We start from the raw sequence: 244,169 nt of genomic DNA, 5'->3' as shown, positions 1-244,169 counted from the left end.
AGAAGCATTTAAATCCTAACTCTGATTGTATGTACCATGGAAACAATAACAAACTGTAATTAGTCAAAATCTTAGTGACCTGTTACAACTAGGATAATACTAAGATACCACAATACTACTACTGATTTCATGGTACTATCTGTGTGGTACTAATCTGTACATTAAAATGCTACACATTCTTTAAGAAAAGGTACTTTTTATTAGTGAAATATTCATCAAATTTTGGGACTGCCCAAAAATTCTAGATTCTTTCTTTTCTCCAAGTATTCAAGAAAATAAAAAGGTATTTAAAATAGACATTGTAGATCCATTAAAAAAATATTACCAGACATTTTAAAAAATTAAAAAGAACATCTCATCCTTTACTGATATGTTATTTGCTTATGATTTCCTGATGTGCTTTAATAAAGTGTCATTGCCCAAGAGACTTAAAGAAATAAAAGTAGAGAATATAAAAAGAAATTGCGGTAATTATACTCATGAAATCTAAGGATGAGAGAATGGCATATAATGAAATGTCAAATAATTTGGGAACTAGAAATACTGAACAATTTGATAGTGATGGTCTATATCCTTATAAATTCCTATGATGTGCACTGGCATTAACTAAGAATATCAATAATGGTATAAAATATTTAGTACTATTAACATATACATTTGGAAATTAATTAGTGACATCTGCATGCCTTTAATAATTATATTAAGTTAAAGGATAATTTTTAAGTCAGTAATTAATAAAAATTTGAAGCAAACTTGTAAATTAATACAACTGGCATGTATAAAAAACACATGTATGAGGACATAAAAGTGACAAACTGTCTTTTAATTTGATCATGAAAATCACTCAAAAGGATGTTAACACAAAGATACTCCCTTAGTGGTGTTCCAGGCTTTCTGGAGTAGGAAAACAGAGGAAAAAAAAAACCCTGGACTAAGAGAAAGGGGACACTGAAATTACAGAGCAATGCCAACTACAGGTTTTAACAGAAGGTACTGTTTTGGTAAGCCTTTCAACAAATTTGTGGGAGACATTCCATTAAAAGAAAAACTAGAGACTTCAGTCAAAATGGCTGCACAGGTAAGCATGGCTTGCCTCCCCAAACAACAATATCAAAATCACAACTAAATTATGGAACAACCATCACTCAGAAATGGCAGAAATCCAGTTGAATGGAAGTCTGATAACTACAGAATTAAAGAAACCATATTTATCCAGGCTGGTAGGAGGAGCAGAGACAGGGAACGGGCTGGTCCCACATCCACATGTGGTGGATAAAAATTTGGAAGGGGTATCTCAGGAGCGAGGAGTCCCAGTCCCACACCAGGCCCACCAGCCTAGCGTCTAAGTCCCTATAACTTCTGGTTGCAAAAAGCAGCAGGGATTGAGTTGGTACAAGAAACTTCTTGAGTCCCAAGCAGTTCCTCCTAAAGAACCCACACACGAACTTACTCAGACTCATTCCCTCTGAGCTTCAGCATCAGGGTAGCAGCTTGAAAGGTACCAATGGCATACAGGGAGGAACTGAAGTGGCTGGCATCAAGGCAAGAGTTGGGGGACAGCTTTCTCCTAGACAGAAAGGCGGCAGAGCCACAGAGGTGGCAGACAGGTGCCATATCTGAGACTCAAACTGGCTAACACTGGTTGCCCTGCCCTGGAGATCCCCTGAGGCTCCACACCACCCAATTTACTGCTATTAACAGTAGCTTTTCCATATAAATGGCTGGTCTTGGCTCAAGTTTCACAACTTCCCGAACCCTTTCAAATAAGCAATAGCCAGCCTCATTGAGCCCCAATCCCTATACCTCTTGGTAAGTGGCCCCAGGCCCCGCACTAGCAGCAGCCAGCCTGGATTCACAGCTTGGCTTTACTTGGGAATCTCCAAGCCCAGCACAAGTAGCAGCTATCTCAGCCTGCTCTATAGCTCAGGCAGGGTGGTCCGGGTGAAGCACAGGTAGGGGTTGGCCTTGGCCTGAACCACCTAAGAAATCCCAGGACTTGTGCACCCAGTGGACAGCTACAGACCACGGAGTACCACCACCCTGACCCCGCATAGCTGATCCTCTATGGAGGGCAGAGGTTGGTGATCAGTGGCCACAGCCAATCTTTGCACTGACTGGCCTGGGTAAATCCCTCCCATTGACCTGCAAACAGCAACCAAGGCTCAACTACAAAAGGAGAGTGTACCACATGAGGGGCACACCTTGAGTATCCAGCTTGGGTGACAGGGGAGGCTATACCACTGGACCCTACAGGACACCTAACACATTAAGTCACTCTGTCACACCTGGGACTTATACCAGCTCTACCTAATACATAGAAACACACAAAGGGAGGCTGCCAAAATGAGGAGACAAAGAAGCATGGCCCAAACAAAAGAACAGATCAAAACTCCAGAAAAAGAACTAAATGAAATAGAGATAAACAATGGTTCAGATGCAGAGTTCAAAATACTGGTTATCAGGATACTCAAGGAACTTAGTAAGGACCTCAACAGCATGAAAATGATCCAGTGAGATGTGAAGGATACACTACTGGAAATACAGAACAATTTATAGGGAAATAACAGTAGAGCAGATGAAGCCAAGAATCAAATCAATGATCTGGAAAATAAGGAAGCAGATAAAAAAAAGAAAGAAAGAAAGAAAGAAAAAGAAAAGGCAAAAGAAAAAAAGACACCAATCAGAACAACAAGATTAAAAAGAATCCAAAAAATTGAGGATGGTATAGCACCCTCTGGGACAACTTCAAGAGATCCAATATTTGCATTATAGGGGTACCAGAAGGATAGAAGAGCAAGAAATTGGACATATATTTGAAAAATTCATGAAAGAAAACTTCCCTAATTTGGTGAAGGAAACAGACATGCAAATCCAGGAAGCACAGAGAGTCCCAAACAAGAAGAACCCAAAGACGCCCACTATAAGACACATCATAATTAAAATGCAAAAGGTTCAAGACAGAATCTTAAAAGCAGCAAGAAAAAAGTAGTTACCTAGAGGGGAGTTCCCATAAGACTGTCAGCTGGTTTCTCAAAAGAAACCTTGCAGGCTAGAAGGGATTGGCAAGAAATATTCAAAGTCATGGAAAAAAGGGACCTACAGCTATGACTGCTCTACCAAGGTAAGGTATTATTTAGAATCAAAGGGCAGATAAAGAGCTTTCAAGACAAGAAAAAGCTAAAGGAGTTTATCATCACCAATCATTATATGAAACGTTAAAGTGACTTATTTAAGAAAAAGATCAAAACTATGAACAATAAAATGGCAATACGTATCTATCAACAATTAAATCTAAAAAACAAACCAAGAAAACAAGAAAAACAGAGATAGAATCATGGATACAAAGAGGGTTTTTTGGTTGCTGGATGGAAGGGATTATAGGGGAAGGGGTGAAGAGGTGAGGGGATTAAGAAGTACTAATGGTAGTTACAGAATAGCCATGGGGCTGTAAAGTCCAGTATAGGAAATGGAGCAGCCAAAGGGCTCATACGCATGACCCATGGACATGAACAATGGTGTGGGAATTGCCTTGGGGAGTAGGGGGTGCTGGGTGGAGGGGTGCATAGGGAGAAAATTGGGACAACTGTAATAGCATAATCAGTAAAATATAATAAAATAAAATAAAATAATCACATAATAAAAAAAGAAAAATTAAAACTGTCAATACTTTTTTCTTTACTAGAACCTATCTAGTATAGTAACTGAATTTAATCTGCAGAAGGATGCATGTATTTATATAGGTATGCCTGAGAATATTCAATTAATGTTACAACTAAATATAAAAATTCTTATTCATTGAAATATTTCAGATTTTCTTCTTTAAACTATCCATTTTGCAAATAAATAAATAAATAAATAAATAAGGCTTATAAAATAGCTGGGGAGAAAAAGCCTCAGTTTTACCTCATTTTAACCTGTTTCAGGAGATGCTTAGTGTGTTATTTAAGAATACAAGTATCAAGGAGTCAGGTCTACAAAATTGTCTAGTTGTGAGAAAAAAATCCAAAAGAAATGTCAACTTTCCCATTCTGTAGAAACCTGATGCATTTGAGATCAGAAAACAGAGAAGCAAACATCACCTTATAAGATACACAAGTAACATTTGTTAGAGTATAAAATTATATTGGAAAATTAACTAAGCTTATTATGAATTTGTCAAATGAACACTTATTAGGTGGAGCACAGGGTGCCAGATGATGAGTTTAGGTTCAACAACAGACCACAAGAGGAATTTAAATAGAGAAGTTTATTACTCACAGGTCCTTACCATGCCTCAAGGGACCATCCAGGGAGGTCAAGGCAAAGTGCAGAGAGAGAGGGGCAGGACCTGGAGCATTGCCTTTATGAGGGTCTATGTGGAGCGCTCTGGAATTCCTGGGCTAAGGCCAGATTGGCTAACTCAAACCAAAAGAACAAAGTTCTGGTAAACCACATGGGGGTCTTTTCTAAGGGTAGAATAAGGGGAAGACAATGGGAGACAGAGGAGAACGTTGATAACATGGGCCTTTGGGGAAGTCACACCAGAAACTTCTATTTGCTTGTGACTCCGTGGGCTACTACCGAGGGCAAGCACTCACAGGAGAGGACCAGTGACAGTTTAAGGTCACTGCAGGCTGCTCGGCCAAACAAAATGAATGCTGAAGTAGCAATACATGGAGAAGCTTAGCTGAACTCTCGACAAAACTTGAGGTGAAAAAAAGTAGAGAAGCAGAGAAATGAAGTGATCAGTGTGGCAAGATCTGGGTAAAGAATCTATTCTACTCAATTAAACTCAGTTATTTTAGGTAGTTGAGCTTTGAGTCAGTTTTTAAAGAAGTCTTTTTTAAAAAAAGTCTTGTATTGAAAAAGATCTTAACCAACACCTCTAGAAAAAAAACAATTATTTAGGAAGTTTGTTATCCGGGTATACTATTCTTTCTAATTATGGAACGTTGGCTGTGCAAGCACCAGGAACTAACCTAACATTCACGTTCATGGTATCACCTATGTTTCTGGTGTTAGTGAACGAAGGGCAGTGGTTCTCAAATTGTGGTCCCTAGACTAGTAGCATCAGTGCACCTGGAAACTTGTTGGCAATGCAAACCTTCTGGCCCATCCTAGATCTACTAAATCAGAAATTCTAGGAGTTTGGCCCTGCAATCCGTGACTTGGCAAGTTCTCAGGATGATTTTGATGCTAAGTTTGAGATCTATAGGTGGATAATTCTGAGAAAAGCATCCAATTCACTACATAAGAATCATTTCTTTTTTCCCCCTTCTTTTTTTATTTTTAGTATCATCAATCTCTTTCAACCAGTGTCACTATTAGGGGAAAGAAATATTCTTAACTAGGAACTTTACTTTCTGGCTTAACATTCTTGCAGAAAAAGAATCCAAAGAAAGGAAGGGAGGGAGGGAGGGAGGGAAAAGAAAAGAATGTAGTTTTGCTTTTTGGGAGGAAATGGAGGCAAGCATTTAATTCATTTAACAAGTATTTACCAAGCAGCTACCTTGTTCCAAGTACTCAGCAAGAAGGAAAGACAAGGAAGTAGAAAAGTACAGTATTCCCTCATTTATCGTGGGTATTACATTATAGACCCCCGCCCCCCGCGAAGTAGGAACTTAACATTTATTCTACATTCTTAAACCTACGTAACTGTAACAACATATGTATACAGTACCGCAAAATCCTGCGATATAGCGAAAAATCTGCGATAAATAATTAAATATAATATTCTAAAAAATCCCGTGATACAGTGAGGCCGCGGTAAGTGAACCACGATATAGAGAGGGACTAATGTACTGTGAAGGCCACCAACAATTTTTATCCTGGGTACCACTTAATGTAATACTACTAACAAATGTTGCCTATTCCTGGTATTCACACAGGCAGTAATATCCACTTGAATAATAAGGTATTTATATTAAAGCAATGGACTAGCAAAGCAAAAAACCATGGTTCATCCCTAATGATCTAGGGTTGATGCTTCATAAACTTTAACATATATCAGAATAACTGAGAGGGCTTATTAAAACACAGATTACTGGGTCCCACTTCCAGTTCCCAATTCAGTGTGAACAAACTAAGGCCAAATAATTTTCATTTCTAATAAATTTCCAGGTGACACTGATTGTCCAGGGACCACACTGTTAGAACCACCAATCTAGATCATCTGGTCCAATAATATGTGGGCACTCCAGGAAGGAAAACGTTTAAGGATTACCAGCACATTTCTTAAGTCTTACGCATTTATATTTATTGCTGAGATTTAGTCTGTTGACCTCAGGGCAAAGAAAACAGGCACGAAAGGGATTATCCTTTAAACAATGTGGTTTAACTTATCACAATAATTCATGTTCAGTTGTCTATGTTGGCTCTACCAACCTCCAAAATGAGGGATTTCCTAAACTAGAGCAAAAACTAGTACTCAAAGATTTCCATGATTTTGTGGTGACTCAGAAGTCCTAATTTTGTTTAATGTCCTGTTCTATATGGGTAGATTTCTCTAAAAATTTGGGGCAGACTCTCCCTCCCCAAGGAGGATCCTGTATCTAATTATACAGAGTCAAATGAGAATAAAGCTAAAAGTAATTTACATGCTTTAAAGACTATCCCGAGAGCCTAAGCTATGGGAAAGAGTATTTTCAGTCCAGCTCCTTTTCATCAGGGGAATAATTAAAGTTAAGGGGCCTCCAAAGATTAGGACTCCCCTGGTTTCCCTTTGGAGTCTAGGAGCTTTGGTAAAAATAGATCAGGTTCCACAAAGAGGCCAAGGCCACCCTAGCTACAGAGAACAGTGAGAAAATTGCTCAATTTATCATTAACTCAATCCTTCAGTCCTAAGTCCTTCCTTCAGCCTTATACGCCCAAGTTCTGACTGACGTGACCAAAAGAGAATCATTCTATCAGAGGCAACAATCAAACGATAACTTGCAACTTGTTTCACAAGGAAAATAACCTGGATTACCTACCCTCCTCCTCTACATATAAATCTTGTTTTATAATATTTATAGATGAACAAATGAGAGGATAGTTGTTACTACTAGCTCAAGTATTAAATATAAAGAATCTCTTCCTCTAAGACACTGTATTGAAAACACAGTGAAAAGCAAATGAAAACAGCCAGAAAGTAAACCCTTTGCTAGCTTAAAGCCATTTCTTGTCCTCTCTGTGCTGATATAAAGAGAGATGATTGCCTAGGGAAACTCCTGGAAATTAGATGTGTTCCTAGAAGGGTGTAATATATGGAAGTTAATTGTGCTAGGGGCTGTGAAAGATGAAGAATAGATCAATCAATATAATCCCAAACTGAGCACATTCTCTGCTCAGCAGATGGAAATTACATGCACAAGGAGTTAGGGAAATGTTATGAAAGCACAGGGATAAGATTAGTAACTAATCTATTATGGCTGTGAGACTTTTTAAAAGACATTAGGGAAATACAAAGGAATAATCAGATGATTAAAGATAATGACATACAATTTTCAAGGGAATTAAAAACATAAAAACTCCTGGAAGAGGAAGAATAATAAGAGCACCTTATTTAATCCTTGTAGAAAACCTATCAATTACCTTCCCCAACAAATGGAATAATCTGTAAAATTGATCACATCGAAAATTCCACACAACTCATTTCTATTAATGTAGGACAAATAACTATACAGGTAATACATGAGGCATTGCTTGGTAACTTTCCAATTGGGACTGAACGAACAATGAATCAACTTTTCCTCCGCACTGGATTGTTTTCTAGTTAAAAACCAACAGTAGCCTTCAGATTTCCCTCTAATCTAAACTGTGCACTGAATCATTCTTGTTTCTATTAAGATCCAACATTAAAATGTTTATATGAGCTTGAAGTGTCCCTCGAAACAAGGCTTTACTTGTAAGCCACAAAAGAGAACACTAATCTAGCCAAAAAGAGGTCACAGCAGCCTACCTCCAACAAGTAGCTACTCCAACGGGCTACTCCAACAAGTAGCCTGCCAAACCACTGGAGAGAGCCCAGTCTGCCTAAGAGAACCTGCTGTGAGTGGCCAGCCGTGCCTTGATAAAGCCTTGATAAAGCCGTGCTGAATGTGCTGGAGCCACCTGATGTCAGAAATTAAAGTTTATTAGCATCTCCCCTGAAGACTTCACAGCTTTAATGATCACTGTACCTATTGGGTTATATTTCACCACTAAATCGTATTGTTTTTGGAGATGCCTTTGGGATGTCCGATAGGGACAGCTATTTGCATCCTGCTATGGTTGCAGTGATTGCTGTCCACCTGGTTGGTGCTGGTCCTCTGTGCGGCCTGGATGAAGGCTCAGGACAGTGGTGTGAAGGCAAACAGGGTTAAAGTCAACGTCATCTTTTGATAGCATTAAACTGAGGTTTTTTTTTTAATGGAAAAAGAAAAGAGGTTACTACAAGGTGCACTAAATGTAGACTAAGAGAAGAAGTAAAGGGCAGGCAGTCAAAAACTTAGGTTTGAGTCCTAGCTCTGCTACTATCTAGCTGTTTCTGTTTATCAAACTGAAATGTGTTCCTCTAAAACAACGTCTGAAGTTCATTAATGTTAAATTTGTCTCTGGGGGAGGGGTGTCTCGTACCATTTAGAGAGGAAGCCATACATCTTTCCCTCAACAAAATCCACATTTCTTTGCAAATAATTAGGGGCTTCAAGTAATCATTGAAGACCATGTATCCCAAGGTAAGAACCTCTAGATAAAGAGTATTACAATGGTTCCTCTTAATTTAATATAAAACATGTTATTTATTCATTTTTCCCTTTCTCTCAAACACACACACACTCTCTCTCTCTCTCTCACTTTACAGTCTTGCTGTTCAATCTGTAACTATACCAGTGCTAACTTATACATTTTTTTTAAGTAAAAAAAAATGAAGTTTTACCTTCACTGGCAAAAGAAGAGTATCTTCCACCCTTGATGCACGTGCACTTGCGCAGTTTTTGATTTGTATCCTGACTAGCTACTCAAATCATTTTGTTTTCTTATTGCACTACTGTCTTCAAAATCCTCAAATTGAGTTCCAGTGGGTTAAACCTTTTAGATAAACCTAAAATAAAAATACTTTTTGTATATCTAGGGCCCAGTAAGCACTACCAAAGCTATCCACAATGAATATTAGGTTCTGATTAGGATTTAATCGTCCATATATATTCACAGCCACACTGGTGAAAACAGTAGTTGCAGCTTCGCCAGAGTCTCAGCTGTTGTAATTAAAGGCAGACTCTCAGAAGCAGCTTTCATTAGTTCTCACAGAGGAGTAATTATACGGCTTTGTATTATGTGGATTATACATTCCAAGGTATAGAGTTACTATAAGACTTTAGGGACTTCCTTAATAGGAAAGTTGCTCATTAAAGCAATCCTCAAATTTATAGTATGATAGTTTAAAATTTTCTGAACTATGCTCACCTTATTATGTAACTTTACCAAATCTTGTAAAATGGAGCTATTTCTACAACATTAACTTCTGTCAATCTAACCCTACTACTGGACTAACTTTATAAAACTAAAATTATTAAGAAGTACAAACAAAGCACCCTAGCATATCACTTATAAACACATCAAACCAATAAAACACTGGTGTTCTGGAAATATTCGTTGAATTGAAATGAAAAAAATCTTCCTTTCTGACACATAAGGGTAAGCTACAAACTACGAATAAAAAGACTTAGATGAAAACTAATCCCACTGTGCAGCACATTTAGGGTTGGCAGAGTTAATCAGATTCCATCACATCTAACGGAACAACATACACAAATCCCCTAAATCATCCTTCAGGAAAGCAAAGATAGTCAGAAGTAAATGAGAGAGAAAATAGGTATACAGAAAAAGCAGACCAAAGTAATACATTTACCAAAAAACATAATTGCCAATTTTTAAAAATTAATCTTTGGGTATTATAAAAACAGATTTTTGCTAATTAAAAAATTTCGTAATCTAGGTATAGTATGCCATCCTTTCAGTATAGTAAAACATAACTTTATAATTTAAAAGTGTCCAAGTACACTAGTTAATGTACTGAGAGAAAAAATGATCCTCAGGTCACTTGCAACTGAGTTGAAATACAATAATATTTTATTAAGAAAAGTACTCTAATTACATTTTATTGGTTGTATAAAACAATTTTAATTGAGATATATTTGACATATAACATTGTAGTAATTTCAGGTGTAAAACATAATGATTCCATAACAGATACTGTGAAATGATAAAACTTTAAGGCTTAAACTATAAAAATAAGATATGGCTGAAATATATACTAAAATTGAAATCGTAACTAGCCACTAGTTAAAATTTCAGAAGATGTAACAAAGTCATCATGCTATTTTCCCATTAGTTCACAACTGAACTCTACACATTTCTTTCTTTCCTCATCATATGAATTCTTTAATAAATTTTACAAAGAATAATCAAGGTGCTCAGGCATTCTCTTAAAACTGTTGACATCTTTCTGATTAAGGAAGGTTCAGAATTTTAAATATTGGGGCAATAAGGTAAAGACATTAAAAAAAATTAGAAGCTTTGAAGGAAGTTGAGTCCTCACAGAGCACTGAAAATATCCCTAAATATTGATTCTACTCCTTCAGTCCCCTTGGTCTCAAATGCCCCTTCCAATCAGCAATATGTTTCAAGAGAAGCCTAAAACCTTTTTAGAACACCTAATAAGTAAAAGTAACTATTTTCTAGATGTGAACTCAATCACACGTCCCTTAAAGCTTGTTATCATTTTTATTCCCTCTAAACGCATAAATTAAAAAGGAAATTCAAAAACTTAAATAAGCAAATCATAATTTGGGGGTACTCTGACTTTATACTTTGAAATAGTCCCACACTCATCTGCCATTCCTAAAAGAAAAAAATTCTCTTACAGTGTTGGAGTGCTTCACGTTGCACTTGGAAATCCCCATTTTTTGAAACTTCGGGTAACAGGGGTATCTTGTAACGCCTTGAGAGTTACCTGTAACTCTGTTCCACTTTCTGTAACATCATTATTAAACAGTTTTTTTCCACACCGTCACCGTGTACCTCAAACCGAGCATTTCAAACAAGTGGAATAAGTCCAACCACAAGCATGGCAACTTGCCTTAAAATGAGTAGGGATGGCTCATTAAATTACCTGATGATGGTCAGTCGACTTTTTCTGCACCCACATCACTGGAGGGTTCGAAAATTATCAATATGTACCAAAAAACCTCAAGAACTACCACGGCGAAGCAGTCCCGCAAAATTTCCACTCTGCCTTCACAACGGCCAAAGCGCCAAGGACACGCGGCGGCCGCTTCCCCGGACGCCTAAGTCCGTCCGTCCGCCCGCCCGCCCGCCCGGGGATGCTCCCCTCCCGAACCGCCCTCGCCTACCCACGTCCACCGGCTCCTGCAGCGAGACAGCGGGCGGCCAGCGCAGGTTGGCATCGTCCGAGCGCAGGTTCCACTAGGTGGCGGCGCGCGGACAGCCCGGGTGCCCCGGGCGACTTTCAAAGGCAGACGGGACCAGGGCGGTGTTCCCTGCCTCCTCGCTCTCCGCCGAGCCCCGGAGTGGGCGGAGCCCCAACGAAGCCACGCCCTTCATTCCCCTTGGAAGCCCCCGGCCCGGGCCCCCGCCCCGCACGACAGGGAACTAGCACCCCGGTGTCCGAGGCCTAGAACCCACGCGAGTTGAACGCTCCGCGCGCCATACTCCTTGCACCGCGCACGGCGGGTTCAAGAGTTCCCTTCTGCCTTCGGGCAACTGAGAGCTGAGCGTGGAGGGGACAGGGTCCGGAGAAGGCCAGGTCTAGCAGGTAGGGCGTTCCCTCCCGGGGCCTCACCGCCCCAGGCTGCTAATGGAGGGCTACCTCGTGGCTCTTCGCGAGGAGGCAGGGGTTGGGGTGGGGGGGCACCAGCGTGGGAACAAGTCCATCGGTATTTGAGGTTCCCGACTCCTCGGATGCCCACTTTTGGGCCCAAGACAGGAATCCCTGAACTTCGTGATAATTAACGTTCTTTCCCTCTAATTCACTTGAGAACCTTGCTAGTTTCTAAACCACCTTGCCTCATCCTCCACATTCCCCACAAACCTTGAGCTGCCTTATTTGTCCAGTCAGTTCCTCAGCAGCTAAATAGTCACAGGAAAAATGACTTCCATCAGCTTCTGGGAGGAAAGTCAGGAACAAAGGAGAGCGCCTCAGGCACGTGCTCGCTGCACGCGGAGGCGGCTGTACTGGGAGTGGGTTGCATCTGCGCCTGCGCAATGGGCGGAGCAACAGGCCAGGGAGGGGGACACCTGAAGCTTGGGGATTGGGGGATGAGTAGGAATGGAGTCCATATTCTGGTTCAGTGTCCCAACGTGAAATGTGTATTCAGTGCATTCTTTATTTACACATAGTAGGTCCTCAACAAACATGATGAATGACTAACTGAATGGAATGTACCAGCTACTGGCATCCTTTCGACTCAGACGCCGGGGTTCTCTTCCTTAAACTGAAGAGTGGGTCTTGCTTAAATAAGCCTCCAGGCAGCCTCAGTTCTTCTGAAGGGGCCATTCTGGTACATTGTAGGCCCGAAGCATCCTTTGCTATTTATGAGTAAAGATGTTGGGAAAGGGAACTCAAAGGATGAGTTCCATTTCCCGATAATCACTGTAAGGCAAATTGCTTCAGGTCTGCAATTGTGAAATTGAATCTAAGGGACTGGTTGGTCCACAGTACTTGGATTCTGTGATTTACATGGTCCTTGAATTGGGCTGTAATAGACTATGCTGTAAATCATTAATTTTCTGAGTGTAAGAAGTCTTTTAAAAATCTTGATTTTTAGGTTCCCCAAAACTTGTGAAGTGTTTGCTACCTCCAAGCTCAAGCCTTAGCTAACAAAGTTGTCCATTAGTTGTGGGTCATACAAAGTCCTTACAAAACTTTTGAAATTAAATTATAAAGTCATCAAAAAATGTACTAGAATGGTTCCTTCAAAAGAACTGGTGGAGAAATGAAAAAAAAAATTTTCAACATCACTGATGTAGCTAGGTACTCACTTCTTTCAGCTTCCTCACCTTTCTGAAGTCATTCCCTTCAAATGAGAGAAGACACTGATATTTCTTGTCCTCTCAGATTCCTGCATGTCACATCCGAGATATCTTAGTCATTAGAACCGCATTTCACATTGCTTTTGCTGTTAACACTACTCTCTAAGGATATTGATAGAGAATGGTAGAATTAATTGGATTTGAATACCGGCAAGCATACTATAGTGTTCTGAATATTCAATTCTAAGACAGGCTTGGAATTTCTTAGAGTTTTCTTAAAAGAAAAGAATTCCTACATTAAAGTTGAATAGTTTGGACAGAATAAAATAAGTAAGATGTTACTCATGAGTCTTGCCTCTTCTCATTCTTTGACACCGCTCTATTCTATTCTTTTCCTCAAAAGAAGTAAATAGAGCCAGACTTCCAGTCAAGATAGCAGTGAAGGTAAATGCAGTACCTGGATCCTCCCACAACCACATCAAAATTACAACTAAATGACAGAACAACCACCATTCAGAACTAGCAGAAATTTAGATGAATGGAAGTCCTACAACTAAGGATATAAAGAAGTCACAATGAGATTTGTAGGTGAGGCAGAGATGAGAAATAGGCTGGTCCCACACACCTATGCGTGGTGTATAAAAATATACTGTTGAGAAGCAAGGGGTCCCAGCCCCACACCAGGCCCCCTAGTCCAGGGTTCCAGGCCCAGGACAAGAAGTCTCCATAAGTTCTGGCTGTAAAAATCAGCGGGAATTGTGGTTGAGGGAGATGGAGTGCTTTTGGAGTCCCAGGCAGTTCCTTTTAAAGGACCTGTGCACAGACCTACCTGAACTCACTCACTCTGAGTTCCAGCACTGGGGCAGCAGCTCAAAAGGCATCAGTGATATATGGGGAGGAAATGAACTGTTTGGCATCAGAACGAGAGCTGGAGAGGCAGCTTTTGCCAGATAAAAGTGCTAGCAGAGGCCATTATTCCTTTTCTGAGACCCCTCCCCACCCCACAGAGCCAGCAGGTGGGTACCATATCTGAGTCTCCATTAACCTGGCTCACACTCTGCATCCCACCATGGTGATTCCCTGAGATCCCACCCCACCCAACTTGCAGGCCCACCCAAGCCATTTCCAGTGGCTTTTCCATACAAACTGCCTGTCTCGGCTTCTGCTGTGGACATTCTTAAAATATATTTGAAGGTTCACAAATTGCAAATAAGTAGCATCTCGCCTTGGTGTGCCCCATACCTCTTGCTAAGTGGCCCCGAGCCTGGTACAAATGGCAGCTGGCCTTGATTCAAAGCTTGGCCTATCCTGGGCACCTCCAAGACCAGAAAAAGTAGCAGCCATCTGCAGATCACTCTGTAACTAGTGCTGGGTGGCCCCAGGCAGGGCACAGGCAGTGGCTGACATTGCATCTTCCGGGAGGCCCCTGAGCCAGTGCAGCTGTTGGACAGTTTCAGACCATGCCAGATTATAACTCTAGCACCTCCGTAAGTGACACACTTAAGGAGCAATCTTGGCACGCACCAAAGCCCCACTGAAGCAAATCCTACTCCATAGGGTCAGGTTCTGCACAACAGCCCCTCCATTGTAGTCACAGGTGGTCCTCACAACCAGTTGGTCTGGGTCAATCCCTCTCAGTGATGCCAACAACAATCAAAACTAAACTATAATAGGACACTGCACACAGCCCACACAGGACACACCCAGAGTGCCCAGTTGGGGTTACTGGGAAGGCTGCAGCACTGGGCCCTACAGGACACCTAGTGCACAAGGCCACTCCACCAAGTTTGGGAAATGTAGAAGGTCTACCCAATACATAAAAACAAACTTAGGAAAGCAGCCAAAATGTGCAAAGAAACCGGTCCCAAATGAAAGAACAGGAGAAATCTCCAGAAAAAAAAACACCTAAATTACCGTATTTTTCGCTCCATCAGATGCACTTTTTTTCCCTCAAAAGTGTGTGCAGGGGAAATGTCTGTGCGTCTTATGGAGCAAATATTATGTCACAGACTGCGATGTGTATTACCTGACCCGTCAGCGGTGGCAAAGGCTGTTAGAAGAGGAAACGGTGGGCCCACGCGAAACTCCTGGGGACACTTAAATGTCCCACTTTACTGCTGAATCTCAGGGCCTCTGGTCAGTATGAAAATAGTGAAGAAAGTGAGATCAGGGATTGTAAGTGAGCTTCATAAATTCTGACACGAGAGATGGTGAGTTCTTGGGGTTCCCAGAAAACTAGAAGAGTACTTAAACCTTAAAGTCTCTCCTCATTTGTTAATGACAGTGATGATGGTTCTTAATACCACTGTTGACTTCTGTTCACTTTACATGGTTGAAATATTATTCTGTTATATTTTACTAAATATTTTAGTATACCATTTGGTTCAGAATATTTTTTTTCTTGTTTTCCTCCTCTAAACCTAGGTGCATCTTATGGTCAGGTGTGTTTTATGGAACAAAAAATACTGTAAATGGAGGGGAGCAAAATACCAGATGCAGGAAAAGAATATAGAAACCATAAAAGAACCAGTCAGAATGAAGCTGAGAATCAAATCAGCAATTTTCTATATGAGAAAGCAGAAAACACCCAATCAGAACAGCTAAAAGAAAAAGGAATCTAAAAAATGAAGATAGTGTAAGGAGCCTCTGGGACAACTTCCAGTGTACCAACATTTACAGTGTGTGGGTGCTGGAATGAGGAGAGAGAGAGCAAGAAATTGAAAACTTATCTGAAAAAAATAATGACAAATAGACATACAAGGCCAGGAAGCACAGAGAGTCCCACACAAAATGAACCTAAAGAAGCCCACACCAAACACATCATAATTAAAATGCAAAAGGTTAAATACAGAGAATCCTAAAAGTAGCAAGAGAAAGAAGTTACTTACATTTACTGATTTGTGAATATTTTACCAGTCTTGCATAAGACTTTCAGCTGACTTTGTAGGCCAGAAGGGAGTGACAAGAAATACTCAAGGTAATGAAAAACAAGGACCTACAACCAACATCACTCTACCTAGCAAAGCTATCATTTAGAACTGAAGGACAGATAAAGAGCATCCCAGACAAGAAAAAGCTAAATGAGTCATCACCACCAAAACAGTATTATATAAAATGTTAAAGGGTCTTCTTTAAGAAGAAGAAGAAAAAATAAAAGATAAAAACTATGAACAATAAAATGACAATAAATACATATCTATCAACAATGGAATCTAAAAGAACAAAATAAACTAACATGCAGAACTTCTAGAAAAAGACTCATAGAGAACATTTCAATGGTTGCCAGATAGGAGGGGGTGGGGGGGGATGCGCGAAAAAGGTGAAGAGATTAAGAAGTACGAATTGTTATAGAATAGTCACGGGAATATAAAGTACAGCACAGGGAATATAGTCAATTATATTTTAATAACTATGTGTCACTGGACAGGGTCTGGGCCTGAAGTGGGGGTCTGCCTTGGGTCTGCTGGTAGTGTGTGTGTTCTTGACTTCATTCATGTAGGAGAGATTTTACAACACAAGCTCAAGCAATTTTGAGAGTGTGTTTATTAAAGCTCTGGACAAGGAAACAAAGAAAGGGCTTAAGGTGCAAGAAGCAATAGGAGAGAGAAAGTCAGAAAAAAACAGGGCTTTGGAGACAGGTTCAGGGAGTAAGCGTGGGATGAACTGCCCACTGCTCCCCTGGTTGCAAGTCTTGTGAGGTCCCTTAGAGTTTAGGAAAAAGAGAGCAGTGATACATGACATGGGCATGCTCTAGAAAGAGTCGCCACGGATCCTTTGCCTTGAGGCTTTTTATCTTTCTTTGGCTGGCTGTCGAAATCCTAGAGGAGGTTTCAGGGGAGGGTCTTAACAGAATATTCAAAATGTGTATATACAGGGGTCAGGGTTTATTTTCTGGTTAGTTTTATTTTAAAAGACATTATTGAAGAGGGACCAGGCCGGAGGCTGGTCTGCCCCGGGGCAGTCAGGAATGTGTAAACAATTTGCTCCTACATGTCCTTGTTTAGGGAAGAGAAAACCTTGTGATTCATTAGCTGGCTATAAATTGCTTAAATTGTTTGGCCTTGTTTAATTATGTTATCTCAGTTTCCCTTACTATTCCACTTGTCAAAGAATTTCCCTAGCTTCTTACTATCCTGTCACATTCATATGGTGTCAAACGGGTATGAAATTTATCAGAATGGTCACTTAGTAAGTGATATAATGTCTGATCACTGGGGTGTGCACCTGAAACTAATATAATATTGTATGTCAACTGTAATTGAAAAATTAAAAAATGAACAAATGGCAAACAACAACACAAAAAGAAGTAAATGGTGCCACATTAGTGTTACCCAGAGAAACAGAAAGTTGTTTCATATATATATGAGAGAGAGAGTGATTTATTATACGGAATTGGCTCACAGGATTATGGCGGCAGAGAAGTCCACAGATCTGCAGTCAGCAAGTAGTATACCCAGGAGAGCCAATGATGTAGGTGTAGCTCCACTTCCAAAGTTAGCAGGACAAGAACCAGAAAGAACCTATGTTTCAGTTCAAGACCAAAGAAGAAAAAGATATATTCCAGCTCAAGGCAGCCAGGCAGGAGAAGTTCCCTCTTATTTGTTCTGTTTAGGTCTACATTTGTGTGGATGAGGCCCACCTATGTTAAGGAGGCCGCTCTGCTTTCCTCAGTCTACCGATTTAACTGTTAATCTCATCTGAAAACATCCCCACAGAATAATGTTTGACCAAATGTCTGGGCACCCGAGGCCCAGTCAAATTGACTTTACATTAATCATCACAACTCTAGTCCTTGTCAACTTGGCAACCACACCCATTTCCTTAAAGAGTGTCCAAAAGACAATAATGTTATGGAGCATAGGCGAGAACCAAACGGTCGGAGACAACCATATTAGAATTTAAAGAGCCTTTATTAGCTGGCCAGCGACTACCTACTCTCACTTTATGCAGGGATTCAAGTGAGTAGCCCTGAGCCTTAGTCATAGGCAGCCGTCCGTCTCGAGAGACGATGGTGTAGCTTCTTAAGAGTCTATCTGCACCGCCGAGAATGGCTGTGCAGTCCGACTCGGGAGTGACACGGTATCTTCCTCCTCCCGTGTTAAATCGACATCTTGCGATGACGCTGGAGTGTCCTCTCCAGTGAAGCTGAAGCTACAGAGCCTGGGCAGGGTGATATGGAGGGTCTGCTGTTGCCCATGCAGCAGACCCCCCCCTCTCTTCGCAGCTGAAGGGTCCAAGGGAAAGACGGAGTCAATACAGCTTGGCTTCAGGTGCACCGCAGGAGTTGCCGGTGTTGACTACAACGTCAAACCGCCTTAGGGACTCCGGCTCCGGATTTTCTGTCGGGGTTTACTCCCTTAGCCTTTCCCCTGAAGAGGTATGCCGCAAGGCAGCGGAGGTTTTTTGGAGTCAGAGTTTTCCTTCTCTGATGTGCCCTGACTGGAAGATCGAACCAGCGACACTTAGCTCGCAGGCCGACGCTCAATCCACTGAGCCAAACCAGCCAGGACTGAGCCTTAGTACAAAGCTGCTTATATAGTATAAACCCATATCCTGGGTTGCTAGCTGAGGATTAGGAATACAACCATTATAATCGTGAGCAACGCAAATGACAAAACCTAGAGCAAAACATCCATGTGAAGCAGGGATGGGGTAGTTATTCTACAGGTGCTACCTACGCTTGGCTGATACATGACTTGTTTGGGGGCAACTGTCACCATGGGGTTTTGCACCACAACTGTCACCACTGGGTTTTGCAAAAATTTTCCACTCTAGTTCAAGCTCCAGCACAAATAAAACGGTCATAATCTACCTAACATGATACAGCTATCATGTGTACCTGTAGAAAAGCATTAATCCCTTCCAGAGAAAAGGAGGTAAAGTCCTTGAGTCCTCTTCTTCTCAAGAGCCAATAACTTAAATACTGTGATGTAAACTTACCAATACTTTAATACACTAATATAAAGACTGGAATATTTCTATGGACACATAGAAATATAGAAATAAATCTCAGAGCCTAACACACTGTTAACCTTCAATAAGTATTTTTGAATTAAAAAACAAGTAAATGAACCACAGTGTAATTTGTAAGACAAAAAGGAGATGAAAACTAAACTCCCATTAGTAGAGGTACAGAAAAGTATAAGACATTCATATTGTGTAATACTGTACAATTAGGAGGAAAACAAATAATCATATCTTTTTGTATTCATACTGAAGGATGTTTGTAATATTTCTTTAACCCCAAAATAAAGAGAATAATGAACCTCCACGTGTTCATTATCCAGATTCAACAAATATCAACATCTGCAGTTCTCATTTCATTTCTCTTTCACTATTCTTTTTGTGTGTGTGTTTACCACCCTCGGTCAAGTCTCCTTCCATCACCATTTATGCCCTGTATGTCCTTTTCTACCTCCTTCCCCTGCCTCCCCTTTCCCTCTGGTAATCACCATACCACTGTGTCTACGAGTTTGTTTTTTTTCTTAATCCCTTCACCGTTTTCACCCAGCCCCAAAACACCCCTCCTCTCTGACAGCTGTCAGTCTGTTCTCTATGTATGAGTCTGTTTCTATTTTGTTTATTAGGATATTTTGTTCATTAGATTCCACAGATGAATGAAATCGTATGGTACTTGTCTTTTCCTGACTGACTTATGTCACTTAGCATAGTTCTCTCTAGGTCCACCCATTCTGTCACAAAGAGTAAGATTTCCTCCTATTTTATGGCCGAGTAGTATTCCCTTGTTTAAATCTACCACAACTTTTTTATCCACTCATTTACTGATGGGCACTTGGGCTAATTCCAAGTCTTGGGTCTTGTAAATAATGCTGTAGTGAACAAAGGGGTGTGTATATTCTTTTGAATCAGTGTTTTGGGTTTCTTTGGGTATATTCCCAGAAGTGGAATTGCTGGGGCTTAAGCAATTCTATTTTTAATTTTTTGATGAAACTCCATACTGTTTTCCACAGTGGCTGCACCAGTCTGCATTCCCACCAACAGTGCACTAGGGTTCCCTTTTTCCCACGTCCTCACCAGCACTTGTAGTTTGTTGATTTATTGATGATAGCCATTCTGACAGGTATAAGGTGATATCTCATTATGGTTTTAATTTGCATTTCTCTGATGATTAGTGGCATTAAGCATCCTTTCATATGTCTATTGGTCATCTATATGTCTTCTTTAAAAGAGTATCTATTCAGATCCTTTTGCCCATTTTTTAAATTGGATTGTTTGTTTTTTTGGTTTTGAGTTGTATAAGTTTTAAAAAAATAAAAGTGGATATTAACTCTTTATCAGATGTATCATTAGTGAATATGTTCTCCCATTCTGTGGATTGTGTTTTTATTTTGTTGATGGTTTCCTTTGCTATGCAAAAACTTATAGTTTTGAGGCAGGAGATAGCTAGGGAAGAATTCTGAGACTGTACTGCTGTTGCTAGCCAGTATATAGCATCCTGGTTGCCAGGAAATGCCTTTTAGCACTTAAGGAGGATGAATAGTAAACCAAGGTGGGGAGAAGGAGGGAGAACTGTCTCACCCACTAACTCAGCAGTCCTGACCCTGGTCTGATAATATTGTCAGGTGTTCCAACATCACCAGAAACCTAGCATGGGAGGAGGAAGGCCCTTGAAATTCTATGTATCAGATCCACTATCTGGAAAATAAAGCCTTTAAAACTGTGTATTCATCCTAAGGCCTGGAACGGGAAGAGGTGGGGTTCCACAGTGCCAAAAGAAGAAGCCCATAAAATGACTTCGGTTAATTGCCTTCCTCTGATCATGATCTGTTTTACAAGGGAGTCCCTAGTGCTTACAGAAAGAGCCCATAAATAACTTTGGGTAACTGTCTCAACTTTAATTAACTGCCTCCTGTCACGTATCTGTTTTACAGCAAGATGAACAAATGGAGTCTGGAGCAAGATAAGGATTCGGGCTAACAGACCCCACACATATCAAAGTTTGGGTAGTCATGTCCCCCTGGGAAAGCTGGCACCACTTGTATCCATCAATTAATATGTAACTTCTTCACCCCCCATCCCGCCAACTATATAAGTCCTCAGAACAAAGGAACTGGGGCTTTTGCCACCCTGGCTCTTGCTGCCCTTACCTTGCCATGCCCTGAACCTATGCCTTTCACCCCCACCTTGGCAAAACCAGTTCTCTTCCATGAGAACATATCACTAATGAACCCTGCTTACATGCTAACAGACTTGCTGATCTGTAATTCTTTACTATGTTGGCAAGAAGACCAGGTTTCTCCCATTAACAGTTTGATGTAGTCCCATTTGTTTATTGCTACTAGAGATGTCTGAGATTTTACCGCCTACGTTTTTTCTAGGGTTTTTATGGTTTTGAGTCTTACATTTGTCCTCTCCATTTGGAGTTTATTCCTCTGTATAGTGTAAAAAGGTGGTTTAATTTCACTTTTTTGCATGTATCTGTCCAACTTTACCAACATCATTTATTGAATAGACTATCTTTATCACATTGTATGTTCTTTCCTCCTTTGTTGAATGTTAATTGACCATAAACGTGTGGGTTTATTTTTGGGTTCTCTATTCTTTTCTATTGATCTATATGTCTGTTTTTATGCCAGTTTCATGCTGTTTTGATTACTATGGCCTTGTAATATAGTTTGATATCAAGTAGTGTGATTCCCCCAGTTTTGTTCTTTTTTCTCTAGATTGCTGCGGCTATTCGGGGTCTTTTGTAATCCTATGTAAATTATTGAAACATTTGTTCTAGTCTGTGAAATATGACATTGGTATCAAAATAGGAATTGCATTGTATCTATAGATTGCTTTGCATAGTATGGGCATTTTAATTATGTTAATTCTTCCTATCTATGAACACACTATATGCTTTCACTTATGTGTATTATCTTCAATTTATTCAGTGTCTTATAATTCTCTGAGTACATGTTTTTTATATCCTTGGTTAAATTTATTCCAAGGTATTTTATTCTATTTTTATTTTTTTTATGCAATTGTGATTAGGATTGGTTTTTTTAGTTTTCCTTTCTGATTGTTCATTTTTGGTGTATAAAAATGCTACTCATTTAAGGATATTTATTTTGTATCCTGCTATTTTACTGATTTCATTTATTAGTTCTAGTAATTTTTCGATGGAAACTTTAGGATTTTCTTTATATAGTATCATACCATCTGCAAATAATGACAGTTTTACTTTTCCCTTTCCAATTTGGATGCCTTTTATTTCTTCTTCTTGTCTGATTGCTATGGCTAGAACTTCCATCACTATGTTGAATAAGAGTGATTAAAGCCAACATCCCTGTCTTGTTCTCAATATTAAGGAAAACACTTGTAGTTTTTGCCCATTGAGTATGATGTTGGCTGTGGGTTTGTCATACATGGCCTTTAATATGCTGAACCATGCTTCCTCTATTTCCATTTTGCAGAGAGTTTTTTTAAATCATAAATGGGTGCTGAATTTTATCAAATGCTTTTTCTTCCTCTATTGATATGATCATGTTGTTTTTAGCTTTCATTTTATTTATGTGGTGTATCACATTTATTGATTTGTGAATATTTTACGAATATTGCATTCCTGGAATAAATACCACTTGACCATGGTGTGTGATCTTTTTAATGTATTGCTGGATCTGGTTTGCCAATGTTTTATTGAGGATTTTAGCATCTAAGTTCATCAGGGATATTGGCTTATAATTTCCTTTCTTTGTAGTGTCTTTATCTGGTTTTGGAATTAGGATAATGCTGGCCTTATAAAATGAACTTGGGAGTCTTTCCTCCTCTTGAATTTTCTGAAATAGTTTAAGAAGGATAGGTGTTAGTTTTTCTTTGAATGATTGTTAAAATTCACCTGTGAAGCCATCTGGCCCAGGAATTTTGTTGGGAGCGTTTTAATTACTGCTTCCATTTCACTAATTATAATTGGTCTAGTCATATTTTCTGATTCTTCCTGGTTCAGTTTTGGCAGATTGTATGTTTCTAGGAATTTATCCATTTCATCCAGGTTGTCCAGTTTGTTCGCAAATAGTTGTTCATAGTCTCTTATTCTTTTGTTGAGGCGTGAAATTCACAAATACACATAGTATTAACCTATTTTATTTTAAAAAGCAACACACTGAGTGTTTAATAAGAGATCTGGAAAAAAAAAACTGTTAAGTGATTATCCCTACTGTGTGTGAGTGAGGTAAGTTAAGAGTAAGGAAGATAGATAAAATTGTAACTTTTATTTTATACTTTTGGGTTTTATTTTTTTAAAAAACAACGTCATGTATTACTTTTTCAACTAGAAAATTTAATGATAAAAATGAAAGAATTTTTATTTATTTATTTTTATTTTTTTATTTTTTTATTTTTTATTTTCTTTTTTTCTTTTTATTTTGGTTTTTCAATTACAGTTGTCCCCTTTTCCCCTAATTTCTCTCCCCCAAAATGAAAGAATTTTATAATACATGAAGAGCTTAACAAAATTAACCAACATTATTATTGCTATTAATTTCAGTGTTCCAGGATAAAATTTAATACAGCACTTATATATGGCCTTTGTAACATTTTCCTTTTTCTGTAGTATCAGATATCAACAATTTATTGCACTAGTTTTAATATATATGCAGTTACCATAACCATATGTAGAAAACTCACATTGTTGCCAGAGAAGAAAGTAAAACTAAGGTATCCACTGGCAGCAAAGGCCTGAACAAAATTACAAGTAAGGCTGGAAGTTAACAATTGATTTGATCAGTGCAGAGTGAGTTGTCACAAGAAGATGAAGAGTGGCCAAATCTTCTGTACTGCACAGACATAGAATAGGAGGTGAATTCAGGTACTTCATGCTCCCTGGAGGCTGATAAGCCCATTACCCACACAAGACAAATCGTCTTATGTAGCATAGCTGTTACCCCATCAAATATGAATATTTTACTTTCTTTCTCCTGTGAACACGAGACAACTTTCAAGAAAAGGAGTGAGTTTTGTGCACAATATTGAAAAAAGCTGTTACGGACTAAAATTATATATTCCCTAAATTCATATGTAGCCCTAGTTAAATAGGTCATAAGGGTGGGGCCCTAATCTGATAGGACTGGTGTCCTTATAAAAAAAAGAACAGACACTAGTCTTCTCTGTCTGTGCACATACAGAAGAAAGGCCATGCGAGGACACAGCACAGAGGCAGCAATCTACAAGCCAGGATGAGAGACAGGAAAAACCAATCTTGCCAGCACCTTGATCTTGGACTTCTAGTCTCCAGAAATGTGAAAAAGTAAATTTCTGTTGTTTAAGCTATCTAGTCTGTGGTATTCTGCTATGGCAGACAGACAGACTAATACAATGCCCTAGTATCTTTCTTTAAGACACTTTATGTTCACTCAAGATCTCCTGTTGTCCAAGGATGCCAGCCTGTTAAACCAAGCACGCCGTTGTCCGGGGACAGCCAACTGACCTGGAGTCTGCACGATCCTTCCCCATGTGGGAAGGCCACCCTCCCCTCTACACCCCCACTCTCATTAGGGATTTCTGGACCCAAGGGTAGGTAGGACGACGACCATGTCCAGCTTGAAGAAGCTAGAGGAGCACGACACCTTCGCCCACTGTCCTTTATAAGATTATAAAGGGTCTTAAGTCTGAGGGGGGATTGTTATTTTTTATTGTTATAAAAAATTAGTTAAGTAATCATTTTAAAAAAGAATAATATAGGAAAGGGTGAAGCCAGAGAACTTGTATGCATGACCCATGGGCATGGACTGGGGGGTATGGGATTGCTGGGAGTGTGGGGGTGCTGGGCAGAGGAGAGCGAAGGGGAAAAAAATTGGAACTGTTGTAACAATATAATTGTTGTGGACCAAGTGTGAGAAGCAAACAGTCGGAGACAACCAAATTAGAATTTAAAGAGCCTTTATTAGCTGGCCAGTGACTGTCCACCTGTCCACAAACCGGACTTAGGTGAGCAGCCCTGACCCTGGGGTCTGGGGGGCTTATAAAGCATTTCAGGTGTATTCCTGTTCCTGCAGGTGCAGGAACTTGGACAGAAATACAGCTCGTATAAACAAAAAATTTTCCACTATTCCCAGGTCATTGCTCAAAGGGCCAGGTCACTGCTCAAAGGAATAACAGTTAGGTTGTTTCTTGTTCTGCTTGGTCGGAGCATGCAACCGCGGGGGTCCGGTTTCCGGGACCCAAGTCCAGCTAATTATCCTACTGGCTGGACATCTGAAAAATACCCTCTAACAATAATCAACAAAATATACTTAAAAAAAAAAAAAAATCTCCCGTTGTCTTTTATTTCAAGGAAGTCTATTCAAACTTCCAGTCTCATCTTTATCTTTTCTTCTCAATCCTGTTCTCTCTCAATAATTTCTTATCATTTTTGTACTACTAACCTTTATTAAAATACAGTCTTCTGCTCTTTAGATAAGAAACTGAGGAAAATATAGTACAACATAGTTTTGTGTTTTGAAAAGACCTGTTAACAAAAATACACTCTGGTTTAGGACCAAATTACCAAAGTACTTTAGTTTCCATACACATTTTTATTATCTTTATACTTTTTATTAACTCTATTCATCTGAATCCATTTAGAAAATGGTGACCCTCCTTATCAGCCTATAAAGGTTACCATCTCTTTGTAAGCAGAGCTGTTAAACATATTTTTTGTAAATCTCATAAGATTCTTTTATCACCATAACAACAGCAAAATGGTAATTGTAGGAGTTTAAAGATGTGTTAACATTATTGTGGTAAAAATCTCACAGTACATATGTGTATCAAGTCATCGTATTGTATACCTTAAACTTATACAATGGTATGTCAAATGTATCTCAATAAAGCAGGAGAATTTTTAAAAATTGTTTTAAATATTATTGTTTTAATATCTAACATGATCTCTGATAGATATGATTAACGTTTTTCAGTTAATTTTATTTGTGTACACACTAATCCTCAAAATTGTTATAGTTTGTCAATAAATCCAAGTTAACAGAAAAAAGATCCAAACAAATGTGACTCTTAATGATACACAAAATGCTATAATGTATGTTAAGTAATTATTTCTTAATCATAATAAGCAAGACACTTAGACTCTAAGTTTGTTTTCTTGTCTGCAAAGGAAAGTATCCACGCTATGTGTTTTTTTCCTCAGAGGTGTGGTTCATAGAAAAGTTTGAGAAGCACTGGACAAGATGACCTTTAACATTCCTTTGAGTTCTAACATTTTTTCAGTCATATGTCATAATTCGCAATCTGAGCTGCATGGCATGCTGGGACATTCTAACCAGCAGGATCAGGGAGCCACAGCCAGAAAGTGGCAGGGCTGAGGAGAAACCAGCAGAGGCGTTAACTCTTCCTGGAACCACTGAATGCCATAATATCAAGTCCATGGGCATGTGGCAATCTTCAGGTGACTCTAGGTCAGCAGTATTCTCCGGGAAGGGAATCTTGATTCTAAGGGCAATGCACACAGCAGTGTGTGGAAGATTTCTGGGCAGCAGTGATTCTCAGCATCAGGTGGTTTCCAGGATCATAAGTCAGGGAAGACTCAAGAGTGGTCATTGTGAAAAATACCAGAGAGTCCCAGAGGCCACCTGAGTTACAGTCTACCAAACTGGGATCCAGGGGAATGCTTTGCTTCCAGTGGGAAGGACGTGTGGGGACAGAGAACTTGAGTAGACAAATCAGACAGACCAGCTATACCTGGAAGTGGTAAGTATGTGTGAGTGTATCTGTTTGTTTGCTGGGTGTGAAGATTATAGGCAGGCTGCTGCTTAGTGTTCACACATATGAGGTCTGTCCAGAAGGTGTCCAGCCATGTAATATGAAAAATAGGGACACTTACTGAAGAAGATACAAAATGCAAGAAACATTGTACATAGGACAATGAAGCCTCAGCCCCCTTCAAAGTAGGCACCTTGTGACTTCATACAGTTCTCCCAGTCACCATCAGCTGCCCTGTCCTATTTTCTAAGTATCATTGAAGGTCTGATATCTCTTCCCCTTCAAAGGTGACTTTAGTTTGGGGAAAAGCCAGAAGTCACAGGGCACCAAATCTGGGCTGTATCGGGGCTGAGTCACTCAGGTGATTTCATGTTTTGTCAAAAAACTCTGCACGAGTTGTGATGCATGAGCAGGTGTGTTGTGATGAAGCTGCCAGTCACCAGTTGTCCAGAGCTGCGGCCTTCTGAATCATCCGAATAGTTTCCATGGAGGAATGTTCGCACTTAATGCAAAATTGAATGCAGATTTGTTACTCTACTCGCTCAGTCATTTTGAATGTGACAGCCACATAGTACATGTGCTCACTCAATGGTGTGTACCACTCCCACTGACTAGTACAGTGAAGTCATCATTGTTCATGCTTGCACATTCCAGTCCACTCTCCTTGGTTGCCAGGTTACATCAATGTCACGCAAACCATTTTTGTTATATTAACAATGGCACTACTTTTTCCAGACAGACCTTTTGTATCCAAAACTCTTCATTCTCTACCTGAATTATGATGGAGTTACGTCCCAATAAAACCATTGTAAGTTGAAAGTATTGTTAAGTTGAAAATGCATTTAATATTGCACTACAGAGTATCCATAGCTTCCCTCGTGATCACGTGGCTGACTGGGAGCTGTGGTTTCCTGCCACTATCCAGCATCATGAGAGTATCCTACTGCATATTGCTAGCCTAGGAAAAGATCAAAATTCAAAGTTCATAGTATGGTTTCTACTGAATGCCTATTGCTTTTGCACCATTGTAAGTTGGGACCTTCATTCACTGCTGGAGAGAACTTATTTCTTATCAGAAATGGGTTTGAGAAATGGGTAAGGCTGAGCCTTCAAAAGGTAGTACATGAGCAAACAGTAGCTGACATTCGGCAGGTGGAAGAGGGAGCAGCCTTCTCTGGGCCATTTCAGAGACTGAATGTTTTGTGCCAGTCTCAGCCTATTGACAACAAGGATGCTATTGGCTAGAAACACCCAGGGCACTCTCCTAAGTCAAGGCAAGCTCCCAAAGACATTTTCCCTTTGAAGTCAATGTTGTAGCTGGACCAGCTTTTGTGGTTATTACGATTCCAAGATGGACCTCAGCAACAACAATCAAGGAACTTTGGAAGGTTTATTACTCACAGATCCTGGAGAGCGCATGGCCCTCTTGCAGACACACAGTGAGATCTTGGGTAGACAGAGAAGACATGGGCCTGAGGTTCTTTAATTGGGGTTAGGGATGGGGTGTGTAGGGTTTCCTGGGTTCACTCTTTATTGGTAAATTTAAAACATAAGAGTGGGAAATAGAAAAATAAGTGGTCAGGTTTCTAAGTCAACCAGAGATCTCTAAAACAAAAGGAAGTTGGCAGTGGGATGGCCTGGCTCTTTATATAGTTAGGTAGCTGGCACTGTGTTTATTTGAGATAGCAGTCCTTGAAGTGGGTGCTTTGAAGTAGTTGCCTCAGCAATCAGAACCTTAATGTCAGGCACTTACACTGCAAACAAAAGGCCAACTGTCAGGTGCTTACACTATACTGCCGCTAGGAACAAATGGCAGTCATATGAGGTAGACTTAGTTCACAACAGGAAAAAATGCTCTGTCAATTCAAGCTGTGCAAAAATTAATTCTCTGTCACTTAGTCGGATTGGAGTTGTCTGAAGATCTTTGGGAGATACATGCTATTGAGGGAATTTCTATCTAAGTCTGCCTCCAAGGTCTGTGTACAATCTGATCACTTTCCCCAACACTTCCTCCGGAGTCCCATCACGACCATCTCCTGCCCAGACCACTGCAATCACTTCCTCAGTGGGATCCAATTCTCAGAAAGGACTAAACTCTTTGAAAGGCTCACCTCATTAGGTCAGGCCCACCCCAGTTCATGTTTTGTATTACTTCAAAGTCAACTGATTAAGGACCTTAATTACAACTACTTCAGAATTCCTCCACCTTTGCCATGTAACATAACATAATCATAGGAAAAATACTCCATCATATTCACAGGTCCTGCATACACTTGTCGTCGTCGGCAGCCGTCCATCTCAAGAGATGATGGTGTAGCTTCTTAAGAGTCTATCTGCACCGCCGAGACTGGCTGTGCAGTCCGACTCGGGAGTGACACGGTATCTGTCTCCTCCTGTGTTGAATCGACATCTTGCGATGTCGCTGTAGTGTCCTCTCCAGTGAAGCTGAAGCTACAGAGCCTGGGCAGGGTGATATGGAGGGTCTGCTGTTGCCCATGCAGCAGACCCCCCCTCTCTTCGCAGCTGAAGGATCCAAGGGAAAGACGGAGTCAATACAGCTTGGCTTCAGGTGCGCCGCAGGAGTTGCCTGCCGGTGTTGACTACAGCGTCAAACCGCCTTAGGGACTCCGGCTCCGGATTTTCTGTCGGGGTTTACTCCCTTAGCCTTTCCCCTGAAGAGGTATGCCGCAAGGCAGCGGAGGTTTTTTGGAGTCAGAGTTTTCCTTCTCTGATGTGCCCTGACTGGAAGATCGAACCAGCGACACTTAGCTCGCAGGCCGACGCTCAATCCACTGAACCAAACCAGCCAGGGTGCATACACTTGTAGAGAGGTGATTATACATAGGCGTGGGTCATTGCATCCATTTTAGAATCCTGCCTACCACAGGTATGTTACCAGCTTCAGCATGATCCCATGGGGGAACTCAAAAGTATAAATTAAATCAGTTTCTAAAAACCTGAGGCAAGGAATCTTGACTTACTTATTTTCTCACCAGTTGGTCACTGGTTAAGGGCCTTTCAAGGGGATGTAAACTCCCAGATATTTTGGTGTCTCAGCAAGAATGGGCAGAGGCTCCAGTAGCTCTCAGTAATTTGTATGAATAAAGCTGCATGTTCAAGCTATCAAAAACAAAAAAGCTCGGAAAACGAGAAAGGGCACAAAATTAAAACATTGTAAGGGATTCCAGTGTAGTACCAATAGTAGTCACTACCACCTACACATTCTAACACTCAGATCTGCTTGAGTCTCACTTTAAGTTCACTCCATTCTGTCAATTTACTTCAAGATGATAACTGGTCACATTTCTGGGGGTGGGGGGCAGGAGGAATTACCAAAGGAACATTGGTGAAATAGCTCAAGTCTTCATTGTTGTGGTTGTCTTGTGGTCCTAACTGATACTCATTATTTCAATATCCCCTCTATTTATTTCAGTTTCTCTTATCTTTAGCAAGCATTTCCTGTGGTCTAGACAGCCTACTTCATGAGGCGAACCAGACCCTCATCCTTGAGGAATCTGAGCCCTAGTTTCCAGGCCCTTATCAGGCCATTTTTGTTGCAGTTGTCCGTTTAGAGTTATAACTGGGCACGGGAGCACCAGGACTTGACCCAGTGGATCCTCTAAGTCCCAAAGACATTCTTCCTGCCCCATTCTGTCTTTCTTTTCATAATGAACAGAGTCAATTGCCCCTGCCAGTGTAGTAACTTTTTTTTTTTTTTTTTTTGCCTAGATGACCATGTGGCCACTGTAGCAATAAGTTTGTAGAACTTCAACTTTTGGAGACAAGGATAAATTCTCCAAGTGAGTCACTGGGAGTCACTGGCAGTAGTGCCACTTCTCTTTCCATTCTTTGTTTTCTGGGCCTCTGTGCTCTACTTACAGAGGGCACAACACCGTATAAAGGCGGCCAATTAAAGGTATAACATCCTGAAAGAGAGTGGCCTAAACTTGCAGGGAGCCATGTTTAAGCTGGTGCCATAGATGCGTCTTTAAGAGCATTTTAAAGATAACTCCAACTCTGTCAGGTGAGCTGCGCCTGGTTGATGCCATCTGTAGTATGACCAATTGAGCTGTGGCCTCCAGCTGATGCTGTGACTCTTTTGCTCTTAATTGGTTTCTTTTGTTATGCAAACTGAGGCCTTGTTATGTGGGACCCTAGGATATTGAGGGCAAGAAGTCAGACTCAGAAAATGTGTTGATTTCCAATCAATTATTTTCCCTTCCAGAGCATAAGAGATTCCATGTAGTCAACTTGCCACTATGAGGCTGATTGGCCTCCTTGAGGGAAAATACCACGTTGAGGGCTCAGTCTGCTAGTGATAGACCAGACATTTAGCAGCAACAATACTGAAATCAGCCTGGTGAGAGGGAGTCTAAGCTGCAGGGCCCTAGATAGCTTCCATCTTGGCCATCTTTTCTCAGGCACCAAGTGGCTGGTGATAGAAGTCTGACATTTTGGGGGTAAATCCTTAGTTTTTAAATGCCTCTTCTGCAATGGATTCACTCTGATGGGCATTCACCAGAGATACAAAGATCCTCAGACTTAGGCCCACTCTTATAGGTTCCCAGATTGTAATGTCTCCAGTCTTACTCCTTCCAGACCTCTGACCGTCGTCGTCGTCGTCGGCAGCCATCCGTCTCGAGAGACGATGGTGTAGCTTCTTAAGAGTCTATCTGCACCGCCGAGAATGGCTGTGCAGTTTGACTCGGGAGTGACACGGTATCTGTCTCCTCCCATGTTGAATCGACATCTTGCGATGAAGCTACAGAGCCTGGGCAGGGTGATATGGAGGGTCTGCTGTTGCCCATGCAGCAGACCCCCCCTCTCTTCGCAGCTGAAGGATCCAAGGGAAAGACGGAGTCAATACAGCTTGGCTTCAGGTGCGCCGCAGGAGTTGCCGGTGTTGACTACAACGTCAAACCGCCTTAGGGACTCCGGCTCCGGATTTTCTGTCGGGGTTTACTCCCTTAGCCTTTTCCCTGAAGAGGTATGCTGCAAGGCAGCGGAGGTTTTTTGGAGTCAGAGTTTTCCTTCTCTGATGTGCCCTGACTGGAAGATCGAACCAGCGACACTTAGCTCGCAGGCCGACGCTCAATCCACTGAGCCAAACCAGCCAGGAGACCTCTGACCAACCAACTGAATTATTCACAACAGCCTCTAAGCAATGGAGAACTAGGGGAAAGGTGGCAGAAATGGTCCACTCCTGTACAGGCAAGAAGGGTTTGTGTTGTCTGTAGGGAATTTACAAAAAACAGTAAAAGTGTCTACAAGTCAGTTCATTTTTTCCCTATCCCTGCGCAGTGGCAAATCTAAACAATGTGGGTATTAAACTATTCCTCCATGCTGCGGTGGACTGCTCCCACTCCCCTGCTAGCCACAGCATGGTATCTCCCAAGAGTATCTGCCCCACAATCTAAGACATCCTTACTGCAGATTATTTCTCTCTTCACACAAATGGATAACCATGTGCTCTATCTGTAACTCAGCCCACTAAGAGGATTTCCCCTCACCACTGTCTTTCAAGAATACTCCTGTTTGGATGGGGCTGTAGGGTAGCCCACTTCATCTGTGGCACACTCCAATGAGTTGACCCATCCACACACCATTCCAACCTTGGCAAACTTTAGAATAATTAAGTTCACTTTGTCTCTGGTGGTTAAGATCTGCCACCTGGCCTCTACTGTTCTGGAATTCTATCATTCCCATTGTCATTAAGAACAGTTTCATAACAGCATCCGGAACCAGTAGCCCTGGACAACGGAATGTTTCAACTGAGAGTATCTAGAGTGTTGTGTCCTCATCATTAGTACACTCCTTATCATGTAAGTAAAAGGAGTATCCTTTGGGCCCTCACAGGAACATAGTGGGTCCTTGAGTCTTGAATAATTGGTTCATTCTGACATGTTCTTATCTCTGAGCCTTTAAATATCGTTCTTAACACACTGCCAAGGCATTTCTGGCATCTCCACTTCTTTCAATGTTGGTCACTCCCTCCACTCCCCTAAACTTCTAAAAGCTATCTCAATAGCACTTTAGGTCTAATTCCATTACCAAGCCCTAAATCCTGGGTGATAGGATCCTGGCCTCATATTAAGGAACTCTCCCTTTCCCAGATTAGTATACCGTCCCCAGCTCAGGTCCAGCACCCTTAACATCCACTCCCAGACACGTAAGCCAGTCCCTGAAGCTCTTCCAGTGGACTTTATTTCTATGAGGCAAGGCCAGCACTTCTCTAATCAGGCCACAGTGAGACTTGTTCCTTATTGTTGGTCTAGTAGCCAGGAGGAGAGGAGGTTGCCAAACTTGAGGAGGGCAAATATCGTTTTGAGCATAAGGCATCTGCCTCACTTGAGGCCTTATGTAACCTCCAGGTGAGGGGTGGGGCATTATCCCCTAGCCAGGGACATAGAGGCTACTTCTGCAGATCTAGAGGCTTCAAGATTCTTAAGTGCATCTACACAGAAGTCACCAATTTAAGTCTCAGGTTCTCACTCCTTCCTTCTCCAACCAGGCCCTGATTCTGTCCTAGGGGACTGGATGAGGCTACAAATTCAGCCTTCTCTGAAGTTCTGCTAGTCTTAAGATTATTAATAGGACCTGGCCTGGTCCTTAGCATGTTATGTCCTCTGATCTCTGGAATTCAAAGTGTCTTTAAGTGGTGCTAAGGGGATCTTCTGACTTTCACACGTAAGCCTCTCATTTTCTATTCAACGCATCAGTGGTACCCAGAAAGAACCAATTTCACAGTCCTTATAACTGCATTTCCTTCTTGCTCCTCATACAACAGAGAAATTACACAAGTCACTGCCCCTCTTCCCGCTGTGTCCTGTCCAAATGAAAATCTTAGTGATTGCAATTCTACAGTGTGGCAGGGCTGTCAATACTCCACTTACTCCAGTGAGAAAGTCCTGGTTGCCACCTGGCCAGCAAGTGACCCAACTCTAGAACCTCATGCTTAGAGTCAGTTTCCAAGGACCCCTTGCAGAACCAGGTTCAGGTTCAGGTCCTCAAAAGCAGACACTGAGACCAGGATTTGAGAGCAAGTAATTTAATAAGGAGGTGTCTCCAGGAGAAACTTATGGGAAGTGAGGAAGCAGAGTGGAAGGGGAAGAAGTGAAGTAAAAGTGTGCAAAGTCTCAGTTTCAGCATGTCCCTGTCAGGACCTCTGGACTGTAAACTACCCCTGAAGTTAGACCCACTCAAAACAAGGGAGATGGGTTTTCTTACGCTCACGCAAGTCAGCCATTGGCGGAGGGCCCCTCCTGGGAGAGGCAAACTCCCCAGCGCGTCTGCCTCCCTGCGGGTGTAGGCTAATTGGCTCTGGTAGCCCTTGGGCAGCACTCTGAAGAGAGTCACAGGTATGGGTTGTTATAAGAAAAAACAGAGACGCAAAGTGGGTGATCCTTTTCGAAGAACCGACGAGATGGCGGAAGTGGAGCAGAAGAAGAAGCGGACCTTCTGCAAGTTCACCTACCGCGGCATGGATCTCGACCAGTTGTTTGACATGTCCTATGAGCAGCTGATGCAGCTCTACAGTGCCAGGCAGCGGCGGCGGCTGAACCGGGGCTTGCGGAGAAAGCAGCACTCATTGCTAAAGCATCTGCGCAAGGCCAAGAAGGAGGCGCCGCCCATGGAGAAGCCTGAAGTGGTGAACGCACCTGCGGGACATGATCATCCTGCCAGAGATGGTGGGCAGCATGGTGGGTGTGTACAACGGGAAGACCTTCAACCAGGTGGAAATCAAGCCGGAGATGATTGGCCACTACCTGGGTGAGTTCTCCATCACCTACAAGCCAGTGAAGCATGGCCGGCCTGGCATCGGGGCCACCCACTCCTCCCGCTTCATCCCTCTCAAGTAGCCAATAAAAGCACAGACTTACTTAAAAAAAAAAAAAAAAGAAAAGAAAAAACACAGAATCTGGTGGGAGGGCCCTTAGAAATGGTACAAGGAATCTGAAGGGACCTGGGGGAGTTCCCTAAATGTAGTCCCACTACACTGATCAAAGAGACGTAGTGATATATCTGTCAGCTACTCCAAGAGACTTTCCTGATTATCTGGGTGATGGACCTCTGGATGCGTGAGGAGAGCAAACGACAGGCACGTGGACAACAGCAGCAGGGCCGAGCCAGTGGTTCTTTCGCATTGGTTGTGTGTGTGTGTGTGTGTGTGTGTGTGTGTGTGTGGTTTGTGACTCCTCAGTGTTGGCAGGCTTCTTCTAGTCACATGCTTACATTCTTTATTATTTAATTGCCATCAGATTTAATGTGTCCACATTCTAATATTAGAGGTATAAAAGAAGGGTGTAGCTATTCCTGTCTTTTTGCTTCACTGTGGATAAATTTCCACACCATGTCTATTCATAGGAACACAGGCAAATAGAACACTGGATATAGATCTGAGAATTAATGAATGTGCATCCAGTTTAAGGCCTGATTTACAGGCACCTTAGATGGTGGCACATATAACCATAACTTTAAAAAAATGTTCAACTCTTAGAAATTGTCCTGATTGAGAACTTTCAGGAACAGAGCAAGGTTAATTAAGTGGTATTCATTTATTCAGTAAATACATGCCGCACATCTATTACATGTCATGTATTTCATTAGGGGAAAGACATACAGTGATGAATAAGACACTCCTTCTCTTTGAGCTTACAAATTAGTGGAAAAAGTGCACCAATCTATAGTTATATAATATGAACACATACATATACAATATATAGTTGTGCTGGATGCAAAAATAGATATATACAGGTTAAAAACAGGTATAGAATAAGGCTGCTAGAGGATGCCCTGCTTCAACCTCAAGAATACTTGGTAAAACCGTGGTTAAAAATGACAGACACTGAACCTGGCTTGTGTGGCTCCAGTGGATTGAGTGTCAGCCTGCGAATAGAAAAGTCACCAGTTTGATTCCTGGTCAGGGCACGTGCCTAGGCTGCGGGCCAGGTCCTCAGCTGGGGACGTGTGAGAGGCAACCAATTGATGTTTCTCTTGTACATTGATGTCTCTCCCTCTCTTTCTTCCTCCTTTCCCCTATCTCAAAAAATATTAAAATATTTTTTAAAAATTATAGACACCAAAGCCCACAGAGTCACTGGTTTTCCCCCTACCAGAGACACAGTGGGAACATTCTGTTGCATCTGCTTCTGACAGCCTCCTAAGGCTAGATTATGACTCAGAGGAGAAGACAGCTTAACCATTGTGCGTAATAAATGATTTTTAACTTTTGAGGAGGCTACAGCCATCATCACCAACAAATATTTATTTGCTCAACTATGAGAGATGTTGTGTGTGCACGTGATGGGGGCTGAGGGCAGAGGTGGGTAGGGAGCTTAAAAGGCACCTCCTTTCCAAAGACTTTCCTCTTCTTTTCAGCTAAATTTTGGGGGAGATAAATTATGATAACATGTAAAAGTAATTGTTAATATTACAGGTCTAGGCCAGTATTACAGTTGGAATAATAAGAAAATGCTTTGCAGCTATACCATCAAGGGTGGGTAGAATAAAAAAAAAATGAAGACATTCCAGAATAATAAATGAATGAAAGAGTGAATGAATGAATTAAGCATCTGCTACATGTAAGGCACTGTGTCAGAGTGGGGAGACTCAAGAATGAGGAAGACTGATATAGTCTTGCCCCTCATGAGAGGTAGATGCAAAGTAAAGAAGTACACAAGTCACTACACAATGAAAGTGTTATAATACTAACAAAGGAATGCAGTGAGGTTGTATAATAGGTGGATATAATTCAGGGATTCTATAATAGTGTGATGTTTAGGCAGAGACCTGTGGAGTAGGTTGAAATCAGCCAGGTATATTAGTTTCCTAGAGCTGCCACAATAACTAACCACAAATTTGGTGGTTTAAAACAACAGAGATTTGTTCTCAGTTCTGGAGGCCAGAAGTCCAAAACCAACGTGTTATCAGAGCCATGCTCCCTCTGAAGCCTCCAAGAGCAAATACTTCTTTGCCTCTTCCAGCTTTTAGTGGTTCCTGGAGTTCCTTGGCTTGTGGCTGCATCACTCAAGTCTCTGCCTCCATCTTTACACAAAGTTCTTCCCCTCTGAGTCTTCTCTACGTCTGTGTCTCAAATCTCCCTCTCCTTTCTCTTCGAAGAACATCAATCATTGGAGTTAGGGCCCATCCTAAATCCAGGATGATCTCATTTTGAGATCTTTAACTTAATTACATCTGTAATGATCTTATTTCCAAATAAAATCACATTGACAGGTACTGACCTGGACAGATCTTTTGGGGGACACAATTCAATCTACTACATCGGGCGAATGGATATCCTGCAGGTAAGGAAGGAGGAAGAACAATATATAGAGAAGAGCTAGCATGTCTAAAGACTCTGCTATAGAAAGTAACACAATACTCTTCAAGCAATAAAGGAGGATTTCTTTATAGCTGCTTCCTCTCAAGGGCCCACTAAAATGACAGAAAATTAATTTAAAATATATGAATTCACACATAAGAAAAAGAGACAACAATGGCCTAGTGATGTCAACAAAGTTTTGGATGATGGTAAACAGAAGAAAGAGTGATAAATAACTAACAGAACAGAAAAATATGAAACCTTACATGCCTGTACAGAGGGATGACAAAGAAAGAGCAAGCCCACTTCCTACTGAACTACAGAAAGGGTCAGCTCCTGGAAGCACCAGAAGCAGTGGAAGACAAGGGTAAGTGAGGGAGCTGAACCAATGATTAGTTGAAAATCTGTATGCAAGACAGATTCCAGTCCCTTTCCCCCATGTTTCATAGCTAGGCAGCAACTTTTCCTACAGCCTCTGCAGGACACCAGAGGTTTAGGATCTGAAGAAACTGAGAGCATTCCCACACTTGAGGACATCAGGCAGAGTGAAGGATGAGAGAAAGATTCCTGACTGACAGAGGCAAAAATAAGTGAGAATCTGCACATTAAATGGCAGAGCCCCATTCTTCTACCTCCTGGCCCAAACCCTGCTCCCTGGACATAGACTTTCAAATATAGAAGTGCATAGGCAAACTACTATTAATACACAAAAACTCAGTTTTTGGCGGGTTGTTTCCATGGGTCCTTCCTACTGAATCTATTAACGAAGAGCTTCAAACAGCCAAAGTGAAAAGAGACAGGACACCTGTCCGAGAGCACTCACATACCCCAATGCTGTTTATACTTCAGGTAGGTGTTTCTTCATTATCCTGGGACTTTAAAGGACAATTTTAATATTGAAACTTAGTTCAGACTTGAACTTGATTAAATTTGCATAATTCCTTTGAAAAATCTTTTCCCCTACCTTTTCTTTGTTTTCTTTCTGAAAATCTTATGTATCAGAAGTACTCTCTTCTGGTCTATCTCTTTGCCTTTTTGCTGTATATTTTGAGTTTCTTGGTTTTATCTTCCAGCCTCTATACTGAAAGTTTTTTTAAAATATTTTATTTATTTACTTTTCAAGAGAGGGGAAGGGAGGGAGAAAGAGAGGGTGAGAAACATCAATGTGTGGTTGCCTCTCATGTGCCTCCAACTGGGGACCTGGCCTGAAACCCAGGCATGTGCCCTGACTGGGAATCGAACCAGTGACCCTTTGGTTTACAGGCCAACTCTCAATTCACTGAGCCACACTAGCCAGGGCTATACTGAAAGTTTTAATTTAATCTCTCAATTTTTAATTTCCAAATGCTCTTTCTGTTAGAGGAGTAATTATGACTGCCAGTTGACCTACAAGAAGGACCAAGGCAACTGGAGGCTCCTCACCCCGCTCCTTGTCCTTAGAATGCATATTCTGCCCTCTGTTCCCACAATGGGAGCTGTTCCAAGGACATGGCCATGAGAAGTAAGGTGTTGTTGAGACCAGGTGGACAGTATAAGTGACCAAGAGCAAGTAAGGCCTCTATATAAACTTCAGGATTCTGGAGTTTTGGGGATCTATGTAACTTGAAGCACCCAAGACAAGCCTCATATATTTCCTTGCTTACTAAACTTGCCACCTATCAATATAAAATGGTCTGCCTCTTCCTTTGGTTTCTTTTTGCTTTTAGCGTAAGGGGGCCAGTTTGTGAACCAAGACTTTTTTTCTCTGATTTTACTTTTTACAGGAATTGAATACTGTTTTATGGATGAAGTATCTTCTCTGATTTCTCTGAGGATATTATAAAGTTTTCTTCTGAAAAAAAGAGAGGAACTTCTGATCAAGATGGCGGCATAGATAAACACAGCTTGCCTCCTCGTACAACCACACCAAAATTACAACTAAATTATAGAACAACCATCACTCAGAACCATCAGATATTGGGTTGAATGGAAGTCTGACAACTATGGAGTTAAAGAAACCACATCCATCCAGACTGGAAGGGAGGCAGAGACATGGAACCGGCAGGTCCCACACGCATGTGTGGTGGATAAAAATTCAGGAGGGATATTTCAGAAGTGAGGAGTACCAGTTCGACACCAGACCACCCAGCCCAAGGTTCCAGTGTCAGGAAGATAAGTCCCCAAAACTTCTGGCTGGAAAAACCAGTGAAGCTGGTCCCTGGTGCCAAGAAGGCTGGGATTGCTGGTGTAAGCCGCCTCTGGAACGACTTCAAACAATCCAACACTTGCATCATAGGGGTACCAGAAGGAGGAAAGAAAAAGCAAGAAATCGAAACTCTATTTGAAAAAATAATGAAAGAAAACTTTCCCAATTTGGTGAAGGAAATAGACGTGCAAGTTTAGAAAGCACAGAGAGTCCCAAACACGATGGATGCAAACAGGCCCATTCCAAGACACATTATAATTAAAATGCTTAAGGTTAAAGATAAAGAGAGACTCTTAAAATCAGCAAGAGAAAAGACGTTAGTTACCTAAAGGGGAGTTCCCATAAGACTGTCAGCTTATTTCTCCAGAAACTTTGCTGGCTAGAAGAATTGGCAGGAAATATTCAAAGTCATGAAAAGCAGGGACCTATAGCCAAGATTACTCTACCCAGCAAAGCTATCATTTAGAATCGAAGGGCAGATAAAGAGCTATTCATACAAGAAAAAACAAAACAAAACAACAACAACAAAAAAACAACTAAAGGAGTTCATCATCACCAAACCATTATTATATGAAATGTTATAGAGGCTTTTTTAAGAAAAGAAGGAGATCAAAACTATGAACAATAAAATGGCAATGAATGCGTACTTGTCAACAATTGACTCCGAAAAGCAAACTAAGCAAACAAGAAGAACAGAGACAGAATCATGGATACAGAGAGTGTTTTGATGGCTGCCAGATGGGAGGAGGGTGTGGGGGAAGGGGTGAAGAGGTGAGGGGATTGAGAAGTACAAACGGTAGTTACAGAATAGCCATGGGGATGTGAAGTCCAGTAAAGGAAATGGAGAAGTCAAAGAACTTACATGCATGACCCATGGACATGAACAATGGTGTGGGAATTGCCTGAGGGATTGGGGTGTGCTGGGTGGAGGGGGCAAAGGGGAAAAAATTAGGGCAACTGTAATGCATAATCAATAAATTATAATTTTAAAAAAGTTGTCTTTTGTGCCTCATAATATCTGTTTCCTTGGAACTGCTTTTCTAGTCTCTGCATTTCATGGTAATGGCCTTCTTCCAATGTATAGTGACCCTTGATTGTCCCCTCATAATTAATTGGAATACTAAGGAGCTGTCTAGAACTCTGTGTGTCCATACTGTTTTGACTACTGCAGGGCATTTTGGGTCTCTTTAAGAGACCTAAAAATATCAGTTTGTGCACCTCTTTTTCTTAATTTTTATTTTTTGTTCCCCTGAAATCATTCTGTTTCCCTAAAGAAGTATCTTGTGTTTTATTGCCAGGAAGATATAATAACTTTGGTTTCTACCACTCAGAAATCAATAGGAAAGTGGTTGGCAGGGCCGAGAAGTACCATGTGAAGACACACAGAGAAAAGAGGTTTCTACAAGCTAAAGAGAGAGATCTCAGAAGAAACCGACCCTCCAATACTTTGATCTCAGACTTCTGTCCTTCAGTATTGTGAGGTAAGTTTCTGTTGTTAAGCCTCTCAGTGTGTAGCACTTTGGCATAGCAGCCCTAGCAAACTAATACAGTGAGAAACTAGATGCTGTCCTAGTAAGATCAGGAACAAAGCAAGGATGTCCCTTATTATCACTCATGTCCAACATCTCACTGAAACTCCTCGAAATGTAAGAAGACAATAAAAGGAGATAAAACATATACAGATTGGGGAGGCAGAAATAAAACTGTCTGTTCATAGGTGGCATGATTGTCTACGTAGAAAATCCTAAAGAACCAACAACAGTAACAACAACAACACACTCTGGGAACTAATAAGTGATTACAACAGGTTGCAGAATACATGATTAATATACAAAAGTCAATTGCTTTCTTATATACCAATAATGAACAATTGGAATCTGACATTTAAAACACAAAATCATTTATATTAGCACCTCAAAAATGAAACACGTATAAATCTAACAAAATATGTATAAGATCTATATGAGAAAAACCTAAAACTCTGGTGAAAGAAATCAAAGATCTAAATAAATAAAGAAATATTTTGGATAAGAAGATTGTCTCAATATTGTCAAGATTTCAGCTCTTCCCAACTCAATCTATGTATCTGATGCAATCCCAATCAAAATCTCAGCGAGTTATTTGTGGATATACATACAGGCTTTTGTCTATGCTGAGACTATATCCCCTGTATCATAAGAAACTGCTAACAATGATTGCCTCTGGAAGTGAGGAACAGGGCATGTGGGGGGTGACTTGCTTTTGAACATTTTGTACCTTTTGAATTCTGTAGCACTTATATGTTATGTAGACAAAAAAAATTAAGCTAGAAGAGAATTTTTTATTTTAAAGACTTTACTTATTTTTAGAGAGAGGGGAAAGGAGGGAGAAAGAAAGGGAGTGATACATTGATGTCAAACAGAAACATTTGCCTCTTATACACACCATGACTGGGGACTGAACCTGCAACCTATGCAGGTGCTCTGACTGGGAATCGAACTGGCAACCGTTCACTTTGCAGGACAACACCCAACTAACTGAGCCACACAGGTCAGGGAAAACCTGGAAGAGAATTTATACAAGTTCACACATGTAGTAAGGAACGCAAAGGGACTAAATCCAGGTCTTCCGAATTGTAAGGTGGGTAAGAGAAGTTTCTCTTTGTGTGGGATGATAATGACACAGAGGATGGAAAGAACGATGTGGTTGGATAAAGAATGGACTAGACAGAGTTCCAGGCTCAGGAGTGTGGCTGTCATTCTGCAGATCATGGATAGTTGTCCAAGTTTTAAGTAGGGGGAGATTTGATCAAAGGAATATTAGAAACTTTACTTCCCTTCTTTTTGACCACTGCTCAGAATCCACCTCAGAATCCACTCAGGCTTCAAAGGGGTGAATTAGGAGAAAGAGGGTTCTGTAAAAATTGAAAAAGTAAGATACAGAATAATTCTCTTTTTCTAGAAGCAGGCAACTTATTTAAATAAACCTCAAAGGGCTCTAGGAGTGATAGGAACACCTGGTAGCACAGGTGATGGAGAGATGACTTGATCAGTAGCTAAGGAGACAGCATACAATAACCAGTTAACAATTAGGAGACAGGGAGAATGTCTGGGAAAATGCATCAGGAACAACTCTCTTCACACTGATGGCTTTTTCTTTTGGACAAAAGATTGAGGAAGCTGTGTTCATGTTAGAATTACTTCTCAATGCTATGAAAGAATCTAGGATCTAAAATTCATTGCATTTGTACATGTAAGCCTAGCTGTAATGCAATAATTTGCATTTATATAGCAACATTTATCTAGGGCGGAAACATGCTTCCCCCGCATTAACTCATTAATCCTTACAATGTCCTTGTGCAGGAGCTGGCAAGCATGATTATCTCCATTTCACAAATAAGAAAAATGGAACTGCTGAAAGGGGAAGTGATCTACGTGAAAAAGGACGGGATCTATATTGGGTATTAATACTGGTACTACTACAACTCTCTCGGAAATGAGTTATAAATGATTGGCTCAACAGTTCGGTGTTCAGATGTCTCAAAATTTTAAGTAAATGAACATTTTATTTGGACTTTATAACCAACAGAATCTGATTATTATTCAGTCTTTATTCACTCTGATGAATAACATTTGTCTCATGGGATTCAAGGCCATATTTCTCCCTGACTAATAACTTTAGACTCTGTGAAAGGAATTATAAGGTCAGGGAAATAATAAGAGAAAGTCACTTGACTTCATAGGTTACAGATCAGCAATTTGTTTTAGCTTTTAAAGCCCCCAAAAGCCTACTTTAAGACAGGATTTGGGTGCAAGTAGTTTATTCAGAGAGTACCCCAGGAAGATCACTTAAGTGATCTTCCAGTCAGGGCACATCAGAGAAGGAAAACTCTGACTCCAAAAAACCTCCGCTGCCTTGCGGCATACCTCTTCAGGGGAAAGGCTAAGGGAGTAAACCCCGACAGAAAATCCGGAGCCGGAGTCCCTAAGGCGGTTTGACGTTGTAGTCAACACCGGCAACTCCTGCGGCGCACCTGAAGCCAAGCTGTATTGACTCCGTCTTTCCCTTGGACCCTTCAGCTGCGAAGAGGGGGGTCTGCTGCATGGGCAACAGCAGACCCTCCATATCACCCTGCCCAGGCTCTGTAGCTTCAGCTTCACTGGAGAGGACACTCCAGCGTCATCGCAAGATGTCGATTCAACACGGGAGGAGACAGATACCGTGTCACTCCCGAGTCGGACTGCACAGCCATTCTTGGCGGTGCAGATAGACTCTTAAGAAGCTACACCATCGTCTCTCGAGACGGAAGGCTGCCGACGACCCCAGGAAGCATGTTGAAGGAGTGGAGAAAGCAGCAAAGAGGAAAGTCAATAAAGGATTTCTTAAGTGAGCAGGTGATGGAGGGATCACTAGATCTGTAACTAAGGAAATGTGGAAATGGCTCTATGTGCTGGGGACCCTCTGTGAGACTGTCTCATGCAGGAGCAAGGAAGTGGGGTTTTTTTTGTTTTTTTTTTTACACCAACTCCTGCCCCTCTTTAGTTGAGGATTGTTCCTGTGGCATCTCTGGTCTGCTCGGTGCTCCAGCTGAGCAGCTCCTGGGGCCAGAGAAGGCCCTCAGGCAGAGGAGTGCTAAGGAACTGTAGTGTTAAGTGCTGACGTGAAGTTTTTGATTGCCCAGGTGTCCACTTCAAAGACATCCATCCTGAATAAGCAGATTTCCAGCCATAGGACAGGGCCCCTACCAACACAACTAGATAAGGAACCAGGAAGCCCCCACCCCCTCCCCCAAGGTCCCATTTTAGAAAGCTCTGAGCACAAGCACCCTACCCTCTCCCTGGTCATTGGCACCTGGAAATGTGTGGGTGTGTCGGGGGTGTGCCGAGGTAGTTTGGGTCCAGGTGAGTGCCTCAGGCATTCCTAACTGATAGCATCAACTCTCAATAGGCCCAGAGACACACCGGAAGCCTTTAGTAAGTAAGGGAGGGAGCACCAACTGCTGCTGACCTCAGGACGGCCAAGAGGATCTGATAAAGGTTATGATTGCATCTGCTACAACATTCAACTATTTAACATTTATTGAATTATCTACGATGTGCCTGCCACTTTGCTAGATGTAGGGCTACAAGATAAGTAAGACATGGTGATTTCTCTGAAACATAAATTCTGATCATGCCATTCTCTAGAACCAAGAAGCAGTAGTTCGGATCTGCTTCATACTGCTGCAATACTGTAAGAGATGCAGAGAAAATTTAAGTCTGAGATAGAAAAACATTGACAACGTTAATATACCCTATTCAATTGGGTTTGACTGAGGAAGCTATTCCCCAGGCTGCTTCTCCCATCTCTTCCCAAGTTACAGGATTTGGTTTTGTGCTAGAGCATGGCAGGGTCTGTTACAGAGTGAAAGAGCTTTCACGTGGTGCCTTGGTGTAAAATCCAACAACTAGTATTGAGAAAAACAGGTCTTTAGTTACAATATTCCGACCTGGGGAGGGCAGTGAGTACTTCAGCTCAGAGCCCTGTTCTCCCATGGAACCCAGCACTTCCCTTGATCCCCAAAAGGCTAGAAGCCAAAAACACACCCAGAAGTTCCCCATCCTTTATCTGCCAGCTGTCTCCTTCAGGATCTGGGGTACGATGTCATCAGCTTCCATACAACAGTCCAGGAAAACATGCGCCGTGTTGCACTGGATCACACACGGTTCTCCCTCTGCCTTTCAAAGCTGCATGGCGTTCCTCCTTTACCTCCTTGCAAACCACATGAATCTCTCTACTCCTCAAACTGGCTGCTGCCTTATTTTTAAATCCCTGGCCTGTGACGCAGTGGGCAGGGTAACTGGTTCTGACCATTCACAGAACCTTGCGCAGGCCCTGTGTGCTCTTTCCTCACCATTCCATGGTCAAAACCCCTATAGTCTCCTTGGGACCTTGGAAGAACCAAATCTATTTGCCTAACTAAGACCTTATCTACCAGCCATAGATATGCAAAGGCATCTTGAAAGCTGTCCCCTTCCCCCACCCCCCAACTGCAGGCTTTGGGGAATTTGGGGGACCCCACTCTGTTTCTTTATGAAACCCCTTTTGCCACATTTCAATTACTTCTTCCATAATAGGGGCACTATCTATTTGGCTTCAGTTTTCTTTATCTCTCCTAGATTGAGTCATAATATATCTGCTTGTCTCTTGTTAACTCTTCTGTCTCTCTTTCCTCTTTTCAATCTAATTTTCCCTTTTAAAATCCTTTCCAAATGACTGTGAGCTCATTAGGGACTTTCCTTCCCTGTTCCAGTGTCCTCATAATGATGGCCCCTCCCTGACAATTTCTGCTCTCTATTTAAATTTAATGATATTTTAATGTAATGCTAAAATTCTGTTTTTGTTTGACTTCCAAGGTGATGCTAGGTGAATTTTTCCTGGGGTTCGTAGACAGTTAGTGAGAGAAGACAAGCCCTGTCTGCTCTGTCTCACAAATGTACCCAAGACAGCCTTTATGTATTTTAAACATGGTTCTCAGGAGTCAGCCTTCCCCTTCCTGACCATTGTTTGAGCCAGTGAAATAATAATTGTAAGAAACAAAAACATAGTGACTCCCAAACCAGTAGAAAGTCATTAGTAACAAAGGGCAAGTGTAATTAAAGGGTCTCAAGAGCAAATGTAATTAGAGGATCTCTGAGAAGGGAGCTGACAGCATTAGCATATTTACAAATCACAATAGGGGCGTTTAGATGATCACTTTAGATTGTAACTCCAGAGTAACCAGTAATGGAGAAACTGGGAAGAAGGAAAGGGGTGGGGAAGCTAACCCCGTTAGGGTGGGAAAGCTAATCAATTTCACTTTAGAGTGGCAATTTCACTTTAGGGTGGGACACTGTACTATAAAATCAGCTTTCTTTGTCTGCTTTGTGCACACATTCTCCTGGCTGAGGGTGCGTCCGACTCTGCAGACTTGTGAATAAATGTGTCGCTTTGTTGCTCAAGTCCTGTGTCCCGGTTTTTATTGTGAGCGTTTCTCACATGATGACAAAATCCTCAGTTTAACACAGAGGCAAAGGTGATGTGTTATCTAGACATAGGGCAATTTCCTCTGCCCAGTGATGAGTTCCTGGTAGTTTTGTGAAGACAGGAAATAAAGTAATTTGGGGGTGTGGGGATGATTTAAGTCATATTTCTGTTAGCTACATGGTTAGTGTCTATGCTTACCACCATGCAACGGTCTTCCGGGCCATCTGTGTGCTTTCTGGTGAGGTTCAGACATTAAGATGTGTGTGTGTGTTTGTGTTTGTGTGCATGTGTGTCTGCAGTGATAATCCAAGGACAGTCAAATGAGCCTGGAGTGTGTTAACCATTTTGCATTATCAACGAGTCAAATGAGCCTGGAGTGTGTTAAACATTTTGCATTATCAACACTACATTGAGGAACTCCAAAAGCTGAGAGTTAACGCTGTATCCGCTTGGTTTGTTAGCTGTCCTCTAAGATGAACAACTGGGCACCAAGAAGGGACAAGTGCCCATTAATGCATGATAAAAAAAGTTATGGTACATATATACAATAGAATATTATTTGGCTATAAAAAAGAATGAAATCTAACCATTTGCAGCAGCATGGATGGACCTAGAGGGTTTTATGCTAAGTAAAATAAGTCAGACAGAGAAAGAAAATTACTACATGATTTCACTTATATGTTGATTCTAAAGAGTAAAATAAATGAACAAACAAAATAAAAACAGATTCAGATACAGAGATCAGACTGATGGATGCTGTTTTGGGGGAGGTGGGGATTGAGTGAAGAAGGTGAAGGGATTAAGAAGTATTAATTGGTAGTTACAAATAGTTCTGGGGATGTAAAGTACAGCATAGGAAATATAGTCAATAGTATTGTAATAACTCTGCACAGTGCCAGGTGGGTACTAGAAATATCCAGGGGAACACTTCGTAAAGTATATGATTGTCTAACTACTATGCTGCACACCTGAAACAAATAAAAAATAATATTAAATGTAAAATGTAATTGAAAAATAAAATTAAAAAAAGAAAAGACACAGAAGGTATAATTATGTAACGTGGACAGTGAAGGCTGACTTTCTCCTTCACCCACAGAAACTGTCTGAGGAGGTGATGAAGTATGAGGCCGGCAGCACAGATTCAATCACTAACTCACACACTGAATGTTCTCGTTTTGGTAGCATTTGCCTGCCCATTCTGTTACCTTTGGGGAAAAGAGAAAGAGAATGGAGATGTAGTCTTTTTTATGATATCAGAAGACAATTCTAAATGGAAATCACAAGCCTTTCATGAATCTGGGCCAAAAAGGAAGAGAGAGAGAGAGAGAGTCAGAGAGAGAGCCAGAGAGAGAGAGAGAGGGCGCTATAAATGCAGGATCAAAAAACTGGCAAACAAACAAACACCCTATTTTAATGGAATATTATCAAATAAGGCTAGGTAATTTTGTCTCTGCCCTTAGTTTCTAAATGTTTTTTTATCAGTTTTCTTCCTTTTCTTTTCTTTCTTTCTTTTCTTTTTTTATTTTTTTGTCAAACATGTCTGAATCTCTACTCTGTACCCTTACTGGACATCTATGAATATCTATGGTCCCTTCATTTGGTAACAGTCAATTTCCTTAGGAAGTAACCTCTCTCCCATTCCCAGTTCAGGTGGTTTAGATGGGGCTGATTCTATTACTCTGCTCTAAAGGTGAGAACAAATCCCAGGCTTGGGTAATTAGATCGTTCCATTCCCTAGAAATGTAATTGATTCAGAAATTAGTCCTGATCCAAGCCAGACCATGAAATTAACTCTAGGATTTTTATTGGAACTATTGGGAGAGAGTCACTTTCTTTCTTCTGTGGTTGCTAAGGTGATAGGATATAAGCCTGAAGCTGCGGGTAGTTACTTTTACCCTCATCTGGGGAGAACTTGCACGAGAATGAAGATAACATGGAGGAAAGCACAGCCAATAGATGGAGAAGTCCGATAAAGTTGATTATTTGAATCAAGCCATGCCTGAAATAAAAAAAAAAAAATTATTCCTTGACTTTTAAGTTATATGAGCCAATACATTCTCTTTTTTACATGGCAAATTTGAATTTCCTTTCTTGTGATTGAGAACCCAAGAGCTCCAACTAATATAACCTTTTATTGATTAATGGCTCTTTCCTTCATTACTGAATGTGACTTCTTTGTGCATTTTTAATATAATCTTAGCCTTTTTATTATGGTGAAATATATATAACATAAAATTACCATTTTAACCATTTTAAAGTCTATGATCTGGTGGCATTAAATATACTCATAATATTGTGCAACCATCACCCTATCCATTTACCTCAGCCTTTTGAAAGGAAAGAATAATTCAGTTAAATTATCCTCTTTATAACCTGCTTCCTAAGAGATCAAGTCAGTTGTGGTAATGGTTGACTAAGATCATTATATGATATTAACTTATAAAAGCAATACTGTGGAAGCAGAGAAATAAGGTATCCATGAGTCACAAAGGAACTATTTCTCTCAGATTCATATTGAGTGGACACAATCTTGTTGCACTCTGAATATCTCTTAGTCTAATTGTTAAGTCAGTTTCGGCTATAACAAAATACCACAGACTAGGAGGCTTAAATAATGCACATTTATTTTCTCATAGTTCTGGAGACTGGGAGATCCAAGATCAAGGTACTGGCTGATTCAGTTGGTAGTGAGCTCCCTCTTCCTGGTTTGCAAATGGCCACCTTCTTGCTGAAGTCTTACCTGATGGAGAGAGAGAGATCATCTCTGTGTCTTTTTATAAGAGCACTGATCCCATTCAGAGGGCTTCACCCTCATAACCTAGGTACCTCCCAAAGGTTCCACCTCCAAATACCATCACATTGAAGATTAGGGCTTAAATGTGTAAATTTTTTTTGGAGGGGGGAGGGACACATGCAGTTCATAGCATTAATGTTAGTATTGTAGAAAGGCATTTATATTTCTAGTACAAGAAAGGCCTTATTAAGGAATAAAATTAGGCTAAGACTCAAAATCAGAGACACTAATGGGAGTGTAACCACTATTGGATTCTCCCTGGAAATTCAAACCACTCCAAGTTCTTATGCTATGATTTGTAGTGTTCTCACTCTTCTGAGCCTTTAGGAAATAATTCTGAAAGCATTAAAAAAGTTGGAGGATAAAAGAACTTGGAGCAAAGAGAGTACAGGTCACTGAAGTGCATTGTTGATGGTATATACATATTAGAATGTAATATGATGGCCTCTTGGTGTGTGCATGTGTGTCTGCAGTGGTGTGGTGGTGGGGCACAGTTTAGAGAAAAAAGTTAAAGAAAGACACCACCTCGTCAGGTTCATCTGGATAGATCAGGGGTGGCCTTCGTTAAAGTCCTAAGAGGTTGTTGGAGCCAGTCTTGCACTTCTTTCAAATATGTCTATTTCCTTTTATCTCCATTGTCCTTCTACTCATCTCTCCTAACCAACTGTCTTTCCCACATGTGCCCTTTTCTCTTTCCTTTTGCCTCAGTCCTGCACTCAATACCAAAGGCAGTGGCAGACACCTCTTAATTTAAGTATGTCCCCAAAGCCCCTTAAAACTCCAAAAGAAGTCCAAGCATCACTTTGATTTCCCCAAAGAACTCAAGATTTGCCCTGTTCTCATGGCTAACAGTAGGGGAGTTCAGAAGTTATACTTCCTGTTAAACATGCATAAAATTTCCTTATTGGTATTGGATTATTGTCATTTCAGGAGATCTGCTATTACAAGTCCTCAGACACCCTTCAGTGGAAGGTGTAGGAGAAATGATAATGGTCTCAGCCAAGAATTCTTATTAAAAGTGAATATAGTGTAAGTATAATTTTTCGAGTATTAACTAAGGACAATAGAAGGAACAAGGGATCAAAGGCAATTAAGAGTGATTCACAGCGATTAAAACAGCTGCCCTACTTGTTACTCTACCTAGAATTCTTTTGTGGTGTTGGGGTTACTCTGTTGAGTCTTGATTTGGTGAATGTGTTGCAGATGCTGGGAAATACCACATCCCTGTGAATAGAGTGCTTTCTCTGATGGGATCAATTTTTCCTGGTGTCACTTATCCAACTGGCCTTAATAAATCATAACTTAGAGTATATAGCAGCGGATATGTTCCATTTGCCCATTTGAGGCCTTGTTCTTTTTAGGGATACATTTGAAAGATTTCAGGGAGGTGAGTGTCTAGATGTGGGCTCCTGGGTAATAGATGCAAAGATGGCGTCTGTGGTAACTTCGGCAATCAGTGTTTTCCTATCCACGGTGCTTTTATTCGAGATAATGTCCTGCCCACAGCCCCTGGAACACACCGCTGTAACCCTCCCACCCCCAGCAAAGCTTGGAGGACAGTTGTGGATACTCAATTCTAGATCGGTCAGTTGGATTTTTGCTTTTGAGAAGCTGGGATTGTGACAAGGAGAGTCTGGGTCAGTTTGATGATTACGGGTACTTGAACTGAAAGGTCATGTGTAGTCAGGGCTGGAGTTGACTTCACGGAAGGTCCATGTTGCAGCCCAAATTACAGGGAGCTGAGAGAGCTGGTCTCCCAAGAGCAGCAGGAAAAGGACAGAACAAGGCAGCCAAAAAGAGACTAGAGGTGATCCAGCAACGCTGATTAGTGAGGGAAGGTAATGTCATCTGCTCCAATAGATGAGACCCTGTGGTTTAACAGGTGCCCTTCAGTGCTTTAACCAGGAGAAGTTTATTTCTGGGCCCAGCTGGGTGCTGGGTTGACTAGTGGCCTTCCACTTAATCATTCAGGGACCTATGGCCCTTCCTTCTTTGTACCAATTACTGTGTTATAGTAAATAATGCTCTGTAGCAGATAAATCCTCAAACATGAGTGGCTCAACTGAATAGTAATTTACTTCTTGCTCACATAAAGCCCAAAATGGGATTTTTGGTTGGAGGACTCTAATATTTATACTGATAGTAATATAAATTATGCTATTATTAACATTGTATGTATATTGGAACTATTAAAAATACTAACATTAGTACTAAAGAATAGAGAGGAACCCACTCGTCCAACCTTTCTTACCTGAGGTAATAGAACTATGATTAGATGTCATCATTGCCCACCTTTTCCACATCAGATGTTTTAGACAAAGAGCCAAAATGCTTCCCAGCTTTGAGGCAGGGGAAACCACTGCAGGTGAGAAGCACTGTGCTCACCTTTAGTGAGAGTGTAGGAGCATTGCAGCTGAATAAACGGAAGGAAAATGAACAATTCCCACCAACAAAAGGCTAAAATTAGAATGGTCATGTCTAAATGTTAATTTTGGTTAGAGAATACATAGATATTAGAAATTCTTTTTACTGGTCTGAATCTTTTGGAATTTTAAAACATTTTTCCTATAATTTATTTAAAAGCACCAAAATCAGGCTTTGTAAAAAAATTTTAAAAAGAAGAGGAAGCCATCTCTGATTTTAGCAAGTGCTTAGCATAGGTACAAATTGTTCCTCTTACATTGTCTTTAACAAATCATCACTTCTGAGCAAGTAGCAGAACAGTGATTTGCAAGATTGTATTGTCTACTTACAAGGACTCAGGTGGTGGGATTTCTCTCTCAGAATTCTCTTTGATTAAATGCTTACATCATACATATCTTTCTTTAAAAAATAAGAAATCATTCAGCATTATTATTTTTATGTAAGAGATACCTACGTGCTAGGTGCCAAGGATCTGGCAGTGGAAAATCAACCAGTTTATCCTGAAAGGAAGTTGAAAATACTGTGAGTGATCAGTTTCAAGTGAGAAATTTGTCAAGCTGAGATTTTGCTGTTGGGGAAAAGATGCAGAGAAGTGAGGACTAAAGACTTAAGATGAGACTTCTTAAGAAATGACATTCACCCTGACCTCCACAAGCTTGAGAAGTCAGGACGTTTTTCTGGTTCAGAAGCTGATGTTTCGGATTAAAATCATCATCATTCAGAATGGTTGTTGCTCTTTCTTCTCCCCAGTATGGAACACTGATTATAAGATACAACACACAAAGACTGGCATTCTTTAAATTTAAAAGAGAGATGGGAACTATAACTTGGATTTTGTTTAAGAAATCCGCAGAACACACAAGGTAAAGGGCAAAATAAGTTTGCTTTTATTTCCATAGAAAAAGGTGAATTTTATTTAAAATCATCCTTTCAAGGTGGAATGGGCAGAAAGTCAACTTTCTTGAACCGTAAATATGTTTTTTTTCCCCAATGAATAAATTTGCTTTGCTGAAACACCTTTCTATTGTTTAGTGATTATAGAGTGAGAGAGAAATCCTTGAATACAGATGCTAAGTACAGCACCGACCTGTTTCTGCTGCTACCTGATCAGTGGGCTGTTAAATCCAGAAGAGTGGGCTGTTAATATCCAGAACAAGCAGGAATTGCCCTGAAAGAGAAGAGACACCCCTTGCTGTTTAAGTGATGATTCCTCTTGGTAGCAATTTTCACAAAGAGAGAAAACACTGGCGGAAAGAAAAAAGTTTCTTTCTATTGTCTATTCCTCTATCAGGCCAAAAATAATCTATTGAAAGGCAGTGGAAGAAAATATCTATCAGACAACTAGTACTTTGTACTAGGTCAAATAATCTTTTTTAAAGGAATTGACAACAATTGCTCATTTTTTTGCATTGAGTGAAAGTAAAGATTTTAAGATTTACGTAAACAAACAGACTGCTAGCCTGATGATGACAATGGTGATGGTGATAGGAGATTATTTATTGACTGTTTGTGATGTGCGTATCATCTAATATCCAATAGCCTGATGAAGTAGATGCTATTATTGTCTTCGTTGTACAATGAAGAAATGCCCAAGATCACACATGCAACAGAGCTAGAATAAGAACACAGGTTGGTGAGCTTCAAAGACACGTGAAACATGACAGAGAAGAGCTCATTCTTATGAACATTTAAGTTGCAAAGGCCTGCAAATATACGCGACTTGATATTCAAAACCTAATAAGTAAAAAATGTCTTGGATTTAAGTAACTTCTCTTTCCTGAAGAGTCGTCTTTAGAAAACACTTTCACTATTTTATACCACTTAGTCATTCTATTTAGAAGAAATTGCAGAAGACAATTTTTATGTTTGAAAGTTACTAGAAATTACAAGTAATATCCACCCCTTTATGTAAATTTTTTTTGCAGCATGTGTAACATACGTTTGGATGATAATGTCGATGTAGTTGGGCATAGTATATAAAAAGAAAATAAGTTTACAACGAGAGTAGGAAATACTGTGTTTTAAATTTGGGAAGGCCAAGCCATTGCTTAGGTGTTCTATACATGTATGCTTAGAGTAATATAGTAACATAGATTCTTGGGCTACCTGACAAAGATCCATGAAGGAAAATGAGATAATGTACAGGAAGCATTTAGAATGTTGAATACAAAGTCACTATGTTGCTATATTTCACATATGTGACATAAAACTGCATTATAATTTTTGGGTATAGATTCTCTCTTTTGTGGAGAGATATTCACCTTTCAGACAATTGGGTCCTCTTTTTCTCTCATACCTCACATAGTTTCCAAACCCTGGTGATTCTACTTCCAGGTCATATCTATGGCCTTTCCATTTCTCTCAATCTCCACTGCTACTGCGGTTATCTATCACCTGGGTTACTGCAGAAGGTTTCTAACTGTTTTCTCTGCTTCCACCTTGCCCTCTTGTGGTTTGCTGGATCCTTTTAAAATGCAGGTCAAATGGTGACACTCGTGTTTAAAACTCTCCAGTAGCTTTTCATCTTCCTCAGAGTAAAAGTCCTTATGATGGTTGTACACACCACTACTTGATCCATCCCCTTGACCCCATCAGCTCTCTGATGCCGTCTGTTATTCTCTCCCTTATTAACTCTTCAGATACAGTGACTTACCTGAGGTTCTTTAAACACCCCAGGGAAACTCCTGTCTCAAGGATTCTGGATTTGCTGTTTTCCCTTGGCCAGGCATGCGGTTCCCTTTGATATTCATATGGCTCTTTCCTCACTTCCTTCAAGTCTTAGGTAAATTCAACACACCCTAGGGACCTTCCCTAAGGGCTGGAATTAGTCCTAACCCTTGCCCTCTCAATTTTTCACATTCTGCTTTATTTTCCCTTCATTCCTGCACTTCTTATCACCTGACAAATTCTTGTTTGTTTATTGTCTGTCTCTCTGGCCTAGAATGTAAGCTGCTGAGGCAAGAACAATATTCAGTTCACTGCTGTACTCCCAAACACATTAAAAAAATAAAAAAAGAATGAATGACTATAGTCCTCATGGTAGTTCAGAATTGATGAGGATAAAAAAAAGATCTTCCCCTTAAAAATTAGTTTGAAAGTAGATTTTCATAACACAGATTATGTTTGCACATCACTTTTTGACTTTTAACATGATTTAGGAAAAGTGGTTCTAAGTTTCCAACAGTTTCCAGTTTGAGCTGGTGATAATCAGAGTGATAAAAGAATAGAAGAAGCATAAACACTTTGATGTAAATCTATGTAAATCTATGTAAGTTCCATGAAAGCAGAGAGTTTTTCCTGTCTTATTCACCATTGCTTTTCTAGCTCTTTCAACAGTGCTTAACAGATAGGAGGTGCTCAGTCAGTAATTATTGAAGAACTGGACACATTTTGTACATGCCCCTATTAAAAGTAAATTAGGTATATACCAAAATATCTTATTTTGATTGTGTCAAGGTAGGGATTTTTTATCAGCACATTTTGATAGACAGCTGTATAATTTAAGTTCAGAAAACAATAATTAAAGAGAAAGGCTAAAGCAAGCAGGACATGTTTTATACGTTAAATTTGGTAATGTTTCTCCACTTCTGACAATTCACAGATTCTATGGAAAATTAATAGTTTTAAGAGAAAGCAGTTAGCAACCTAATTCTTTCCTTTATTAATGTCATTAGACAGCTTTTTAAACAATGAATTTTAGCAGGTACACCTCCATGTATATTTGGATTATTATATAACAAGTTTGATTTCTCCAATGAATTCTGCAGTGCTATTTCTTCAATACATTGAAGGACATAATGCTAATTAGTTACTCCAGCTTTGTTTCTTATGTATTTTCTGATATAATTTCTGGTTTGTTATTCTGTTTATTTATTCCCTGATATACTTGGTGAGCACTTACTGTAAGCAAAGTCTGGTTAGATGCAATCATTGAGCTTTTGAGAGGTGATGGGCCCAAACTAGGTTACTGGCCATGAAAGTACATGCAAGGAGCAGACGTGAACTTAATCATGGCAAGGGTATGGCCAGGATTTGACAACTGATTGAATGTGAGGGTCAAAGGAAAGGGGGATTGACTTTTCTTGCTCTTGCTGCTGTTCATCCTGCCCTTCAACATAGCTGCATAGAAAACATCCCTGAACTCCTCTCACCTGAGGCCTTCGGGAAGAACCTGCATGCTGTGCATGGTACACAGAAACTCACAAATGAAACTCAGATGGGGACCTGAGATTCAAAGGGACAAAAAGTTTATGGTGCAGTTCTTACGTTAGGATGTCTGTAATTTGCTTGAAGATAAATCACGATAGACTATTATTATGTTATTTAGATTAAGCTGCAACCTAAGTGAATTCTGATAGGGGATTACTGGAGCTGGCTATCTTACACAGATGGTGTGTCTGTGATTACCTGCATCATGATCCATAGTTATTTTACTACTTAGCAAAGTGAGTGTCAAGTGACTATTTTATTGGTGTAATTAGTGACAAGTAAATTAGAAATGGGTGATTTCAAGCTTGTTTATTGGTGAAATATTTTAGATGCTCTCTGCACTTGCATACATAGCATAAGCAACAGAGTCCTGAAGCATGTACCCTGAGGAATGTCATTGTAAACTAAGAGGATTCTTGCTTATAGTTCTTGTTCCTCTAGAGTGGCTAGAGCATCTGGAAAAAAGAAAGGGCAGGTGGAGGGAAGTGGGAAGGGAGGGAAAGAAAGCAAAGGAGGGGAAGGGTAATATTAAACATATGGTTCTTTTTTCATTTTATTTTTTGGCATTCCTAATTTGCTGATGCCTTAATCAAGGCTTAGTTCGCCTAATGTACAGCCCAGCAAAGCCCACCATGATGCTGGTATCACTCTAGGCTTCTGGAAAAGAAGTCACCTGGGCATTTTATGCTTGATTACTTGTATTATCTTTCTTCCTGCAAGATGCACCTGCTGATAGGAGAGCAGCTTGAAGATCGGGAGAGAAGGCAACTGAAAGTCAAAAGGAAGGAAGAGCAAAGAACCATGAAGGTACTCATGAAACACTGAGAAGAGTTAGGGATGATTCTCTGAAAGATATTAACACTGCCGGGTACCCTCAGGGCAGCTGACAGTTGGTGTTGTGTTTTTCACGTTACTTTACACAATGGAAAACCCATGACCTTGCTTTATTTATGAGACAACTAAATATTCTTACTCTAAAATGAGTTTTCAGACCTCTGTTTGGTATTAGATTAAAGAAAGAAAAGCAATCTCTTCATCAGTTTTCATGCTAGCAACCATTTTTTCCAGCCCTTCAGATTTTCTCTTTGTTATAGCCTTAAAACTATTAACTTTCCGTAATATCTGTGAATTGTCAGAAAGGGACAAATAACATGTCCTGCTTGCTTTAGCCTTTCCTTTTAATTATTGCTTTCTGAACTTAAATTATATAGCTGTCTATCAAAATTTGTGGATAAAAAAATCCTTACTTTAACACAAGCAAAATAAAATATTTTGGTATATACCCAAATTCCATGTTTATCTTCAATATCTGACTTATTACCTCACAAAGAATTTATTTGACTTTTGGATATTTAAAAATCCTTCTTTTTAAATGAAGTACTGATTGATGCTACAACATGGATGAGCCTTGATTCCATTGATATGAAATGTTCAGAACAGGCAAATGTTTACAGACAGAAAATAGATCAGTATTTGCCCAGGGATGGGAAGTAGGGTCAGGGAATGGGGATTGACAGCTGATGGGTATGGAGTTATTATTATTATTTTTAATTTTTTTAAATTTTTATTTATTTTTAGAGAGAGAGGAAAGGAGGGAGAAAGAGAGGGAGAGAAACATCAATGTGTGGTTGCCTCTCATGCGCCACCAACTGGGGACCTGGCCCACAACCCAGGCACGTGCCCCGACTGGGACTCAAACCAGCAACACTTTGCCTCGTAGGCTGACACTCAATCCACTGAGCCACACCAGCCAGGGGTGAAGTTATTTTTTTTAATAAGGGGTGAAAATGTTCTACAATTAGATTTCAGTGCTGTTTGTGATCCATCCTCTTTTATTTTCCTTTAACCCCCAACAAATTTGCACGTAAGAGTACGTACCACTTTAAGAATTGATGTAGCAAAACTACAGAATTGCATTTAGTGTCATTCAGTGGTGAGACAGGTTACTGTTTATACCTATTCTTTCACAAGTTGGGATGTGGCCGGTGATTTCAAATCCGTACACAGGGTGCCATGTTTTCCGGTAAAATTAACAAGTGAGAACTTGAATGGCTGTTGCTTTGTATCTAGTTTAGCTCAACCATAAAATCATCTTTGAAAACCAGGAACTACCATACAGAGAAAGAAGTTATATTTTAATCACAGTGCTCTATCTGTAGAAAATCAAAGCCGATTACACTAACCCTTCATTTTCTCTGTCCTCATTGTTAGGCCCAAGACAAGTCAAGAGGGATAAATCCCTGTTAGATTTTCGCCCCCTGCTACCACTGGTTCAATGAATGCACAAATGCATGCACAGAAAGAGATACATTAAAGGAAATCACTTATGTGAAAGAAAATAACATAGTGTCTAGCATATGGTGGGTGTGTGATAAATAAATGATATAGTAGTTTCTTCATGAGTAGGAGGAGGTCTTTTCTGCTAACCAGAAAGCAGGCTTCAGCTTGAAGCTCTTCACTGATACATATTTGCTGTTTTGCTGCATGAGGAATTCAGAATAAAATTAGTGATTTTCAGTATTTAGACCTTTGTTTATTAGGCAGGAGCCAGAGGACAGAATATAGAAAGGTACTCTACATTTTGTTAGTAGCTACACTTTGTTAGCATTTTGTTTGGTAGGTGTTGGTGTTTTTAACCTTTCACTTTGACCTCCTTTGAGAACTGTCAAGAAATTTTTAAATTTTCACTCTTCTGCTTTGACACCTACCAATCAAGAAGGTGTAGAAGTAATGTCCTAAAAGACAAGGACATTTTCCAATTTAGCAGCCCTAGGCTCCCAGCTGATTTGAGAGAGGTGTTGAGTGCATAGATACCGTGCCAGATTGCTTTTACCTGCAATAGTGAGGGAGACTGAGAGGTTGGAGAATTCAGAGAAAACGCGAAGGACGGGCGAGCCAGCTCTGCAATTTCACTGAATATCCCACCGCGTTGGTCTTTGTCCCATTCCTGGCACAGAGCCACTAAAACCCTCTGACTTTCGTAAGTGATGAGAGTGTAATATGAGTGACTAAATGCCTTTCGTTATTCATAACAAGCCCCTTTTATTCACACCTGAATTGATGTTAATAACCCGACTTTTGGAAAGCCCTGTGGATGGGGGCTGGTTGTCAGGGGAACCAAGCGCATGTATAGGGGGTTGGCACTTTCAGCCTCACCCCCAGGAAGAGGACAGGGGTTAGGGATTGAGTTCAATCACCAATGGCCAATGGTCAATGACTAAATCAATTGTGCTTATAGAATGAATTTTTCATAAGCCCCTCTAAAGGACGAGGTTTGGAGTGCTTCTGAATTGGTGGACACGTGGGGTACGTGTAGGGGGAGCAGTGCGCTCTGAGAGAGCGTGGAAGCTCTGCCCCGCTGCACCCCACCTTCCCCATCCCTTGCCCTATCCATCTCTTCCATCTGTCTATTCCTGGGTTAGATCCTTTTATAATAAACTAGTGATCTAGTTTATAAACATGAAAAACAAAAATACTGGATCCCTGTTGAGGGCAAGTGTCTAACAACCCATTTCTCCAGCTAAGAGGTGATTCTCCAAATCACCTTTAGGGAAGTTCTGAACAAAGACACAGGGGCTATGGGCCAACTAAAATTTGGAAGTGACAACATTTATTTCAAGGCTGCAAAGGAAAAAAAAAAAAAAAAAAGGAGTTGATCTCTGGGCGGTGTGTATCATTCATTTGCTCATTTCATTCTTTCATTCAGCTCAATAAATAGTGAGTGTCCAGTATGTGCTAGGCCCTATCTTAGGTATTGGAGATAATCTATTAAATGAAGACATTAAAATTGACAGGGATGCTAAGAAGGAGATGTAAAAAGGAGGAAAGAAAACATATTAGATTGTAGTTGTTTCTAATCTTCTGTCACCTCACCTCCTAAGAGGAAGAAGCCTAGGTTATTATTGGCCCACGTTTATAGGGATAATGGTCAAAGTGGAAAAAGAAACAAAGAGATAAATAAGAGACTATGGACAGATTGGTGGGATTGCATCAGAAAAAAGAAAGCTTTACTAGAAATGACAGAAAGTAGATATGGGAAGGGGAAGTAGTAAGGGAGAAAGAAGAGCTTGTATAAATTGAGTGTGCCTGAAACTGATTTTGAAGATCCTGAAGATGAATGGATAAGGGCTTTTGTGGCCACTTTTGTGAGGGTGGACTTAGAAAAAGAAAGTGTGAGGTGAGAAATTTTATTGAATAAATGACCCATTCTTTCAAAATTCTCTGTTTGGTTACACTCATTTTTTAAATTTATTTACTTAGTTTTAAATCCTTGAGTTGAGAAAGAGAGAGAGAAATATTGATTTGTTATCCCATTTATTTATACATTCATTGGTTGATTCTTGATTCTTATATGTGCCCTGATGGGGAATTGAACCCACAACCTTGGCATATCAGGATGACACTCTAACCAACTTAGCTACCTGGCTAGGACTCTTATTTATTCTTAAATTGATCCTGCGTGGTTTCAGAAAACTAAGTGTATTACAGTAAAGATGTCTCCTTCCTAATCTATCATATAGTTCTGCCTCCTTAAGGCAGTAATTGTTAATTGTTTCCAGTATGTCCATCTAGTAATATTTTCTGCATATGAAAGCAAATACAAATCAATAGTTTCCCTCTTTTTGTGCAAATATACAAAGGAAAAATGGTGAAAATTAGAAAAACTGATCAAGTAATGGTGATGGTGTGGAGAAATTGCTGGTGGGAATGTAAAATGGAACAGCTCTTTGGAGAACAGTCTGACATTTTTTAAAGAAGTTAAACATATACTTATTATGTAATTCAGTCATTCCATTCCTATGTACTATTCACTAAAGAGAAATGAAAGCAAATGCACACAACAATACTTGAATAAAACTTTTCATAGCAGCTTTATTTTTAATAGCCAAAGGCTGAAAACAATGCAAATGTCCATCAGTAGATTAATAAGTAAAGAAGTTAGTATATCCATACAATGGAAGACTATTTAGCAATAAAAGGAATGAACTATTGATACACACAACAGTTCGGGTGAATCTCAAAATGATCATGCTAAGTGAAAGAAGCCAGACAAGAAAGAGTATATATTGTGTGACTAAATTTATATAAAGTTCTAGAAAATGCAAACATCTTTATTGATGAAAAGTATGTCAGAGGTTGCCTTAGGCCAGGGGAAAGAATGAGGATGGGTGTGAGAGAGGGAAAGAAACTTCTGCAGGTGATGAATATGTTCATTATTTTGATTGTAGTGGAGATTTCATGGTTGTATACAAACCAAAATTTACCAAATTGTACTCTTGAAATATATACAGTGTATTTTATGTCACGTATACCTCAATAAAATAATTAAAATATGCATCTCTTTTGACCAAGTGACTTCACTTGTTATTTGCAAAATATGTTTAATGTAGCTGGGTTGAAACTGTAAGAAACTGCCAATGCAATGCCCATTATTAGGGGATTACTTGAATAAATTTTGATGTCTTCACACAATGAAATATAAAGTTGTTAAAATAATGTTAATAACCTTTATACACTGAAAGATGCCTACAATGTTTTAAGTACATAAAATAATTTGCTTGCTGGAGGGGACATAAAATAGTGCAGCCACTGTGGACACCCAGGAATATACCCAAGAGGACTGAAAACATATGTACATGTAAGGACTTGTATTTGAGTCTTCATAGTGGCATCACTCATAACAGTCCCAAAGTGGAAACAACTCAAATGCACAAACTGAAGAACAGAAAACATTTAGGGCACATGCATAAATGGAATATTACTCAGGTATAAAAAGGAATAAAGCACATGTTACAATGTGGATTAACCTGGAAAATATATGTGCTCACTGAAAGAAGACAGATACAGAAGACCACATATTGGATGATTTCATTTATGTGAAAATGTCTCGAATATGCAAATCAATGGAGACAGAAATAGATCAGTGGCTGACGGGTCCTGCGGGAAGGGAGGAATCGGTACAGGGTTTCTTTCTGAGGAGATGAAAATGTTCTGGAATTAGATAGTGGTGATGTTTATACAACATAGTGAATATAGTAAAACCATTAAAACACACAGTTTAAAACAGTGAATTTTATGTTATATGAAGTAGTATATCACAATTAAAAATACATTACTTAAAAAAAAGTAGAAGATGTAATCTTTAAAAAATAATTTGGATATTGTGTAATTGAGTATAGTATAATACCATTTCTGTTTAAAAATTATACGTATATGTTAATATATCCATATAAAAAATTTGGAAGACTATTCACTGAACTGTTAACAAGAGTAATCTCTGAGGAGTGAGAATATGGATGACCTTTACTTTCTAAGTAATACATTTAGGTACTATTTAATTTTTAAAAATACATGTAACTGTTGTGATCAAGTAAAATCAAAGATTTTTAAATGATTAAAGAAATATGCTAGTACAGTTTGCTATTGAATACATCATATAAAAAATTTTTAAAAACAACCCTTTGTTTACATGAAAAATCACTCTATATTCACTTTTTTTGTACAAATTGAGATTTTTATATTTAAACAAATGTTTTCTTTCAACATATAAGATGTATATACAATATTTATATAAGATAGGTGTATATTGAAATATTTTTAAAAGTTTAAAAATTTAAAAAATTTTTAGTTTACATTTTTACATTTTAAAATTACAGTTTAATTTAAATATTATTTTTTATTGGTTTCAAGTGTACAGCATATGGTTAGACAATCATATTAAAAGTTTTAAAGTAGTTTTCTTTTGCAGTAGAAATTTGACTATTGAAAGGATACTCATAAATATTTTAATATTATTTTTAAGTTTATTACTCATGGTCAGTTCAGACTCCAATTAGGTTAGTCCTTTGGCAATTTTCAGTTTAAGGATCTAAACTATCCCTCTCTCAAGCTCAGTCAAATAAGCATCAAAACTTCACCAGTGGCCAAGATGAGCTATTCATGATCCCAAAGGCATCTATGCGTTGGTGCGGCAGCCGTGAGAATGTGCCTGCCAGACCTCCTGCTTCAGGGAGGGTAATTAACGAGAGGCATCAGCTGCTGAGCTCTGACTTCCATCACTGTGTTCATGCCAAGGCCCGTTTCCCCTGGACTATTCCCAGTGAGTGCTCGTGGCAGGAAAATGAATGCAGGTCCATTTCTGAGAGACAGAGGACTCTTCTGAAAAACATTTTGGCTTGAGGACTCTTTGTGGACCTTGCCAAATTTCCTTAGGACAGTGCTACAGTCTAAGATCTTCCCTCTCTCCTTCACAGAGGCCAGATCAGCACCGGCTCCATGACTCTCCCAGCCTCCTTCAGCTCCTCATTTTCCCACACTAGCATTTGCTCCAATAAATCTCTTATATAACTAACCCTGCTTCTCAGATGACCCAGACAAATACAAGTAGTACCAATAATGATCCAAGAAAAGACTGATTTGGGACTGACCCACTAACCACCATGTGGGCAAAGAGGAGGTTAACCTGATTGAATGGTGGGGCATAGATAGTCCCTAGTCTTAGGTGGAGACTAAAGTGTTAAAGATTTCATTGATGGTGACTTCTAAATGACCTGGCAAAGGAGGATGCTGTTGCAGATGTGATGATTAAGGCATGTGAAAGCTAAGGAGAGAACAACGTTCTCAAAGACAGCAGAGTTAGTTGGTTACTGCTAAGCTGTATCCATGCCAGCTCAGGAATAATGAGATCCAGAGCCCTAACAAGCAGTTAATGGCTAAGAGTGAGAGCCAGAGGGCCTCTTTGATAGCTTACAAAGAGGCCCTTACCTCCTGTAGTGTGAAAGAGCAGACACAGTTGAACAAGGCTGAAGCTAAAACAGAACTACAGAGATGCCCAGACGTTTGAATGCTCAGCCAAGGCAGATCTGTTATATCAAGATCAGGATGCTGGGTGGGGAAAATCTGGGACCCTGAAAACTGGGATGGGGACATACAGAAGGATGCCTCTGAGTATATTATCTCTGCAGGATTACCTCCTGCCCCCCAAATCCTTAAAGCTTGCAGAGGTGTCCCATCCTTCCATGGTCTGATTAGAGATAGCGCTTCTATCATGCTAAAAGACGCAACAGAGATGTCCCCTCACCAGGAACAGGTGCTTCCCTCAGTAGTTGCCTTCACCTCCTCCCTGTCTGATAACCAAGGTTCGGTCCCCAGCATAACCTGGATGGGTGCTTGCTGGGAATGATTAAGAAGGAAAGAGACTATACATCAAAGGAGCTGTGAGAATTGGCATGTATAGGCAGGAGCCAGAGGAATACACCTTGGGCTGTGTTTTGAGAGTGCTTGATAAAGGACCTGAAATTTAAGTTCTCAGGATCTATGATTTTATACCTTGACAAGAACCTCAGGGAATGGGGCAAACTGCTAGGGTGTTCTTAGAAATTGAGGAAAAACAATGGCAGCACTCAGTGAAGTGGAAATTTCTGAATTGCTCTCAGCAGGAAAGGATTATGCAACAGGTCTACTCTGCAGTGCAAACAACGCCATTCATTGATCCTTATGATCAGAGGAAGGATAAAGAGGCAGAGGAAGTGGGAACTCCAGAATGAACCCTGTGAACATCCAGGCTCCTGCAACTTCAGTCGAGTTTTTAGGGAGTCAAATGGTGAGGATATCTTCTCCAAAGTAAAAGACACATTGGTACATCTTGCATTTCACCACATAAAGGAAGCTCAGCAGCCTGATTAGTTTTTTGGGCTTGGGCGACAACACGTTCCATTGATAAGAATGTCACTCTGGCCCATGTGCTGTGGGCACAGATAACTGCCAGTGTTGAGTAGGGCTCAAAGCATGTAAGGCTCTATAGCAGGTGCAGCAGCACTGATGCTTGGTCCCTATGCTTGGGCAGACCCTATGGCTTTGGAAATCTCAGTGTTGGGAAAAGACGCAGTGGGATAGAGCTTTTCCCAAGACCCAGTGGGAGAGTAACAATGCAGGCCTGGGATTCTGGAATAAGATGGTGCCAACCAGCCTAGGATTAGATATGTTTTGAGAAACAGCCCTTGGAGTGCTACTGGGCCCTGGTGGAGATGATAGCTGTGGACCATGGATGTAGAATTGCCCATTATTATTTGGATCCTGTTGAACTTCCTTAGTCATAAAGTTGAATGGGCCAGTGGTAGTTTATCATGAGATGGAAATGATACATCCAAGATCAAGCCTGAGCAGGACCAAAGATCATGAGTACATTGCATGAGCAGACAGACCACAGCCCTTTATCACCCTTGATAGATGCATCAGTATTTTTCTCCCATTTCACACCTATGGATATATGAAGGTTCCCATACATTCAGCTGAAAGGGGGAGAAAAAGCCTGAATTTGGCTCACGGATGAGGTGGCTAGGTCTGAGGGTGCAAGCTGAAAATGGGCTTAGGTGGCCTTGAAAGACAGTGGAGAGAAAAAATTTTCCCAATGGGCAGAGTTGTAAGCAGTGTACTTGGTCATCTAGCCCTGGCTGGTTTGGCTCAGTGGATTGAGCGTCGGCCTGCAAGCTAAGTGTCGCTGGTTCGATCTTCCAGTCAGGGCACATCAGAGAAGGAAAACTCTGACTCCAAAAAACCTCCGCTGCCTTGCGGCATACCTCTTGAGGGGAAAGGCTAAGGGAGTAAACCCCGAGAGAAAATCCGGAGCCGGAGTCCCTAAGGTGGTTTGACGTTGTAGTCAACACCGGCAACTCCTGCGGCGCACCTGAAGCCAAGCTGTATTGACTCCGTCTTTCCCTTGGACACTTCAGCTGCGAAGAGAGGGGGGGTCTGCTGCATGGGCAACAGCAGACCCTCCATATCACCCTGCCCAGGCTCTGTAGCTTCAGCTTCACTGGAGAGGACACTCCAGTGTCATCGCAAGATGTCGATTCAACACGGGAGGAGACAGATACCGTGTCACTCCCGAGTCGGACTGCACAGCCATTCTCGGCGGTGCAGATAGACTCTTAAGAAGCTACACCATCGTCTCTCGAGACGGACGGCTGCCGACTTGGTCATCTACTTTGTATGGAAAAAGTGTCCCAAGGTGAAAAATCTACCTAACCTGGCAGTGGTCATTAGTTTGGCTCTCTGGTGAAGGTCCTGGAGGGAAAATGACTGGAATATAGGGACAAAGCGGTATGGAGTAGAGGCATGTGGATGGACGTTTAAGAGTGGGCACAACCTGTGAAGAGTTTTGTTTCACATGTTAATGTCCACTAGAATGCACTCACCACAGGAGAGGTACTGAACAACCAAATAGACAAAATGACTTGGCCAATTGACACGAATCAGAGTGCCACTGGCTACCTCAGAAGTGGCATGATGGGTACAGGAAGAGAGTGGCCATGGTAGCAGAGACAGAGGCCCATGACATAACCATGACTATCTCACCATCCGGCAGAAGCCACCTTCACGGAATGCACAGCGGAAGCATGAACTTGAGTCAGCACTGTGAAAGCGTGGGATGCCATCCTTCAAGATGCGCCACTGGCATGAAACCAGAGACCTCTCTATACAGTGCTGTGCACTCAACAAGAAGGTCACATGAATCTGGGAATCAAGGAAGTGGCTGCAGAAGTGGCTTCACCATCCTTACCAGTGACTCACTGGGGGAGTCTGTCCTTCCTGTCCGTGCACTGCTGGGCTCTGCAGGATGGGAGGTTCTGGTCCCCAAATGGGGGTACATTTTTGCCAAAGGACACAGCCAGGAACTACAAGTTAACAGCTGCTGCCTGGGCACTTTGGACTCCTCATGGCTAGGATCCAGCAAGTTCAGAGAGGAATAGGAGCAGAGTGTTCCTGTAAACAATAAGGGCAGGAAGGAAAAAATGTGGGTGGGGCCTCCATGACGCACTCACTGCAGTCTCTTGGTATTTTCACGCCCCCTTGCATCTGCTAATGGAACTGTGCAGCCACCTTGGCCTGAGAAGGGTGTGATTACAAGAGATCAGACCCCTCAGGAATGAAGGTTTGAGTCATGCCACCAGGTAAGCCACTGAGTCCTGCTGAGGTGAGGGCTTGGGTGAGGGGCAATTTAGAATGGATGGTGGAGGAGGAAGAGGATGAGTTCCAGCTATTGCCCTGAGACCAAAAGCAGCCCAGGGGCTGTACTTTATCTTACTAATTTGCCTTTTCTGCATTATTCTTTCAGGGAGAAAGGCCTGTAGGGACCAGGAGAAGGTGCTCCTCTGACTCAGGAGGGGATGTCGATCTACGCAGCGCAAACAGAGGCCTGTGGTGACTATGAAAATGCATCTCTCAGATTTCCCTTCATGGACTCACAGAGCGGCCTTTGTGCTCTGAAATCTAGCACCACATTTGCCTTGAGGTTGTGCGTCCCCATGGCCTCTCCCTGCCAGTGCCTGAGTGTGGCAGGGACCCTGAGCAGGCCAGTACCTGTAAGATGCTGGCTGCCTCTGCAGGGTTACTTTGGCTTAAGGATGGTCCATAGGCCTGGCTGGAACTTTCTTAGAACTGTGCTGAAGTTTAAGAAATAATTTCCTTGCTCTTACCCTCGTTTCTTTTTTCTTCTCCTTTAGAGGGGACAAGCCTACATCATTGTCTGCTGGCTCGTCCACCAGCTCCTTTGCCATTTTCCCTCACTGGCGTTTCCTCTAATAAATCTCTTGCACACCTAATCCCATCTTAGCATCTGCTTTTTGGAGGACCCAGCCAGATGGCTTGTATATGTGCTTGTGGGTGTCCAAGGCAGGATGGCAAATATGTCAATCTTGTATGCTAGGTCTAGTCCACTGGTGGCTGCAAAGGAGTGCTGAGTTGAGAAAGATTCGAGAGTTGTATCTGGTCCATTGTAAAGAATGCCATGATCTATTGGCAATGTCTTCCATAAGGGCAAGGGAGGAGAGTCTTGACCTTTCATTAGTAGCTATTTCTGAATTGCAATGTTTCCAAAATCTCTGTCAAGAAGGGTCATGATCAGAGAGGTATTGTATCTGAAACTTTTGTTAATGATGAATGACTGATGATAATTATGGTTAATGATTAATAATAATAAGTATTAATGATGATATAATAATGTATAATGTATAATGACTATATAAGTAAAGATAATGCTGAATGCTAAATGATAATTATAAGATGGTATACTAACATCATTCTAATATAAGACAATATGTAGATTAATTATATTACATAAGCAATAATATTTTCACACTGAAAGTGTCACATGGAATCTAGAAAAAAGATTCAAAGCATAAAGATTCATTAGTGGTCTGCATCTCTCACTCTCTCAGGGTGGCTGCTCTGATGAGCTGATGGGATTATTTCTCTTTCCTTAGCAAGTCTGTATTATGGACCCCATCATAACATGATGCTGTTTGTTAATATTACTTATTTCCCTTTACACTGGTGAAGCAACGTTATGACACTAATTCAGCTTTACAAGTAGATTTTCCTAATAGAAAAAGAATGCGTTGCTCAGTTGATATAGGTATTCTAATCTACCTAGCATTTACTTCCTTCCTTTAAAAATATCATTTTTAAAATTATAAAAATAACATACTTATCATTAAATAATTTAAAATATATAAAGCAACATTTAAAGTCCACGTCTTACGTACACTTTCAGTCCTACTCTATATGAGTGCCACTTTATTTATTGTTGGGAATGAATTTTCTCCACTCGATAGCTGATGCTCAAAGTGCTTTCTTTACGACTTTGTTTTAAAATAATCTCTTGTGTATTTACCCAGAATGAACTAACAAAACTGAGTTTCTAAATATGCAAAACCGCGGGGCAACCCTTTCATCCAAAGTTCTTTTCATTTTCATGAGCCAGATTTCTGTAGTCTTTTATGGTGGCAAACATGTTTTGCAGAAAGTGTAAGCTTTATCTACCTCTCAAAGAATATGAAATTATTTGTAGTGCTCTGTTCACTGCATTTTATGGCTTATACAGTCTTATGAACTACCACAACTCAGTTGTTTTTGTGTGAATTGTATTACTTTATAGTTATTTTCTAGGAGACTTTTCACTGCCCCAAGGATAAAGTGTTGGGGGCGGGTGTAAGAAAAGAGACTTCAGTCTTAGTGTGAACTCAGTAGGCACCTACTTCAACAGTTTTAAAAAGAACAAAAGCATGAAGACAAATCTGAAATCATGTAGATTAGAGATTGACTCTTTAAAATAAATAAGGTTAAGATTATTATTGGCCATTTTCAAATTCAGAGCAATTTTTGATGAGAAAAATTAGTTTCCTAAGATGAATATGAGTTAAGCTTTTAATGTACATGAAATTTATTTCAAAAAAATGTTCTTTAATGGAGAACATCTGGTTCTTTATTGCAAGTGCTTTTATTCAAGGATTTATAGATGAAATCCTTGAGCTTAAGATCTCCAAGGGAAACTGTTACTTTAGAAACAGAAGACACAACTTATCAAAATAATGTTGATAAAACTATGAAGACAAATAAAATTTGCTTAAATATTGGTTTCACTTAAAGAGGGAGAGACTACATACTTTTCCTAAGTGAACCAACTTACAAAGTGTACTCATTTTATTTAAGGCTGATAAGTTTTAAAAATAATTTCATACAAAATCAAAGTTTTGTGAAAATGATGTTTTAGCTGGGACAAATATTATGATGAACAATAATACATAAATCTGGTGAGTATGGAGATAAAAATTAGAGATCTTTCATGTAGATTAAAAAGTACACTTTTTTTTCAAAAAATTTATTCTCTCATCCTTTCATTAAATTAGAATTTTTATTTTGGTTAACATCAAAATATTACCACAAGAATAAAGATACTCTAATGTATTCCTAAACCTACTTTCTCCCTCTTTTTGAAAGGAAATCAGGAATTATTTTGTAGCACATTTATTATTTGCCGGTTAGAGAAAATGGAAAGCTGTAAAGGCACTTATAAAATATACAGTAGAACCACCTGGCGTGAGGCTATAATTTAGTAAATACTGCATTTGTTCAAGATAGTCCAGGAGTTGTAAGTCCTGTGTGCATATTGGCTCTACCCTCTAAACTTCATTTTCTAATGTTAGACATTAGATATGATTTAATAACTACTTGTGGTAAAATTACTGTACCTTACCCTCTTTAGATAATGAAGAACCACAGTAGAATGAGAATGACATTTCAGTTGTCAGACCCACTAGATGACATGAATAGGTTTGATTATCTGTTTGAGATCAATGATTGTTGCTTGAGGAGCTTAAATAGATTTATTTTGATTTTTTCCTCTTTACATTTAAGGTTGCTCATGACTCAGGCAAAACTCCAAGGTCAGAATGAAGATACGCACACTGCTTTCCTACTGAATTGATCTCTGGCTTAGGAGAAAGAATGCTCTGCCTTCACGAGGAGAACAGCTTCTTTTGTCCTAACGCTGTGTGATTCTGAGTGTAGATGCTGAAATCACTGCGTGGGTTCGTGCCGTTCTGGCATATATGATATCAGTTTGTGCTGGAAAGTTCTGATTTTGCTTTTTTGTCATTTTCATATAGGTGGAGTGGAACTTCAACTATCAGCATTCACGATTGGCTTTTTCATTGCCATTTTAATTGCAATAAATGTTTTGAAGGTATACTTGCAAATTTATCTCATGGCTCAACCAGATGATAAAGCATTATCACTAAAGTACTAAAATAAACAGATGCACTCTACTGGCACATTTTTGTTCTTTTCAACTTTATTTCCAGGTCTGATAGGTCTACTTTTTATAGATTAGATCTACACTTGATTTTAGAAGCCAGGCCCACTGACTTTAAATTCCCCAAAATACCACAAGTTTTGGGGGCACAAATGAAAAATAAAATAAACATGTGGAAAGATCAACTTTTGGTTGATATGAGGGCCCAACAGAATTAATCTTCTTTCTGAAAAATAATTAAGAATCCCAAGTAATCACACATATAAACCAGTTTATTAGATTGTCAGTGATACTTTGAGACATATTCAAGTTGTTTTATTTTACTTCATATAAACAGAGGAAGGGAAGAAAGTTTTAAACTTCAAGCTTTGTTCAGCATGTATGCAGTTAGCATCCACCAAAGCACCATTGGATATGGAAGAATTAGCACCACAGAATTTTAGGACCTAACTGTTGACATGCATCACTGAAAAACCTGGAACATGAAAACGGAAGAAGTACATGGTATGGTCTATTAGAAACAATACAAGGCAATTTATGATTTGTTTTCATACAGTACAATACAATCACCAATCAATGAGAACCTTTTAAGTACAATACAGGACAAAAAACACTGTGTACCCTGTTAACACTACAGCAGTTACAGATTTAAAAACATGTTTCGTGTGAGAGGCAGTGGACTGAAATGATCCCTCCTCCTCAATTTTTAAATTCAGAGTTATATAGTTACATGATCTCTTAAGAAAGTATTTTCAAATTTATGTCTCTTTACTTCAATGCTAACAAATGGTTTCTTTTGAAAACGGAAAGGCTTGATGAATTAAAAACAGAACAAAAAAAAAAAAGCCTGATATAGTCAAGAAGTGCTCCAGGGTGGTGGAAGATATTGCACATAACATCAGTTTGAAAAGGATGTCAGTGGTGTTGAAACTTGTCTTCCCTTCCGTGGAGGAATGTCAAGTACAGAAGCCTTGCATTCGCGATGAACTTCGTTCATTTCTTTCGCTCAATGCCTTTATTCTGAAGTGTAACAGAAGAGGCATTCCTTATTCCTCAACTGTTTTTGTAGTGTCCTAGGGCTGTTCCTTATGCTGGATTGGACAACAGTGAAAAGGGTTGATATTCTCTCTGGATTTAGGGTAATTTGTGAGCTAAAGAAAAAATATTAATTTAAATTTAGCATATGTGAAATTTTAAAGGGAGCGTCACTATTTTCACAGTACAAACCCGTAATGAGTATCATTGAAAACCTTTCTGTTCGAAAGCATGTAACAAACCCTCAATTTTAAGTTGTGTCTAGGCCAATTTTGGCATATTATAAAATTACTGTATAAGAAATGTACAATAAGAATAGAATCAGGTATATTCAGATCTCAATGCATTGATGTCAAGGAAATATATATTTGTAGTCACCAAGAGAAGAATATACCCTGAAGCATCTATGCAGACACATAATCAATTATGTGCCTGCCCAACTTCTAATTCTGGAATAGTGATAACAGGGTCATTTAGGAAAAAGTACTCAATTACAGTATGGCAGCAATTTTATGATGTATATATTTAATAGCAAAACATTTTTGAAAATAGATTCAGTACTATACGGTAAGTTTACAATTCACCATTTCTATACTTGTAATACATGCGTTTATTTGTTTTCCCAGTTTTAAAAAATCCTACTAAGACCAACATCTTCCAGAACAACAATCTAACATGAAACAAAACCTTCTAAGGAAAATATTTAGCATCACAGAAATTTGAGAAGTCTGTTGTTCAGCATCACAAAATACTCAATAGATCTACATTTAAGATTGTTCATGCCATGACATTAACACACCTTTGGGTTAATATATCTTATTTTAAAAAGAAACAAAGAAACAAACCAAAGAATTGGCATGGAATTTATCTTTAGTCTGTTCTTGGTAAGAGAAGACCAACCTCTAATAAACTTGACTCCTGTCCACAATGGTATCTGCGTATATGAAGCAGCATTTACATTTAATAAAATATTTAAAACTAGTGATAGAAAGAATGGCAACCACAGAGAAAGAAGTAAAGATAAGTAAAATTATAGGCAAATGTTTTTTTTTTTTCTTAAATGAACTGCATCCAAACAAAAAAGAAAGCAAAGTTTGTCCACTTTGAAATATTCTTCTGTTGAAAAGTATTCTTGGATAAAAGCTAGCCTATCCTTATATATTTCAGAAAGATGTGAGGTTCCACTTGAGAGAAAATTTAACTGTTGAAGAAGAAGATCTATTGCTTTTTTCAGCTGAATCAGATCCATTGTATAAAATGAAGAGGAAATAACTATACACAGCAGCACATCCATGTTACTAATTTCAATTTGATAATTCACTAGGCGTGGCTCACGAGCACAGAAGAAACAGAACTGATATCTAAATGTTTTAGGGTTACATTAAAAAAACCTCCACTAAAACAAAATTGAGTTGTGACAGGCTGGCTTAATAGCTCTGATGGACCAACACTTCAATACAAGATAGTACCAACTAAAAATAAGATTTAAAAAATTAAAAGCTGCCCAAAATTGTTCAGGGAAAAAGCCTTAAAATTTTACATTTTACCCTCAAATGATTGTAGACTTAGTCTAACAGTTTTGCCACTATCACATCACTTTTGTTACTCTTGAGTTTTATGTCTGTATTGTTCATTGGCTATATTATGTAATGCAATTTTCTGTGAAAATAGTTTGAATTACTACATTATATAAGAAGCTTTAGAAAAACACATAAGTAGGATAAATTTATAAAAGGATAAAGAATATTTTATGGGACTTTAGACAAATTCTATACAGATAAATAATTAGTTCAAGGTAATAAAGTGCCTTCATTTCCAAGTAATTACTTTTTCACTAAAATATTTTAAGGCTTTATAACATCAGAAGTTTGGTAGTATATGGATTATGTTATTAATTAGCATTCTTTTGTAGTTCTTATTTTATTTAATCTTTTAATCCATATTATGTGATTTTAATAATTAGGAGCTTAAAAAAATAAAATTTGAATCATAAATTCTGAATTCATTCTAAGGAAAGGAAAAGATGTATAATTTCTAAATGCTGTGATTTGTACATAAGACTCACATGCTGCTTCTGAACAATCTAGTTTATGTCATAATATACAGCAGCCAATGCCTTTCAAAATTTCAACAGAATATTTAATCACATGGCAAACAGGCCATCATTTCTTTCATTCATATAGTCTGTTGTCTTTACATTTAAAATGATTGTGCAGCCTCTAATGAAAAAGGCCATTAAAAAATCTAAGATAAATTCTTCAAACACAAGCACAATAAATATTATTTTTATTGTAACAGCTTATGTAATAATCTATATTGATGCCAACATCTAATGTTAAAGCATTTATATTTGTTTTCCTTTTGCTTCTACCATCCATGGGTGCATCACAGTAAAATACTGGTAACCTCACAGAAGTATGTATAATAGCCATAATCACACAGAGTTTTATTTTTTTATCATCTTTCTTAGGAGGAATGAAAATATTTAAGCATAGCTGTGTACTTAGTGGTTTGGCAGTTTCATATTTTAAGATAAATTATAACTATATGAACATTAACTTAATTGGTTACAACCAACAAGAACTAATTAAAATGTTTAAATATTATTTTTCAGCAATTTAGTTATTTTTGTCAGAAAATTACTAAAGTGAAGCACAAGATTAAATGGCCATGATGTTTTTCCAACTACCATTGGATTAACTTAAACTGTTCCTAAAATTAATGGTTTTTGAGGTTATGATGATGGAGGAAAGCTAAAACTCACTGCAAAGAATGGTTTAAATTAAATCGTCCAAATAATTAGAAAAACAGGAACTACCAGTAGGGAAAAAGTGCTAGTCTTAAAGTTGGGTTTGGTTTTGAATTTAAAGCCTGGTAAGAGTAATTCCTGGGAATTAAAAAAATTTATATGGCATAAACTTTTATAATTGCACATTTCTTTAACAAAGTGTCACAAGGTACCACATTTCTTTTAAATGCACACAATTCTACTTTTCAAAATATAAGTACATATAAGTATCTTCTTCATAATAGTATAGTACAGTTTCACTAACTTGGCACAAATATATAACCAGGACAATGAATTTTAACTTCCTAAATACAGTATAGTGTATTTAAAAAAAATTAACTGTTAGAATCTTTCTCATGATGGGATTCAAATCCAAGTCTAGCCAAACCATTCTCAAAAAATTTGAAAACATCACGAGAGTTTATTTAGGTAAGTTTCAGTAATCCTCTGCCATGCAATGTGCAGACATACACTTTAAAAAAAACAACAACATTGGTTTAGTTATCCTGTTTTAATCTGACTACAAATTATATGTACTCTTTTAAATCACTGATGCTACAATACATGTAATAACTGAGTTTTGAGAACAGTATTAAACAGTGAGGTTTCTAGCCTTAATTGCTCATTTCTACTTAGCATATAAAAAAATGTTTGATGCATGAGCTATAAATTTTTATGCTTCTATCTCTTTATTGTAAGTAGAAATGCTAAATAAAAATGTATAGAGAAAATATAATGAGAACAAAAGGAAATTAGAGACCAAAGCACCAATGTAAAGAACAAATAAAATATGAGCAAGGGTGTGAAAGTTCCCCATATTAATATGTGTGTTAAGTTAGGGGAAGACAATAAAAATTAAGATCTTTTTACTAAGTAATAATTAGATTAATATATATTTTAAAAATAAGTGGCATGCATATAAAGTTAAATTGAAAAAACTTTTCTTATTTGAGTATGTTGAAGTTAAACTAGAGACATGTCTCATTATAAACTGAGACCCTCCAAAACCATTTTGTTCAGAGGAAAAAGAGAATGTAAGATCATGATTCTCAATGACAGGTTCTATGTCTTCTATTATGCCACAAGCTAAACATTGTGGTGTACTATCTCATTTAATTAGAGTGAAAATGCTGATAAAAACATGAACATGCTGATGTTAAAATTTGGATTAGTTCATCACCAGGGAACAATCAATGACTTTCAAAAGAGAACCCCTTCTTTTTCCTAGACTTTAAGAATCTCAATCTTGGGTATAAAGAATGATTATACAAAAGCATATAAAAGATATGCTTTATTTTATAAATTCTTTATTCTCTGAGGGTGTAGAATGGCATATAAATTGGTACCCTAGTCCTCTGAGAGAATTTATAAACTTTAAAAACATAAGTAAAATTAAAAAGGATCAGGCATGATAAATCATTGATAATAACTCCCCCAAATCCAGCACACTGGTAGGTAAAGTCACAGAAATGTTAGATATTCATTCTATGTAATTTAACAAACCTTCTTATCGTTTCTGAGTATTGAAATATAAACCCTTGTTGGTAAGTAATGGTCTTGGATAGTGAGAGCACTTAAAAATTATTAGAGAAAATACTTCAAATAAACATTGAAATGCAGATTCTTAACAGATGCTGTAGACATGTTGAAAGTACACACTATATGTGATATTCCAACCTGATTTAGCTCATTTAATACCCCAAATAATATAAGATTCCACAACCTCTCTTGCTAATATACAGATATCTTCTTGTCTTTGCAAAAGATAGGCAATTGTATTTACCTAATTTAGCTTTTCCCTGGTAGCAGTCCTATAGTGATGACATATATACTAAACGTACCTATGAGAACCATTCCTGCAATACAATTTAATCTTGTTTTGTATTGTTCAGCTCTTCCGTAGCACTTTTCATTTCCAAAATGCCTTGCAACTAATGATAATAGTTATCTCTCATTGTATTGCTATGAGAAAGGCAAAGTTAATAAATTGCTTGCACAGTAGTGGACCTGCACAGGATTTTAAAAGAGCTTATGTACCTTCTAGGCAGTCATCTAGCATTGCCCTATGCTATGTGTCTATACCACATGTTCCTTGGGGCCAACGATTCTGTCTTATTGTCTGCTGTATTTCCAGAGCTAGCAGAGTGGTTAGCTCATGCTATATGCAAAATAAATATCTGTTGAATGAAAAATGAGATTGAGACAACAGAACAAAGAACCTCAACATATTGTCCCTCACCGCCACCTCCCACCAAATTAAAAGCTGGGCTTGCCCACTCTTGCTTCTACACTACAGCAGAGTAGGTAGTCTTAGTCATCTGACACAATAGGGTAGTATTACTCTTAAATCAGGATGTCAAAGCCCAAATGGTATGTGTCCCCGAGAGTACCAATGGCATGATTGACTGTTAGTACGATTACTTCTAAAATTTGAATTACTCATCTTTCCTTTTGCCCAGTATTTAAACTAAAATCTGTGCTTCTGCATATGATGGACTATTCTTTTCTTAAGCTAACCCAGGCATAAAGAATCAAAGAAATAACTCTCACAGCTTCAATCATTATCATGAACATGGAAAACATCAGAAGGGAATAAAAAGACAGTTACACATATACAGCAAAAAAAATAAATTTAATTAAATTTCAATTAAATTTATAGCAGAAGGAACTGAGAACTAATGGTTCTTCAATTTTTTTGGAAATTAGTTCAGAAAAGGCAGGATTCTTGTCAAGATAGTGATTTTAGTGAACTAGGTGAATGCTAAGGTTAAACTGAATTATGTCAAAAGTCTCTTTGAGTTCTCAAGTTCCATGTTGTGCTAACTGGTTCCTTCTGCGTCAAGATGGGAATCTGCACAGTATTCAAAGTATATTTCATTTTATACTCCAAAAGTTTGATGTTTTGGAACTTTTGAACAGTTGTTCCCAGTTGTGAATGTTAAAATTTTTCTCTAAGCCACCATTACTTCTCCTTTTGCAACAATACCATGTAAAGCCTTTTAAATCCTGAATGCATCTACTTAAATAATGTCAATATGATGTGGCTATTTCAGTGCTTTATAGTGTCAGCCAAATTAGTAGCTTCGAGTTTGCTTCTACTCCTACTTGACGTGAATGTGTGCCCTAAAGAAAAGGCCTTACCTTCAAGATCTCATTTCCAATTTCGAAGAAAGGAAGGTAACATTATTTCTTGTAAAAATTAAGAGTTCTGGTTTTAAACACATCAGTAGAAAAAGACGTGGTAATGCTATTCAGTTTGAACTTCTAAATTGCTATACATGTTAATAACAACAGAACTATTAACTAGCACATTTTGAGTGAAAAGCAACAAAAACAGTATTGATTCCAAAACCGAGAAGAAAAATCTAATTTTTATTAGTGAGAAACATAAATACATAGGAGAACAGATGATTTACTATCAGCTTTAATTTCTGGTAAGCTAGAACTTTGCAAAACCCTTCGAGCAGCGTGTACTCTGGAAATCAGGGTAACACCCTTCTAATATTAAACTGATATCACTACTCGTGCTCAGGTGGGAACAAGAGCCATGGTCTTGTTTTCCACATGGCAACAAACACTACTGGCAATTATTTAAAATTAATTACTACAACTAAGATGATGATAAACCGCCTAGAGAATTCTTGCATATTACTTAAAAGTATTTAATCATTTTTATAGTTTGAACATATATCCTTGAAGCTTAGTATGATAGAATTGTAAGTCCTCCTATGAGTTAAATTATACTAATGTGATTATCTTGGTAATTTAAATGTAAATGCTTTTGGTAAGAAATAAGATTTAAGATAAATTCCACACTAAAGCAGGTCATGTTAAAGGGATATTTCAATGCAGTATTTTTTTAATCATCAAAATGAAATGTGAACATGGTAAAATAATTTAGGAACCTGGAAAAATAAGTATGCGAGGGAAGAAGGAGAGTATGTGTTTTTGGTGGAAAGGCAAAAGAAATGAGAAAAGTGAATGAGAGGGATTGAGAGAATAGAAATAATCTGAAACTTGATTAATATTCTCTGAGTAATCTGGCAAAACTTGTTTCATTTGAGTGCCTTTTCCCACAGAACTGATATAAGCACTATAGTAGCATATGGTTGTTCTTTCCCTTGCTGAATAGCTGTATAAACTTTGAAGTGACACACTAACACTATAAAGTTAAGAAAGTGCCTGTTGCGTGTGTCTTTGGCATATGTCATAGTGTTCTGGGATCTCTTGGTAGTTCTACAGCTGCTTATTTTAGAATCTTAAAGGCGGACATGGCAAGGATTGGGATGGACAAACCAAGGGTCAGCTCAATCCTTTCCTTTATTTAGCTCTGTCAAAATTCATACTCTTTTTTGGGTAAGATTAGCATTCTCTTTAAAAAGACAACAGCAGAGAGTAAAAATTTGCCCTTTAGATTTATTGGTACAGAATTTACTATGGCCCACTAGAATCCCAGTATAATCTTTGCTTAAATTTATTGCCACTCCCTAGCATCTCAATGAATCTTTGCTTAAAATTGCAAAATTTAGGTAGATTCAATGAAAACTTTCAGAAAAGCAAAAATACAATCTGGATGTTGCTTTCTTTGTATCTTCTCTCCTTTCATTTATATAAATTATGGATCAAAATGAGTGTCTCATAATAAAACTGAGTTCATAAAGTCTATGTATGTGAGTTTAAGAGTGCATAAAACTACTGAGGTATCATTTTGATAAAAAATGAAAGTATTCCTTCTTGTATGTTTTCATAATAGAGATAACATAAAAAGTATCTCCTCATTTGAAATTATTTTTCATTTTCAAAGGTCAAAGCAGAAATAATAGTGAAAAACCAGGAACGGTTTTCTGGCTATTGCAACTGTTAAAGTGCACTTGCCAAATATTTCTGTTTTTATTTATTTATTTATTTATTTATTAATAATTTATTTATTTGTTTGTTTACTTATTTTATTTTTAGAGAGAGGGGGAAGGAGAAAGAGAGGGAGAGAAACATCACTGTGTGGTTGCCTGTCACTCATGCCCCCAACTGGGGACCGACATGCAACCTAGTAATGTGCCCAGACTGGGAATCGAATCAGCGACACTTGGCTCGCAGGCCGAGGCTCAATCCACTGAGCCACAGCAGCCAGGTCATATTTCTGTTTTTAATAGAAAAATTTAGAGTTTCCCAAAAGAGTACCTCTTGATGCACATAACATTAATTAAGGTGGAAGAGTTGTTTGAATGTTAGGAGTATTGTCATTTAGTATTAACACTTGAGGTTATTTTGTCCCCTCCATTATGACTGCAGATTTGCTGCCAGGATTTTAATAGTATGTGTCAATTAAGATGCTCAGTGCAGATCTGCTTTTTTCTTGCCTGTTTTTAAAAAGTATCATCAATTAAAAGGAACTATCTACTGATGAACTGAACAACACGGAAGATTTTAAAACTATTAGGCTGAGCAAATAAAGCAAAATACAAAAAAATACATGTTAATTTATATGAAATTCCAGAACAGACAAAACTAACTAACCTGTGGCAACAGAAATCAGATCGGTGATTACTCTTGGAAGTCAGGATGGGTGTTGACTGAGAAGGTCATGGGAATCTTCTGGGGTGAGAAAAATGTTCTCTCTTGATATTCATCAAAACTGACTGAATGGTATAATAATATCTGCATATTTCACTTTATGTAAATTATAGCTTAATAAAAATGTTAAAAAGCATTACTGACAAACACAATATTCTTGCTGAAGCATCAGAGGTTGGATGGCGTTTTTGTTTCTTGCATTTCAAAACCTCTCTCTGCACACTGTTCCCTAGCGAGCAACACATCCTAGAATGGGATCCATGACTAACAATGTACGGAGGACATGGACTTCATGGAGTTTAACTCAGGGCACTGATTCAAAACAGATTTTTTTCTTTTTTTTGTTACTGAAGAAGAAAGAAGACAAATCCTTTCATGGACCATACTAACTGTATCAGTTCTAAGAGGGGATATAAAACACCTTTTATTTAAAAGTTACCCTAGCACAGAAAAGGTTTCCTAAGTCAGATATGTCATTGTGAAAATACTAGTTTATATAGTCATAAAGTCAATAAAAACTTGGTTCAAATGCTACTTAAAGTGATCATGGCAGCACAGCCTCCATTCTTTTTTCTTTTTGTTCTCCAAGGATGAGTAGATACTGGGATAAGTAGTGCTGAAAGAAGACTGATTAACTTAGCACATTTAGAGGGGAAGGAGACAAGATTTTACCTTATGCTTCTTGGTGTATAATCAAGAATATATATGGTACATCACATTTTAAAACCATTTTGAATGCCAGTGATTGGGGCCTAATTTATGATTACCATACCATTTCAAATCTAGGGGACCACATGTTCATCAGCTTTAAAGAGGTTACATACAGAGTCACACTATCTCATGAGTTCCCAATTTCCTACAGAAATAACCACGTCACACTATCTGACAAGTCTAGAAATAAATAAGTAAAAAAAAAAAAATTATACTGGTTCTGAGAAGAAAAGAGTAATATCCTGAATAGAACTTTTCTACAAGTAATAACAAGTATTTATGGGCAAAATTAAAACTGTAATCAAAAGTCAGATAATTATTTATCCAATTCGTTTCTTTTTGTAATTCAAATTCAAAGCCACCAAAGGTTTTTGCTGTTGTAAATCCACATTTCATACAAAAACATTTTAAATATAGAATTTTATTATTCATTATCATCTCCACCTGAGACTAGAAGAGAAAAAAGAAAAAAGTATGCAATTTCCCTAGCATAATGCCTGACCTACAGGAGGAAACTCAGTTATTTGTTGAATAAATAAATGAATGCTTTCATTTCCCTCAAATTGCCATTTCCTGCCTCACATATGGTCTTCTCATAGCACTTTAAACATTCAGTATGATTGAAAAGAAAAAGCACCGGCACATCATTAATTAGGAAAAGAAAGCATTTCTCTGAAACCCTTAAGTCACATGTCATTAGTGCTGCTACTGCTAGTGTGACAAAAATCACATAAATGTAAATCAACACAATTGTGAAACAATAAATTGATACAAGATAATCTATTTTTTAGCTATATAATTTTCCTTTTAAAAACTCAATGATATTAAAGGACATTGTTTCTTTACAGTGAACAGTAAAAACTTAGATAATTAATAGAATGGATAGCTCTGTGATGTTTCATGTATATCTGAGATAGTGAGAGTTTTAAAGATAGACAAAATATAGTGCAAGATTACATGAAATGAGGAAAAGCTCAATATCAAAATGGTCTGCAAGAGCCTCTTTATAATAGTATGGGGGCCTAAATTGTAATGGTTCCTTTACTATCCTGAAAGCAAAAATCAAAAAGCTATTTCTTCAGAGTCAAAATGAACCACAAACAATTTTGTAATGATGTTTTCAACTTTAAAATAATCAGGTGAGTCACAACATACACAGAATAAACTCAAGATGGATATAAGACTTAAATGTAAGCTGCGCCACCATGAAAATCCTAAAGGAAAACATAGGCAGGAAAATTTCAGATATCCCACGCAGCAATATTTTCACTGATTTATCTCGTAGGGCAAGGGAAATAAAGAATAAACAAATGGGACTACATCAAACTAAAGTTTATGCTCAGCTAAAGAAAATAGCAGCGAAATGAAAAGGAAACCAACCGTATGGGAAAACATTTGCCAATGAAACTTCAGACAAGGATTTGATCTCCAAAATATATAAAGAGCTCATATGACTCAACACCAAGAAGACAGACAACCCAATTAAAAAATGGGCCAAGGGCCTGCACAGACACTTTCTAAGGAGGACATACAGAGGGTCCACAGGCATATGAAAGGATGCTCAACATCACCAGCCATCAGAGAGATGCAAATAAAAACCACAATGAGATACCACCTCACACCGGTCAGAATGACCATCATCAACAAATCAACAAACAAGTGCTGGTGAGGATGTGGAGAAAAGGGAACCCTAGCGCACTGTTGGTGGGAATGCAGACTGGTGCAGCCACTGTGGAAAACAGTATGGAATTTCCTCAAAAAAACTAAAAATGGAACTGCTTTTTGACCCAGTGATTCCACTGCTGGGATTATACCCGAAGAATCCTGAAACACCAGTTCAAAAGAACCTATGCTCCCCTATGTTCATAGCAGCCTGAGTGCCCATCAATGGATGAGTGGATCAAAAAACCGTTACATTTACACAATGGAATACTATGCAGCAGAAAGAAAGAAGGAACTCCTGCCATTTGCAACAACATGGATGGAACTAGAGAGGATTATGCTTAGTGAAATAAGCCAGGCAAAGAAAGAAAAATACCATATGATATCACCTAATACAGGAAACTAAAGAACAAACAAACAAAGGAACTAAATAGAACCAGAGGCATGGAAATACAGAACAGACTGACAGTGACCAGAGGGGCGGGGGGAGGAGGAGAAGGGAGGAGAGAAGGGGAAGGGTCCAGTCAAGGAACTAGTATAAATGACCCATGGACATGGGCTACAGGGTGGGGATGGACAGTGGGGGGGGGGCAGGGCAGGGGAGAGCAATGGTGGAAAAATGGGGCAACTGTAATAGAACAATAAAATAAGTTGAAAAAATAATAAAAAACTCTACTAGCTAAGAAAAATATTTTGAATGAATCTTACATACTCTCTCTCACTGATTTTGAAGCAAAAGGTAGGCGTAGTGGAAGGAGCATTTAATAAGGTCTAGTTCAAGCTCTGAATTGACTTGTTAAATGATTTTGAACAGGTCACATGACATTTTAAATATTTTCCTATGTTATAAAATGAGGGTGTTACATTACTCCAAAGACTCCTACAGGCAAAAAAAATCAAAGTTGATGGCAGATCTGGACAAGAAAATACCTACACCAATATGAGGACACTGCTGAGTGTAATCCTTTTACTAGTGGGGCCAGGGGTCTCCAAATCAGGCAAAATGGCTAATTATCATCTTTTAAGAAAAGGAAACAAAGCAGTTCTGAGTTTCTCCAGCAATAAAACTATGCTTTGATATTTTTCAGTCTGTGGATAGCTTATTCACTTTCTTAATGGTGTCTTTTGATGAACAGAAAATTTTAATTTTGATGAAGTGTAATTTTTGTAAATTTTTGTTCTATAAAGTTAGTGTTTTTCGTTTCCTGTCCAAGAAATGCCTGCCTACACAGTTGGACGCTTTCATAATCAACTGGAAACAGTTTCAAAAGCTGAGTACTAGCTCAACTTCCTTGCTACTGCTATGGCTGAGCATTCCTGTGGCCAAAGGAGGTGCTCTTCCAATTCTGCATCGATTGTGTTATACTTTCTAGGGGATGGGTCCATTGTATGGGTTGAGAAGAATATTGATATTATTTATATTTATTAAATGCTTATTATGTGACAGAAACTTTGCCAACAGCTTCACGTATCTTAGACATCTACTTTTCTCTACGAGAATTCTGGTTGACTATGGGTTCTACGAGAACAAGGAACCTTATCTGTTATGTTATTGATACATCCTCTGGACTCAGATGATCACCTAGCACATAGTGAGTCATTAATAATTGATAAACTGAATGCTGGTTGAATAAACTCTCACAATAATTCTACAAAGTTATATACTTTGACTCAAATTTCACAATAACTGACAGAATTTGGGCGTGAACCCAGGACTGGATGACATTCAAGTCTGTGCTCTTTACTATTCTGTACTAGGGCCACTGGGACTGCTAGATAACTCTGGGGGGACACAGTACCTAAAAATACAGCCGAGATTACTGCTGTTGCTTAAGAGGGTGAAGGAAATGGATTAAAATTATTGTTGTTTTATTCCTGTTACAGCAAAAAAACAAATGTGGCACTTCTATAAAGCTCCTTTTTGATACTTCCAGGCATATTGATGTTTTTGTATTTATAACTATGTTGTTCAGATTGAGCCCATATGAAACTTTTATGGCCATAGAACTATAGGGACAGAAAAATTCGATCAGTATATAAGAATTTAGAATTCAGCCTGCTAACTCCTCAGTCATGATGCTACTATACCATGGTTGACGGTGAATGCCAGGAGCAAGGTCGTTTTATTTAATGGCATTTCCTAGTTGACAGAGCTTTAACTACAATGTTTTTAACCCTATTGAAATAAAATCTGATTGAATCTGGAATAAATATAACATAGTGAACATGGTTAAATTTTGTGTGTGCATGAGAATACTTCCGCACTCCAGGATCTTCATGGCTATAATCACAGTATAATAATGTAAAAAAGATGTGGGTTCTTGAGTTAATTCGATAAAAACTCAGAACATCCCCTTCAAAATGGTTTTTGAAAAAGCCTGCTTCCAACTTATTATGTGATCATTTATCTCTTGTTTATAAGAGTGTAGGAAAAATATTCTCATGTTGACTTTTAATTATTAACTGACCTTACTTGCAAATGAAGTACTCTAGTTTTATCTTTTAAATTTTCTAAATAGAGTAACATTTGTTTTTGAGGGCTACACTGAAATGCAGGTGCTGTGACAAGATTTATGTCAACAGGACAGAGAGGAATCTGTCTGCATTCTAGTCATTATGATCAAGTTCTGGAAGGTTCACTAAGGTGGAAAGCCCAGGCAGAAAGAGTAAGTAATAAAGAGGGGTCAGAGACTCAATGATTTGAGGAGAAGAGGCAGAATCTAGGCAAGTGGTTTGTGTAGAATGAGTACCAGTCTAATGACTTGACTTGTCCTCTGCCAGGGCTAAACCCAATAGTCGACTGAGTACAGAATAGAGGCTAAAGATGTGACAAAAACAGGAAAATATGTAGAATACATTTTAAAAAACTATTTAAGTTAGCTATAAAAACCTGTATCGAATCTTACCAAATTCTGATTTCAAGTTTACCATTTAAAATCTCTATAATGTTTTGAAGGCTTCAGGTGAGCAGTGGGCTTTTTATAAACCTTGGTATTTGATTATGTCACTAAGTGACCTCAGTAAGTCATTTAACCTGCCTGGCCGTGCTTTCTACATCTGTTAATTGAGGTTAGTAGCATTGAACTAAACTAAGTCAATATTTTCATCATGAAAAAACAAGATATAATACACGAAAGAATTATAAAAAATAAGTGAAATTATATGTAAATTATTATAATTAAAAATTCCATATTCTTTTCACACTTAACTTAATTAGAAAATATTTCAGAATTAATGGTCAGTTGTGGAAAAAACTTCAGGACAAATGGATATTTTGTACAAGTAATTGAATTTATCCTTAATTGGCTGTTCATTGCAGAGTATCTTCAACAAAAATTATTACAACTTCTGATTTACTAGCAGTCACATTAAGATCAGGCTTATTTCTTTTGGCTAAGATATTGGTGAAATAGTCACAGCTGAGAACACTGATGCAGTTTTGTAAAACCAGAAAAGGAGTTTGTGAGCATATTATATATGTACTGAGAGTGAAATAAATGAAAGTAAGAATGAACACGAAAGCCTAGGGAAGGGACGGCAAGTATGTGACATGACTGTTGCCATTCTTTGCCTTCCTCTTCGTCTCCCCAACTCAATCCCCCATACTCACACAGAAATCACAGCAGTATTTTATGATGGGCTACGTGGGGCTTCACAATCATCTCCAATCTAGAGCTCAGTAAGTCATTACCACTTGGATACAGTAGGCACATGAGATGAGACAGAATTATTATTTTCATCCTAGGACATCAAAAGGGATTTGGCATGGGGAAGGCAGAATTACTGTTTAAAACAGTATCACTGTAGTTCTCTAAATTTGCGTCAATGAAATATATTTTGAGCACTATAAAAGAATGCAGATAATCACATTTAAAGGGTAAATTGCTAAAGGGAAAATAACATACACCATTTTATAACAGGTACCTTCAAATACATTTCTCATATACACCAACACACTGCCTGACACTTGGCAGATAATCAGATTAATATTGTTGAATGAGAGCCTGATTAAGCTCCAACAGCTGCTTTGAATCAAATAATTTTGGTTATGGCACACAAAGCTAATGGCAGTGGAATATTTTCATTTCGTGAATTATTGTATTTCTATTCCTCAGCATAGGGCCTGGCACAGAGTAGCCACTCAATATCCATTGGGTAAATAGAACAGGATCATTTATCTATAAAGCAAGGGAAAGAATATTTTTGAAGTAAAATTCAGGATGTGCAGGAAATAAGAGATCCCATATTCTACTACACAGTAATTTGTGAATCCTTCTTTGAAACAAAGTGATGTAATATTTCTTATTGGGTTTTTAAATTACACTTTCATTCCCACTTGAGTCCATTTGATTTGTCTGTTAAGTACTGTGATCCTGAAGCAACAAGATTTCAAAGGCAAAATAAGAACAGGAAGTGTGGTTTTTAAGAGATGATTTCAGTAATCAGCACAGTGCTAAGTATAGAGGGGAACAGAAAAGAGGAAGAAAGAGTCTGAGTTTAAACTTAAATTCATATTAAGGTAACAGGATTCTACTTGGGAAACTATGTTTTAAAATTTAAATATACTTAATCAAGTTTTGGGCTGTCTAAAAAAATCCTTTGAAACTGGAACAATCGCCTACTTAAAGAAGAGACAGAAAAAATTAAGTGGCAGGGTCAAAAGGGATCTGGGCAACTTGGAGAAGCAGGGCGCTGAAACACATTAGGGAAGCAACCATTACTAAATATGAAGGATCCCAGGAAGAAAAGGATGCTCCATAAATGCCAGATGAACCAGGGGATCCGGAGAACAATGAGAAAAGGCCACAGACGGAAGTTGAAGGTAACTTAAAGAGAAGTTCCTCTGACTCGAGGGATACAGCAATGGAAAGGGTTCTTAGGGATCCAGTCCCCACAACTGATGGATGGATAAGCAAGCTGAGGTCTACGGAAGTTAAATGACTTGCCCAAAGCCCAGCTAAAAGGCCCCAAACCAGGCCTTCTGAACAATGTAACACAGCACCCTTACCTCTACACCACACTGATGCAAGTCAGGAGGACAGAGGCGAGGTTCTTTAAATGCCACGAATGCGCGAAATAATAGTCCAAATGACATGCAGCTAAGACTGTTTTGGCTTTATTAATTATAGGACAAATATAGCGAGTAAATTTAGCATTCATATTCATTTATAGTTATTTTGTAACAAAATTATTAAAACTAAGTTGTTATTTAGAACTGAATTAAAACCTATTTTAAGAATCAAGTTTTTTGTTTAAGTAAGATTAATTTTCCACATAAAATATAAAAAATGTCCATAAGATATAATGTAGATTTTACGTAATCTGTCTCAAGTCAGAAGCAAATCACCCTATGGGAGGTAATGCTTGAATCCCAGCTTGGTATGTTATTAAATGTAATATTAGGATCTTTTTTAAAAAATGAGCCGAACAATAAATGGTAATTAACAATCTAAATTGCACACAGTTACCTAATGATCCAAAGTATTCCTTAAGTATCCATATGGTTTATTAATACTTGAAGCATAATACTGCAAACTAGCTTTAGTTGTTATAAAACAAACAGGCATCTTTATCCTAAATAATTTCAATATTATAACTGACAAAATGGTGAAATAATTGTCAAAAAAAAAAAAAAAGCTCAGGACTTGGGGAATTTTCAGGCTGGATTTGCTAATATTAAAGAGCCCAATAGACATTCTAGTTTAAGTGAGAGACTACAGAGGAAAGGTCAAGTTCTAGGCTGCTGATAGTTGCATGTGCCCTGAGGACTGCATGGCGCTAAGTGAACTTCTGTGGCTTAGGAGTGGTAACGGTAAGCAATGAAAAAAGATCTTACATAGTGATGGCAGCACTGCAAAGAAAACCTAATTGCCTATATGTTACCGAACCAGATACACCACAACTCCCACTAAATCTTTTCAACTCAAGATCTTTTTCTCCTTGCTGAGAACACATTTCTCATTTTATAATGGAAATTAAAGGAATAATGGGAGTTCATTTAAGAGAATTTTCATTGCAGTAAATACTATCAATATGTTGTAACAGATCATTAAAAAAAATCTGGATGCTACAGAAATTAAGGAATTATTTTAAATTGCTTTAAATAAATTGCACGTATCTGAAAAAACAATAAGAATGCATTCATGTTATAAATTGTTATATTCATAAAGTGAAGAAAGATTCAGTCATCATTATCCAAAAATCACAATCAATTAGTTTTTGTGTTAGTTCCAAGATAGTTTAGGCCAAGAAAAGGTAGATCTTTTTCTACATCAAAATCATAAGCATAGTACTCATAATTATAGCACTTCTGGTTATGTAGGTGGATACTGCTCTCAGGATTTCAAACTTTATTGACTTCTTGAAAAATTTTAATAAGAGAGAAAGATAAATGTTTTGCTTTTGAAAAAAATAAAGAGTTTTAAGAATGTTTCTTGGGTTGAGGTTCTTTTTACTGCAAATGAGTTTGAAAATAACATTTGAAATACTCCATTTGCAGAAAATGTGCTTTTATTTATTCCTTTTTCCTCCTAAATTATGTTTCTAATAAAGTTCCTTAAAGGTAAACAGTTTCATATAGTACTAAGCTAAGAATTTAAAAACACTTATTGAACAATAACACTGTCAAAATACAGAATAATTTCCAATCTATACATAAGTAATAATGCGAAAACAATCCTAGAATGTGTATAGCAAAAATCTACAGAAATTCCAGGATTTATGTAACTGCCCTGGTAACTCTAACCTCAAACCTTCAAAAAACAAACACCCAAACAAACACAAGGTATCCCTCAGGAGTCCTCTAGGTCTCTTGGGGAATAAAGGGTTACCTTTCCCTGTAAATCAGGATAAAATATTCTTTATTTGCAGTCACTCAAAGACTAAACCTCTTAACATAAGCACAATTGCTTTTAACTGTAAACCTTTTCACATGCGAAAATTACATCAATACTATAAGGGTTATGCTTGGAGAGCTAAGTGGCCATAACTATAAACCCATTATTGATGGGAGAAGGGTTAAGCAAATATCTTATTTAAAAAAATGGTGAGAAGGAGGATGGTGGTTGCCAGGGGGTGAACTCTTTTTATCTTTTTTAAGATAAAAAATTCTGGAGATTTGTTATACAGCAAGGCAAATATACTTAATATACTTAGAAATGGTTAAGAGCCCTGGCTGCTGTGGCTCAGTGGATTGAGCGTCAGCCTGTGAGCCAAGTGTCGTTGGTTCGATTCCCAGTCAGAGCACATGACTAGGTTGCATGTCAGGTCCCCAGTTGGGGGCGCAATTGAGAGGCAACCACACAGTGATGTTTCTCTTCCTCTCTTTCTCCTTTCCCCTCTCTCTAAAAATAAATAAATAAACAAAACAACAAATAAATAAATAAATTATAAAAAAAAGAAATGGTTAAGAATGGTTAATATAACAAATGGTTAAGATAGTAAATTACATTTTGTGCTTTAAAAAAAAACAACTAAAAGAAGTTGAACAAGTCCAGAAGAGTGAGGTATTAAGGCTAAGGATATTATTTCTACTTTTAATAATTTGTCAGTAAATATCTTTAAAAAAAGATTGAGAAAGGTCATTGGAAATCTGGAGGGTCAACTTGTGAGAAAGTGAAAGACAGATCACCTATGAACTTGACTGAGGCTGGAAAGACTCAGAATGTTTTGGCTGTGAAATCTGGGGAGCATACAATCAGTAGTTTGAATTTGAGTTTAGGAGGTGGGGGAGAAACTAGCATTTCCCATGATTATTGCCCAGAAAGCTAGCCAGAATGATAGTACAAAACCTTAAATACTTCGGTTTGCGTATTTAGCCTCTCTGTGTTTAAAGTGAGCCCCAGATATTACTTGTATTTAATAACATAACCCCCCAAAACTCATTATCCCATGGTGTTACTTACGCCTGACAATATTAAAACCTAAACAATTCCAGCTGGAAAAATAATATGGAAGAGAGGATGCAAGCCTAAGTCCACGACAAAGAATGGCTTCTGGACCACTAGTATCACAAATAGCAATTTCTAAACGCCACCCTGGAGCAACCAAATCAGAGTCCCTGGGGATGGGGAATAGAACCTACATTTTTAATACACAATGTACTCTTAATATTTGAGAATGACTGAACTGAATCTTAAAGGGAGAAACTACTGTCATGTTCATGGAGGTTAGAACTCATTAGAGGCAAATACAGAGTTGAATGCTTAGGGGTATTCTTGATGATATCATGGCCATGATTCTTTGAGTTCCTCAGAGGTGCACTGAAGTTTTTTCTGCTGTTTTAAAGGAGGGACTGTTGGATTAAAGCAATCTCTTAGAAATATTAGAAGGGCCACATTTCAAGGTGAGACAAATAGTAGTTGGTGCTGCAAGAGCCAGCTATTGGGCTAAGCTTGACATCTTTAGAGCCACAATGAGAACTTCTACAGCTCTAAAGCAGGGATGACAGATAGCAAATATTTGGCATGAATGCCGTTCTTTTCTCTTTCCTTCTACATGCAGATTTCAAATTCTCTACATAGGATTCTAGGGCAGCCAATCAGCTGTAGTAACAAACAAGATGAAACCAATTTATTTACTTCTCCAGAGGCAGGGAAAAGATGGGGGAAGGACTGAGCTCTTTACACACACACACACACACACACAATTTGTGCACAGTAAAATTTACTTAGCTAAAAATTTAGAAATGTATAATACAGATGTAGTTTATAGACTTTGATTTCAACTTAGGTCTCTCTCTGAAAGGTATTATTAGTCCAGTAGAAATTTGGAAATGTTACAGTATCAGGAGAAAGCACAGATAATTGGAAGAAGTAACAAGAAAAAAGTGGGCCCTCCAAAAGAGAACTGAGTTTCACATTGGTTCATACTAGATCCCTGAATTTACATATTATCACCACAGCTACCCTTTAATCCTTAACCAAGCTTTGAAACTCTCAAGGAGAGAATCACACATATTACTTGTAGAAATAATCAACTTACTTGGAAACTTACTCTCTAATACAGAAAATTTAAGATGAAATTAGCAAACTGTGTTTTTCTTTCACCTTAAGTTAAATTAGTAGTGCATGAAAAAATGGAGAATGAAAATATTTTATTGCTCCAACATTTAAATACAATTTAATCTGAAGTTTTATAAACTTTATTTGATAATATCCAATAACTTGGTTTTCTAATTTACTGTATTATCTGTCTTTCCAAATAAACCCATAGCAGGTACTTTTGAAATAGCAATATATATACTAAATTTATTCCTTCATATAATGTTTCTAAAACATAATTAAAAGTGAAAATTTTCTTATAAAAATTATAAAAAGCTAGACTTAATTTTGCAGGGAAAATTTCATAAAACCTATCTTATGTTGAAAAAACAAGGGATGGGAGGAAATGAGTTTTTTTCTTAATATTTTGTTTTCAGAATAATACTAGAAAAATTGAAACCACACTTCTTTATTCAACTTGGTAAATTAATAGAGACCCTGAATACAAGAGCTCCAAGTATTAGTCCCAAAATCCTGTCTCTCAGAGTTGAAAAGAATTTCCAAGCTAATAACAATCTAATTTTTTCTGGTTTATTAATTCCCTTTAGCATACTGTACTAAGTGCATGTCTAGTCTCTGGCTTAAATAATTCTGGTAACATGGAGGTAATACTGCTTCTTGAAGTTTGTTCTCATGTTGAGCTGAAATCTATAAATCTACCATAACTCTCTATTCTGTCAGAAGCCTACTCAAACTATAATTCTAAGACTTAAATTTTTTTACATCTAAAATTTAAGTTGCAGCAATAATATACATAGAATAATTAAAAGAAAGTTACACTACATGTAACAACCTTTTTGAGTTGGTCACTATCTCCATTATGTCAGGGGTTAATCTTTTCACAATTAGGAATTCATTCATTGCTTTGGAGCACTAATCATTGAGGGGGCAGTACTTGCAAAAAGAAGTTAAACTTACAGAACTTCCACATATCTATAAGTGAATTTATATAGTATTTCCAATAGGATGTGATCCACCAGAGTAACAGCTATTAAGAGGTTATGTGTAGTCATATATATTAATTGTATAGGTTGATATATAAAATATGGTTTTATTAATTTTGATCAACACATTAATTATAGAATATCTATAGGTTGGAATAGATGTTATTTTAAATATATTAGATACATTTTTAAATAATATGCTCAATGAGAGTTCAGGTAAAGTATTTCTTAATTTAAATCAATGAGTCCAATTGTTAATTTTTAAAAAGCACCATAAACACACAGCAGTATATGTATAGTTCTCTATCCTATATGTATAGATGGACACAGGAAGATGGTGAAAATACATGCTTTTAAACGAAATTAGTATATTTCTTACCACATATATCTTAAGAAATAATCAGCATTTTAAGCTTTAGACTTTATTTTGTCACTTACCCTATTTTACTAATTATGAACCATCTGAGTGCCATGACATGTCCCAATATGGAAAATTAAATGACTAAACAAATTCTAAGTTTTCTTTAAGTTCTAATGTTTAATAGTCACTAAAACTTGTATTAATTCTTGAGTATAGAAATTATTCACTTTCTTTTACTAAGACATATACACCAAAGTTATTTATTAAAAATATGCATGTTTCCATGAATTTGAAAACCAAGCTTTTCATATATGGATTCATAGTTGTTCATTCCTATCAGAATTATCTCAAGATGGCTGTTAAAAAATCAGAGGGAACTAAGACAAGTTATTAAATGAAAGGATAAAAAGGAAATAATTTTTACCTAAATTCTAGTCAATTTATAAAAAATGTTGCTTGTTTTAAACTTCTCAAGGCAGAATGAGTAGCACTGAATCCTCTACCAAGATGCTGCCTACATTTGTTTTGACCAAGTTTCTCCTTCACTATCTTTTGTAGCAAAGGTAACGTCACATCAACCTACAGCAGTGGTTCTTAAGAGTGGTCACCACATCAGCTATATTGGTTCACCTGGGAAAGTGTCAGAAATGCAAATTTTTGGTCCTCTATCTCCTCTGTCCCCAGGCCCAAAGAACAGAAAGTCTGGAGGTGGGGGCTGGCAATCTGTGATTCAACAAACCCTCTAGGTGATTCTTAATCACAGCAAAGTTTGAAAACTATTGGCCTAGTGTAATAAGAGAAAAGTGTCTACCTGTAAATAGGGCAGTTATCTCAGTTTATCCCACTGAAGTTAAAGAAGAGGAAATTTAGTAATTAAATATGAAAATGAACAATGTAGGAAGAATAGGATGGCAGGAAAAGTGGCAAAAAAATCAATAAAACTCTCATAGATAAGATTCATTTCCAACTAATTTAACACAACCAGTTGTTTTTGGCTCATGAAAATAAAATGATAGACCCGCAGTGAAGAGTAATTTGTCTCCTCTCTGCCCTTACGAGTATAACTGAGATGATCCATCTACTTCTCATCTGATGCCTTTTAAAAGTATTGACATTTATTTGAAATATTGTTTGTTGAAATTAGAGGTTCAATCTGTAAACTATACTAAAGATCAGATAAATTGTATTAGCACCATACTTTACCCAACTAGATGAACTCTCATGTAAGCAAGTAAATGCCTCTTGGTTGAAATAGTCTCATTTATAGGAAACAGATTTGGATAAAATAATTCCAGTGATCTGAGTCAGATTTATTTATAGTGGTGATTGGGGGTATATTGTGCTTTCTTAGTTAGCAGACTAAATTTCAGAATAATTCTTGAAGGCAGTGTGGCCTGAATGAGCACAATCTTTGGCTTGTTGTCAATTTAGATTCAAATGTTAGTTCTAAAATATTGAACCAGTTTCTAAACCACTGGAAAATTATACTAAAATGGAGATGATAAGTGGGCTGTTATGGGGATCAGATATAGTAGATATAAAGGGCCCAGCAATGCCTAGTACATAGTGAGTATTCAATAAGTAATAGTTATTAGTATTAATACATTTTGACTCTTTCTTTTGTTACCACCTTCCTTTTTAGAATGGTCATGGTGGGGACTTCCAGTCAAGATGGCAGCATAGGCAGACACCTTTTGCCTCTTCACACAACTGCATCAAAATTATAACTAAAATGTAGAACAACCATCACTCAGAACTGTCAGAAATCGAGTTGAATGGAAGTCTGACACTATGAAACTAAAGAAACCACATTCATCCAGACTGGTAGGAGTGGGGCAGACATGGAACGGGCTGGTTCCTCACTCACGTGTGGTGGATAAAAATTAGGGAGGGAAATCTCAGGAGGGAGGAGTCCTAGCCCCACACCAGGCCCCCAACCAAGGGTTCCAGTGCCAGGAAGATAAGTCCCCACAACTTCTGCAAAAACCATCAAGGATTGAGTCAGTGAAAGAAACTGCTGGAGCCCAGTGTAGTTCCTCTTAAAGAACCCACACATGGACTCACCTACTCAGACTCACACCCTTTGAGCTCCAGCACTGGGTAGCAGCTTGAAAGCCACCGGTTGTGTACAGGGAGGAGCTGGAGTGTCTGGACTCAAGGCCACCAGAGGCCATTGTCTCTTTTCTAAGCCTTACCCCCAAAGAGCCACAGAGCCAGCAAGCTGGTGCCATATCCTAGTCTCCATCACTCTAGCTAACACTGACCTGCCAGGAAATCCCCAGAGACTCTGCCCCATCCAACTTATGGGCCCACCCAAGCTGCTTTTCCATATAAATGGCAGTCTTGGCTCATTCTGCACAACTTCCTAAATTCTCTCAAACAAGCAACAGCTAGCTTCAGTGAGCGCCAGGCCTGGCACTAACATCCTGCAGCCAGCCTAGATTCACAGCCTGGCTTCGCCTGGGAATCTCCAAGCCCAGCACAAGTAGCAGCCATCTCAGATTGCTTTGTAGCTCAGGCAGGGTTGCCCTGCGAAAAACACAGTGGGGGCTGACCTTGGCCTGCACTACCTGGGAAACCCCAGGGCCAGTGCACCCAGTGAACAACTATAGATCAGGGTGGAGCACCACCACCCTGCCCTTGCAAGCTGATCCTCCATGGATGGCGGAGGTTGGTGATCAGTGGTCACAGCCAATCCTTGCAGCTGGCTGGCCTAGGTAAATCCCTTCCATTGATCTGCCAACAGCAACCAAGGCTCTACTAGAAGAGGAGGGTATATTCAGCCCACATGAAGGGTGCACCTTAGTAACCAGCTTGGGTGACAGGGGAGGCTGTGCCACTGGACCCTACAGGACACCAACTACATTAGGCCACACTACCAAGATGCAGAGTCAAAGCAGCTCTACCTAATCCATATAAACAAACACAGGGAGGCTGCCAAAAGGAAGAGACAAGGAAACACGGTCCAAATGAAAAAACAGATCAAAACTCCAGAAAAAGAACTAAACAAAATGGAGATAAGCAATCTATAACATGTAGAGTTCAAAACACTGGTTATAAGGATGCTCAAGGAACTCATTGAGGACCTCAGCAGCAAAAAGAGATCCAGTCAGAAACAAATAAACAAATAAATTTAAATAAAGAACAATTTACAGGGAAACAACAGTAGAGTGTATGAAGCCAAGAATTAAATAAAAGATTTGGAAAATAAGGAAATAAAAACAACTGGTCAGATCAAGACGACAAAAGAATGCAAAAAAAACAGGACAGCATAAGCAGCCTCTGGGACAACTTCAAGAGGTCTAACATTTACATCATAGGGGTGCCAGAACGAGAAGAGAAAGAGCAAGAAATTGGAAATTTATTTGAAAAAACAATGAAAGAAAACTTCCCTAATTTGGTGAAGGAAATAGACATGCAAGTCCAGGAAGCACAGAGTGTCCTAAACAAGATGGATGTGAAGAAGTCCACTCCAAGACACTCATAATTAAATTGCCAAAGGTTATTGATAAAGAGAGAATCTTAAAAGCAGCAAGAGAAAAGCAGAGAGTTACCTACAAAGGAGTTCTCGTAAGATTGTCAGCTGACTTCTCAAAAGAAACTTTGCTGGCTAGAAGAGATTGGCAAGAAATATTCAAAGTCATAAAAAGCAGGGACCTATAGCCAAGACTGCTCTACCCAGCAAAGCTATCATTTAGAATCGAAGGGCAGATACAGAGCTTCCCAGACAAGAAAAAACTAAAGGAGTTCATCATCACCAAACCATTATACGAAATGATAAAGGGACTTAAGAAAAAAAAAGATCAAAACGATGAACAATAAAATGGCAAAAATACATGTCTATCAACAATTGAATCTAAAAAACACACTAAGAAAACAAAAAGAACAGAGACAGAATCACAGATACAGAGAGCTTTTTGATGGTTGCCAGATGGGAGGAGGGTGTGGGGGAATGGGTGAAGAGGTGAGGGGATTAAGAAGTACAAATGGTAGTTACAGAATAGCCATGGGGTTGTAAAGTCCAGTATAGGAAATGGAGCAGCCAAAGAACCCACGCATGACTCATGGACATGAACAAAGGTATGGGGATTGCCTGAGGGAGTGGTGGTGCTGGGCGGAGGGGAGGTAAAGGGGGGAAAAATCAGGACAACTGTAATAGCATAATCAATAAAATATAATTTAAAAAAATGGTCATGGTGCAATATTCCTAAAGGCTAAATTCATTTCTGAAATTTCCTGTCAATCACGCTAATCAAAATATTTTCTGAACATCCACCGAGCATTGAAAAGTTGGAGTAACTGACCTTTCAGTTCATATCATCCCAAGTGGAATATTTTTATTCATCCTTAAAGGTTATATAGAAATATGGTAAGAGTGTTGACATTAGTTGAGTGAAGTAATAGCCCTTCTTTGTCACAGTCTATAGATCTAGTTCATAGGGCAATTTATAAATTTTCAAAGAGCAGCTTTAGTCTTTATTGTTTTAAATAAATAGGATGAAGTAGGGCATTGGTCATAGTAGAAGAAATTAGCGTTCTTATCTACTTCCAACAGGTTACAGTGTATGGAGGGAGGGAAAGGAGGGAAGAAATGAACAAAATACATGTGCATATACACTTCAAAATACACTTTGGTTGCTCTTGAATATTGTCTTTGATAAACATAGAGGCACCAAAAAGAGATGTCCAAGGTGTCACTTTTTCAAAATCCTCTCTATTGACAGTGGGGTAGCACGGCGTACGGAAGAATCAAGGTGCCTAAATAAATGTCTCAACAGAAGCCTCACGGGCTTCTTCTCTTCCCCTCCACTCATCAACCTTTGCAGTACCCCAAGGCTAAAAGCAAATAAACAGACCAGTTTTGATGTTTTACTTTGCATACCCAACTACTCATAAGTCCTTTAAATTAGAACCACAGTGTTCACAGTTAAGTGTCCTTCCTTATTTTCTTTGCTAAACATAATTATTTGTGACACAGGATGTTCAACAGGACCAAGGAAAAAGAGGTCAAAAGCAGTACTTGATTCTCAGGGACCACTGCAAAGATAGTTGCAGCGCATTATTTAGTAATGTACCGTAATTTAGTTATTTTTAGAAACAATGACATTTCAAGAAGCAATGTTAATTTTTAAAATTCTTCTGCAATGCAGAATATGAGAAATGATTATAGAATGTGTAGAAACAAGTGATGATTCCAAAGAATGAGATCTCATATAGATAAAAAAAAGTACATAAAAAAATATCAAAGCATAGGATAGCTATGTAGTTTATACACAACAATTTGATCTTAAGAAGAAATAGGAACAAAATTTTATTTTGTTTGGCTAAACTGATACATACATAAAACGGACACTTCTGCATGTTCTTTGGGTATCACCACAGGTTGCTGCCTTTTTATAGTTCTTTTTAATATAAAGAATCTCTTACACTTTCCAATTCTGGTATTCTCCATCTATTTTTTTTCTTTCTTCCTCCATTGATATAGCATTTAAAAAGTTTGGAGGAGGAGGGAACCTTACCCTTTCAGCTCAATCTTGTTCATTTTACATATATGGAAGCCATTCAAGAGAAGTTCAAATAATTTGTTCTGGGTCAGGCCATACATGGCAGAATTAGGTATCATTATTCTTTCTCAAATGCTCTTTTAAAGGTTAAATATACAAGGACTTAGTTTTGAGAATGTCTTGTGCCTTTTCATTTCTGTTAGATTGATTTCTTTTGTTACAGGCAAGCAAAATAACCAGGCACTACCATTCAGTTTTCTCTTTCTTCTTGTATATTAGCTGCCTCTAGGCAACCATCTCATCAAATCCACAACAAATAACCAATAATATTCTGAAGAAAAGAATTATCCTACAGAACCGCTTACTCTAAGAAAAAGAAAATACTAAATATTTCTAATATAGGAGTCTCAGATAAAAGAAATTCTGACTTTAATCAGACAAAATAAAATAATCAGATTTATACCATTATTTTGATAAAGACAAAAACCAACAAAAGTGCCCCCCCCCCACAATTTTACACTTTGAGCAACTTAATTTTTAAACACTCTGAACACTTTTCTTAGGGTATTACTTTCCCTTTACTTTACCCCTAATATTTTCTGGGAACGGTGAAAACTTTGAATGGAATAACACAGAAGCAAAAACTTTGAATAGAGTAACACAGAAGCCAAGTATAAGGGGGTAAAAAAGAAGACAGACAACTCCTATTCAATTTTAGAAAAAAGTCAATAACATTCAAGAAGAAAATATATTCCATTTAAGTTCATATTCACTTCACAAACTACATATAAATCATTTTAAACTTAAACAAGTGTCCAGAGGTATTTACCAATGCTATAGATTCTGCAAAGGATAATTAATTGTCATTAAAAGAAGCAAACTCTTATACTTTAAAAATATATATCTAAGAGGATCCTGTCTTCTAACACCTCTCTTATTTTACAAACAAAAAATCATACCACCAATTACGGAGATTCTAGAGTTTAAACCAATGCTTTACTTTTTAAAAACCTTTTAACATTTTTGTAAAATTGCAGAAACCAGTCCAATAAAAAATTCTTTCTCAATCCACATATTCTTTAAGATATTCCTAATAGTATTGGATCTTTTACCCTCATTGCTTTAATTTATAATAAGACAGTATCTTCAAGATTTAAGTATGAAAACTTTAATTTTTCAGATAATAATTTTTCTTGGTGGTCCTTAGAAAAGTGAACTTAAATGCCCCCTTCATGTGAATAAAAAGTTATTATTTTGCAGGGAAGAGCAGCTTTGTTCACATTTTCAGGAATAATAATCATGCTAACTCCATTTTAAAATAATTATATTTGTTCTTTTTTATCTTTCCAGCATAGAATGGAGATGGTTTAGTTGTATTTGTATCCTCATAACCCCAAAGTTTTTATACTTTCCCCAAATCATCATTGCACCTTCTGGTCCCAAGGATATCTGACAGATTCTGTGTCCTTCAAATGGGGAATCAATGATTTAAACAATAAAGACAATTTTATCCCTTTGTTTAGTCTTGGATTTGACTCAGTTGTCAAATGAATTACTCATCAATAATCTTATGCCTTTCTCATCAAAAACAAAAAAACTCATATTAAAAAGATCAAAAGATTTCAACAGTCATAACATAAATTTTCTCTATAGTTCCAACACTCATTTGCTCTCAAACTCATTTACTTTCTTTCTAAAAATAATTGTAACAGAATCAGGAAAAATTGACTGAAAGTGGTAATTTGTTAAAATTTTTAATATGGGTGATTTTCATTAGAACATAGTTAATCTAAAATAACACTAGGTTAAAGAATTTAATATCCTGGGGTCTTGATCTGTATTACTTCAGGAAAAAGGTCAGTACTTTTTTGAGGGAAAAAAGAGGAGGATAATAAGAAGGCAAGATGGTTAGGCATAGGGAAGGGAAACAATATTTATACATTTTAAAATTAATATATACATGTAGTATTTGCATGTTAAGTAAATATCAATGGGATTCATTCAAAATTTCCTTGAGGTTCTCTTGGTGTAATAACATATGTTAACTAGATCAAGTATGGTTATCTAAGAAAAAGGAAAATAATCACTTATAATGACATATCTAAAATTGATAGTACTGGGTACAGGATGGTGTATGTGACATGTTTTCATTTGTACGTTTAGAAAGAATATATGTACATACACATATGCTTGTATATGTAGAGTAACTCTAGAAAGATGTGCAAGAAATTGGTAACATTGGTTGCTACTTTTTACTTTCTTCCCATCTGTAGCATGTAAATATTGTTTTTCTTACGCAAAAATATTGATTAAAAACCCACTACTAAAATAAATTGAAATTACCTAAAAGTCATGTCAAATTAAGAAACAAGACTTTTTTTCTTATATTATACAAAAAAATATACTAGCACATATTGTTTTTCTTAGCTCCACCTACATAAATTTGGGTAAATTTACTTTATGACAGAGTAACTGTAAACTAAAAACTCAGTTTTCACACGACATGAAATTGGGAAAACACATTTTCCCTGTACCTCACTGCTACAACATTGTGGACTATGGATTGTTTTAACAGCATGCTAACATCCTTATTGTCTTTCTCAGATGAACTAGCCATTAGCCACTATTTTTTCTACGAAATTCAAGAAATCTTTAAGCTAACTTTAGAGCGATTTTAAGAATCTTATTTGGCAGTAATAAATTTTATACCTGTATTGGCAAAAATCAATTTTAACTTCTTAGTGGTTTACTTTAGATTTTATCCTGCCAAAGATGTTTGGTGTTTTGGTAAAGACAGACTTTACACTATGTGGTGACTAAGCAAAGTCCTTACAGAAAGCTTGAAATTAAATTTTTATAAGTAGTTCTAATAAAAGACATTTCAAAATAAGCAGGAAAAGAAAACTTACACTTATGAAAAAATTATTTTCAGGACACCACTTAAAAATTCAAATTAAGTCCTATTCACTTAAATGTTAATAAACCAAAAAACAAAACCTAAAGGAATGATAGTACATTTTTCAATGGTAGCTGCTTATTAAAAACGAGTGTCTAAGGGTATATTCCAATTTCATCCTTTTCAAATTGTGCAGCTCAGGTAAATGTTTATTTTACTGAAAATTTTTGCAAAATTACAATATAAATACATGATTATATTAAGATAGAATGATTATATATGATGTATTCTTATCCAGATATAAAATAAATGCAGTAAATATAGCATACTCTTGATGAATTGTTAGTACACAGTGCTTCTTAGTAAAGTACATACAATCTATTATTAAGCAACAATTATCTAGTTTTCAAAGGTACATCTTAGGGAGTTTTTAGGATGAAAGGACACACTATGCCCCCCAATACCCTTTTTGTTTGGTGAAATTTCTTCTGCAAATTCTGAAATAATATATTTATCTCAGCAATTGTTCTTGGGCTCTTTGCATTTCCTCAATTTGAAATTTTATTTCTTTAGTCTGGGTTCTTCCTTAATGACACCGTGTGAGCCAACCATATTTTTAATTCTAATAGTCATGTACTGTCATTAGTTATTTAAACACAGATCAACAATGAAACAGAATCATTCAAAATTTTTTGTCAGCACAAATTCCCCAAATTAACTTTCAGGGTATTATGGGGTGTCTCAATTGTAATATTAATCTGGGTTAGAAATAGGTTTTTCAAATTGATTCTAATCCTGAAAAATACAAATATGAACTCTACTTTGAAATTCTTTGTCAAACATATTGGGATTTATTTCAAAAGAATCTCCTACCCTTCTCCATTACACTGATTTAATGGAAACTTTTTACTACAGCAGTTCCAACACAAACATATGCATGCAAGAGATCACCCTATAGATTCTAACTACATAGTTATCGAAACATATCCCACCTGTCAAGTGGCATAAATGTACATCTTATATATACAAAAGGTAAAGTGCATTATTAAATTAGTGAACTGACAGATTGTCTGCCTGGATCATATAGCTTTCAAATAGACAAATGTGAAATTCTCCCATTAGAACCAATTATTTCAAGAGGTTCCAACTAGCTTTTCCACCCTGTCATTTATTTTTTGGCCATGCTCTTTAGTGCAAATAAGCTTGTGTTTGACTCAAGTTTAAGGGACATGGCAATTTGGGGCTTTAACAAGAAAAATTATAAAATGTGGCAGAACGTTAATACTTTTATAATACATTGCATCTTTTGCATATAAGCAACAGATTAATGCTGCTTTCAATTGCTAGGAGCACACTGCCAACTATTATGAGGAACCCGTTTCCAAATTTCATACTATTAGCTTATATTATTACAGTTTGGGTCTGTACCACATTAGCTTAGGTTATTATGTGCAAACATCATCAGTGTTTTAGAATTATACAGTAATTTTGGTTACTAACTTTAACATTCATTTTTTTGACTTCTAACATCCGGATGCCTTAAGAGTTTGTCTTCAAGGCAGGGATCCTATTATTTTGAAGAATACCATGTACACTTGCAGCTCCATTTATGTCACAAATGACAATAAATAAAATGTATATTGCACAGATAAGAATAGTAGCTTATTTTATAAGATACATGGCAATACATGTTCTAATACCAGAGTTTTGAACTGGATCTTATTTGATTATGGCTAATGATTGATCGGGAATTTTACTTATCAAAAAACATAGCATAATTTCATTTTTCAATGAATACATTAAGTCTGAAAAAAATGAAACAAAAGGACTGGCAGAAGGCTTAATGATTCTAAAGTATATTCAATTGCCGGTAATATATGGTATATATGCATCTATCCAATCTGTAGCTTTGAGATGATAAAAACTTTGACGTATACATACAACATAGAAAATTTGGCTGCTTAACTAATTGTTTAGTTAAATAATTAGTGCAAAGTTAAACTAATAATATTTATATACAATAAATTAAAGATTTATCTTTATGTCTGACATAGTATTGTGTGTATATATAATATGTAACAGATATTATATACACACATACATATATGTATATATATAGACACTCAAATATTATCAGACTAAAAATCAAAAAAGAAATAATTTAGGCTTAATGGATATAAATATTTTAGAAGGGAAGGTTTTAAGAGAGAGTATACAGTCACAGCTATAGTGACAGGAACACTGAAATACCGGAATACTCACAGCTCCAGTTTGCCAAAATCTGACAGGTTGATTATTATTAATAGGCACTATGATGGGCAGCAATAACAATCAGTAGTACAGTAATTCAAGTGCACACCACTCCTTTATATACCCAAAACTACTTTTATCAAGCCTACAACAGTTAATTTACAGTTAGGACTGTTTAAAGAGCCTTGCTACTTTCAGGGTCTCAACACCCACCATGTGCTATTAACTCTAGTACTAACATTATCTTCTAACCTTCAGTTGTTCCATAGTGACCAGATGGTCCACAGTTAGAATGAACTAATAACATTCCTTCATACTACATGAGGAAATGTGAAATACAATCTGCAAACCCAAACCAGAGCATAGGTCTGGGTTATTGAATGCTTGTTTTTAAGTAACACAAACCAGTGAAATTAATTTTCTTAATTCATATTATAAAGTTTCCTTAGTGACCTTATTTAAACGTATTTGGGGACAAATCTCTAAAGGAAAAAAAAATTGTTAAAATAACCTTGAGTTACTTATAACATATAAAAGAAAAGCTATATTCTGATCTCAATCCATGCAGCCAGCTCTCATCAATGAGAGCTATATTTGGGGGTTGAAATCAGTGTCTGGCCCTCAAACATGGTTATATGGACTTATTGTGTGGGAGGGGAATAAAGCCAAGATAAAAGACAATAATTTCATTCAGAAGAAATGCAGCACAACAGATAAAAATTCAGTTAGTTAATACAGGGTGGGTTGGTACACATATACACTATACCACTTGGTAAAAAAATTGCTTAGGTGTTGAAAAATTGCTGTGGCACTTCCTGGAAAGTAATTTTTAATACATGTAAATGGGTGAGGCTTTTGTAAAGTAAACGTTTTTAAGTATTATAAAGAGCACCTTGGAAAATGCCTAAATTTTCCTTTCAAATATATTATAACCAATCTTCAAATAATGTTTTTCCCAGGCTGAAAATTTATATTCTAAATGCTTTTTAGAAAAACCCTCCCCCCGCCCCTGGAATGAAAACACCTGTAAAAGTCAGGTTTATACTGGAAGTGTTTTATGGGTAGCAGTTGCAAAAATGCTACTAAAATATATTATTACAGATGTATTTTTATATCAGTGAACTGGTGCACCAACCTCTCTGAAATAGTGTTAAGAAGAAGCATAAGATATAACACCTTAAGTCCATGATATATTTTTGGGAAAAAAAACCTCTCATAACCTTCAAATTAGCATGAAAAGCTAAAACACCAAGATTTCCATGGCAAAGCCACAGGACAAAGCTTCCCCCTCAACAGTGACAAAGAAATAATTCCTGAAACTTTGGAAAGTCAATAAAAATATATGATACAATAAACACAAGTGAAGATGGGATTGATTGCAACTAATTTAGAATAACCAATTAAAACTTTCCCATGGCTTTGATATAGCAACTAAAAACTGTAGGGTTACCACAAAATTTGAAATTATAGAATATTATAGAATACTATAAGATTTGATACTTTAATGGTACTGTTTAATATTCAGTTATCCAATGGACAATTAATAGTTTCTTCTTGTAGTTTTATAAATAAGTAAATATTTATACTATAGTTGAGGTCAATTTCTGTTTCTGTGGTAACTGTCCTACAGGTTAACTTAGCAGCTTTTAATGAAGTAGGAATGGGATCCTTTTGGGGGGAACTTGTTAAATAGTAATTCACACTTCCATATTAAGTATATGTATCTTTTTTCAGGATTATGTCATAGTGCAATGTAAATCTTAGTTATTTAGAAGGTCAGAATGTCACATTTTGTGCTGATCTGCATACTTCGATAGTCTGGAGCAGATGAAGCAGCTAAACTATTTAGTTCTGGGAAGGTGGGAATTCCCATAAGAATTATAGTGTTCTATGTATAACATAACATGAGAATCGGACTCCTTGAAGTATAAATTATAGAGGTATTACTAATAACAAAGGGCCAAAAAAGAGGAAAAACTTCTTCAAATGAATATGGATCAGTACTTTTGGCCAATTTATGATTTAAAATTTTGCCTGATGGAGTTCAATTTCACTCTAGTCGAGGCATTCTTGTTCTTCACCACTGGCCCTTCTGTCATCCATTCTCTTTTCCTTATGGCTGTTGCATATTTTCCTCATCTCTTCTTCATACTTGATAAAATTCTCCCCAAACCTTGTCCACGCTTTGAATGGGACAGTAATAGTATTACGGTAAGGTGGCCTCACCTCACTTACCTTCAGGAAAATTCCATATTTATTAGAGCCCACATCAAAGTAGAACCTTTTATTGTCCACTCTGAAAGAAGTCCCCTCTGGGAGTTCAAGCGGGTCATCGTCTCCACCTCTTCGTTCTTCTATGTCCCCCTCGCCATAGTCTTCAATGAGCTGAACCAAGGCATCACGAAACTCAATCATTCCTTGTGCTGGGAGGACAATAGTCTGTTCTTGGCCCAAACTGTGGCCAAAATAACCTATCATGCCAGTCCCCCGCATCATGGTTTGTCTGATCCTTAGGAAGCGACCCCGCTGGTTTTCCTTTAGGTCTAGATAATACTTCCTATTGTCCCTCTCTATGTAGTCTGTTTTGAGGACACTGTGAGGGTGCTCCTCGGACCCCACGGAGACTGGTGGGGAGGGTGCCGGGTGCTTCTGTCTCCTCCGGGAGCCTTGCTCTTTGCCGTGGCCATGCTCTTGCCGGTGGCCTTTCAGGCCCAGGTGGGCGTAATGCTCGATAAAGTCCCCTAGACAGTCCTTCAGCTCCGCGGCCACCGACAGGGAGAGGGTCAGTTTACTCTTCCTGATATTGTCCTGCCGGCCTCTCCCGATCCAGACTTCGGCTATCTTTAGGAACCGGCCGCGGGAGCTTTGCTTCACGTCTAGGTAAAACCTCTTTTTCTGGATGTCCACTCGTTTGGAGGCCAGCTCCTGGATCTCGGCTGCGCCCCCAGGCTGATGAGGGGTGGCTAGAGCCGCGTAGTGGGAGTAGTGGGAGTGCTGGGCCTGGGGATAGAGTCTACTCTTGCTTAGGCCAGAGCCCCCCACATTCTTGCCTCCGCGGCCGCCGCCGCCTCCCCTTCGCCTGGCTCTTTCCATCTTCAGCTGCAAGTGACAAACAGACACACGGGGCGGGGTGGGGGAGGGGTGTTGAGAACAATCGCAGACGCCCCTCGGCCTGCGCCGCCCCCGCCGCCTCTTCCCGGGACCCCCACGCCAGGCTCGGCTCCCAAGGCGCCGGCAGCCGCAGCGCCCAGCTCCTGCCCCAGCCGGAGGGTCGGCGGCGGCCGGCGGCAGACCCAGTTCTGCACCGCGCGCTCAGCATCCCTCCGCCGCCCCTGGCCTACCGCTCTGGCTCGCCGGCGGGCGCCCGCCTGGGGCTCGGGAGCCCCGGGGTCCCCAGCCGGCAGACACTCACATCAGCACTGCCATCACCGCCGTCGCCGATGCCCTTCACGACCGCCGCCGCCGCCAGCTCTCGGCCCCTCTGCTGCAGCCGCCGCCCCCCGCCTGCTCCCCCGCGGTCGCCGATCGCACCGCCCCGCGCCGGAGCAGCCGGGCAGGGGCATCGCCCGCGGCACCCACAGCCGCCGCCGCTCCTGCGGCCGCTGCGGGGGCCACCGCCTCTCTCCGGGCACCGGTCGGACCCCGACCCGGGAGGGGGGTAGGAGGCAGGGAGGGTGGCGGCGGGGGGCGGGCAGCGGACCCCGCCTCCTCCAGCACAGCCCACGGATGGGAAGAGGGGGTCTCGAGTTCTCCCTTGGGGTGCGCCCTGACCGAAGCCCAGCGCCTGAGTGCGAGATGACCGGACAGGTGTGAAGATGGGAATAAAGATCGGGGGTGGCGAGAGTGTTCCGACTTCTCCAGGTTTTGCCGGGATGTAGGACTTGCGCGGCCCGCGGCACCTGCACGGAGACTACAATTCCCAGAATGCTCAGCAGCAGCCAAAGTCCCCGCGCCTGCGCGCCGCTCAGCCATGTGGCCTGCGGTGGGAGGGCTGCAGCCAGGCGGAGCGGCGGCCGTGGGCGGGGCGAACCCCACAGCCAGTGGAGGGCGGAGGTTGGTCTCCCTCCGCTGTGGTGTACTGTGCGCGCCTTGACGCTCGGGTGCGTCCTCGGAAGCGCGGGAATCAAGTTTGTTGAGTTGGCGTGTAGCGTGGGTGCCCGGGTTCCAGGCCCTGCAGCCGTGGCGCTCCACAAGTCACCGCGCTGAAGGAGACCCGTGGAACTGGCTCTTCTCAGGGTAACGTGCTCTCCCCACCCCTCTTACGCCAGCTGCAGGCCCTAGAGTAGCGCTCGAGCCTGCTTCGACGCTGGGGGTGCTCACTTCCCCTGGGCGGTGTGTGGGAGGTTCCCTAGAAACCGACGTCCTCTCCTGTCCACCTCCCGAACACCCCGGAAAAGGCCCCCGACCGCCTGCAGGAGCTTCTGTCGGTCAAAAGGGTGCTGCCCGGTCCCTCCGGCCCCCAGCTGGGCGACTGGTCGCCCTTAGGATACCGTCTTGTCCGTGCCGTCTTGACTGCTGTAGAAATGGAGCCACTCCATATTTACACAGCCAAGTCGAGGGAAATAACTTGCTGTGTGTAATTTAGCAAAATATGTTGGATTTCTTCAGCTGAAATCATTCAGTCCTTAATGTTTGCGTGTGTTTCCTGGCTGAATCCGAATTTTGTTCTGGATAGCTTTGAGTATGTAAACATACTGCTTCCATATGGCAGAGGGTGCCTCTTTAGCAGCCTTTAAGTCCGAGTACCTTGGTATGCTAATTTTTAGGGAGTTGGCGGTCGGGATGGGGAGGGCGATTCAGATTTGATGTCATTGAACTGAGGACTGGTCTAGACTGTTTATAAATATTTGGAAGTCACCTCTGTGCTATAGGTAATTTTAAAGCCATCAGACTGGATGTGATCTCCAAGGGACTGAGTGTAGATGGAAGAGGAAGAGCCTGTCTCTTACCTGAATCTGGAGTGCTGGGATGTTTAGAGACTGGGGAGGTAAGGAAGGACCAGCAAATGGTACCGGGAAGGAATTCCTACTGATGTAGATGGAGAAGTAATAATTTTAACAGAAGCCTAATGAAGTGTTTCAAGAAGGTGGGTGTGACTGATTGTGTCATGTGCTGCGGGTGCATTGACCCAGATGAGGATTGAGAGTTGACTATAGTATTTGTCAACATGAAGGGCATCGGTAACCTTGAGATGAGCCCGTTTGTTGGAGTGGGAGGGTGGGTTTAAGAGACCATGGGAAAAGAGGAAATGGATATATTCATTCCTCAGTTGGCAAGTTGGAGACCTGGAAGAGCTAATGGTATAGCTCCAGTCCAAGTCTGAAGGCCTGAGAACCAGCAGAACCAGTAGTATATGTTTCAGTCTTAAGTCTGAGTCCAAGGGCAGAAGACTGATGTCCTAATTTGAAGACTGTCAGGGAGAGTGAATTCTCCCTTAGCCAGACTTTTTGTTCTAGTCACATCATCAGCAGATTGGATGAGGCTCACCCATAGTGGGGAGGACATTATTCAGTTTACTGATTTAAATGTTAATCTCATCCATCACAGACATACCCAGAATAATGTTTAAATATCTGAGTACCCAGGGCCCATTCAAGTTGATACTATAAAATTCACCATTGCAGTAGAGTATATTGACATAGATGCATTTACATGAATACATTTCAGTGTAGGAGTTTTTTTGGTTTTTTAAAAATCATTTTAAATTTTCAATTACAGTTGACATATATTAGTTTCAGATGTACAACTCAGTGATTAGACATTATATAATTTTCTGAGTGCTCACCCCGATAAATCTAGTACCCATCTGACACCATACATAATTATTAGAATGTTATTGACTGTGTTCCTTGTGCTGTACTTTACATCCCTGTGACTGTTCTGGAACAACCAGTTGTACTTCTTAATCCCTTCACCTTTTTCCCCTATCCTCCCAACCCCCTCCCATCTGGCAAATGTCAGAATGTTCTCTGTCTTACGAGTCCATTTCTGTTCTGCTTCTTCCAGGGTAGGAGTCTGTGTAAGTTCTTGTCTGATTGCTTCAGTGAAAGGTGAAGCGAGATCATCAGTTGGGAATGAGGATGGGAGAAAAGATATGACAGGTTTAAGTAGAGAAGAGGAGGTATGAAATGAAGGTAAGGATAGTAAATAGATTCGTGAAAAGTTGTAGAATTGCTAGGAAGATTAAAGGTCTACTTGAGGTTGGTGATCACATACTTAAGGTGAGACCAGTCATCATGGTTGTATTTTTCACCTGTTACATTCATTCATCTGCATAGCTAAAGGCACAGAATCAGCAGAGAACTTGTTTTTAATCAGGAGTAGAGTTTTGCCAAGAGAAAATAATGAAGCCAGAGATGGGCAATGAAGTGAAGGGAATATGAAAGGAGATGGTTACAACTTTATAATTTGAACTGGTCAAGGGAAGGATGACTGGATAAAGAAGATGTAGTCGTATATAATGGAATATTACTGGGCTATAAAAAGAATGAAATCTTACCATTTGTGAAAACTTGGGTGGACCCAGAGGGTATCATGCTAAGTGAAGTTAGAGAAAGACAAATACTGTATTTCACTTGTATGTGGAATCTAAAGAATAAAATAGGTGGACAAACAGAACAGAAACAGACTCGTAGATACAGAGAAAAGACTGGTGGTTGCCAGAGACGGGGTGGGTGTTGTGGGGCTGGGTGAAAAAAGTGAAGGGATTAAGGAGTACAAACTAGTAGTTACAAAATAGTCCCGGGACATAAAATACAGCATAAGGAATATAGTCAGTAATATTGTAATAACAATGTATGGTACCAGGTAGGTACCAGATATATTGGTGGATCAATTTACAAATTATATAAATGTCTAACCACTGTGCTATACACCTCAAACTAATATAAAATAATATTGAATGTCAACTGTAATTGGGGGAAAAAAAAGGAAAAAAAAATGTTCAAGGAGGAAATGAAGACTACCCCAGTGTGAGCAGAGTGAAAAGGTACTAGGGTCGTTGGAGTATATAGGTCCCTGTTGGATCAAAAGATTGAGTTGAGTTTCTAGAGGGAAGGAATTTGAAAAATGGGAAATGCTGATTGGAGAGCGAGATGCTTGGAACTGAGCTTATGAAAGGATTCAGCCACTGGTAGTGACGTAGTGACATGATATCCTCATGTAAACAAATGAATAGAGCAAGGTGTAGGTCAGATTATTGGAGGAGAGCCAGTCAGAAAACAGACACTGTCTTCCTCAGATATTGTACATCCAAGGTTGTGACCCGCTGGATAAGTAAAGGGAGAAAAAAGGTAGAATGTTGACGTAAATGGCTACAGTACTGATGGTGATCATGATGATGATTGTCCATAACACTCAAAATCAAATACCATCAACTTAATCTATATCTACACTGGCAAGTTAGGTATTCAGTTACATATGCTTATATGGCAACTCATAGTCAACCCAAAACCCCTGGCTGGTTTGGCTCAGTGTATTGAGCGTCGGCCTGCGAGCTAAGTGTCGCTGGTTCGATCTTCCAGTCAGGGCACATCAGAGAAGGAAAACTCTGACTCCAAAAAACCTCCGCTGCCTTGCGGCATACCTCTTCAGGGGAAAGGCTAAGGGAGTAAACCCCGACAGAAAATCCGGAGCCGGAGTCCCTAAGGCGGTTTGACGTTGTAGTCAACACCAGCAACTCCTGCGGCGCACCTGAACCCAAGCTGTATTGACTCCGTCTTTCCCTTGGACCCTTCAGCTGCGAAGAGAGGGGGGGTCTGCTGCATGGGCAACAGCAGACCCTCCATATCACCCCGCCCAGGCTCTGTAGCTTCAGCTTCACTGGAGAGGACACTCCAGCGTCATCGCAAGATGTCGATTCAACACGGGAGGAGACAGATACCGTGTCACTCCCGAGTCGGACTGCACAGCCATTCTCGGCGGTGCAGATAGACTCTTAAGAAGCTACACCATTGTCTCTCGAGACGGACGGCTGCCGACGACGAGTCAACCCAAAAGCCCTTCATTGATATTTGTTCTGTGACCAAAGTATTCTTAAGAGTGGCAGGTGATGTAAGGTATCTTAGCGGTCAGTTTGAAATTCTTCACCAAAAGCTTATAATGCAGCTTCTGTGGAAGCTTTTCTTAGTTTTCTTTGTAGGCTTCTTCTTTGGCTTATCTTATCTCTCAGGGTTGTGGATAATTTATAGTGAGAAGGCAGGCAGAGGAGGAGTACTCTGTGACCTAGTAATTTCATACCTAAGAATCTATCCTATAGCAATAATAATATGAATGTCTAAAGGTACAAGGGTGTTCATTGAACATTATTTGTGATAAAGTTTGCAAGCAACATGTCACCAGTAGGGAATAGTTAATATTCAATAGGGATATATTATCAATACAGATAGATAAAGGAAATGGAATTCTATACAGGCTTCAAATAATGAGGCTAAGAATAAGCATTAGGTTTTACTCACCCCATTCGGCCAGCAGGAGTGCTTTCTGTTGCAGCTGATGGAAAAACTCAGTCAAACTGGCTTTAGCAACAAAGAGTTATTAGCCTAGTTAATTGACACATCCTGAGGTAGAGTGACTTCCAGGCAAGTTCAGTCAGAGCACTGACTTTTTTTGGCCCTGTGCTTGGTCCTCTTCCATGAAGGAGGCATGAAGGTACTTAATTTTCAAGGTGATTTCTTGTAAGGTTGTAAGAAGACTGTGCAGCAATCATGCTATATATTTCTTTCTTCACACCTAGCAGGAGCAAAAAAGCGTTCGCTCCCATACCATGGAAGGATCTAGTAATTACAGACAGGAGATGGAGAGGAGAGAACTGAAACCTGGGTTGTAGTTCTTGTCCCTGAATGGGTCCTGTGGAAAGGGGAATGGGATTTCCCTGCTGGCCTTTCAACAGTTGGGTTTCATTCCTGGTGCAGGTGTTGAGGCCATCCCATTCAAAAAGCTTTGCTTTTACACATCGAGGGCTGAGGTGGGAGGGCTCAGTGGGCTCGTTAGTCTCTTTTCCTGGTATTAAGGTAGTTGGCCACTTTTTGCTCCTTTTATTCTTGGTTTTACTAAAAACCATGAGACTGTTTATCCTCAGAATCCCAAGTGGGAAAACTATAAGGCATTTTTGACTTCATGGTTTACAGCGGCCCTTCATATCACTCTCAGATTGCAAGAAAGAGATAGGAAGGAGGGGAGCAGGGAGGGAAAGAGAGAGAGATCATGCTTATTGAGAAACAAACTATGGGCTATTAAAACTTTCCCTTCGCATATCTGACCTTAATTCTGTTCTTTTCCCTGTAAGGGCCCCTGTTAACAGATATGTATCCTTCTGATTGTTCTTTACATTAACAGAGACATAGAATTTCATTTCATATTAAAAAATTTTAATGGCAACTATTACTAATACTTAGTTTTTCCTGTTTCACTTAGAACATATGTACAGAACTTATCATCTTAATACATATAGTTGTATCTTAGTCTTCTATTATTTATTGTGCCATATTATGGATATGTCATTGCTTATTTAACTGTTAATTTACCCTACTAATTGCTTCTAGAATTTTTGCTATTGCAGACTGATACAGTGAACATCTTTTGCTTACATTCTTGTGCCTACGTGCATGTATTTCCGTAGAATACATATAATTGCTGGCTTGAAGGATATCCACATTTAAAATTTTGATATTAACTTTTCCAAAACGTCTTTGAAAATGGTGCACCAGTTTCTGTCCTTTTGCCAGAATTGTAGATGATTAATCTATTTAGTTTTTGCTGATAATGGTGTATTGGAATTATAGACAGTTTTGTTGGCCTCATTTATTGTATACTTTGTTCTTTCTTGAAGATTAGAAATACTTCCCTTATCATATGTCAAATTTCTATATTTACATGGATCTATTTATAGACATAGTATATTGTATTTCATTGATTTATATCTCCATTTTATACCAGTTCCACACTATTTTAATTAGTATTGTTTTATATTTAGCAGAATGAGTTTCCCCTTACTGGTCTTATTTAAAAAAAATATTTACTGTTCTTGAGCATTTTCTCTTTCTAGTGAACTTTAATATAAACTTGTGTGGTTTCATGAAAATCTTGCTGACATTTTTTCTTGGTATTGCTTCTTCAGCATATCGACTTAATTAATACCTTTACAGTTTTGAGACTTAAGTATCCAGTAACACAGTATATCTTATCTAGCTATTTTTTGATGTCTTAGTAAGTTTTTAAAATGGTTTTTGTATATTTTAGGTTAGGTTTATTCCTGAGTAGGCTGTCATTTTTGCTGTTACTGAGTTTAGATATGTTAGTTGTATTTTCTAATTGATTCTCGTTAATATATAGAAAAGTAGTTAATTTGGGTATGCTCATCTTGACTCTGGTCATCTCAGGAATATTTGCTGCTTTTAATCAAATAGATAAATTTCTTGCCCTTTAGAGAGCTACTGGGGAAAAATTATTTATTTTAGGAGACTTGTTTTCTGCTAAAAACTGGTTAGTAATAGCAGTCAGCCTCTTTTAAAGGCAATTGTCCGTCCTTTTTGATAAAATGCTTCATATTTGGGAGGATTAAGAAAGAGGATGGTTTTTGAATAACTTTCTTGTGGAGAAATAAGGAACTGGAATAATTTCACATTCTCTCCCAAATAAGTGGAACCATTGACCTTTCCTCCTGAGCCTGTTTCAAGCCTTTGTCTTTTTCTGACTCCTGTGTTTTTGTTACTGTATTTTTATGATCTCTATCACCTTATTGTCTGATAGGCAAGCTCTTCAGGGAAAGGCAGAGATTCACCCTCTCTTTAGGTCTTTTTGAGGCTAAGGAGATAGAGGTATGGGATCTTCCTAGTCTGTGGTAGGAAAAACAGAAGCCATTGGAAAAAATATCAAAGCTTTGCTGTTTCTCCTGGAAATTTGATGCTGTAGGCAGGAGACAGCATCCATTAATTGGCACCTCAGCTGCTTTTGCTGTTAATTCATAAACCAAAGGCACTAAAGGACAGCAGAAAGAGAATTGGACTGGAAGATAACTTTGCCTTCTTGGAGGTGTCATAAAATTGCTAGTTTTTCCTCTTATTCATTTTACATAAACATGCCCTGTCTGAAGAAACTATTAGTTCTTACTGAAGAACTGCATTGGGTAAATTTATGGTTGCTTTCACCCACTTTGGCTTTGTGGGTAACTGGTCATTATCTGAGTTGAATTTATGGTACTGTAACGAGTGTGCAGAGCGGAATGGATGTTGGGTAGGCAGCCATCAATGTCCGCCCGTCATGAGTCCTATAAAATTTCATCTCAGGCCATATAAACTAACAGTCATAAATATAAAAGGAAAAATAGGCAGACTAAGCAAGTTTTAAATGGACTTGAAAACTTTCTCTGCAGTTTCCCAGTTTATAATGGTTGATTTCGCTGACGGGCTATAGCTACTTTCAGAACAGAGGAAATTCATTAAAAATAATGAATTATTCAGTTGGGTGGTGAAATTCAGTTATAAAGCACTTCCGAGTGCCATGGACTCAATTCAGGTCAAGTTGTGTTCTGGTTTATGGGCAGTGCGGCTTTCCGCGATGACACAGCACAAGGAGAGGCGTCATCCTTTTCCTCTCTGGCTGGCATTTCAGTGGCATTTTATTGTATTTATTTGGTTGCTTCCATTTACACTCTTATTTCAGTTGACTCCATGAATACAAATTTTTATTTATACTTTATTAATACAAATTATATAATATTTGACAGTAACGAAATTTTAGATATTTATAAAGAAATAGGTCTCTCAAAAAAAATAAAACAAAAACAAACTATTATCTTGTTACTTTTTAAAATTGCAATGACTTACTGTAGTTTTATTTAGCTTTTTTAGTTTGCTTGCTTAGGTTGTTTGGAGGGAAATTAAGAGTAGCAGACATCTATCAATAGATTAATGAAAATCTTAAAAGCCTCTTTAGGGAATTTAATGAGGGCTTTGTCATAGATTCTTTGGTTCCTCTTTGTTTTTCTCTATCCAGTCCTATTTCTGTTAGTTCATTGTAAAGTAGAAAGAAATTATCAAAATAAAAAAATCAAACAGGAAAATATCGTATAAATTATATTTTCCACAATAAAGTATAGATTATGTGTATGCATATATATGTGTGTGTCTATATATATAGTTATTGTATATGCAGTTATATATAATAACTATATATTTACTAGTATTTCGGTAAGTATAGATAAACTCAAAGGGCAAGGTTACATTTTCAGAAAATATGTAATATTATAAATTATATCAAACCCAGAATCTTAAAAGTTCATTGCGTTGTTGATTACATTTGAAAGGCTTTTTGACTAGAAACTGCCTCTCTTGGTAAAAATACTGTAATTATTAAAGATTAAACCCAAATAGCCTAACCAAAATTAGGGCATTGTTAACCAAATTGAATTGCTGAAGCATTTAAGCTGCTTTGGTTTTATAAGCTTTCTGTGTTAGGTTATTGAAAACACTTATCAATCCAATCTTACATCAATCATTGGAATTTTTCTATATAATTTTTCTATGTACATGAAAAGTTAGATGAGTATATGAATATTATTGTTGTAATGTAGGTTGTAGTCTGAAACCACCTAAATATAGTTTGTGAGGTATAGTTAGAGGAAGAAAATAGATGTGTGTTGAAATTCAGTACTCCTTGGGTCAGGTACAATGGCAAAGAATGAAGTCTTAGATAAATGAATAATCTTCTCATCTCTATTTGAATGTATCATTTGAAAGGCCATTCTACTGGAGAAGTACTTCATTGCTTAATTAACTTCGGATAAATTTATATATTTTGTCTAGTTTGTCGGGTTTTGGTATCTCTATCTGAACCCACAGATTCTCAGTCCCTCTCTGTACACTAATGGGGATGAGGTATAATTTCAGTAAAACATGTTTCACTACTCCTATCAGTATACCAACTAATGTAAACTGCAGTTTAAAAGATGTGACATCATGTTTATCTTCACATCAACCCTGTGATCAGGAAGGCAAGTGAGATATAATAATAATGTAGTATATACAATAAGGCAAGTAATATAATCAAGATTGAATCCCATTTTTATAGATGAGGAAATGAAAACTTAGAAAAGTAAAGTGACTTGTCCAAAGTCACACGGATACTTAATGGCCAAGTGTCAAAGTATAATTTTCCAAAAAATTAAAGACTATTTTTCATATAACCATAGAATGGACACATGTCTCATTTATTAAGGGAACAACAGAGATAAATTGGTTCAAAGAGGAACAAAGATGGTATAGTATATTAGTCAGGGTTCTCAGAAAATCCAAACCCATAGAATATGTACAGATTATATAGAATAGTATTTATTATAAGGGATTGGCTCATGCAATTAAGGAGGCTGAGAAGTTCCATGATCTGGCATCAGCACGGCAGTGGTATAGTCCTAGTTCGTACCTAAAGGTCTGAGAACCAGAAGAGCCGATGATGTATGTAAGTCCTGCTCTCAGTCCAAAGGCCCAAGAACCAGGAGTGTTGCTGTTCAAGGGCAGGAGAAGATGGATGCCCCAGCTTAAGCAGAAAGCAGTTTGCCCCTTTTCCGCCTTTTGTTCAACAGATTGGATGACATCTACCCGCATTGGTGAGGGTATTCTTTACTCAGTCTACCTATTCAGATGCTAGCCTCCTCCAGAAATAATGTTTTACCAGCTCTGGGCTGGTAACCCTTAGCTCAGTCAAACTGACACATAAAACTGACTATCACATGTAAACATTGGAGAAAGAAGTTTGGGATAAGGTTGTGAGGTTAGATGCAAAGCTGTCCTATAGGCAATAATAACCACAACCTTTGACATGATCTTATGTACTGGATAGAATTCAGTTGCATCTTTGCCGGACAGAAAGTTACAAGTTAAGATGTAACTTCAAAGAGTCTGAGTTTTTAATCAGTAATGAATAATGAGTCAAATAAAGGTGTGGTCCCTAATGAAATAATCCTTGGGTGGTTTTGTGTTCCTATGTGACATTAAAAGGATATATTGCCCTCTTTTTGTCTTTTAAATTTTGTGTAATTTTTCTTGACACAAAGCAGCATTGGAGCCTATGTTTTCTGATTCTAAGTCTTGATATCTTTCCACTCTAATTCCCTGCTTCTGCGTAGAGTAATTTGTGGTACTAGAGAAGTCTGCTAACTTTTGCAGTATCAGCTAGCCTTTATTAGTTTTCTTGTGTGCACAGTGATGGTGATATAGTTTTCTTCCTCACAGAAATATTGTGAAACTTGATGGATATTGTAAAATGTATATAAAAGTCTAAATTGAGAAATTGAAATGATAGCTAGGTACCATGATTGCTCTTTTATGACATTTGTTAGTAAATTTAAAAGCAATTGTAAACATTCTTGCATTTTTGATTAATCAGATTTTATAAAACAGTATATTTCAGCAGATTTGCCTTTACATATTTTAAACACAGTTGAAATATTTTAGGTAGTAAGTGAAGTTCCACATTAAACAATATAATTGCCTGTCAGAGTTAAGTATTGAACTACTTACTGATAATTTTGCCCTGGACTTGAAATTGTGTACATGCTGTTGAACTTAGCAATGTGATTTTTTTTTTAAATGCATTTTTAAAAAGATTGGGACACTCTATTCAGATTGGCCCTCAAGAAATTAGGCAAGTCAGTTACTGTGGAAACAGTAGGTATTAATTTCCTTACCTTAATGGTTTCAGGAACAAAGAAATTTCTGAGCTAATCCACTGAAACCCAGTTTCCTTTTGAGACTGGAGTTAAGTCTGTCCACGCGTTAGAAGATAGCACCGTTCTAAGGGGAAAAACGTTGTGCTCTTGAGAATGAATTTCTAGTCTCCTAGAATGAAGTAGAGTATGGTTTAAAGGCTAGATGATTAAAACGCTATTGTTTCTGAGCTAATTTGGAATGTGATTGGTCTTAATTTTCCTAAATTTGTTCTTTAATTTTACTGGTGTGATTTCTATTGACATGAACTAGAAGTGGGTTCAGTAGACAGCTTGTCTTACTGTCTAATTGCTGTCAAATAAAATCACTTAAGATGAATTTCTTTCAAAATATGTTATAATTTTGGCACATAAGCTCTTAACGTTTAATTGACTAATGTTACTAACCCTATAGTAAGCCCACTAATTTAGCTATCATAAGATTCATTTTGCAACCAATTTTTAAAAATGCTTTTACCAAGAAGTATTCTTAGTAGATATTTTATGAATATCTACTTAGTAGATATTTTAATCACTGTGGTGATTAAAAACTAGCTGGGTTGTTAATAAGAGCAGCATTGGACATTTTCCAGTCTTAGGGCATTTAGTCTATGTTCTCTAGCAGCAGTTGGCAAACTGGTCAGTAGGTCACATTTGACTAGCTGCTTTGTTTTGTACTGATTATGAGCTAAATGGTTTTTATATTTTTAAGTGGCTAAAAAAAAACCCCAAAAGAATAATAGTTTATGAAATTTTTATAAGTTTATATTTCACTGTCTATAAATGAAGTTTTATTGGAACATAGCCAGGCTTATTTGTTCAAGTATTGTTGGCTTTTGGGTTACAGTGACAGACTTGAGCAGTAGTGACAGAGACAATTTGCCCATGAAGCCTAGAATATATACTATCTGAGCCTTTAGAGGAAAAGTTTGCAGACTCTTGTAGAATAGTGTAGCCTTGATTGTTCATTGAAGAAAAATCTTTCCCTCTTTTATTGGCATACTCTCTCCGCCATTTGCTAAGAAACATATTTTCTTTTTTTTTCAATCCTCACTCGAGAATATGTTTATTGATTTTAGAGAGAGGAAGGGAGGGAGAGAGAGAAACATCAATGCAAGAGAGAAGCATTGATGGGCTGCCTCTCATACATGCCCCAACCAGGGATCGAACCCACAACTTAGGTATGTGCCCTGACTGGGAATCGAACCCCTGGCCTTTTGGTGTACGAGACAGTGCTTCAGCTGAGCTGCTGGCCAGGACAGTAACACATTTTTTATAGAAAACTTGAAACATGTAGAAAAATATAAAGAAGAAAATTAATCATGGAGAACATAATATAAAAGATAATGTAAAAAAGAAAACCATCTGCAGTTGTGTGATAACTTAATATTTTTGATATATTTCTCCAGACCTTTAAAATATATCACAAATATTTTTATGTAATTATATATATGTGTGTATATATATGTATATATATGTGTGTGTATATATATATACACATACATAGAAATACACATTTATTGTATAAAATATAATAACTTGCTTTTATCACTTGATAAATTATAAGAATATATTTTAAATAACTGCATAGTGTTCTGTTTTATTAAGTAATTTATTATTTAACCATTTTTCCATGTTGGACATATAGTCTGTTTTCAACTTGTTATTATTATGAATACAAGGTCTGTCCAGAAGGTATCCAGCCATGTAATATGGAAAATAGAGACATTTATTTAAGAAGATACAAGATACAAGAAACATTGAACATAGGACAATGATGCCTCAGTGCCCTTCAAAGTAGGCACCTTGGGACCTCACACGGTTCTCCCAGTCACTATCAGCTGCCCCATCTATTTTTCTGAATCTTGTCAACAGTCTGAAATCTCTTCCCTTTCCAAGGTGATTGTAGTTTTGGGAAAAGACTGGAGTCACAGGACACCAAAACTGGGCTGTAGGAGGGCTGAATTACTTGGGTGATTTGATGTTTCACCAAAAACTTTGCACAATATGTGATGCATGAGTAGGTTGCATTGTTGTGATGAAGCTGCCCATAGCTGTGGCCTCCTGAATCATCTGAATAGTTTCCTTGGAGGAATGTTCAAGATCAATGCAAAATTTGATGCTGATTTGTTGCTCTACTTGTGCAGTCATTTTGAATGCAACGGCCACACAGTACACGTGCTCACTCAACATCTACCACAGTGAAGTCATCGTTGTTCACACATGGGCATTCCAGTCCACTCTCCTTGGCTGCCAGGTTACATCGATGTCGTGCAAACCGTTCTCATTATATTAACCATGGCTGGACTTTTCCCAGATGGACCTTGTATTATATATTACATTTTAAATATATATATTTTATTCTTAAATATTATATAATGTATATTTTAGATACTATTATATATAACACGGATTACTATCCTTGCATATAAATCTTTCTGGGGAATGCTGGTTATTTTTGTATGATTCTTAAAAATGAAACTATGGGGAAAACTGTTTAAAAACTAGAGAAGTATTTTGAGGGAAATCTTTGTATTGCATGAAAATACTTCCTTGGTCTGCCTTCATGAGGAAGACAGCTTATCTTCCACTTAGCCTAGGCTCTGGTTGGATACACTAATTGTTGTACTAAACTATCAAACCAGTCTGTCAGACCAGTTTAAATAATTTGACTGTTAAAGTACAACATGGTTATTAATGATTGTTGATGAACTGGAAGAACTTGGCCAGTGCCCTACTCTGGGTTCATACATTTTTATTTATTTTTAATCCTCACCCAAGGGTATGTTTATTGATGAGAGGGAGAGAGAGAGAGATACAGAGAGAGAGAGACAGAGAGAGACAGAGAGAGAGACAGAGACAGAGAGACAGACATCTTGGTGAGAGAAAAACATTCATTGGTTGTCTTCTGTACACACCAGGGGTTGAACCCACAATCTAGATGCTCCCTGACTGGGGGTAGAAACCTCAACCTTTTTGGCAGATGGGACAATGATCCAACCAACTGAATCGCCCAGGCAGGGCTGGGTTCATACTTTCTAATCACAGTTCTGCTGCTTGGGAAGATAAATAATTTGTTGGGAAAGTAAATAATTTGCCATAGAGTGGAGTAATGCTCCAGGTCAGTATGAGCTGACATAGTAGACTCAGAAGTGTGTGTGTGTGGGGTGGGCAGGGGGAAGGAGGGAGGAAGGAGATGTGTTCTATTCTTAAGATAATTCACTTTCTATTCTTCTACTTAAGTAGGTACTCCAGCCTACCACCTTGTTTCTTGTGTGTGCCTCTTGAAGTAAACTCCATTTGTTAGAATATTCTCTTGCCGTCACTCATTCTGTACTGCACCTACAAAAATATACCCAAGTACTTAACTCAAAGAATGATCTTTATTGAGGTATTGACTTAAAAATATTTTAGGTATACTCATACCGGCTGCTAGTATTGATCTCTCTACAGCAGACATTATAAATTGAGAAGCCTAGAGGCCAAATTTTGGCTCGCAGAGGGATCTCAGAAATATCAAATGGAAGTTTGCATAGTAACATCCATTTCCTGGTCTTCTTTTGAAAAACTGGAAGGTCTGGCAACACTGGGCCCATTCTATTTGCAAGAGTTAGCTGGAGCCAAGTTAGTGGCTTCCAATTTGTGCTGCAGCATAATGTTATGGATTACAGGTAATGCAAAATTTTGATGGTTGCATATTTTTTTATATTAACACATAAAGCATTTTATAAAATAACATTCAAAGGTTTATAATAGGTGAAATTGTATTTGAACATTTTTTAATGTAGATCCTTTATAAACTACTTGAGTCCAGTAACATGTGTATATATACACAAACACCTAACTTTCCTGATGATTAAATAGCATCACATGCATAATTAAAGTAATTAGATAGGAAATTACTTAATAGGAAAGTCAGGAAAAGTACTACATGATATAGCCACAACCCAACTCTGTTTGAAGGAAGCTGGGATTCAAATCAGTGATTTAGAACTTAAGAAATGAAACAGTCAGCAAGAACGGAATGAAGAAACAAGAATTCAGAAAAATGAAGATGATAATAGGACTCTTGGACATCTCCAAAAGTGCCAAAATCTGAATCATAGGGATGCCAGAAGGAGAAGAGGAAGAGCAACAAGTAGAAAACTTATGTGAAAAAATAATGAAAGAAACTTCCCTAATTTGATGAAGGAAATAGGTATACAAACCCAGGAAGCACAGAGTCCCAAACAAGTTGGACCCAAAGCGGACCACAGCAAGACACATCTTAATTAAAATGCCAAATGTTAAAGAGAAAGAGAATCTTAAAAGCAGCAAGAGAAAAGCTGAGAGTTACCTACAAAGAAGTTCCTGTAAGACTGTCAGTTGATTTCTCAAAAGAATCTTTGCAGGCTAGAAGGAATTGGCGAGAAGTATTCAAAGTGATGAAAAGTAAGGACCTACAACCTAGATTACTCTATCCAGCAAAGCTATCATTTAGAATGGAAGAGCAGATAGATAAAGGGCTTCCCAGACAAGGTAAAGCTAAAGGAATTCATAATCACCAAGCCATTATTACATGAAATGTTAAACGAACTTATTTAAGGAAAAGAAGATCAGAACTAGGAACATTAAAATGACAACAAATTCACAAGTATCAACTGAATCTAAAAAACAAGGACAAAAGCAAACTAAGCAGACAACCATAACAGGAACAGAATCATAAATATGAAGATCATTTGGAGGGTTATCTGTGGGGAGGGGAGAGGGGGAGAATGGGGAAAAGGTGCAGGGATTAAGAAGCATAATTGGTAGGAACAGAATAAATAGGGGAACGTTAAAAATAGTATAGGAAGTGGAGAAGCCAAAGGACTTATGTACGACCCATGGACATGAACTAAGGAGGAGGGGTGGCTGGAGGAAAGGGGGGTACCAAGCGGAGGGAGGCAAAGGGGGAAAAATTGGGACAACTGTAATAGCATAATTAATAAAAATACTAAAAAATAATCAAACTAAAAATTGACAAAATACTTTCCCTAAGGAATTAAAAGACCTACCCTATTTTAAGTACTTTATATTCAAATATATTTGATTTTTACATACTTTTTCATTGTAGTGTGTAATATATTGATTAAAACCTGAATGCCACCTGATTCATGTTTTCAACATAATAGTGAATATTTAATAAAGAGGCAATAAAGGGTTACCTCAGAATTATATTTGGTGTTCCTACAGTTCTTTATTTTTTGACCTAAATCAAATGAAGTAGGGGTGTGAAACAAAATATTTTGAAATGTACAAGATATTATGGAACAGTGGAAGTTTGGAACTGGCATTAATAGTAACTATAAAGCCTTTAAGTTCAATATTAGAAAAAGATTGTCTTATTCACAGAGAAGCTCTTGTAATATTAAATTTTGCTGGTAGTTCTGAATTCCACATTCCATAATGTCATAAAAATGGTGAACCTATTGAAATCCATGCTGCTACAGTGCCTTCTTTTCAGCTTTAGGTGAATAAGTGTAATTAGCCATTTAATTACTAAAATACGTCAACAGTCCAAAGGAAGATGTGTAAAGTAAATGGGAAATTTCAAATTATTGCATGTGAATTATTCTTACTTGGAAAATTTGTTGAAGTATAGTTATTGGCTTCAAAAAATGACAGTTTATGGTTTCAGAGTAAAAATTCAGCTACAGAAGAGCGAAGTTAAATAGTTTTAGAAGTGATGTTTAATTGGTGTTACTTGAATCCTAAAGAAGCGTTAATACTAGTAAAATCTATATTTCTGAAACAGAGCTTTAGCATTGTATTGAAATACTTGATATAAAAAATTCATTTGTATTCAAAGCTTACATCATGGTACGGAGTTGACATATTTGTGAGAAGAAGAAAGGGAGGAACTATTAGGTTTAAATATTTCATCACTTTTCAAGTACAATGTAAAGAGATTGAATTGTTGGAAAAAGGAGTTTTCAGAGTACTGGAACAAAGCTCCTGTTTTGCCACCTGCTACTACTTGTGCTAATGAAGCTTCTTTGCAATGGTTGCTATGTAGAATATTACGTTATGTTAAAGGGTCTTAATCAGGAGTTGTGTGTGGCCTTTTTTAAAAAAAATCCTCACCCGAGTACATTTTTTCAGGAGAGGGCTGGAGAGAGAGAGAGACAGACAGACAGACAGGGGTGGGATGGGGGAAGAAAGAGAAAGAATTAATGTGAGAGAGAAACATTGATCCATTGCCCCTCACCTGTTCCCCACCCAGGGACTAAATTCAAAACCTGGGTATGTGCCCTGACTGGAAATTGAACCCATGACCTTTTGGTCTATGGGATGATGTGCCAACCAACTGAGCCACACCAGCCAGAGCGTATGTAGCCTTTTAAAGCATAAACCCTAATATATAAAAGTTATGTTTATCTAAACAATGTAAAGTTTTCTACTTAAAGAGTTTGAAAATTTTAATTTTATAAGGAAGATATAATAAAAGTTTTACAAAATTTTATATTCACATTTCCAGTTGCCCTTCCCAGTGTGTCATAAAAATATGTTTGTTTTCTTAATATGCCATGAACTTGAAAATATTGTCAATTCCTGGTATAGACCTTCATTTATAAATTAAGTGGGCAATCGAGAATCATGTATTTGAAGAAAATCAACAGATATCAAGCTCACTAAGCTAAATAGTTTACCCTTGATAAAAAATAATTTATAAACAGAAAAAGAATTTGAAGTCCCTATAAATATTATCAGTGGATTCAACAGAACATATACACGAACTGAAAATGGTGGAAAAGGAAAATTGGATGATAGGAAAGGAGTTAAAACATAATTCCCTAAATAAAATTCTCGTTAGAATTACTGTGGTAGAACAAATATGGCAGAAAACTAGATGTTTGGTGAATAAACTGAATAACTAATGTCCTAGGAAACTTACTTGATCTTTCCTGCCAGGGGACTTGGAGAGGAGTTGTACTGATGGACTCAGTGTGCTTGGTGGGCCAGACTTCAAAATGACAAACTTTGCAGACCTGCGAATAGAGAATTAGCATCTTAATGCTTCAGTAGGAAACTTAAGAGACTGCCCCTGTTTTCAACTTCCTGAGGGACGCTAAGAGCTGATGATTGCTGGTGGTAAATAGTTACGCAGGCCAAGTAGAATAATAGTCCACCTATAGAATCCACCATCAGTGGAAACAATAGAACCTACAGGATAGGAAACCTGAATTGCAACAGAGCTTTGAAATATTTAGATTATAATTTTTGCAAAAGAAAGAAATAATAAACACATTTAGGGAGACTCAACTAGAGGACAAAGAAACTTTCTAGAACTAACAAGATCTTAACATTGTAAAACTTCTGTTGACAAAGAAGAGTGTCATTGTTGAGAGTGAAATGAACATGCAAATTAAGTGGAAGAAGTATCTTATAATACAGAACACAGTTAAGTGGGTATAGTCAGGAAGGAAAAAAATAGAGACTAGGAGAAGCAGTTCATGCAAGAAGAAATTCACTAATATGTGAGTAAACGCAGTAGAAGGAAATACAGGCATAGATATAGCAATTGATAACTAAGTTAGTGATGGGGCTTATTAGTTTGCTACAGCTGCCATGGTGAAGTACCACACACTGGGTGACTTAACAGAAATTTCTCGTCCCACAGTTTTGGAGTTGTTGGCAGAGTTAGTTCTTTCTGAGGGCTCCCAGGGAAGGATCTGTTTCAGGCCTTCTCTCCAGGCTTGGAGAGGACTGTCTTCTCCCAGTGTCTTTTCACGTTGTCATCCCTCGATGTATGTCTGTGTCTGTGCCCAACTTTCCCCTTTTAATAAGGACACCACTCATTTTGGATTAGGAACCACTATGATAACTTCATTGAACTTTGATTACCTCTGTAAAGGCTCTATCTCCAGATTAAGTCACATTCTGAGGTACCGAGGGTAAAACTCCAACATATGATTTTTAGGGGAGGAATATAGTCCAGCCCATAACAAGGGGAATTTTTTTTTATTTTAAGAAAAGACTTGGAAAGCACTCCCTCCCTAGGTCTCACTTGAGATAGGATAAGTTAACAGTAGGATGGAAAAAATGAAATTTAACATTGAAAATCGGAATAAAAAGTATCAATGGTAATTTCACCCAGTCAGAAAAAATGTAAAAAGACTAAGGAAACTGAAGAAAGTAAGATAAATACTAATCAAAGTAAGATGAAAGGGAACACTCAAGTTCTTACACTAACTGTGAATGAGATGAATTTCCCCATTGAAAGACAGAGGTATTCAAATTGGGCTATTCAAAACAAAAATCAGAAAAATAAACAACAAAAATGCCAGGTGTATGTTGTTTAAAGACAGTCTTTAAAAAACTGATAATGGTTGAAAAGTGGCAGATAGTGTTAGATGGGTAGGCAAGATGATTTAAGGAAGTCCAAAGCAAATCAAAATAAATTATTTATTTCAAAGAGGAATTTAAGATCCTTTAATGGTACAGCATGAAACATTATGAGATGGTAAGAATTGATTTTAGAAAAAGATGTGTCAAAGTTCGTACTCAACAATGTAACAACTATATAAATAAACATTCTATATTATTCATTGACCTATCCATTCCAAGAATAACCTTTAGCTAATCAATGATTAAAATCCTCACATATGTTGAAGAATTCCCTATTGTAAATTATTCTACAACTTTAATTTTGTCTATGCTTTTTATCTGTCCCAAGATCTAAGTAAATTTGACAAAGATGTTAGGTTTGTAAACAGGTTTACTTTTAATTATTTGCTTAGAAGCACCTAGACAGAATTTTATGTGAAAAAGAGAGTATTTTCATCTAATAATTAGACATTTTAAGTTAAAATGATTTTAGTGTTGTAGGTGGTGGCAGGGAAAACTTATCAAAGTTTATTTTTGTTTTGTCAGTGTGAATGAATTTCTTTTAGAATTCCAAAATTTTATAGTTTTTTATACACTTGTGTATTATTTGCGGAAACCTCAATATTCTGGCAGTTTTGCAAATGATGTACTCTGTGTTTAGCAAAAACTGGTTTTCCAGCTTTATAAGAGATAAGATTAAGGACAGACACCACATACACACACATGCACACACAAACTTACTTTGAGAATCAACTTTTGACTCCTGTCAAGGGTGAATAAAGCATATATATTTTAGATATTTTATCTTACTACATATAATGCATGTGGTAACACCAAAGATCTGAGTTGTCATTTCTGATTCAGTGAATCATAGATCTTACCCACCACCAAACTTTGCTAATAATTCAAAGAATACAGGCAAATATATGTGCAATATTCCTTTTTCTTAGAGTCAAGCAGTTGGACACAGAGTCCAAAATTGCCCTTTTTTTCTGTGTTAGGACATGGTATAGTTTTGGAATAACAATAGTTTTGATCAATGTGTGCGAAAAAATTGCACAAAGGAAGTCATTTTGGATCTCCTGGTTTTGTTCTCTTAATTATACAGCTTGCTTGACTGTCTGGGTAGGTACTCTGGTATTTTTTCTGGTGTATATAACGTTGATAGGCTATCTTCTGGTTGGAGGTGATTAGAATGTTTGCTAGGATCCTGGTTGAAGTCTTTGATTCTTCTTACCAGCAGGGAGAAGGGGATATTAGCCTGCTCTTAACCTTTCCCCTCCCAATGTATAAGAGTAGTGGAGTTTGTTCTATATGGAAAATTTTGCTAAAGTAATCTTTAAAATTTTTCTTTCATAAATTATCAGTATTCTCAGTTTTGGGGGTTTGTGCTTGAGAAAATAGGCAATTAAGATGAATACTTGTTAGATATTGTTTAATTTGTTCATAGTTTATATTACTAAGTATCAATAAGGATGATAGGCTATCCCTAAATTATGAATAGTTGTTTTGATAATGTCATGTTAATGTCATGTTTCATCATAAGAATCTGCAGGTGTATATCCAGAACTGCTGCCCTTTTAATAGAGATTTGAAATAATTGAAACGATTGGGGATTGAAGAATTTTATTAAGAACTAAGGCTACTTCAGTTTAGTGTATATAAGTCACATGATGGATTTATTTTACCTTTAACAAAAAGAGTATGTCATGGTTCTCTTTTTCATTATTTTCTATGATCGTTCTTGAAGTTCAGTTTACTATGGGGAGAGCCCTCAAGGCTAGTAACTGATTTTTAAAAAATATCCTCTAGGAAACTCTTATTCTTTTTTTTTTTTTTTTTTTTTTTTTAAATATATTTTATTGATTATGCTGTTACAGTAGTTCCAATTTTTTCCCCTTTACTCCCCTCCACCCAGTATCTCCCTCCCCCAGCATCCCCCCCCAAGTCCATACCCATGGTTCGTAAAAAATAACTATCCCTCCCTCTCAGATATTAAGACCCTTTGTAATCTTGTAAAGGACAATGGGCGAAGGTCTCAAGCTCCTCTAGCTGCTTCAAGCTGGACATGGTCGTCGTCCTACCTACCCTTGGGTCCAGAAATCCCTAATAAGAGTGGGGGTGTGGAGGGGAGGAAACTCTTATTCTTAGGGAAAATTTTTCACTTGCTAGGCTAAGAACATAAAAAAACAATAACAACAAAAAACCCTTAATATAGAAAAGCTTTTATCTGTTTCAAAATTCATTTCAAGTAGACTTGTGAACAAATCTAACAGTTTGCTGAGTTTACTTAGATCCTAGGACAGTTGATATAGCAATTTATACACCCAAGGATTCTCAGTGTTAATGAGATTAAAGATTATTCTTTGAATGGGTCAAAATCATATAAGAATAGGATTTTAAAACTGCTAGAACCTTACAACTCAGTTAAACTGGCTCACTTACGTTAAAAAGAAGAAATGCTAAATGTGTACTTATTAGATCTAGCATATTGTTACGTTTTTTTTTCCCCCCAATTCCAGCTCTTGTAGCCTATATTTGGGCTTAGACTGACTTCACGTATGTATTTTTGCTTCTTTTATAATATTGACAGGCCTGTCCCTGAGTTTTCTTCAAGGACTGTACTTTGTTTATTCACAAAGTCATTGTTTTTAGATTTTGCAACAGAGCCTTTGAAGATGAATGAGAAACAATTGGAAACCCCAGAGCAGCGAAAACTTCCTGAATGGATGTCTATGCAGGATAGGAGATGTGCTATAGAAGAAAAAAAGGTATGCAGTTCATCAATTATTCTTTCAGATGGAAAATTTTATGTAAATTTGACTGTAAAATGAGTCACTCCTTACTTTTAAACTTCAGGTTATTATTTAAGTTAGAGTAGCTATTGTGTGAATGAACCAGAATCTAATCATTGAATGGGCGAATGTGGGTTTAGAAAATGAGATTTTTCTTACTCTGTGCTTTCCTTTTTAAATCTAGCTTGTATGGTTGACCTTATTAGTTTGTTGCAATTCAGATAATTTAGACAGTATTTACTTTGCTGAATTTTTATGGCTGAACAAGTTTAGTTCCTCACAGATTTAAGATCCAAGTCTTCAGCATTTTATGGCAACATTATTACATCTAGAATACGAATATAATTACAGAAAAAAAATCAATGAAATAAATGCTATGAAAATAGCATTAGAAGTTTGGAAATAAACTTGTTAAAAGAACAACTTTATAGTGGATGGCTTTGTCTATGTTACAATGTCCTTATGACTTTGTTAGTCTATAAAGCATTAGTTGGTAAAACTTAGAACTGTAATTTGAATGGTTCAGTGAGATTTTTTATTTCAGTGAATACTTACTACTTAATGTGAACTTTATTTGCTCCATTCGGGAATTTTATTTAACTCAAGGCATCTATTCAGAAGAGTGTTTTGGAAGATGAGCTTCCCTTCTTGGAATTTACTGGATCCATTGTATACAGTTATGAACCCAGTGATTGTTCTTTCCTATCTGAAGATATTAGGTAAGAGATTTGAGTTTCCTAGTTTCATTGGAATTTGTAATCTTAGAAGATTACTATTGTGATAATATTTGAAAAATACTGAGTTTTACAGTTGAGGTGTGTTCAGTTGATAATTACTTATATATGTAGAGTATCACCTGTAAGTTTAATTCTTTTAAAATAAAAACTTAAAATTACTGAATGAAATTACTTGTTTCCCTGTTTGTTCCTTCATAAGCATTTTTATTACTTTAGCTAATTTTTTTACTTTCAACACTTAAGATGTATGTACAACTACTGAATACATGTTCATTTCACCAATTTAGGGAAGAAATGCAAGAATTATTCAAACTCTTAAGTGCTCCTTTATATTCATAAAATACCAACATAGTAATACTGTATTTTTCCTCTCTAGAAGTTGTTTTGTTTTTAAAATATGTTCCATTTTGGCTCTCATCATATTCGTATTTTCTTTAAATCTTTGAACATATTCTGTATATTTATAATTTTTAATGTTCTTGTCTGTTAATTCAGTTATTCTGGTTCTTTCTATTAAGTGGTTTTTATACTGGTTATCGGTCACATTTTTCTGTTTCTCATGGCTGGCAATTTTTGATTGGATATTGTGATTTTATCTTGTTGAATATTAGATTTTGTTTTTCTTCGAAGAAAGGAACTTTGCTCTGTCAGGCAGTATTAACTTATATTTTGAAGCTTATTTTTAAACTTTATCAGGATAGGTTTCTACAGTAGCCTTTACTCTGGAGATAATTTATAATAAGGTGTGACCCTGCTGGAGTCTTTACTGACTGCCCCATATAATCAACAAGAATCCCTACTCTGAACCAGGAGAGGGGCAAAGAAGGAAAAATTGGGACAACTGTAATAGCACAAACAATTAAATATTTAAGAGATTAAAAAAGAAGGATCCTTACTCTGACTATTCAGAACTTGAATGCCTCTTTCCTCTATGTAAGTCCTAGGAATTAAGCTTACTTCTCACTGATTGTCCTTTGTCCAGCCTCATGGTTTCACTTTGTGCTTGAATGTCCCTACCTGCCTAGCTCCCTCCTCTCCAGGACTCCACCCACAACTTCCCCCTTGTCTCCTCCATGCAGTGCTCTCCTTTGGCGGCTCCTCCCTGTCCCCTTGTCTGGGAAGTGTCCCAGGCAGAAAGCGGAGGCAGCAGTGGAGTTCACCCTTTGCTTCCCTTCCCCTAGAGAGCACAGTCCTGTACTGCCTGTTTTGTGCCTGAAAACTTGTTTATATATTTTGTCCAATTTTTTGTTCGTTCAGGGCGGAAAGGGTTGTCTGATCACTGTTATTCCATCTTGACCCAAAGCAGAATTTGAGTTAAAATTTAAAAAATATATATTTTTTAAATTTTAAAAGGTTGTGAAATAGGCAAATATAAACTAATAAATAATAATACAAGCACTTATTTAGAGCCCACCTAACTTTGTCAAATCGTAATATTTTCTTCAAATCTTTATTAAGAAATGAACTAATAAAATACTGCTGAAGCCTCATGTGTGCTGTTGCTGATTCTCCCCTCCGCAGCGCAGAGGTAATTTCTATCATGTCAGTGTTTAGTGTTACCTCACATGTTTTCTATAATATTCAGAATTTTACATCTTGAAATACCATATACTGTTATTTTGCCTATTTCAAAACTTTTAAAAATGCTCTCATACCATCAGTCTGTTTGGTCACTTTTTCACTCAGCATTTTATCTTTCTGAGAATTTTTTGTCTATGTAGCTCTTTTAACCTTTATAAAATGTTTTATCGTTTCATTGTGCCACAATTCGTTCATTCTTTTGCTGATGGAAGCGTAGTTTCCATTTTGCCAGTATTAACAGTATTGCAATGAACATCCTTAGTCATTTTCTGTGTGGTTGTGCACACAGGAGAGTTTCATATGTGCACATTTATGGGAAACTCGGAAACTCTTGCCAGGTGATAATGTTTATACTCGTCCATCTTTAGCCAGATATTGTCAAAGCTTTACCCAGGAGATTTTTATCCATTTACACATTCACCAGTATACGAGCAGCCCCACTGGTGGGTATCCTTCCTTCTCAGCACTTGATATTTTGCGGCTTTAATTTTTGCTAGTTGGATAGATGCAATATTATATAGATTTAACTTTCATTTCTCTGATTTCTAGGGAGATTTCATGTTTTCACATATTTATTTTGATTTAGTGGCCATTTGGGTTTCCTTTTTGGAATTGCCTGATCATGTTTTTCTCCATTTTTTTTTTTACTGGATTATTTGTCTTTTTTCTTATTGACTTTTCAAGGAGTGTTTTATATTTTCTCGGTATTCATTAGAAGATACATGTATCACAGATATTGTCTACCAACTGTGGCTTATCTTTTAACTTTTTGAATGATGTCTAACTATGCAGAAGTTGACATTTTAGTGTAATTAATTTACACTCTTTTTTCCCCTACAGCATGAGTCTTTCTGATGGAGGCGTGGTAGGATTTGACATGGAATGGCCCCCAATATACCATAAAGGGAAACTGAGCAGAGTTGCACTGATTCAGTTGTGTGTGTCAGAGAGCAAATGTTACTTGTTTCATATTTCCTCTATGTCAGGTTGGTATCTCTTTTCTTTGTTTCATTTTTACGTGGTAGATAATTATATCATGTCAACTTTATCCCTATAAAATTAAGCTCCTGAATTTGCTGGTACTTCTCTCATTACCTTACATTTACTTAAGTATTTATGTTCCATCTGATTCATTCATATCCCTGTTTTATTTAATTTTCACATCTCTTTCAGACATTGATATTATTCCTGCTTTAGAGAGTAAAGAACTGAAGTTTAGAGAGGCTAAATGACCAGAAATAAACTGTTAGTGTTAGCAGAACTAGTTGTTTTCCTTGTCATTTATCAATCAGGACTTTTTGCTTTAGGTAAGAAAAGAAATAAGGTGAATGTGTATCTGAATTTTAACTTAACATGAACGTAAATTTAAATATAAACATGTAATGTGTAAGAAGTAGAAAATAAATTATCATGCTTAATAAAATCTATGAAAATAATAATGAAATCTTACAGTTTTTCCTCAGGGATTAAAAATGTTACTTGAAAATGAAGCAATTAAAAAGGCAGGTGTTGGAATTGAAGGAGATCAGTGGAAACTTCTACGCGATTTTAACATCAAATTGAAGGGTTGTGTAGAACTGACAGATATTGCCAATGAAAAGGTAGTGATAATACATATATTATTTTCACAAACAAGATAAATTTGTGTTTTACAGACTGTGCCTTCTGTTTGACTGTTAGATGTTTTGAAAAAAAATGTTTTTGTAGTGAAGAAGTCCCAAATGACTGTTTTATAACAAAAACCTTCAGTTTTAATCTATTGCATTAGTAAATAGTTTCTTTAAGCAGCTACCTCCCCTATATTAGTATTATTCTACTTTGTTTCATATATTTTAAAATTTAAATATTATATTTTAAATTTACCTCTTTAATCCATTTTAATCCATTTATATCAATATCCAACACCTTTTTTTTTTTTTAAAGGAGAGGATAATGCAGCTTTTGGGGTATGATGTTCTTCATGGAAGTTTGACCATCAGTTCCATCACCCATATTTCACATATTTTATTAATGTAGCCTTAGGTTAAATTCTCATATTTAGCCAAGTATTCATTTGGCTGGGAAGTAGAAAGCCTGCCAATCTATTCAACTTTTTTTTCCCCATGAAACAATAGTTTTACAGTCCAAGACTTTTAGTAACTACATTGGGGAAATTCCAGAATTAAATTCTTATAATGTAGACTGTGAGTCAGGTTTTTAATGACAGGAAATTTATTAAGGAATATTTATGCCATATATTGTGATACAAAATTTTAAACTTTATTTGTGGCATGATCATTTGGTGGTATTTAGGAATATATGAAAATAGAAGGGAGTAATTTTTGCTTTGTTTGTTGTTCATTATTTCTAGCTAAAGTCTACAGAGACCTGGAGCCTTAATGGTTTGGTTAAACACCTCTTTGGTAAACAGCTTCGGAAGGACAATTCCATTCGCTGTAGCAATTGGAAGAGGTATCCCCTCACAGAGGACCAGAGACTGTACGCAGCTACTGATGCTTACGTATGTACCAAAGATCTTTAGACTATGATGTATTTTTTAAACCTGTAATAAATTACTTTAGAAAAATTTTGTTGTGGTAGTGGCACAAACTCAACTAAGATATTTAAAATCAGTTTGGCGGTAAAATGCTTAGGAAGGCATTTAGTGAATCTGTTAATTCTCAGATTAATTTACAAGTACCAATCAACAGATTGTTCAATGCTAGTAAATTTTATTCTCATGAAGCCAAAATAATGTCCAATTTGTATGTAAAAAATAGGAGCTTGCTGAAAATATAAAAGGCTAATAAGAAGCTGAGACCGAGTACACACAAATAGTATTGATGATGTGTTGATTTATAAGCATCTTCAGAATAAAAATAATTACAAGACCGTTTCTATATTGAAACTGGCCTTGTTTCTTATATTTATATTTAAAATGTGGTAAAAATTTAGAAAAATTGCCTCCAGATTTAGCTTCTCACTGCTGTTAGATGCATTTTTGTATTTATATATTTGTACGTAGTGAAATCTGGGCTTATCTTTATATATAGTGCTATTGTTTTTTTTGTTTTTTAGAACTGTATATTTCAGTTAATTTTTTTTTCCTAATTTATACTTCAATTAATGATTTATTTATTTTAATCCTCACCCAATGATATGTTTCAGGGATATGTTTATTGATTTTTAGAGAGGAAGGGGAAGGGAGAGGAAGAGAGAAATCCATGTGTGAGAGAAACATTGATTGGTTGCTTCCTGCCTGTGCCCTGACTGGGGATTGAACCTGCAACTTTTTGGTGTACAGGACAATGCTTCAGCTGACTGAGCCACCCTACCAGGACCCTAATTTATACTTTTATTTGTAGATGAATATCTTGTTTCTTTCCTTTTTTTTTTTTTTTCATCTGTTTTTAAGGAATAGAATCTCCTTTATTTATAAACAAAATAATTTAATTTTGTTGGAAAATAGGTTGATAATTTTCCTTTATGTTCTGTTTTAAAAAAAGTAAAATCGTTGAGAACTAGCTCAAATTCCATAGTATTTTTATTCATGAATAATTAGTATGACTTGATTGTTCCTATCAACAGTACCTAGAAGAAGGACTGTTTATACACGGATTAACATTCTCAGCTGATTTAATGAGATATGTGGAATTGGATACCTGTAGTTGAAACGTACTTCTCTTTCTTGATTGTATTTTGTCAGATTCCATTTGTAAGTTATTTCATTTGGATACCTTCTTATAATATTAGATGTTAAAACGTGAAGACTTAGACTTTTAATGTAAGGCATAAAGCACTTACTTTCTCCATTCTCACAATTGGTGCGGTGAATAAATGAAGACATTTACATCTGTGCATAACATAATAGGTTGCATTCAGCTATTTGAGTGCATTGGGGATCATTGTTTTGGATTTTTGTAAAGATGAGTCATAATTTTGGTGATTGTCATTTAGTATGTTCTTTTCATTTTTCTGTTTTTTCCATAGGCTGGTCTCATCATTTATCAAAAATTAGAAATTTTGGGTGATGCTGTGCAATTGTTTGCTATAAGTAAAGGTATGTTATGATTTAAAAATAGAAGGTAAAATTTGAATTTGCTCTTTTGTGAGGTTTAGCTCCAGAAAAACAATATTCACACCTGTGCAAAGTATTTAATATTATTAGAACCTCTTCAGTGTCTGAGCTGTTTTGACATTAGGTTGACATCTATTTGGCTAAAGCATAGGGTTTCAGGCACGTTACCTGAAGCAAAGCAGGGCTTACTGCTTTTACTTTGTAGCATTGCTGGTTATTAGGCTTCTGTATATCATCTATATATACACCACAGAAATTCAAGAAAGGTGAGATTGATTCCTCTTAATAACAGGAAGGGAGGGAGAGAGGGAAGGACGCGGGAAAGAAGAAAAGGAATGCTAGACTTCCGGCCCAGATAGAGGCCTAGACTGACACGCTTCATCTCCCTCCACAACTAAGAAGGACTACATCTACTGCAAAACCAGAAATAACCGGAAGTTCCAGGAAATAAAGCTACATGAAGTCCAACGTATGACGTTATAAAGAAATGGTGCTCGTCCAGACAGGTAGGAGGAGTGAAGTCACGGCGGAGAGGTCTAGCTGTGTTGGCGGCGGCAGCTGTGGGGACAGTGGCGGGACAGCAGTGAGCACGGACACCCATATTTAAGGGGAGGCAAGAAGCGCCTGGGGAGCACCCCCGGCTGCAGACCAGACCCGTCAGCTCGCAATTCCCATGCCGGGGATCCCCATTGCCTCGGACTCTGAGGCCCAGAGGGCGTGGGGATGGAGGAGGAGGCTCCCGGTTTCAGCAGAGAGTGAATGGCAGGAATCCATCTTGGACCCCCGCCCCCACACAAAACACCACAGTGTGGTGAGAAGGGTCACCCAGTAGTGCATGGGGCTCTGCCCCCTATAGCGTAGGAGGTGTGACAGCCCCACCCAGGAAGCAGAGGTAAACACTAAACTGTCAGGATGGCACAGATCATGATAGAGATCCTGGTGACCCAACTGACCAGCCAGCAAATATATGATCTAATGGATCAGCAGATAGGAAATCTTTCTGAGGCACAGTTCAGAGCTTTGGTTATACAAATGCTTACAGACCTAACAGCAGATCTTAACCAAGATGGGGAAGGAATGAAGGCTAGTCATGCTGAAATGAATGAAAACACATACGAAACTAGTGGTGAGCGAAAGAAAACCAGGGATCAAATCAACAAATCGGAATATAGGGAGGGAACAAACAGTCAACCAGTGCAGAAAGAGGAAACAAAAAGTGAGGAAAATGAGGAGAGGCTCAGAAACCTATGGGACAGCTATAAGTGACCCAACATCCGAATCATAGGGTTGCCAGAAGGTGAAGAAGAAGAACTAGAAATTGAAAAATTATGTGAAAAAATAATGAAGTAGAACTTCCCTAACTTGGGGAAGGAAATAGACTTATAGGTCCAGGAAGCACAGAAAGTTCCAAAAAAACTGGACCCATGGAGAATCACACCAAGACACATTATAATCAAAATGTCAAAAATTAAGGATAGAGAATCTTAAAAGCAGCAAGAGAGAAGAAGAGAATTACATTCAAAGGAGTCCCAATAAGACTATCCGCTGATTTCTCAAGAGAAACTCTGTAGTCAAGAAGCGACTGGCAAGAAATATTCAGAGTAATGAAAAGCAAAAACCTACAGCCATGATTACTCTATCCAGAGAAGCTGTCATTCAGAATAGAAGGGCAGAGAAGTGCTTCCAGGACAAAGTAAAACTGAAGGAGTTCATTAGATCCAAACCACTGTTATATGAGATGTTAAAGGGACTTGTTTAGGAGAAGGAGGATCAAAACTATGAACATTAAAATGAAAACTATCAGAACAACCAAGAACAGAAGCTAGGGAATTGAAACAAAGGCAGACTAAGTAGGCAACGAGAGTGGGAAAAGAATTATAGGTATGGGGGACATTTTAGGGGGAGGTCAGCAGGGAGGAGGAAGTGGGGAAAGGGAGGGAGATGGTACAGGAATTAAGAAGAATAATAGGAGGGAGTGGAGTAGACAGGAAGATGTTGAGAAGAACTATATGCACAACCAATGGGCATGGACTAAGCGGGGGGACAACTGGAGAGAGGGGAGTCACTGGGTAGAGGGGAACAAAGGGAAAAGAAATTGGGACAACTGTAACAGCATAATCAATAAAGCATATTAAAAAAAAAGAAAAGGAATGCTAATCTTAGTTACTATTCACTGGAATCCTGGTCAAGTTACTTCACTTCTGATGTCACAATACATATACACATATAATGCAGCAGAGGGCTTTGTGGCTTTTATAGCATCAGTGACAAAACTAGCTATCTTCTAGTTTAGAGAGTATATTGAATACATTCTTGCTGTAAATATTTAAGCTGTATAAGATACTTTATAGTGCCCTGGTTTAAATTTCTAGGTTTTCTCCAGAGCAGGATAACTCTGCCATTTTTCTCCAAGAAGAATGGCCACTTCATTCAGCTTGACTGTCTCTCACAGATATCTCAATAGGTTGGTGATAGCAGACTCATGGAGTAGAGTGGAAGAGCCTGGGCTCTCTTGTCACACGGACCAGTGGTGTGATCCCAGCCAGATGACCTGGAATTGCCTGTTTCCCATGTCAAGAATGTGGTTGATAGCATAATATCTATTTTATAGAATAGTTGGGGACACTAAAAGGGACATACTATTCAAAGCATCTATATTGATCTGCATAGAGTTGTTATTACTATTCTTGTGGCTTCCTTTTGGAGATTTTAAATAATTGTGTGTGTTAAGATGTTAATTAAGTCAGGTGATTTTGCTAAATAAACTTAAAACTATGGGACAGCCTTCTCATATGAAATTATATAATATTTCTTATAATTGTGGTGAAAAGGGATCCGTACCCTCTGTGATAGACCTTCTCATACTTTCTTTCCCTGGAAAACCACTTCTGACTCTCTTTAGCCAAAGGTAATGTGACCAAAAATTATCTTGATTAACTAAGGCAGATGATACGTTTTGAAGTTGATCTAGACAACAAGATATAAGAACTTATTTAACTCATAATGGACTTAAATTCAACAGAGGGAATTCATGATTTTCTGGTTTGCAGAATTGCTTGTAGGTTACACTTTCAATTTTATCATTGATGAAAATACTTTTGAGGAATGTTTAAGATATTTTTCACTAAAGTAACATATATTTATAAGTCAGTACTGGAGTTCTGGTATCTATGTACCTGTCATTGCAATACTCCACCCTTTGACACTCAGTTTTATTCTCTGCTACATTATATGTGTATGTATATTGTGACTTTGGAAGTGAATTAACTTGACCAGGATCCCAGTGAATTGTAACTAAGGTTAGCATTCCTTTTCTTCTTTCCTGCCTCCTTTCCTCTCTCCCTCCCTTCCTGTTATTAAGAGGACTCAACCTCACCTTTCTTGAATTTCTGTGGTGTATATATAGATATTTTCAAGTGACCACTTTTGGTTTGTATTATAAGATTATGATTTTTCTTTTTAATAGAACATCAGAAAATAAAAGGACATTTGAACATTATTTCTTCTTTCCAAGATGGTAGCTAACGAACCACTTGAACATTGGAGGGGAGGACATAGCAGGCATAGGGGAAAGAAAGGGCAAAGCCTGTGAGGTGAGGGCTTGCCTTGTGGAGGAGGAGCAAGTGTAACTGAACTGAAATAAGTAAGGTGAGAGGGGTAGGAAATGAGGCTGGGAAAGTAGCTTGAGCCAGATCATTTAGGGTCTTATAGGCTATGAATCTGACTTCATATTTTATTAATTAAAATAAATGCAATGGTGAGTGATAGGAAAATTCTTACAGGATTTGGAGCAAGAGAATGACATGATTAAATTTTTATTTTAAAAGGATTTTTCTGGCCTCTCCAAGAGGGCAAATGTTTAGGCAGGGAAATCCCGGCATGAGATAATAATTGTTTGGATTAAACTGGTAGCCATAGAGATGGGAAGTGGTAGATTCTGTATTTATTTTGAATATATATATAGTGAAGGATTTACTTATGAATTCTTTATAAGGGGTGAGATGGCTAGACTGAGCAGACAAGATATTTTGGTTGGATTAACTGAGTGAATGGGAGGATCAGTTAGTGAAAAGATTATGGGAATGGAGAAGGTTTTGGTGAGAAAAATTGAGGTTTAAGTTTTGGACATGATTAATTTTAGTGCTTATTGATATCTAGGAAGATCTCTTAGTTGGAATGTGATTCTGTAGTTAGGGGAAAGGTTGACATTAGAGGTGTAACTTTGGGAATCATCAGCGTACAGATGGTAGTTAAAACAGTGAATGTGGATGAGATAAAATGGGGAGCGAACAGAATAAAGAACAGAAGAGGCCCAAGTGTTGACGTCAAGGGCACACGTGTACCCAGGAACATGAAGAGCAGGCAGCACCGAGGATGGACGGGGGCTGGTAATGATGGAGCACGTACAGGAGGTGCGGTGTTCAGAAGCTAAGTGAAGAAAACGTTTTAAGTAAGAGGAAGTTACCAGCTGTTTTAAATGCCTTGGAGAGTCTGAGTGAGGTGAGGAGCTAGAATTAACAATTAGATGTGACAGTGGGAGGTCATTGGTGACCTTTCCAAGCGCAGCTGTGCTGTGCGGATGGGGCTGACCGCTTACTTGCGGTCAGTGTAGCAGAAAATGGGAGTAGAAAGCTTGAGACAGTGATTATGGATAAGACTTTCAGGAAATTTTGCTGTAAATGAGAGTAGTGATACTAATACAGACTCAGTGGCGGATGGGGATGGGAAGACGAGATGGTTCTCGTCTTTATGTTTCTATTTTCTTAGTGACATAAGAGTGGGGGTGTCCCCTGAGTAAAAGGAGGGACAAGCTGATGTTGGAGGCTGGACGGAAAAAAGAGGTATGAAGTGGTCACCTGGAGAGTGAGATGATAGGAAATGTAGAATGACTCACCATCATTACTGAGGGTCTGAGATCTATGTCATGAATTTAAAAGCAAGTGAGCTGAATCATCATAGTTGTCTTTTATTTCAGCTGTATTCCACTGCTTGGGTCAGGGCATCAAGTAGGTACAAAAGCTGGGTTTAATTAGAGTAGGAGTTTAACCAGGTAGGTACCATGCAGGGAGGAAGGAGCAAAAGAGTGAGTCCATACAAGCAAACGATTGCTATAATATGGTTAAGAAGGGAAAGTAAAACATGGTGATAATTGGGAGTGGGAAGGATAATGGGTAAGGAATAGGTGCTAGAGTCAGTGGATTTGGCTCTGGAAGTGTGGAAGAGTGGCTGTATTGTGGGAAGCATGCTTGAAAGAAAGTAAAACATGGTGATAATTGGGAGTGGGAAGGATAATGGGTAAGGAATAGGTGCTAGAGTCAGTGGATTTGGCTCTGGAAGTGTGGAAGAGTGGCTGTATTGTGGGAAGCATGCTTGAAAGGAAGAGTGTGCAGGTGTTCAGAGGCTGGAGTGCTTACCATTAAAGTTTGGACATGGTGACTTCACTGGAAGGTAGGAGGTCAGGGCTATGACTGTGGGAATGGCTGGCTGAGGGCAGCTGAGGAGAAGATGGTTGGAAATGGAGGGATCGAGGAAACTGAAAATCCCACCCTTTTTTTTAGGTGGAGCATCTCTGTGAATGTTGAAATCACTAGGAATTACCACAGGAGTAGTAGTGAAGGAAAAGACAGTGAACCCGGCGCTAAAATCTTCAGTGAATGAGAGGTTGTGATTTTGCGATTATAGATAACTGCAGCAACCAGGAATAGCAGATGTTACGTGCTTCCAAGGAGCTGGACTGTTTGAAGGGCAAGGGAAGTGGTACTGAAGAGTAAGAAATTCTAAGCTGGTGAAGGATTTGGGAAACGAGAGCAGGTTTTGTGGTGTAGATGGAGAAGGATGTGCCCAACAGAATGAAGCTGAGCGTTTGGAAGGTGATCAGTGATTAGAAACGCGTGCATTTGTTTTGGTGATGACTGATAATGAGGGCAGTAAGGAATGGCTATTGGGTAAGGCTGTGTTTTACCAAACTATTTAATAAGCAGCGCACCTGGTAAAATTATATTAATTTCTGATTTTAAAATAGTGGAGATGGATTCAGATGATCATTTCTACCTTCTTCTTTGGTTGATAACTACTGGGTTGTAAGATATATGAATGCAGATCACTTTGAATTTATTCTAAAATTTAAATAGCAAAAATTTGAAAGGGGAAGTGACAAGTGATTTGGAGATAGGAATAGGAAGTCTTTGTTGCAATTCATTTAAAGAAAGAAAATGAAAATGTGAGCTCAAATGCTGTTTGAATAAATGGTAACTAAATATCTCTCCTTTCTGGTTTGCAAATTAATATTGACTTTCTTTCCCCCCCCAGAGGAAGAAATACTACCTTGTGATGTGAGGAAACAGTTGACATCAATCTCTGAGGAGGTGGTGGATCTGGCTAAGCATCTTCCTCACACTTTCAGAAAACTGGAAAATCCACAAAGGTTAAATATCATTAAAAAAAAAAAACAATCTCTTTGCATTTTCCTATCTATGAGAAATTGCTGTTCATTAAGGTAGACTCATATAAATTTGCTGAAATACATGGACACAGACTGATGTATAAATTTGAGAAATATCTTTCTAGTTGTTGAATTATGCATCAAGAAGTTTAAGGCTTTTCTATCTGCTTTGTTTTATGAAACAAAGCAAAATAAAGTTCATAAGTCCATGTGAAGAAAAATACTTAAGGTTCTAAGTTGTCTTTTTCTTTGTGTTTTTGGGGCATATTTCATTTAATTATATTTATTGTTTGGTCACTTGAAACGTGTAAATACAAGCAACTTTTATACCTAGTTGCTAACTTCATTTTTCTGGTTGTTATCTGATTATTATATAAGAATCTACCTAACCAGTAGACTATTAGAAACAAGAGGCATTCAGATTTTAAAAATGATTTTATAGCTAATGGACAAGAAAACTTGACATATGTGGATTAATGGACACAGCACTACTGACTAGTGCTATGTAGCCGACTCCTTCTGAAGCCAGGCCTTGCCCTGGTCTTAGTTGCTAAATGACTTCATTGTTAAATCTCTGAAAGCAGGATTGTTCTTGCACAGTGAATGATTACAATGCGACAATATAATTTTGAGGCAAAGATACTTTGTAGAAATATGAAGCACTTAGTTAAAATAGAATTCTTTAAAAAGAATAAATTTATTGGGGTGACATTGGCTCATATGGTCATGTAGGTTTCAGGGGTACATTTCTATGATACGTGACCCAAAGTCAGATCATCTTCTGTCACCATATATTTGGCCCCCTTTACCCTTTACTGCCTCCCACACCCTTCCCTTCGTTAACCACCATGCTGTTATTGTCTGCGTCTCTGAGTTTCAGTTTTATATCCTGCATGAGTGAAATCATATGGTTCTTCACTTTTTTTCTGACTGACTGACTTCGCTTAGCGTGATATTCTCAAGATTCATCCCTGTTGTTGCAAATGGCGTATTTCATCTTTTCTTATTGCTGAGTAGTAGTCCATTGTGTATATGCGCCACATCTTCTTCATCCAAGCCTCTACCGAAGGACACTTTGTGGAAATAGGGAGCAGTTAGTTAAAATAAAGTTCTGACTCTGACAAAATGATTGTTACTGTGTTCTTTATTGGGTCAGATTTATGATATATTTTTATTGAGAGATTTCAAAATATGGTATAGAAATACAGCTCATTTTCAAAGTCATTTACCCGCAGCAATTTGTTTAAGTAGTTTTTATGTAAATTTGAGAATTTCTGAAAGATGAACCTCTCAATGGGGAAAGATACCAATAAAGCCGTTTCATTTTTACATTTTTCCCTCCATAAAAGAAGGAAAATCACTGTTTATATGGTGTTTATATGTATTTCAGATTTTTGTTCTAGCAATTAAAATATCCTTGAATGCTCTGCTTTGTAATGCCAAAGCTAAATAGATTTCCTTAAAACCTGAGAATGGAAAATACTGGATTCATTTTTAGTAAAGATAGATCTTGTAAAGTTTTAGGGTCAAAACAAGAACTAGTTAAATTTCTAATTTCGTCCTCTTTGTAACAATTCTACAGTAATACCTAATATATCTAGATTATACCTTAGAACCAGAAGGGAACAAAACAGGCCTTTGAACAGCCAAAATATGTGCCATAAACTTGAATTTAAGCTCACTTCACTGTATTTCCAGTGGAATGCATGAGGCTACAGTCAGAGCATATTTGCTCTTTGTTTATAGAGTTGGACAAGCTTGGCTATCTAGTTAAAATGAAAACCAGGGATAGATAAGTAATGTTACACACATGACAACAGCTAGAAGTTGCAGTTGGCTATCTCTGAAGGAGAGAACAAAATTATAAAATCTAAGAACTCTTAAAATAGAGCCATGTGAGGGTTGTTATAGAAGAGAACAGCTTTATGCTTCAGTGGACGTGGGAGGTATTGAATTGTACAGGACTCCTTAGTTGTTGATTGAAATTCAGTACTTATCTGTTGTATTGCTGTCATGTACTTGACATTCTGCTGGGTGCTGAGGTTGTCTGCAGGCTTCTAATATACATAACAATCCTGTGAAGGAAGGAAAAGTACACTATTCATTATTGAAGAAGACCGGGCAGCTTTTGATGTTATTTAGAGTAAATAGTTATCTTACATGAAACGTGCTATTCTCTTATGTTCACATAAAATAAATGAGCCCTTACAGTCTTGTCAATCTGTGTGTCACTGTTGCTATGTTTATATATCACAGCATTCCCCATGCATTTAACAATTAAACTGGGGCATGTTATCTGTTCCTACTAATGTATTTACATACAGGTCTTGTATTGTGTACCTGTGTATAATGATGTGTTTTTTTAAAAGATAAGATTTGAAGAATTTTAGAGTCTTAGAATTAGTGAGTTTGTAGGATTGAATTTAATTTTGCTTTTGATTTTTTGATGCAGATTTTCTCAACTTAAGTTTGAGCTCAACGTTGGAGTGCTGTTAATGGTGCTGTTTTCAGTGTGAAAATAACTCATGAAATAACCCTGCCTGTTTGCTTAGTGTTGTCGTGATATGCCAAGGTTGAGGGATTGACCCCTAATCAGGGCACATACAAGAATCAACCAATGAATACATAATAAGTGGAACAACAAATTGATGTTTCTATCTCTGTCTCTAAAAAAAAAAAAAATCAATAAATAAAATTCTTAAAAAACTCATAAAATAACTCAGGACTTTTGATATTTTATTCCCATGAATGATCAAATCTTTATTTGAGTCATCAGTATAAAATTTTGAAAGTCATGTCAGTCTGACTTACTTCACTTAGCATGATATTCTCTAGACCCATTCATATTGTTGCAAATGGCTATATTTCATCTTTTATTATGGCTGAATAGTATTCTATTATTTATATGTACGATATCTTTTTTATCCAGTCATCCATGGAAGGACATTTAGGTTATTTCCCTGTCTTGACACTGTGAATAAATGCTGCAATGATATAGGGCTATATGTTTCTTTACAGATAAATGTTTTCGAAATAGTGGCTCTATTAATTATTTGAGAATCCTTCATATAGTTTTCCATAGTGTCTGTGCCAACTTACATTCCGGCCAGCACAGCCTCTCTAGCACTTGTTATTTCTTGTCTTATTGATAATAACTATTCTAACAGGTGTAAGTTGGTATGTCATTGTGGTTTTGATTTGCATTTCCCTCATAGCTAGTGAAACTGAGCATCTTTTCATATACCTGTTGGCCATTTGTAAGTCTTTTTGGGAGAAGAGTCTGTTCAGGTCCTCTACCCGTTTTTAAATTGGATTTAAAAAAAAAACTTGTTACTGAGTTATATGAGTTCTTTATATATTTTGGGTATTAACCCCTTATCAGAAGTACTGTTTGCAGATATCTTCTCCCATTTCGTTGGTTTCCTTTTTTGTTTTGTTGATAAGTTTCCTTTGCTGTGTAGAGGCTTTTAGTTTGATATAGCTGCATTCATTTATTTTTGCTTTTACTTCCCTTGCCTTTGAGGTCAAATTCATAAAATTCTCCCTAAAATCAAGGTCCATAAGTTTAGTACCTATGTTTTCTTCTATGTATTTTATTGTTCCAGGTCTAATATTTTGGTCTTTGATTCACTTTGAGTTAATTATTGTATATGGTGACAAATAATTTAGTTTCATTTTTTTGTATGTAGTTTTCTAATTTTTCCCAGCACCATTCATTGAAGAGGCTTTCTTTTTTTTCTTTTTTTTTTTTTTTTTCATTGTATGTTTTTGGTTTCTTGGTCAAAATTATTTGCTTTTATACATATGGTTTTATTTCTGGGCTACCAATTTAGTTTTACCGGTCTGTGTGTCTGTTCTTTTTCCAATTCCATGCTGTTTTGATTATTGTCACTTTGACCATATGATTTCACTCATGTGTGGGATATAAACCAGAAAACAACAAATGAACGAACAAAACAAAAACTCATAGATACAGACAACAGTATAGTGGTTACCAGATGCGAAGGCAGTGGAGAAGGTAGAAGGGGATAAAAGGGGTCAAATATATGGTGACGGAAGGAGACTTGACTTTGAGTAGTGAACACACAGTGCAACATACAGATGATATATTATAGAATTGTACACTTGAAACTTATACAGTCTTATTAACCAGTGTCACTTCAATGAATTTAATAAAAGTCATGCCAGATTTTATTAAGGATTGATTTTAATACAGAAAAATTAGAAGAGCGAAACAAAAACATTAGTTAAATAAAACATGTCTTTTCTCAACAGATTCCTTTTTCTCTTTTTATTTCTACTTTTATGGAGTAACTAAAATTTGCTGTAACGTAAGCCCTATAACAAATGGATAAGATAGTGTGCCTCATTTAATGTTCTAACATTGGTTTTCCTGTTTAGTTAACCAGGTTTGGTTATAATATAGCCATTTAAAGTCACTTAGTTAAAATGTATATTAGCGACTATATTTAAGAAGTTAAGAAATTCAGTTCATTTCAGGTCATAAAAATTTTCTTTTTATTTAATTTTCATTTATTTAAGGTATATGTGTTTATAATCTTTTGGTATATACATCATGGCTTTTTCATTAAATATAGGCCTGATGTTTGGAGTTTTGCAGAATGTTTCTTGTTTAAATGTATCTATATGTATCATCTACAGTTTCCAGTTTTAGTTCTTTTAAAATAGATTGAAAACTTCAGAAACTGGAAGCAATCTGAGTGCAGAGTCCTAAGATTTTTCTGCCAAACTGTTACAGTTATTTGAACTATAGTTAGTCAAACAGAACCTTTTTTTTAAAGGAAATTTGCTAAGTCTTTTCACATGTTCAACTTAGAATTCAATGAAATAGTGTTTTTTTTTTTTTAGTGGTTATCATTGATTTGATTTACATCAAATTAAATTAATTAGCATAAAGGGTATGTCTGGCATGAATATTTACTATGGGACCAAATACTGTTGCACTTAATAAGCATAGAAGTCAACTGTTGAATGCAGAGGTGCATTGCTGTTTTAGGGAGTAGCCTCCAGACATAAGTACATAGTAGGCATTAGGAAATGAAGAACAAACTTAATCCAATGTGTAATTGAAAAATAAAACAAAACAATGTTCTTGAAGTGAAGTCAGTTTAGAAAGTTTCTACTCATTCAAAAGCATTAACACTTGTCCTTATAATTAATGCAATTAAAACTGAATTAACCTTTCTTAATTTTTTTCAGGGTTTCTATACTATTGAAGGGTATTTCAGAAAATCTGCATTCACTGAGGAAGGTGATACTTGGTTCTGCTGAGACTGAACCGAGGCCTGGCAGTGATTTTAAGTCGCTGCCATTGGAAGGCCCCGCTGCTAGTGGAGAGCAACAGAAACAAATGAGAGAAGATCAAGTTTTTCCTGAAGTTAAAGATGAGACATGGGACTCAATACCTGATAGCTTATTTATGCATGATGGAGAAAATATGCTTGCAAATGAAATGAAACAAGAAGAGGGATTTGAAGATGGACTGGAAGACAATAAGTTGAAAGAGAATACAGAAGGAATTTCTTTGATGTTAGATATTACAGAATCTGAACTACAAGTTTTGAAACAGCAGGCCCAGCAAAAACATCTTAGAGATGTTACTTACACATCTCCTGAGGTACTAAGTAAAGAGAAAACAATTTTCATTCATCCATAGGGGTTGGCTAATTTCTTATGTAAAGGGGCACATAGTAAATATTGTAGGCTTTGTGGATCACACAGTCTCTGTTGTTGCTACTCAATTCTGCCAGTTTAGTGTGAAAGTAGCTACAGACAAATGTAAACAAATAAGCTTGTCTGTGTTTCAAGAAAACTTTATTTACAAAAAGAAAAAGTAGGCTAGATTTGGCTTGTGAGCCATATTTTGCTACTCCCAGCTTAGAAGAAGCAGCATCTTACATTTATTGTAATTTGCTATTTTCGCATTTCTCTTGCCTTTTATCTTATAAATACTTATGCTTTTTTTTTTTCTTCTGGATTTCCTACGTATCTACGAGTGTTTACTCTTCCAAACTTTAGTTTGGAAAATAGTTTTGTTTCCTCATACAGATTTTCTTTACTTGCTATTGTGAGAGGGTTTATAATAATCTTGTTTTTGCTTGATACTAACCTTACTGTCATCTGGAGAGACAGTAATGTATGTTTCTTTATAATAGATTATTGTTAAACATTCTGTATTCTCCCTCAAATTCATGTTTAGATTTCTAATTATTATGTTCTGATTAGAATAGTTTAATAGGTGAGATTTTGTTTTTCTGCTTGCCAAGTTAAGCATATTTTTTGAAATAGTGAAGTTGTCATTATGTTTCTTTTATTGTAAAGACAGATCACAAGAGAGGCATCATATAGCCTTGTAGTTTTATCTCATTCATTTTTCAGTAGTTTGAAAAATTACCTATGATGCCCACATTCAGTAGAATTTTATACATTTTTTTATAAATTAGAAATTAGACTTAAAAATCACTTAATAGGGTTATGTTCCCTCTCAGTTTTCTAATGGCAATCAAAGTCTCAGTATTTGAAGAATTCTGTATATTTTGGCTAGTAATTAGTAATCACTTCTATCAGTATGTAAATGCATTTTATTTTAAAATTGTTTTCAAATTATTCTCATACCAATGGTTTATAAAACATATTCCAGACATCTGGTCAAGATGGAGGCATAGGTCGACACCCTTTGCCCTCTTGCACAATCATAAGAAGGATCACAACTAACCTCAAAACGAAACAAAGCAAAAAACCCAGAACTGCCAGAAAATCGAACTATATGGAAGTCGGACAATAGGATTTAAAGAAGCCATATTCATCCAGATAGGTAGGAGGGGCAAAGCTGGGCCAGAGAGGACGTGGTGTGGTGGCGGTGAGGCAGCAGTGGAGAAGCAGTGATGGCGAGGCAGCAGCGGTGGAGCCAGCAGGACAGTCAGTCCCCCCACATTTCAGTTGTGGTGGGTAAAAGCTGGAATGGACACCAGGGGAGCGATTACATCTCTAGGCCAGACTGCACAGAACAGAGTTCCAGCACCAGGGAAACAAAGCCTCATAAGTTCTGGGTATGAAAACCAATGGGGGTTGGGCAGTGCAAGAAACTGCCTATCTCTCAAAAGAGTTTTTTTAAAGGGCTTGCAAGGTCCTAGACTATATGCAAACCTACCCACTCTGGGGACCACCACCAGAGCAACAGCTAGAGGGGCACCATATCACATACGGGAAGTGAGAGAAGTGACTGGAAATGGGGCGAGTGCCGAGCAAGACTCCAGCAGCCAGGCAGCAGTATTGTCCCCTCTCTGACCCCTTTCCCCATGCAGAGTCACAAAGCAGTGAAGCCAGTTGCCCCACCCTGGCAAATAACTAAGGCTCCACCCCATACAACATAACAAGTGCATCAAGACCAAGTCAGAGCAGCTCCATCTAATACACAGAAACAAACAGGGAGGCTACCAAATTGAGGAGACAAAGAAATAATAGAACAAAACCCCAGAAAAAGAACAAAATGAAATGGAGATAGCCTACCTTTCAGATACAGAGTTCAAAACACTGGTGATAAAGATGCTCAGAGAACTCATTGAGTATGGCAAAAGGATAAGGGAAGAAATGAAAGCTACCTTTAGTGAAATAAATAAAACTTCATAGGGAACCAACAGTGAAGGGAAGGAAGCCGAGGTTCAAATCAGTAATTTGGAACATAAGGAAGAAATAAACAGTCAACCAGAACAGAATGAAGAAACAAGAATTTAAAAAAGTGAGGAAAGAATAAGATGAATCTGGGACATCTCCAAAAGTGCCAACATCAGAATCTGGGGTGCCAGAAGGAGAAGAGGAAGAGCAAGAAATAGAAAACTTATTTGAGTGTCGGCCTGTGAGCCAATTGTTGCTGGTTTGATTCCCAGTCAGGGCACATGACTAGGTTGCTTGTCAGGTCCCCAGTTGGGGGTGCGAGTGAGAGGCAACCACACAGTGATGTTTCTCTCCCTCTCTCCTTTCCCCTTTCTCTAAAAATAAATAAATAAGCAAGCAAATAAATTATTTAAAAAAAAACTTATTTGAAAAACAATGAAAGAAGCTTCCCTAATTTGGCGAAGGAACTAGACATACAAGTCCAGGAAGCACAGAGTCCCAAACAAGTTAAACCCAAAGAGGACCACACCAAGACATGTAATTAAAATGCAAAGGTTAAAGATAAAGAGAATCTTAAAAGCAACAAGAGAAAAGCAGGTTCCTATAAGATTATAAGCTGATTTCTCAAAAGAAACTATAGGCAAGAAGGGACTGGCAAGAAATATTCAAAGTGATGAAAAGCAAGGACCTACAACCAAGATTACTCTATCCAGCAAAGGTATCATTTAGGATGGAAGGGTTGATAAAGAGCTTCCCAGACAAGGAAGAGCTAAAGGAGTTCATCATCACCAAGCCATCAGTACATGAAGTGTTGAGGGGACTTATTTATGAAAAAAAGCTCAAAACTATGAACATCAAAATGACAACAAACTCAATACTATCAACAACTGAATCTAAAAAACAAAACAAAAACAAACTGAGCAAACAACCAGGGCAGAAACAGAGTCATAGGTATGGGGATCATTGGCCAGTTGTCAGCAGGGCCGGGGAAGGAGAAGAACTGGAGTAAAGATGCAGGGATTAAGAAGCATAATTGGTAGATACAAATAGACAGGGGGATGTTAAGGATAGTATAGGAAATGGAGAAGCTAAAGAACTTATATGTATGTTTCATTGACATGAACTGGGGGGCGCAGAATGCTGGAGGGAAGAGGGGTAATGGGTAGAGGGAAGCAAAGGGTGAAAAATTGGGACAACTGTAACAGCATAATCAATAAAATATACTTAAAAAAAAATCCCTTTTTAGGAAATACCTTTTGCTAGCATCTATGTTACCCTTTAATTTGATTTAATTTATTTTTATGGTATTTTTCCCATTACCATTTATTCCCATTATACTCTCTTCCATGTATATCACGGCCCCTCCCTCCCTGCAATCTCCACATTGTTGTCCACAAGTTCTTTCTCTTGATTTTTTCTTTTTTGATCCTCTATCCCCTCGAAGCCACCCGCACCCACCCTGACCAGCTGTTTGCCTGCTCTCTATGAGTCTGTGCCTATTTTGCTTGTTAGTTCAGTTTGTTCATTGGATTCTACATATGAATGAATCATATTACTGGTCTTTCTCTGACTGGTTTATTTCACTTAGAATAATGTTCTCCAGGTCCATCCATATTGTCACAAAGGATAAAATTTTCTACCCTTCAATTTTTTAGAAATTTCCTATTATGTGTATAGTTTAAAATGATCTTTTGTATAATGATACAGAATTATGATCAGGATTTCATGATCTGACTGAGATCATTTATCCTAATTATTACCATTTTAATTGTGTAATAAGTTCTAACAAAATACAGTTGTTTGAAAACAATTACTGTTTAGTAGAAATGATCTCCATTTTTTACTCTTCTCGGAGATTGTTCCTGACAGGCTGCAGAACTGCTGCATTCTTTATTAGAAGTTTTTAAAGTTCTTTTTTAATTACACATCAGAGAAGGAAAACTCTGACTCCAAAAAACCTCCGCTGCCTTGCGGCATACCTCTTCAGGGGAAAGGCTAAGGGAGTAAACCCCGACAGAAAATCCGGAGCCGGAGTCCCTAAGGCGGTTTGACGTTGTAGTCAACACCGGCAACTCCTGCGGCGCACCTGAAGCCAAGCTGTATTGACTCCGTCTTTCCCTTGGACCCTTCAGCTGCGAAGAGAGGGGGGGTCTGCTGCATGGGCAACAGCAGACCCTCCATATCACCCTGCCCAGGCTCTGTAGCTTCAGTAGAAGCTACACCATCGTCTCTCGAGACGGACGGATGCCGACGACGAATTGTGTAATAATTATTAGCATTTTTCTTTGTCAATGAAAGACCCTATTTAAAAAGTAAAAGTTTTTCTCTCATTGTCTAAAACTTACTTAAAAATCTTTTTTTAAAGGTTAATATTTTCAGATTATTTAAGACCCCCCCCCCCCCCGCAACCTACTTACAATTTAAAGATTAGACATTTATGGGCAGTCTTTCTTTTTTATAACTTTTGTGCAGTTTGCCGTGCAGGGGGATGCTTGCTTCCTGAGAATAGCCAAATTTTTGTAAAGGGTTCTCGTGTCTAAACATCAGCAGTAACTAAATAAATAACTTATTGGACACTGTTTTTCAAATATATGTAGAGCTATTGTAAAATACTGATTTATTCAAAGGTGTTTTTATGATCATAGTCCTTTTTGAATCTTTTTAAAATAAGTTGGTAGATAAGAACAACTATTGTTCCTGGCTTTGTAGAGAATTTTTCAACCTTGCGAAGAGGTTCTTGTCCTCACAAGTTTGGGGAACATAGTTTGACATTGTTTAATGACAGCTGAACCTCTCACTTTGTATTGTTATTTAGAGTTTGGACTTTATCTCAACTATGTTTACCTATCTTTTTTATCTTTCCAATTATATATTTTTCTTTTTATTTTTTTGTTTCTTTGTTTCTATGTTTGCTCCTCCTTTCTTCCTCTCTACCTACCACCCTCTTTCCCTTCTATCTTTCTATCATATAAACATACAAATATGTATTATAAATTTATCTATTAGAGAAGAGAGCTTTATTTTATAGAAAAGAAGGTGTGGAGTCAATTATACTGGAAATTAATTTTGGAAATCCTTTTCTTAAAGGGTTTATCTTCCAAAGATAATGAAGAAGATACATCTTGTGTAATTGAAAGTGATGACGATTTAGAAATGGAGATGGTTAAGGTATGTTTAAAATTATGGAAGAGCACTTCTAGTTCTTTCTAAAGGACATTTAATTAAGTAAAATATTACCTGGTCTCACCACAATGAGATTGCTGTCAATTACGTAACATTAGATTTTGTTTTCCAATTCATAGTTCTTTATATTTTTATATGGTTTATGAATAATGTTTTAGTAGTATACTAATTTTTACAAACTAGAAAACATACTAATATGTTTTCTGTGTTCTCTTTTAGGTCACTTTCTTTTAATCTTTTCCTGGAGTGTGGGTTGTGATCCAGCTCTCCATTGAAATAGGTTTTCCTTTCTTTCCATTCACGTGTACATATCCCTTTTTTTTGAAAGTTCTATTCAGTATTTTTTTCTTTATTTATTTTTATGTACTACAAATATTTTATGTTTATTATATATACTTTTCTAATGTTTTAAATAGGTTCAGTTTCCCCCTGTAATCAAAATGAAATCATTATTTTATTATTTATTTTCTATCCCTTAACCCAACCTCCAGTTTCTTGGTCAGGTCCTGTGACCAAGGATGGACACTTAGAATGAAAAGTCTAAATTTAGCCAAATAAAGTGAAAATGAAAGTATAGCAGTTCACAGTTATGCATGCTCTTTATCCCTAATTTTTTTAGGTTGATGTGATTTTTTTAATGAAATGAGATTAGATTCTTGATTCTCTAGTTTTGAGGCAGAGTAGTGGGTAGTGATTAGGAATGTGGATTCTGAATTTTATGTTCTAATCCCAGCTTCTCCATTTATTAGCTGTGTGACTTTGAGCAAGTTTTTTAGCCTTTTTGATACTCAGTTAACAGCTGTTGTTATTACTGAAGGTGGTACTTCCAAAGAGCTTAGTAGAGCCTGGCATTTGTAAGTTTTAATAAATATTAGCTAATAGCAATAATAGAAAATAAATGCTAAATCATATTCCTCCATTGGTTAACCATTTCTCTGAGGAGTGCTCTTTAGGTAGTGCCTTTATAGTATACTCGTGGACTTCTACAAACATTTTCCACGTTGAACCTCTTAGAAGGCAACCTGGATGCCCATGTGAGAGAACTTTTACTTTCAAAATGTTTTTCTAAGTATGTTTGTTAACTTGAATAAATAATCAGGAACAGAACATTTATTTTCCTTTTCCAGAACTGAAACATACACTTTTAAAATAATCTTGTCAAATTTACTCAGTGGAAGTTTCACTAAAAAGACAAAATTATAACTGTGGTTTAATATTTCTTTCTGTCATTTCTCAGTAAAAATTTTTACAAATGAAACAATTTTGAAATGCCCTAATATTCTTTAAATAGCTAATCTTCATTTAAGGAAGGAAATAAGATATTGTCAGAAAAAAATAAAAACAAAAAACTTCATTTCACATTTGTAGTGTTTCTTAAACCATATGTTTACTTCAGAAGACTGTGACTGATGTATGATATAGAGAAACTTGTCACAAAAATAACATTAAAACCCGTGTCTACTGCTTGGAAATTGAAAACATTGAAGTATGATAAAAAAAAAATGTTTTAAATTATCTAAACTCAAAATGTATGATAACTCTTCCTAGGGACAGTTTATTATCTACTATTAATGACCTCTGTTTATGCCAGAAGTATTTCGTCTTTGGCCTTGTGCCTTAGAAACCATTTTTGAGCACATATTTAAACTGGAGCACACATGCTCTTTTGTGGTTTTGCTTGCACATCTGCCAGATTTGAATAAAATTGTAGGCTCTGTTATTAATATTCCTTTTGTGTTTGGTGAAAAAGATATGGCACTGTTAATGATTTTGCTTTTAAAATTATTTTTTAACTTTCAGTCTTTAGAAGACCTAAGTAGATTAATAGTCGATCCAATTCATTCAAAATGTCTAGATGTGGAAAGAAATCTGGATATTCTTTTTAAAAAAGATGAAGATGAGGATGAAGCTATTGAAGAGGAAGAAGAAGATAATGAAGGTAAGCACTGTACTATATTTGAAATGACTCGCCTCTGATACCTACCACTGACTTGAAATTTAGAGTTCAGTTTTTAAATGCTTTGGAGGTCAGGGATTTTGTGGCATATAGTTAATTATATCCTCTATATTTGTCATTAAGTCTCTTAGTGCTTTGGTCTTCATAAAGCACAATCTTGTTATTTATAGAAGTCGAGTAATAGAAGGATTGTGTCATTTGGTGAGTATGGTGCTGTGAAACTTTTCATCTTGAATTTTATGTTTTTTCTGTCAAAATTATAAAAATATTATTGGTCAAGAATCATTAATTACTGATATAAAACATTATTGTAAATGGCATAGATACATAATGTCTGTTTTGCAGGAGCTTACAACTTCAAACAAGTGGCACAATGTCAAAGAGCAAAGTATACTGATTTTCATACTGTGAATGCTAACTGTAGTAAAGAATCCACTATTATTGAAGTGTAAGCAATAGAATCTATTGTAGCAAAGTATGTTCTCATGAAGTAGAACTCCCTCTAGAGCTAGATTTCATCAGTGTTATAATGCAGAAATCTTAAGTATATTTTGTAGGTGGGGAATATATGAAGATGTTAAACGGAAGTGTTTCGCCACTTGTTTTCTTGTGTTAAATACACATATGACATCTCCAAATATTTTTTAGTTTTCTATATAGAGAATTAAATGACAAATTTTTATTTGTTTAGAGATGAATTATGTTGATTCTTTGCGTTGCTCTTTCTTGGCCCTTGTGAACCCTGCAACCTGAGTAGAAAATGAAAATCAGTTGAGTAAATTGAACATATCTCCCTTGTGCCATGCAGTTAGAATTTTGGCCAAAGACTTGGTGGAGCTGTAACTAAGATAAAGATTTTATTTTATCTATAGACTTCATTTATGACTGTAATGTAATTTCTGATTACTGTTAGCTGAAAGTTGGTATATTATAAAATTTGCATTAGTATGTTACTAGCCATGGTTGGGTCTAATGTTAATTTTTAGAAGTATAGCAAATTCCAAAACATCATTTTTTTTACAGTTCTGGCAAAGTGTGAACCATGGCAACATTCTAATCCTTAGAATTAGGTAATTACCAAGGTGTTTATCTGGAGTCATTCTGGTACCCAGAGGACCAAATTGGTTGCATTTAAAAGACAGAAAACAGTAACCTTTGGTACCTACCACTCTATGCTTTACAAGAAGCCAAGGAAATAAAAATTTTATTCCCTCTCACTATATGCACTTCTATTTTAACAGAAGTACCCATTTTATTTTATTTTAAGACCATTCGATACCAGGACCGAATGTAGAGCAAATTACTTGCCTCAAGACTTACTTTGGCCATTCCAGTTTTAAGCTGTGAGTATAATCTCAGTTAATTAAATTACATATTACTATTTTATTCACAAGGGAAAAAAGACAAATAATCCATACATTTAACAATAACCACACAATTTCATTATAGTTTATATATGTGGCATTGTATTGCGTCTGTGACTACAAAGTTCGTTTGAAGTAATATTTATTTAAAATTCATGTCTTTAAATTATTTTTTTAGCAAGGAAAAATAGTTTTTCTTATCATAAAGAGCTCTGGATAGAAATGAGGTTAAATATATTAGTAAATGAATTTTAATTTAATGCTGACTTGTTTTTCATTAAATAGGTATCTGTGTGCCTGTTTTGTGAATCTTACTGTTCAAAGCATGCTGGTATAAAAGAAGTTCATAAGACAAAAGTTTGAAGAACAGTGATAATTTTACCATTTTTAATATATTCAAATATATTTACATCTAAGTGGATAGATTTACAAATATAAAGAAGAGATGAGGAACAAGTAAATTTGAATAAAATTAATAAGAATGCAGATATCTAGATTGGATTTTTTTTTCTTCTAGGAACTTAAACTTTAATCTATGGAAGCATTTATTTCTTTTTTCCCTTTGATCTTAAAATTAAAAAAAATTAACTTTGTCCTACATACAGAAAAGACCACATAAATATACAGATTAATGAATTTTCATAAATTAGGTGCCTCGTGTAACCAGCACTCAGATAAGGAAGAATAGGTTGTTATCAGCACACCTTTCTAATTGATTTTTCCCTCAGTGTTTTATTAAAAATGTTTGAAGAATGTTATTTTTACTATGAATACCTATATTCCAACATTTTACTATACTTAATAACATATTTATTGATCATTTCTCTACCTATTCCTTAATCCATCCAATTTTAAAATGCATCTCGAGGTAAATTGTGGACATCATTACACTTCCCCATAAGTACTTCAGCATATAAATAATTAACTACAGTTAAATATTTATTTATTTACTGGTGTAAAATTTATATACAAGGAAATGGTCAAACTGTAGGTGTATGTACATTTGGAAATCTTAAATGCAGCTGTGTGCATCCATGTAACCTAAATTTAGAGTTCTAGGGTTCATTTTTATATTGAAGCTCAAAAATGTAAAAGAATTTCTGTTAGAGGAAGTGGAAAAATTAAATGGGTTTCAACTTGTCCCTTGGGTTTCTTGTTAGTAAAACAAAACAGCCTTTTGTGTTTTCTTTTTCTAGGGTTCAGTGGAAAGTGATTCATTCTGTATTGGAAAAAAGAAGAGATAATGTTGTTGTCATGGCAACTGGTAAGTTGTACTTAAGCAAATAACCTAATGCTTTAAAAAAATAAAACTTAAAGGTTTTTAAATGCTTGATCTTTAATTAAACTCTCAAAATACAACTACAGTAGTTTCCCCTTATCCACGGTTTCACTTTCTGTGGTTTCAGTTACCCACCATCAACAATGGTCTGGAAATATTACATGGAAAGTTCCAGAAATAAACAATTCACATGTTTAAAATGCTCACCATTCTGAGTAGCAGGATGAAATCTCTCACAGTCCCACTCTGTTCTTCCCAGGACCTGAATCATCCATCCCTGTGTCCACTGTATCCATGCTGTAGACTCTCCCCGACCCCATTAGTCACTTAGTAGCCACCTCTGTTATCAGAACTGCTGTCACAGTATTGCAGTGCTTGTGGTCAAGTCACCTTCATTTTACTTAATAATGACCCCAAGTGCAAAAGTAGTGATGCTGGCAGTTTGGATATGCCAGAGAGAAGCCATAAAGTATGGCCTTTTAAGTGAACAGCTGAGTACAGCATAGTAAGGTATCTTGAGAGACAGATTGTGTTCACATGACTTCAGTTACAGTGTATTGTTATAATTGTTCTACTTTATTATTGGTTATTGTTAATCTCTTACTGTGCCTAATTTATAAATTAAACTGTATCATAGATGTGTATGTATTGGGTTCGGTACTATCCATGGTTTCATACATCCATTGGAGGTCGTGGAACATATCTCCTGTGGGTAATGGGGACAACTGTAAATACAACGGTATAAAATATAGAAGAGTGGGAATTGAGAGTAGATGCTTAAATTTATGCGTGGATTAGGTCTTACGAAGATATAAAGTTCATTTTTTTCCGTGAGATGGCCCTCGCAGCACTTACTTTCTTTTAACTTCTTTCAAAACAGTTTTGTTAGATTGTGTTGTGACAGTAGTCATATCAGCATGCATTAAAAAAAATACTCATCAAAATTGGTGAATTTTTGTGCAGCCATTTTAATATTGAAGATGGAAGAAAATGCACAACATTTTCGGCATATTATGCTTTATTATTTCAAGAAAGGTAAAAATGCAACTGAGACACACAAAACGATTTATGTACTATATGGAGAAGGTGCTGTGACTGACCAAACTTGTCAGAAGTGGTTTGTGAAGTTTCATGCTGAAGTTTTCTCGCTGGATGTTGCTCCACATTCGGGTATACCAATTGAAGTTGATAACGATTAAATCAAGACGTTAATTGATAACAGTCACTGTTATACCACATGGGAGAGAGCTGACATATTCAAAATACCCAAATCAATAGTTTTTGGTGAAAATGAAAAAATCGTTCTTTTATTTTATGGAAACGGCCATATGAACTTTTTTTGGCCAACCCAATACGTAATTAGTAAGTGATCATCCATCTCGTTCAAATTCATTGTAAGAGGAAATCAAAATACTGAGGCTTTATTTTTATTTCAATGAGTGTATTATTTTTGTTTCAAGGCTATGGGAAGAGTTTGTGTTTCCAGTATCCACCTGTTTACGCAGGAGGGATTGGCCTTGTCATCTGTCCTCTTATTTCTTTGATGGAAGACCAAGTGCGCCAGCTTGGGTAAGGAATGTTTTCATTGCTACATTATCACCTTTTTCTTTTTTTCCATGAAGGAAACACCTGATCTATCATGTATTTTAAAATCTAGTTCCCAGTAACACATTTCATTTGTGTGTTACTTTATGTTCATAAACAATAAATGACATGTTAGTGGAAGTAACCTTCTTTCTTAAGTTCTCCATAATTCTAGGCCACCAGGTGACTCCAATTAAAAAAATTTTTAAAAGCAAACATCATGCCCATTTAAATTGCATATCTCAGATAAATTGCATATCTCAAAATTCTGTTTTCTTTCAGTTACCCATGCCCTTTAGCTTGGCATGAAGTGTATTCATGGAAGCCTGTATTTTAGTTATGAAAAAATTTTCAACATCTTTAATTTGAGTTTGTAATCTTTTTGAAAAAAACCCTCCTTAACGACCTGCCTTCTAATATGGCCCTGGAAGGAATTTGTTAACAAATTAGTGAGTTACAAAAAGGGTGACGATTGCAGAAAAGGAATGTATTTTTTAAATAATTACATTTCTTTATTACTTCTCACATAAGAATGAAGTTGATATTTGTAAAGTGTACATGGCTCCAGAATGTGTTTTTTTTTTTTTTTTCTTCTAGAATGTCCAACATTTCAGCTTGTTTTCTGGGATCAGCACAGTCAGAGAATATTCTGAAAGATGTTAAGTTGTGAGTAATTTACATGATTTCTGATTATGTGGTCAGGTCTCTATGATGTATGAGAGAATTTTATACACAAAGTTTTATTTATTGCATAAACAAAATGTCTATGATTTTAAAATGTACTTTCTTTTTATAGTGCATTTACAGAACAATGAATTTTAAACTTTCAAACTGAAAGAAATCTATTATTTTCAGTTCTCAACTGTAATGTTAACATTGTAATCACAGGATTGTAAAATTTTGGTTTTGGGAGACAACTTGGAGAGTATTTATATTTACTTCATTTTACAGATGAAGAAACTGAGGTTCAAAGTAATTTGCCCAAAAGCACTCCCTCAGTGAAATTAATGGTTGTGCAGCAAATAGATTCTAGATCTCTTGCCCCACTAATCTCATTATGACATAATTCCTTACAAAAATATGTGTGTATTATTAATATAAACATGTATTAATATATAAATAAACACACATGTACTTACCAAGTATTTTTAAATGCATATAAAATGTAACTCAAACCCTTATCAAGATATACAATATTGCTGTCACTCAGTTCCTTTATATCCTTTCCCAGTTTATCCTTTTAGCCTTCATCCTAAAACAAACTTTACTTTTGTTTAATTCTAGAACTTCATGTAAATAAAGACATACAATTGAACTCTTTTGTGTAAGACTTCTTACATTCAGCATAATGTCTTGAGAATCCTCAATTTTGTTGCATGTATCTGCTTTTTTTTTAAATAACAAAGTAGTATTTTATTGTATGAAAATACCAGTTTGTCTTTTAATTCCCTTATTGATGGATGCCTAAGCTATTTCTAGTTTTGGGCTCTTACTAAGAAAGCTACTACGAATATTCCTTTCAAATATTCTTTTTATTTATTTTTTTGACAGTTGCAGGTTTTATTTATTTTTTCCATTTTTTAAAAAATTCTTGTTCTATTACAGTTGTCCCACATTTTCCCCCATTGCTACCCCCTACCCCGCCCATCCCTTCTCCCACAGTCATTCCCACCTAGTCGTCCATGTTCATGGGTCATTTACATTAGTTCCTTTCAAATATCCTTTTGAACATACGTTTTCTTTTCCCTAAACATTTTAGATAATCTATTGAGTTATAATTGATACAATAAATTTTTCACACTTAAAATGTATACTTTGCTATGTTTTAGTATATAAACACTCAAAAAAACATCACTGCAGTCCAGATAATGAACATATTTATTATCCCTGAAGTTTATTCATACCTTTTGTAGTCTGTTCCTCCCACCTTTTTCTACCTTCTTCACCCCACTCGCCTGGTAACCACTGATCTGTTTTGTCACTATAGATTAACTTATGTTTTCTAAAATTATATATAAACAGAATCAGTCATACAATATGTGCTCCTTTTTGTCTGCTTTAATTCACAAAGCATAGTTTTTTGAGATCATGTTGTTACATGTATCAATAGTTCATTCCTTTTTTATTGTTGCATAGATTAAATTACACCTATGGATATGTCAAAATTGTTTATTCATCTTTTGATAGACGTTTGGATTGTTTTCAGTTTTGGACTGTTATAAATAAACCTGCTATGAACAGTTGTATACAAGTCTTTGTATAGCCATATCCTTTGATTTATCCATTCACCAATGATGTACATTTAGATTGTTCCTACTTTTTGGCTGTTATGAATAATAGTACTTTGAACATTTATGTACAAGTTTTTAAATGAACATATATTTTCAGTGCTTTTTTGTATAAGCCCAGGAGAGAAATTGCTGGACCATATCGTAATTCTGTGTTAACTTTTTAAGAAACTGCCGGACTTTTTGAGAGTAGCTTTTTAAACATTTTTATCTATAGCCTTTATGTGTTTTACTGATTCTTTGAGGAGATAAGCATTCTCAACTCTTTTAGTCACAAAATAGAAGGTTGCTTTGCAACTCCTTTTTTACATGTTACAGGTTTTGCCACTTGAAGAGAGTGGCTGGTTGTTTCTTGATCAGACTGCCAGATTCTAGGACAGAGACTAACTGACGTGATTTTGATATGGTGTCTGACCCTGGCCCAAGATGATGTAGGCAAGAGAGCAGAACACATAGGAGAAACAAGGGTGCTGTAGGTTTAATCATGGAGAAGGGCCAGGAGGGTGGCTTGCGGGTGGGTTGCTAATACACAAAAGCGCTATAATTTTGGGGCTAGACTGCTAGAAATCAGAACCAAGCCTCTCCTGTCACTTTAACGCTGAGTTCCTCCTGGCAGGCATTGCCCATTTTTATGTTGATGCGTTGAAATGAAATCAAAGAACAATATATGTGGATATGAGGGTGTACCCATAAATATTCATTTAGTTTTTAGTAACTAGCATATTGTGTTTTTAAACATTTATTATGTATTATGGTTTTAAGTTGTCATTCATTAGGTTATTCTTTTCTTTATTGTAGTATGTTTCCTATCTTGTTTCTTTTCTTGTTCGTTTTGTTTTTATAGAGGCAGATACCGGATTGTATACTTAACTCCAGAATTCTGTTTGGGTAACTTGTGCCTACTCCAGGAACTTGAGGCTATTATTGGTAAGTGGTATGATAGGATCTTTATAAGAATTTATTGAGTTGAGTTATCCTTTAAAGTTAAACTTATGGATGGATACTGGATTTCACTTCTATTAAAGTTTATTTCAAACATTAACTCTTCCAGGAAATTTCTGACTCTCCAGCTTGGTGCCCCTCCCTGTCTTACCCCAGAGAAGGAGCCTGTAATTCTTCTGCCATAGAAATTAGACAGCTGTATTATAATTACCTATTGATATATGTTTTCTTCTGCTACACTACAACCTTTCTGGGGAGAAAATACAATTCTTATTCATTTATATTTCTCTAGTGCAGTGCCGGGCACATAGTAGCCTTTTAAATGTATTGTTGAATGACTGGTGAGTCTTAAGAGTCCGTGACATTACAGTTTTCTTTTTTCATGTATTTTGACTCTAAAATTAAATCAGCGTAGTTGTTCTCTACCCTCGTTGTTCAAGAGAATCATCTTTCAAATTTTAGAAAAATGTAACATCCTTCAACCTGGAAAATCCTCATTTAATGCCTGGGGTGGCACCTTGGCATTTCTAGTTTCCACAGGTGATTCTGATGTATACTTAGGGCTGGAGGCCACAGAACCTTTGATTAGTTACCTCCTATGAGTATGATTAATTTTAAAAATTAGAGATAAGTTAGAGTTTTTTCCTTTGAAAATTTAAATATAGATTTAGTCAAAAGCTGACATCATTTTTTTTGTACTTAAAAAGTTTTTTTTTTTTTGATGGTTAGGCTTAGCTTTCCAAGCATTTCTATCAATGCTTCTATTGCAAATGCACAGATTTCAAACATTGAGTTGAACCAACCAATATAAAGTAATTCCACATAGGCAAAGTTTTTAACATTGCAATATATCATTTAGTGGTTACTTGCATATAACTCTAGGAAAGCATTTAACAATTCTTCTAACAGTTTAATGAAAACAAATTTGTATCCTTTTAGTATGTGTTAAATACTAACAAAAGAATTAGGGCAGAAATTAACATTTGATTAAATTTATTGTCAAAGAGTGCAGCCATCAGCTGTTAAACTCCTTTTTTGGATTATTATATTTTTGCCTTTAATGGGAAACAAATTTGGTGTTTCTCTTATTAGGTTGTATGATGTTCTTGTGAATATTTTACTTTAGATTAAGCCTTAGAGACGCAAATTGCCTGGTTTTATTGTAAAAGCTAGGGTCTGTTTCCATATTGGTCTGGATGTTTTGTTCTATTTTAGTATTTTCTTTGTTTCTGTGGTAGAGATAATAATTAGCTTAAGTCTGTACTTAGATCCTTTGACAAGTAGTTCTAATTCTCTATTATTTTTTGTAATGGATTAAATTATGAACATTGCAAGCATTGTAGCAGAATACTCTGCATGAAAGTGCTCTTTTTGGTTGACTCAATGGTGAAAAAAGGGAAACATTCTTTTTGAAATATTATTTTTTGGCTTTTGTTTGCAGGAAATTGTAAAATGCTCACAAAAGTGAATATACTCAGAATTTTATTTGTGTAGTAGTCTGACATTTAGCTAATCAAATTTTAAATTTTTATGATAAATGTTACATTATTTAAGTAGTATGGATTTATAACAGAAGCAGCAAACAATTTATATGGAGACTCCTTAACACCAAACACATTTGTAATTGTCTTTTAACTTGAGAAATAAGGCTTGAGTGACAAGTATGCCAAAATGAAGTATGTATAGGACCTGGTCAGACACTTGGACTTGTACATTTAAAGTGAAACTGGCAAAAGCTTGTGTGACCTCATTGTGAGTGACAAAGATCAGCTTCAAAGATAGGCAGTGAAACCTGTGATTTTAAGGAAGGTTTTAAAATAAAGGAGGAGCCACCATCTTTGTTTTTACCTATTCAATTTAAAATATGGATCATTTAGTTAACAGAGCCAAAATAAATATAGTGGTAACATTGCATTTTTCTGGCCACTCAGTATTAACCAGAGAATTTTGATGCTAATCAACCCACTTTGCTCATAGTTAGTAGGGTTTTTTTTTGCCTTTTTTCTCCTCCAACTCTATTATAGTTGGTGACCTCAATGAATTGTAATTATTTATTTGCATTTCAGTCTCTTCTTTTAGAATTATGAGCTCTTCAAGGTCATAGATTGCATATAATAACCATATAATAATAGTGATAATTTTTTTATTGAGGTATCTTATGCCAGGCCCTGTCTGAGCATTTTATGTGAGAGTGATCTAATTTAATCTTCAGAGTAACAATAAATGTTAGGGCTATTAGCTACTTTTGCTTGTGGCAAACAGAGCCTTGGAAGCTTGAGTAACTTGCTAAAGGTACTAGAAACGCTTGATGGCGGAGCCACATTCTGCATCCAGGCCATCTCACTCCAGAGCACATATTTTCAATCACTCTACGAGTGGCAGGACATTATTAATACTCAGATAAGTTTCAAGTAATGATTATTCCTATTGAAGGAAAAAATTATTTTTGTTTTAAATATTAATTTGGTGATTGAAGGTAAAAGCACTACTGCCATTGCTTTGAAATATCTGAAGACATATTAATGGATGGTTATACAATCAAGCCCTTTTCTGAGATTCATTCCTATACACTATTGATTCTGTTTCATTAGGGGGGTGTGGTGTGGGGCAGAGTGGAGGGGTGCTAGGGGAAGAAAGAACAAATTACATTCCTTCTTATCTGTTTTGTACATAATGAAATTTAGTTCTTCCCTTAGCATTTTATGTTAGAAAATGTGGATGTCACCCTGGGTTTCAGTTCTGGCCTTTCAGAGGTACCTATGATATGTGACCAGTCATGGAGAGTTATACATTTACTCTCACTAGAAATGGGCTGATTCTCAATAGGTAATCAACGAGATAAAGGTAAAAATATTACCAAAGAAATAGAACAGCTCTTTTTTTTCAGGGCATTATCATTACAGATGGTTCATGAGTGATAGTACTGAGGATAGGTAATAGTAATTCATTTCTCCGAGCAATGATGATGAAAGCTGAAATCCAATAAATACGTTGTTCAAATAATATATAAATGTATAATTTTAACATATTTTTCCTTTCCTCAATAATGATTTTTCATGTTACCTGATGTTATTTATGCTTGTGTTTTTGCATGAACCAAATATTAATTTGATTTGATTATTTTTTCTGTGATATTTATTGTAAGTGAAGAAGGTGGTATTTAGATGAAGATATTCTTTCTTTTTGAACTTTAATTTACTTTCTCCATTTATTTCTTCTTCTTTTTTTTTTTTTTAGGTATCACAATGATTGCCGTGGATGAGGCTCACTGTATTTCCGAGTGGGGATATGACTTTAGAAAATCGTTCAGGACTCTGGGCTCCTTGAAGACGGCATTCCCATCGGTAAGCTTTGCCGAGTCCAGTGTCTTTGACCTCATCCTCTGGTATTTGTCTCCTAATTTGCTAGGTTTCAGCCAGCCTATTTTCCTTGATATTTTCAAACATGCCAAGCATGCTCCTATGTTAGGGCTTTGTTCCTGCTCTTCCCTGACCCTGAATACTCTTCACCCAGGCACTTCAGTTGGTGTGATCCCATTACTTCTCTCAGGTCTTTGCTGAAATACTATTTTTTGAAAAACTTCAAATTAACCTTGCCTCTAACATTCATCGTTTTTCATATTTCTTTGCTGTTTTTAATAGCACTTATCACTGTTTTAACTTACTGTATCATATTTTGTGCATCGTCTTTAGGTCCCCACTAGAATATTCTTTGTGGGGAGCAATTTTTGATGGGCTGGTTTATAAAATCTAAAACAGTACCTGGCACATAGTGTGTGCTCCATAAATAATTGGTTAAATGAGTAAATGGATTTGGTAAGAAAGCTGAGAATCAGAGAAGTAACTCATACATGTATTGAGTAGTAGAATTGGGCAATAGCTACACAGTGGGACAGTGCTAGTTTCTAAAGCGAATAATTTGAAAGAAATATAAAACATAGATTCTGGCCCTGACTGGTGTGGGTCAGTGGGTTGGGTGTCATCCCACGGACCGAAAGGTTGCCAGTTTGATTCTCGGTCGGGGCACGTGCCTGCGTTGCAGGTCAGGTCCTCTGTTAGGGACGTGCGAGAGGTGACCAATTACATCAATGTTTCTCTCCCTCTCTTTCAAAACATTGAAAGACAAAACAAAACATAGTTTCTGCCTTAAAGTAGCTCATAGTCCGGTAAAGGAGTTTAAATTCACACCTATAAAAATAAAAGCAATAGTACCAAACAATAAATGGTGCATGGAACAGTCAAGTAATATAGAAAAATAAAGACTGGTAATAGTACATGTAAAAATAGAAAAAGGAGATATTTGCATGGTGAGAGCCACTAGGCTCAGTGTACCTTGATTGCTTTCCATTAATTTAGATTGGTTAAAAGTAAGCTTTTGGAAACTAGGAAGATTGCTTTCTGTCATCCTTTCCTGGGCCTTTGATTCAAGAAGGATTGTGTTAGAGGAGTTTTGACTATTCAATGCAGTTCTTAAACACATTTTAGTGTTGAATTAAGTCTTTTATTATGTCTGGCTTTGGACTCTGTTGGATCGTTTTCATTTCTTGGAATGACTCAATTTAGCACAGAGTGTTTGTCAAGCAGTGGCTGAGAAAATCTTTTTCTCCTAGTGTTTTCATGAATCCCTTTTATTAGCTAAATGGTGAGAAATGCCACCTGGTGGTTGTCGGTCTCACATTTTTCCTCGCTGTTCTCAGTGTCTTTTTTTCTGCCTCCCATTGCAACTGCAGTGGGATAACTGTTGTGAACCTGCGGTGCTTCACACCACATTATTTCACTGTTAGCATGTCACTTGTATAGCAGGGGGATCACTAAACTGGCACTAAGATTCCAATTTGGAGAGAACCAGATAAAGTGCGTTTTAAGAAAGAGAAGCCAGGCAGAAAGCTTTACATCATTCTTAAATACTCTAACATTCAAAGAAGAGGTATTGTGAGATCCATCAGACATGCTGGTTTTTTCCGTTACTCTCTCCAGCCCTGTCCCAGAGATCGGTGCATAGCATAGACTCAGCAACTAATTGGAATGAGTGAATGAAGCCTGGTGTTACGGAGTATAGAGTTAGAATTAGCAACATGACCCAAACTTAGAAGCAGATGGAATATTTACAATTCTTGGAATCTATAGGTTCTGCACCAACCATTGAAGTATATGACTGTCATTCCTGAATTTATAATTACCCATTAATTTATATTTTATTACTTGTTTTAACAAAACTTGACACTTATTACCAAGGAAACAAATTTTTGCCTGCTTAAAGTGTAAGATTTTTCTGAGTTAAGAACTTGATATAAGTGACAGTACGTGACAGTAAAACTTATCATTCTAACCAGTTCGCTTTTGACAATGAAAGGATGCAAGCTATTAATAGTGTCATGAAGACAGCATATGCTGGGAGTGTCCCAGCAAACCAGGGTGTATGGTGACCCCTCTCATAACCAACTGGTTTGTTAATTTTAAGCTTCACCCTAGTTTATAAATTTTAAATGTCATCAAGCACAACAAGCTTCTAAGAAAAAAGATTATATTCATTACAGAAATGAAAATAAATAACTGTTGTTTCTTTAAGTTTAATATATTCCATTACTTTGTCACATTTTTATTGATTTAAGAGAGAGAGGGGATGGAGGGAAATGTCGGTTTATTGTTCCACTTATTTATGCATTCATTGGTTGATTCTTGGATGTGCCCTGACTGGGGATTGAACCTGCAACCTTGGTGTATGGGAATGAGGCTCTAACCAACTGAGCTACCCAGACAGGGCTATTTTTTGCTATTAAAAAAAAAAAAACTACTACCAAACTTAATTGATACTTTTTACATGAGCTTTGAGATAATTTCAGTAAAGCAGTATTGATTGTGAAAGTAGTTTATAGTTTTTAATAAATTGTTTTTCAAAGTCTATAAGTGCTTTTTTACAAATTGCACACAAATTTTCACTTACAAGAGAATTGCTTAACTGATTTTTGAAGTAGGTGTAGTAGTATATCTAAGAGCTATTTTATGAGGATATTGTAGTGGGTGAAAAAGAGTATTTTAAGAAAGTTGTATTCTTAGAAATAGATCAGCTAATGATTTAGGAACTACTTTAAGACTTATCCATTTTTACTGATTACGAAATAATGGCATAGTTGATTTTAACTCCCAATGATAATAGGGACAAAAATGTTAAATCTAGTTTCTTGAGATATATGTTGTTATCCTACTTTAGGATTGCTGAAAGATTACATATTCATATTTTTCCTGTGAGTGCTGTGCCTTTTGTTTTGGCTCTTAGTCCAGTCAGAAAGTCTTTGCTAGCCTGAAAATAGAACATGACTTGGTTGTTCAAGGAATCAATTAATAATAGATGTTTCATTTTATGTGTTTTCTTATGTTATGCCATGATTACCATAGCAGAACTGGAGAGAGGTTATTCAGGTCATTGAGCGCTTTCTTTCTAGATCTGAGAAGCCATAAACCAATATATTTAATTATAGACAAACAAAAAACAAAAAAAAAACCTCATTGCTTTGTTTAGTTAGATATTCAGTGAATGAAAGGGTTTATAATTTTTGAATTATAGGTTAATAAAAAATAAGGCATAACAATCCCTAACTGGTGTGTCTCAGTTGGTTGGGCGTCATCCCACAAAGCGAAAGGTCACTGGTTTGATTGCTGATCAGGGCACATACCTGGGTTGCGAGTTCTATCCCTGGTTTCGGCGTTTGTGAGAGGCAACTGATCGACGTCTCTCTTTTCACATTGATGTTTCTTTCCCTCTCTTTCTCCCTCCTTTCCCTTCTCTCTAAAAATAAAATAAATAAAATCTTTAAAAAATAAGGCATATAGTTCCCCCTTTTTATACCAGCATGATTATAAATACATATAATGAATGTTAAAAACAATAAATGGAGAAGTAGATAGCTAATAAGTAGCCTTAATTTAATAAGGCAAGGGAGATTACATTTTGAACTCCAATGGATTTAATATGTGATTTAAATGATTCCTGATTTTTAAAAAAGTAATGTATTCAGTGGCTGAGAAACACATAAGCAGGAAGGTTTTTTCTTCTTAAAAAAACAGCGTAATTTGAAAGTTGCATTTTTAACACTGTTTCTCCTGTCATTGTCGTCCAGTCTATTTGTAAAAAGGCTGTAGAATTTTTAGGAATTAATGTACTCCCTCCTTTTTGAAAAACTGGCGTACTTCATTCAGGTTCCAATAGTTGCTGTCACTGCCACTGCAAGTCACTCCGTCCGGGAAGACATTATACGTACCTTAAGGCTGAAGAATCCTCAGATTACCTGCACTAGTTTTGATAGACCAAACCTGTATTTAGAAGTTGTACAAAAAACAGGAAACGTTCTTCATGATCTGAAGCCATTTCTTGTCCAAAAAACAAGGTGAGGATTTCATAGTTGATAAATTTTGGTAACTGTTTACTTTTTAAAAAAATTATCATTATTCATTTAGTTTTTACTAGTTTTTTCTAATGTGCATTTAACACACTTCAAATTCTACTTACCTTTGGTTAAAGTCAACTGTGGTGTTATACAATCAAGACAGTGACTGAGGAAAAAGTCATTTTTGAAGTAAGAAATGAATTCTTTTAATATTTTTATACTCCATACTGTTGCTTGGATAGGACATGCAGCTTAATAATTGACAAGTAAACCACAGAAACAAATGAGCCTCATATCTGAGTTCTATCTAGTTCACTAATTATATGAAAAACTTGAGTATTAGGGAATTTTTTAAAGTCATCTTAATAAACACTTAGGTGCCTGTTGTCATGTGCCTAGCGCTGTCATGGGCACTTTATGTGAGTGATCTAGTTTAATCCTTACAATTGCTCAGTAAGCTACATATTATTTTCATTTTATTGATGAAGAAACTATCACTAGTACTTTTACCTATTTATTTTGTTTCAAGGCATTTTATTATGTATGCTAAGAAGCTTTCAGCTTTATTCCCTGATCTGTCTGCTCAGTGAAAAGCTTAAAATTTTCATGTTATGAAATGTGTTTTTAGGTCAGAATACATGGAAATAATCTTTGTTTTACCAATACAAACACAAAATAAATCTAATCAAATAGAGTTTAAGAACATTATTAGTGTTTTCCTTTCCAGAAGGGGATGAAAAGAAACGGTTAAGGAAACTCCATAATAACTCTTGGGGGCCTTTAGGATTAATTTATATGTAGGATTTGCTACTGGCTTACCTGTCCTATATTCAGAATAAGACAAGAATGTAATGAACATATACTGAGTGGTCTGGCTGTTTTAGTGATCTCTCTGAAGTGATTACTCATTGTACTTCACTTCCCTTCCATCCTAAACCGAAATCTGTCTTGCAGAAGGCTATTTAATTGGCTAGTCTCCTCAATCAGATCATTATCTACTTTCCTAATCTTTGATCCTTTCAGTCCACCTTATTCCCAATCTCTATGACACTTTCCCCTAACAACTCTATCTTTTTTGTAAGTATTCACTTTTTTGTGTGTGTGACATTGTGACATCCTATCTTTCTGATAGCTTTGTCCTCTTTAGTATCTTGTATGTTTTCTTCTCATTCAGCTAATTGAAATCTTTATTACTTTTTATCCCTGATTATTATAATCTCCTAACAGACCTTCCTCCTCCTCAGTGTTCCTTGTTGCATTCTATATGCAGTTTTTCAGATTTGTCATCTGAAAGCACATCCCCAAATCTTGGTGTTCTTTCTGGTGGCTCCCACTTTCCTATGGACTAAAGGCCAGACTCCTTAGCCTAACATGCAAGACCATCCAAGATTTTGATATTTAATGTGATTGTGGTTTTTCTGAAAGCAAATCAGAAAAGGTTTTGCTCTTAGTTTTGGGCCTCCAACAAGGTTTATGGTAGCAGAGAACCATTGAGAGTCAGAGTGCTTTCTTTCTTTTTTTTTTTTTTTGTATTTTATTGATTATATTGTTACAATAGTTCCAATTTTCTCCCCTTTACTCCCCTCCCCCCAGCATCTCCCTCCCCCAGCAATCCCCCCTCCCCCAAGTCCATACCCACGGTTCGTAAAAAATAACTATCCCTCCCTCTCAGATATTAAGACCCTTTACAATCTTATAAAGGACAATGGACGAAGGTCTCTGGCTCCTCTAGCTGCTTCAAGCTGGACATGGTCGTCGTCCTACCTACCCTTGGGTCCAGAAAACCCTAATAATAGTGGGGGTGTGGAGGGTAGGGTGGCCTTCCCACATGGGGAAGGATCGTGCAGACTCCAGGTCAGTTGGCTGTCCCTGGACAACGGCGTGCTTGGTTTAATAGGCTGGCATCCTTGTTGTGTTCTAGGGGCAACAGATTTGGCGAAAAGGGTTAAAAGACATCATTTAATCCATAACCACTAGATGACAAAAGTCAGGGATTAATTTTTCAATGTCCCACATTAGGGAAAAGAAGGGCTTCTTTGGAGGAAGGTGTGCCAGGCACATCTCACCTGTCCAAAACCCTTTTGCCCACCATACTTAGTTTGGGCTGAGGGAAATAATTTAGGTTTCCCCCCTCTCAGACCTCTGGGCCCTTTCTGTCCAAGCCATTAGGATAGAAGAGAGAAACCAGTTTTAAAGTGAAGCCCACAGACCACCCCATTCTTCACCAACCCAGCCATTTAGTTCAGCCAAACCGTTGAGTCTCAGGAGGCAGCGCTGCAGAGAGGATTAAGTGAGGCTTATGCGTACAGACAGTCACTCAGGTAATGCGGTCATAGGCTTATGCCCTTTGAAAACAGAAAACACATGTTAATTTATGTAACATAACCCACAAACAAGTCTCTAAATCTGTAAGATTGTCTTATTGGGGAGACATCCAGTTGCAAGGCACTTGACATTCAACTTGCCTGCAACTTGAATATCTTTGATGATATCACAGACATGGTTTAATTTTCAAGTGAAACCATTTTTTAAATGAGAAGAAACTTTTAAGACTGTTAGTTGCCCTACTTTTTAGTCTACTATTGATCATTGTGATTTTCCTTGCATAATGATTTTTCTCCCTAAGATTACCCTCCTTATCTTTAAAGGGACTACATTAAGTCCATTTTTAATTTATCCTGTTCATTTGCATAAACATAACAAGAGCAGCAAATGATCACTTATGATCTTTAGTTCTGCTTTGCTGGAACTTACCCAAGGAACATTTAGGGTGACCCTCAGTCTGCTCTTCAGGGCACAGAAGCTGGGCCACATACCTGGCATTCATCCTTGCCTGTACACACCTGTCCTTTCCAAGTCTTTCTGGTTTTTCATTGTGCCTTATGGTCCCTTCTAGCTCTCTTTCAGGAAAACAACCTTCGTTCTTTCCCTGGAAAGATTGCTGTGGACCACACAACCAACCATGGTACCAGGTCTTTTATCTCGTGGGCTTTTATTACCTTTGAAAGTCATTCCCAGTTCCTCGGGACTTTTTGGTAACAACCTGAGCCCAAATATGTCTCCTTTAGGCTTGACATTCCAAAGACTTGGTCAACAAGACCTCTATTAACAACTGGTCTTATTAGTTCTATGCAAAGAAATTTATGTCATTACTTACTTGTTTAGAATGCCAGACTCTGGAGGGATCAAATAGGGAGAAAAAATATACAACGTGAAGGAAAATCTTTGTCCTAATATTCACTGAACTGGCATTTCCATTCTTTGTATTTTCATTTTTCCCCTCTTGCTTCCCTGCACCCTGCCCCTCCCTTTCCCCACATTCAGTCCCCACTCAGTAGCCCATGTCCATGGGTCATTTATACATGTTTTTTGACTTGACCCTTCCCCTTCTTACCCCCTTCCCTCCCTCCCTCCTCCCCCCTTGTTACTGTTAGTTTACTTCTTATTTACATAGCTCTGGTTCAGTTTTGCTCATTTGTTTGTGTTGTTCATTAGTTTCCTGTAATAGGTGACAGCATAAGGTATTTTTCTTTCGTTGCCTGGCTTATTTCCCTAAGCATACTTTTCTCTAGTTCCATCCATGTTGTTGCAAATGGTAGAAGTTCCTTCTTTCTGCTACATAGAACTCCATTGTGTAAATGTACCACAGTTGAGTCAGAGTGCTTTCTATAGATCTTAGGCAAATAGAAAAGATTTTCCTTTTAATGAGCAATGAGATGAAGGGAATTAAGACTTCAGAGTATTGCTTTTTATTTCTGTTTTCTTTCCTTCCTTTTATTCTGCCATTTTTAAAATCAGTATTCACATTTTTTTCCCTATGGAGGAGGTAACATGTTTCTTAAACTCTGACCTCATTTGTTTTCTATATTCATGACAGTCTTAAATTAGATGGATAAGCCTCACTCACCTATCTGATTTAATGGATAGATGAAGATAGATTTTTTTCCCCCTTAGAAAGTTGTTGTGATGGAATAACAGGCTTTAATAAACTCCTTGGCAAAGTAATGAATCCTTTTGTAGTAGAACTTTTTACTCTTGATTTTTCTGCTATGTAAGTTCAAATTTTACTGTATTTTCTATTTGTTAAAAAATGTAAAAAGTGATACATGTCAGTATTAATTTGAATAATATAGATACATATACATCAGAAAATATTTCACTCTTCTAATCCCATTCCTCAGTTATATCACTGGATATTTTGTCATTCATCTTTTAGAAATTTTTCTGTGTGCTGTGCTGATATGCACCTAGTTTTCACTTTTGTTAAGTTTATACCAAAATAGCTTCATAGTGTATTCAATTTTTACTGCATTTTTTCCTTTTATTTAAAATATCTTTGCTCTCTTTTTATATGCTGTGTTTTAAAAAAATTAGGGTATTAGTGTATAGGATACTACAGTATCCACATATGGTGAACAATTGTTTTTCTTAAAAAAATTTTAAGTGAAATTTTTGTACATTAAAAAAGTAATTTGTATTTTATCTTGCTCTATGAAGTTACCTACTGAGAATTTTTGATATGGAAACTCATTTGGTTACTATTAAAAATTGCTTTGAGTAAATCATTCAGTAAGACTCTTTGTAGTTACTAATTTTTCCCTCGATTTGTTTTTAATGACTTTGCCATAGTCCTTCTTAAAGATTTTATATAACTTTAATTTTTTAATGTTTACTTCATATTTTATAGTTGAATGTATATAATGGTGGAGATTTAGATTATTTTTCACTGTTATAGTTGTGCTGTGAATATTTGTGCATATGTATCTTTTAGCTAATATGTAAGTATATTTGTAAAATAGATTACTAAACTTGAAATTGTATCAAAAGGTATATGTATTAGAAATTGAATAACATTTCCTAAATCTAAAGTAGTACATTTTTATATTCATTAAATCAGCATAAATGAATGTATTTATGGAAATGCTGTATTTATGAAAATGAATATATTAAGGAGTTAAATAAGGTCTGTGGAAACCATCATTTAATCTTTTAATAAATAAACACATTTCTAAAACAGACTTCCTAGTAGATGTTTTCTGTAATAATCATAGTCTTAAGATTACTAGTAAATACTTTGAACTATAAAAATCAATTTCTAATATTACAGGAAAGTTTTTGCTTTATCTATAAAAATATAGAAACTCAATTTTATGATCATAAAAGAATAAGAATAATATAATATAAATTTTATTTACTCTCCTGTGTAAATATTTACTTACCTTTTGTAAATGAAGACTAATTGTTAAACTAGTGCTTTGTATTTCCAAAAGTATGGAAATTGCATTTCTAATAGATTCTAAGTTTTTATTGGGGCTTCTGCTAAAATAAATAAACTTATCTCTGATTTTAATTGTAATTTAAACAAAAACTGAGTCAGAGGTGTTTGGGGTTTAACATAATTCATTTCCACATTTGACTTGCCATCACATTTTAGATTTTTATGTAAATATGTCATTGTATTCTGTATGCTTTGTCCATCAAGTCTTTTAACTAAAGGAAAATTACATGTTAAAATTTAATAAAATGAAATTTAATTAAAATTTTAAAAAGGGAAAATTAAATAAGATAAAATTTTAAAATAAGACTAATATATGTATATGTTTGTTCTTCTATTCCTTTTCTTTAGTTCTACCTGGGAATTTGATGGTCCAACAATCATATATTGTCCTTCCAGGGTAATGACAGATTACATTACAGATGAACTTAGGAAACTGAATGTAGCCTGTGGGACATACCACGCAGGCATGAATATTAGCTCAAGGAAAAAGGTGCATCATAGCTTCATGCAAGACGAAATTCAGGTGAAGATTGATCATCATTACTCTCTAGTCCCCATAGTGGAAACAGATATTTCTCTATTTACCAAATTTTTATTGAATACCTTCTTTGTATTGAGCATAAAAGAGTTCTTCTAATAAAGGAATCAAAGAATAATGTGGGAGATAGATACTTGAAGAAACTATTATAGACTGGTATAAACAGCAGCCTGTACAGGATGCTTCGGTGCTCAGAGGAGGGACTGCTAGCTGCTTCGGTAGGTTGTGTAAAGGGATGGTCCCCCAGGAAAAGCCATCTCAGTAGAGTCTGGGCAAGTGAGCAGAAGTTTGTCAAGTGTGCAAGGCCGGTAGGTGAAGAGGGAAAAGGAATTGGTTATAGGATCCCAGGAAGAAGGATTACCATGTGCGTAGCACAGCGGTGTGAAGGCGCAGGACATCGTGAGTGGTTTGGAATGGTTGGCGAGAAAGGGAGTGTGGGAGAGGAACGCCTTCAAGGAGAGGCATTATGGTGGGAGGAACTGTTACAGACTCGAGGGAAGGTGGGGCGGGTTGGCTGGGCAGGTTATAGAGGGCCTTAAAATGTTCAGAAAGGCAGGCTGGAACTGGTGTGATGTGTCCCTAGCTTGTCTAATAGGTAAGACATGTTAAAATAGGATAATTCTTGTTGAAGTTGATGTGAGGGAGAAAGGAGTCCAAGAACCTCTTTATCTCTAAGACAGTTCCTGTGGGTATCTCATCTTATAACCAGCCCCCCATAGCACCACAGAATGGAGTTTGAAAACCATCATGACAGACTATTCTGTGTTTTTGAGCAAGATAATAGAAACATGAGACTGGCAGCACTAAGCAGGTTTGATGTGAAGGAGAAAAACCGAAGAAAGGAAGGGTATCGATGATCAAGTTACTGTGAAGTGCTACAGCTGAGCTTCCTGTAGCGATTGCGGTTATGTAATAATTTTAATTTGTAATGATTGGAAGGAACCCTGGTTCCATGGGTATTCATACAGACCGCTGGAGAAGACTTGAATTCAAGCCACGTTAGTAGATTTAAATCCATGACATCACACTGTGAACATCATACCTGCATGCTGCCGCTGTAAGCCTGTGGACCGGTCCTCCTCTCAAGTTAAGAGATGAGCTTCCGCTTTGCATGGTTCTGTGCATTAGGTCATCCATTTCCTCTCTCCAGCCCTCCATATCATATGTAGTTGTCAACCTCCCCAGAGCAGCGTTGTTCAGACACCTTAGGTCAGGTCCGGTGTGTAAGGACTGTCTATAAAATTCACAGTGCATCGTCATGCTGTAGTGCACACCTGCCCGAAAGCTTCTGTTCTCAGCCTTCCTCTTCACAGGTGCAAGCAGCTCTCTCGGCTGCCTAGGATAGAGATTTTACCCATATTCTTTTTTTCTTTTTTGCTTGGAAATCTCCTGAAATAAATACCCAAATTTTTTTACAAATGCTATTTTACATAACTGCAAGACACAGTTTCATAGAACTTCCTGCCAATTTCTGTTAATATGTTCATCACTTTCTGAGGTTTACTGCAGCAGCACCTTTGATGTTCGCATTTCTACTAATAGTCTGTTCAAGATGACTGAGGTACTCTCTAGGACAGTTTAGATTTTCTCTTATGCTACTTAGTTCTTTGGATTCCTTACTAGCCGATTTGTCAGTATCCATTTTACTACTAACAGTTTTTTTCAAGAAACTAGGCTTTTTCTGTTTATCAAAATCCCTTCAGTTTTTGACAGCTATACAGTTCCACAGCCAGTTCCACGTTTTTAGGTGTTTGTTGCAATACACCCCACTTGTTGTTCTTTTTTGTTGTTGTTTTATTACAGTTGTCCCATTTTTTTCTTCCATTGCTTTCTCCTATCCTGCCCCACCCCCACAGTCAGTCCCCACCTTCTTGTCCATGTCCATGGGTCATTTATACTAATTCCTTACCCACATTCTTAAATGCTTTTATTTTTATTTTATTATCTCAGGAGCTTGAAAATTATCAGATAAAATGTATTAGCTGCTGCTTACTGAATCTTAACTATTTATGTCTGAACCCTTAACTGACCGATGAGTTTATCTATTATGCGTTGTCACTGATTATTCATTTAAGTAGAAACATCTCCTAAGAGACCTGAGTATAAACTTTATAACTGACCGATGATTCTGTTGATGATGTTTTACTACTAATTATTCATTTAGGTAGAAATACCTCCTGAGAGACATGAGGGAGCACAAACTTTATAACATGTTGTGATGGGGGATTTGTTGGGTGCATCTGGGCTTCCTGCCAATACGCAGCTTCCTTGAAACATTGCTTTGACATAATGGCTTTAAAAACCTCACAGTGATCAGTAGTTATACCTAATATCTAGAAGGGTGCATGTATATCTGTGCTCTTATAGTCTTCCTTTTTATGGCAGGATGCCACAGATTTTAATCCACATAATGAAAATTAATAGATTAATATTGATTTTGTCACCCTAGGCTGACATCAAGGTCTCTTTGTGTCTGACAACTGGCCAGTATAGTCTTTCTTTGCCATTATAAATAGTTCAAAAGCTTCACTTATGAATTGAGAGTTCTCAGACACCTCAAGGTGATGAAAATACATTTCCTCATGCATATAGAATGGTCTGGTGCTCTTGGTATGGGTTATTTGCAATTGCGCATTTATTGCATGCCTACGGAGTGCATACATGCCCAGAATTCTAGATATTCACACTCCTGTCTTTTCACAGTTGATTTACACTACTGTGAGCGTAAAAGTACAGCTCATCTTCCTAGCTCACCTTCCTGGCTCTTAAGGTCTTGGACTGAGTGATTCTTAGAATGTTAGTATTTTCTATTTTATAATTTTAGAAAAAATTTTTTTCTTTCTAATTATTCATAACCAAATTAACCACTTTTATATGTAGATTTGCATTTTAGTCTATGATAATTTGTTTTTACTTTTAATCCTTTTAGTTTTATGTCCTTTTGTATTTTATTTGCCTTTTCAAGATGGTTTGAATTCCTTCCCTTTCTGAAATGAGGTTGTGAATTAATTATTTGACAAAATATCTTTATTTACACCTGAGGAAATAGGTAGGTCTCATCTAAGAATAGTATCATATGATGACAATTAAATCTTAAAAGTTCTCTATACAGATAGACACACACACACACACATAAATGGTAATTATGTGAGATGATGAATGTGTTAAGTAATCTTATTGTAATCATTTCACTATGTATGTGTATCAAATCATCACATTATACATCTTAAATTTGCACAGTGTTATATGTCAGTTATATCTCAATAAAGCTGGAAAAAATTGAATAGGAAATAACACTTGAAAAAGAAAATTAGAATTATGTTGCTTATTCACTCTTAAATATAGCAAAATTGCCTAGTCTTATTCACCCAAAACTTTTTCTTAACATTTTTCCATTCCTATATTTATTTTTCTCTCACCTTTACTGTACTTCCTTTTATTTGGTCAGCTTCCTTCCTTCCTTCCTTCTTTCCTTCCCTTCCTTCCCTCCCTCCCCTCCTTCCTTCCTTCCTTCCTTCCTTCCTTCCTTCCTTCCTTTCTTTCTTTCGTTCTTTTTTTTCTTTTCTTTCTTTCTTTCTTTTTTTTTTTCTTACTGTTGGTCTGTATTAACACATTTTTAAAAGGCACTGTAATTTTTATCAATTATGCTTGTACACAAAGAATGAATAGTTCTACAGTGAAAAGCATCAACCTCTCATTCCTTCCCCACTTTCATTTCCCATTCCAATGCATTTAGTTTATTCTTTTGGTGTTTACTGCTGTATCTTGCAATACTTGCTTATATTGCAACTACTTAGTATTATTTTTTTAAAAAGTATTTATTAATCTGTAAATTGGGCAGGTTATCTTTTAATCGCTCAGCCTATTTATTTTAAACCCCCTTTCCTCCTAGTATTAATATCAAAATTTTGATTAGATAAACATATATTCAAATATTATACATATACATAATTATTGCTTTGTAAATGATTTTTATTGCTAAGCCATGTAGTGTTTATAGTTACTTTTCTTGCACAACTTTGTGTATTCTTATTGTTAATACTTAAAAAATATTTGTTTAGTTTTTTTTGTGTTCTTTTCATTAATTCATCCCTGAAACTTCTCCAGTTATGTAAATATTCATCCCAAAATACTGATATATATTAGCAGTTGTACCAATTTTATCCTTTTAAAGATGTAGGGATATATTTGTCTTATTTTACCAGCTTTAATGAAATGCTTCCTTTCATCTTAGAACAGTGCTAGAAAATACTAAGATACTGTGCAATCAGGTAAGAACTCTTGAAACGTTATAATAACACAAAAGTTTCATTTAATATGATAGTTCTTTTAAGAGCCTCTTTTGTGTCTTGTACTTACAGGTAGAGGAACCACTTTATTTGCTAATTTTTATAGAGGGGAAACAGAAGTCCTGTTTTATGGTCATTATTCCTTAATCTGTAAATTGGGCAGGTAATTTTTTAATCCATAAATGATCGGTTGAAATTCTATTAAATTCAGTTTCATGCCGAGGACTTAAGTTAATGTACTAATTATTCTTATGAAAAGGTTAAAAACGTAAGATTTTAGTTCTGCTAAATGTTTGTCAAACTGTGTTGTTATTTATTCTCAGTGCGTCATAGCTACCATTGCTTTTGGAATGGGCATTAATAAAGCCGACATTCGCAAGGTCATTCATTACGGTGCTCCGAAGGAAATAGAATCATACTACCAGGAAATTGGTAGAGCTGGCCGTGATGGACTTCAGAGTTCTTGTCACATCCTCTGGACTCCAGAGGACATTAGGGTAAAAAGGTAAAAACATGTATTGCTTTCACACTTGCAGATTTTTTTCTTTCTTTCCATATAAGCTTTGAAAGCATTTGAGGCAGCATCCAGAATTTCAAGGAATGTATTTAAGTGCATTTAAAACAAAACAAAACAGAAGACCTGTAAGAACATTTGGGCTGCCACCCAGAGGAGATGACTTTTTTCAGCCATACCTTATTTAGTGTGAAGAATGAACTACATCAGGACTCTCCTGGAAATGTAACACAGATCCCATGGAATACTTTTCCTGATAAGCTGGTTTTTCCTCCTCAGGTGTTCTCAAGTTTAGATTTGCCTTCAGCTGCAGTTACTTAAGATACCATGAATTTCGTTATTGTTTTTTTTCTCCCATGCTAAGTGGTGCTTATTCCAAATGACTTCTGCTCATCCATATTTGGGTATCTTTATTATTTGCTTCCTTTGATAATTCTTTGAGAGCATGCAAGATACCCTTGGCAGTGTGTGATATTCATGCTGCACTGTACGGATTGACTGTCATTAAAAAATAATTCTAAGTGTTTAGTTTTCAATACAGGAATACCACTCTACATAAATACTAAACAGTTACTTTGTTGACACTTAAGTTTGGTGAAATTTATATTGGAAAAGAAAACGTCACTTTGCAGTAATTTGGGGGACAGGGTTTAGCAACAGATTTCCTCATCCATAGTGAGAAAATTTCAGGAAAACACTTATATTGTGACTGATAGGCCTGCCAAAGTGAAGAATTTTAAAAATGCACCTCCAGGTAGCTGGATAAATTGAGCTCTGGACTGGGCATATTAGCCTGTTTTATTAAAATGATGAGAGTGCCTATCCAATACAGTTTTAATTTATTCATCCTTTAACAATGCTTTTATTTATTTATTTTAGTGCCCACTATGTTCCAAGCATTATGCTTGATGCTGGGGGTACGATGATAAATGAAAGCAGATAGAATACCTGTTTTTATAGAGCTTACAGTCATGGGAATGGCAGATCTTAATCGCAGAACCATACAAATACAGATACTAGGGTTTATTTTACTGTTCTCTTCTTGTGCTTGAAAATTTCAATAATCAGAAGTTTTATTAAAAAAGGTTATGCAAATATGTGTACAATTAAAATTGTGTTAAGTGCTATGAAGGAAACGTGCATTGAGTAGTGAGTCTGTAATGAAGTGTGTGTTTGCCAAGTTGAGGTCAGATAAGTCCTTCAGGAAGTGATAGGGGAAACTGAGATCTGAAAGAAGCATTAAGGATTAATTAGGTAAAAATGTTTGCTATAAATTTTAAGCTCTTCCTTTTAAAGAGTAGTCAATAGCTTTTGTTTCTTTTTTCTTTTTTTTTTTAATTTTGGTTTTTCAATTACAGTTGTCCCCTTTTCCCCTAATTTCTCTCCCCCACCCAACCCACCCCCTCTCCCGAAATCATAGCCCTCCCCGTTGTCCATGTCCATGAGTCTTTTATACAGGCTCTTTAATTAAGCCCTTCCCTTACTTATCCCCCTTCTCTCCTTCTCCCCTCCCCCCTATTGACTGCTATTCTGCTCTCTGTTCTATTTAGTTCCTTTGTTTGTGTTGTTCTTTAGTTTCCTGTATTAGGTGATATCATAAGGTATTTTTCTTTTGTTGCCTGGCTTATTTCACTAAGCATAATTTTCTCTAGTTCCATCCATGTTGTTGCAAATGGCAGGAGTTCCTTCTTTCTTTCTGCTACATAGTACTCCATTGTGTAAATGTACCACAGTTTTTTGATCCACTCATCTACAGATGGGCACTTAGGTTGTTTCCAGCACTTAGCTATTGTAAACAGTGCTGCAATGAACATAGGAGTGCATAAGTTCTTTTGAATTGGTGTTTCAAGATTCTTCGGGTATAATCCTAGTAGTGGAGTCGCTGGTTCAAAAGGCAGTTCCATGTTTCTTAACATAGGGTCAATAAAGCCATCCTCTTAAACACAACAATTACTGTTTTCCAATGGATGATAGAGTCAGTGTACAGTTTTTAATAACTAAAGTAATTGGCATAGAACACAGCTCTGCAGGCTGCTACTAAGTTTGGGATTATATGAAACCTAAGTTATTTCCTATCAATTCTTTTTCTTTTTTAACATTTAAAAATGATTTGCTTTTATTTTTTTATTATTATTATTTTTTTTTAATTTTATTTTTTGGTTTTTCATTTACAGTTGTCCCATTTTTCCCCCATTGCGCCCCTCAATTCTTATTTTATTTGGGCATTGTGCTGAAGGTGCTGAAGACTTTGCCTAAGTTTTATACAGTGGCTTTGCAGATTCATCAACAGAGACAGTTCCTGTTTTTCTGGGTCTCAAAAGATACTTTTACAATTTACAGGAAGTAACAGTGATGAGTAATTAAATAGTGGTGCCAGAAAACCCATACTTGAGTCTTTAGTATAGACAGGTTGTTCTTTGCATCCACCCTAAGGAAATAAAACTAGGGTTAATCAGGATAAAAAAAAGACTTCAGTAAGGCCTGAGGAAGTATCTGTGTTATACTTGTGACAGACCTCTTCTATTAGAAAAAACAAAAAGTTTTAGAATAAATGAAGTTGCTGGTTCCCAACTGAAAAGGTCACTAATTGACAAAATGTTTAGTCTGTACTACATTAGAATCCCGTGAGAGTGAACTTGTCCAGTCATCACTGTAAATGTATAATTTTATATTTCTTCTTGCAGAAGCCAAACCATTGGCAAAGTCCCAGTGTCTGCATTTGCTATAATTATTTGAAACAGACTTAGTAGTTATTGTAATTTTTAAGGAAATAATTTGCAAATTAATTTCAATTTAATACATGTTCCACTGGCTCCAACTGACTCCTATTTATGGTATTTTTTTTTTTTAGAAATTTTCTTCTTTTTCAACTTGTTTTTATTCTGTAGACTTTTGTACTTTAATTATTGTAATAGTCCCAAAAGAAAAATAAATATTTGATCTGATGTTAGAGACTTGTACTCTTTTCTCAAATTTGTTACTGACACTGAAAGATTAGTTAAATGTAGATCATCCGAACTAAATATAAGAGAGGATTTTGTTCTTAGAGTGTAAGCATTTGTTTTCTTTCTTCTTTCTGAGAAGGAGGTGAGCTAAATAAACTAAAGCAAAAAAAGGAACTAATTTTTAGCCTGTGCTCTAGGAAGAATGAGATTAGATGCTAACCTGGGAACTAGAGTCAACAGTTGGAAGAGACTCTTAGGAAATTACAGGCATACCTCATTTTATTGCACTTGGCTTCATTGCGCCTAACAGATGTTGCATTTTTGTTTGTTTGTTTGTTTTTTATGAGATTGAAAGTGAGACCCTCTGCCAGCAAAAAGATTACAACTTGCTTTATTGTGATACTTGTTTTATTGAGGTGATCTGGAACTGAACTTGCAATATCTGTATATGGAAGGGTGGTAAGTGGTGTCAAATGATAAGAATGTTTTTGAATAAGAGATCATCTGTGTGTTCAGACTTCCCAGAGATCACTTAACTGGATTTCCTGTTGGTGTCATCCTTGAAAACTGGATAGGGGTATTATTTTTATCAGGCAGAAGTTTCATAGTCAAAGTATGTGTCAGTGAGGTCTGTTTTGATGACGATCAGTATTATCACTTAGATCTTATAGATAACTCATTGTTTTCTTTTGAAATACCTGAAATGTATTCAACTCAGATTTTTATTTACTCTTGGAAAGATGTGCAAGGCTGTTTGGGAGATTGTATCATCTGATATCTGATGGTCATAGAATTTCTTCACAGCAGCTAGAATAAACAGGATGAGTTATATATAGCAGCATTAACTTTAAAACAGACATGTTTTTAAAGTTATTTAACCATTTTAAATAAATTTAACTTAATGAGAGAAACATCAGTTACAGTTATTTGAGGAAGGAACTTAATTCTGATACTTTACTTGTGTCCTGTAACACCCTATAATACAAGATATACTTTCAGAGGGCTGAGAAATCCTCTGAAGAGCTAATAGAAATCTAGACTCATATTTGGGTCATGAGCCTCTTTCAATATTTCTTACATAGATGTTTTTAGTTTTTCATATGAAATTAAAGGATAACTTTTAACTGGGAAAAGGTGAAAATTCATATATAGGAGAAAGATTGTCAAAAAGCATGTAGCATATAAATCAAGACCCTGGCTGGTTTGGCTCAGTGGATTGAGCGTCGGCCTGCGAGCTAAGTGTCGCTGGTTCGATCTTTCAGTCAGGGCACATCAGAGAAGGAAAACTCTGATTCCAAAAAACCTCCGCTGCCTTGTGGCATACCTCTTCAGGGGAAAGGCTAAGGGAGTAAACCCCGACAGAAAATCCGGAGCCGGAGTCCCTAAGGCGGTTTGACGTTGTAGTCAACACCGGCAACTCCTGCGGCGCACCTGAAGCCAAGCTGTATTGACTCCGTCTTTCCCTTGGACCCTTCAGCTGCGAAGAGAGGGGGGGTCTGCTGCATGGGCAACAGCAGACCCTCCATATCACCCTGCCCAGGCTCTGTAGCTTCAGCTTCACTGGAGAGGACACTCCAGCGTCATCGCAAGAGGTCGATTCAACACGGGAGGAGACAGATACCGTGTCACTCCCGAGTCGGACTGCACAGCCATTCTCGGCGGTGCAGATAGACTCTTAAGAAGCTACACCATCGTCTCTCGAGACGGACGGCTGCCGATAGATAGTATATAAATCAAAATGAAAGACTTTAGGGTTTATAAGTATTTTTCAAAGACAGCTAAAAAATTGATGCTTGGATACAAGTAGAATTCTTTCAAAAATAATTTTCATAAAAAATCAGAAAAACACTTGCCTCTATGAGGGACGTTGACTGGGAGGAGGCATGTAACTTTCTGGAATGACAAATATTCTTTCTCTTGATAGGGGTATGGAATTATAGGTTATGAAAAATAAAAAGTAGTAAGTAAATAAAAAAAAATCACTAACGCAATTTAACATATTTCTATGATATTTTTAATTGACAGGCAGCTCCTTAATGGGATACAAAGTGAAACGTTTCGATTATTCAAATTAAGGATGTTGGAAAAGATGGAAAAATATCTTCGTTCCAGTAAATGTAGACGACAGTATGTATCATTTATTTTACATCAATTAATCACATAGATTTATGGGTGGTGGTCTTTTAAGACAACAGTTTTGCAAAATAATTAGAAATATTTAGAAAGAATATTTTGTTGGTATTGCATATATGCTGAATTTTTAAGACAACTTTTTTGCCTTAGTACACTGAAGGAAAATAATGAGGTCCCAGGTGAATCAATTAATAATGATTTCAGCTCATTATTTTCAGCAATGAATTTAACATGTATATTTTTGTTCTTTTATTTAATTTAAAATTTTCTCTTGGGTAGAATCATCTTGTCTCATTTTGAAGACAAACAACTACGAAAGGCCTCCTTGGGTATTATAGGAACTGAAAAATGCTGTGATAATTGCAAGTTCAGGTAAAGATTTATTCTTCTAGATGGACATTCTAAAAGTGTTTCTCTTCCTTTGCATATAATTTTTAATTGAATTACATTTTTTAAAACAAAATACTAAATTTATTTATTTAAATAGAGAATAAAGCACACAATATTAAAGTATTTTGATTTATAAAAAGACAAAGCAATGAAGTGGAAGACCTAAATTTAAACATACCAGTAGTTACATTAAATATAAATGATCTAAAACACCATTTAAAGCAGACGTTATTAGAATTGGTTTAAAAATGTGACCCTACTATTTGCTGTCCATAAGAAATCTACTGCAGGTATGTGGGTAGGTTAAAAAATAAAAGGGTTGCCCTGGCCAGGTGTGTCAGTTGATTGGAACGTCATCCTGTGCACCAAAAAGGTTTTGTATTTGATTCCTAGTCAAGGCATATACCTAGGTTGGTTGCTGATTTGATTCCATGGTAGGGGTGCATATGGGAGGCCACCGATTGATGTTTCTCTCTCTCTCTCGTCTTACCCCTTCCTCTCTCTCTAAAATCAATAATAATAATATCCTTGGGTGAGGATTAAAAAATAATAATAAAATAAAAGGACAAAAACTAATATCATGAAAATACTAATAGAAAGCAAGTCGCAATTGTTATTTTAATATCAGATAATGGAGATTTTGGAGATCAGTCAGGATTCTCCAAATACACACACACACACACACACACACACACACACACACACACTCAGAGAGAGGGAGATAGAGAAAGAGAGAGGGAGAGAGAGAGATTTTTAAGGAGTTGGCTCATGCAGTTGTCGGGGGTTGGCAATCTGGCAGGCAGGAAAGTTGGGCAGGATTTCTATGTTAACAATCTTGAGTCACAATTCCTTGTTCTCCAGCAAACTTCAGTCTTTGCTCTTTCAGGCCTTCATCTGATTGGATGAAACCCCTCACATTATTAAGGGTAATCTCCTATATTCAAAGCATCTGATTGTAAATATTAATCACATCTACAAAATACCTTTACAGCAACATCTACGTTAGCATTTGACCAAACAACTAGGTCTCAGAGTCTAGCTAAGTTGACACCGAAAGTTAACCATCATATCCAAGAACATGTAATCCCAAGTGTGTATCTATTTAACGAAAGAACTGACAGAATGGAAGGCAGAAATAGAGAAATCCATAATTATAGTTGGTGATGTCAACACTTTATCTCAGTAATTTATAGAACTAGGAGACAAAATCAGTAAGGAGGTAGGAGAATTGGTCAGGACTATCAACAGACTGGATCTAATTAACTTTTACAGAACACTGCACCCAACAGCAACAGAATACACATTCTTTTTGGGTGCTGTAATCTTCACAAACATAGATCATATTCTGGGTCAAAAACCAAATCTTTACAAATGTAAAAGATTTGTACTCATACAGAGTATGATTTCTGGCTATAATGGAATGAAACTAGAAATCAGTAACAGAAAGATAACACGAAAGTCTTCAAACACTTGGAAATTAACACACTATTAATAATTCACAAGTCAAAGAGGAATCCTCAGGGTGAAAGTATTTGAACTGAATTAAATGACAATATGAAATGTATGACATGCAGCTAAAGCAATACTTATAGGGAAATTTAGAGGGTTAAATACTTTTAATATAAGAAAAGTTTCTAATCAGTAATTAAGCTTCCACCTTAAGAAGCAAACAAGAGCAAAGTAAGCTAAAAGAAAGTGGAAAGAAATGAGAGAGATAAGAGTATAAGTCAATGAAATAGAAAACAGAAAAACAACAGAGAAAACCAATGATCTCCAAAGCTCATTCTTTGAAAAGGTCAATAAAATTGATAGAAGCGTCTAACATAAAGGAGACACAGATTACCAATAACAGGAATGAAAGGAATTTCACTACAGACCCAGCAGACATTAAAGGGTAGTAAGGAAACTCAGTGCATGTACATTTAATAACTTAGATGAAATGGAGTAATTCCTGATAACCTCAAGCTCTAACAAAACTTACCCACAGTGAAATACAGTAGATAGCCCGAATAATTCTACAACTGTTAAGGCAATTGGATCCTTGTTAGAAACCTCTGAAAGTAAATTTCCTAGCCCAAATGGTTTCAACAGCAAATTATACCAACATTCACATGAAGAAATAATGCCATTTCTACAGTATGATTCTATTTATATGATACTCTCTTTAAACAAAAGAGTATCCTGTAGGGCCCTGGCTGGTGTGGCCCAGTGGATTGAGCACCAGCCTGCGAACCAAAAATCCGCAGGTTCAATTCCCAGTCAGAGCACATGCCTGGGTTGCGGGGCAGGTCCCCATTTGAGGGGCAGCTCATTGATATTTCTCATGTACGTTGGTGTTTATCTCCCTCTTGTTCTCCCTCCCTTCCCCTCTGTTTAATAAATAAATAAAATATATATTTTTAAAAGACTATCCTGTAGGGATGAAGAAAAGATCTGTGGTTGTCAGAGGTTCTAGGGAGGGGAAAGTATGATTACCAAGGAATAGAACAAGGGAGTATTTTGCAGTGATGGATTGTTGTGTGTCCTGATTGTTGTGCTGGTAACTGTAGTGGGGGTAGTTAGATGACTCTATACCTATCATTCCATGGATGTGTTTAAATTTGTAAAACTTTACACACACACAGATCTATAGTCAATTTCACTGTATTATATGGATTGAAAAAATAAAATAAAAACAAATAGTATACCTAGTTGAAAAAACTGTATACCTAGATGTGGTATTTGTATTACTGTTAGACTAAGTATTATTAAGGATGGAGATGTTCTCTTTGCAGCAAGGAATGGTTCCTTCACCAACGGGGTGGGCTTGTTCTTTATACCTTAAAAAACAAAACAAAACAAAACACCTTCTACAAATGTATGAAGCACAAATTGACAGAACGGCTGGAAGAAATCAACAAATCCACCATCAAAGTAGAAGAGTTTGATATAAATTTATAGTTATTGGTAGGTTAGGCAAAGAATTAGTAAGCTATTCAAAATTTGGGTAACATAGAAACAAGCTTGATTTATCAGACACATCATGTATAGAACCTTGTACCAAGCAATTAAAATATATCTCAAACATTTTTCTTCATGCCTACCTAGTTAATGATGATAACTGCATAGCACCCGAGGCTGGTTCAGTCTAAGTTCTGTCTAGAACCCTAAGGTCTGAGTGATTAACCTTTCAACAAACCTATATCCATTTGCAGTGCACTGGTTGGGAAGCACTGAATTAGAGACTATACTTCTTATACATACATGAAATACGTATTAAAAATTGGCTGTGTATTAGAGCAGGTGTTGGCAAACTTGGACGTGGGCCATGCTTGCTGCCTGTGTTTGTGACTAAGGTTTTCTGGGAACACAGCCGCACCCTTGGTTTATGTGTTATCTGTGGCTGTTTGCAGGGCTGAGCTGAGTAGCTGTGATACAGAGACCACATGGCTTATAAAGCCTCAACTGTTGACTCTCTGACCCTTTATAAAGAAGTTTCCTGATCCTTGTACTAGACTGTAGCATGTCTCAAAAGTTTTCCGTGGTTGGAGTCAGACACGCCACATTTTCTCCAGAATGTAATTGAGTTAGAAGCAGATAGAGGAAAAACAAATTCTCATTTATTTGGGAATTGAAAATAACACTTTAAAATAACTAATTGATCAAATAAAATATCAAACTGAAAATTAAAACACTTTTAAAACTTAGTGATAATTACAATAATATACATTAAAACTTGTAAGATGCAGCATAGGTAGTACTTTTTGGGAATTTAAATACTTATATTGGAAATGGAAATTAAATAAGTATCTTGCTAAAGAAGTTAGGATAATAAACCTAAACGTAGTCTTTTTTTTCCCCAAAACATATCTGGAATACTGAATATATTATTGCTATTTTAAAGATATTTATTATAAATAAAGCAATTAAATTAGGTAGTTGAACAGTATTAATTGATTTTCTCTAAAGAGTCCTTTTGTTCTCAGCCTGCTTTAAAGTATTCACATTTGTATTAATGATAATTTCAAATCTACCTGAAGGATGGCTTAAGAATTTAACTTCTAAAATGACTTAAATGACCTGGCTGCTGTGGCTCAGTGGATTGAGCGTCGGCCTGCGAACCAAATGTCGCTGGTTTGATTCCCTGTCAGGGCACATGACTAGGTTGCACGCCAGGTCCCCAGTTGGGGGTGCACAGTGATGTTTCTCTCCCTCTCTTTCTCCTTTCCCCTCTCTCAAAACAGATAAATAAAATAAAAAATAAAATAAAATAAAGTAACCTTGTTAACAAAAAAATAGATTAATTAATAAAAAAAGAAAAATGCTTCCAGAGAACCCATATTTAAAAAATAAATAAATAAAATAAAATAAAATGACTCAAATGAAACATTTATAATCTCTGTGTCATATTTTACTGTCATTAGAGTTTAAACTAAAATTTTATTGCATAGGAAATTTATTTTTAAGTTAATGTCTTTTTTTTTAGCACCAAACCTTTTCTTCCACCAAAATCTAACACTGAAATCCAGTATCTGTATAATCAATAGTGTGAGCTCTCTGAGCTGTAACTCTGCTCTCTGACTGCTTGAACTTCTTCCTTTTTCTTCTGTCTCTGGTCTGAGGTACCTCCTGTGAAACTTGGGTTTTAGGACACTGGGGTTGAGAACCATCAGCTTAGCACACCTGTGATGCTATGTTATAGTCTGTATTTCATGCCTTAATACTTCACCTGCTCTTGGCTGTGACCAGCTTTATTTGTAGCTTCTGAAGCAGTTAGCACATTTGAGATCTTTTTTTACTTGGCAAATTATTAACTCTTTGCTTCTAAAGGGACATGCTTTAACTAAGCTCTCTAACATGTTATTTTTATTTAGATTGGATTATTGCATTTCCATTGATGACTCAGATGATATGTTCCAGGACTTTGGTCCACAAGCATTCCAGCTATTATCTGCCGTGAAGATCTTAGGAGAAAAATTTGGAATTCGGGTTCCAATTTTATTTCTCCGAGGATCTGTAAGTATATCTGTGAATCATCTTCATAGTTCTGTTACTCCTGTTCCACTTTTCTTCAGAGGTTTGCTGTGTTACGATCGCAGCTTTGGCTTTAGGTGAGTTATTAGAAACTCGGAGTCGTATTAAGTTCCAATTCAAGATGATGTTCATCACTTTGGACAAAAGCTGTGTGTGTCACATCTGCTGTTTTCATGTTTCAGGCTGATGTTCAGCTCTGAACCTCAGTCTGGAAGCAATTTTATTATATTGCAGTTGTATAATCCCTGGACTGATTTTTCTTAGGATAATTAAGAAAAGTTAACTTTCATTGTGCAAGAGACAAGTAGAACAAAATTATATCTTAGTGTCCAGGAGAATAACAAATGCTTTGAATAAAACTAATCTCAGTGATTATTTGTAAAAACAGTATTTGGCAGTGTATTTTTTCTTTCCTTCTATTCTGTTTCTTATTAGGAGTATTTAGACCCCAAGGAAGTTTTTTGTTTTTGTTTTTTTAAAATCAATAAATAGTTCAGGTACTTTTTTAGTGATTAATGTGGTAGTATTATGTTAACAATTGCAGGTAAATCTAAATAGCACATGGTCTTTAACAGTTAAGAGAGCTTTTACTGTAGTCCTTTTGTTTATATGGTCTTATTCCTGATTTAGAAGTCTGCAAAGCAAAACTAAGTATTGTATATTGATATTAATTGAATAAATGAAAAGTGGGATAGAATCCTTTGCAAATATGTATATTTATTAAAAATTTACTTAAAACTAGAGATTAAAATTCTCACTTTGTAGAATTTTAAAAATAATTTATGTAAGCATTTATTTGTAAAATACTTGAACTTCATGTAAATATCTTCTGAGTTTATTTTGCTTAGAAAGGGACAGATTATATCAGTTATAAATTTTTTTTGTTTAATTTTTTAGTTATAAATATTTTTAATGAATGTTAAAATCATGTTAACTATTTGGGTACTGATTTAAAAAATTTTAAATCACAAATTTGATTAGAAATTTAATAGTAGTGTTGCCTAAGGAAGTTGATTTTAGCTGTGGTTTATTTTTTCTTATAAAAAGAATTTAAGTTTCAAGAAATAGATTAAATATATTTAGATTTGTGAAAATTTGTCTCTCCTATCTTTAAAACCTGTGAATCCCAGTTGAATGTATAATCTATAAAAAATTAGACTTGTTTTAAAATTGATATAATCCGGTAGTATCCAGTATCAACAAATAAGTGTTAGTGGGCTCCTAGACCAACTTGAACTGGTCACAAGAGGGATCAGATTTCACCTATTATTTGAAAACCAAGTCAGACGCTTATACTGAGTCTCTTCTGGGAGTCCTCAAATTAGGAAGTTTCTTCTTTGTGAAATTTTATACTACCCTTGCTAAATAAAGGTGTAAAACTTTTTAAAAAGTACCACTTAATGAAAATTTATGGACATTAACTACAGTAAAAAATAAGGCAAATTTTTCCCCCCTTCTATTTCAGTAATCTTGGTATGTACTGGGGTATTGTTTTAAAATTTAGCATTGTAATTCTTTTGGGAATTTAGTAAATAGTCCACCTCAATTAATTTAGGCAAAATTAATATCTTTGTAGATAATTTTGATCCGTAAGATGATAAATATCAAACTGGGGACTCGTTGAAGTTTATGTAAAGAGGTAGTATTTGTGTGTCTACATAACAAATATAATTTCAGCAGTGCATGATTCTCCTTTCTTACACAAGATTTTCTAAATAGTATAAAGGATTATGCAGCCCATCCAGGTGTTTGTGAATGGAGTTTAAAATTTTGTTTTTGAAGCACCATTTTAGTTAGGAATTAAATAGTAGAAATGTTGCCTTAGGAACTTTGTTTAACTGTCTAAACAGCTCACGTCATAAATATCTTTAAATACCCTGTTTGGAAAGTGATGATTTGCAGGTATAATTTTATAGATTAGAAATTAGATACACAGTCATCCATTTGCATTACTAGGAGGTTAAGTGAAACCTCTCTCCTGACCACATTATGAAAGTGCTAAACCTTACCTTGGGGTCAGAATTACATCACACTTTTACTAAAAGATGGTTTGACTATAAACAACCATTGGAAAACTATTGATAGTTTTAATCACCCTTTGTAATTTTAAAACTTTCTAACACTTAGTTTTCTGAACAAACTTTTCTGATGGAATTATATTCTTAGAAAAAAATTATTGTTACTTTATTATTTTGGTTTTATTTTGTACATAGAATAACAGCTCCAGAAATGACTCTCTTAAACCCTAAAGTGGCAGCTGTGAGCTTCTTCAACCTGTAGGAACTGGAAAAGAGGCAAAAGAAAAACATAGTATAAAGAGAAACTATCGGCTTTTTATTTATTTATTTTTTGTACCTTAAGAACACAGGAATTTAAAACTTCTTGAGTTAGTTTATAAATATTTTTTTTCATTGGTTATTTTTAAATGTACATTTTTGTGTAGGGCACTATACTGTTTTGTGGGGAATCCAAAGCTGAATTAATTGAGACTTATCATCTAGTCTAGAAGGTGTTACTTGGGAAGAAATAGGTATAGTGTAGCATAGAAGGAGATAAGGAACATATGAATAGACATAAAGCCTTGGTTAAGTCCTGGAGAGAGAGTGCTTGTTAACAGCTCTGAGGTTAGAGAAGTAAGCTATTTTGTGAACAATACAGACGTAGATTATGGCATTCAGAGAGGGAATGACGGAGGAAGGGTTGGGGGAGTGTGGCACAATCAGCAGAAAGTGACCACAAACAGCAGTTGTGATTTTTAAAGAAGTTAACTTGGAGATGTGGCCAGTTTGATCCCTCTATCACAGAGTGGTTAAAAGATTTTGCTTTCTTCCAATAGTGATACTTTGGGTTGTGTACTCCGGCCAGTCTGCTGTCTTGATTCCATCACTCTTCCATCAATTATTAGGTTTCCATATTCCTTGGTATGCCAGTTTAATGCCCCTTATGTTCCCAAGATGATTTTTAAAGGAAAAGAACAAGATGATAATTTCCCTGGTTGACTATGTCCCATGAAAGTATAAACACTTAGAGCAAAGAGGCTATAGAATCCTAAGACCTTATTTTATAGTGATTGATACGGTTCCCAGAAAGTTAAATGACCTGCCCGAGGTCATACTGTTCCTTTGTGCCAGAATAAGGATGAGTAAGCAGCTTTCCTGACAACTATTCCAAAATGTCTTTCATTTATCATCCTGTTCACATGCAGTTTAAAATTTTTATTTTTAATCGAATGATCTAGAGATGCTAGAATGAAGATCTGTGATTGGTAAGGGATGTGTGTGTAAAGTTGTGCCCTTGTACAAATCAATGCCCAGGTCTCTGTATCTTCTATAGCAGCTTTCTGTGCATAGTGATTGCCATGGAAACAAGATAATGTAAATTTATTCACACAGTACACAGTATTTACAATGATTTTGTTCACGAGAAGGGACAGTTTCTACTGATTAGAAAAAAAATCTCATTGCTTCATACTAGTAAATGTGTTTATTTGCTTCAGTGTTTTTTCTGCTTATGAAAGGAAGGGCTAGAGGAATAATTTTAGTATCCTGATTGCTAATAAGCACTAGTTAGGAAACTTAATACCTTTGGTGTTATTAGTTCTTAAGCAATAGAATATCCTACTAAAAAGGTAAGTCCTGGCAGATGTAGCATGCCATTTCAAGTATTCCAGGGAAAACCAACTAGATACTAAGTCATGGTTTTGTTTTTGGGTTAAGAAATTCAGAATGAGTTAAAGGATCAACTGTTAATTAATAAAAACAAAGTTAATGCTATTGAGCTGGGCTCTGTCCTGGTTTCTCCATATTTACACATCCCCAAGAGATACACAATAGTATTATGCTTGTTTAGCGGCTCAGGAAATAGAAGCACAGATAAGTAACTTGCCCAGAGTCAGAAACTAGTAAATACCAGAGCTCTGACTTGAACCCAGGTAGTCTTGCTGTGCTCACTACAACCAATGTATATGGAAATGTGCATGTATATGTATATGTATATGTATGCATATTAGTGTCTGTATGTATGTGTGTGTGCATGGTATAGTGATACAAGATTAGAACTAGTCCTCTGGAGTCCTGTGTTCTAGGACTGTAGCCTACCACTTAACATCTTGGAGCCTCTGATTATTTGTTAGCAAGATGAATAAAAAAATGGCTAAGCAGGTCAAAGAATTCCAGTGTTCCTTCCAGCTTTGAAATTCTATGATGTTTGATTTTAAACATTCTACTCAAATCAACCCAAAATCAGTTAGCATAGGTAGGGGTTGCTAATGGGGGGAAAGGTGCCACATTGTACCTGAGTGTTTCTATTTCTGTACATCTCATTCTAATAGAAGTTTTGTAAATATAATCATCATGGTACTAAACCTTATTACTTAATTATTTTAATGAAAAGAATTCTATTTATATTTTTATTTTTAAGATCTAATAGAGCACATGTTACAGACCCTGTTAACTAGACTTATCAAAAGTCCGTTCTTTTAAGCTGAGTATCAAGGAACTGATATGTCCCGGATGAGAATTTATCCCAATTTAATCTAATATCAGCCTAGATTTCCTTTGTGTGATGGTTCAGCTTTATTTAGGCTATTCATCTTGTATTCTCATTTTTAACATTCCAAGATGATAAAGTTGTAACTATAACATTTTTATCAGTTGAATAAAACCAGTGCATCCAGTGCATTCGTGGTAGTCTTATGCTCGTAGTGCCTGAGTTATGTCTGCTGAACTCAGCCTATAAATTCCTTTGACTTTGATCTCCGGATTTTTATGTGCATTGATTGTTAAACCTACATTAGAGTATGGGTGAACTGTAAAAATGTTGAATGACAGGCTATGCTGTTTCTAAAATTTAACGTTGCATTTTATATTTAGAATACAGTAATCTCTTGACATGTTCATGGGATGAATGTTTTTGAAACACAGATATAACTTAAAATACAGTGTTTATATTAGAAAGCTCAATCACTCCATTTAAACAGGAAGGTACTTATTACAGGGTATTGAATAGCTTATAGTGTTGTTATGATTGTACTGCAAAATAGTCCACCACAAGCTGCTGCCTCTTCTGTGATCAAGAAGCTATTTTTCAGTTTTGGAAGCTGCCAATATAGCACCTGACCTCACACCGCACTGAACAGGGAGCTGCAGCAGTCAGGAAGGCTCTCCTTCTGCTTGCTCTGGAACCGCCCCGACCCACCCTGCTGTAATCTGTATCAACACAATGGATGCTTCTCCATACTCAGGGGGCTGGTAGTTGTAGGCTGGATTCTTTGCTAACACATTCTTATGAAAAGCAGACACTCCCCAATCATGGACCTGGAAAAATAGTAGAGGAGCTGCCTTGTCTCACTTTCTGCTTATAGATGCCATGTAAATGCCTCTGGTTAGTGGAACTTAAATTACATTCAGAACCCTAGCTGAAAGGGAGTTTGAGAAATAGTGTTTGTAACTTCCCAGATTCTGTGGTAGAAGTTTCCGTGGATGAAGGTTGGAATGACCCTTAAATTACAATCTGCCATATTTACCACAGATACGTTAGGAGCAATTTTCCATAAAGCCCTATGTTCATATACTACTATATACATTTGAAAGTACCATTTAAACGTGTGGGATGAATGAAAGAGGTAGTAAGAGGGCAAATGGAATAGAAAAGTATAGAGCGTGAAGGTTGGGCGAGCCATCTCCACTAGAGGACAAGAGAATTGTAACATGGCAGGCCAGCTTCTCCCACATTTCTAGAACTTGATGACTGTGAAGAGTCTCCCATTGAAATCCTCTTCACTTCGGACAAAGTATCTCAAAAGCAGTATGTACCTGCCCCTCCTGGTATGAGTCAAACAGCTGAGTCAGAAATGAGTACGTAAACTGTGCAGTGCAGCATGAACAGCCACGCAGTGGAAGCTGAGTTGTACTGTACTCGCGATGACCAGCCATTGGGCCACACCGCCTCTAACACCACACTTCTACTCTACAGGTGTAGACTATGATCAATGTTCTCAAACAGTAATGTATGTTCCTAAAAGGTCTAAGCAGCCAAGGTTAAATATTCCAAACATATCCAAACCTATGATTGGGAAATGCATGTGAGTTATATGTGAAATTTCCTGCCATTCTTATTTTTAAGACATAAGAGAAACACTATTTTGATTATATATTTATTTGTGACTTAAGTATTCAGAGCAAGCAGTATGGATAAAAATTTTGTAGATTTTTAAAGCTGAAATTGAATGTTAAATACAAAGAATCAGTAAGCAGTTTTGTGTTTTATTTAGCCTCTTTCATTAAATAAGCATGTTTAGATATTGGTTTTTATTCCTAATTTCAGAATTCACGGCATCTTCCAAATAAGTACCGCAGTCACAAATTATTTGGCTCTGGCAAGGATCAAGCAAGGAGTTGGTGGAGGGCTTTTTCCCTTCACCTCCTGAATGAGGGATTCCTGGATCAAGTTCAAGATCTTGGCAATAACAAATTTGTAAAGATTTGCATCCTTACAACAAAGGTAAATGAAGCAGAAGTCTACCTGTTTGATTTAATTTTTCTCACTATGCATTAAAAGATCCTTCTTGTGTTCAATAGGGTGAAAATTGGCTTCATAAAGCCAGTACAGAATCTCCTCCGAGACTTATCCTTCAGGCTAATGAAGAATTGTGTCCAAGGATATTTCATCCATCAAGGTCCATTTTCAGCCCCCCTTTTTTTATTGTTGTTTAAATGATTCAAATTGTATTCAGTTTACAGGTACCATACAGACAAAATGGGTTAAGATATTGGCAATATCTTTTTTAGTCATTTTGGGAGTAAGGGTCAGTGGGAGAAAGATAAATCATAGAACACTTCTCTTGGTTGATAAGAAGTAATTGAGAATAGTATTACTATTTAGAAAGCTGCTTTCTCATTGATTAAAGAAGCAGCATTGAGATCAATGTTGAAGAATCCATATACCACGTTGCCTTCTTGTGTGTAGAAGGTGACAAGGGAATACACTTGCTGCCTCCTTTTTAATACCTTTACATGTTACCAGTTGTCAGGTTTTCTTTAACTGAGATACAGTTGACATACTATTGTATAAGTATGAAGTGTACAATGTGCTGTTTTGATATATTTATTTATTGCAATATGATTGCCACAGAAGCCTTAATTCTTTTTTGTGTTGAGAAAAATTAAGATCTTGTCTCTTAGCAACTTTGTAGTTATATTATATTATTGTTGACTATAATCACTATGTTGTGTATTAGATTGTCAGTTTTTCTTTTAAACTGAAAAACTGGAAACAGTTTTAAAACTTAAACTTGAAAGCGTTTAAAATATTCTTTCCAGGGCTTTTTCTGAAAAAAAAAAAAAAAATCAATTAAAAAAATTATCAGTTCTAAAAGTAATATAATCTTATCTGCCTTTCTGAGTGTAGAGGTGTGATGATTCACATATTAGATATTTATTACATTTTAACATTTGTGATAATTTACTTCATTATTTTTCAGTTCTAGAACTGTGTCTTCAGGCACTGAACAGCATTTCTCACATCAGGTACCAATTGAATTAACTGCAGAGAAGGTTTGTTATTATGGAAGAGGTGGTTGTTATTTCATTTTTTATTGATACAGCTTCTGTTTTAAAATTTTATTGTGTATTTTAATTTTTCTCTCATGAAAGGAGAAAGTGCCATATATAACAACATAAACTTTGGAAAGAGAAGTGATATAAACAGTAAAATATGCAGTATATAATTTCAGGGGTTAATAATAGAACAGTTAGAAGTATTTGAGAAAGCTAATTAGTTTGATTCTTTTAAACATATTTTATAACTCCTTTGGCTTGGAGGTTTTTTTAACATATTATGATACTTGTAGTTGATAGAAAAATTAGCCTGATTACTAAATGCTCTCATTAAAGTTACACACATACACATTCTTGCTTTGTTTTGTTTTTTTGTTTTTGATCTTAAATGACTATTACAGATTAAATACTTACTCACAGTCAGAATCCAGCTATTTAGAACACTGGGGTAATAGAAAAATCTGCTGAATTAAACTTTTTAGTTAATTTATTCTGTTTTATCAAAGTTATGCAGAATGTAATTGAATAAATTTTGTAACTTGGGCTCTTGTATGTCTCAAAAGAATTCCTTGGATCAAATATTTTTTATAGATTTGGGAGGAGTGGGCCATTATTTGCATTTCTAATTGCTTCTAGAACCCTGTCAGTTAACTTATTTTCAGGTAATTTATATGATAACTTGATTAGTGAGAGGAAAAATTGTCATTGTGAGATGTTGTATCTTCTTCATATTTAAAAGTTTTTTGAAACTTCTAATTTTTAAAAATGGACTTTTTTATGTTTAAATGCAGTCTACCTTGAAGAAGATGTATTCCCACAAAGCTTTTGATAAAATTTCTTCTGGAAGTAACATTCCTACAAAAAGGTGCAGTTCAAAGTTTTTATTTTCTATACTTACTTCATCAACACTTTTTCTTTCTTTCTTAAAGAGAAAGGCCTGTCAGATGTCCGGTCATTTCATTGGCAGAAGGAAGTTAAAGCATAAGACTCCAGTGTTCAAGTTATTAAAGGAGACCTAAAACTAATAGTATTAATATTAATTTAATAGCTAATACTTCTGGTTTTATTGTTTGCCAGCCTCTGTGCTATTGCTAAACATTTTGTATGTAATAGCTCATTTAATTCATTTAACAACCTATGATTTAGTCATTATTGTTACTATTTATCTTCATTTTATAGTTGAAGATACCAACATTTAAAAAGTTAGCTAACTTGTTCAAGAGCATACAGCTAATGGCAGAGTGACTTTCAAATCTATTTTTGTCAACCTCTAGCATTTAAACACAAATTACTTCTTTATTTCTGCTGCTTAGTATTCTCTTGTGTAAATGTACCACAGTTTTTTGATCCATGCATGTACAGATGGGCACTTAGGCTGTTTCCAGCACTTGGCTATTGTAAGTAGCGCTGCTATGAACATAGGGGTGAATAGGTTCTTTTGAATTGGGGTTTCAGGATTCTTTGGATATAATCCCAGCAGAGGAATCACTGGATCAAAAAGCAGTTCCATTTTTAGTTTTTTGAGGTAATTCCATACTGTTTTCCATAGTGACTGCACCAGTCTGCATTCCCACCAACAGTGCAGTAGGGTTCCCGTTTCTCCACATCCTCGCCAGCACTTGTTTGTTGATTTGTTGATGATGGCCGTTCTGACTGGTGTGAGGTGGTATCTCATTGTGATTTTTATTTGCATTTCTCTGATGGCTAGTGATGTTGAGCATTCTTTCACATGCCTGTGGGCCTTCTGTATGTCCTCCTTGGAGAAGTGTCTGTTCAAGTTCTTTACCCATTTTTTAATTGGATTGTCTGTCTTCCTGGTGTTGAGTCATATGAGCTCTTTATATATTTTGGAGATCAAACCTTTCTCTGAGGTATCATTGGCAAATATGTTTTCCCATACGGTTGATTACCTTTTCGTTTTGATGATGCTTTCTTTAGCCATGCAGAAGACTTTTAATTTAATGTAGTCCCATTTGTTTATTCTTTCCTTTATTTCCCTTGCCCTAGTGGATATATCTGCGAAAATATTGCTGCATGAGTTATCTGAGATTTTAATGTTTTATTTAAATAAAAGTTTTAAGGTGTACAAAGCAATATATTCATTCAATATGCTGAAGCATTTCCTCCATTTCAACATTCACTGTGTTTTTACTAGGCATTTTCTTCGTGCCAGGTACTGTTGTGTGTAGGCACTGGGATTCAGCGGGGACTAATAGAGACATAGCCGCTGCCCCCCGCCCCCCGGAATTTATGCTCTAGTGAGAAGTGTAGCTGAGTAGCTGAGTTTAGTGATAGACACACTGGGTTGGAGGTACTTTCGAGTGGTCCAGAAATTAATTTGAGAATATGGTCTTCGTGTACAGAAGAAAGATGTTTACCCATCAATAACTATTATTTTAAAATTCATTTGGATTTTCATTAAAATCATACATGTGCACGGTTTTAAAGTCAATTGATACCTAAAGACAGAACAAAGTATACCAGTTCACCCTTTTCCCAAATCCACTTGTTCTGTTCTGTAGAAGCAGTCCCCCTCAAATCCTGCAGTTGGTTTCTCTGGTATTTGCCACCATGTTTCTAAGTGACAGTGCTTGCATTATTATTTTTTGATTTACCAGTTTTAGAAATTTTCTGTTGACACTCTGTAATGGGATATTAGGGCTTATCTCCCATGTCTCCTTCCCTCCTTTCTCGTCTATTTTCCCCCTTCCCCAACATAATTATATTTCAGGTTTTGGTCACATTAATAATTTGTCCTTATGTTATTATATCAACTCAAATATTATATGCTACTAAGCCAAACTGTGTTGTTATGGCCACCACGAACTTAATTTTTCTTTATGTCAGTAATTGTCTTTTTGTTTTCTTTGCTTGGTTTTTAGTGTTCCTGTTATTAATTTTTCTTTTCTCCTCTTTTCAAACTTTTCGTTTGTTTACTCTCTTACAGAGTTCCTTGACTTTATATCCCCTTCCATCTAGTGAAGTTTTCATTTTAGTTATCAAATTTTTGGTTTTTATGAACTATTTCTTGTTATGTTTCTTCTTTCTTTAATATATAGCAAACTTGTTTCACGGATACAGTATCTTCACTTACCTCTTTGATGATATTCATTATAGTTATTTTGAACTTTTCTTCTTTGTACTTCTAATAGTATTCATATACAAAATATTTTTTATTTAACATTTTCCATGTATATTTCTGCTTCAGGGACATGTTACCCAGAATTTTGCCAGTATATATCATAATAAAATTTATTTGTGAAATAACTTAAAATACCATTTTTCAAATAGTTCATTATTATAAAGATCCCATAAATGATAAAATGAAGGTTAATATAATTATGTTATTTAAAACAAATTTACAATTGTCTTGAGTAACCTGATATTACTAGTTCTTTGCACTGGAGTTATTTTTCTGTGGGTTCAATTTAGTTAATTTTAGTGATAGCATTTGATAATTGTGAAAATGAAATCTTCCTTTACAAGTAAATTTGAATTACTGAAACAAAGAAATTTGTAAATCATTCTTAAATAAAAAACATGTTCTCCCTTTTAATCCTCCAAAACAATAATTTATTTAAATTTGGTATCTTTCATATAGGCTATTCTATACAATTTCATTTTTATAATATTTCCTTTTTATAATTAATCAATGAGAAATGCTGCTTGTGGAAAATGGTTTTCTATCCAGCTTGCTGCCCAGTACCTTTCATACCATGTTGTTTGCTAATTGGGTGTTATTAATCCTTCTTTTTAGGAGTCAAAAGCAAAATTACTTCTTTTGGCTTATTTTTGTTTGATTTTGAAGAATATTGTGAATGATTTGATTAACCTCATTCTGCTATTCCCCACCAACTAAAAATTAATGATATCACAGCAATGAATAATAGATTGTATTCTTCTTGGCTTAAAAAGAAATATTACCTTCTGTAAAGATAAGGAGTATTTTCTTTCAAAGCATTTGGCTGAGGAGGAGGATGGGGCGAATGCTGTTTATAAGTACACCAATTTTGTGATGAAGTCAAATTGTAATTTTAACTTAACCATTGTAATGAATGTGTTTGACCCAAAATGTTTAAATCTAGGCTGTCATATAAGTAACAATTGCCTTACCGGTATTGGGAATAAATGTTAGTATAAGACTTGGAAAGATATTCTCATTTTGGCGTGAAATAAAAATGAACTTGGAGAAGGAAAAGCTTTTATTAATTTTCTTTTAAAATATTTTAGCACCGTGGTACAATCACCAGGAAAATCTTACAAGTCTTCAGAACCTGTTATTTCAGCTGAAGAGCAGGAGACTCAGGTATGACTTGTAAAAAGGCAGTAGTTTTTGAAAGGGTAGTTATGATTCTACGCATGCTTAAAATTCTGTCGCCAGTATTTAAAAAATTTTCCTTTAGTTAAGAGTCTGAGAGAGATTTCAGTTTATTTTTCACCCTCAGGAAAAATGTAATATCTGAAGCTCTAAAAATGAAAGACTGATTTTCCTAAGTACATTTAAAAAAATATTGAGTTGTTTCTTTGTTCTTTGTTCAGACTGTACTGTATGGCAAACTGGTAGAAGCGAGGCAGAAACATGCCAATAAATTGGATGTTCCTCCTGCTGTTCTGGCAACAAATAAGATACTGGTGGATATGGCCAAAATGAGGTAAACCTCTCTACTTGTTTATGTTCTAACTTAATTTTCTTTTAACATAATAAATTTATAAAACATATCTTGAGTGATAATGACTGTGGCTCCAGCTCTCCCATCTGTTGGATGTGACGTCTGTCATGTCTGTTGGTGACTTCCATGCTGCTACCAGTGATCTCTTCACTGGTCTTCAGTCCGATATTTCTATGTGAATAAAATCCAACTGTCTTCAGTAATTAGATCCAGGACATAAAAAATCTGTCATAATCCACCACGCTCCATATATGGATTTCATGCAAATAGAAAAACTTCTTTCTGAATTTCTTATTTTTGTTAGTCATACCATGATGTTCCCAATCATGTGTGTTTAAAACCTCTGAAGTTATTTTCACTTCTCTAACCTATCAATATGTCCCCTTCTTACTCTTATTTAAATAGTTTTTAGACTTTTTCATTTAAATATTTCTTGTGTGTCTGCCGTTGCCTTCCTCCCTCACTTTAGTGTCACCATGTTAGTTTGGACTGTTACCCTTGGACTATTGCAAAAGCTGTTTAACTGGTTATTCTTTCCTTGGCCTCTCTGTTTCATCTGATGTGATTACCAGATTACTCTTTTTCATATATGTACTTCTGCTTAGTTTCCCTTTATGTTAATTTCTTTAGCTTATAATTCAAGGCCCTCCATTTACAGACTTAAACCTACACTTCCATCTAAGTCACAGAATTTTATAAATGGTTTATCTTACTTAGGTTTCTTACCATTTGTTGAAGACCCCTTTTCGACTTCCATGTACTTATTTACAATAGTGCATCTGCCTTGTAGTTTCTTTGATTCCCTAAAACTCCTGTTAAGAAATTCTTCAAAATCTGCCTTTGTTATTATTATTTTCTCCATGATGATTCCAGCTTTGTATTAGCAAAGTAATTCCTGTCTCTGAAGTTCATAAAGGACTTCTAAATATAAATTCGACAGTGTGGTGATTGTGGGGGAGGGAGGGAGAAGGTAGGTGGTGGTAGAAGGGGGTATAAAGGCGAAAAATGGCAATAGAAAAACATTTATAATAAAAGTTTTTTAAAAAACCTTTAAGAATTTGAAAGATGCTCCTATCACACAATGCTTTATTTATTTATTTTTTATTAGATTTTAAATTCTGGGGAAAACAATAATATGTCCCTCATCTTTTGTGTCTTTCAAAGCACTTAGCCCAGTCTCTGATAAACACCATGTAGTCAATAAATATTCAGAAGAAATTATTTGCAAAGAACAGTTGCTTGATAATTTTATTTTTCTCTTATGCTTTTCAAAAAAATATTGTTATGTAATAGTCATGGAGATGTAAAGTATAACATAGGGAATAAAGTCAGTAGTATTGTGTTAACTATGTATGATTTCAGTTGGATACTAGATTTAACTGATCACTTTGTAGGTTATATATCTAATCACTATGTTATACAATTGAAACTAGTATATTGTATGTCAACTGTAATTAAAAAATAAAAAGTTATTTTAAAAATAGTTTGTCACTAAATTTCATCCAAGAGATGCTTCATTAGTATAACAGTTTTAAAAATATCACATAGTACTTATAGCTTATAATAATTATTTAATTAAAAATAAATGTTCAAAGACCATACTATAATATTCAGTGAATATATTTAAAGGAAAAGGAGTAATCATTATGGTATAGTTTTAGAAAGAAGACATCATGTAATCTCTGAAATATTAGATACAATAAGAAATATTGAGTTAAAAGACTAAAAAGTTAGGTTTATTGTTACAGGTAAACACTATAAATACTACATGGGATTTTCTGAGTTTCATAGTCTCTTAGTTGTCCTCTGTTAGTACCTTATGGTTTTTCTTTTCATAGCTATAAAAATAACAATGATAAGATCAGTGATAGAACAGAACATTAGCCTATTTATGATAATGGCCTGTTTGGCCTGTGTTTTTGTGTGTTGGTGGTGATGGTGTTTTTATTCAAAAATTACTGTAACAGCTAAATAGTAGCTATATTGCTGGAGTGATAACATTTCAGTAATTTGTTGACTTTTAAATTTTTTTAAATGGCAGACCTACGACAGTTGAAAATACGAAAAGGCTCGAGGGTGTTTCTGAAGGCAAAGCTGCTATGTTGGCCCCTCTGTTGGAAGTCATCAAACATTTCTGTCAAATAAATAGTGTTCAGGTAAAATACTGTGGTTTACAGGACTTCTGAAAGAACATTTTCTCCCTTTATTTTCATTTCCACACCAGATACTTAGAAAATGAATTCAGATGGTTTCTGCAGTAAATCAGTTAATAAGAACATGTTAGTTACCTAATTTTTAGGATGATACTGAAGTAGTTGTCCAGGCTATTTATGTCTTTCTATTTTGTTGGGAGGTTTTTAAATTTGAACAGGTACTGTACTTTTGGTTGATAAAGTACTTTACCTTCAACTACACATAGAAATTAAAGTTGCCAAGTATTCCTTGCTCTCAGTTGGTAAGTAGCCCAGACACTTTGATTTTTTTACTGGTTTTTGTATCAAGACAGAATATGTATCTTCTGGGGAAGCCTAGCTGGCTGTCCACCCTGGAGCATTTGACATGGTCTGGGCCAGGGCTTCCGTACTCCTCGTTGCAATTTTAAAAGCTGATGTATCTCGTCAAAGAGCTGTGTTTTAGGGAGTAGATTTGCATTATCCTTCTCTGTGAACATGGTTTTATGTATATGTGTGTGTATGTAAATATATGTGTATATAAATATACGTGTATATATGAGAATGCAAATTCATTAATTTGTAGTGAGAAGTACAACTGGAAAGTTTTGCTTGACCCCACCAGCATGTCCTCTTCTATAGAAGAAGATGGATGGGAAGGTGACTTATCTGAAAGTTGTTTAGTGAGGCTGGAATAGAACAAGGGAAACTCTGAGAGTGTCTTCTAAAAAATTTAAAAAATATCTTTTATTGATTTTAGAGAAAGAGAGGAGAACATTGATGTGAGATAGAAGTATTGATTGGTTGCCTCCCATACTCACCCTGACTGGGGATTGAACCCACAATCTAGGGATGTGTCCGCACTGGGAATCAAACCCCCAGCCTTTTGGAGTCTGGGGCGATGCTCCAACCTCCTGAGCGCCACACTGACCAGGGCTGAGAGTGTCTAAAATAGTTTCTCAGCAACAAAGACAGATTGTGGCATTTTTACATACTGCAGTACTTAGCAAAGAAACTGTAGTAGTCAAATCTAGTTAGCCAAGACTTCTGATCTGAACAGTTCTTGGAGAGGCATTGCCTTCTTTTGTTTTTCTGCCTTTCCTATTTATTAATATATGTTTCCACAGTTGGTTGTTCTCTGTTCACATAGTCATTTATCCACAGAGTATGATTTGATTAGATTTTTTTGCTTATTAGAATTACATTCTAGCCCTGCCTTCTTGAGATTATTACTTTCATATTAATTTGCTTTGTTTTTGATGTTCCTAAATCCTTTAGTTACACATTTACAGATGATATCATGATTTTGTCCCATAAATCCTAAAATCTTGATGTATTCGCCAGTATAACTCTTAGCGGTCACATTGTAAGCCCTTGTTATAAGGGTATTCCGTCTGCCAGTATAGACTACACAGTAATCCTGAAGGATCTGGCTAATAGAGTTTGGTTTTAGGCATTCCTAGAAATTTAGGGCCAAATTCGATTGTTTTAAGGTCTCAGATGGAAACACTTTATTTTCATTTAGTAAAAACTGTTCCTCTTTGAAAATCTAGGGATGCCCAGAGACAACCTGGAGACCTTGGGTCCTCTGGGGTCTGCTTTGTTCACCAGGCTGCCGTTGTCCCAGGTTTCTGTGAGCTGATCTGCAGACTCACTCTTGGTTCAAGAACAGTGGACTAGTGTGGATTGCAATAAGCCAAGTTCTGCTGGACTTAATTCTTTTAATTTAGTATGGGTTCTTATATTTTGGAAGGTCAAGTTGGTATTTTGGAGGGAAACTTCATTTATTTATGTGAATTATACATCATACAATCCTGTCATAACTATCACTTGGCCTTTACCTTTTTTTCAGGCTTTACAATAATTCTAGTTTTTCTTCATTGATCTTATTTTTTAATCTTGTCTCTTTTCTTTTAAATGTCTTAATGAATCATATTTAAGAATTTACATAATGGTTCAAGAACCAGTTTGTATGTATCTTTTTTTTAACTGTCTGTATGTAGTTATGACATTTTTCCTTATGATACATTAGAATTTGTGGTTATAGTTTCTAAATTTGAATATTAATTATTTTTATTAATTCATTTAATAGTCACTTCTGGGAGGTTAAGGGACTTAATATTCAGAGGCAGAATAGTCCACGTTATAGTTTGTTTTTTATTGCCTCTTCTTGGCTATAAAGGAAAGATTACAAATTTGTAGTTCTACAGCCATATTTATTATTACAAATGTTTCATTAAAACCGTATTTCCTCTCGCCTTATTTTACCTTTCTAATTCAATATATTTAAAAAGCAAAACAAAACCCAAAACCTTTTTTGAGCTTCTTATCAAAAGGGAATTTTTGACTATTCCTTAGAGGTTTTGTGTTATTTTTTTGCCCTAATGCCTACTGGTCATATTGATATTCTTTCTATCATTATTTTGATATTATTATTCATCATTTGTGCTGCATTTAAAATTTTGTAGACAGACGTCTTTTCAAGTACAAAACCTCAAGAACAGCAGAAGAAAAGTCTGGCGGAAAAAAGCAAAGAATGCTTGCTTTCACCGTCTGCAGCCATCACGTATTCTTTGTTCCAAGAAAAGAAGATGTCTTTGGTGAGTGCTACTTTCATGTTAGAGGGAATTTTAAATTTCTCAAAACATACATTTTATCAGCTTTGTAATACTAAAGTTGTGACTCAGGATACATTTCTTCTAATTCTATAATATTTTATAATGTTTCATTTTATATTTAATTTTAGAACACAGTGTCATTTTCTTTTTCTGCTAAGTCTACCTCTGTCAGTTAAGTAAAAACAGCAAGTATGGCTTGACCGTGATTATCTTACAGAGGTTATATCGGAGGTACTGATAAACACATGCATAGCTTAGGGATATTAGAATAGCCTTATTTTAAGACTATTTTTAAAAAGTGGATTAATAGTTTAAAGATATTAATATATATATAGATAAGAAATAATCTCCAAGATGCATTAAATTTAACAAAAAAGGAAGCAGAGCAGTGTGAAAAACAAACACATGTGTATGTGTACTCATATATATGCACTCATATATGCTCTTGTATATATGCACTCGCATATAGGCACTTGTATATATGCACTCATGTATGCTCTTGTATATTCACCAGACTTGCTTCTTACTCTGTATCCTCTAGTACTCTTCTATGTTTTTAACCAGGCCTGATGCTCTTTGAAAAAAATCTAATTACTGTGAAAAATAGCCGTATTTAATGTTTCTTCAGTGTTCTGGCATAAATCTTTAAGGCTGTTGGGGATGGCAAAAGTAGGTTTTCAGTTGTGAGTACATGAAACATAGTTTATTCTTATATTATTATTATTTATGATTGTATTATTTTTCCATACAAACAGCTGTATACCTGCTTTTGCCCCACCCTGTACAAAATGGAGAGTATATCTTGGTGGAATAGGAACAGAACGAGGCTTCCAGCTAAGTTTAATTAATTTGAATTCCTATCCTCTCTGACAATAAATTGATTTAGAATAAGCTATATGGTCCAATGCCTGGTTTTCCTATTCTGTGTCTTCATCCACTAAGCCACATTACACACTTTTTATATTGGTTAAGGTCCAATGTAAATAAGAATAAATAGCTCATAAGTAGTCAAATTCCTTAACTAAAAGTACAAAGCCAAATTATTCCATTGTACTATTTTTGAAACAAATAACATGATAAATAAAAATTTAAGTTCCACCTCTCAAACAGTAACTTAAATGTACATGTTAAATATGCTTGTATATGCATAATTTTTCCATATATGTATGGTATAGCTGAATATACTTTCTAGGAAAATTTGGTAGAGCCTTCAGATTTTCTGAATAAAGTGCATGCTAGTGCTCAGCCATAATATGAGGTTTTATGTATTATGTTACATATCCATGATTAAAAATGTGAAGACTAATATATCTTCATTTATGTCTTTTGCTATTATTTAGTTATATATATATATATTATTTTGTAATACCAATGTGTAATTGTCTCCCAGAAGTCTGAGACAGTCTTGTAAATTAACCACAAAACTAAACATGCCTAAGGACTAATTAATCAGGAGCAATAATACAATTAGTTTTAGGTAATTTGATGCCTAGTATCAAATAACCCTGATATTATGTACACATGGTGCACACCATCTGGTAGAAAAGGGTAGACATTTAGTGCAAGTAATTTAAAACCTACCTTTGAAGGCGGAAAATACTGCTTTAAAGGCTCTATTCTATGAAAGTATTAACATTTACACAAATACAATCCAAATTCAGAGTTTCTAGATGTATTAAAAGAGTATCATGAAATAATTTAGAGCTGAGTTACTAAACCCTTGGAGTGCATATCTTAAATGGATTGGGGGCTACATTTGTTTAAAAGCTACAGAAATATGTGACAGTGTCCTAAATTTAACGCAATTGATGTTGAATTCCGTTCCAGGGACATGATGACAGCCCTTGTTTAATTGTGGATTTTTTTACTTTATGAATAGAGCCAATGAAATACCTATTAAAAGTCTTCTCCAGAACCCTTTATAGAATGTGCCTGGGCCTATGTTATCACTAAACGTAATAGGATTTGTCTTCTTGGAAATTCATGAAACTAAAGTACTATGTATTATATCAAAATATATGGAATATTGAATTACAGTTTTACTATATTTCCAAAGGCTGTGGCAGCTTTTAGATTTAACATAGAATGATTACTCTCTGCTTGCCATTAATAGGTTTTCAAGGTGAACAATTACAGAGATGAGGATGGAGTTCTTAGCTAATGCTGGATGATTTGGTTTTATTCAGTATAATAATTGTAAAAAGTAGAATCTGGAGTTCTATAATGTAGGTAGTTTTAAAGAAATTATTTCTTAAAATGAAAATTTTAAGTGAAGGTCTAATACATTGTTTATTGTTCAGTGAACATTTATTGAAGGTTTTGGACCTTTTCATACAGTACAGTGGAAGCTTGAAAGAACTCACTGGTTGTTTGCTGCTGTCTCTGTAGAAGAGTGCAGCTGAGAACAGGAATCTGCCTCTCGCAGCAGTGGGCATGCACTTATCCCAAGCAGTGAAAGCTGGCTACCCAGTTGATGTGGAGCGAGCAGGCCTGACTCCAGAGGTTCAGAAGATTATCACTGATGTTTTCCGAAGCCCACCCATCAACTCAGGTAATAACCCGACTCTAGACTGCAGACCTAATGACTTGGTCGTTGACCCCAGATGAAATAATCAAGCAATCACTATGAAAACTTGACTTTTGTAAGGCTTTTTATTGTTTTAGTAAAACAGTCTTTCTTCCCATTATCACTCAGGGGAAAGTTTGAGTCTGAGAAATTCTTGTTTTTCTTTTCAGCGTCAGATGACAATTTATATACCCATCCTGGAACTGTACACTTCCATTCTTTTCTAATTTCGACCTCATCACTTGGAAAAAAAACAATAGTTTTTCTCTATTCATTCCCCAAAACTTACTCCTAGTTTTTCCCTAAGTATTTCTGATTCCTTGTCATTAGTTTCACTCAGCTCGCCTTTCAAATCTCCTGAGTCAGTGGTGTTTGTCACTACTTTGAAGGGACGGACCAGTTCTCTAGGCCCTTGTAGGAGGGTTTCCTCTTCTTACTTTGCCACAGAACCTCAATTGGGCTCACTTTGCTTGCCCTGCAGAAAAATGTTAAATGCCTATTTAAAAATTATATTTCGTGTTTTAAATTTATTGATTTGAGAGAGAGAGAGAGAAAGAGAAAGAGAGAGAAACATCACTGTCTGTGCCACCCACCCATGCATTCATTGGTTGCCTCTCGCGTGTGCCCTGAGCAGGGATCGAATGTGCAGCCCTGGCAACCCCAGCTCCAGGACATAAAAAATCTGTCATAATCCGCCACACTCCATGTATGGACTTCATGCAAATACTAAAACTCTTCTTTCTGAATCCCTTATTTTTGTTAGTGTTACCATGATGTTCCCAATCACTCCTGTTTAAAACCTCTGATATTTCATAATTGGTGGTGGTGATGGTGATGGTGGTGGTAGAGGTGGTGGTGGCAGTGATGGGGAACATGAGAATGTTCCAAGAAGCACATGGTTAGATCTGATGGCTCCTTAAATATACCATTTATGATTAATACACTGTTCTTTTTAGAAGATAATTAAGAAAATAGGAAGTTAATAAATAAGTATACCAGAAGGGAGGTTCCAAAACTGTATTTTTTATAAACAACTTCAATATTTCAAGCAGGTTATAATTATATCTCCCCCCCCCACCCCCCAATATTGAAGAAATCTGGGGCAAATAGTTTTGAATGATCTAAAACAGATGCTCTAATTTCAATTCATTGTTGGCAGGGGAAAATGGTAGAGGAAGATTTAAGATTCTATTATTTAGCCAAGTACTATTTTATTGGCCTATGAGGAAGAATCAAGGTGCTGCTAATTGATTTCAAAGTCATATAGTTGTAAAGTTATAGAATTTTTGATTTGGTAAGGAAATTGGAAACCATTACATTTTCATTTTCCTACTCCCATCCTGTTTCAGAGATAGCAATCTGAGGCCTAGTATTATGCAAAGGTTAATGACAGCAAGTTTTTCTTTTTACTACACCTTGTTAAAGCTGTACTGCCAACTATTTAAAAGAAAGAAATATGCAGTTTCTAATCCCGATAGAGGATTTGGGTTTATAAACCTAATTGATGAGTAAAATAAATGTACTTAATTATATTTGGTTTACTATCTTTATATATCTAATATCTTTAAATATTCTCCACTATATCTAGTATACTCTACATTCTGAGTTTAGAAATTTCTAAAGTTAAGCAGACTATATAAACATGAAAAATCCTCTTATTTATAATTGCACATCCTGATTCAACAAATATCAGGGAGATGAGAAAAACATCTGTAATGATTAGTGACTAAAACATTAGTTAAAACATTTGTCTTTACCACTGTATACTTACTACAAATAAATTTTCATTCAGAGATAAATATTAAATTGAAATTCCAAAGAACAATGTAGAATACTTTTAAACACTTTTTCATGTTTCTGCCAATATGCTGTATGCATGTTGTACATATAATATGAAAAACTATATTCTTGTAGTTTACTTCTAAGGCCAAAAATGAGAAAGTTATGATTGCGAGAACCGTAAGCTCTAAATTTTATTTCATTTGATTGTGCCAATAAGATATTATTTATTGATGTGAAATTTTCTTTTGAATTCTCGTTTTTCCTTGGTAAAAACTATTATTGGAGAAATGTGTTATAAATTATAATAAGAAATGAAGATATACATAGTATATTAATGATTCAGAGATGTTATTTTTATCTCTTATTTAACTATAGCCATATTCCATAATTTGGTGTTCTAATGAACAAGTTTGATTGGCACTTAAAGTTCACACAATACTGAACTGAGAATTTTCCGTGTAATAGAGTATTTGAATTGATAAATTATATCTAATTTGCTAAGTAGATTTTTGTCCTTGTAAACAATATTTAATGGAATTCAGTACCTTTTTATTATTTAAGTTTTATTGTGTTTATATAATTTTAAGCTTTTATGGAGTTGAGATTCTATCTATGCTTAATAATAAATGAAGCAAGACATTTAATGAGATATCTGGATAATATTTTGAATAATTTCATTCTCCCATTATTTATACGCTTGTGCCTGGAAAATTAGGGGTGGCTTCCAAGGGACCTGCCACAGAAGTAGGGGTAATATGATCTCCTCTAAAGCAATGGGGGAGTGCAGCCAGTGCTCATTATTTTACTGTCTGATAGGTAGTTTCAGCACTAACCTGCATGGAAAGTTAGGGCAGAATAGTATGCATCTTTAAAGTCAGATGCCACTTATTTGCATCTGTATATTACAGGATGACTGTAAGAGAAAAGTAGAAAGAGTACTTATAGAAATGTGTAAGTAAATATATGAATTTTCTAATTATAAAAATTATATTCTAATTACAGTATAACAACTATATGTTTATTAAATCACTAATAGTGGTTTAATCCCATAGGCAAATGTTTATACATCATACTTTTATGAAAAGAAGGCATTCTAATTTTAGAAGTAAATTGTTTAGATTGGAATAAAATATCTTATTTTTTTCTTTTCAAAATAATTCATTTAGCCAATGATGCTGTATAGGACAAGATTATGTGGATCCCAAAAAGTTGGTTTCTAAAATTTCCATTTATGGTATGATGAAACTAAGGATGTATAGTTTGTTTATTCAATATTTAAATACTCAGAGAAGAAAATGAATTTAGGACAATTAGAATATTAGTTGGCTAGAGTATGGGAAAATTTGAGTGGGTTTTCTAGAGCAGCACTCTCCAGAAGGAAATACACTGTGAGCCACGCAGGCGATTTTAAATGTCCTGGTAGCCACATTTAAAAAGTAAAAATATACAGATGTCACTAATTTTAATTATATAATTTAATTAAATCAATATATTTAAAATGCTGTCATTTCAACGTGAAAAAATATAAAAATAATGAGGTATTTTTTTATACTAAGCCTCTGAAATCTGGTATGTATTTTGCATTTACAGCATAACTCAATTCTGATGTTAAATTTTATTTATTGTATTTTATTTACTCTTTATTGTGTTTTTTTCTATTACCCTTTAGTCCCCTAAGACTCCCCTCGCCCCAGCAGTGAACAAACTGTTGTCCATGCCCATGACTCCTTTTTCCTTTTTCCTCAATCCCTCCACCCCTACCCTCCCACTACCTGTGATCTGCTCTGCATCTATGAGTCTGTCCCCATTTTCCTTGCTAGTGCAGTTTGTTCATTAGATTCCACATAAATGAAATCATATGGTATTTGTCTTTCTCTGACTGGCTTATTTCATTTACTATAATGTTCTCCAGGACCATCCATTACTGTCGCAAAGGGTAAAGTTTTTTTATGGCCAAGTAGTATTCGGCAGCCGTCCGTCTCGAGAGACGATGGTGTAGCTTCTTAAGAGTCTATCTGCACCGCCGAGAATGGCTGTGCAGTCCGACTCGGGAGTGACACGGTATCTGTCTCCTCCCGTGTTGAATCGACATCTTGCGATGACGCTGGAGTGTCGTCTCCAGTGAAGCTGAAGCTACAGAGCCTGGGCAGGGTGATATGGAGGGTCTGCTGTTGCCCATGCAGCAGACCCCCCCTCTCTTCGCAGCTGAAGGGTCCAAGGGAAAGACGGAGTCAATACAGCTTGGCTTCAGGTGCGCCGCAGGAGTTGCCGGTGTTGACTACAACGTCAAACCGCCTTAGGGACTCCGGCTCCGGATTTTCTGTCGGGGTTTACTCCCTTAGCCTTTCCCCTGAAGAGGTATGCCGCAAGGCAGCGGAGGTTTTTTGGAGTCAGAGTTTTCCTTCTCTGATGTGCCCTGACTGAAAGATCGAACCAGCGACACTTAGCTCGCAGGCCGACGCTCAATCCACTGAGCCAAACCAGCCAGGGACGGCCAAGTAGTACTGCATATGTAAATGTCCCATAGTTGCTTTATCCACTCATCTACTGTTGGATGCTTGGGCTGGTTCCAAATCTTGGCGATTGTAAATAATGCTGTAATGAACATAGAAGTGCTTATGTTCTTTCGAATTAGTGTTTTGGGTTCCTTAGGATATATTCCCAGATGTGGGATTGCTGGGTCAGTAGGCAGATCCATTTTTAATTTTCTGCAGTACCTTCTTCACACTGCTTTCCACAGTGGCTGCACCAGGCTGCATTCCCACCAACAGTGCAAAAGGGCTCCCCTTTCTCCACATCCTCACCAGCACTTGTTGTTTGTTGATTAATTATTATGGCCATTCTTACAGGTTGATACTAAATTTTAATTTGAAAATACTTAGTCTGTATTCAACTTTCATAAAATTTACAATTGAATAAAATAAATGAAGATACCCAGTTTGTTCCAAATACACTTAAATTTTTTCTGATAACTGAATCAAGTATCAGTTTTTAAATTTAAGTTTTGTTTCAGTTTTCAATCAGTTTTCTAATGAAAAGGTCATAAATAACAGCTTCTCATCCCTGTACATTTAGACTGCATGCTTCTGAATGGAGAGGTCAGTCATTGATGAATTGCTTTTCTATGACATTTGAGGGCTGCATACTTGCGTTAGAATACTTAAAATTAAGAATTTGAGTTCCTCGGTCATTTTAGTTAGCCAAGCACCTTTTAAGTGCTCAGTGGCTGCAGTGGCTAGTGGTTATTTTAGCGGACAACACCACTCAAGTCATTTGGGAATAGGTATCACAGGTTAGACCTTTGAACTAGCAGCCCCACTCTGGGAATCTAGGAAGATGGAAAGATATTTGTATTGAGTAATATGTTCATCAGAACGTTTTATTTCAAGGAAGAATTGAAGACGAATGAAAGGGAATGCAAAGTAAATTCTGATAGATACATACAAAAGGAGATGAATAAAAATGATAAAGTAGTAAAATTGGTGGAATTTCAGTGGTATTAGCATGGTATAATGACGAAGGGACAAATAAAATATTAGTCTGGTTGATAGATATGAAAATAACCTTGCTGTTTTTATCACATTTAGAGGTAATGTTATCTTTTCAAGGTTTTGATTACATCAGTTTTGCATTTTAAAACTTAAAAGTGAGAAACAGTACAAGCCAAATAATTAAATAGCCCACTGTCCTAATATCTATTAGCCATGCTACTTCCTCTTCCTGTTTTTTTTTTTTTTCTCTTTTTTAATCTTCAGTTTTATTTGGAAAGAAGAATATAAACCTGAAAACTGTAGTAATGTAAAGGCCACCTTTTCAGAATGTCACTTAAAACTATTTGGTTTCTGATTGTTCATTTGAATTGGGTGTCAAAAATGTTTGATACCAGTTTTATAAATTACATGAAGATATAAGTGAATAGGTTCTAAGCTGCTTAGTTTTACCATACTCTAGAGAATTGCAAATGAGTGTGATCTTGGAAGGAAGTACTTGAAACATAAATAGTGGTTTGTAGGTCATTGCTATATAATTTGTAAAGGTGTGAAGAGACTGAAACAGTCTGAATTAGTTCCGTTGAATTACAAAAATTAAAAATTCCTTGATCCTAAAGATAAGATATACCTTTCCCAGAAAACTCATTTAGCTACTAATACGCATTTTCAGTAGCTTGTTTTGTTAGCTACGATATCCATTGAAAGGATCCTTTTAATTGTCATCTTATTTGCAAAGGTGATTAGCTTCTGTTTTAAGAATAAATTATTAAAAAAAAAACTTGTAATTGATATTTTGAATTTGAAGCATGTATGATTCCTTTAGAAACAATTCTGGAAACAGTGGCTCTGATTATCAGACCATGCGAAATGTAATTTATGCGCAGTTGATGGCACTGACCTGGTTTTGATCTTTACGTAAAGGGTGTGTGTAGGTGGGGCAGGAGTCAGACACGTTTACCCCACTTCCGTATCTGTAGCACGAGTGGCATTCGCAAGAGGAACATTTTCTTTGGCCACCTTGGCCCCTCTTCCTGTCTTCCTCCAAAATATTTTACCATTTCCAGCTCTTAGGTTTTCTAAGATGTTCTGTGTAATTTATTTTTAAATCTTATTTTTTCACCCTTTACAGAGTTGAATAAAATTAAACTAATTAGAACGTTTGTTCCTGAAAACATTGACACGTACCTTATCCACATGGCAACTGAGATCCTGGAAAATGGTTGTGACAACAGACTGTTACGCCAACCTTCGTGTGATTCCAACAACAAGAGATGTTTTCCCAACTCTGAAGAGAGCTGTTCAAGTTCTAAGAGAAGCAAGGAAGAAGTTGGCTGTGATACCAAGGTGTTAATTATATGTAGAACTTTCATAAAATGTCAGTTTGTTCTATTTGCATGTTCTAACACTAGAATGCTATATTTTTTAAACTGCCATAAATTCTGATATAAGGTTACCTTTTAAATCCGTGTAGTGTATTTCTGTTGCTTTTCATAAATCTGAGTGGCAAAAGTGATTTTTTAAATGACAGAAAAGGTGAATATAGTTTGTCTTTTTAGTTCCTTGTATGGAAAGTTAGCTTAAACTTTTCCTGTACCTCATATTATATAGCTTGGAAATTATCTTTCTTTTATAGATGTAATTAATACTGGCTTTAAGCATAAGGCAGTTGATGTGATTAATGAAAATGAAAACAAATTCTATTATAAACACCTCCCCAAGTGGGCTGTCCTTCATTCTGTCACCCACCGTGCTCTGCTGTGGTACAGCAACTGTTTCAGGTACAGGATAGTTGTAGCTCATCATCCTGAGCATATCCCAGTGCACTTTCTGCATGACCAGAGAAAGACCATGAATTTACTATTATTTTAGTATTATTAATCAAACGCTTTGAAAAGTACTTCTCTGTGTCTGGTGTGAGAAAAATACTATTTTTGACAATGTCACCTTATTAAAAGATTGTATAAATTTGAAAATTTGGCCCTCCGTATCTTCCAGGTTTAAAATGACATGATTCCCTGGTGAAAACTAATAACTGAAATATTATTTTAGTTCCTAGATGATAAATTCAGCATGGTAGTAAGTGGTTGCTAACATTAATTTTTTTCTATAAGTACAAAATTTTATGTTTTTTTCTTTTAAATATATTTTATTGATTATGCTATTACACTTATCCAAATTTTTCCCCTTTGCCCCCCCGCCCACCGGGTACCCCCATTTCCTCCAGCAGTTCCCACCTTAGTTCATGTCCATGGGTGTAAGTTCTTTGGCTACTTCCATTTTCTATACTGTTCTTAACATCCCCCTGTCTATTTAGTACCTACCAATTGGTGCTTCTTAATCCCTGCACATTTCCCGCTATTTTTCTTCTTCTGCCTCCCAGCTGATAACTCTTCAAATGATCTCCATATCTATGATTCTGTTCCTGTTCAGCTTGTTTGCTTAGCTTGTTATTTGGATTCAATTATTGATAGTTGTGAATTTGTTGCCTTTTTAATGTTCATAGTTTTGATCTTCTTTTTCTTATATAATTCTCTTTAGCATTTCATATAATAATGGCTTGGTGATAGTAAACTCCTTTAGTTTTACCTTGTCTGGGTAGCACTTTATTTGTCCTTCCATTCTAAATGATAGCTTTGCTGGATAGAGTAATCATGGCTATAGGTCCTTGCTTTTCATCACTTTGAATACTTCTCATCAGTCCCTTATAAGCCTGCAAAGTTTCTTTTGAGAAATCAGCTGACAGTCTTATGGAAACTCCGTTTTAGGTAACTCTCTTGTTTTCTCTTGCTGCTTTTAAGATTCTCTCTTTATCTTTAACCTTTGGCATTTTAATTATGATATGTCTTGGTGTGATTCTCTTTGTGCCCATCTTGTTTGGGACTCTGTGCTTTCTGGATTTGTATGTCTGTTTCTTTCACCAAATTATTGAAGTTTTCTTTCATTATTTTTCAAGTAATTTATCAGTTTCTTGCTCTTCCTCTTCTCCTTCTAGCACTCCTATGATTTGGATGTTGATACATTTAAAGATGTCCCAGAGGTCCCTAAACGTACCCTCACTTTTTTGAATTTTTTTCTTCCTGCCGTTCTGATTGAATGCTTTTTCCTTCCTTGTGTTCCAATTGTTGATTTGATCCTTGGCTTCATCCTCTCCATTGTTGATTCCCTGTAGATTTTTCTTTATTTCACTTAATGCAGCCTTCATTTCTACTTGGGTCCTTTTTGTGTTATTGAAGTACCCAGTGAGTTCCTGGAGCATCCTGATAACTAGTGTTTTGAACTGTACATGTGATAGGTTGCTTATCTCCGTTTCATTTAGTTCTTTTTCTTGAGGTTTGTTCTGTTTTTTCATTAAAGCCGTATTTCTTTGCCTCCTCATTTTGGCAGCCTCCCAGTGTTTTTTTCTGTGTAATATATAGAGCTGCTTTGACTCCCTGTCTTAGTAATGTGGCTGATTCTAGAAAAGTATACCTGTTAAGTTCTATGGGGCGGAGCCTCACACAATCACTGGGTGGGGCAACCTGTGTCACTGCTTTGTTGCTTTGTTGAGGGGAGGGTTCACAGAGGAGACAATGCCGTGCTGCCTGAGCTCTGGAGTTTTGCTTGGGAGGAAGCTGTCTCCTGGCACTTGCACTTTACTTTCTCTCCTTCTCCCCATATGCCATTGGTGCCCTTCCAGCTGATGTTCTGGTGCTGAATCCCAGAGGACGTAGGTCTGCCTGAGTCCTAAGTCCCTGTGGGCCCTTTAAGGAGGAGTCTCTTAGAATCCCAGTTTCTTCCACCATCCCAACCCTCACTGGTTTTTACAGCCAGAAGTTATGGGTACTCATCTTCCTGGCGCTGGAACCCTGGGCTGAGTGGTCTGGTGTGGGACTGGGATCTCTCATTCCTGAGGTATCCCTCCCGATTTGTATCTACCACCCGTGGATGTGGGGACGCGCGTTTCTGTCTCCCTGGCCCTGTGCCTCTCCATGCTTCTTCGAATTTCTGCCCCTCCTACCTGTCTAGATGAACGTGGCTTCTTTAAATCCTTGGTTGTCGGATTTCCACACAGCTTGATTTTCTGACAATTCTAGATAATTCTTCTTGTCATGTTACCATTTTAGGCTTATGGAACACTTACCTACTTAAAATTGTTTAATGTTTTTCTGTGGGCAGATTGTTTAGTACACAATTGCTGCCTTTGGTTCTTAAAATTGTTCTTTAGGGACTTTTAACTTAAGGTTCTGAGGCTTCATTTGTGAGGCTTCATTTGGTGCACAGTCCCCCTGAAATTGTGCAGAGTATTGTGTATGGGTATATTTGTCTTTTTTCTTAGAAGTGGATCTCTAGTTTTTAGCAGATTCTCAAAAAGTCTGTGAAATGAAAAACAACTTTTAAAATTTATTCAGCAAATTTATTTTAGTGTCTGCTGTGTCTCAATAACTACAAGGTACTGGTGATGATTGAGAGTCCATCTGCCATTATAGATGCAGAAGTTTCATGCTTTCCAGATGCCTAATATAACTGTGTATGCACGCACACATATGCGCTTGTGTGTGTGTGTGTGTAGGCACATACACGCCCAGGCAGCTGTCTTCCTCAGAACATGAAATTCACCTTTTTGGTCAACTCAAAGCAAATGCATCATAGGACATAGACCTGAAATAATACCTAGTTTTTTCCTTCCCAAATGAGTGTCTATTCTTGAGTGTCTAAGAATACACAACAGGATGACAAGTAAATTTTCTAAATTAATGATATAGTTTTTTTGTATCTTTGTAAAAATTTACTTCCTGATCCAGAAGTAAATTCTAAAGATCTCCCTCTTTTGTTTTATTTGGTAAGGGGAGGAAGGCAGTGCCTGTTCAGTGATGTGTTAGTTTTGTTTCTGACACATTTTTAAACAGTGCAAATGTTTCCTTTTCTGTTATTTTTCCTATAGGCTTCATCTGAAACCTCAAAGAGAAAATTGCCTGCGTGGTTTGCCAGAGGAAATGAGACCTTATCGCCTACCGGCAAGAAATCAATGGCCAAAACCAAAAACAAGGGTCTTTTTAGTTAAAATGGCAGCTGCCAGAAGAATTAAGTTTGTTTTGCTGTATTATAAGAGAGGTGCTATATTTTGTTTCTGGAAAAGAATGGGGAATATTTCAGTTTAAAAGTTATCCTTATCTCAAAGTAAAACTCATCTGTTTATTAATCAGCTGGCATCTTAAAACAGCTTTGTGCAGTTCACTTAAATTTGAGTCTCTTCTGAGTGAGTGCATCACAGAATACTGCACTAGTTTCCTTTATGATTGCTTTAAGAAACTCTCATTGCCCTGTTTCCTAATTTCTTTATTTCAACTGTATATTTGGAAAATGTAATGTGTGGCGATATGATCCAGCTAGCAGATCAGTAGTCATGCAGTGATAATATGTGTGTGACGTAAAACATTCCTATATCACCCAGATTCTGTCTTGTACGGGAAGAAAACGTGGTGATTTTACCGATTGTCTCCACTCTCTTTAGACAGTACTCTTGTACACATTGCCAAATGGTTTTAGTGGACCAAGCAGTGAAAATGAAACATTTTGGGTTCCATATAAGCAGGGAAAAAATAAATAAGAAAGAGATCAGTGACACTAGAAAATTGTATTTATACTACTTCTGTTATTTTTTAAATAATAAAATAAAAAATGTACTTCATACATAAATCTATTATAAGCTTTCATTTATTTAATTACCCTATTTTTTGAGGATATCAGAATTGGATTAAAAAATCTATGTTTATAGCACATATAACTGAAATCTCTAAAACTCATACTGTTGATACTGATTTGGATGAACTATAGCTAATATAGCTTTAAACAGTTTTCCATGTGGCCTTAACTGACTTTTGTAAACAAAAATAATTGTCGTTAATAAAGAAGAAATACACGATTGTTATAGAATTAGAAAAGCCAGAGAAGTGAAAAAAAGAAAATAAAAATCTTTGATACTCCTTCCATTAACCCCTTTTATGACACCATAACTTTTTATATGCACTTTTTTTAAACTTTGTTAAATGAATAATACATGAAAGAATTTTCTTTGTTAAACATTCAAGTTATACTTAAAACTTGAAAGTGCCCGTATTCCTATTTTCTCACATCCATTCCCTGCCCTAAACTAGAAGGTAACTTCTATTATATATATGACATATGGTTCTTTAGTCATTCTGCATTTACATGCTTTTGCATGTGTAGCTACACATATTCTTATTTTTTTTAAAGACAAATGAGATCATGCTATATGTAATTTTCTGCAACAAACTTTTTTATGTAATATTTCATGAAACCCTTTCCATTCAGTGTGTATTGGTCTCATTGTTTTTTTCCAGCTGTATACTATTCTATTATATTCTATCATTTATATGACCATTTTTCTATTGGTCATTTCTGGTTTGTCATTTTTCTATATTAGATTTTTTTTTAGAAGTAGAATTAAGAGAGTGAAACATAAACATGTCTGTTACTTACATTTTATTTGTATTTTGAACATTTTTGTCATTAAATCTTGCACAGAATCTTGTTTTGTGGCTTTATATAGTACAGCGATCCTCTAAGTGTGTTCAGCAGGCCATCAGGGGTCCCTGTAACCCTTTCAGAGGGTCTGCAAAGGGGGAAAAAAACCAACCTATTTTCATAACACCAAGATGTTATCTGCCTTTGGTATTATGTTGATATTTGCAATGAGGGTACAAAGCAATAAAACCACTGCTCTTCTAGTGAGAGCAAAGCAATGGCACCAAATTATTGTTTTTATTAATTCTCAGTCCTTTTCAGTATTCTATGTGATGAAATGCTAGTATGCATGACGCTCTTCTGCTACCAGAGCGTGATGGTCTTGTTACAGAAACAGGGGAGTCCAAAAATCCCCAGAGTTTGCTGCTGGGGGATGGGGAGAAGTAAGCAGCTTTTCAAATGCTTCCACATGCCTGAGGCTGGTGACTACTGTCTTTCTTATGCAAATGGCTTTAATGCATCCAAAGCCTCAGGCAGATGGGAGGAGTCTTGAACCAGGGGACGGTGTGGAAAGCACACAGAGCCTACGTAAGGGTCTGTGAATGGTCAGAACTGTTTGCAACGCCCACTGCGTCAGAGGACGCAGTCAGGGATATATAAGCAGCTGCAGACATTTTAGCGGACTGTCTCTCAAGCTCTCGTTCGGGCTCTGGCGCTCTGACTCTCGCTCGTGCACTCACTCTGGGGTCTCTCAAGCTCTCGTTCGGGCTCTGGCTCTCACTGGCACTCTGGCTCTTGCTCTGGCGCTCTGACTCGGACTCTCTCTGGCTCTCGCTCGTGCTCTCACTCTGAGACTCTTGCGCTCTGACTCGGGCTCTCACTCTAGCTCTCGGGCTCTCTCGCTCTCGCTCTCTCGTGTGTGCTCCCTCCACATGGCTTGGTGAAGGGGCCTTCTCCATGTGGCTTGGAGAAGGGGTCTCCAGGCTGCTTTAAGAGGCTCTCGCCATGCAGTTTTGAGAAGGAGAGAAGATCCACACGGTTTGCAAGAAGAAGGCAGTTTTGCAAGGAGGCTGAGAATCCAGGTGGTTCTGCATTGAGAGCTGGAGGGCACCACAGCACAGAAAGGACCTCCCCAATCAGATTGAATGATTGGCAGCTGCTGGTAAAGCTGAACTGTGTTTGGAAAGTAGGGAAACGGTTTCTCTGACTTTCCTAAAACTAGCCTGGTTTGGAAGGTGGGGAGGCAAGGATATGTGTTTGTGGGTATTTTAAAGAGCATGAGACTTAACAACAGAAATCCGCAAATAACTAAATCTATATAACTGTTAAATAAACAATTCTTTTTCTTTTCACCAAACTCTGGTATTGAGAGTTATAATTTTGGCGGCGGGCAATCGGGCCCCTAACTAAAGAGCCCGTGGGTTTGTTTTCAACTGGAGCAGCCCAGGGGTTCTGTAACAGTCTTCTCCAGGAAGAGCACTTCCTTCGTTGCTTGAGTTGTGAGTTGAACTGGTCACTTTTTTCCCCCACGGAACACCATTTTTACTGAAAAGAATGACTGATAGAAAACTATGATTGCATGTTCAGTCTTGGGCGTTTGGTGGACATTTCCTCAAAACTGAACAAAGTCAGCCTCTTACTTAAAGGAAAACTGGTTATTTGTTGCCACTGATAAAATTTGAGATTTCTAGCAAAATTTAATTTTGAAAAACTTATGTCTGCTACTGGGAATTTGACAGCTTTGCATAACAGAGACTTTCCTAATGAGATGTTAGGGTTATTATTATTATTTTTCTTACATTATATAATGATTTTGTCAGCATTTAGAAGCTCTGCATAACTCAGTGAACCAGATGATTAGCATGTGATTTATAAAATCTGAGAGAGACTGGGTCCCTTGGAGTGGATGAAGAAACTACTCAGACACTCTCCTTCTGAGGAAGGAAGGGAGGGGATTTTCTCTAGTGGAAAATTGCCCCCGTTTCTTTATTAGCCAGGGTTTTTGTCCACTTTCCACATGCGGAAGTACTTAAGGAAAATATGTAGCCCTTCCCCAAATGGTAGGGAGTGAAAGGGAAATGCAGATCAATACAGGGTTGAAACATCCAGGTATTTTACACAAGGTCAAAAGCATTTCCTCTTACTTAATCGTTCTGTTTTTCACAATCTACTGACAAGGATTTGAGGCTATACAGAGGAAAACAGAGCAGGTTCCCTTTTCCTTAAAAGCCACTTTGTATTTCTATTCTGTCTTTAAAATCCCTTGGAGGATGGGATTCAGAGCAGGCCTGGAAGACAACCTGCTGGCTAAGGGCCCAGCGGGGGGCGTCTCCACACAGAGGTCAGAGTCTTTTAAACCAAGCCTGTCTGCTTCCCACATCTCCCCATGCCTGTCTGTCCCCCACAAAAGTCATACGTGGTAAAAGATTCATTCAACGGCCTGTGAGCCAAGTGTCGCTGGTTCGATTTTCAGTCAGGGCACATAAGTAGGTTGCATGTCAGGTCCCCAATTGGGGGTGCGAGTGTGTGGCAACCACATAGTGATGTTTCTCTTCCTCTCTTTCTCCTTTCCCCTCTCTCTAAAAATAAATAAATAAATAAAAATGGTCTTACAAAAAAAAAAAAAAGATTCATTAAAAGTGCACAATGGACCAAAGGATTTTAACATAGCAAGAGCATGAAAAAAACCATTTCAGATTATCGTCGTCGGCAGCCGTCCGTCTCGAGAGACGATGGTGTAGCTTCTTAAGAGTCTATCTGCACCGCCGAGAATGGCTGTGCAGTCCGACTCGGGAGTGACACGGTATCTGTCTCCTCCCGTGTTGAATCGACATCTTGCGATGACGCTGGAGTGTCCTCTCCAGTGAAGCTGAAGCTACAGAGCCTGGGCAGGGTGATATGGAGGGTCTGCTGTTGCCCATGCAGCAGACCCCCCCCTCTCTTCGCAGCTGAAGGGTCCAAGGGAAAGACGGAGTCAATACAGCTTGGCTTCAGGTGCGCCGCAGGAGTTGCCGGTGTTGACTACAACGTCAAACCGCCTTAGGGACTCCGGCTCCGGATTTTCTGTCGGGGTTTACTCCCTTAGCCTTTCCCCTGAAGAGGTATGCCGCAAGGCAGCGGAGGTTTTTTGGAGTCAGAGTTTTCCTTCTCTGATGTGCCCTGACTGGAAGATCGAACCAGCGACACTTAGCTCGCAGGCCGACGCTCAATCCACTGAGCCAAACCAGCCAGGGCAAATTTCAGATTATACACTGCAACCAATCTAAGAAAATAACACTTGTCCAGTTTGGATATAGTTTCAAATAAGAATATCTACAATTATCTGGAAAGGCTGCTAAAATACTCCTCCCTTTTCTAACTACATACCTCTTTGAGGGCAAATTTTCTTTATACACTTCCGCCAAAACAGCATATGGAAACAGATTGAACAAAGAAGCAGATCTGAGAATTGGGCCTCTTCTGTTAAACCAAACAGCGTCATTTTTCTCACTCTCGAGGGTGGGGTGAGGTTTCAGAGAACTGTATTTATGTTAACATTAATGGAGTTCTGACTTCTACTTTGGAACAAATTAATATTCTAAATTTTTTTCTCAGTTTTAATTTCTAAAAATGGTAAGTAGTGGTAGCTGTTAGTTATATTAACAAAAGCTCTTTGGGGCCCTCAATACTTTTTAAGAATATAAAAGGGTCCTGAGATCTAGGAGGTAGAAAACTGCTGATATGATTTTTTATTATATAGACATCTATGAATTATTTAACTGATTTCATATTATTGGACATTAAAGTTGCTTTCATTTTTTCTGCTATTCTAAGCACAGTGTTGAACATGTTGAAATGAAATATGGTATAGTTTCATGCCAAATACATAGAGAAAGTTAATTTTTTTTTTTTGTTCATGTAGAATTCATGCCTTCCCAACATACCTGCCTCTTGGTTTCTGGTTGAGTGGGTTCAGGAGAATAATTGCAACCTGGCTATGAGATTGTCACCTACGACCTCATCTAAGCTGGTCTTTGGCAACCGTGTTTGGATCTGGGGTAGGCATGTGACCTACACTGTCTAATCAGAGTGAGTCTAGGGACTTTTAATGGAAATTCTGAAACAGATGTGTTCTCTTTTCCCCTGCTGTTACTACTGAGGAAGCATGAACCTCAGGAGTGTTTTAAGAATAATTTTAAGACCGTGAGGAACCATCCTTTAGTGAAGCTGACCCTGAGGTAGGTGGAGTGGAAACGGGGCACAAATATCACGTTGCTGATGATATTTCTGGGCTACTAGTTCATGGGACATTAAATTCTTGTTACCTATGTTAAACTTGTTTCAATGAGGCTTTTGTTTTGTTTTGAACTTCCTGTTCAGTACAGTTGCTACAACAGTAATGTGATTCATTGAAAGACCCTCCAACAGGTACAGATGTCACATTCTTGAATGGCAAAGGATAGAGTCTCATCAAGATAGTTCCACAAAGTAGCTTATAAAAGAGCCTGCTCCTAGGCAAAGGCAGAGGCTTCTAGATCTCCCGCGTTCTCCATTTTTCATGAGTTCCCTTTGGAGTTTTTGTACCCTTTCTTCTCCCTGCTACCCCCCACCCCCGACCCCTGCAACACACGGCCTACCAGCAGATAGTGTTTTGGAAGCTCTGCTTTATGTACCTGCGTGATCACCAGGTGCAAGTCACTGGTACAAAATGATCACAGCACATTACAGAGTATTTACCATTAGACTAGATGAACTGGACTTAATTTCCCAGGTGTAGCACCATTCTTCAGTAGTCTCAGGCCTAAAGTCTGTCTCAGGTTCATTCTTAAAAACAAGGAGTTTCTTTTTCAGTATTATTCGTAATGCTGTCTCCTCCAGAAAGCATTAATTACCTTCTCTTCTGTTGTCACTGGACCATAGGATTATGACAACAGTCAGGAAAATCCCTGGCAGTTATTTAGAATTTTAAAAAAACTGGTCCTACCAGAGTGTTAAAATAAGAATAGAGGATTCTTTCTATTCAAGGAAGTTGCAATAGAATTAATTAAGCATGAAGGATCCAGTGCAATGACCTTAAAGCCATTTTAGAGCTAAATCGTCGGCAGCCCTCGGTCTCGAGAGACGATGGTGTAGCTTCTTAAGAGTCTATCTGCACCGCCGAGAATGGCTGTGCAGTCCGACTCGGGAGTGACACGGTATCTGTCTCCTCCCGTGTTGAATCGACATCTTGCGATGACGCTGGAGTGTCCTCTCCAGTGAAGCTGAAGCTACAGAGCCTGGGCAGGGTGATATGGAGGGTCTGCTGTTGCCCATGCAGCAGACCCCCCCTCTCTTCGCAGCTGAAGGATCCAAGGGAAAGACGGAGTCAATACAGCTTGGCTTCAGGTGCGCCGCAGGAGTTGCCGGTGTTGACTACAACGTCAAACCGCCTTAGGGACTCCGGCTCCGGATTTTCTGTCGGGGTTTACTCCCTTAGCCTTTCCCCTGAAGAGGTATGCCGCAAGGCAGCGGAGGTTTTTTGGAGTCAGAGTTTTCCTTCTCTGATGTGCCCTGACTGGAAGATCGAACCAGCGACACTTAGCTCGCAGGCCGACGCTCAATCCACTGAGCCAAACCAGCCAGGGACAGAGCTAAATAGACTGTAAGAATAATAAACATTAGCTATTCACATCCTTTACCTGTAGGGAAGTAGCAGGGGCAGCCACTTTGTAATCAGAAGGCTGTTAGTGGTTTGGTTAAAGAAGGGGGAGCTAAGTAATTCTGACATTTAAGGGCACTGGGCTAAGTTTCTTGAGGTACCAAAGTAATTTATTTTTCATCTAACAAAGGATACAAAGGGATGGGCATTCCAGAAGCTTGTAAGAAAAGAAATGGAATAATAGAATATTTGAACATTGATGTAATATTCTGATTCATGAATCGGTATCTGTTAAGACAGTCTTAAAATTTCTGCATATAAATTACTTTTAATTTCTTAAAAGGCTTATTGTAGCAGATGAAGGGTAGGGATATTTGAGCTGGGGAGCACTGAAATGCAAGATCAGGAGTTCCATCTGCTGGAACTCTGTATGCCTTAGGGAAGATGTGGGGCTTCACAAGCCCCTGACCCCCACTTTCTTTTCCTTAGGTCCTAATGGGGGCAGTTTATTATTTTTATTGACTCACTTGAATTTTCTACAGTTTTAAAAGCATCCAGCAAGAACCCATCAGCTTATTTTTTTAATATGATTGAATTTACTGGAGTGATATTGGTCAATAAAATAACATAGGTTTCCAGTGTACAGTTCTATAGTTCATCATCTGTACATTGCATTGTGTGTGATATAAAACTGAAAGCAACAAATGAACAAAAAGACAGTTTCTTTTGTTTGGCTTCTTTTCCAGCTGAGCTTAACTAAAGGAACTTTTACCTCACTGGCTCAAGAGCACCATCTACTGGTCAGTTTTGGTGATTTCAGATTACGTATATGGTGCGCAGGAAAATCAGACCGACCAATCGGTTTCCGCTTTGGGCTTCAGGTGTGTGGGTAATGCGTCAGGATTTGAAAGGAGAAAGAGGTATTTACTCTCAGCCAGTTTCTGTGAGCCACAGGAAAGCTGGAATCTGTTTATCCACTTATAGAGCAGCGGTAATTTAAATCTAAGTCTGCCAGCTCCTACGTGCTGGGCATAATAGACTTCTGTTGTCAACTGGAAATTTTCTTTGACCTTTATGGAGAAAATTTCCTCAACCTGTTTTGAGAATATTCTGTAGCTCCTTACACTTCAGAAAGGAGCTTCTTAAACTTTTTAAATAGATTTTCATCTACCCTACGCCGCACCATAGAGAACTCAATCCACAGCCTCATAGATGGAAAGAACAGATGCCTGCCCCTCATTTTACAAATCTCATGGTTATGTCTAGTCTCCAGACCTAGATCTGAAGGGTCTTGAAGACAGAACTGCATTCCAGTAGAGAACATCTCCGAAGCCTGTGCTAAGGACCATGCCGCTCACCACCCTAGAGGGGACCTACCTCATGCAGGTCCCCCATCCCCAGCTCAGATCACCGTAGTCCCAGGATAACCATGTGTTGAGCTGCATTGTGTCCCTGCCCCCAAACCCCCACCCCTGCCGCCAAGGCCTCAGAATCTGTATTTGGATACAGGTTTTTAAAGGGGTAATTAAGTTAAAACGATGACATTAGGGTGGGCCCTCACTTACCCTAGAAGAGATTCAGACGCAGGCTTACTCAGAAAAAAGACATGGTGAAGACAGAAGACAGCCGTCTACAAGTCAAGGAGAGAGGCCTCAGAGAATCCAAACCTTCTGATACCTTGATCTTGGACTTCTGGCCTCCAGAGCTGTGAGAAAATAAAGTTCTTTTGTGTAAACCACCCAGTCTCGTCCTTTGTAGCAATCCCAGCAAACGAAAACAATTGCATCTCTCACTGTTTAAATTCATCCTGTAAAACTGAGCATTTCAACAGGCTTTCTCTGAGCAATGTTTTCCGTTCACACACATCCTGTGGGGTCCTGAGAATCTATTTCTTCCCTATTTAGACCACGTTCAGGAGGTGCCGAACTCAGGGGAAAGGGGAGTGGAGGAAAGCCAAGCCAGGAGAACGCTCCCTGAGTTTGCGAGTTCCCGGTCTACATTCTTAAGGGCTCTGAAACCCTCAGCCTGGAACACTAGGCCTTTTGCCACTTGGCGCCGACTTTCCTTATACAATAGTAAACTGAAAGGCAAAGTTGCAAATATAGTACATGTTCATTAGGGGAAAAAAAATTAGAAAAATAAATTTCTATAATCTTCCCACTCAGAATTAACTATGGATCTCAATTAGGGGTTTGCTTTCTTATTCTCTTTGAAACACGTGCTGACATCTTGCCATATCCACAGCTTCATTTTTCATGGCTACACAGCATTCTGTTGTATGACGTTTATAATACTTTGGGTAGTAAGAATATTTCTACTTATCACTGTGCTGCAATGGACATCTTTAAAAATACTTTTAAGAAGTGAAAATCTCCATATAAATTCCTGGATATAGATTTATTACATTTCTAGCTGTTTGTTGTTGTAAGACTAATAATATTTTTTGAACAAGAACTTAGTTATATAAATATTCATTGGTTATTTATGATTTTCCAGGTAGACTATCATTTTATGTGCCAAAATAATAATGATTTACCTCATTGTGCATGAAGAGTGCCTCTTAATTCTTTTATAATTTGCATTGGAAGAGCCTTGAGAACAGTGTTGAATCATCATAACGAAATCAAGCATGCTTGTTTCTGTCAATTTTGTTTTATCATTTAATTGTATTTAATAATGATTTCTGATCAATACTTTTTACTACATCCAGGAAATTTCTATTTATAAGTTTTTAATTATTTTCCAGAATGAGTGTTGTATTTATTGGATGTCTTTAAATACTTCATTTTTATGTTTGATTTGTTAATAGGACAAGTTATATATAGATTTTTTTTCCCAATATTTAGCAATTTATAGTTTTCTGGTAGTGGTAAATTATTTACTTAAATTTGAACCAGATTTAATATATTTATATTTCACTTTGTATTATGTTTAAAAGCACTATTCATTTGTTATTTTTGTCTTTATTCCTTCCAGAGGTTTTAGTGTATGGCTGTACCAGATTCATAAAAAGATCGAAATGTTTCTCTACTTTATTTAATTTTTTAAAACCTTGTTTCTTGTTTTCAAAAAGTTTTATTTTTTTGTAAAGTGAGGTAACATATCTAGATTTTATCAGTTTGACAAAATAATCCCATTTACAGTACTATTAAAAATTATATGTGATATTGTCTTGTAATTGAAAAAATTTCCTCTTTCTATGCTTACAGGCCATTTCTAATTCCTTATATTTTCATTTTCTCCTTTTTTTTTCTTGGTTAGACTTGCCTATAGTTGTGTCTTTTATTAGTCTTTTTTAGAGAAGAGCCTTGGTATTTATTCACTTGCATTTCTTTTTAATTTTATAATTAATTGATTTCTGATTTGACCATAACTAAGTCCCATCTCTTGTTTTCACTTGGTTAATTTTTCTAGTATCTTCAATGAATTTTTTTTTCTATTTTTAAAAAAATGTAATAATGAAAACGAAGTCTCAAATCTTAGTACTTTGGAGTTATTTCGTGTGCTTTGGTTTTTGACATTATAATTGGTACAGATGGCATTATAATTATTACTTTCTCTTAAATCTAAGGATCACTAAGGAGACTGATTTTGAATTTCCAAGGGATTTGACTTTGAAAAGAGTCTGCCTCCTTTTTTATTTCTAGGTTTATTGAGTGCAGCAGACTCTGCTAATAGGCTGGTCTAACCCATTCCTTCTATTTTTCTCTAGAAACTGAACTCCGATTTTGTCAAGGGTAGTGTCTAGCTAAAACGACTCAATTTTCCAGTCTGCCAGGCAGCTAGTCATGGCATGTGGCACATTTCTGGCAGTGAGATGTAGGCACGAGCTCCCATGGACAGAGTTGCTTTCAGAACGAAAAGGCGAAGGCGACCAGGAGAAAGCCCACTTGTGGCATTGCCCCCCCGCCCTCCATTAAATTTCCTCACTGAATTGCAGATGTGATGTCTGGAGGAAAGACAAGCATAAGGATAAGCTCCAACGTGCTAAGAATGAGCAGAACGACTGAGCAGAACGACAGAAAGAAACTGGGTCCGGATGGCATTGTGGAGCAGGTACAGCTGCTCCGGGACTCCTGGTCTTGTAAGTCACGTGAAGACCTAGGACCCTGAGAGTTGTGTTTCCTGTCATCTGCTGCTGAATGCATTGCTAATGGACACATGACCCTAAGATCAGAGACTGGCTTGCCAAGAGCCCACTTTCGTGTAGTGACTGTGATACGCTAACTGCTATATAACATGCAAACTGCACAGTGTAAATCACGGTGACCCATTCTCCTTGTTTAGGGTTGGGCATGGAGCTTAGTTTTGATGAGACAAGGAGGGAAGTCTCTTAAGCCCTGGGCGAGGTTTTCTTGCTTCAGAAAGGGCTCACAAGGAAAAAGTCTCTAGACTAATTTCAAATGACCCAGTGATGGTGATTGTGGTGGTGGAGGTAGTGGAAGAACTGGAGAAGGATTGGCCAAAGTGATATCAAAAATAGCACAAGATCAGCAAAATGCAGTTCCAGAGGGATTCATGAGCAGCTGTGGTTAATGGTCGGGTATGATGGGAGTAAACAAAATCTGAAGTTCTTAGTTTTCCCAGATGCCCATCAATTCCCAGAAATGCTTTTGGTTTCCACTGTCATTTTCTAATTAATCAGATGAATTCTGCCCTTCAAAAATGGTAGGATCAGATTGCTATATCCTTACTAATTAGTCCTGCTATGTTCTTTGGTAAGTCTCCTCCATAATTCATACACAAGCATCCCATCCTGCTCATCAATCAAGTCTGCCCAGAGTTCTGTTAAGTGAGCCAACATATTGATTTATAAGTAAAATAATGTTCTGCCTGGCTTTGATGATACTACAAAGGGAACTAATTTCTCAAGAGTGGACTAATTCAATATAACATAATGAAGAAAACTGATATATTTAGAGATAGGTGATTTTAGAATTAGCCTGCTCCCAAAAGTTCATTTCCTCAAATAGGGAAGAACTTAATTCAGATGGCTATAAACCCTGATCTATTTGGTGATAAGATGCCCTAAACATATTCAAGTCACTAGTTTTATGGTTATTTTCTTAAGCCAGATAAATAATCTGGGATGAGCAATGAAAGTCCAGTCATTTGTATCATTTTTGCTCCAACCAGTACTTGCTGGAGGTAAGTGTACACACTTACATGACTACAAATTCTTATAAATCAGCGATTTTCAATCTTTTTCATCTCAAGGCATGCATAAACTAATTACTAAAATTCACTGTGGCACACCAAAAAATATACTACATATATTTTTTGCTGATCCTTTTTCCTTTGCTTTGTTCTACTTTTTCTTTATGACCAATTGAAGCTAACAATGTTTATTGGTATAATTTCTTCCTTAAATGTTTGATAGAATTCACCAGTGGACCCATTTTGGCCCTAACTGACTTTAAATTCATGTTGTAGTTTTCTTGTTTTTTGGTATGGCAAGTAACTTAAAAGAATTTTTTCCCTAATTTATTAAGGTATAATTGACAAAAATTGTATATATATGGTATACATTGTGATGTTTTGTTATATGTATATTGTGAAATGATTACTGCCATCAAGCCAATTAACATACATTATTAATCTTACATTGATATAATTTTTGGGTAGCTTTTAAAATTGTCTCCTGGGCAATTTGGATGTTGTTGTGAGACTCCAAATGCTTTTTTTTTTCTTAATTTTTTTTTTAGCAGGCAGTTTCCTGTTGTGTAGCTGGAGGGCCAGGTATGTGAAGCTTTCTGCTCAGCGCTGCTGACTGACATCACTCTAGACAAAGCAAGGCACTGCTTCACCATTGTTCCCTTGCAGACAGGTGGGGTGGAAGTTCAGCTGCGCCCCTTGGCCTTGCTGTTGGCTTCCTGGCCTGTACCGTCTCATTGTTTCCAAGCGGGGGTATAAGATCAGCTCCCCAGAGGGAATGGAGTGTTGACTAAGCTACCTGATAGCACTTCATTGCCCCTAGTTGCTGCTGGATGGGACAAAGGTTCTGGTCCCCACTGGGCCCTACAGACCCTGGGGGTGGAAAGGCAGGAGTGCCACCTGCCCGGCTTTGCATGGCCTCATTTAGTCTTGTTATTTGCCCTCTGGGACTGGAGGCTTAACCCCCGTGGACTTGCTGACACTGCTGGTGGGGGAATCAGAGAACCCCCTGCTTCCTCCAGGGGGTGAGGCTCCACTGACACCAACACCGTCACACATCTGCTGAGGGCTGAGGTGGGGGTGGGATGGCAGACCGACTCCCTCTCAGTCCTGCTGAAACCACAGGGAGATGGGGGTGGCTCTGGTTTTTCCTTTTGGTGTTTGCCTGGAGTGATGTTGGCTTTACCAGAAAGGTCTATTGTTAGGTCACCATCCTCTGGCTGGGTGGGACAGACTTTAATTGGAGATTTTTTCCACTTGTGCCTATTAATGATTACAGGTTGGTGGCTTCTGCAGCACCATGTCCAAGATATAAGGGAGGCAGAAAGGAAACTCTGAGTTAAGTAGATTGCTCCACCAATGTGGGTGGGCAGTCTTCCAGTCCATGAAGAGATGAACAGAACAAAATGGAGGAGCAAGGGCAAACATGCTCCTGCGTGAGCTGAGACATTTATCTTTTCCTGTCCTCTGGCCTTTGACTTTGGATTGGAACTATACCACTGGACTTCCTGGGCCTCTGGCTTTCAGATGGCAGATCATGAGCTGTCTTATCACCCATAATCTGTCAGCAAATCCCTCATAATAAGTCTCTATCTCCATTCTTTTTTTAAAAAAGATTTTATTTTATTTTTAGAGAGAGGGGAAGGGAGGGAGAAAGAGAGAGGGAGAGAAACATCCGTTTGTGGTTGCCTTTTGCATGCCCCCAAGTGGGGACCTAGCTCACAACCCAGGCATGTGCCCTGACTGGGAATTGAACCGATGACCCTTTGGTTGACAGGCCGGCACTCAATCCACTGAGCCACACCAGCCAGGGTTATATACTATTGATTCTGTTTTTTAGGAGCACCCCGACTAAAACATCCAGGGAGCTGACTATTTGTCATTTCTCAAATCCTGAGGTCCCTATGCAGTCCACCTTCTTTCTTCCGCCTTTCAGGGTCTCCCAGTGCTTATTGTGTGTGTCCTGGCCTTTTGAGTTGGGGGCAGGGGGAGGACCTGGGAGGAGTGGGGCTACTCTTATCTTGAAGGAACCTGAAGTCTAAAAATTTTAATGTGTAAAATTTAGTTGTTGATATGGTCTTAATGTTACCAAACCAAAGGGGGATTCAGCCACCTGCTGCTGAACACAGGCATAAAACGGAAGTTGGTGGGGAAGGAAAAATGTCTTTATTAAAATGTTGCACCGCTTGGGCAGATGGGGGACCCCTGGCTCCAGGCCATCCTCACAGACAGAACCCCTCCAGAACCAGAAACAGTGTAAATGATAGAAATCTGAACCATGTTAAATAATATACCCTAACTAAGAAAATAAAGGAGTTGGGAGAAGGAATATGGAAAAACATGTTATTTCTTATCAGAGTGGTGATAAATTATGTCTAAAATTGAAGCATGTTAGAAAAAAATGATTGAAAACTAAGTTTTCATCAATGTTTTTTCTTATCCTCAGAAGAATAAGAATACCTTGTAAAGAAAAAACATCAATTTTATTTTGACAAATTTCCTTCAAGTGAAATGAAATTCAATACACTTTATTAAAAGTGATATGATCTCATTTATTAAGTGAATGTCATTTATTCCATCTAGCCATATATCGTCTGTCTATCCATGCATCTGTCAATGGACACGCACGCACAGAGTAAGGCCTCCTTTGGAAAAGGGGTGGTGGGGTGTTCTATTCTAGTTCCAACTTGCCACAGGGGCTTCCATGGGGCCAGCTGGATAGCTTTGAAATGTGTTCCCCACAGCCAGGTGGCACAAGGGACGGGGGTCTGACAACTGCAGAGGAATCCAGAGGGTGAGTGAGGGACTAATCAGCTGCTGTGGTGGCAGAGCCAGGGGAGGTGCTTGTGCTGGGCGCAGCCTGCTCTCCTAGACTTTGTCAGCGCACAGGATGTGTGACTGGTTCCTGGGGACACATGGGGACCTAATGGGACAGAGACCTGGAGTGAGGTTCTCTGGCAACCTGTTCTACAGGGCTGATTGGTGTAGTGAGGAACACTCAGCGCCAGGAGGCTGGTAATGCTACCTCGGGTGCCAAAGGTTGAAGAAGGGGTTGCTAAGGGGCTCGCTGGGGTCATGGGAACTTCAAGGACCTTTTGCAGGGCCGTGGAAAACACCGCCACAAGCCACGTGTAATTGACAGCCAGACCCGTCTGGGAGTACTAGCTGAGTAAGGACCCGGTACTTCCTCACGCTGCCTCCCTTTCGGCAGCAGAGGGGCTGAGGTGATCGCTTCCCCTCAGGGGAGGGGGGAGGTAGGAGAGAGAAGAGGCAGAAGCACCACACGCCGCCTCCCCACTTCTGAACTGAAGCCGCAAAAGTTGAAGGAAGGAGAGACTAACGCTCAGCTAAATTTTGGGACTTTCACTGTTATATGGACTACATATTTCAGTGTTTGAATTGAGGCTATTTTTATGACTAAAAGCGACCGAAAGATATTTTATTATCTTCTAGGAGTTCAGAAGCTCGTGTGCACCTGCACCCAGCTGCATGCCCATCCTGGGTGCCCAGCACCTTTGCGCTGCTCTGTCTTCCCAGAATGCTCTCCAACGAGGGCAGCCCTGCTCTCCCCTCAAGGCCCTGCTCCACACGAAGCTCTCACGGACCTGCCCACATGGAGACTTTGCTGACTCCTCCACCCTCTCTGAGCACCTTAGTTATGTCACTCGTTAAGTACAACACAGACTGTACCTACGATGTCACCAAAGTCTATGCTAAGCCAAACGCGGGCACCGTTCTAACGCTGAAACGAACCCATTCTCTCTTTTGCTTCTGTGACAGTCTCTCTGTGCTCATGGGAAAAGGAGAGCAATATCACTTCAAAACTTGATAGAAAAGAAAATTAAATTCTTAGCCCTGGGGCCTGTGAAATTGGTAACCGTCCCCTTTGCCATCCCAGCAAGAGCCCATACCCTCTGAGACTGGCGTTTAGGAAACAGAAGCACAGCCAAAGTAACAATTTTTTATTTACCCTCCTGCCTGTGACAGACCTCATGCATCTATTCCCACAGTTTCTGGGATACGATGATTCCCTGTATTCTGAGACCCCTTCCTGCCAAGTGACATGCCTGGGGATACATAAATTGCATAAAATGGAACCAGTTAGAGGAACAGGTTGTAGAAAATTTCAGTACCTTGTTGAGGTGGAGAAGTCACTAAATTGGAATCAATGACTATGAAATCCCAGGGTCCCAGAATATTGATGGAACTGGGGTTTTGTTTTGAATATTTTATGGTGGCTGGGGAATGTCTGTCGAAGTGAATCCATTTTTTATATCTATGGGAATAGCAACATTACTGTCACCTAACCCTAAATAAATAAAAAGAAGTAAGATGTACCACATTTAGAAATGCTGGTGTCATCCCCAGTTGAGGCAGGTTGGTTGGGAAGGAGAGGAGTTATGATGTGTGTCTGCTACCCCACCTCAGCCAATGCCCTGTGCCCAGTGAAAACTTAGAGCGTACTCTTGGCTAAATGGGTCAACCTTAACCAGTTTTTCAACAAAATTTCCAGTTTATGTACGTAAAAAAAGTTCAATGGCTTAATAAAAAAAAATGAAAGGTCCTCTGCATAAAGGAGGATTTTCTAATCCAAATAATGAACAACAAAGTGAAACAAAAACCTTCTCTTCACAGATGACAACAGTGAACCACTAGGTGTGAGTGAGTAACTAATATTTAATTGGCTTCCAAATACCTATGACAACTCTTAGTTACTTTTCATCACTTCATATAGTATTTTTAGGCTTTTATAAGTGAAACTTCATAATCCTGTTGCATAACGCAAGGATCATACTTTCCAGTGTACTTCCTGTGTGTGTGGTCCAGGTTACCTGAGTTTTAGCTAAATTTGTGTAAGAATGACATTTTAAAAACTAATACGAGGATTAACTATGTTGTTAGTCAAAAAAGCAACTTTCCACAACCTTCCTTAATCTATTACAGTTTTCAGCTGTCTGAGTCAGAGGATGCCAGCGCACTTTTGGAGTAAATACATGCTTAACATTCTGAAGGGATCGTTCAGTGCAATAAGGAGGATTTTCTATTATGGTGTTGAGATTTTCTAAACACTATAAAAAATCTTTTCTTTTTGTTTTTGCCTCTTCAACCTTTGAAAATACCCTGCTTTCTCCCACCAATGGTGTATGAGTTTTTTTTTTTTTTTGTAGGAGAAACATTTTGAGAAAATGCTCCTTTATATGAACTTTCAAAGCTATTTTCTGAACTGTTAAATCTTTTCCTTTGCATTCAACGCTTTGTTATAAAGAGCAAATCACTTGAAAAAAATAGATGATTCCTTTTTATAGTGTTGCTTTGAGTGTAAGTTGAAAAGATTGCTTTCGAGCTTTCACTACTCAGTCATTATTGGGCGTCACTCCTTCTGGCTTTACCTCTCACCCATTTTATTTTCAGTGGGGAGGGTTCGGTTTCTGTGCGTGACTTGTGTCTTTCTGTAGTTTATTTGCTAAAAGCGATGGGGGGGAAACGTGGTAAAACTTTATTGTGTTCTCCAGGGCAATACTAGTAGGAAGAATGATGTTTTATTCTTCAACACGACATCAGCCTCGGTAGGTGTGGAGAGGGGGTGCACGCCGTGTGTTCAGGTAGGACACTGTGGCAGCATCCTCCCCGGTTTCAGTCTTATTTTGCTGCTGCTTTTCTCCTTTCTCCCTTTCTCCTTCCTTCCTCTCCCCTCTACTCCGTTTCCTCCCTCCATTTTGTCGCCCCCCCCCCCTTCCTCGTGGATCTTTCTCTACACATTTCCAGAGTTGGCCAGAGTTCAAGGGAGGGGCGCCTGGCTCTGGGATCACAAGATTTAAGCCTAGAACAGATGGAGAAGCTGCTCCGAAGTCTGAAGGAACTTACTGGTGGCCCCAGGCTCTGGTCTAATTCCAGGTCAGGACCCACGACTCAGGTAATAGGTAATTACACGGGTGTCTTAAGGAAATTGCCAAGTTTGTGGTTTCAAGGAGGATCAAGCTGGGACCCAGCAATAAGCCACCTGGCCTCCCCCACTAACTGGGACATTTCTGGGTTCCTATTTCTAATGGTTCACTTACCCTGAAGACTGTCACCTCAGCATTCAGGGTTACACCTTGTTGGCTCCACTGTTTCTATCCTAGTGCAGACAAATACATCACCGCCAGGAATCATCACTTAAAAAAACCCTTTTTTACTCTTAGTAGTTTCTGAAGAGTAATTTCTTAGAGCTTGTGCTCCCTAAGAACGATATTTTCAGTAGATGAGCACGCTCTACACTTATTTTCTGTTGTCAATCAGAAGGGCTCACCCCCAGGGGCTGGGAGCACAGCCACCTGAAGGACAGCCTGCAGTTCCCTCTGGAAATCGCCCAGGGCTGTTCTTGGGGGCAGCCTGCGGTACTGCCGGTTTCTGAGGGATTATAAGGTCATCTGCCCTTGGCCAAGGCAGGCCCACTCTGAAGGGCCCTCCGGGCTTCCCTGGGCCCCGTGGGGTGGCTGAGGGAGGCTGCGCCACAGCTCAGCTCTGCTGCCTTCCACTCCGGTCCACGGGGCTGAGGCCCAGAGCTTTCTCAAACGCATGGACTGCATACTCATCTCCGCCCCAGAGCTTACCTCCAGGGCACCCAGCCGAAGGCATTCTCCTTTCCTAGTCTTAGCAGGGAAGATAATCACAAACAAAACTAAAAAATAAATGATTTCATAAGTTATTAACGGAAGAGTACATTGCACAGCATTGTGTGCTAACATGTCAGAGTCAAGCTCTCATCTTTGGTTGGGCCACAGAAATAGGTGAGTAGGACCCCAAACAACTGGGTAGAAGAACAGACATTTAAACTTACAGAAAAGAAATGTCCAGAGCAGACCCAACACAAGATAGCCACACTGGAGGCAGGTGCCTGTAGGACTGGGGGCACAGACTGCAGACAGAGTGGCTTAGTTTGAATTCTTGCTGTGCCATTTACTGTGTCTCTGTGCCACACGCCCCTGTTTGTGAAATGAGAATAAGAGTACTTATTCCTTAGGGCTGTGAGAGGTTGAGTACATGAAGGAGCCATGGCCAGACCATATATAAAAATAGAACTCTTTACCACAATCCATAGCAACTGGCCCAGAAAACCAACCCATTCTCTGTAGGAAGCAGCACAGGAAGCCAGCCTGCCATCTCCAAGTCAGACACATTTGGGAAATCAAACCACCATTTATAGCATACGATTTGGAAGACAACCACCCCTGTAATAGCTGACCCCAAACAGCCAGGATGTGATTCCTAACTAACAGCTATTCTAAATTTTGTCTCTGCTTCCAACTTAGGACCAACCAGAAAAAGGCAAACATGCCCTTAGCCAATCACATAGGATGCCCTGTTTCTAGTTAGTCCTCCTACAGCTTCCTTGTCCAACAGCCTCCAGCCGCCGGACACCTGGAGCCTTCCCTTTTTGCTGTGATACATTTTCCCCACTCCCCTGCCTGCCTTTTAAGTCTCTGCCAAGTGCAAGCCATGGTGGCTGACTTCCTTGCTATATAGCAAGCTCCGATGAGTAGCCTTGACTTGTTCTCATTTGGGCAGTCTTTGTTGATTTCTGCAGTTGTTGGAAGGAGTAAATGTGTTTGTGTTTGTAAACCTCTTAGAAACAGGGCTTGGCACATAATAAATGTGATACAAACACTTGTTTTAAGTAAAATAAATAAAAGCTGTTCATAGCTTAGAGGCAACATCCACCCTTAATAATTTCCTCATATACATTTAATTTGATATTGTATCCTTTTTGTTTATTATAATAAGCTATTTTTATTTCTAGTGGTTATTCTAACTTTCAGAAGTTCTGAAGTGGATACAACTACCTTCATAGTCTGGAGAAGGTTCTGGAGAAGGTTCTGGAGCCGACACTAAACCAGATGGGTGTCCTTCCCTTCCCTTCAGATGGCTTCTAGAAGGGTTTTCTCAACACCCCAACTTTAATAGGTTCTGGTGTTGTTTTGCAGGTTCCCATTGACCCCTTTGAGTCCAGCTATCTCTCTCCAGGCTCAAGATTCTTGGTTCTGGGAAGCTTTTTCCCCTTGTTCCACTATCTTATAGAACCTCTAAGGAAGACTACCCTTATCCATTATGTTGTCATGTTCACATATCAATTATACTACCTTTTCTGACCTTGACTGAAGGGAAAATTTCATTAGGAAATCCTGTATACAGTAGTCCACCCTTACCAGTGAGGGATATGGTATAAGACCCCCGCAGTAGATGCCTATAACTGTGACTAGTACCAAACCCTATATTTTATATTATTGTTCCCTATACATACCCACGTATGATAAAGTTTAATTTATAAATTAGGCACAGTGAGATAAAAACAATAATAATAAAGTAGAACAATTATTACAGTACATTGTAATAAAAGTTATGTGAATGTGTTCTCTCAAAATATTTTACTGTGCTGTGCTCACCTTTCACATAAAGGAAGCACTTTAGGGCTTCTCTATGGCATTTCCGAACTGCCAGCATCACTCCTCTTGCACATTGGGGCTGTTATTAGGTAAAACAAGGGTGATTTGAACACAAGCACTGTGATACCTCGACAGTTGACCTGATCACCAAGAGGGCTGCTAAGTGACCAGGGGAGAGGAGGGTCTACAGCATGGAGATGCTGGGCAAAGGGATGTGTCACATCCCAGGTGGGAATGAGCAGAACAGCATGAGATTTCATCATGCTCCTCAGCACAATTTAAAACATATGCAAATTTTCTAGAATTTTTCATTTAATATTTTTGGACTACAGCAGACCCTCCATATCACCCTGCCCAGGCTCTGTAGCTTCAGCTTCACTGGAGAGGACACTCCAGCGTCATCGCAAGATGTCGATTCAACACGGGAGGAGACAGATACCATGTCACTCCCGAGTCGGACTGCACAGCCATTCTCGGCGGTGCAGATAGACTCTTAAGAAGCTACACCATCGTCTCTCGAGACGGACGGCTGCCAACAATTTTTGGACTGTGGTTGACCACCAGTGACTGAAACCACAGGCATGAAAACCCGGGGTAAGAGGGGATTACTGCTCACCAATTTATATCACTAATCTATCGGCCATTAAGAATTACCCTGTAGCCCCTGGCTGCTGTGGCTCAGTGGATTGAGGGTTGGCCTGTGAGCCAAGTGTTGCTGGTTCGATTCCCAGTCAGGGCACATGACTAGGTTGCACGTCAGGTCCCCAATTGAGGGCGCGAGTGAGAGGCAACCACACATTGATGTTTCTCTCTCTCTCCTTTCCCCTCTCTCTACAAACAAACAAACAAATAAATTAAAAAAAGAAAAGAATTACCCTATAAAATGCCTAGAGATGTAGAGAAATGTGGGCGACTCTCACTTCTACTCTAAGATGACAGCATGCAGAAACTTCCACACCTGGTTTGTCAGTTGATCCATCACAGCCCCCCAGACTGGGTATTACAGATGAATGAAGTCCTATCCTTGGTCTCAGGGGGTTCAGTACACACACACACACACACACACACACACACACACACATGCTATTCTGTACTATCTGGTACACACACACACACACACACACATGCTATTCTGTACTATCTGGTTTAGGAAAAGGATATAAACCTTATGAGAAATTTTATGTTGAGATTGACCTATATACTTTGAAGAAAGTTCCATTTCTCAAGAGTTCCACACAAAACCTCATTTGTTTCAAGTTCAGTATAGAAATAATTAACTTCCAACATAAAAATAATTAACCTTTTATTCTTTCAATTAGGAAAAAAAATCACAACTAAAAGGAATGACTTCAATTTTGTAACCAGGGTGATGAGGTGATGGGGGCAGAGAGAAGAGACGCATTTTAAAGATATTAAAATGATACGACTATTAGGCGTTGGAGACTGGAGTTAGGGGAGGAACCTGGCTGGAACGGTGCCCAGTATCCAGTTCGGACACGAGGTTGGATGGTGGTGTCCCATCCAGGCAGGGTGCTGGTGGTGACAGAGAGCTCGGTGGAGAAGATACTCCGCTGTGGCTCTGCTGCGTTCAGGGGTACTGCTGAGATGTGCCGGTAGCATTGTAGAGAAGAACAGCTCCTGGAATGGAATTCAGCAGTGAGTTCCAAGCTGGCGATGCAACTTTGGGTCCTGAGTTTGGAGAAGTTCTCATGGCGAGGAGAGAGCTGCTGATACACTAATTCTTTCCCGAGAGGTCCTAGCAGTAAGACAAACCAGGACAATCACGTGTCTCAGGGAGATAATGTTCTGCTTCTGCTCAGGAGCCAAAAGGGGTCGCAAAAGTGAACCTTGGGAAGATACCAGGGACACACTGATGGGCCACGGTTTTGTCTTGGGCTGGCCCAGATGGTGGTTTCTGAACAAATGAAGTTTCAGGGGGCACTGAGCTGCCCGCCTCCTCGCTGGGTTCAGAGTGGGACTCACTCTGTGACAGCTGGGTGTTGAGACAATGAACTGCTGGCCACCTGCCTCCCTGTAGCGCTGTAATTTAGCTGAGGCTTTTCTGCCTTTTGTCATGTTAAATGGTGCCTGCCAGTGTCTCCCTTCCCGAAAGCTTGTGCTTAATCTGTAAACAAAATGAGTGACTCACTCCCTATTCCCAGTCTGCTCTTAAAGAACTCAAGTTTTCTTAACCAGATCCCTGGGGAACCCCTTTGGGCTCAATATGAAATTCATCTTTATTTCTGAATTACTCACTCCTTTCAAAACTAGTTTCCATTTCCTGGGGAAAAGCCGCCCTCTGCCTGTTTAATGCTTGTTTTGTTTTTTGGGGGGATCCTGTGTGAACCCTATTTGCTAGGGTCCTTCTTATGCAGCATCATCTCAAGCTCTCTAGTTGGTGGTAAGGAGCCAACCTCCACATCTTTCAAAGCCACGGATTGTTGATTGTTTGCTGGCCCATTCTTCTCAATCCAACCTCTTAACGCTTCCAGGGTTATGTCTGTCAGGAAGAGAGTGAGAGGATAATCTGTCTTCAGAACCACCATGCATTTCAGTGGCCACTCGGCATCACCAGAAAGCTCACTTTCCAAGGGCTCAGAGACTTAGCCTTCCTTGGACGTACACTCTGGTTTCTGAGTTGACTGACTAGAAGAGCCTTCCCCAGCTGTAATGTTGGCCAAGCCATCTGCTTAAGGTTAACCGTACTCCGTGCCTTCTGGACTGAGAGCCTGGGATCTCCAACCACACAGGGCTTGAGGTCACCTTTAGTGACCCTTATTTGTTGTTTCAGGGTGTGAGAGCAGTGAAAACAATAGTTTTCTTCCTTAAGACAGTGATCTAAAGTAGCTTTAAATACACTTATAATTAAAAAGGCTTACACTGGACAGACTTCCTAAGGAGCTTCCTTCTAAGAGGCCACAGAAAGGGATGAGGGAGTAGGAAATCCCTAACCTCCCTTTTCTAGCCTCTTGCCACCTCGGACCTTTCACTTTCCCTGGGCTCCGAATGGCCAGCTTTTCCACCAGTGGAGATATGGTGCCTTCCAGAGGAAGCGCCTGCTGTATCTTCAGCTGTAAGAAGTAGTGCTTCCTATATTTTCTTTAAAAACATATTTTATTTATTTTTAGAGATAAGGGAAGGGAAGGAGAGAAACATCAATGTGAGAGAGAAATATCAATCGGTTGCCTCTCCTACAATGCAACCAGCGAACTGAACCCACAACCCAGACACATGCCCTGACGGGGAGTGGAACCTGGTGACCTTTTGCTTTACAGGATGACACCCAACCAACTGAACCACACTGGTCAGGGTCCTATATT

General features: G+C 37.4%; 2 protein-coding genes and 1 pseudogene across 2 annotated transcripts; 2 read left to right on the top strand and 1 right to left on the bottom strand.

The window, feature by feature from the left end:
* The first annotated feature begins 34,075 nt into the window (after positions 1-34,075).
* On the top strand, positions 34,076-34,564 carry LOC149996504 (small ribosomal subunit protein uS19 pseudogene; annotated as a pseudogene).
* A 70,339-nt stretch (positions 34,565-104,903) lies between these two features.
* On the bottom strand, positions 104,904-106,051 carry PURG (purine rich element binding protein G). Its single transcript, XM_090258248.1, has one exon. The coding sequence runs from the start codon at positions 106,049-106,051 to the stop codon at positions 105,014-105,016; it is 1,038 nt and encodes a 345-aa protein (XP_090114374.1). The 3' UTR covers positions 104,904-105,013.
* A 953-nt stretch (positions 106,052-107,004) lies between these two features.
* On the top strand, positions 107,005-220,728 carry WRN (WRN RecQ like helicase). The gene is made up of 34 exons (XM_090258272.1): positions 107,005-107,194; positions 128,664-128,779; positions 129,410-129,522; positions 131,962-132,107; positions 132,574-132,722; positions 133,472-133,621; positions 135,091-135,160; positions 141,488-141,602; positions 146,841-147,258; positions 152,343-152,423; positions 154,239-154,377; positions 155,663-155,738; positions 156,956-157,023; positions 158,499-158,607; positions 159,220-159,288; positions 161,755-161,837; positions 165,090-165,196; positions 169,049-169,236; positions 174,863-175,037; positions 179,665-179,846; positions 184,826-184,927; positions 185,213-185,305; positions 190,177-190,318; positions 196,661-196,837; positions 196,915-197,012; positions 197,817-197,889; positions 198,684-198,757; positions 202,123-202,198; positions 202,432-202,544; positions 204,604-204,718; positions 207,202-207,333; positions 209,740-209,902; positions 216,320-216,534; positions 220,112-220,728. Exons 2-34 carry the CDS (start codon positions 128,687-128,689, stop codon positions 220,229-220,231), a joined length of 4,224 nt encoding a protein of 1,407 aa, XP_090114398.1. The 5' UTR covers positions 107,005-107,194; positions 128,664-128,686; the 3' UTR covers positions 220,232-220,728.
* The last annotated feature ends 23,441 nt before the right edge of the window (positions 220,729-244,169 follow it).

Source organism: Furipterus horrens, unplaced genomic scaffold (assembly GCF_987537825.1).
Source record: "Furipterus horrens unplaced genomic scaffold, mFurHor1.1.pri manual_scaffold_12, whole genome shotgun sequence".
Taxonomy (NCBI): domain Eukaryota; kingdom Metazoa; phylum Chordata; class Mammalia; order Chiroptera; family Furipteridae; genus Furipterus; species Furipterus horrens.
The sequence above is the reverse complement of the archived record's forward strand: the minus strand, read 5'-3'. Positions and strand labels throughout refer to the sequence as shown.

What these genes read in the sequence shown, in the direction of transcription:
- PURG (XM_090258248.1), bottom strand. Translation starts at nt 106,051, where the DNA reads ATGGAAAGAGCCAGGCGAAGGGGAGGCGGCGGCGGCCGCGGAGGCAAG.
- WRN (XM_090258272.1), top strand. Translation starts at nt 128,687, where the DNA reads ATGAATGAGAAACAATTGGAAACCCCAGAGCAGCGAAAACTTCCTGAA. An exon ending in TCATATTTCCTCTATGTCAG is followed by an intron (nt 132,108 to 132,573) that starts GTTGGTATCTCT and finishes GAAATCTTACAG; the next exon opens with TTTTTCCTCAGGGATTAAAA. An exon ending in CTGAAGAGCAGGAGACTCAG is followed by an intron (nt 202,199 to 202,431) that starts GTATGACTTGTA and finishes TTCTTTGTTCAG; the next exon opens with ACTGTACTGTATGGCAAACT.